Below are 288,358 nucleotides of genomic sequence, written 5' to 3'. Positions count from 1 at the left end.
CCCAGCAGGACACAAACTGCATACCTACAAGTCAGAAAATAGACCCAAAGCTCTTACCTGGCCTCTCTCAGACAAAGAATTTTCTAAGTCTTCAATTTTTGCTTGGCATCGTAATAAGTCTGTTTGCAACTGCTCGCGAGTCTGAGGATGATATAAATGCATTAGAAGAGATAGGACTGCTATTAGGAATCACATGGCCCACCCACCCAGCCAAACAATTGAAAAAGAAAAAAAAAAAAAAACAGATTTAGGCTTTAATTCAATAGCTATTCTTATTTTGAATTACTTATATTTGTAATTAGACCCACTGACTTGTTGCTTGATTGCTAGGGTAATTAAGACCTGGCCACCACAGAGTTGTTAAAATTCCAAGCTAGGCAGCTTCACAGCAAAAAAAGCAAATATTTTAAGGGGATATATCACCCAGACATATAATATATATTATGCATAATATATGTATTATCTATAATAAAAGTCCATTTCAAATTAAAAATGAAACCCACATTCTTTTATTTATTAAAGCATTCATAGCTGTTGTAAACTCATTTAAAAATCTCAGCTGTCAATCAAATATTTTCTGCCCCTCCTCTATGCCTTAGGCAATTACTTTCACTTTCCATTCAGCACATCCTAGATGTCACTGCTCTCCCCACATTCCCCCGTTCTCTTAACCATTTAATTGTGTAGCCAGGGCATGGGGATGAACATCAGGTCCCCCATTCTGCTGCACAAACAAGATTCTGAGATGATACAAGGCTTGTCTTAATAACAGTGTCCACAAAATGGCTCCTGCCTGCCTGTTATAATTATGAATTCCCAGACTGAAGGAGACATGATTTAAATAATTTATACAGTGTAATTAAAGTTAATTTTGCCTGACTAATGTGATAAAAAAGGATTTGGAATAATTTTAAAGGTTCCTCTTTAAAAACAAACAAAAAAGTACATAAAATTGAAGGCCGACTGCAAATAGCATCTCTGTGAAAACAGATATTTTAGAAGGATCAGTTTAATAATAGAACAGACGGGGTACAAGTATAGAGTCACTAGTATCACAGTAGAAAAATGCTGATAAAACAAAAATGATTACTCTTGCTTCTCGTTCTGCGTCCAACGTTCCCCCTACTTGTTCCTGAAGAAGTGCATACGCTCTCTGTAAGGCTTGGTACTCTCGCGTCAATTGGCGGAACCTTAAATCCGATTCTTCCTTAGGCGTGTTCTTCAACGAGAAAAGGATCAAATAAGCGACATTCCCTGCGTTGTATAGTAAAACCAAAAGAACATTTCTCAAGCAGACTTAGGTTTTCGAACCAATGGCTCTTTGATTTGTCATATCTTGTGTTGCAGTAAATATTGTGAAGCACAGTTTAAAAAGCCAACTGGAAACCTAAAATCAAACGGTACTGGCACTATGGTCCTTAAAGGAGAACTTAACCCTAAAAATTAATATGGCCAAATATGTCATTTTATATAATGAACTTTTTGCACCAGCCTAAAGTTTTAGCTTGTCATTAGCAGCAATGATCCAGGACTTCAAACTTGTCACAGGGGGTCACCACCTTGGAAAGTGTCTGTGACACCAGGGTCGGACTGGGAGGCGTGGGGCCCACCGGGGCTACTGCCCCAGGGCCCCCCTCCGGCCGCCGCTACCGCTCCGGAGTGCTTTAGGGGACTAGTGCGCATGCGCGCGGTGCCGTGTTTGTGCGCAGGCGCGCGGCGCTACCTTTATGCGCATGCGCAGTTACTCTATTATACCGCGACCCCAAACAAAGTGGGGTCGTGCCGCCCCACTAAGTAGCGGATCTGGGCCGGCGGGGCCCACAAGAGCCCGGGGCCCACCGGGGTTTTTCCCGGTGTCCCGCCGGCCCAGTCCAACACTGTGTGACACTCACATGCTCAGTGGGCTCTGAGCAGCTGTTGAGAAGCTAAGCTTAGGGCTCCTCACTAATTATCCAGCAGAAAATGAGCTTCCCCTGTAATATAAGCTGATGCTACAGGTTTGCTGATTATTAAATTCTGATGCTAATTGCACTGGTTTCTGTGCTGCCATGTAGTAATTATCTGTATTAATTACTAATCAGCCTTATATTGTGACATTTCTATTCTATGTGTACTGTATATTGTGAGTGGGTCCCTAAGCTCAGTAAGTGACAGCAGCACAGAGCATGTGCAGTGAATCAGCAGAAAAGAAGATGGGGAGACTGGCAGTGGATGTGATTTACTTTGACTTTGCTAAATCATTTGACACAGTGCCACACAGGAGGTTACTGGTTAAATTAAGGAATTTTGGCCTGGAACATAGTATTCATACCTGGATAGAGAACTGGCTAAAAGATAGACTACAAAGAGTGGTGGTAAATGGAACATTTTCTAATTGGACCAGTGTTGTAAGTGGAGTACCGCAAGGCTCTGTACTTTTCTAGGGCATTAGTTATCCATCATAACTCAACAATAATCAAATTTATTGCATTTTAAACACCTTGCAATGATACCAAGAAATATATATCTACAGAACGTAAACTCATGCAGCATAAAAATAAACCTACAGATATCCCAAAGGCAGGGGCTCCAAACTTTTTGCCCTAACTTTTATTTAACTCGGGTCCACAAACTCATATAGAAATAATAACAATATACACGTCCATACGCACACTCACTCAATTACATATGGAGAACCCCTTGACACTGGGACTGTACAGTTCTGGGACCTGTTATCTAGAATGCTCGGGACCTGGGGCTTTGTGGATAATGGATCTTTCTGTAATTTGGTTTTTCATACCTTAAAGGGCATGTAAAGTCTAAAATAGAATAAGGCTAGAAATTCTGTATTTTGTATACTAAATATGAACTTACTGCACCACAAGCCTAATCAAACAAATAATTTATGCTTTCAAAGTTGGCTACAGGGGGTCACCATCTTGTAACTTTGTTAAACATCTTTGCAAGACTAAGACTGTGCACATGCTCAGTGTGGTCTGGGCTGCTTAGGGATCGTCATAAACAAAGCTGCTTGAGTTCTGCATGGCTGGGAAGTAAGGCGGGGACTCCCCCTGCTGTTCATAAGTATGATTGTTTCCCTGCTCAGCAGTTAGGGAATGTCTGACAATTCCTATCCACAGCAGTAAATGAAGGGAGAATTTCACTGCATACAGTCAGGTTTCTTATAAAAACGGTACACATTTTTTAATTAAAGTATATTGGAGATAAGTTTCTTTTTCATTAAAGAAAGTAAAAATGGGATTTTATTTTTTTGCCTTTACATGCCCTTTAAGTCTACTAGAAAATCATGTAAACATTAAATAAACCCAATAGACTGGTTTTGCTTCCAGTAAGGATTAATTATATTGTAGTTTGGATCAACTACAAGGTGCTGTTATTATTACAGAGAAAAAGGAAATCATTTTTAAAGATTTGGATTATTTGATTATAATGGGTCTAAGGGATAACAGGTTTCCGGGTAAAGGATCCCATACCTGTACATGAAAGCCACAAAATAGGAAGGTGGAAGAGAGAGAGTATGTACTGGAAGATCGCACGCAAGACTAAGGAAGAAAAGTCTGAACTACAGCTTACATCCTCTAGGTCTTCTTCAGGTGTTGCTGGTGTCCTGTCCGTTTTATCTGTTGTGTATGAGGTGACTGAAGAGGTTTCAGAATCCACGGATTCCTCGTCAAATCCAAAAAACGTCTCCACAACATGCCTCTAAATGTTAGGGAGAAAAGCAGCACATCAGCATGGAATTGGCTAGTCATTCTGATCACTACGCCTGTGTGACTTGCAAAATATCTGGACCTGACCCATATGAAAAAAAACAAACAAATGTCAGTGTGTTAGTCAACATGTACATTGCTGGAGAAAACCAATTTCATATCCATCAGCTTCATTCTGTAAAGAATTGCCCCCAACCCTGATAAAACAAGGCTCAGCATTCTACTCAGATACAAAATTATTTACATTTTTCTCTCTGGTTGAAGATGAGAAATCCATAGAATATTCTATACAGTGTCGGACTGGCCCACCGGGATACCAGGAAAAGTCCCGGTGAGCCAAGGTGTCAGTGGGCCCTCATGCTGCTAGACATTTGGCATATTTCATGGCTATTCCCAAATTCTATGAGAACAAAAAGGCCAAATAGATGGAATAATAGATTATAGTATGTAAAGTAAAGAGACTAGGAGAATAGAGGTTGAGGGAGGAGAAGAAGAACAATAGTACTAAAAGTGGGCCACTGGTCTAAGATTAATTGGTGGGCCCCTAGTCAAAGGTTTTTGGGTGGGCCCCTGGTGTCCCAGTCCTACACTGATTCTATACTCAATAGAAGACATCTCCAAGGTCTAACCTTCCATACTTGAGGCCTCACAGCAATTGATTTTCCTTGTCCAGTTACTCACAGCAACCAATCAAATATCTGAATTCATTCTTCTAAGAGCATTAGGCCAGTTAAAGCTCTTCACTGGTGCTGCACAGTTACACGGAAAATCACAGAAGAGCTGCATTCTGCCATATCCGAAAATCGGTTTTGCCCAGGCCCAAAACATTCTCAGAATAGCCTCCTCATACTAGTATTCAAATTACAGGTTCGAATCTCCAGAACGCTATTTTCCCAGTCCAGCAATCACTAGGGCTAATCAAGCGGTTTTGGACCCGACCCGTCAAAAATTGGAAAAAGGAGATGAAAGAAGGATGACAAAGTAAGGATAAAAGAAGATGGGAAGCAGAGTGGATCACCAATTATATTTAATGTCTGCATTAACTCATGTCTTGTGAGTATAATATACCACCGGGAGTAGTGCGGTCCGAAAAGTTTAATTCTCACTTTACAACAACTATTTGCAACACTGTGGAACTGTGATTTAAAGCTTGAAAAAGGGCTGGTTATGCCCGAAATGTTGCTTCACTTATTGCACAAATAAATTATATTTTCACTGAACCAGAGTGCTGCTGAAATTTGTTTTGGAATTTGGATCGGACCTGAGCAGACAGAGTCACAGTCGCAAAAAGCGGTGAGATTGATTGTGTAGCACTACTTTCTGTGTAAGCGATGTGATTTAAAGTGTGGGTTCTACTAAGCTATAATTAATTTCCTTTTTGTCTTTTTATTTTAAATTTTTTTCTATTTTTATTTTTTCACTTGATAATCACCATATGTTTATTTGATATTTTTTTCACCAATGAAAAACACTTCTATTTTGATACACATAAATTGAAATGTAAAGAGAGCACTACGGGTGTAACAAACAATTTTTCAAAATTACTACACTATATATATTTTTTTCTGTTTTTAATTTCCCCCTCAATAATCTGTGGCTTTTGAGGTATACAGTAATCCAATCCTGAACAGTGTCCTCATACTAGTATAAGGGATAATTGAGCTTCACTGTTCAAAAGTAAAATTACTGCCCTTCCAGCAAGCACAGAGTAAAGGTCACGCTGATTTTGCTTTAACAGAAAAGCTTATTGATAATGTCTGTGGAGAAGTGAACATGGATGTTCATTTCTAACCTGACCCTCCCTGCTGTAATCTGAGCCCAGAGCTATGAGGAGCAGGGAGAGACTCCCAGGCAGGTAGTTACATCACACCAAGCTAATATTGCAGCTGCTATCCTAAACAAACAGAGAGAGATTCTAGAGCTGTTTACTCAGGTATGGTAAAACTGCAGAATAAATAAAAAGTGTTATAGCTTTCACTATTGTGGCCAATATATTGGCAATAAAATACCTTGGTAGCAGAACCCCGGAAAAGACCAGGTGGGCCCCGGCCAGACCAGACCCCCTCTCTACTGATCTCCTGGCCCTATAAAAAAAAAAAAATTTGCGGGGCTCCACAGCGCCATCCACACATACTTGTGGCTCCTTTCGCACATGCACACACAGCGTAGCTCCTTTTCTGCATGCGCGGCTTCACAGTAGGAGGTCTGAAGGGGGGCCCTGGACAGTAGTCCCGGTGGGCCCAGGTCCCCCCAGTCCGACCCTGTTCAGAATGAATGGCTTAGTGGTGATTTAGTTAATTAGGGCATGTTAAATTAGTGCATTAAGTGGACTATATAGGCTGTGAAATATGTTGGCTCTATATAAATGCATGTTAATAATAATAATAATAATAATAATAATAATAGAAAACACCAACCCACTATGAATTCTTTGAAACATCTGGCAAATTAAAAACTGACATACCTATAAGGTAGACATTATTATTATTATTATTATTATTATTATTATTATCATCATGTATTTATATGGTGCCAACATATTTCGTAGCATTGTAAAGTAAATGTGTTTATATAGTGAATAAAGTACCCCCTCTTGTAAAATATAAGGATATTATTAGTTACCGAGGAGTTTCATGACCATATAAAAACACGAGGCTGAAGGTCATGGAACTCCGAGGTAACTTCTAATATCCTCATATTTTACAACTGGGGGTACTTTATTTATTATAATACACAAATTTTAGTGAGTCATGTGACAGAAATGACATCAGAACTCACCGTTTATAACTGATGACATCACTACTCACCGTTTATAAGGATATAATTTACAGGATATTCATGGCTTTTGTGTATTATACAACTATATCACATATCATATTACATAGAACATATGGAGTTACATACATCACAATCAATATTGGTACAAAAGGTGAGGAAGGCCCTGTGCAGAAAGAGCTTACAATCTAAAGGGAAGGGAGTAATACACAAGGTGTGGGAGTGGGCAAGATCAGAATTAAGTGGGTGAGAAATGTGGTACTGTATGTGGTGTTGCGTTTGGTAGTTAAGCAGAGTGAGGGTAGGCTTCTCTAAATAAGTGCGTCTTAAGAGATTTCTTGAAAGCAGAAAGGTTGGGAGAAAGTTGGACAGACCGTGGGAGAGAGTTCCAGAGGAGGGGTGCAGCCCTTGCAAAGTCTTGAATGCGAGCATGTGAGGAGGTAATGAGAGAAGAGTTGAGTAACAGGTTAGTAGAGGAGCGTAGTAAGCGGTTTGGTGAGAATTTAGAGATGAGTTGAGAGATGTAGTCGGATTATGCACAAGGATACTTCCCAAATGGTCCATCAATACAAGAGACCCCAAAATTGCTAGGTGACCTAACCGTGGCAAACGAATAAAACACTGCTGTACGTCCAGGGGAACTTGTTAATGACTTGCCTCTTCACAGATGGGGGCCCTAGGCCCCCCCCCCCAATTTGATTTTAATCCATCTCTGCAGAAACCACAAGTTCCTTTTACAAATGTGATTCCAGAAATGTACCAAGCTGTTGCCACTGAGTTGATAAACACTTTTGAATGTTGAGGCTGTTGATAAAAGATTTCCTCCAGCTCGTGATTCCGGTGGAAAAACAGCCAAGGACTTTAATTGTGAAGCTTTTCTACTAAGACTGCGCACAATAGCAGCAACCCTGAATCAGACACACAACGTTTTCTAATTGATCCACATATAAACATATCGTTCACTTTTCAGAGGACACACAACACTCACAGGCTCAGTATTATGGGATAAAAGCCAATGCAAACGTGCCCTAAAGTTAGAGCTTATTCATAATCACACAACTAATGAGAGGGTCGTTAGGCCACAAAGGCAGACGCTGATCACAGAAAAGTAAGGGACGGCTGATTAATAAGTACCTGCACAGAATATGTGCTCAGCAATCAGCGCAGGAAGACTCACAGTAATTAATCTTATGTTAAACGCCTGCATTTTTTTTTGCAAGGAAAAGCACTTGTCCATGTTTCCTTTGCACATTGTTCAATACATTTAGGATGCAAAAAAAATGAGTTTACCAGTCTTCGTGAAACCTGCCCTTATCTATGACTGGTTCAAAGTAAGTTTTTCATGGGTTGCCAAGCTTATTAAAGGGATACCATCAAGGGAGTAAAATGGTGCTGCAACTGCAGAATTCTTCACTGAAATCCATTTCTCAAAAGAGCAAACAGATTTTTTTTATTTTTAATTTTGAAATTTGACATGGGACTAGACATATTGTCAGTTTCCCAGCTGCCCCCAGTCATGTGACTTGTGCTCTGATAAACTTCAGTCTCTCTTTACTGCTGTACTGCAAGTTGGAGTGATAGCACCCCCACCCCCCAGCAGCCTAACAACAGATCAATGGGAAGGTAACCAGATAGCAGCTCCCTAACACAAGATAACAGCTGCCTGGTAGATCTAAGAACAACACTCAATAGTAAAATCCAGGCCCCACTGAGACACATTCAGTTACACTGAGTAGGAGAAAGCAGTTCCATCTTTAAATGCTGGCTCTTTCTGAAAGCACATGACCAGGCAAAATGACCTGAGATGCTCCTACCCACCAATACTACAACTAAAATAATACACTTACAACTAAAATAATACGCTGGTTCAGGAATTGGGGTTTCCCGGATAACGGATCTTACCGTAGTTTGGATCTTCAAGCCTACTAGAAAATAATTTAAACATTAAATAACCCCAAAAGGCTGGTTCTGCTTCCAATAAGGATTAATTATATCTTAGTTGGGATCAAGTACAATTACTGTTTTTCTCTACAGAGAAAAAGGAAAATATTTCAAAATTTGGATTATTTGGATAAAATGAAGTCTATGGGAGACAGCCTTTCAGTAATTTGGAGCTTATCATGTACATACAAGGTACCAGAAGAAAATAAGAAATATGCCTATAATTAATTAATAATTGTTTAAATCGGGCTGTATGGGAAATACCTACACTGTATTTGGGAGATTCTGAATAATAAATTGTATACTTTCAATTGTAGCATAAAGCAATGTTAAGACCAAAAAAATAAATAAATAAAAAGGTTATTCAAAACATTTCTTTTGCAGCCAGTATATGCAATATGTTGTATTTCATCGTGCCAGTTTGCATCAAGACCAAAACCATAATAACAAAAGGGGAACATTTATTAATTTATTTATAACTGTAAGGGGCAGATTTATTAAGATTTATTATTTTTTTATGGTCAAAACTGTCAAATTCAACTAGGAAATTATCCAAACTCGAAATTAGAGATTTATCATACTCTAGCCCTGTACGAATTCGCATTTGACTATTCACCACCTAAAACCTGCAGAATTACTGTATAAGTCAATGGGAGATGTCCAGGAGTCAATTTGGAGTTGTTTGTAGCCTTCCTGACATTCAAGTTTTTTTTCCAGGAGTAAAACTAGATTCGTATGAATCAAATTCGAATTTGATTCGAGTTTTCGGGTCGTTTAAATTAGTCTGACTTTTAATTAGATTTTTTTTTTAAATTTTGAATTCATTTGAATTTAAGTGAGTTTAAAAAAATATTCACATGAAATCGAAATTCGAACCTTGATAAATGTGCCCCTAACTATACCAAAACCTGCTTTATATGGAGAAAAAAAATTCTGAAAGAATTCTACCATTGCATACTGAAAGAAGCAACAGGCAATAACCACAGAGAAGGTATATGATACAAATAACCTGACTAGTTACCAGTTAAAGTGATATCACGGCAAAATATAAATATCCTCACCTTCGTGCTTATAAGTCAGCTCCTGGCATCCAGAAAAATACAGACACACTAATGCACAGAGGCAAACGAAGAAAGAGAAGTAGACAATGAGCAGCAAGTCTTCCATTGTCAGAGACGGAGAGAGAGAGCTCTTCAGCCCTACTTGATGTATCCCATGTAATATGAGAGTAATGCTGTTCTGCACAATAACTTGCACTTTCATGAAGCACACGTGCTCCCCAGCTCGGCACAAGGCAGATTTAAATGCTCCGAATTCTCCTTACGTGTACCTGCTAGCTGCCTTGTATTACTGTTCAGGTGGCTTTGCAAGTTCTATGTGCGTCTCATATCCCAAGATGATTTCATGTGAGCTGTGCAGAGATAGCAACGGTATCCCAGCGCTCTCATCCGGCATCAACAAACAGCACAACTAGAAATATGATTAAAAGGACAACTTACGTTGGAATAAACCCCACTTGTGGTTGGAATGCTGCAATATATAGGGGTACTTAAAAACTCTACTAAAATAAATCTTAAAAAAAAAAAAAAGAAGCAAGGCTATCAAATTAAATTTTATTTTATTTAGAAAAAAAACCAGTGTAATACAATTTGCAATGAGACTAATTTTTTTTAACTTGTTTTTATTTAAAGGGCATGTAAAGTCTAAAATAGAATAAGGCTAGAAATGCTGTATTTTGGATACTAAATATAAACATGAACTGCACCTGTGTTTGAAGAGAAAAATGAACGATGAACTAACGCGTTTTGTGCCCCACAAACTCAGAGTCTGAGGATGTGCCCAGTTTGTGGGGAACGAAACGCGTTAGTTCATCGCATACCCACTCTTTGTCTATCTCTGTGTATGTTCAAATAAAGCCGCATATTGATATTAATCCTACCGCCTCCCGTGGATATGTCCGCCTGCGCTGCCAGCGGGTATTACTTCTACATGAACTTACTGCACCACAAGCCTAATCCAAAAAATTATTTATGCTTTTAAAGTTGGCTACTGGGGGTCACCATCTTGTAACTTTGTTATACATCTTTGCAAGACTAAGACTGTGCACATGCTCAGTGTGGTCTGGGCTGCTTAGGGATCGTCATAAACAAAGCTGCTTGAGTTGTGCATGGCTGGGAAGTAAGGCGGGGGCTCCCCCTGCTGTTCATAAGTATGATTGTTTCCCTGCTCAGCAGTTAGGGACCATCTGACAATTCCTATCCACAGCAGTAAATGAAGGGAGAATTTCACTGCATACAGTCATGTTTCTTATAAAAAAACGGTACACATTTTTTTAATTGAAGTATATTGGAGATAGGTTTCTTTTTCATTAAAGAAAGTAAAAATGGTATTTTATTTTTTTTGCCTTTACATGCCCTTTAAAGATCTTTACATAATAGTTATACAATCACGACTAATATATTTCTGTGCCGTTCCGATAATATTATGTATCTAAATTGTTATATCTTAATAATAACAGTAATAACAACTTCAACTTTCAGCTCCGATTCCTATGTAGCTCCACATTTTTTTACAGGGTAAAGTATTTGATAGTACAACAAATGTCCCCCTTTGAATATAATAGATATTTTAAGTGGAGGTTCATATGCTGTAAAGGCTGCTATTACTTGCCCCAACCTTTGCATAAAAACAGAAGAGAGTCAATAAAGTGGTTTACCAGGTTGTACAATGACAATTTACAGAATACACTGGCTGAAAATTCTCTACTGGTTTGAATTTTTTATTTTTACTTTTTAGTGGTTTGAAAACTTTTTAATGTGAAGGGTCCCTATCACCAATGTTTTTTAATGTGTAGGTGATTCTGGCATCGATTTATTTGTTTAAATATGTTGCAAGCCCTGACGACCAATTTGTTTATGTGTAGGGGCCCTGATCACCAGTGGCCCTTATTCAGATTATTTTCAGGTTATTTTTTGATAACATTTCTGTGTGGCCTTTGTACTGTGGGGTGGGGCAGAAAATGTTGTTGTGCGGAGTCCCGTGATTTCTGATGGCAGCCCTGGCCATGTAATAGTACCTTCTAGGAGTGTAATGCAGGCCAGCTAGAAAGAGAAGCACTTAATGACATCTTAGCATAATGGTAGCTCTCCTTTGTGATGAAAATGGACTTTGGCTAGAAGCTTCTTCATGAGGTTTCTACTGGAGGGTGGCTGGACCACTAAAGTCTCATTACCTGCTAGTCTGTCTCCATAGTGGCATCAGCGTGTTCTGAGAAATAATTATTACTGCAACCCACATGCCTCTGTGACAACTGTGCTACATGAGTTGTACCCCAGAGTGGTAAATAGACCTGTGTTTATTGGGGAAGAGCCTTTTGCGTTATTCTGATTGGAGAGCATTGTTGTTGAGCTGCATCTCTCTCGCTGCAAGTTCCCAGGTAAGAGACAAGGCCATAGTGTAAAGGTCCTCATAGACGCAAAGATTTCTCCTGCCGAACTAACGATTTTAGCGCAGTCCGACCAATCCTTCGAAAATTATCGTTGCGGATTCGAACGATCGTACATCTTATGATTTTTCGCCCGACATCTGTCAGAAAATTGATCGGCCAGGTTAAAAAATCTTTATCGGTCCCAGTGCAATCTATCTATGGTTGCAGGGACAAGCAGGCAGCTAACCTATGGTCTTTTTAGTTGATGGACAATTTGTACGATCGTTTCAAGATAATCGTGGTCTCACGATGACAATCGGATCTTTTAAAAATCTTTACATCCACGGCCAACTTAAACATGCTCTGCTGCACAGGAGCTAAATAGTCAAACAATTACTACATCCTTGGAGATCAGAATGCTTTGCGATACCCTATGTCAGGTGAAGGCTTTATTAGAAGGAGCAGAACATTGCTGGAACCCCCGGTCCACATTTCCGGATCTGCCAGTATCCACAAAACATTTCTTAAAAAGTACGTTTACAGTGCATAATTTGCAGTTTATAAGAATTAAAAAAAAAGAGAGAGAACCTGTTGAAAAATGTACACGCTTATCAGTTTTCACAAATACTCTACTTGCTAAAAGGTAAAAAGAAAGCAGAAAAGAGAAAAATAAACAAGAAAGGCACATTTTTTCATCATGTTCTCTTTGATTCCATTTGATTTCTCCCATTGATAACCTAATTCATCTGGGAAATAGAAACGCAGCTGAAGTGCCACATACGCATACACTTCACAGAAGCAAAAATAATACAGCGATGCAAAGATCCTAATAGCGACGAGCAGAGAAATAAGATACAGAACAGAACATGTCATGTATTTACTTTTTTTCTGAAGCCCATGCACACTACAATATTGGGGTGGAAAGCTGAATATGACAGCCGATTGTGGCAAGACAAATCCAGCATTTAATATGAGCATGTTCTAAAGCTATTTAAGGGGAAGTTAGACAATACTTATCTGCATTTTTATACAGCCATGCCCTCCCACAACAATTTGAGGCTGAAAACATTATAACAAAGAAAAGAATTAACTTTATTAGCAGTTTCCCTCCATAAGGCGTGTAACTGCATTTTTGCAAAGGGTACTGCTGCAAAAATAGACATATCAGCTTATTAACCCTTTAAAGGAAATGCAAATCTTCAAAACAAATTAATGTAAAGTTGCTAAGAGCGCTTTTGCAATTTACTTTTTTTTTTCTTCTAATTTTTAAGATATTAACAGTTGTTAAAATATTAATATTAAATGAATTTTAAAAAAAGTGTGCCGCCAGCTGGTTATTTGAAACTGAAGGTGAGCAGAGGAGAGTTGGGAAGTTTCCCTGGTCAGTTCTAAGCAGAGCAACACCTCAAAGCTTATTTTCCTCAGAAAAATTCATTTTCAACCTGCCAAAATAACCAGCAGGTGGTTCCATTGTTTCAAATGCATTATATTAGCAGTACAGGTATGGGACCCCTTATCCGGGACCTGGGGTTTCCCGGATAACGGATCTACGTCTACTAGAAAATAGTGTAAACATTAAATAAACCCAATAGGCTGGTTTTGCTTCCAATAAGTATTAATTATATCTTAGTTGGGATCAAGTACAAGTTACTGTTTTATTATTACAGAGAAAAAGGAAATCATTTTTAAATATTTGGATTATTTGGATAAAATAAAGTCTAATGGGAGATGGCCTTTCCATAATCCAGAGCTTTCTGGATAACAGGTTTCCAGAGAACGGATCCTATACCTGTATAAATACTGCTAATCTAATAGAATTGCTGGTTATATCTTGGAAATAACAAAACAAACATTTACATTCCTAGAGTTTGTGCATTTTTAGTTGCCATCCATCATCCAATTATTATACATATGAAGGCACACTCAGATTTAAATGGCAGGATTTTACTATTAGGTAAAATACACTATAGATTACCAGTAGATTAACACAAAGACGTACCCACCTTGTGCCATGGGAACTTCTAATTAAACCAGAACAAACAAAATTTTTCAATTGGTTGTAAATAAACAATGAGGTTACAGAGAGACTCCCAGACTGACATATTTAGGAATACACATAGGTGGGACAAGTAGAAATGAAAACCCACAGAAGGAGAATACAGAGAGACTTCAAGAAAAACATATCTGTAATACACATAGGTGGGAGGAGTAGAAGGGAAAGCCCACAGACCGGAAGAAATCTCCATTTAGTTGTTGCTATTCAGAAGCCTTGCTCGCAATACATCCATTTGTGTTACAGTGAAGCCTGCCAAAATAAATCTCTATTTGATCTAAATACTGCACACGAGTAGTTCCTGTTCTTCCTTCTCCAGTCCACTCATATCTACCAATAAAGGATGAATGTACTGTATTGGTTGCTAGGCTTGATTAACAGGGAAGACCATCACTTATTTCCTTGTACAGCACAACATATTAGTCTAGGGATGTAAAACTGCTGCCCCGAAGTTGCAGCGTCTCAAAACATCAAAAAGATCTAAAGAGCTAATTTGACAGACCTATTGTGGCTTGTTTGCCTTTGTTCACTGTAACAATTGTACAGAGCAATCAGGGCTGTATTTACATAGCAGGTGCCCCTAGGGCTGTTGTCGTTCGTCGCCTCGTCCCCTCCCTTTTATTCGCTAAAATTTTCATCATTGGGACTGGAGCAATGAGGATTGGCGCACAGGAAATTTAATTTGATCATAGCTCCTAGTGTTTCTGAACCAATGTGGGTATGATTGGGCAGCATGCCACCCCCCTAAAATCCTGCCGCCCTAGGCCCGGGCCAAATCCGGGCCTGAGTGTAATTTACACTACTCCCATTATATAAATAAAAATACTCATCCATCCAAATGTGCACAGCTGGAGCCCTCTAGTGGCTCACTGATTAACTTTCTGTGCTATGGGCAATCCCAAAATAAGCAGCCAAAGGGAAATAAAAACGTGCAAGAGGAGGAGAAAATTTTAGTCTAAACACATATAAATTCCTCTTTACTATCAGATCTGCCCCCATGGCATTAGTTCTGTAAATATGTTAAAGGAATTGTTCAATAAAAAATAAAAATAGACAGGCTGTGCAAAATAAAAATGTGTCTAATCTAGTTAATTTGTAAGAAGGTGATTGGTTTGTGTGCATGAAAATGTGTATTGTATGTTTAAAGTGAATGTGAGTGCTGTAAAAATGTTAAAGTAATGTTTAAGTGATTGAAAGTGTTAAATGTGTTGGAAGACTGTAATGTGTAAAATGTACCACAAGATGGCAGTGTTGTCATGTAAATGGATGATAAAGGTTCCATGCTGGGTAACAGAGGGAAAGCACATGTACAGTAGTGAGAATAGCACATGCACAGTGAGTGTTAGGGTAGTGGTTAATTGAAGAAGCTATTTAAAGGGGAGACACACCCAAAGGTTTGTTAACATGCAATTGGATTTAGATAGAGAGAGGGCACAAGTGTGAAATACTAGGTATTTCAGATAGTCAGGACTATTTAGCATGGGTAGTTAAGACCCCAACGAGGAGGTAGTGGCATATGTGCCAAGGCTAAGCCAGTGAGGGTGCAAGTGGAAGTTATAGGAAAAAGGACATCCTGAAGGAGGGGGAAAAGAAAAGTCCTATCCGGAGTAGGCCAGAGGGGCATAGGTCGTATGCCGGACTGGTAGGACCGGAAGGTGTCACAAGAAAAGTCCTACCCTGAAAGGTCAGTGGTGCACTGGCGTGGTGTCAGCCCGGCTGAAGCAGGGAGGTGGTGAGTAACCCTGGAAAGGGATGTCCTTCGGAAGGTTTCGGGGAAAAACCTTTGTGTGTTTGGAGTGTCGGCTTAGCCAGTAAAGGAGAAGTGTATCATTGCCGTGGATTGTATAACTGTATGCCCTGATGTGTGGAAGAGTCATCTGATGAAAGAAAGTGTGTCCAAATAAACAGTTCAAGTTTGTTTTATCATCAAGAGTGTGGACTTTAATCTTTGGATCAAGTCGGGTTTCCATGGTGACAGTGTTAACCCCTTCCTACCCTTGCATTATTCGGTGTTAACCCTTTAACCCCCTTACATAATTTGGCGCTGCGAGCAGGGTAAGGAAGAGTATGTGCTTTGGGAAACCCCTGTGAAGACCTGGATGTATGTTTTGAGACTGTGTATTGCGCTGTTCCCTTATTTGGCTGGCTACAATTGATGTGACCGGAAGAGCATAGATCAAGTAACGGTACTTGCCAGGCAGGAAGTGGGCAGAGGAGTGAGATCCAGTTCGCGCCATTCAAACAGGAAAGGAGCGACGGCCATCTTTGATGCGCACAAACCACTGGGTGCGGTACAGAGACTCGTGCAGCCGTCAAGTGAGAGAGTGCGAGATATCGTACAATATGGCCGAACAAGAGTTTGTCGACAACGGGCGGCGGTATGTCTGGACAGGCATATTTGCCCAGAAAGCTTCCTGCAGCGGTACCATGCAGTTAGTCCCCATGTGTGGTAGTTGCGGGGAAGAGGCGGAGTGGACCCGGGTGCAAGCGACAGGACACTGCCCCGTGTGTGTGAGAGACTACTTCACCGGGCCAGTGTATATTCGGACCCAGTTGACTGAGGCGGTTCGGGAGATTGACCGGAGGCTTACCCGGTGGGAACTACAGCAGCCAGAGGCAGTGGTTAAAGATCCCCAGATGGAGGCCCCAGTGCAGCCCGTGGAAGCGGACCGGGTGGTTGCAGTCGGAACCACGGAACCGGCTCCGTCCAGTGTCATTGTGGCTGACACCGCAGTTGTGGACCCCGTTAAGACGGAAGTGGTACCCGCAAGCGAATATTCGGTGAGCAGAGGACATCGTGCTGCCGCTACCCGTACCGCTAGAGGTGGGCGGTATGAGATCACTGTCCCGCCGGAAATTCACGACGCCATCCAGAGGGTGGATTCCTGGTTAAAGCCAAAGAGCCAGGAATCCGAAAAGGCACCATGGGTGGAGGATTGGGAGGCCGAGTATCCAGAGGCGCCGCCCACACCCGGGCCCACACCTATACCGGAGGTGAGCCTACCTGAGGGTCCTGTGTCGGGAGAGGAGCCGCAAACCGAGGCGGAGGAAGAGTCGGTATCGTCCAGTAGTCTGGTAGTACCCAGTGAGGACGTACCCAACAAGTTTCAGCGGTCGGCCCATTATATGAAGATACACGATGAGTCAACCTTTTGGGTACTCCCTGGTAAAGCAGCCCAGAAGGAGTTCCGGGCCATCTCCAAGGTACAGCGCAAGATTAACTTGGAGGTAAGCAAGCGCTGGGGATACTATATGCCGTATGCCCCAGAGGCCGTGTATATGGAGGTGGAAGCCAACCTGGATAGTTGGGTGCGTCAGGACATATTATCATCCTTGAAATTGACCGAACACAGTTTGGTGCATCCTGATAGTACAACGAGGAAGTTGGCCAACTCAGCATTTGATGATGCAGTTCCCACGTGGTGGCAAGGCCGCACTGTTTTACGGCACTACGTCAGAAGTATTTCCAAGCGGGCCCCTGAGAGCCATCTCAGTATCGATGTGTCCATGGAAGATGGGAGCAAAGTGGAGAAGCCCCACCCTGGGTATTATACTTCTTTTGCCCATACCAAAATGTGGTTCACCCGTATGATCTGAGGGGTGAACCTGTGAAGACTGTTTGTTTGCACTGTTGTTATGTGCGTTTACTGTTTTGAACAGAACTGTTAAATTCCTGGAGGAGGAGTGCCCAGTCGGGGTAATCCATTCAGACTTTATGTTTGGAACTTGTTCCGCATCCAGTTGGAGGATGCATCATACCCTTTAGGTTGAAGTGGTTACCCAGTCGGGGTCAACCGTGAACTTCTTTACAGTTAATATGTGCCTTTTGGCGGTTTTATGCAAATCATAATTTTAAACGACCTTATGAAGGTAATAAGGTTTCCAAATTGTGTTACTAAAAAAGTTATTTAAGCAAATGCAAACTTTTGTGTCTGTTTTCATTTTCATGTGTGATTGGTTGTGTGCACGAGGACGTGCTTGATTTAAAAAGTGTCGAGTGTAAGAAGGTGATTGGTTTGTGTGCATGAAAATGTGTATTGTATGTTTAAAGTGAATGTGAGTGCTGTAAAAATGTTAAAGTAATGTTTAAGTGATTGAAAGTGTTAAATGTGTTGGAAGACTGTAATGTGTAAAATGTACCACAAGATGGCAGTGTTGTCATGTAAATGGATGATAAAGGTTCCATGCTGGGTAACAGAGGGAAAGCACAGGTACAGTAGTGAGAATAGCACATGCACAGTGAGTGTTAGGGTAGTGGTTAATTGAAGAAGCTATTTAAAGGGGAGACACACCCAAAGGTTTGTTAACATGCAATTGGATTTAGATAGAGAGAGGGCACAAGTGTGAAATACTAGGTATTTCAGATAGTCAGGACTATTTAGCATGGGTAGTTAAGACCCCAACGAGGAGGTAGTGGCATATGTGCCAAGGCTAAGCCAGTGAGGGTGCAAGTGGAAGTTATAGGAAAAAGGACATCCTGAAGGAGGGGGAAAAGAAAAGTCCTATCCGGAGTAGGCCAGAGGGGCATAGGTCGTATGCCGGACTGGTAGGACCGGAAGGTGTCACAAGAAAAGTCCTACCCTGAAAGGTCAGTGGTGCACTGGCGTGGTGTCAGCCCGGCTGAAGCAGGGAGGTGGTGAGTAACCCTGGAAAGGGATGTCCTTCGGAAGGTTTCGGGGAAAAACCTTTGTGTGTTTGGAGTGTCGGCTTAGCCAGTAAAGGAGAAGTGTATCATTGCCGTGGATTGTATAACTGTATGCCCTGATGTGTGGAAGAGTCATCTGATGAAAGAAAGTGTGTCCAAATAAACAGTTCAAGTTTGTTTTATCATCAAGAGTGTGGACTTTAATCTTTGGATCAAGTCGGGTTTCCATGGTGACAGTGTTAACCCCTTCCTACCCTTGCATTATTCGGTGTTAACCCTTTAACCCCCTTACAAATTAGCCAAAATGTAATGTATAAAGGCTGGAGTGACTGGATGTGTAACATAATAACCAGAACACTACTTCCTGCTTTTCAACTTTCTTGGTTTCCACTGATTGGTTACCAGGCAGTAACCCATCAGAGACTTGAGGGGGGGCACATGGGTCATAACTGAGCTGAATGCTGAGGATCAATTGCAAATTCACTGAACAGTTATGTCCCATGTGCCCCCACTTATAGTATCTGACTAACCCAGAGTTAGAGAGCTGAAAAGCAGGAAGCAGTGTTCTGGCTATTATGTTACACATCCAGTCACTCCAGCCTTTATACATTACATTTTTGGCTAACTAACTATATTAGAAACATTTATATTTTGCACAGCCTATCTATTTACCCAGTTTTTATTTTTACACTGAACTGTTCCTTTTAAGTAATGGAAATACTTTGAATTTTCTGAGAACTCCAAAGTGCCTGCGTTAATATTATCAGAGTGTATACTGTCTGTCTTTATACAGGAGCTGAACCTTTCCAACAGAGAATACAAATAAGGCTTTTATTAAGTCTTATCAAGAGAAGACATTCCCTATATACTGCTAGTATGCTGGTACCAGAAGGCGTGTGCACACTAACTGGTAGGGTTTGAGAGCACCAAACTAGCTGCACAAGGGTAACACCAACACTGAAGTAAATACTAACCCTTGGAGGCTTCAGGTTTTTTCTCTTCTGCCTTTTGCAACGCAACGTTCGCTCTTTCTCCTTAAGAGACAAAAGGGGAAGAAATATCAACATCATGTATATATAAAGTAAATAGGTAAACAGAAACACAGGCTCAATAGGAAGCTAGGAATTACTAAAAAAAAAAAACTTGTTACTTCTACACCTTTTACCTTTAGAGGCAGACTGGGCGTGTGTAGAGAGCAATAACTGATACAGTATGTTTCTGCACTCAAATCCGTTTCTCAAAAGAGCAAACAGATATTTTTTTTATATTTAATTTTGAAATCTGACATGGGGCTAGACATATTGTCAGTTTCTCAGCTGCCTCCAGTCATGTGACTTGTCCTATGATAAACGTCAGTCACTCGTTACTGCTGTACTGCAAGTTGGAGTGATTATCACCCCCACCCTTTCCCCCAGCAGCCTAACAACCAGATAGCAGCTCCCTAACACAAGATAACAGCTGCCTGGTAGATCTAAGAACAACACTCAATAGTAAAAACCCATGTCCCACTGAGACACATTCAGTTACATTGAGAAGGAAAAACAGCAGCCTGCCAGAAAGCAGTTCCATCCTAAAGTGCTGGCTCTTTCTGAAAGCACATGACCAGGCAAAATGACCTGAGATTCACCTACACACCAATATTACAACTAAAAAAAATACACTTGTTGGTTGAGGAATGAAATTTTATATTGTCGAGTGAATTATTTGCAGTGTAAACAGTGTAATTTAGAAATAAAAAATACATCATAAAAATCATGACAGAATCCCTTTGATGTAACCGATGAATGGTCGTAAGACCATTTGTCAGTATACAGAATGTTGAATTATTAACAGGAAAATCGCTTCCAGGATCAGTTTGCGGAATGTATGACAGACAATATATGTACATGGGACAGGGGTATCCAGGTTAGAGGGATGGGGTATCTAGTTCAATCTGAAACATTCTATTCTACTAACCCGTGTTTCAGTTATACAATGAGAATGCCTACAATAAAGCAATCCATATGCTTGGAGATGGAATTCCAATGTGGGAGCCAAGTAACCTTCATTCTGCCTTCTTAGCTGTAAAGCACATGCTCCTGTTAGGCCATAACCCTTCAGCTCCCCGTCAATCTGTTTCAGTTAGAATGGAAGCATTTCAGCTCACACAGCTCTTCCCCAGACAAACAGAGACCCACAGGAAGATGAATGTATTACCACTGTAATGTCATCAATAATTTGCTGCTGCTCCATCACTTGTAAGCGAAGGAATTCGATTTCCTGTTCTTGCGCGGTGCTCAAGTCATCCAGCGAAGCATGGCGCTTCAGCAAGATCTGGGTCGATGCCTTCTCTTTCTGCAGGAGAGGAAGAGGACATGGACAGAAAAAGGAGAAGAGGTCAGAGATTGTCCTTTAGGGCCATTCACAAGGGAACTGAGCAAACACTTGCTTAAAAGGGGTGGTTCACCTTTAAGTTAACTTTTAGTATGTTATTGAATAAGCAACTTTTCAATTGGTCTTCATTATTTACTTTTTATAGTTTTTACATTTTAAATTTCTGACTCTTTCCAGCTTTCAAATGGGGGTCACTGACACCCATCTAAAAACAAATACTGTAAGGCTACACATTTATTGTTATTCAAATCAACGCATGGTTGCTAGGGTAATTCGGACCTAAATTGGAGCTGCTGAACAAAACGCCAAATAACTGAAAAACCAGAAATAATAAAAAAAAAATTAAAGCCAATTGCAAATTGTCTCAGAATATCACTCTCTATATTATAACGCAAAGGTGAACAACCCCTCTAATATCCTTATAGCTACCTGAAATAAGGTGTTGTAGGGTTTTTATTTCTAGACAGAATATACCCTATAGGTATCAATCAGAATGTGTAGTTGTAAACATAAATATACTGTAGATATATGTCATGCATATCCGCTGTGCAATAAAAGGAAATGAAGAAGGAGGTGGCTGCACATTCACTCGTGTTCAGAAACTTAAAGGGATACTGTCATGAGAAAAAAAAAATGTTTTCAAAATGCATCAGTTAATAGTGCTGCTCCAGCAAACTTCTGCACTGAAATCCATTTCTCAAAAGAGCAAACAGATTTTTTTATATTCAATTTTGAAATCTGACATGGGGCTAGACATTTTGTCAATTTCCCAGCTGCCCCTGGTCATGTGACTTGTGCCTGCACTTTAGGAGAGAAATGCTTTCTGGCAGGCTGCTGTTTTTCCTTCTCAATGTAACTGAATGTGTCTCAGTGGGACATGAGTTTTTACTATTGAGTGTTGTTATTAGATCTACCAGGCAGCTGTTATCTTGTGTCAGGGAGCTGTTATCTGGTTACCTTCCCATTGCTCTTTTGTTTGGCTGCTGGGGGGGGAAAGAGAGGGGTTTATATCACTCCAACTTGCAGTACAGCAGTAAAGAGTGATTGAAGTTTATCAGAGCACAAGTCACATTTTGTGACTTGGGGCAGCTGGGAAATTTACAATATGTCTAGCCCCATGTTAGATTTCAAAATTGAATATAAAAAAATCTGTTTGCTCTTTTTTCTGCTGGAGCAGCACTATTAACTGATTCAAATTTTTCCCATGACAGTATCCCTTTAATGAAAAGTCAAGTGGTTCTGCTGCTGTGAAGGTGCCCAAGGAATGTTATATGAGATGTGAGCACATAGTGGGGTTGTGATCAGCAGAGACATAAAACGGGAGGAGAAGGGGCTTGATTTTGGTTGGCACAATACTACTGTGTAGGGCACAGTAAGCAACGGAATGGAATTTTTTCATACATTTCTGCCGTTTATAGTTGCTTGTATTTAATATAGTCTAAATCCTGCACAAAATGTATATGCATACATATTAAAGATACATTCTAGAAGTAGGTAGGGCATGAAGTGAATACAAGCTCCAATCTCACCAGCCATGAACAAAACAGCCATCTCAGCATTTTTATCAGACCCACCTCTAAACTACATTACTCTGTACACTTGTATTTATAACTTTATTTGTAAAGCACTGTTGAGGAGCCAAAGCGCTGTACAATGCATAAGTACAATATAGATAAAAGTATACATGGGGAAGATAAATCACACAATGAATATACACAGAGTGCTATATGGTAAGAGACACTGTGGGAAGGAGGTCCCTGCCCTGTAGAGCTTACAGTCTAAGTGGATCAGAGGCTAACATACAGGCACAAAGTGGAGGTGAAAAAGTGCACAAGGTAAGGCACAAGGTTCAGGACTAGGCTAATGTTCTAGTGCTCCAAAGGTAGACTCTTAAAATTTTTAGGAGGAGATTGAGAGAGGATTCCTTATGGAGGAATTCAGGAATGGAATTTCAGAGGTAAGGAGCAGCAAGATAGAAAGGTGGCAGTGGATATGGATGGTGCGAAGAGAAGGTGACTCAGAGGAGAGGAGAAGACGGCCAGGAATGTACAGCGAGACAAGAGAAGAAATGTAGCGAGGAGCAGAGGAGTGAAGAGCTTTTAATGTCAGCAGAAGGATTTTATATGCTATCCTTTGCTTAACAGGCAATGCTAGGGATTTAGTTGGGGTTGAGCAGGTTCCCTCTTACAAGAGAGCAGAAGGATCCAGGTAACAGAGCTTAAGATTGATAAGACCATTATTCGTGAAACAGGTGGTTGCCCATCATCTTAATGACAGGAATTTTGGCATTTCATCCTTAGTGGAAGAAGGCCGCAGCAGGAAACGGATCTGATATAAACATAAGGGACATGCAGTAGATAACATGGGAACACTAAGCAATACAGATGTGGAGGGTGCAAAGCATGGAGGTACAATCGAAACCAGTGTGAAAGAAAATTAACACTACACTAGCGGCATGTGCGACCTTCAAGAGTCATGTACGTGCTCTATGGGTTTATGAAAATCACACACGTGTTATCTGTAAACAAAGGGAGTGCCTACCGAGAGAAGCCGTCATAAAGTGAATGGAATATGTGGGGCAGCAATTGTCTGAATGTTCAGACTGTCTGAGCGAGCACAGGATCATGTAGAACTAGTAGAGTTATTATTTTTAAAAAACAACACAAAATTATTTGTCTGGGAGGCACTGCTTTAAAGGGCATGTAAAGGCAAAAAAATAAAATCCCATTTTTACTTTCTTTAATGAAAAAGAAACCTATCTCCAATATACTTTAATTAAAAAATGTGTACCGTTTTTATAAGAAACCTGACTGTATGCAGTGATTCTCCCTTCATTTACTGCTGTGGATAGGAATTGTCAGATGGTCCCTAACGGCTGAGCAGGGAAACAATCATACTTATGAACAGCAGGGGGAGCCCCCGCCTTACTTCCCAGCCATGCAGAACTCAAGCAGCTTTGTTTGACGATCCCTAAGCAGCCCAGACCACACTGAGCATGTGCACAGTCTTAGTCTTGCAAAGATGTATAACAAAGTTACAAGATGGTGACCCCCTGTAGCCAACTTTGAAAGCATAAATTATTGGTTTGATTAGGCTTGTGGTGCAGTAAGTTCATGTTTATATTTAGTATACAAAATACAGCATTTCTAGCCTTATTCTATTTTAGACTTTACATGCCCTTTAAGGCTTTCATCTACAATAAACATGATCATGTTGTTACTTATTGCCTAAGAAATTAAAGACCCAGGGCATAAAGATGAAACCTTACCATCTCTGCATTCTCCCGGGACAGAGTTTTAATCTTCTCTTCCATCCTCTGTATTGTTTGCAGCGTGTCCTCGTTTTTTTTGTTCATCCTTTTATTCTTCTCAACAAGAGGTTTTAGCTGGCTCTCTGTTTCTCGGATGCGCTTTAGCTGGGGGGGATGGGAAACTTTGATTAAATACAAAATTACACCTATAGAAACAAGAGTTCAGAGCTATACACTGGAACAGAATTATATAAACATATATTTACAGTGTGTGTTATTCCTTTACAGAAAGTGAATAAAGGGGAAAATTATGAAGTGGCAGCATTCTACTTTACATATTAAAAGATTTACTGTATAAACAGAAAAATGTTTAAAGATGTTGCTTTCCTTTGAATGACTGAACTAATATTTAATTGTTTAATCAGTGTTTCTGAGAACTGCTGCAAATCTGTGTTACATGGAGTCCACCAACTTCTGGCCCCTGTTACATTCCCCAATTCTTCTGCATTTCTTGGTTTTGCTTCAGAAACAGCATTTTTGATGTCACCCCATATGTTTTCTATTGTACTGTTGCTTGAATTCAGTGTTTGGGGGTCGTCTGACAAACCGTCTGCAGTCCCAAAAGGAACAATCCTGTTTTCAAAAATCTTGCACCATTTCTCTTTTGGCCAGTCAATGTGTTCTTTGGCAAATTGTAACCTCTTTAGCACACGTCTTTTTTTTCCCCAACAATGGGACTTTGCAGGGGCTTCTTGCTGGCTTCTTGGCTTCACATAGGTGTCTTCAATTTGTAAGAGTATCACAGGTAAAGGTGGCCATACACGGAGAGATCCGCTCGTTTGGCAACATCAATATCAGACTGATCCGATCGTGGGCCCAACGATCGGATCCTAACGAATGGGAACGGGCGGTCAGATCGTGGGTCTGCATCAACGAACAGATGCGACCGCGATCCGACAGGATTTTTTGTCCCATCCGATCAAGATCTGGCCGACTTTCGGCCAGATCTCGATCGGAGAAGCCCGTCGGGGGGCCCATACACGGGCCAATAAGCTGCCGACTCGGTCTGTCGGCAGCTTTTATCGGCCCGGGCATGGCCACCTTAACTTTACACCTTTGTTGATCTTCCTGGAGCTGATCATTGGCAGAGTCTTACTTTTAGCCATTTGAATGCTTGTTTTCCATTTTCTTTCAGGTCTTTCAGGTTTTAGTTGCCATTTTAAAGCATTTGAGCTCATTTTAGCTGAGTAGCCTATAATTTTCTCCACTTCTTCATCTGTTTTCTCCTCTCCAGTCAACTTTTTAATCAAAGTATCTTCTAAAACACTGTCTGGAATGAGCCATTTAACTCAGATTTTCAGAGAGAAATGCAGTAGAACCAGCAGCACAACATTTGCTCCTTCCTTCCTTAAATAAGGGCCTTAATTAACACCTGTTTTGTCACAGAATGAATGAGCTCACTAATTGATCTCTACACTGCTATTATTTGGAACAAGCTATTTTTTGGAACAAGCTATTATTTGGAACAATAATAATAATTCAATGACAGAATCAGCAGCATGTCATGACTGTTGGGTGTGCTGGTTTTTTTATTACTCTGCTACACCTACTAGTAAATTATTTGCCATGTAAAAATATAATTTCTACCAAAAACAGTGATTGATCAGGTTAGTCTGAACACAACTGTACCTTGGAATGTACTTTAAATAATCAAATGTATCAAACATGGCAGTTTACTCTCACATAAAGCAGCAACTATAGAGAAAGAGGATTCCGCACAGACAAGCTCCTTCACTTTAAAAGAAACAAAATGAGGTATAAAATCAAAGCATCACCACATCGGCGAGCAATTCTAGACAATGAGTCACTATTTAATTTCAGGGCCACGCACCAGCTCATTTCTCTCATCAGACAGAAGAGTATTGCGGTCCTCTAGTTTTCTTATGACAGCATGAAGCTCAGCGATTTTTAGTTGAAATCTTCTAAGGTCTCTGTCATCGACATGCGGCTCCTGGTGAGTAGATAAATGTAAGCGACATGTTATAGCCATTACACAGCGAAATAAATTAAATTTTTAAATTGTGGACTACGATCTGTGGAATGGCTTCACAATGGTGCGGTCTAAAGGGCACCAACATAATAGCAGCCATACAGAGCAGCATAGTAAGTGGGGGTATAGTTGGGAAAAATGGTGACAGTAACGCATTATAATGGTGATTTTTTTCCCCAATGTTTTAGTTATTGTGAATTATAACTTGAAGTAGCAGTTAAGCAATGGCTAAAAGGTTAGTGGTTGGTCATATGTGGACTACAATAACACTGATAAGAAGCAATATGGTGGAAGTACAGTTACTGAAAAGACACAGATTTGGTCCATTGCCCTGGGGAATTTGTGGGATTTGCATAATAACCTACATAACAGGACAGGGGTGGGGACCAGTGTAATACTCTGCAGGAGTTCGTATGTGTGTCTACTTGTACATAAGGCAGGGAAGCATCTGCATACTCTATGTGTGAACATGGCTTTAGTACTCTGCAAGAGCAAAGGAGTTCTATGGCTATTTCACAGCTCTCTGCAGAAACTTTTAAAAAATGCTGTTGCACTCTAGGGGCTTATGCAATAAAAAAAGCTTTATTGAATCAACGTTTCAACCCTCAATGGGGTCTTTATCAAGTTTACAAAACACTGGTCAAAGTATAAATATGTTACTTTGACCAGTATTTTGTAATCTTGATAAAGATCCCATTGAGGGTCGAAACGTCTATTCACTAAAGCTTTTTTGTTGCATAAGCCCCCTAGAGTGCAACAGCATAATAATAAACTTTTATAAGTATATATATATATATATATATATATATATATATATATATATATATATATATATATATATATATACACACACACACACACACACACACACACACACAAGTGGGTGAGATTAGTACACAGACTTTGAGAACGCTACACTGAACTAAAAATAAATAAGTGGTAACGTGTGGCTAAAAGGTAACACTGGAAAAAAAGATATTTGCTAGGAAAGGAATGGACTGTTCTTTTAAGTCTATGTGGCTGCCATGTTTAGCGTTCCTTTTGTCTGCAATACCCAAAGCAGTCCATATGGTGGCACTCTTGTTCCCCAAAAATTTGTGGTTTTCAAGTGTCAATTCAAAAAATTTGGCCACAACTTTTCTCTCGCGTACAATTCTTATTCGGAATTATTTTTTAGTAAATTAAGCCAAATCGTGGTTGGGCGTTAGGTCGAATTTTTATTTTCAAAATAATGAGAAAATTGCAAGTTTTAATAAACACTTCCCTTGGTTACGAACATGGCACCCTGACTGGAGCAGCACAAGGAATTGACATCACTGGAAATGTACAACTAAAGATTTAGGGGAGGGAAAGTTCTTTAATCATAACAAACATTTTAAGCCCAGAGTACAATTTACATACATGAATAGAAATGCACTGAAGCAAATGGAGTTAAAGGGGTTGTTAACCTTCAAACACTTTTTCAGTTCAGTTGGTTTCAGATAGATCACCAGAAATAAAGACTTTCTCCAATTACTGCCTATTGTCCATTTGTGACTGTTTTTTTAATATTGAAGTGCAAAGTTTCATTTTTCACCTCCTAAAGCAGATCCGGGGGGACGGGGGGTCCCCGACTCGTTAACTTTTCTAAATTGATACATTTAGTTAATACATTTGTTATCTTTGTCCCTAGTGAGCAGAAACCCTGAGTTTTAATGATGTGCGGGTCGGATAAAATCCCACCTGACCCTAACCCTCCCTCCCTCAGCCCGTCCCTGACTTCCAGGTTCCTTTAATAGACCCGCCCCACCATTGATATCACAAAAGGGGCGGGGCGAGCAGGCGTGCGTCTATAAAAAAGGAAGCCAGCAGTGCCCAAACCCGCCCGACCTGCGGGTAAAGCCCGCACAGCACTACCAAGTTTCATTGAAGGGTAACGCCACAAAAACATAACTTGAGCTTTTTGAAAAGTAAACATAATTTCAAGCAACTTTGCAATATACATCATTTAAAAAATATGCATGATTTTTATTGGTTTCTGACAGTTCCTAAGCCTAGCCCCCTGCTCTCCTGCTGATCTATCTGACTACTTTGCTGAGCTGGCTGACTACTGTTACTTTGTATCAACAGCCATCTGTCTTCAGCCTGCATCCTCCAAACCCCACAATTCCCTGCACATGTGATTTCAATAAGGAACAGAACATCCCAGTGCAATGCATTGTGGGTTATGTAGTTCCTGCATGCTGTCTGTAAGCTGTGGAGAAGTTGTTAAAATTTGTAATATCAGTGTTTAGTCCCTCCTTCCCTGCCAGGATTTCAAATGATGCAGAAAGAGAAGAACTGTTAAACAGCTGGATTTCAGCATAAAAAATCGCATTTGTTCATACTTTTTGAAAAAACGGGTAACTGTGATTGATATATTAGGGGATTCTGTGTTATGTGGGCCTCTTTATCAAATTTTGTTTGGAAGCTGGAGTTCCCCTTAAAGGCAGCTGTTAAAATTTATACAATAGTTGCTAATGTTCCACAGCTACTGCTGAGAAGTGTATAAATTAGGTATCAACTAAATGTATCAACTAAATGATCAACTTAATCAACTTAATGGAGCAAATTGTAACAGTTCCGATGTTCCTGGATCACTGAGCTGCCAGACTGAAACCCCAGAGACAGGAACATTAAACTTTTATTTTGGAGAAAACGGTTAAAAAATAAAAGATGGAAAGCAATTGAAAAAAGTCTTTGTTTATGGTGAACAATCTGAAAACAACTGAACTGAAAAAAATGTTTGGACGGTGAACAACCACCAGAAAGAAAAAAAAAAAAAAAAGAATGATATTGTTACCCCGTATCCCAGGATCTCTGAGATGTCGGCAACACCTGAAGGCATCTCTTTCTTTGGGCTGTTGTGGTAACGTTCAGCCCCTTTAGCCTGGACCAGCTGTTCACCCAGGGCCTCTTTCTGCAAAAGCAGCTTCTGCGTGTGGCCAGCCTGCACCCCCACCTCCTTCTCCAGAGCCAGGATCACTCTTTCTTTAGCTTTTATTTCTTCCATCTGAAAAGGAAATGGCAGCCATGTAAAAAAAAAAAAACAAATGGGCAGAGACTAGACTTCTGCTTGGTCACACTGACCAAACTCTTGACTAAATGCTAAAGAATTATAAAGAAAATAAAAGTCAGAATTGAGACGAAGCAATGCCTAGCTGTGGAGCACATAATATCCATGCAAGTGGACAAATTCTTATACATTTTGTCAAATACACGTTGCTATGTTACTTGGCAGGTCAAATAGAGCAATAAACCAAATGTACCAAACAATCTGCTTGACTGAAAAACGTAGGATTCCATGAATAGGAGTAAAATGCCAAGTTGCTATAGTAACCAGACTGAGAAACAGGAACTTCCGTGGATTTGTGCAGTTCTCTAAATTGCAGGTTGTAAATCAGTGAAGGGCAATAGTTCAGCTTAGGTTTAAAGTATCAGGGTAAATAAGAATGAAAATGCTGGGCTATTGGCTACAAACACAATTTAGAAAGCAGCTCTGTGCTGAGGGGACATGATTCATGGCAGAACAACATAGGACTGGATATCTCCAGCAACATTCACAGTTATGAATGAAGATCATGGTATATAAAAAATAAAGGGCAAACTTTTATTTCTCCTGAATTTCCTTTAGGGTAATGTCACAAGAAAAGCGATCCTCACTGGTGGAGAAAACACTGGCAAGGCCTATTCCAGTAACAGATACTAATGCAGAGTAAAACAAGGCCATATAGTGTTTGACTGTGTGATTAACTGCTTGGCTAGCAATGGGTTAAATGATTCTGCTGTGTTAGTTCAGGTGAAGCAGTCAGACAAGCACAGGAACGTTTGGTACATTTATTATAGGGATGCACCGAATCCACTTTTTTGGATTTGGCCGAACCCCCGAACCCTTTGCAAAAGATTTGGCCGAATACTGAACCGAATCCGGACCCTAATTTGCATATGCAAATTAGGTATAGGAAGGGGGAAACATTTTTTACTTCCTTGAGTCACGTGATTTCCCTCCCCACCGCTTATTTACATATGCCGAATCCCGAACCGAATCCTGGATTCGGTGCATCCCTAATTTATTACAACATGGCAGGCCCTGCTCTACACTTGCTCTCAGCTTAGACAGGAGATGAATCATAAGGCAATGGCAAAACAGTAGCAATGCCCTTAAGCAAAATGTCCACCATGGCTGGTTACTACAGACTGGGTCTGACACCCTGGGCCCACTCTTACATCAATTATATTTAGTGGCAAAATCATATAGTGTTTTATACAGACCCAGGATGGGACCTACTCTTAGCTGAAGTCCACCAGGTGATCTGGAGACCAAGTCCAACCTTGAAGCCACTCCCTCACCAAGGGATGGACTAGTCCACCTGAATAAACCCAGAGGGCCTTCGTCCTGCTGGGACCCTCTTACCTTCCACAGTCAACCTCCTTCCCTGCTAGGTACTGTTCCCACTCGGCAGCATGCTAGCTCCCCCAGCCCAACCCCTTGGATTGAGATTATTTGGGGGGTCCCAGGTAACCTAGTACAACTGTGCCCACACCTGAGAGATTCTTCACATACTATTAACTTACTATTTTACTATTTTGTAAATATAAAATCTGAAATGTTTAAGGGCAGGTAAAAAAGTATTGTTTATATACAATTATACTGCTCAGAGCAGCATTAAAGTGCCATCTGCTTTTAAAGGAGAAGGAAAGGCAAAAAATTAAGCGACCTATATCAAAAAGTTATGTTGCTCTGAGTTCTCGGTCAAAAGAAACACCGCATTTCTTTCCGTCTATTGTGTACACATGGGCTTCTGTATCAGACTTTTTCATCTTAAACCTTCAGGGCTTGGGCTTGAGCATGCTCAGTTTGTTTCCTCTCTCCCCCTCCCTGCTGTAATCTGAGCCCAGAGCTATGAGTGAACAGGGAGGGACTCAGGCAGGAAGTGATGCATGAACCTAATATGGCAGCTGCTATCCTAAACAAACAGAGAGCTTCTAGAGCTGTTTACTCAGGTATGGTAAAACATTCTGCAGAATAAATATAGTGTTATAGCTTGCACTATTGTGGCTAATCCATTGGCAATAAACTGCTTTGGTAGCTTTTCTTTCCCATTGAACTACAACTTCCAACATCCCTCAAAAGCCTATGGCTGTCAGGAGATCCCGAAAGTTGTAGTTAAAAATAGACACTCCCTTCAGTGCGGCACTTCTTCCCTGATCTAGAATATGATATAATAGTTTTTTGGAAATAATAGTATTTTGGAAAATTCAATGAACCCTGCCACAAATATACTTTACTACTAATACTATTCGCTTTTGCATTTACTACAGAAATGGGGACCTGAATGGTGGAAGGAAAAAAAGTGGGGCTGACTTACCAACTAGGCGAGTAGGGTATAAATGTAACTGTAGCCAAAAATTTCTTTTTTTTTGGTTGGGAGATTATGTTTTTGTCACAGTTTAATGATTAAACCTCTGAGGAAAAAATAATTACTAAGCAGATAACTGCACTGATAGAATATAGCATTAAACACAAATATTGTGAAAAAAGTGCTAATGAAAGTAGAAGAGGAAAAAAAAATGCAATTTAGAGAGGATGATTTCTACAGCACTATCAGCCCTGAATAAGCAATTTTATTCAATTTGCTAATGGTTGTTCTGGAACAGCTTACAGTTTGTAAATGCCAGATGTCCAGCCCATACTGAAACCTTGTTTAAAAAAAATAAAAAATAATTGCCATGTAAAACGCTTCTGTAAAACTTACATAAGGTAGAACAGAAATTCAGACACTGTGCTATACCTACCAGTGCATAGATAAGCAGATATCTATAATGCAGGAGGAATATCTGCACTCCAGGGGGCTTATTTATAAACACTTCTTTCTAAATCTATAGTATTCTATAGAATATATAGAGCTACAAATGGCTTTCTTTCACTCAAACAGATCACGGTTACTTTTTCCATGAAATAGAATCCCCACTTTACAGTTTTCAGGCCACCAAAATGGTGTAAAATCAGGGGGAAATAATGCATAAAATATAGATGTGAACCACAAATGTAAAATGAGGGAGAAACTTAAAATTTAGGGGATATAAAATTGAGGTTTCACTGCAAATGAACGGTAAACATCTTAAACACAAGTCTCCTACATACCAGCCTACGAATATCCTTTTCAGATTCCCGCTTTATCCTAGCAATCTTGTCCTGATGAGTCTGGTAAGCGATACGCAGGTCTGTGGCCTTCATCTTGTCCGCTTGAATGACATTGCTCAGGCTCTCCTCGATTTGTTTCTTCTCAGTTTTTAATGCCAGGATTTCCTGTTGTAACTTGGTTCGCTCACTATCGAAGGCCTTCCTTGCTTCTTCTCTGGCCTCGTTTAGTAGAGCGGTCTTCACCTTATCCGCAGCCCCATCCCGTAGCACATTCAAAGTGCACTGTAAACGTTGGATTTCACTATCTTTAATTTTTACTACGCGGGCTGTATCATGTTCATGTTGCCTTATTAGGGACTCCCGGACAGACTGGACTTCCTTCATTTTATCCTCGTGGAGCTTGGCTTTCAGTTCCGAAATGTATGCGGTATGTCGGCGCTGCTCTTGCTCCCTTTCCAGACGGACATCTTGTAATTTCTCTCGAAGCTTTCCAACCTGAGGAGAAAAACATATATACATAATAACTATGCATGACTGTCTATCAATTGGGGAAGCTCAATGGATGGCTTGATATCATATTGGCTTTGCTCATTATCATGCTCTTGCTAATATGAGTGTATTTTTGTAAATGTAGACATGTCTACTAATAGACATAATCTTGGATAGAGACGCTAGCTGACGGAACCTATTTCAAGATGTAGGGATAAAATTAGTGGGAGAGTTTCTGGTATCCCTACCATAGATGCTAGGTCTTAAAGTAGACCCCATGACCATCATCAGGTAAATAAATATTGGGCTGGAAAAGATCTGCTGTATGAACTACCCAATAGGGAGTAAAGCATAAAGCCTTACGTCACATGAATCCCAAGAGAAACATAGCAGCTAGCATGGGGCTGACCCGATATGGGTCATCATAAAGGCAGCCAGGAGTCCGGGGCATAGGTGGACTTTGGTTCTTACAGAAGCCGTAACTTATGGACTAAAAGGTGGCCATACATGTAATAATTACAATCTTTCCAACAGCCATTGGTGTGGGAAAGATTGTTTGTTTTTCTCTACACATGTTAAGAGCTGAATCGTCAGATATGCAGGTCAAAATAATAGAATTCTACTTCTCATGACTCAGCATTAAGATTTTGCCATCCTGATCGACTACTGATATCCAAGGCTTTTGCCAATATCAATCACCTTGCCACCCACTACACACGCACTGATTATTGTGCGATAATATTGGTATATATATATATATATATATATATATATATATATATATATATATATATATATATATATATATATATATATACTCATTCTAGCAGCTGGAGCACTCTCAATCCATTAGGCAATTGCCCGGGTGCAGGTTATAGTCAATCATACATAGAGCAAAGAAAAAAACCGCACACACAGGACTTATGAAGTGCAAAAAAAATAAAAAAAATTTATTGCAACGTTTCGGCTCCTGTACTCGAGCCTTCTTCATATATATATTTATATATCCGCCTTAATTCATTCATCAGATTCTGTAGGCAAGTAATAGCAACACAAAATGACCACACACAGAGGCAAGTGAAACGGGGTGAACTCCTGCACATTTATTGCATCGGTGATGTAACGCTTCACAGGGGTCTGTCCCCAAAACTTTACACCACTGATGTAATAAACGTGCGGAGGTTTGTCCTGCTTCACATGCCGCTGAGTGCTTGATAATTGGAGAGTCAATGGGCGTCAGAATATTTTTGATACACAACAAATTTTACGCGCGCAGCAATTTAAACTTTTTTGTCCAAATGCAAGTCCATGGGCGTCAAAATAATTTTAACCACTACAATTTTCACACGCGCAACTTTTATGTTGCAGCGAATTTCTTCAACAGCAAATTTTTGCAGCAGTTTCGTGAAAAAAAATTGCAGGTGGCAAAATGCGTAAATTTGCCGCAAATCTATGGCTGGCGAATAAAGTCACCCATCACTACCGACAAGTTTTCTGTTCCAACATTAGTAGGATTATCCTTTACATCCTGACTGCTTCACTGGTTCCTATAATCTACATGCACCCATACGCACACTGTCATAGATACTTGAAAACTCTGCCTGGGAAACCACATCATAAACATCCTATTTGTACTGACTAAAGCTGAAAGATAAATAGCATATATTAAACATGTAAGAGCTGCCACTCTACTGTTATTCTTACATTAACAGTCAAATTAGGCGCCTAGAGCGGTCTACACACTCTTCCATTCCCCCAGAGCCTACAATCTAATGCATTATTCATTCTCAACTACAATCCTTTGTCAAACGAAATTCTACTGCTAGATTTGCCTCTGTTCTCTTTTTCAAGCCAAGTCCTTGAATACCTTGTTTTTCTCTTGCTGATATTCTATTTGAATCTGTGTCAGCTTCGCCCGCAGTTCCTCATTAGCAGCCTGGAAGGCCTCCATCTCAACATCACACTTCTCTCCTCTGGATCGGGTTTTCTTCGACATTTTGTTTACTCGCTGGGTACAACCAGTTTTCTCCAGTTTGAGTTTTCTTTGGCATAAGCGTATCAACTGTATTTCAATTCGCAATGTTTCTTTTTGTGGCCCTTTGCCATCCTCTTTTCCTCTTTTCACCTGGAGTGGGGAGAAATAGGTCTTGAACACACCACCAATAAAAAGAAACAATACTCATCAAACAAACAAGAGAACTAGCCCTCATGTATAGTAAGGATATCTACTATTAAGGTCGGCACTGCCATCGAATGTCAAACAAAAAAAGATGTGTAGACTATAAAAAAATCATTGCAGTGATCATAGGTGGTCATTGACTTTTGGGCAATAAAATGAAATTTAGAGAAGCCTTGGATGTTTCAATGCATGGTAGTGGCATTTCTGAAGCAGGCATTCATTTAAAATAAATAATTGCAAAAGCAAGTATGTGCAGGTATGGGATCCGTTATCCGGAAACCCGTTATCCAGAAAGCGAAGAATTATGGAAAGGCCGTTGCCCTTAGACTCCATCCACATAATCCAAATTTTTAAAAATGATTTCCTTTTTCTCTGTCATAATAGACCATTGCCTTGTACTTGATCCCAACTAAGATATAATTAATCTTTATTGGAAGCAACACCAGCCTATTGGGTTTATTTAATATTTACATGACTTTCTAGTAGACGTAAGGTATGAAGATCCAAATTACACAAAGACCCATTATCCGGAAAACCCCAGGTTCCAAGCATTCTGGATAATAGGTTCCATACCTGTACCGAATCAATAGCAAAGTGCAACCCACACATTCTGCAACAGTAATAGATCTTTTTATACAAGTGTAACACAGTGTGCATCTGTGTGATAAAAACCCCTTCAGGAACGAGGCACTGAAACAGAAACTGACCAGTAAAAATACAATTAAACCATTGATTATCCTCGTCATCGCTATCATTACCAACGCCCATTAACCATATTTAGATTTAAGAACAGGTTGGCAAAAGTTCCACGTCAAATACACAAAAGCCAAGAACAATATTTCCTTACAAATGGCAATTAGTAGCTTCCTCAACTGCACTCAGTTCTTTACATCATTGCAAAAAATGCAGAATTTTTGTGAATTGTGTGTATTATAGGAACTATTATAAATGAAATGATAAGGATATTAGATAAGATCACTTCGAATTTCCATGATTTGTATAAAAGCATAAAAGAATGGCCTTTTATGTTCACGGAACTCTTCCATGCCTTCATTATAATTATAAGGCATAATTAAAAAATGCATAAATAACATGTAAAATATATAATTTTAAATGACTGATTTACCAAGGTTCAAATTTTTGCCACAATTTGAAATGTTTTTGTACAAAAACTTACAAATTCAAATTATATTTTCAAAAATGTGAATGTTTGGTATTTATTTAGCACAAAAAACTCAAATGTAAAACTTTGGCATCTGAAAGCATCTGCGAGTTCATGTAGAAGTTAAAGGGAGTTGTCCCTAGGCAAACTTCAAGCCATTTTATTAAATTATTACAGAGAAAAGGGAATTTTTTTTTTACAAATTTGGATAAAATGGAGTCTATGGGACGGCCTTTTCATAATTTTGAACTTTCTGGATAATTTGTTTCAGATAATGGATCATATATCTGTATTCAAGTTTTTTTTTATATATATATAAGCCCATTAGTGTTACCACTTGTACCACATGACACAGTAAAACTTGTGTATTATTACTATTACAATGTATTACATTAGCTCCAACTGTAGGGTGAGGTGGAAATAGTTGCCTTTAGCATCACCGTTGCCCAACCTGTAGCACCTCAGCTTTTGTTAAAGGAGAACGAAAGCCTAACTAAAGAAGTAGCTACAAATGTTTTACACTATATTTTGTGCTTCTGTACCAGCCCAAGGCAACCACAGCCCTTTAGCAGTAAAGATCTGTGTCTCCAAAGATGCCCCAGTAGCTCCCCATCTTCTTTTCTGCTGATTCACTGCACATGCTCTGTGCTGCTGTCACTTACTGAGCTTAGGGACCCACTCACAATATACAGTACACATAGAATAGAAATGTCACAATTTAAGGCTGATTAGTAATTAATACAGATAATTACTACATGGCAGCACAGAAACCAGTGCAATTAGCATCAGAATTTAATAATCAGCAAACCTGTAGCATCAGCTTATATTACAGGGGAAGCTCATTTTCTGCTGGATAATTAGTGACGAGCCCTAAGCTTAGCTTCTCAACAGCCAATCAGAGCCCACTGAGCATGTGAGTGTCACAGACACTTTCCAAGATGGTGACCTCCTGTGACAAGTTTGAAGTCCTGGATCATTGCTGCTATGGACAAGCTGAAACTTAAGGCTGGTGCAATAAGTTCATTATATAAAATATGGCATTTTAGCCACATTCATTTTTAGGGTATATTTCTCCTTTAAAGTACTCGAAAGTCTGTTGGGGTGGAACTGGAAAATGTAGTTTAACAGCTAATGAGCCACAGGTTGCCCCACAATTAGCCGCATGACTAGTAAAGGCAGCTTTGCTCTATGGACTGGTTCTGTCAGAGTGTCAATGTTTGATCATTTCTGCCTCAATAAATCCAAAGCATGACTTGTTTTTCCATCTGTTCCACAAGACATGACGCACGAGCAGACAGGGATCGTTAGCACTGCCTCTCATGCTGAAAAAAGTGAAGTGAAATGTACTTTATACAAAGTGAAGCGCAACAACATGACCTTGTGCAGTCTAAGCACTTGCATTTAATCTGGAAGCAACCACTTGCATTCTCTTTGGGTGCTTTATGAAATAATATAGCAAAATATCTCTCTAACAATAGCAAAGCAGACACATTTTTATATGAGTCACAGATGCCCAGCCTACCAATACAGGTATGGGATCTGTTTTCCAGAAAACCATTATCCAGAATGCTCCAGATTAAGGAAAGACCGTCTCCCACCGTCTCCATTTTATCCAAATTCTTAAAAATTATTTCCTTTTCCTCTGCAATAATAAAACAGTAGCTTGTACTTGATCCCTATTATATAATTAATCCTTATTGGAAGCAAAACCAGCCTATTGGGTTTATTTAATGTTTATATGATTTTCTAGTAGACGGAAAAAGATCCGTTGTCTGGAAAACCCCAGGTCCCGAACATTCTGTTGAACAGGTCCCATACCTGTACTGGGAAAACTGTGCCCCAACTGGTTCAGCAGTGCAGTACAGATTTCTTTGCATTTGACCAGTGAGGGGCATGAAGTGCCAAGTGAAAGCCTTTAAAAGTGCTCCTGCAATGTGGCCTCTATGTTGCAATTAAATGGGTGCATGTTAAAGAAACAGTAACAACAAAAAATGAAAGTGAAAAGTAATGAAAGTAATGAAAATATAATGTACTGTTGCCCTGCACTGGTTGTTGTGCAGCAATGGCAGAAATTTAAAAAAAAAGACTTAATGGCGCAAGTAAGTGGATTACAGATTAAGGGGTACGTTTACTAAAGTGCAGTAAATTTGACTTTAAGTTTCCGCATGTTATGAGAATATTTTTGCGCCAAAATATTCGAAGCGACGAAGTTTACTATACAGCGATACGCTCAGAAGTCATTGCGTTCACTTGCGGTAACTACGTTAACAAACCAGCTTACGTTAGCGGTAATTTTAGCGGGTTGCAAATTTTCTGGCGACAAATTACGTTTTTGCAAATATTTATGCTATAGAATAGTCTTGTTTTATGGCGGTTATTATGGCAATTTTTACTGTGACATTTATGGCCAGAAATGCATCTTCAAAATTCATAAACTTTATTGACTGATGATTATACCATCCAACAACATCACCAGAGTAACACCAATCAAACATGTCTGCATCATATAAACCCTTCTGCCAATAGAATCATATGAACAAGAAATCATACCAGTCAATCTCTTTGCTTCATATAAATGCCCAGTTTAATGTAGCCAATCACAATGAAACCAAAAAAGTGTAGAGGCTGACGAATCCTTGACTGTGATACCCGCTGCCAATAATACGACTCTGAGCTGAAATTGCTGCTGTTGCAACAGATAGAAGCAGACGCTAAAACATCCTGTCAGCAATAGCTACAGATCTCTCTCCAGTCAGCAAAGAATTATGGGTAAAAAAAAAAGTATTAAGGTATATTTCCTGCCCCTTGAGAATTTTCTGGCAAAAAAATACTTTTACTCCACTACATAGTTGGCGGTAAAATTTTCGGTATTTGGCCGAAACCCTTGCCAAGGATTCGGGGGTTCGGCCAAATCCAAAATAGTGGATTCGGTGCATCCCTAATACGTAGCATTATTTTCAGCGAATGTGATAATTGGCAAAAAGTTATTCTTGCGCAAGATAATTCGCAAATTTATATTTACCGCAGGTTAGTAAACTGGTGTAAACATATTCGGCAATAAATTTGTCTGTATTTTGTGCGCATATTTTTACCGCACTTTAGTAAACGGACCCCTAACACCATTATATTCTACAGAATTTATCTGCTATCTGCTGTGTAACCTGAGCCTTTTCTCCTTTCAATGGCTGCCCCTGTTGCTACACAGCAGCTTATTTAGATAAACTATAGTAGTATTTCTGAAGCAAACACAGCAGTTTTACCAGTGCAGGGCAACACTACATGATATTTTTAATAATTTAAAAAACTTTCATTTTTTGATGTTACTGTCCCTTTAAGACAAAGTGGAATGTGGCATTTGCAAAGCAATTAAAGTTTGCCTAAGAACATTCATTGTAGCAAAATTATGAAGAAGGATGGCACTCTTGATAAAACGAAGGTTTATTGCCCCAGGCTGCTGATGATTACACCCGACGCATTTTGGGAATCACTCACCTAATTCATAGCAGGGACATAGAGTGGAGAGGCAACCTATCTGCCTGTGTGGCCTTAATCTTTTTGTAATACAGGTATGGGACTCGTTATCCGGAATCCAGTTATCGAGAAAGCTCTGAATTACGGAAAGGCTGTCTCCCATAGACTCCATTTTATCCAAATAATCCAAATTTTTCAAAATGATATACTTTTTCTCTGTAATAATAAAACAGTAGCTTGTACTTGAGCCCAATTAAGATATAATTAATCCTTATTGGAAGCAAAACAAGCCTATTGGGTTTATTTAATGTTTACATGATTTTCTAGTAAACTTAAGACATGAATTACGGAAAGATCCATTATCCGGAAAACCCCAGGTCCCAAGCATTCTGGATAACAGGTTCCATACCTGTAGTACTTCGCATTTTTAAGATTGGTGGTTTAGAAAGTGAAGCAATAGAAAATGATGCGGATAAAGGGACAAACAGAGAAGCAGTTATTGATAGACAGACTGGAGGAAAACTAGGGGGCAGATTTCTCAAAAGTTGAATTGAAAATTTGAATTCTCTCATTTTTTTATGGTCAAAACTGTCAAATTCTACTAGGGAGTTATTCCAATTCAATTCGAGTTTCTTTTAAAAAAAATTTGAATTCGATTTTTCGAGATTTATCATACTCTGGCCCTTTAAGAACTCAAATTTGACTATTCGCCACCTAAAACCTGGCGAATCGCTGTTCAAGTCAATGGGAGAGGTCCAGGGATCGATTTAAAGCCTTCCTGACATTCGAGTTTTTTCGGAGAAAGAATCAAGTTTTTTAAATTCGATTCGAGTTTTCGGGTCGATTTAATTCACTCGAGTTTTAAAAATTGGATTTTTTTAAAATAAATTTCGATTAGTCGAATTTTGAACTTATGAGAGTTTAGGGAAGTTTTTAATAACTCACATGAATTCGAAATTCGACCTAAATAAATTTGCCTTCCCGTGTAGAAGAATGGTTTTGTCTATGAAAATGCTATCGCAAGACAAAAGTCCAATTTGTCATAAGACTTGTGCACATCCCGGAGCTCAGTGCACCGCACCCTGTAGCTTAGGAACTGCCGACAACCCCCCCAAGCAATAAAAATATTGTTTCTTCCCAGCAGCTCCCAAATGGAAACATGAACAAAGAAGAGCAAAACCTTTGTCATCAGTCTATTAAACTGGTTCCACAGCAATGTAAACAGAAAGCAATCTGCTAAAGGCAATTACTGAATACATTATAAACTGGTAAAGTCCCAAACTTCCTACAATATACAGTGAACATTATATAGTGAATAAAGTACCCCCTATTATAAAATATAAGGATATTATAAGTTACCGAGGAGTTTCATGACCATATAAAGTTTTTATACAGGTCATGGAACTCTGAGGTGACTTGTAATATCCTATTTTATTATTTAACAAGGGGTACTTTATGTTTTAGCGAGTCATGTGACCAAAATGACATCACTACTCCCCATTTATAACCGATGATACCACTAGTCACCGTTGAGAAGGATATAATTTACAGGATATTCATGGCTTTTGTGTATTATATCTGTATATAGTTTCCATTGAAGTGGAAATTCTTCTTAATTTAATTTCGAGTTCTGAAACATTTAGCAATTGCCCTTCTAGCCTGCTCTCTCAAATACAAAAACAGGGTTGTGGAGTCAGTACATAAATGCTTTGACTGGGACTCCTCAGTTTATGGTACCTCTGTGCTTGAATGGCTACACAACAGCTTGTTTATATAAACTATAGTAGTACTTATCTGTTATCTACTGTGTAACCTGTGCTTGAATGGCTGCCCCCATGGCTACACAGCAGCTTGTTTATATAAACTATAGTAGAACTTATCTGTTATCTACTGTGTAACCTGTGCTTGAATGGCTGCCCCCATGGCTACACAGCAGCTTGGGGTGGTTTGCCTTTAAATTAATTTTTAGTATGTTATAGAGTGGCCAATTCTAAGAAACTTTTCAATTGGTCTTTATTATTTATTTGTTATGGTTTTTGAATTATTTGCCTTTTTCTTCTGACTCTTTATAGCTTTCAAATGGGGGTCACTGACCCTATCTAAAAGAAAACAAATGTTCTTAGAAACAGAATTAATGCTGCCATATTCTCCTTCATAGAAGCTTTTAAATCGGATTTGATTATTTTCAGTGCTTGTATGTAAAGTTATTAGGAGTCGTTTTTGAACTAAGACTCCAGATACCCAAAATTGCTTCCGACTCCAACTCCACAGCTCTGTTAAAGTTATCAGTATCTGGGTGTTGAGACCAGCCAAAAACCCAGCATAAAGCAGCCATAAAGCTAGGGATACACCGTGTCAAGGATTCGGTTTAACATTTGGCCTTTTTCATTAGGATTCGGCCAAATCCTCTGGCCTGGCAGAACCGAATCAGAATCTATAAAACCACATGACTTTTCGTCATAAACAAGTAAAAACATTTTTAGCCACGTGCTGGGTTCTCCTTTTATCAGCCCTGATTTGTATATGCAAATTAAGATTTGGTTCTGTAGTTGACCAAATCTTTCACAAAGGAATCATGGGTTCAGCCGAATCCAAAATAGTAAAATCGGTGCAACCCTAGCAGCAGATGCATTTTTAAGGCTAGATTTTTTTTCTCTACCTAAACCCTAAAAATCTGTTTACATTTCAAGCTGTCTCCTTTATAGGGTCACATGCAACCATTGGGCATATTTATCAAAATACACTTTTGTGTAATGCTTTTGTGTAAGAGTTTTTCTCTAATCCAAATAAAACATTTTTTTACATTGAATGTTTGCTTATTTAAAAAAAAAATCAGTTTATAAGAAAATTGTTGATTGAAAAAAATGTAATACCTTGAATTTTTTCCCTTCATTTTCACTGGGTTGAAAACCCTTTCAAATGGCATGTAAAGGCAAAAAAATAAAATCCCATTTTTACTTTCTTTAATGAAAAAGAAACCTATCTCCAATATACTTCAATTAAAAAAGGTGTACCGTTTTTATAAGAAACCTGACTGTATGCAGTGAAATTCTCCCTTCATTTACTGCTGTGGATAGGAATTGTCAGACGGTCCCTAACTGCTGAGCAGGGAAACAATCATACTTATGAACAGCAGGGGGAGCCCCCGCCTTACTTCCCAGCCATGCAGAACTCAAGCAGCTTTGTTTATGACGATCCCTAAGCAGCCCAGACCACACTGAGCATGTGCACAGTCTTAGTCTTGCAAAGATGTTTAACAAAGTTACAAGATGGTGACCCCCTGTAGCCAACTTTGAAAGCATAAATTATTTGTTTGATTAGGCTTGTGGTGCAGTAAGTTCATGTTTATATTTAGTATACAAAATACAGCATTTCTAGCCTTATTCTATTTTAGACTTTACATGCCCTTTAAACTTGCCATAGACAGCCCCCCATTGACTTCTACATGAACCCGGCAGTTTTAAGATGCCTCATCAATTTCGTACATACAGGTTTTTCAAAGCATATTTTGAATTTAGGAGTTTTCATGCAAAAATTTGAATGTTGATAAATCATTATTCTGAGGAATAATTAAGCACATTTGATAACTGCAGATTAAAAATTATATTGACCTATGACCTTTGTAAGTAAACATGGTGGAGACTAAACAACCCTCACAAGTCACCCTAGAGCCAAGCAATTAAATCAGTGCAATATGGCTGTCCAAATTTGTGGTAAACCTGCACACAATCAATTTGAACTACAAGGAAATGGCCCACGCTTGGCCAATATAGACCTACATTTTTATGAGTACCAAATATTAACATTCTGCCACATAAACACCACCCAGCAAGTATGGGCTGACCATTATCTTGTACCATCTGAGTTTACATGAGGGTTAACACAAAATAAGTCAAAGGCTTTCTACTCAGTGAGGCATTTTGACAATACAACATTATTAGATCACACTGAACTGATCTAATTAAGATGCATTTTATAGAACTGCAATCAGTGCCCAGTACATCTGCAAAATAAGAATCTTTGTTTTAAGGAAGGAAACAGAAAGTAGGGATTGAGAGTTTAAGCAGAAGGAGATTAGATTATCTGATTGGTATTTTAGCTAACACTCCACTGTACAGTTAAAAGTATAGTTAATACATTACAGCATTAACCTTGTCACTAATACTATAACCAACCCCCAAATTATCCCTCTAACACAACATGTAATCCCCACCAAACCTGTAACACAACAATTTACAAAGCATTAAATAAAAAAACATTCACACCCTTTACAGGATAAAACATTTGTTAAAGATTTCACCAGCCAATTATGGAGTTTTTTTAGGTAACTTACAAATATATCAATGCAACTGACACACAAAACTGCTTTTCTGCAGTACAAAGTAACCCAATTACACTGGGAGAACTTGAGTTGACTGATATAGGGCCATAGTTGCAGGTAGAAATGTTAAAAAAGCGGCCAATCCCAACATTTACCCTTCAAATTTGAAGACAGTACTTGAGATGGTGCCTTTAATAATTGTGCGTGGATTGCAGGTATAATAGGCTGAGAATGGTGCCTATAGTAGCAGTGGGATAATAGTCTCTGGAAAGGGAGTGTGGCTGTGGGATAGCAGGTATAGTAGGGAGAGATGGTGCCTATAGTAACAGTGGATAATAGTCTCTGGGAAGGGAGTGTGACTGTGGGATAGCAGGTATAGTAGGGAGAGATGGTGCCTATAGTAACAGTGGGATAATAGTCTCTGGGAAGGGAGTGTGACTGTGGGATAGCAGGTATAGTAGGGAGAGATGGTGCCTATAGTAAAAGTGGATAATAGTCTCTGGGAAGGGAGTGTGACTGTGGGATAGCAGGTATAGTAGGGAGAGATGGTGCCTATAGTAACAGTGGATAATAGTCTCTGGGAAGGGAGTATGACTTTGGGATAGCAGGTATAGTAGGTAGAGATGGTGCCTATAGTAACAGTGGGATAATAGTCTCTGGGAAGGGAGTGTGACTGTGGGATAGCAGGTATAGTAGGGAGAGATGGTGCCTATAGTAACAGTGGATAATTGTCTCTGGGAAGGGAGTGTGACTGTGGAATAGCAGGTATAGAAGGGAGAGATGGTGCCTATAGTAACAGTGGGATAATAGTCTCTGGGAAGGGAGTGTGACTGTGGGATAGCAGGTATAGTAGGGAGAGATGGTGCCCATAGTAGCAGTGAGATTATAGTCTCTGGGAAGGGAGTGTGACTGTGGGATAGCAGGTATAGTAGGGAGAGATGGTGCCTATAGTAACAGTGGATAATAGTCTCTGGGAAGGGAGTGTGACTGTGGGATAGCAGGTATAGTAGGGAGAGATGGTGCCTATAGTAACAGTGGGAATAATAGTCTCTGGGAAGGGAGTGTGACTGTGGGATAGCAGGTATAGTAGGGAGAGATGGTGCCTATAGTAACAGTGGATAATTGTCTCTGGGAAGGGAGTGTGACTGTGGAATAGCAGGTATAGAAGGGAGAGATGGTGCCTATAGTAACAGTGGGATAATAGTCTCTGGGAAGGGAGTGTGACTGTGGGATAGCAGGTATAGTAGGGAGAGATGGTGCCCATAGTAGCAGTGAGATTATAGTCTCTGGGAAGGGAGTGTGACTGTGGGATAGCAGGTATAGTAGGGAGAGATGGTGCCTATAGTAACAGTGGATAATAGTCTCTGGGAAGGGAGTGTGACTGTGGGATAGCAGGTATAGTAGGGAGAGATGGTGCCTATAGTAACAGTGGGAATAATAGTCTCTGGGAAGGGAGTGTGACTGTAGGATAGCAGGTATAGTAGGGAGAGATGGTGCCTATAGTAACAGTGGGATAACAGTCTCTGGGAAGGGAGTGTGACTGTGGAATAGCAGGTATAGTAGGGAGAGATGGTGTCTATAGTAACAGTGGGATAATAGTCTCTGGGAAGGGAGTGTGACTGTGGGATAGCAGGTATAGTAGGGAGAGATGGTGTCTATAGTAACAGTGGATAATAGTCTCTGGGAAGGGAGTGTGACTGTGGGATAGCAGGTATAGTAGGGAGAGATGGTGCCTATAGTAACAGTGGATAATAGTCTCTGGGAAGGGAGTGTGACTGTGGGATAGCAGGTATAGTAGGGAGAGATGGTGTCTATAGTAACAGTGGATAATAGTCTCTGGGAAGGGAGTGTGACTGTGGGATAGCAGGTATAGTAGGGAGAGATGGTGCCTATAGTAACAGTGGATAATAGTCTCTGGGAAGGGAGTGTGGCTGTGGGATAGCAGGTATAGTAGGGAGAGACAGTGCTACTTCTATTAATAATAAGATCCTGCAAATCACTTTTGCCCTACACCCTCCCTTAAAGTTATGCCTTACACTAAATCTAGAGAAAGAAGAACATAATCTTACTCGGCTCAGACAGCAATAAAACCTGTGCCACAGAACTCCAGAGAACAGGTAAGTAAGTGCCTGCAGCAGTAAAATGATGATGCCGGCGACAAAGTGTTCAGTTAAGGGGTAGGCAGAGTTAATAAACAAGTGCAGCGCAACAGTTACACCAGGAGCAACATCCATTGGCACCGAACACCGTGCAATAAAGGAAAATGACAACGTACCTTTGGCTCTTTTCTTCTTTCATTTTCTCAGACGATTTGCTTCATTACACTTCCTACATATCCAACCACAGTGCTTCCTCCCCTATCTGACTAAAGGGCATCTCTTGCAATAGTTTAGAATGTTTACACACAATAGCACCACTTATCTCATATCACCATAAAAGCTTTGTTGTAACCTGACCTTAGAGCAACAGAAACCTCTATCTATAGTTAAAAAAAAAAAAAGAAGCCGCTGTACAAAAGTCTATTCCCCAGGGGAACAGTAATACAGAGCTGCTGCTTCACTCTTTTATCCAGGTAATAATGCCCCGCCCTTGTTGGAAATATAAGGATATTAAAAGGCACAGAGCAGCTCCGAGCTCCATGACAATATACAAGTCATACAACTCTTATGGTAACTTCTGGAATTCTCACATTTTAAAGGGCACCTTATATATTATAAAATACACAATGGGGCAAATTCACTAAAGCGCGAAGGCGAGCGCCTAACGCTAGCGCAAATTCGCCAGCATGACGTCATTTCGTTACTATGCCGATTTATTAACGGGTGCTGGCGTAAATTCGCTAGCGAAGTGGACCTACTCTATCGCTACTACGCCAGGTGAAGTTGCACTATAGCGAAGGGACGTAACTACGCTAATTCACTAACTTGCACATTTTACTGAACGTTACTTCTTACTCCAGACTTGCCTTCGCCACCTCAGACCAGGCGAAGTCCTATAGAGTAGATAGGGATTGCTTCAAAAAAAAGTTGAAATTTTTTCTAAGTCCCAAAAAACGCTGGCTTTTCCTTTTGTAAGGGTGATAGGCTGAAAAAGATCGTAAATTTTTATGGGGGTATCCTCCTTCCCCCCTACATTTCCTAACGTATGGCACATTAACTATACAGTGGGCTCATGTGTAGGGCAATATAACAACTCTATTTTATTTAATGAAGCTTTCCCAGCTTGTGTAGTGTAATGTATTTGCTGTTACATATACGTCCTTGTACTTTAACTTGACTCTGTATGCAAATTAGGCATCGCTAGCGTAACTTCACTTTCCTTGACGAATTAACGCTAGCGCAACTTCGCTACTGTTCCCCTCCCTGAGCGCAACTTCGGATTTTAGTGACTTAGCGGAGCCCTGGCGAAGTGCGGTGAAGCAGGTTACTGAATTTGCCCAAATGTATTGAAACAGTGATGTAACACAAGTGACATCAATACCAATTATAACTGATGACATCACTAAAGAGTTAATAATTATTAGGGATGCACCGAATCCAGGATTCGGTTCGGGATTCGGCCTTTTTCAGCAGGATTCGGCCAAATCCAGCAGGATTCTGCCAAATCCTTCTGCAGGCTGAACTGAATCCTAATTTTCATATGAAAATTAGGGGCAGGGAGGGAAATCTTGTGTCTTTTTGTCACAAGACAAGGAAGTAAAAAAATGTTTTCCCTGGAGTAACCCCTGGAGTTGCAAAATATGAGGATATTAGAAGTAACCTTGGAGTTCCATGACCTGTATAAAAACAATCGCCCTTCAGCCTCATGTTTTTATATGGTCATGAAACCAGGTCCGGATTTGTGGAAAGGCCACCTAGGCCCGGGCCTAGGGCGGCAGGAATTTAGGGGGTGGCATGCTGCCCAACCACACCCACATTGGTTCAAAAACACTGGGGATGAGCTGGAGATACAATCATTTTTTAAAATTTTCCGTGCGCCAATCCCCACTGCTCCTGTCCCCCTGGAGGGGACAGGGGCGACGAATGGTAGTGGGCCTAGGGGTGCCCACTATATAAATCCGGCCCTGCATGAAACTCCTCGGTAACTGATAATATCCTTATAATTTACAAGAGGGGGTATTTTATTCACTATATATATAGATATATATATATATATATATATATATATATATATAGCAGTATGAGCTATTGGAAGTCCTGAATAAAAAATTTCCACAAACATACCAAACAAACTCTACAAGTTTGGTCAAATGAGCCAATTAATGGACAATGTTCTGTCATATACTCCCACACTTCTTCCTGTTAAAGAGTAGAAAAGCTGTAGTATTTCTGGTCAGGTGATCTCTAAGACAACACACAGACCATCACAAAATGGTGGTTCAAGGTAAGCGATATAAAAGGGAAATACTTGATATCCATATTCCAGTTTGGCAAGATTCTTTAATAGGCTACTTAATATGATATGAACTATCTTTTGCTTAAAGAAAAAGTACTGCCAAAAATTCAAGTGATTTAAACAAATTAGAATATAATATACAGTTGTGCTGCACTGGTAAAACTGGTGTGTCTGTGTCAGAAACTCTACTATAGTTTATATAAACAAGCTGCTGTGTAGCCATGGGGGCAGCCATTCAAGCACAGGATACACAGTAGATAACAGATAAGTACTACTATAGTTTATATAAACAAGCTGCTGTGTAGCCATGGGGGCAGCCATTCAAGCACAGGATACACAGTAGATAACCGATAAGTACTACTATAGTTTATATAAACAATCTGCTGTGTAGCCATGGGGGCAGCCATTCAAGCACAGGATACACAGTAGATAACAGATAAGTACTACTATAGTTTATATAAACAAGCTGCTGTGTAGCCATGGGGGCAGCCATTCAAGCACAGGATACACAGTAGATAACCGATAAGTACTACTATGGTTTATATAAACAATCTGCTGTGTAGCCATGGGGGCAGCCATTCAAGCACAGGATACACAGTAGATAGCAGATAAGTACTACTATAGTTTATATAAACAAGCTGCTGTGTAGCCATGGGGGCAGCCATTTAAAACTGAAAAAGGAGAAAAGGCACAGGATACACAGCAGATAACAGATAAGCTCAATAGTATACAATGGGATTCTTCAGTACTTATCTATTATCTACTGTGTATCCTGTGCCTTTTCTCCTTTTTCATTTTTAAATGGCTGCCCTCATGGCTACACAGCAGCTTATTTGTATAAACGACAGTAGAGTTTCTGAAGCAAACACACCGGTTTTAATCCGTGCAAGACAACAGTACATTTTATGGTCATTCACTTAAAACACTACATTTTTTGGTGTTACTGTTCCTTTAAAGTAGAAGGAATGTTAGGCACCCCGAAGTGATTGTATTTATTTACCTGAAACCCCAGGCCGGTGCTCCTATCAGCAGAAAACTGCACCATCCCCAGGTTATTCCAGCGAGCACCACGGAGCAACCCTCTTCCAGCCTCTTCTTACTTCTCGCGGCTGCGCATGAGCAGTAGAGTGAAAAGTCGAACCTTAACTAAAAAGTCCGGTTTTTCATTCTACTGTGCATGTGTCTGCCCCGGGAAATTTGAAGAAAGAAGAAGCCAGTGCAGTTTTCTGCTGATAGGAGGTTTCTGGTAAGTAAAAACTTACACTTGGGGGTGCCTAAAATTTGGCACCCCCAAGTGTAAAATTACTTTCCTTCTCCTGTAAGTATTCATTTGGAGGGCAAAGTTCTCCTTTAAGGCAATCACAGCTTGATCACTCATTATTAAACTCTTTTCCTGCCATAAGCCCAAAGCCACAGTATTGAACTGCCTAATTCTGAAAATATTCTAATTTCTTTTAGCTATGCACCAAACATGACAGGGAATTCAGCAGTACTTTTAATTCAATCGTATATAAAACTAAAGCCTTGAACGGCAAATGAACGGCAAATGCCTTCTACATCAACCATGGCAGCAACAATTATCCTTGATCTTTCTTTCATAAGTTGCCTTATGTTGCTCACTTGGTTCTTTTCATTCTGTGAGGCATCAGTTGTACCGGTTTGCACGCACATATCATGTATTATTATCAGACTTTTTTGGAGCAATCTATGAAAAGGTTAGGAAGGACATTTCAGGGTCATGAAGCAAGTCTGGCTTTAAAATGGAGTAAATAATGCAGGTCATGTCCCCGGAGGCATTATACTCCTGGCATGAATATTCCCCTGCAGTGGGCAGTTTGGCCTACGGCAACTGACACTTGCCTGCAGCTCTATTTTTCCCTTATACACAGACCACAGCTGGGCTTATATGTGTGCACTGTCTAAGGACAGGAATCAGATCTGACATACAGGTGGCCTGGTTGCATACTCTCCTGACTGTTAAAGCAAAGATCATTCACAGGATATTAAAAAATAATAGAACGTGTACAACCTTCTTAAAGCGCTGAGGAGTTGGACACATGGGTCTTGGAACCAAGCAAATATAAAAGGGGGGTTGTGGGAGCACTCACATTGCGAAGTAGAAATATATAAAAGTATAAGGGAAGTGCCGCTGACATAAGCAAATGGGTCAGTGCACATTCCCTGGGCCCCTGTCTAAGTAATTCAGTAGATATGCAAATGCATGTTTTAACAAAGACAGGGGTTTTTAGTTACAAAGTTATGATCATAAAGTTGAAAAGCCACCATACCACGTCAAGGTAAACCCCATATGGCGGTCCCTAACTTCTTTACCTATAGTCTTGGAACCAATATTCTTACTCTTGCAATTGTTTTTCATTTTTGATTATTCATTTTTTTGCTTTTTATTCACAAGCTCTCCAATTTGCAATTGGTAGGGTCCAAAATTACCCTAGCAACTATGCATTGATTTGAATGAGAGACTGGAATATGAATGGGAGAGGGAATGGGAGAGGGACTGAATAGAGAGATAGGGAATAATAAGTAGCAATAAATGGGTAGTAACCGAGCATTTGTTTTTTTAGATGGGGTCAGTGACCCCCAATTGAAATCTGGAAAGAGTTAGAAGAAGGCAAATAATTAAAAACTATTAAAAACGAAGGCCAATTGAAAAGTTGCTTTAGCCATTCTATAACATATTAAACGTTAACTTATCGGAAATGTGCCCTCCCTAGAAGAACAAGGGATACAATACCTACTCTATGGCTGAAAGAGTCATCACCCCTATCATATTCTACTTAGACATTGATAATAACATTTTGAGTGACTCATATTTGCTGGCAAAGAGCATGGACAAAGTTAACAGCCATGTTTTGGTTCACAGTGTAATAACCTCACTATTTAGGGGATATTGGGGATGCCTATTTCTAGTGTATGTATATATATATATATATATATATATACATATACACACACACACATATATACACACACATTTATATATATAAAGTTATAATCAATCAAAGCATAAATTTCAGCAAAAGCAGCAGATTGCGGAGCTCTTGCTCAATGTTCAAAGTCCAATGTCCTTGCTCTACATATATTGCTAGGTAAATATTAAAATGGACAGTTACCCAGCAAATATTTTAAAGGACAAATGTGTGGGATCCATTATCCAGAAAGATCCATATCACGGGGAAGGCCATTTCCAGTAGACTCCATTTTAATCAAATAATTTACATTTTAAAAAAGGTATAAGGTAAGTAATCCTTAGTGGAGGCAAAACCAGCCTATTAGAGTTAATATTTAAATGTTAGAATTGTTGGCAACTTGCTGATGACTAGAGTTTGTGTATTACCCAAACACTGAGGGCTGGGGGTTTTCTGATAACTTTGGCATAAAAGGAGCATCCACTCAGGTCAGGAGCTTTACCTGTGAACAGGTGACTTGATTATTGGATAATCATTTGATAATCAGGAACCTGAAGGTAATGCAACAAAGTTTATGGTACTCTCTACTTTATAAAAAATTGGGAGTTGGAAAACTCCCCCCCCCCTTTTTTTGGAGCTACTGCTGAATGGCTGACATTTTCCTATATAAAAAATTTTTTTGATAGAAAGAGGTATACCGGTAATTAATTTATACCAATACCGCGCCACTGCACTATTGACAAAAAAAGGGGGGGCTGCTTCCTTGAATATCACCGTTCACACCAGGTTAAAAAGACACAGGAAATCTGAAATAGAATGCACATAGAGTAGTATTGTCTCAATTAAGATAAGCAATTAAGCCCCTAGAGCCACAGAGTGTTTAAAAATGGTGCCCGGAGAGCTATATTGCAGAAGATCCACCAGTGTGATATTCTTCAAGATTCCCCCTTTCGGGTATATACTCACAAGATTTCTTGGATTTTTGATGCATATAGTAATGTTCGTTCTTCACCTTATAAGTTTTCTCCAGTCATCCACCAAGTAATATAATGAAGATATAAGCAAAATATAGTATAATATTGCTTTAATAAATATTAAAAATCACCATAAAACAAACGATTTTCTACTCACAAGGATCACCAGATCATAAAGCACGTAGTACCCAAAGCAAAATAAAAGTCCAGAGTTCTCTGGGTCCAGGAAGGTTTCTCCTGTTGCGTCTGTGATCGATGAATAAATCAAACTGCTCCAATATCCGTGATCAATGAATAAATCAAACTGCTCCAATATCCAACGCGTTTCGCAGTCTCTCTTGACCGCTTCCTCAGGAATGGTGTGATGATCACACAAGTCCTGAGGAAGCGGTCAAGAGAGACTGCGAAACGCGTTGGATATTGGAGCAGTTTGATTTATTCATTGATCACGGATATTGGAGCAGTTTGATTTATTCATCGATCACAGACGCAACAGGAGAAACCTTCCTGGACCCAGAGAACTCTGGACTTTTATTTTGCTTTGGGTACTACGTGCTTTATGATCTGGTGATCCTTGTGAGTAGAAAATCGTTTGTTTTATGGTGATTTTTAATATTTATTAAAGCAATATTATACTATATTTTGCTTATATCTTCATTATATTACTTGGTGGATGACTGGAGAAAACTTATAAGGTGAAGAACGAACATGACATTTTCCTATACCTGGAACCCAGTCATGAGTTAACCAGGGTCCAGAACAAAGGTTGGTTCTTACCAAAACCATAGCTACCATAAAGTTGTAGCTTCCTTCAACTGTAAGGATAGAACTACACTACATGTTGACATCACATACCTTTAGTTCCGACATGACACGAGGAAGTGAAAGTGTCACGACGAATGCACTGAATCTAAGGTAAGTAATAGGAATGACGGACGTCGTAGCAGTGCACATCCGACACGACATGACTGTCGGATGCGAACGCTGCATGTTGCGTCTTCATCTGACAGTCATATTGGATGCACTCTGCGACAACATACGACATTCCTATTACTTACCTTAGATTGGACATGACGCCTGCGCTTCCTCGTGTCACGTCAGAATGGAAGGTATCAGATGTCAAAACGCCCGTTTAGTTCTACCATCAATGTCTTGTTGGGATCCAGTACAAGGTACTGCTTTCTCATTACAGAGAAAAAGGAAATCATTTTAAAAAACTTTAATTGATTAAAATGGAGTTTATGGGAGATGGCCTCTTCTTAATTCGGAGCTTTCTGGATAATGGGGAATCCCATACCTGTACCTGAAAGAGTTACAGTTCTCTACCGCCAAAATTCCTTGCAACACAACTTGTTGTAAAGGGGCGTCATCGACCCTACTTTGAAGAAGCTTTTTCTCTGCACACAAATTGCTTCCGGGAATGACTTGCTTATATGATAAATAATTCATCCATTCCCAGCCAGGCATAATTAATATAGCAAAATACAAGCGGAGGGATAATCCTAGGATTAATCTATATCAGGGGTCCCCAACCTTTTTCACCCGTGAGCAACATTCAGATGTAAAAAGAGTTGGAGAGCCACACGAGCATGAAAAATGTTTCTTGGGGTGTCAAATAAGGGCTGTAATTGGCTATTGGTAGCCCCTATGTGGACTGCCAGCCTACAGGAGCTTCTGTTTGGCAGTACACCTGTTTTTTCTGCAACTAAAACGTGCCTCCAAGCCACAAATTCAAAAATAAGCACCTGCTCTGAGGCCACTGAGAGCAACATCCAAGGGGTTGGAGAGCAACATGTTGCTCATGAGCTACTGGTTGGGGATCACTGATCTATATAGACTGTTGGTCCAGAGATGAGGATCTGTCCAACCTCATGGAGCTGTAAATGGTACCATTAAAAACACACACGTTCGATTCCATTAGCCAATTAATAGACATGAGATGGAACTCTAACAGAATATCAACCAACTGAAGTCTGCAAAACCATGCCAATACCAATATAACTGCAAGATTTGGGGTCTAGGGTGGAAAATATCGGTCTACTAATTAGAGTTTTATATTTGATAACGCAGTTCACAGTCACTGATTAGCCTTCCAGTACAGAACTATCAAGGCAGTAGTAATATTTTGCTATATCCGAAAGTAATAAGAAGGGCACGTTAATAAATATGTAGATAATAGAGCCAATCAGAATAGAGGGGCCCACTATCAGCCTACCTATATATAGCTACAGTCATTTATAAATCTACAGAACACAGACATTTTGTGTATCATGGCTATATTGGATGAAAGGGGTGGTTCAACTTTAAGTATGTTATAGAATGGATAATTCTAAGCAACTTTTCATTTGGTCTTCATTTTATAAGATGTACTGCCTTCTTGTAAATCCAGCTTTCAAATGGGGGGGGGCACTGACCCTAAGGCTACAAATTTATTGTTCATTTTTATAACACATTAATCTATTCAGGCCCTCTCCTATTATAATTTGGACCCTTGCAATTAGATTGCTGAAACTTCAAACTGGAGAGCTGCTGAATAAAAAGTAACAAAAACGGCAAATAATGAAAACCAACTGCAAATTATTTCAGAATATAATTAACTACATCATACTAAAAAATACTACACTAAACTATTTTAAGGGTGAAAACCCCTTTAAATATATTCTTATTAAATATATCTGAAATAATCTATTTTAATTTGATAAAAATCGTCCCCTTGCTAAAAATACTTAAATATCCAAAAGGATGAACCAGAGTTCATTGTGTTTGTTGAAGTCAGACCCCAGTAATCCGAAGATATTTTAATCGTTAAATGCTTCATAAAAGGATAAAAATTAAGAATAAAGCTAATAAACCTATTTAGCTTGAGAACAGACACAAAAGTCCTCATTGTAAGAGAAGACAATTTGGTTTCCTAATTTGAGCACAAGCCCACTGATCTCATAGCATGGGTTGGACAAGGATTAAAGTGGGCAATCACAGACTACAAAGTGAAAGGGAAGAAGACTGGGGGGCTTTGTTGCTGTCCCCACAAAGGAAATCAAGCAATCACAAGAAAAATGTTAATTTGCAGGATAATAAAAGCTATTTCTCAATTTAAAAAAATAATTCAGCTGGAACAGGAGAGAGTCAAAGTAAAAAAACTTGGCATTATAAGTCTAAAGCTGTATAAAAGCAGTGATATCTCAGAAATAGCGATAAGTGAAATTTTTAGCAGAGTTTCGCCTCAAAAATGACGCCCATAGACTTCAATAGGTGAAAAAAATTGTTGTGCGACAAAAAGAAAATTGACGTGCATAGACTTTAATGCATTTTGGAGAATACTTGCGAAATAGATCAGATTCGCCCATCACTACTCACTAAACTAAAAATAGAACATTAACGTTAACTTTTAGTATGTTACAGAATAGTCAATTCGAAGCAACTTTTCAATTGGTCGTCGTTATTTATTTTCTATAGTTTTTTTTAATTATCTGCATTCTTCTTTTTCTGACTTTTCCCAGCTTTCAAATGGCCCCATCTAAAAAACAAATACTCTGTAAGGCTACAAATGCATTGCTATTTTTTATGTCTGATCTTTCTATTCAGGTCCTTTCCTTTTCATATTTCAGTTTCTAATTCAAATCATTGCATGGTTGCTAAGGATATCGGGGCCCTAGCAACCAGACTGCTGAAACTGCAAACTGGAGAACTGCTGAATAAAAAGCTAAATAATTCAAAAAACAAAATATAAAAATGAATACCAACTGCAAATTGTCTCAGAATATCACTCTCTACACTATACTAAAAGATAATTCAAAGGTGAACAACCCCTTTAACACTGCATTTGTGCAGCAGAAACAAATTAAAAATAAAATTAATTCGACTAGTTTAACTGCAATTACCCACAAAGCCATGCTCTACAGCAAAATCTATGCATATGAACCTATCAGGGAAGCAGATTATGTGGCTAGATGGAGTAACCCCCCGCACAGCAATTTAGACATTTGCCAAGAGGTAGCAACATGGACTGTCTCAATAAATAACAAATATAATATGATTATAATATATAATAACTTTATTCATTAGACAAAATAATTTAGCGAATGACTCCAGCAAAGGGATGTTTATCATATGGGCAACAGTCAAACCAAGGGTTGCCTTGTCCTTAAAGGAAAAATGAAAATTTAATACAGGTATAGGATCCCTTATCCAGAAAACCCGATATCCAGAAAGCTCTGAATTACAGAATGGCTGTCTCCCATAGACTCCATTTTATCCAAATAATCCAAATTTGAGTTTATTTAGCGATTACATGATTTTCTAATAGACCTGGGACCCGTTATCCAGAATGCTTGGGACCTTGGGTTTTCCGGTTAATTTGTCCTGTAATTTCATGCCTTAAGTCTACTAGAAAATCATATAAATATTAAATAAACCCAATAAGCTAATTTTGCTTCCAAGGATTAATTATATCTTAGTTGGGATCAAGTACAAGATACTGTTTTATTATTACAGAGAAAAAAGAAATCATTTTTAAAAATTTGGATTATTTGGATAAAATGGAGTCTATGGGAGACGGCCTTTCTGTAATTCAGAGCTTTCTGGATAACAGGTTTCGGGATAACAGATCCCATACCTGTATGAAGACCCCAATTATGGAAACATCCATTATCCGGAAAGCCCCATGTTCCTAGCACTCTGGATAACAAGTCCCATACTTGTGTTTAGAACATTTCTTATTTAAGTATGATGAAGCTTATATTAAATTTTAATTTCCGTAGGGAAAACATCGCAAGGAAAACATGCCCCCAAATTGCACAACAAAGGCATAAATACGGGGGGGGGGATGTAATAAAAGTTGGTAACGAAAGACTATTCGCAATGTGAAAAGTTATGCCTTTGCGCAAATTTAATATAGCTTTTGCGAACCTGAAAACTGTTTAGTGACCACTTCCGACAGTGGAAGACTGTTTGAGAATTTTATAGTTTGTAATAAAACTTCTTACTGAAAAAGTCGTTATGTTTGCTCCAAAAGATTACGGCACCTTCAAGCACTTCCTAAGAGTGCGCAATTAAAATTCGCAAAGCAATAACAGTTTAAGGAACAATATTACATTGCGAGATTGAATTACATTCCCTCCATAGTGTTTTGCCATGTTGGGCACATATACAACTTCAGCAGGTGTTTTAGAGTCAAAACATTTGTTAACTATACACATACATATGCCCTGGGATACTCTTATAGTTACACCCTGCCTGAGAATTCCTCCCTCTAGTATTGTACAACTACAAATGTAATAGCTACGGGTGTTGGGTGTTGGGAGTTGAGCTTCTGATACACCAGAAATAGCCTATCATGTAAAATATGATCAAAGCCATATTCTGTTGTTTGTTAAGGAATATCTCATACGCATTTTATGTACATTAACCCCCATTCAGTAATGCCACTAACATATCCGAGTGCAGTACAGTGTTACCATTATACATTAGTGCACCTACTTGTGTAATCATTCCTTAGAGCCCAAAACTAGGTAGAGAATCTAAATACAGGGAGTCAGCTTGTCTCTCCTAGCTAATGAGACAGCTTTATGCACCTGAAAGTCATTCCCTTCCCAAACACAGGGGAAATTTAACCTTTTTGGTGCAAGAGAGAGAAGTTCAAAAAATCTAATCATCATCCAGAGGCAGGACAATTCCAAAAGGCTTATGGTATATGTTGGAATTAGTTTGCCACTGCTCTGTACTTCATAAATGAAATGTGTAAAAATTAATAGAGATGCGTCTCATGGGAAAATGGAGTCAGGATCTGACCTCCCTGTAAGGTGAGTGGGATGAATTGGTTCCTGTGCAGCCTGAACACAGGGTTTACATGTAGTTAGTTACAGCAATTAGTGCTTCCGTTTTGTTTGTTTTCAGGTAGACATCTGCAGTGTGACTTTGGGGTTATCACAAGGCCCTGGTTTCCATAAGACTGAGCAAAACCCGAACTGACTGGGTATCACTGTACCATGTGGATTTAATGGTGCTTTCAACGGTATAAGAAGGTAAATGTTAGGGCCCTTAACACAGTTGTTGTTGTTGTTTAATTTGTATGCATTTGAGACACAGGTGTAAATGCAGCTTTAGGGCTGAACTCCACAGAATGATGCCGAATTATTTGTCACGTGGCGACAGGTTAGAGGCTCCGAATATAATGGGAGTGATAAAAAGGTACAAACTACATGTATTTCACACGACTGTCAGATGTGCATGCCGTACGCTGTGTCTTCATCCATGTTGTGTGTAGTTTCTATCACTCCCATTATATTTGGTGAATCCGACCTGTCGCCTGCGTTTTGTTGACACGTGACAAATCAGTCGGTATCGTTCTGTGGAGTTCAACCCTAAAACATGAGCTAACTGATTCTATTTTATTCATCGTTGGATATTAAAGGAAATCTACCCCGTACCAAAAGCCCCTCTAAACTTCCTGGCATTGCCCATCTCCCCTTTCCCTACCTGCATTAGTAAACAAAACCCTTGAAAACAAATTCTGACCCTTAATGGGCACCTGTTTGGTAAAAATGTTATCCCCAACCAAAGGTGCAGGCTAATTGAGCCCACATTCCATATGGGGATAACAATAGTTTTTTTTTTTTAAATAATTTCCCCCCGCCAGCGCTATGCTACCCACACCGGAATGGAGCTCCCAGTGCGAGCAGCCATGACCGATCACTCACATACGAATAATGCGCATGTGACATCATTCGCATAATGAGCAATTCGGGGCAGCTTTTCTTTATGTGCATGCAAGTGACTGGACATGGCTGCTCGCACTGGAAGCTCCATCCCGGTGTGGGTAGTGTATCGCTGGAGGGGGGAAATTTTGAGTCAGTGGAAAGAGTCAGTAGAAGGCGGCAAATAATTCAAGAACTATAAAAAATAAATATTGAAGACCAATCGAAAAGTTGTTTAGAATTAGCCATTATATAACATACTAAAAGTTAACATAAAAGTGAACCACCCCTCAAAAAATTTCGATTTACTAAGTGTAGGAACTACGAAAGACTACAAATATTCACCAGGTATAAGTTTTCGAGGTCCTATACAAGTCAGTGGAAGTTGCACTGATCCTATTGGGCCTTTTAGAGGTTTTCTAATTTTTTTGTTTGGAATTGCAAGGAATTGTCCGAAAACTTGAATTTTTTGAGTTTTAACAGGTATGGGACCTGTCATCCAGAATGCTTGAAGCCTGGGGTTTTCCAGATAACTGATATTTCTGTAATTTGGATCTTCATACTTTAAATCTACCACAAAATTATGTAAACAATAAATAAATCCAATAAGCCGATTTTTCTCCCAATAAGTATTAATTAGTTCGGATCAAGTAGAAGGTGCCAAAGGTGTAGGCTACCAGAATAGTATTTTTTTGTTATTTATTTTTTTTAAATTACACACTACTGTTACCCAAACAGGAGTGTGGGCTCTATTAGCCTGCACCTTTTGATGGCGATAACATTTTTGACCAACAGGTGCCCTTTAATAAATATTTTTTAGAATCGTTAGTAACATAACATTTATTTGGAAAACCCCAAGTATTCCGGATAATAGATCCCAATCCTGTACCAGAAAAACTGCAGGTATTTTCAGTATAATAAAAATATTATTCTTTTGAGAAATAGTGGCACATTTTCAAAAATGTAGACTTAAGACAGTGGAACATGAGGGATTTGACCTTGCCAAAAGAATACTCTGTGCTCCACTGGCCACAGTGAAGAGGACAACACTGCATTATATTTTTATTACTTTAAAACAATACCATTTTTTGATGTTACTGTTCCTTTAAGGTCATTATTTTATTTCCTGGTATCAGTGGCCCAGACCCATAGTTTAAAGGAAAACTATACCCCCAAAATGAATATTTGAGCAACAGATAGTTTATATTAAATTAAGTGGCATGTTAAATAATCTTACCAAACTGGAATATATATTTAAGTAAATATTGCCCTTTTACATATCTTGCCTCGAACCACCATTTTGTGTTGGTCTGTGTGCTGCTGTTGGTCACCTGACCAGAAATACTGCAGCTCTAACTGTAACAGGAAGAAGCGTGGAAGCAAAAAACACAACTCTGTCTGTTAATTGGCTCATGTGACCTAACAAGTATAGTTTGTTTGGTATGTTTGTGTGCACTGTGAACCCTACGATCTCAGGGGATGGAACTTATTTTTTAAAATGGCAGGTAGGTTTTACATGAAGCAGGGTTTTACATATGAGTTGTATATGCAACATCTTTTTATAGAGACCTACATTGTTTGAGGTGTATAGTTTTCCTTTAAGGGCTGTGTGCACCTAAAAGCCTGTACCAACAAGGGAAAAACAGAGGGGCAACAAATTAGAAACTAAAAGCAAAGACCTGATTAGTTGCTATGGGCAGCATCACAGGTGATGTTTGTCTCCAGTATTAATAAGTATGCCCCAGATTGTGCATTAACTGTCAACCAACTAATGTAGGATTTTTCAGATGCGGGTCTGCAGATCGAGGGTCTGCAGGTTGCAGGTCTCATCTAAATTTCTTATGTTATGTTGTATTGTCTATATTTTAATCCTTTTAAAATTTTACAAAATGTGTTTCTGTCCCCGCCCACTTTTGATGATGTCAATTCCGGTTTGCAGCAACATCACTTCCTGTTTGATGGTGGTCAGCACATTGTGGGTCGGGTTGCGGATGAGGCAGTTACGGGTCCGGGTCGGGTAGCGGATCATAGTGGGTAAATATGCGGTTCGGGACGTGGGCTGCGGGTTCGGGTCTTAGAAATTGGTTCCGTGCAGGACTACACCAGGACATCTGGACTGAAAATCAAAATAAACACTGGAATTTCAGGTACACAGAGGCCCAAACAGTGACTCACCAGACCAATTTATAGTGACTGTCTATGGCAACTTTCAGCAGCCCCTATGGCATATGCCAGAACCCACAGAATGACAGTTTGGGCCTGAACTACACCCCGTGGCAACATAAGACTGCAGCCGATTAGTAACCTAGACTGCCGGGTTATCCAGGGAAAAGCTAATCGCATGGCTAGGATATATTCCCCTGTTACGTACCACCCTAAGCACTAAGCCAAGCTGATTTCTCTTTGTGTGGGACATGATTTTTGTGCCACACAAAATGGATGTAGTACTGGCTCATTCACTCCAGCAGCTAATGTCCAGTTATGGTATAGCCATTCAAGTAAATTTAAAGCTTAGCAAGTGACTGCAGCGTGGTTTCCTGCAATTCCAATAAGGAAAGAAAACGCTGCAACTATCCCAACTGCAGCAACGCAGCAGCTCCCTGGTACTCCTACGTCATGTAATGTGGTCCCCACGGAGTAGATGCTATGGTGTAAATTTATCAAAGAGTGAAGTTCCGCCACTAGAGTAAAATTACGCAGCTCACAATTCATTTCTATGGGATTTTGAAAGGCGTATTTATCAATGGGTGAAAGTGAAATTTAACCCTTTGATAAATACGCCTTTAAAAACCCCATAGAAATTAATGGGAAGTGGCGGAATTTCACTCTAGTGGCGGGACTTCACTATTAACTTCACTCTTTGATAAATATACCCCTATGAGTAAGAAAACTGAGTGCTATAACAGGGCAAGATGGTAACAATGCCGTAACGCTTTATCTTATAATTGTTTTATATTTGAACACATCAAGGGCACACAAATATACCATCTTATTGTTAAAAATGCAATGGAATGTGAATGCGCTGACACAGATATCTGTAGGTACAAACAGGTAGAATAAAATGGACCTCATGCACTTAGATAACCTTAAATCTGCACTTCAAATCGATTTCCTTTTTCTCTGTAATAATAAGGGCAGAGACACACGATGCAATTTGGGAAATTAGTCGCCTGGCGACAAATCTCCTCTTCTTCGGGCCGAATAATCTCCCCGAACTGCCTTCTTATGGCTAGAATGTAAATCACCATGGGATGGCACTCTGAGATCTTTGTTTTCTGAAGTTGCCTCATGAGAAAACTTCGGGCGACTTTGGAAAACTAAACGCTCTGAGTGCCATCCCACTGGCAATTCTTATTCTAGCCGGCGGGAAGGCAAGGGAGGCAGTTTGGGGAGATTAGTCGCCCCGAAGAAGATGAGATTTGTCGCTGGGCAACTAATTTTCCCGAATTGCAGTGTGTGTCTCTGCCCTAAAATCAGTAACTTGTACTTAATCCAAACTATAAAATATAATTAATCCTTATTGGAGGCAAAGCAACCCTATTGGGTTTATTTAATGTTTATATGATTATGGAAAGTTATCAGTATATTAGTTATCTGGAAAACGAGGTCCCGAGTATTTTGGATAACAGGTCCCATACCTGTACACAGGGTACACACCAACAACCTTTGAGTGGTAAATATGATTTCTATTTTACTTCAGTTAAACCAACTCCACTTTCTACCCTATTCTCTGGTTGCTAGTCTGGGACCTAAGCAACAAGAGGGCAGACCCATTGTGAGGCTAGAATGTTGCCATGATTATTATAGCATCTACGATAGAATTCTCATACCATCTCCCATTCATCCTACATACTTTCAATTCATGGTTGGTAGGGGGAGGGAGCCTAGCAACCAGTTTACCTTTAAAACTGTATTGTTGTCAAACAACAAAGCCGAACTAGTACAAAAAAATCTAAATAATGTCAATTTTCATTCTAAGGACGTCACTGTGAAATTCCTTTATAGAAGCAAATACACCCCTTGAAAGCAACGAAATTCTGAAAAATGGATTCTGCAAACTCTTCAATACTGTATCTCTTTAAAATATTATGATGTAGTTGTTGCTTTATCGCTAGGCAACAGTTAAAGGTGTATATGATAGAAATAATTTTCCCCAGCAATACTATATTATAGTGTTCAGCTCACCCCACCCTGAGATCTGTACAATACAGTTCTGTGCAACTGTCAGTAACGCTGTGAGACTGTCCAATTTGTGGCATAAGCCCTCCGCCCATATGTCTGCAATATAACCATGCACCTGCTGCAGAACCTCTTGGTAGGCAGATATAGCCATCAGCAATTTCCCAGAATTATAACCCTTTTCAGCCCAGATGTTCTGCAGCAGCTGGAGCTATCGGGCTTTACAGATGTAATATGGGGGCAATGCAATTAAAAGAAACCCGTACAGTAGATCTGTTCATGTCACATATACGGCCATGGGCATGACTATAGAAGTAGCAGACCCTATGGCTGCAGGGGGCCCAGGAGGTAAAGGGGCCCCGTGAAGCCCTAATTCATATCCAATATCAATAAATATTGGTAATACAGTTCAACCTCTAGAGATTTTGGGGTCATGAAAAATAATTTTCTGAGGCCCAGTGATATCTAGTTACTGTATACTGTATATAGAAGCACGGCCATACTGTCATTCCACCTACTAGTAACCTACTGAAGGGTTAAGGGTGGGTCCTTTCTCATACCCAGATTCCACCATGGGCAGAGATAGAAGGGATGGCACAGCATCCCAACCATATACCCATGATGCATAGCTGATCAGTAATCAGTTCAGATCCATACTGCAGGCTGCATTGATTCCTGTGCATTGTAACTAATGAGCAATTGTGCAGCATGTGCTTTTTTTTTTATCCTGCTCCATTTCTCCTTGTAATGGCAAAACCAGCGCCTCAATGATACAGAGATGTTATTATCCCCAGGCACACAAGCACAGGGTGGGTGTCACCCAGTAATACTGATATACACAGGCTAAATACATCTGATATACAGACGTGCTGTCAGGTGAGAGCAGGCAGTAGCATCCCTATACCAGATCCCTATACAGATAATGCAGCCTCCCCCTCTGGCCTGCAGAGCTCTATCTCCACTTACTGGGACTGATGCCGTGAGGTTTGTGCTGGGCTGCAGAGCTGACTCCGGCTGAATCCTCCATGTACCATTCCGTGGGAGGCGCTGCCCCTCAAACCGGTGCTGATGCTGCTGCAGTGCTGTCTGTGGCCAGAGCCTGGGAAGCAGCACAGAATGCACCACGTGCTGTTATACCACCTGCTGGTAGATTTGCAGAACACACCCACCTACTCATTTTACTGTAAATACAATTTATACAGTAAGACCCACATTTTTCAGGGACCAGGAAAAAACAAATGCAAAATCCAGGAAAATGTAAAATCAGTGAAATGTTAAAGCAACTTATTCTTCAAGTAACCAAAGAATATAAGCACAGGAGTCATACATATGTAAGTACAATATTTACTGTGTTTGTAACAAGGGTTAAAAAGGAGAAAGAAACACTAACAATGAATAGGGCTAAAAATGGCATATTTTATATACTGAACTTATTGCACCAGCCTAAAGTTTCAGCTTCTCAATAGCAGCAATGATCCAGGACTTCAAACTTGTCACAGGGGGTCACCATCTTGGAAAGTGTCTGTGACACTCACATGCTCAGTGGGCTCTGATTGGCTGTTGAGAAGCTAAGCTTAGGGCTCGTCACTAATTATCCAGCAGAAAATGAGCTTCCCCTGTAATATAAGCTGATGCTACAGGTTTGCTGATTATTAAATTCTGATGCTAATTGCACTGGTTTCTGTGCTGCCATGTAGTAATTATGTGTATTAATTACTAATCAGCCTTATATTGTGACATTTCTATTCTATGTGTACTGTATATTGTGAGTGGCTCCCTAAGCTCAGTAAGTGACAGCAGCACAGAGCATGTGCAGTGAATCAGCAGAAAAGAAGATGGGGAGCTACTGGGGCATCTTTAGAGACACAGATCGTTACTGCTAAAGGGCTGTTGTTTCCTTGGGCTGGTACAGAACATACAGTATGTGATCATACATTGGACAATGACTTACTAAATTTGAAATTAAGATTTTGTTGGAATAAATGAGACTGTATCTCTGTGTTCAGTTCTGTGTAAAGAGTTACGTATGGAGCTATCGCTTTACTTGTTTAATTGTGCATTTATCACCTTGAGTGGACAGGGCACTGGGGTCATAATTCTCATTATTCCAAGTCATATAAAACATTCCTGCTTTTTACATCTATGCAATATAGAATCAAACTCTTTTCAGGTAATGTCTGGAACAAAAGGTGTGGATACAAGAAAACTGTTGGACTCTCAGATTTTATTACTAAACATGAGGGTGAAAAGGGCAGAGAAATAAGGGGTTACGTGCAGTACTTTGCCTGGTTATGAAAATTGTGCCCAAAATAGCACTACTTTGACTGATTTGGATTTCAATCAAATATTGTTGGTAAAATAATACTGACATACTATTTTACTATGTGCGAATTATTAGCTAGAAAATAAGCTCAGTCCGAGGAATGCATTTTCTTTTCTTATGAAATTCAATTTGTTTCTATTTCTAGTAGGGATGCACCAAATGTTTTAGGATTTCGCCAAATCCTTTGTTAAAGATTCAGCCGAATAACAAACCAAATCAGAACCTGAAATGAGGGGGAAAAAGAATGGTGTGTGTTTTGATTTCCTTGACTGTGTGATGAAAAGACATTTGATATTTCGTATTTGGTTCAGTCAGGCACTTGCTGAAAAAGACAGAATTTTGGCCGAATCCCGAACTGAATCATGGATTTTGTGCACCCCTTATTTCATTATTCTATATTTTACACTTATTTTTACAACCTGTATTATTAACTCTGCAAAAAAATATGTTTTAAAAGCAGCAAAGCAGGGAAAAGCCTGGCAAAAATCTAAATACCAGCCATTAAATTTGGTTGAAAATAGCCTATATATAAATTTCAGTTTTCTAATGTGACCGTTAAATCTATTACAAGGCTCACATTACATTTGTACAGAAAAAGATCTATCTATCTATCTATCTATCATCTATCTATCTATTTATCTATCTATCTATCTATCTATCTATCTATCTATCTATCTATCTATCTATCTATATATCTATCTATCTATCTATCTATTTCTCCATCAATCTATCCAGATATCTCTCTATCTGTCTTTTTAAATCTGTATCTATCTATCATCTACAGTATTTATCTGCTGTATCTATCTATCATCTATTTATTTCTCTATCTATTTCTCTATCAATCTATCCAGATATCTCTCTATCTCTGTCTATTTATCTACATCTATCCATCATTCTAGAGCTCTATCTATCTATCTATCTATCTATCTATCTATCTATCTATCTATCTATCTATCTATCTATCAAAATGTACCTAGAGCTCCCTCTATTGACAACAAACTATTTCTTAGATTGTGATACCAGATCCCAGATCCAAGGGACCCCTTTAGGGCCCACACAAAACTACACTAGGGTCCATGCACAGAGCACTTTCGTTCTAGCAGTCTGTTAAAAGCCCGGGGCAATGCTGTCAGGCACATGGCAGACCTGTACTTTATGTCTGGCATAGGTAGGTGACACATGCATGTCTCCTCTGTGCCTTCGTAGCCTCTGTATCTGAGTGATGAGCAAGCTAGGGGGCCACTCGCCCCTTTTGAAGCAGTTGCAGCAATGTGCCCATTTGCCACTGGCTTCTAAAATAAGGCCTTTTTAATGATTATTTTGCAAGGAGTAGAGAATGAAAGTATAAAGATTAAAGAGATAGTTCACCTTTTAGTATGTTATAAACGTTTTGTATGTTAACATTATTCAGGCGCCCATTAACCTCTCCAGAGTCCAGCGGCAGACACTTTTACACAACTCAAACTGATGGCCCACTGCCCTCTAGGGATATTTGGTAGCACGTCACAGTTCTGTGAGTTTGTTATACTCTCATTAGGTATGAATAAACTGTAGGTTTACATCATGCCACTGTTGAATTCAGGAACAGTTTGGTGTTAGCCACTAGCACAGTTCCATATTAATACTTTCCCACAATTTCTCTTTTTAACATATCTGGACAGTTAGGGTTCTCCAGGCCACTGGGCCCCCACATTCTGCCCACCTTCCTTGCTTCTTCCACCAAGTCAGAGGTGCTGTACCGTTACATATTTTCAGCACGGGTCAACCTTGTATTTATTACACTAGGCTCTACCTCAGCTAGTCCCTCTGGGTCCGTAACTTGGGGTACCGCTGGGAAACTGGTCACTCATTGGAGCCTCAACTGCTTGAATATCTAGCCCAGGAGTGCCCATACTTTACTAATAAGAGGTCTACTCTTAGTGATCTTATTAGCAGAAAACTGCACCGACCTGGGGTTATTGCAGCGGGCACCACGGAGCGATCCTGTTCCGGATTCTTCTTTCTTCAAAGTTTCCGAGGCAGACGCATGCGCAGTTGAACGAAGTTGAACGAAGTAGCCGAGTTTTGAGTTATAGTTCGGCTCTTTGTTCAACTGCGCATTCGCAGTCGTGCGAAGAAAGAAGCAGCCGGAAGAGGATCACTACTAGGTGCTCGCTGGAATAACCAAGGGCCGGTGCAGTTTTCTGCTGATAAGAGCACCGGGTTTCAGGTAAGTCAATACAATCACGTGGGAGTGCCAAGTGCAAGATGAATTTCCTTCTCCTTTAAACAAAGCATGAAACAGGAGGGTGATTTAGACAAGTTGTTTGTTGACAGTGTCTTGAGATCTACTGATCCCCAGCTAAAGGTCTACTGGTAGATCGCGATCTATCTTTTGGGGATCCCTGATTTAGCCTACTGCTCTCACCTCCTGCAGTGAGCTCCAACAAATCTTCCCTCACCTTCTCATTGACCAAAGAAGAAGCAATGGCCTGCGTTCTCCTTTATATCACTTTATGTGTAGCTATGCAACATGCATGTAATTGAGACCTAGCTATGCAGGGTGAGGATTTAATATGTGGACAGTATGAATGGGATGAATCGGCAACCCTATTTGGGAGGCAGTGTCCCAACTGAGGATATGTGTTACTATAGAGTGGAGATACTTTCAGCCACACAGCACATCATACCTGTACACAACACACTGGCACCACAAGCAGGCCTGGATTTGTGGAGAGCCCACCAAGGCCCGGGCCTAGGGCGGCAGGATTTTTGGGGGATCCATGTTGCCCAACAAAGAAGGATCTAGGGGTCTAATTCTGGGCAGTGTCATTCTGTGGCTACTAAAGCAAATAAAGTTCTGTCTTGCATAAAAAAGGGCATTAACTCAAGGGATGAAAACATAATTCTGCCTCTTTATAGGTCCCTGGTGAGGCCTCATCTGGAGTATGGGGGCAGTTTTGGACTCCAGTCCTTAAGAGGGATATAAATGAGCTGGAGAGAGTGCAGAGACTAAGTGCAACTAAATTGGTTAGAGGGAGGGAAGACTTAAATTATGAGGGGAGACTGTCAAGGTTGGGGTTGTTTTCTCTGGAAAAAAGGCGCTTGCGAGGGGACATTATTACACTTTACAAGTACATTAGAGGACATTATAGACAAATAGCAGGGGACCTTTTTACCCATAAAGTGGATCACCGTACCAGAGGCCTCCCCTTCAGACTAGAAGAAAAGAACTTTCATTTGAAGCAACGTAGGGGGTTCTTCACAGTCAGGACAGTGAGGTTGGGGAATGCACTGCCGGGTGATGTTGTGATGCTGATTCAGTTAATGACTATAAGAGGGACTTGGATGATTTCTTGGACAGACATAATATCAAAGGCTATTGTGATACTAAACTCTATAGTTAGTATAGGTATGGGTATATAGAATTTAATTAAAAGTAGGGAGGGGTGTGTGTATGGGGCTGGGTTTTCATTTGGAGGGGCTGAACTTGATGGACTTTGTCTTTTTTCAACCCAATTTAACTATGTAACTATGTAACTATGTAACTATGTAACTACACCCACATTGGTTTAGAAACACTGGGGATGAGCAGGAGATACAATAATTTTTTTAATTTCCCGTGCTCCGGTCCCAATGATGAAAATTTGCAGGAATAAAGGAGAGCTGCATAATTGCATTGATTTGAATAGGAGACTGAGAGATCATGTGGATAGGAGAGGCCTGGATACAACGATGACTTCATATAGCAGCAATAATAATAAACTTGTTTATTCGACTCCCATTTCAAAGGTGAAAAGAAAATGGTAAATATTTCATAGAATTGTCGGTGGCACCCGGGACTTCAGCCCCAATTCCACCAGTGGGTAGTGTTGCGCTTCTCTGTTATTGTAACGCGGCTCTACCACAGGCTTTACATTGAAATCCCACCGCTCAGCAGTGTAGCAGTGATAACGAGCCAGACACACCCACCTACGTGACCACATCTTGTCCGACCGCCTACATCTTAGTCACATGGCTTACGACGTCACGCCCTCTTCAGAACCGGCCAGTTGTAGGCTCTAGTGTAGCTGCCATGTGAGCTGAGGGACCGCCCCCTGTAGGGATCTCACACACTCACTGGCTGCTGACGCTGCTGCACTGAGGAATCATCTGACGAGCAGTGTATGTCCATCTGTCCTTCCCTCCGCTGCTGCTCGTCTGTCCGCTGGCCTGTGATAGGCTGGATCTTTCCTCCAGGGGATCATGGAAGGGACACTGTGATCGCTACGTACTGGTATGTGTATGTGTATGTGTATATATATGTGTGTGTGTATTGTATATGTGTGTGTGTATACAAATACAAGAGTCCTCTGCACTCAACCCATTATCAATATATTTAAGACAGCGACATTTTGTGCTACTGCTACTGAAAGATTCATATATATCATATAATATATATCAATATGTTGATAATGGGTTGAGTGCTGAGGACTCTTGTATTTGTCTATTTTGTGGTCACACCCTCATTGCACCCCCGCCTGATGGTTTTAAAAATTAGTGGTGAGCACAACTTTCCCTTGTGTATATGTGTGTATGTGTGTTTATGTATGTGTGTGTGTATATGTGTTTATGTGTGTGTGTATATGTGTGTATGTGTGTTTGTGTGTATGTGTGTGTGTTATGTATTTTGGCATACTGGGCACAGGGATTGTATATACAGTGTGCCTCTGTACTGAGATTGCTTGGGAACATGCTGCTGTGTTGGGTCCAGAGGATGTACATATGGATGGGTGGTGGGCACATGATGGTCTATTGGATCCAGGGGATGTACAGTAAGGATCTGGGGTTGTTGGTGGGCACCTGCTGGTGTTACTGAATCCAGGGTCTGTATATACAGTGTATCTGTATTGGGAGTGGGTGGGATACAGATACAGTGTCTGGAATGGGTGGGTACAGGCTCTGTGTATAAACAGCACATGGAGTTCATGTTGGAACACTGGATACACTGTATATACAGTATCTGGAGAGTGGGGCTCACCTTATATTGAGTTACAGGGAGACCATATATACAGATAGAGTCAGTGTGGCTACAGGCAGAGCATTATACAAAATGGATTTCTATAGCGATTGGGTGGGTTAGTGCTGCTGGTTTATTGGGCACAATGTCTATATAATGTAAATATTATATCCTTATAAACGGTGACTTCTGATGTCATCAGTTATAAACGGTGACTTCTGATGTCATTTCTGCCACATGACTATTGAAAATGATTAGTGTATTATAAATAAATAAAGTCTCCCTCCATGTGCTGTTAAAATCAGAGGATATTAGAAGATACCTGGATGTTCCATGTGTTAAAAACAGTCTCGACAATTTGACATTCATTTGTTATGAGGTTTGACATTTCATTTAAAGGGGACCCGTCACCCAAAGAAATGATTCAAAATCCTATTTTATCACATTGGTCAAGCAAAATGAACTTTAATTACACTATATAAATTATTTGAATCTTGTTTCCTTCAGTCTGGGATTTCAAAATTATAGCAAGCAGGCAGCAGCCATTTTGTGGACAGTGTTATTAAGACAAGCCTTGTGTCATCTCAGAATCTTGTTTGTGCACCAGAATGGGGGACCCAATGTCCATTTCCATGCCCTGGCTACACAATTAAACGGTAAAGAGAACGGGGGAATGTGTGGAGAGCAGTGACATCTAGGAAGTGCTGAATGGAAAGTGAAAGTAATTGTCTGCCCCGCCTCTATGCCACTGGCATAGAGGAGGGGCAGACAATATTTGATTGACAGCAGAAATTTTTAAATGAGCTTACAACAGCTATGAATGCTTTAATAAAAAATAGAAATTGGATTTCATGTTTAATTTGAAAAGGACTTATTATACAGATTTTTGTGTCTGGGTGACAGGTCCACTTTAAGCAGCAGAATATAAGGGTGCTGCTTAAAGGGCATGTAAAGGCAAAAAAATATAAAATCAGATTTTTACTTTCTTTAATCAAAAAGAAACCTACCTCCAATATACTTTAATTAAAAAAGTGTACAGTTTTTATAAGAAACCTGACTGTATGCAGTGAAATTCTCTCTGACTTGCAGAGTAGTAGAGAGCGGATTGCTGCGTCATGCAGAAGTTGCTGAGCACAGTTACTTACATACCAGAGGAGGGAACATCCTATTTTAATGCACCAGCAGTGTCACTAAATGCCAGGGGCATCTTGAATGGCATCAGTTACTGATTTTTTTTAACATACATGTAATGAAGGAGAACCAGAGCAAGCCACTGTAGAGATTTTTATTAAAAAAAAAAAAAACTTTGACAAAATTAAAATCATGACATATCAGAATGATACTATATTACAATATTTACATTATTTACAAAGAGAAAATAGAAGAATGAGTCAAAGAAAAAAGTTCATTTAATATTTCTCATTCACGCTTTGTTTCTGGATCTCATCAACCTTAATAAAACGTATTTCCCTTTAGATTTATTTTATTGTAAGGGTCTATAGAATCATTCGCTCTCCCCAAAGTTTATATGCATCTCACAGACCAGAGGTAATAATAGGTTCCTGCATTATAAAAACCCAGCACCTTAAGCACACCCTCATATAAACTACACGATACACCCACCACAAAGTGCTCTTGACTCTCCTTCACCCCATACATGGCTCAGATATTTCACATTGCCCCATACATACTCTCTGCAGTGACAGCCAGGCATTATCAAACCGCTTCGCATGGAGTCTCACTGTTTAAATATTTTAATGTCTCCTCCAGTCTCTTACTGGTACAGTCCTTCATAGCCAACGGGACAGAAGAAGGATGTAAGTATAGATCTGGCATAGATCTGTTTCCGTGGGGTCGATGGATGACAACATTCCTACAGGGAGATTGTTCTTTGAGTCAGACCCCCAAAGTTGGGTGGCAATTCCGCGGCGAAACAAGGTGAAACAATTCGCCCATCCCTAATTACGGGCCCTGAATTACAATGGCACGAGACAGCAGCAAAAGGGGAATATTTGTTGATATATAAAACAAGGGCATTATACTGCACTGCTGCAGACAAGGAAAGAGTCGCACATTAAGAAATATTGATTTTTTTTAATAGATGTTGAAGAGATCTATTTTTTTGTTTTTACTTTTCAGATACAATGGATTCAGAGCCATCCACACCCCCTCACCTGCTGGGCAGATCTCAGCTCAATGCTGCCACCCCTGCGGAGGGACAGGAGGACCCTCACACACCAGGACCCAGCTTGTCTGCTCCTGCATCACCCCCAGTATTTTCTCCTGTGACAGGTAATGAAACAAGTTCCTAATGATGCAAAAGTTCTTTGATCACTTCAAAATCGTAAATAGATTTGGGCTCTCTGTAGTTATTTCTCTTTTTTTTTTTTTTGTAGCACATAATTTAGTGCTGATTATACTGGGTTGCCGGGGTAATAAGTCATAGCAACCAGAGCTCCTCAACAGCGGCAGTAGTTAGTAAGTAAGTCGTTGCAAAGGGGCTTTATTCACTGAAGTCTAAAGGTGGCCATAGACGCACAGATAATATCATAGAAAAATAATTTTTGTACGATATTCGGTGCGTGTATAGTGGGAAAAGAGCCGACTGATATTGGCAGAAGACTTGGATATCGGTCGGCTCGTTGATCGGGCTGCATGGAAAATTTTGATCGGGTGCCTTTGAAGGGACCCAAACATCGGCCATTATTAGTGCTGAATCGTCAGATACAGGAATAATTCTATTGTTTCTAACTGTATATCTGACGATTCAGCTCTACACGTGTGTATTGAAACAAACGATCTTTCTTGGAAACATCTTTTCCAAGAAAGATTGTAATTGTTACGTCTACAATTACATAATTGTTAAGAACTAGGGATACACCCAATCTAGTATTCAGTTTTGGATTTCACCATTTTTTTCTGAAACTAGGGAATAGCACTTGCTGTGATTTAGTTTTTTGTCATCCTAGTGTTTTGTTGCATGGTGAGACAAAATAGTCCAAATATTGTTGGGTTGGGTGCCATGTTTTTTAGTCATAATTACCTGCCCGAAACTGTACCTAGAGCTTTCCGGCACTTTTAATTCAAATGATAGAGGGATGATTTGGAGTATTTTTTCCCATATCCATAGAGCTACAAAATACTTGTCCAACAAATGTCAATATGGCATGCCTTTTACTCAATGCTACTTGTTTCTGAGGTTGAGCTTTAACCACTGGCGTAACTGTAGACGGAGCAGACCCCGCAATCACAGGGGGGACCCAGGGAACAGGGGAACCGGGACTGTGGTGTCTTCTATAGCTGATTAAAAAACCCTCCTCTCCAGCCGCTCTCTTACCTGCGGCAAGGAAGGGGAACTCAAGTTGGGTGGAGTTGGGGAGGGATGTGGGCAGGAGGATGGGGATCGGAGTGCGCCAGGCCCCTCTGAAGATTTTGTTGCAAGGGGGGCCCAGCGCACTAAAATTACGCTACTGGCTTTAAAGGGATACTGTCATGGGAAAAAAAATTTTTTTCAAAATGAATCGGTTAATAGTGCTGCTCCAGCAAAATTCTGCACTGAAATCCAATTCTCAAAAGAGCAAACAGATTTTTTTATATTCAATTTTGAAATCTGACATGATATCACCTCCCCCCCCAGCAGCCTAACAACAGAACAATAACCAGATAGCAGCTCCCTAACACAAGATAACAGCTGCCTGGTAGATCTAAAATCAAAATTCAATAGTAAAAACCTGTGTCCCACTGAGACACATTCAGTTACACTGAGAAGGAAAAACAGCAGCCTGCCAGAAAGCATTTCTCTCCTAAAGTGCAGGCACAAGTCACATGACCAGGGGCAGCTGGGAAATTGACAAAATGTCTAGCGGCCCCCATGTCAGATTTCAAAATTCAATATAAAAAAAATCTGTTTGCTCTTTTGAGAAATGGATTTCAGTGCAGAATTCTGTTGGAGCAGCACTATTAACTGATGAGTTTTGAAAAAAACATGTTTTCCGATGACAGGATCCCTTTAACAGTTTAAATATTGTGTTGCACACCTTTAACTCAAGTCTGTTATCCTGCTATTTTGTGGGTGGCCAAACCTCATATCGTGGAGATTAGCCTTAGATGTCAATAATGTCTGGTGCCAAAATCCTGTAATAATGGTTGAGCTCAGTGCATCTGATACAAGCTGAAAGCTCTTATGTTGTCATTACTACATTAGGTCTCTTCCCATTTTACAGACTGAGAGAGATATATGGGGAATGAATGCCAGATTACTCACACCGGGATACATTTATTTTAGTAGGAACAATAATGTTTAGATACACAGTCCTGCTCAGTTACTGACATGGAGCGCCAGTGTAGTGACTCATAGCAAAATATGTCACATATGGAGATTGTACCAGCCGCACCCTAATCTACTCCATACCCGTTTTACATCCAGTATTACAGACTGTCTTGCTGAACTGAAGGGCTTGTAAAGGTGAAAATATTCAACGCATTTTCTTTCTTTTTTTTTTATCATGTTTATTATTTTCCATAAACAAGTCAATAATGGAGCAGACGCACACTTCCGGGTTTGGGTCTTCTTGATGCTGGCGTTTGACGCCGAACATATTGATGCCCAGGCCATGACACTGGGCATCATGACATCATCTTGGAGTGCTGGTTTTCGAACCTTTGGCACCAAATCATCTTGAAAAGGCTCCTCCACCATTTTGACAATGCCCAAGCTGGTTCCCGTTTTACTGTTCCTGCCGAAGCGTGTTTGTGATCTGAATTCCTGGTTTTTGACTCCCGTCTGACTTTTTGACTCCCGATTATTGCCGCCCGCCTTGAACCTCTTGCCTGATTCTCGACAATGTCTCCTCTATATCCTTGTCGGTACCTCGTTCACGGACTTGTTGTTGTTACACACTCTTTCTTGTGTTGAAAGCCCAGGGTCCCAAAATGGCATCGGTGAACACTGTAATCCGCAGGGATACCCTGTGCATTGTGAGTGTACCCGCCGCCAAGCAAGCTTCCCGATAACGAGATTGTTACACAACTTTGGATATAGTTTGATTTTTCTCTCTAAGCTAAGGGGCAAATTCACTAAGATCCGAAGTTGCGACAGCTTCACCGCAATTCGCCAGGTGTAGTTTCGCCGGTGCTGCGCGAATTCACTAAAATCCAAAGTTGCGCTCAGGGAGGCGAACGGTATCGAATTTGCACTAGTGTTAATTCGTCAAGCAAAGCGAAGTTACGCTAGCGATGCCTAATTTGCATATGGCGCCAAGTTAAAGTTGAATGGACGTATATGTAGCAGCAAATACATTACATTACACAAGCCTGGGAAACCTTCATAAAATAAAATAGAGTTGTTATTTTGCCCTATACATGTGCCCACTGTATAGTTTATGTGCCATATGTTAGGAAATGTAGGGGGGAAAAAAATTTACGATCTTTTTCAGCCTATCATCCTTAAAAAAGGTAAAAATGCCAGCGTTTTTTGGGACTTAGAAAAAATGTAAACAATTTTTGAAGCAAGCCCTATCTACTCTATTCGCCTGGTCTGAGGTGGCGAAGGCAACTCTGGCGCAAGATGTAACGTTCAGTAAAATGCCCAAGTTAGTGAATTAGCGTAGTTACATTGACCCTTCGCCATAGCACTACTTCGTCTGGCGTAAGGGTGCGAAGTAGCACTAGAGTAGGTCCACTTCGCTAGCGAATTGGCGAAGTAACGAATTGACATGACGCTGCCGAATTTTCGCTAACGTTAGGCGCTTGGCGATTAAGTGAATTTGCCCCTAAGAGAGAGAAACCTTTCCAATTTCTCCCATAATTGAGTGATTAAAAGGCAGGACCAGAAGTAATGAAACATGTCCAGCAATACATTTCCTATTTCTACTTGATAAAAACAATCCCAGCTGATCACCCATGACCACACTTTCTCACAAACTGTCCGTATTGCTCAGACCACCAGCCGATAGTTACACAGTAGCCTTGTTTGTTGATATGAGATGATGCCAATATGTGATCCGGGCACAGTCAGATATTGGTCAGGCCCCATAGAACATGGAACACACCAGGCCATGGAAGCATCTCTTAATAGGACTGTATGGGCCCATCATGTGAACTGACTGTCAAAGGGCTAAACTGATCAACCTAATTTGGTCCACTAATGCTTTACATGTCTACTGCCAAATCTAGGGATTATGTTATGATGTATAAACCTCTTCCCATAATGCTGGCCAGACATTGCTCTTGCTGAATTTGTTGAAGAAACCTACATTATAAAAAAACATTTGTTCAGTCTGACTCTGTTTCCAGTGTTTATCCCGCGACAAATTAAAAAATGGGATCCATGGTTGAACAGCCAGAACTCATAATTGAGATATCCGTGCTATAACTTAAAGGGATACTGTCATGGGAAAAAAACAATTTTTCAAAATGAATCAGTTAATAGTGCTGCTCCAGCAGAATTCTGCACTGAAATCCATTTCTAAAAAGAGCAAACAGATTTTTTTATATTCAATTTTGAAATCTGACATGGGGCTAGACATATTGTCAATTTCCCAGCTGCCCCAAGTCAGGTGACTTGTGCTCTGATAAACTTCAATCACTCTTTACTGCTGTACTGCAAGTTGGAGTGATATCACCCCCTCCCTTTTACCCCCCCAGCAGCCAAACAAAAGAACAATGGGAAGGTAACCAGATAACAGCTCCCTAACACAAGATAACAGCTGCCTGGTAGATCTAAGAACAACACTCAATAGTAAAAACCCATGTCCCACTGAGACACATTCAGTTACATTGAGAAGGAAAACAGCAGCCTGCCAGAAAGCATTTCTCTCCGAAGTGCAGGCACAAGTCACATGACTGGCGGCAGCTGGGAAACTGCCAATATGTCTAGCCCCATGTCAGATTTCAAAATTGAATAAAAAAAAACTGTTTGCTCTTTTGAGAAATGGATTTCAGTGCAGAATTCTGCTGGAGTAGCACTATTAACTGATGCGTTTTGAAAAAAACGTTTTCCGATGACAATATCCCTTTAACTTTTCCAGGCCCCACAATGCCCACCCCTGTTTGGTTTGTACAACGTGGGTGCAGGCAAAGCAAAGGGTGCAGTTTCTACATGGCCTGTAGTTTGGATCTGATCAGCATCTTCCCCTGATTTAAACTTGGTTTCCTTCCCATGATTCCTTCTGCTTTACCTTTCCTCTGGAAGATATTGTTATCTGAAAAATTCACTGTATTTTTTGGAAATGTAGAGGAATTCTCTAAATATAGAAATTGTCACTCTCTACCTTTTACTAAAACTTGCTTATTTTTAGTGCAACCCACCACAAAGTAATTTTGCCGTAAATTAGGAACAAATCCACATTTTTTGAGGATTTTTTCAAATAATAAATAAGTTGCTGAAAAACATTTTGGCTGAATTACAAATCATATCTATCCCTTAAAATGCATATTTTCATTTGAGGAAAAACAATTATTTGGGAACAGATAGGATATACAAACCATACAAAGAAAATAAAATGAAAACTGTGCCAAGTACTTTTGCAGTTTACACAAATTTTTTTTTTCCTGTTTCAAAACTATTTCGCTTTTCATTAACTGCTTATCTGATACATTCTGTAACAACAGTGCAGTGCTGCCTTCTGGTCAGATCCAGAGAGATGTATGTTCACAAGGAAAGTGTTGTGATGCTGGTTAGTAAAATGAGCAAAATCAAATGTTCACTGGAGCACTGAACAATATATATATATTTACTGATTATTAAAAAGAATTAAATGTAGATTTCTGATGTATATTTATTTACAACACAAACAGATGACATGAATGATGAACTTGACCCTCAAGAAGCTGTCTTTCAGGAACTTCTAGAAAAAGCAAAGACTGGAGATGCAAAGGCACAAAGTGAGGTAAATTGTTTGTCATATTTAGCTTTTCATTCACTGAACTTTTACTCAAACTGCTATATCTGTTATGTCACACTCCCTTCCCAGAGACTATTACCCCACTGTTACTATAGGCACCATCTCTTCCTACTATACCTGCTATCCCACAGTCACACTCCCTTCCCAGAGACTATTATCCACTGTTACTATAGACACCATCTCTCCCTACTATACCTGCTATCCCACAGTCACACTCCCTTCCCAGAGACTATTATCCACTGTTACTATAGGCACCATCTCTCCCTACTAAACCTGCTATCCCACAGTCACAGTCCCTTCCCAGAGACTATTATCCCACTGTTACTATAGGCACCATCTCTCCCTACTATACCTGCTATCCCACAGTCACCCTCCCTTCCCAGAGACTATTATCCACTGTTACTATAGGCCCCATCTCTCCCTACTATACCTGCTATCCCACAGTCACACTCCCTTCCCAGAGACTATTATCCCACTGTTACTATAGGCACCATCCCTCCCTACTATACCTGCTATCCCACAGCCACACTCCCTTCCCAGAGACTATTATCCCACTGTTACTATAGGCACCATCTCTCCCTACTATACCTGCTATCTGACAGTCACACTCCCTTCCCAGAGACTATTATCCCACTGTTACTATAGGCACCATCTCTCCCTACTATACCTGCTATCCCAAAGTCGCACTCCCTTCCTAGAGACTATTATCCACTGTTACTATAGACACCATCTCTCCCTACTATACCTGCTATCCCACAGTCACACTCCCTTCCCAGAGACTATTATCCACTGTTACTATAGGCACCATCTCTCCCTACTATACCTGCTATCCCACAGTCACACTCCCTTCCCAGAGACTATTATCCACTGTTACTATAGGCACCATCTCTCCCTACTATACCTGCTATCCCACAGTCACACTCCCTTCCCAGAGACTATTATCCACTGTTACTATAGTCACCATCTCTCCCTACTATACCTGCTATCCCACAGTCACACTCCCTTCCCAGAGACTATTATCCACTGTTACTATAGGCACCATCTCTCCCTACTATACCTTTTATCCCACAGTCACACTCCCTTCCCAGAGACTATTATCCACTGTTACTATAGGCACCATCTCTCCCTACTATACCTGTTATCCCTTCCCAGAGACTATTACCCCACTGTTACTATAGGCACCATCTCTCCCTACTATACCTGTTATCCCACAGTCACACTCCCTTCCCAGAGACTATTATCCACTGTTACTATAGGCACCATCTCTCCCTACTATACCTGCTATCCCACAGTCACACTCCCTTCCCAGAGACTATTATCCACTGTTACAATAGGCACCATCTCTCCCTACTATACCTGTTATCCCACAGTCACACTCCCTTCCCAGAGACAATTATCCACTGTTACTATAGGCACCATCTCTCCCTACTATACCTGCTATCCCACAGTCACACTCCCTTCCCAGAGACTATTATCCCACTGTTACTATAGGCACCATGTCTCCCTACTATACCTGCTATCCCACAGTCACACTCCCTTCCCAGAGACTATTATCCCACTGTTACTATAGGCACCATCTCTCCCTACTATACCTGCTATCCCACAGTCACACTCCCTTCCCAGAGACTATTATCCAATGTTACTATAGACACATCTCTCCCTACTATACCTGCTATCCCACAGTCACACTCCCTTCCCAGAGACTATTATCCCACTGTTACTATAGACACCATCTCTCCCTACTATACCTGCTATCCCACAGTCACACTCCCTTCCCAGAGACTATTATCCAATGTTACTATAGACACATCTCTACCTACTATACCTGCTATCCGATAGTCACACTCCCTTCCCAGAGACTATTATCCCACTGTTACTATAGACACCATCTCTCCCTACTATACCTGCTATCCCACAGTCACACTCCCTTCCTAGAGACTATTATCCACTGTTACTATAGACACCATCTCTCCCTACTATACCTGCTATCCCACAGTCACACTCCCTTCCCAGAGACTATTATCCACTGTTACTATAGGCACCATCTCTCCCTACTATACCTGCTATCCCACAGTCACACTCCCTTCCCAGAGTCTATTATCCCACTGTTACTATAGGCACCATCTCTCCCTACTATACCTGCTATCCCACAGTCACACTCCCTTCCTAGAGACTATTATCCACTGTTACTATAGACACCATCTCTCCCTACTATACCAGCTATCCCACAGTCACACTCCCTTCCCAGAGACTATTATCCACTGTTACTATAGGCACCATCTCTCCCTACTATACCTGCTATCCCACAGTCACACTCCCTTCCCAGAGACTATTATCCACTGTTACTATAGGCACCATCTCTCCCTACTATACCTGCTATCCCACAGTCACACTCCCTTCCCAGAGTCTATTATCCCACTGTTACTATAGGCACCATCTCTCCCTACTATACCTGCTATCCCACAGTCACACTCCCTCCCCAAATGCTATTTTTGTTATTTTATTTTTTAATGCATATTCTGTTTTCAGAAAATCTGCCCAAATTGCCATTATACTGTATAAACATCCCTCATTTGAGTTAAAATATATCTATTGAGTTAATATAGAGATCAGCTCAGAGCACATTGTTTGCTTGAATATATCCCGATTTCATTTTTCTTAATCAGTAATTTACACAATTCATCTTGCACCATATGAATTGGCAAAGAATCATGATCACGCTGAATCCTAGTGGTATAAATATATTTTATATCAGTTGTTAGAGCAGGTACAGTGTCGACTCAGCAATGTAGGCCTAGCCAAGGTAGAAAAAAAGCAATATTATAAATACGTAATAATAATTCAGTTAAAGAGTCTCTGTACTTCATTCTTGGGTTACTCTCTAATTCTCATCCTGCTGTACAATCCTGCTTCTCTGTGTTTCCAACTAAGCTCATATTTTCAGCTTGCATAAGAATCCATTGTTATCAGGTTACCTGTTTCCTTATCACCCTCTTAGCCGCCCTGTAGTGTTACCTGTATGATTGTTAGGCATACTCAATCTCCATTTGTTCATTTTGAGTTAGTTTCATGAAATGTCAAAATGATAAAAGATAAGTAAGTCAAACCACAAAGACCATCAAGGTGCAGATTTGTGTATGTTCTAAGAGCGCTTACACTGCTCAGTATTTCCTCAGCCTCATCCTCAGCCGACAGTTGCAGTACTGCAGTGCCAGGTTGTATAATGCAGATCAGAAATCCCCTGGTGAGGGTAACTCTGTGGCTTTACACTTCCTGGGGTACAGAGATTGTGTCTGAGCTGAAAGGATAGTCGCTGTGTGTTCTCTGTGTTGCTGTCAGTGCATCTAACGTGTATATCGTATGAAGTGACCGTGGTGAGATACATTAAGAAAATCTATTTGTGCTGAATAAAACACTGCAAAACTGCAAAAAAAATAAAAATCATGGGTTCGTAATCTGTGCAGTTGCTCCATTAAAGGGGAAAGGTGCGAGGTGCTAATCCATAGGGAGGCTCCCCATGTGGGTCTCCAAATCTAAAATATAACCAGGAAAGGATTGCACACTCAATTTACAAAAATTATATAATATATTTATTACATAAGAAAGAAAGAAACATTTACAAAGAATTCAAAAATCAAAGGCGAGCCCAACGCGTTTCGATCATATTGGTCTTCCTCATGGGCACAAATAACAAAAAATACAAAAAAAGCAGGCCTTTTTCTTTTTTTGTCCGTTGTTAAGTCTCCCCTTAGCTTGTGACATGGTAAGAGATATAGATAGGTGCATCAGTCAGTCCATGACAGTTCCAATAATATGTACAACAGCTAAAGATTTTCACCCCAAATCCCCCCCCCCATACAACCTTGAAATTGGGCTTTCGGGGGTATCTAAAATAGAATATAGCCATTTCCACCAATTATCACTCTAACTGGCCTTTTGGCTGTGTCCTGGATCCTCCAGTTTGGAGACCACTGGTCTATTGTAACTAGGAAAAATAGTAAAAGCAAACATTTTAATTAGATTTTTTTGGACTTCTGTAGTGCAACAATGTAAAAAAAGCATATTGGGCACCAAGCAAGTACTTTTTTCTTTCGCTTACCCCTGGCCAGGGCCGTTGTTAACCACTGACTCTTGTCTCTGACACCCTTCCTGGTCTCTGTGACTACTCATGGTTATGGAAGTCCTTGTTGATTTATAATATTCTTATATTTTACAATAGGGGATATTCATACTAGGAATGCATTGAATCCACTATTTTGGTATTCGCCGCACCCTCAAATCCTTCATGGCCGAATACCGAACCGAATCCAAATCCTTATTTGCATATGCAAATTAAGGACGGGAAAGGAAAAAGTGGAAACAATGTTTTTACTTCCTTGTATTATGACGAAAAGTCACGTGATTTCCCTTTCCGTTTGCATATGCCATACCTCCCAACTGTTCCGTTTTAAGAGGGACAGTCCTCTTTTGACAGCTCAACTTGCAGACCCTCGTTTGTACTGGAAAGTCCCGATTTTGCTGCAGATAATATATATATATATATATATATATATATATATATATTATATGCAGCAAGGCCGAAGGCCGAGTGTTTTTATACAGGTCATGGAACTCCGAGGTAACTTCTAATATCCTCATATTTTGCAAGTGGGGGTTCTTTATTTATTATAATACACACATTTCAATGAGTCATGTGACAGAAATGACATCAGAACTCACCGTTTATAACTGATGACATCACTACTCACCGTTTATAAGGATATAATTTACAGGTTATTCATGGCTTTTGTGTATTATATAGTGAATAAAGTACCCCCTCTTGTAAAATATAAGGATATTATAAGTAACCGAGGAGTTTCATGACCATATAAAAACACGAGGCCGAAGGCCGAGTGTTTTTATACAGGTCATGGAACTCCGAGGTTACTTCTAATATCCTCATATTTTACAACTGGGGGTACTTTATTTATTATAATACACAAATTTAAGTGAGTCATGTGACAGAAATGACATCAGAACTCACCGTTTATAACTGATGACATCAGAACTCACCGTTTATAAGGATATAATTTACAGGATATTCATGGCTTTTGTGTATTATATATATATAAAGCTAGCTGGATAGAGTGCACAACCAAAAGTTCATCCATAGCCTGGGTGCTAGTCCGAAAGATATGTAGAAAAGCTGCAGAGATTGACAGCACTCCTAGGCAATAATTCACAGCATGTCAACGTAGCAAGTAAAGTGGAGAGTTTATTTGTGGTCCAATGTCCACACAGGAGCCTTCGTCAGGGAAGGCTCCTGTGTGGAGCCGAAACGTTGGACCACAAATAAACTCTCCAATTTACTTGCTACGTTGACATGCTGTGAATTATTGCCTAGGAGTGCTATATATATATATATATATATATATATATATATATATATATATATATATACTATATATATACTATATATATATATATATATACTTTTGTAACAATTTTATTTATTTGAGATAAGCAAATAAATAATTGTAGCAATATAGGATAACCGGTCTCTTGGGAGAGGTTAGACCCTCGGCTTAAAGGGCATGTCAAGGCAAAAAAATAAAATCCCATTTTACTTTCTTTAATGAAAAAGAACCCTATCTCCAATATACTTTAATTAAAAAATGTGTACCGTTTTTATAAGAAACCTGACTGTATGCAGTGAAATTCTCCCTTCATTTACTGCTGTGGATAGGAATTGTCAGACGGTCCCTAACTGCTGAGCAGGGAAACAATCATACTTATGAACAGCAGGGGGAGCCCCCGCCTTACTTCCCAGCCATGCAGAACTCAAGCAGCTTTGTTAATGATGATCCCTAAGCAGCCCAGACCACACTGAGCATGTGCACAGTCTTAGTCTTGCAAAGATGTATAACAAAGTTACAAGATGGTGACCCCCTGTAGCCAACTTTGAAAGCATAAATTATTTGTTTGATTAGGCTTGTGGTGCAGTAAGTTCATGTTTATATTTAGTATACAAAATACAGCATTTCTAGCCTTATTCTATTTTAGACTTTATGTGCCCTTTAAAGGGCAATTCACCTTCATTAGCAAAACTGTAATAACTGGGAAAAAAAACACAGAAATATGTTCAAACTTTCATAACCTGTCAACTTTTGAACATGGTAATTAGGGGGTGTGGCCACAAAAACGAAAGTGGTCAAAAAATTTGCTGCACTGCGCGCGGTAACTTTTTTGTCCCTCTTTTTATTTCCAAAATGTTGTTATTAGGATTATTAGGATTCGGTTCAGCCAGCCATAAAGATTCGGCTGAATCCTGCTGAAAAAGGCCGAATCCTAGATTCAGTGCATCCCTAATTAACATATATATATACTTTATGTCTAACGTTTTGTAATGAGTAAGAAGCAGTAAATGCAGCAGGGACGAGCTGAGATATAACATTCTGGATATAACATTCTCTTACCCACACGCAACAACATATCTGCCTATTCCATGTGGCAGGTTGGAAAGTCCTACTTGAAACTCGCTGAAGAGCAAGACGAGGAGGTAAACAACTGTGCGGCTGTCGACTGGCTTATTGCATCTGCCAAGCAAGGTCGAAGGGATGCCGTCAAGTTGTTACGGAGATGTCTGGCTGAGCGAAGAGGTTGGTTTGTGCTCCGTTCGTATCGCTGGCAACTTTGTATTTTACACATTGAGCCAAAGAACTGAGCAGTAAAGTGTCAAAGGCTTTTGCCTTTCTGCCCCACCCTCACCCAGACCAGAACAGCAGGGGCCATGGTTTTAAAATTGCAAAAGTGCTCTAAGTATTCTAAGCAATTGTACTTTCCCCTTTAAAAATCTGACCTGCTTATTTATTCTCTTACACAATCACTACATGTGTAAACACCAGCTTTTATACTTCACGGATACAGGGTGTTGTCACTATTTACTGAGCTGTGTGGGAGGAATCCATTTCTGATTTAAAGGTCACTCAGGTGTAACTGTCATATGAAGCTTTGAAATGTATCACTGGGGTTACTTCCTTGTTTTGTGGCAAAAAGTCACGCAATTTCCCTCCCCACCCCTAATTTGCATATGCAAATCCGAATCCTGCTGAAAAGGTCGAATCCCGAACTGAATCCTGAATTCGGTGCATCCCTAAAATAAACACTGTCATATTGTGAGGGTCCTGTGTGAAAATAACATTAAAAGAGAACTAAACCCCAAAAATGAATATGGTTAAAAATGGCATATTGTAGATACTGAATTTATTTCACCAGCTTGTCAATAGCAGCAATGATCCAGGACTTCAAACTTGTCACAGGGGGTCACCATCTTGGAAAGTGTCTGTGACACTCACATGCTCAGTGGGCTCTGATTGGCTGTTGAGAAGCTAAGCTTAGGGCTCGTCACTAATTATCCAGCAGAAAATGAGCTTCCCCTGTAATATAAGCTGATGCTACAGGTTTGCTGATGATTAAATTCTGATGCTAATTGCACTGGTTTCTGTGCTGCCATGTAGTAATTATCTGTATTTATTAGGGATGCACCGAATCCACTATTTTGGATTCGGCTGAACCCCCGAATCCTTCATGAAAGGTGCGTCTGAATACAGAATCGAATCCTAATTTGTATATGCAAATTAGGGGTGGGAATGGGGAAAACATGTTTTACTTCCTTGTTTTGTGACAAAAAGTCATGTGGGTTCCCTCCCCGCCGCTAATTTGAATATGCAAATTAGGATTTGGTTCGGCCGGCAGAAGGATTCTCCCGAATCTAAATCCTGCTGAAAAAGGCTGAATCCTGGATTCGGTGCATCCCTAGTATTAATTACTAATCAGCCTTATATTGTGACATTTCTATTCTATGTGTACTGTATATTGTGAGTGGGTCCCTAAGCTCAGTAAGTGACAGCAGCACAGAGCATGTGCAGTGAATCAGCAGAAATCAAGATGGGGAGCTACTGGGGCATCTTTGGAGACACAAATCTTTACTGCTAAAGGGCTGTGGTTGCCTTGGGCTGGTACAGGAGCACAAAACATAATGTACAACATTTCTAGCCTACGTCTTTAGTTAGGCTTTAGTTCTCCTTCAAGCAGCACATGTATAGTGTGTGTCAATGTGATCCAGAGTCTACTAACAGCTGAGCATTCTTTCCTAAGGAATTACAAATGAAAATGAAAGTGAGGTGAAGAAACTGTCATCCGAGACGGATTTGGAGAGGGCAGTTAGGAAGGCTGCCTTGGTCATGTACTGGAAATTAAACCCAAAGAAGAAGAAACAGGTGTCGGTGTCTGAGCTGCTGGAAAATGTGGGCCAGGTCAATGCTGAAGGTGAGTGCAAGGCAAACCAAGTGGATACCAGCTGCTGTAGGGAGCAGGATTAGCAGCAGTAACATACAGGTCATTAGTTCTATGTCATATCCCAACAGATTCTTCCCTTTTTTTAATGTGTTAAGTATGAAGTAACGTATATAACCATTTCTCTTATCTTTATAAAATGCCTCACTTAAAACATACCAAGAGGGGTTATTTACTAAACTAAACTAAATAAAATCACGAATTTTTCGGAATTTATTAAACCCCGAGGATGGAAAAGTCCAAATCAGAAAATCCGGCATCTCGGACCTGTCGAGGTTGCATATAAATTCCAATGATTTTTTGATGTGCGCTGGGTTTCGTGCAAAAAACATAAGAATTCTGAGTTTTCGGGTGAAAAATCTGAAAAAAACGTGAAAATCTGATTTTTTTTTTACCGCAAAGAAAGTTTTCGGAAAAATTGAATAATAAATAAGTGTAAAAAAACTAGAGGATTTGATCGAAGTTTGTAGCAGAAAATGTTGAGATATAATCGGACTTAGATAAATAACCCCCCAAATGTCACTAAAATAGCTTTTATTTAGACAGCGTATACGTGTAACCTCCTATTATTACAGATTATCAGAACAAACTGATACCACTGCCGTTTTCGTGACTTTATGAGAGATAATGAACCCCCAGATTAAACATGGAATTTGTTTTTCTAGATGGAAAGAACGAGCCTGGCCCCATTCCCAAGGCAGCACAGAAGCAGCGGAGGATCCTGGAACGCTTAGTCAGCAGTGAATGTGAGTAGATGATTGGTTCTTTTCTACTGTGCATGTTCCCTAGTGTGGAAGCTAATGCTTTGTATACAGGATATGGATTGTGTTCTGGATGATGGCGTTACAAATATTGTTTGTGCACAGTCATTTCCCCAGGGTTACACCAGTGCTTTCTTTTATTTGTATTTACTCCAGGGATACCCAGCATGTTAAAGGAACAGTAACACCAAAACATGAACGCACTTTAAAGTAATTAAAATATAATGTAGTGTTGCCCTGCACTGGTAAAACTGGTGTGTTTGATTCTGAAACTATGCTATAGTTTATATAGACAAGCTGCTGTGTAGCCATGGGGGCAGCCATTCAAGCACAGGATACACAGTAGATAACAGATAAGTACTACTATAGTTTATATAAACAAGCTGCTGTGAAGCCATGATGGCAGCCATTCAAGCACAGGATACACAGTAGATAACAGATAAGTACTACTATAGTTTATATAAACAAGCTGCTGTGTAGCCATGGGGGCAGCCATTCAAGCACAGGATACACAGGAGATAACAGATAAGTACTACTATAGTTTATATAAACAAGCTGCTGTGTAGCCATGGGGGCAGCCATTCAAGCACAGGATACACAGTAGATAACAGATAAGTACTACTATAGTTTATATAAACAAACTGCTGTGTAGCCATGGGGGCAGCCATTCACAGCAGCTTATTTATATAAACTATAGTAGTGTTTCTGAAGCAAATACACAATTTTTGCCAGTGCAGGTCAACACTACTACATCTATTCATTCTATAAATACACTAATTATTTGATGTTACTGTTCCGTTAAACTTCATCTACCAGTTTGTGTTTATGCATGCACATGTCTATGACCCATGTCCCATTTATTGTGTCCTTAATTAAACAATTCATTATATTACATTATTCTCCCAACTGTAACACAAAGTGTTTGAATCTTTGCATTATTGCTTCCAGGATGCTAGATTTAAATTACTTTTTTGTTCATTTGGGGATTTGTGGTATACATCTGCAGAATTTGTATAAAAAAACTATATTCAAGTGTTTGTTCCTTAGTGACTCATGACCATCTCTTTATTGAAGTGAAAGTGAACCCATCTGATGTAGATGATATAAACAGTTATGGGACCTGTTATCCAGAATGCTCGGGACCTGGGGCTTCCTGGATAACAGATCTTTCCATAATTCGGATGTTCTTGCCTTACGTCTACTAGAAAATCATGTAAACATTAAATAAACCCAATAGGCTGGTTTTGCTTCCAATAAGGATTAATTATATCTTAGTTGGGATCAAGTACAAAGTACTGTTTTATTATTACACAGAAAAAGGAAATAATTTTTAAGAATTTGGATTATTTGGATAAAACAGCGTCTATGGGAGACAGCCTTTCAGTAATTCGGAGCTTTCTGGATAACAGTTTTCCGCATAACGTATCCCATACCTGTATATCATTGCATAGAACCTAACCTATCTATTTAGTATATACTGGTGACCTGGAATTTCTTGTACAGGTATGGAACCTGTTATCCAGAATGCCTAGGACCTGGGGTTTTCCAGATAATGAATCTTTCCATAATTTGGATCTTCATACCTGAAGTCTACTAGAAAATCATGTAAACATTAAATAAACCCAATAGGCTGGTTTTGTTTCCAATAAGGATTAATTATATCTCAGTTTGGATCAAGTACAAGCTACTGTTTATTATTACACAGAAAAGGGAAATCATTTTTAAAAATTTAGATTAATTTATTATGATGGAGTCTATGGGAGACGGCCTTTCCATAATTCAGAACTTTCTGGATAAGGGATTTCCGGATAAGGGATACCATGCCTGTATAACAGTCTTTTTCTCTTTGGCTTTGGGCAGGGCGCCCCACTCCGGTTTTGTTCCCCGAGTATGTTATACCATCAACGCATAAGCCAAGTTTTTGTTATTTTCCAGCAAAAAGCTTCATTGCGTTAGATGATTTTGTTGAAATCACCAAGAGATATGCAAAGGGGATAGTCCCAAGCAATTTGATTATACACGATGATGAAGATGACGAGTTTGCTGGGAAGAGCCCAGAAGAGCTGCCTCTGCAACAAAAGGTAAATGACTCTACTCTATGACTTGTTTTTTTTTTATTACCATTAATGTGTAGCAATACCATTAAATTAAAAGCGCAGTTGGATTTGGGATACATAAGGATCCCTAGATGGTGCTGTTTGTTTAGTGCAGGACAGTCCTTACACTTCCCTGTAGTCTTTCCTCCAAATTTAGGCATCTGGTTAAAGGGGAACTATCACGAAAATGAAAATTTAATATAATCTTCATCATACTGAAATAACAAAACTTTCTAAATACAACCAATTTAAAAATTCTGTAGCGTTTCTGAAATAAGCAAGTTTATCTTCACTATTCCTCTCTCAGCCTCTGTTTCTCTTCATTCTGTCTTCTTTCAGGAGTTGGGTGTCAGATGAATGAGCCAATATATCTTATAGGAGGGCTCCTTTTGCCTAGAAGATGTATTAGAGCTCACTCTATTAAAATCATCAGACATCATGTCTCTCTACATGCAGGATTTGTGCAAAAGGCAGTTATTTTGTTACATTTTGTTTGTACTGGAATCAGTTATTTGAGTGAACTCGAATTCATCTGTTAGGAAAGGAAGCCCCCCTATAAGATATATTGGATCTAACTGTCAATGATGGTATGGATGCTGGGTTTTCATTTGGAGGGGTTGAACTTGATGGACTTTGGTCTTTTTTCAACCCGATTTAACTCTGTAACTATATGACTATATATACAAGAGGTCCTGAATAGAAAAATGAATAATAAAACAATAACTTTGTAGCTTTACAGAACATTTGTTTTTTGGATGGCATCACTGACCCCAATCAATTAGCCACTAGGGTGAACTACCCCATTAAAGTCTAATGATAAACTGTCAGTTTCACTCTGGGTACCCACTATAACCTAAGTAATAAGTAATATTTAGTTACAACCTAAGCCTGCAGGTTTTCATGTTGATCCTATATCGAGAGACTGTTGAGATGGTGTAGAGAAGTACTGAGATAAATCTGGCTACCTACATAAAAGCATGTCTGTTTGACTTTAACTAGGAATTCCTTCAAGCCATGTGAATAATAAGGTGTTCCAACACTGACTTTTCAAAATGCTGTGTAGTCTAGACTCCATTTCATCATTACCGTGTGTTTCATTGACTTTTTCTCTGCTCGCCAGATCATGAAATACCCCCTTCATGTCATTACGGAACTGAAGGAGTACCTGATTGAAGCCGCCTCCAAGGCTGGAATGCACTGGCTGTCCACTATCATCCCTACTCATCACATCAATGCCTTGATCTTCTTTTTCATTATCAGCAATCTCACCATAGATTTTTTTGCCTTTTTTATCCCTCTGATCATTTTCTACCTGTCCTTTATTTCCATGGTGATTTGCACACTCAAGGTTTTCCAGGACAGCAAAGCCTGGGAGAATTTCCGCACTTTGACTGACTTGTTGCTTCGATTTGAGCCCAATCTGGACGTTGAGCAAGCCGAAGTGAACTTTGGTTGGAATCACATGGAGCCGTATTTGCACTTCTTAATATCTGTTTTCTTTGTCATCTTCTCCTTCCCAATCACAGACAGACACTGGATTCCTTGCTCAGAACTGGCCACCATATCTATATTTTTCACCATCACCAGTTACTTGAGTTTAAGCACTAGTGCGGAGCCTTACACCCGTCGAGCCTTGATAACAGAAGTGGCTGCTGGTGCCCTCTCCCTAATGGATCTTTTGCCAATATCTCTGCCCTACATCAAGACTCTTAGTAGAACGTTTTTTACGGTGCCTATTGGCCACTTTATCGTATTTCACATTAGCGTCCCGTGCCTTCTCTTTCTGTATTTGTTCTATCTGTTCTTCAGAATGGCGCAGCTGAGGAATTTCAAAGGTTTCTACTGTTACCTGGTGCCCTACTTGGTTTGCTTTATGTGGTGCGAATTATCTGTTGTAATTGTACGTGAATCCACTACCATCGGCCTTATCCGGGCATCTGTAGGCTATTTCCTTTTTCTCTTTGCTCTGCCTATACTTATTGTGGGCATCGTGGTCATGTGCATTGTCCATTTCATAAAGTGGTTTATTTCCCTAGAGCTGACAAAGATTGTGGTAACTTTACTTTTATGCACCGTTCCAGTGCTTCTCCGTTGGTGGTCTAAAGCGAACTATTCCTTAGTCAATATGGTTAAATCCCTAACTAAAAGCTCCATTGTGAAGCTTATTCTGGTTTGGATCACCGCCATAGTAATGTTTTGTTGGGTATACGTCTATCGATCTGAAGGCATGAAGGTTTATAATTCTACTTTGACTTGGCACCAGTATGGCTTCCTGTGTGGGCCCAGAGCATGGAAAGAAACCAATATGGCACGGACCCAGATGCTGTGCAGTCATTTGGAAGGGCACAGGGTAACTTGGACAGGCAGGTTCAAATATGTCCGGCTTACAGAAATTGACAACAGTGCAGAGTCTGCGATCAATATGCTTCCTCTTCTTATAGGAAATTGGATGAGGTGTTTGTATGGCGAAGCTTACCCAGCGTGTGATCCACAGAACGTCCCCATAGCAGAAGAGGAGCTTTGCCGCTTAAAATTCCTCTCTAAGAATTCATGCCACATGAAAAGATTTGACCGGTACAAATTTGAGGTTACCGTGGGTATGCCTTATAACGGGGGAAACGGGAGCAAGGTGATGGAAGAGGACGACATAACGAAAGATATTGTGCTGAGGGCAAGCAACGAGTTTAAGCAAGTGCTACTGAACCTGCGGCAGAGCAGCATCATAGAGTTCAGCACCATCCTAGAGGGCCGCCTTGGCAGCAAGTGGCCGGTTTTTGAACTGAAAGCCATAAGCTGCTTAAACTGCATGGCAAATCTTACGCCAGCCTCCAGACATGTGAAAATAGAGCAAGACTGGAGGCGAGATGTCCATACGGCTTTGAAGTTTGCCTTTGATTTCTTTTTCTCCCCGTTCCTCTCAGCCGTTTGAAAAAAAAAAGTCATTATTGGACTGATACGCAAGGAGGGAGTCACTGTGATAAAATAAACCAAAGTATTATTTCTTTACACTATCTCAGTGGTCCCCAACCAGTAGCTCATGAGCAACATGTTGCTCTCAACCCCCTTGGATGTTGCTCCCATAGGCCTCAAAGCAGGAGCTTATTTTTGAATTCCAGGCTTGGAGGCAAGTTTTAGTTGCATAAAAACCAGGTGCACTGCCAAACAGAGCCTCAATGTAGGTTGACAATCCACATAGGGGCTACTTAATGGCCAACCACAGCCCTAATTTGGCACCCCAGGAACATCATTCATGCTTGTGTTGCTCCCCAACTCCTTTTACTTCTGAATGTTGCTCACGTGTTCTAAAGGTTGGGGATCCCTGCACTATCTAGCTCTTACTGTAAGTATACCCTACTGTTTGCACTTTCACTGGGATTCAACTACTCTAGCGTTGGGTAGGTGTTCCTTCAGGAAGGATGAAGTTCATCTTCATTGGACTTCTCTACTTTCAAAAGCTGCCTTGTTATTGGATGCATGTGAGTGTGCTGATTGTAAGAAATCTAAGGGATCTCCATAAGGGGCAATTATCCAATCACATGGTGCCCAAAAGTTAGATTGTGACCTGCCTGTAGATCTTGGACTGGTAACGAGTAGATCGCATCATTGTTGATAAGAAACTCCCATTTCATCACTGAGTTTAATGCTATTAAAGGAAATGTAAACCCTTGAAACAAATTTATGTCAATTTGCTCAGAGCGCTCTACTGAGAACTTTTGCAATGGATAGCTTTGTGTCTAAGTAAGAGCATCCCAGCAGCTACAGTCCAATTGATGAATGGTGTCTGGTTCAGAGAGGTCTAAATCAGATCATTACAGCTGGAAAAGGAAGCTGGGAAAACCGTTAAATGGCAATTAGTGGCCATATTCATATTGTTTTGTGTATATGCTTCTGCTAGGTGGGTTGGTTGGCAGTTGACTTTTAGCTTTGCAAAATGCTCCTGTAATTCTAACTAGGGATGCACCGAATCCAGGATTTGGTTCGGGATTCGGCCTTTTTCAGCAGGATTTGGATTCTGCCAACTCCTTCTGTCCAGCCGAACCGAATCCGAATATGCAAATTGGGGCGGGGAGGGAAATCGCATGACTTTTTGTAACGAAACAAGGAAGTAAAGTTTTCCCCTTCCCAACCCCTACTTTGTGTTCGTTATTCGGGTGAATCTTTTGCAAAGGAGGGGGGTTCGGCATCCCTAATTATAACTCATTTTCTATGCAAATAATATTCATTGAACTGTCACTACACAAGATTGAAATGATCATGATACCTGATGTGTGTTGTTTTGTATACCAAATAGGAACAAATATTGGACGTAGACTTAAATACAATTAAAATGTCTTATCACAAGTCAGTCGTGTTTGTGCTTTTTAAAGTAGAACTAAAGCAAGAGGGCGTGCTGTTAATACCCCTGGCCAGTCCATGTATGGCCAACGTTCCATTTTACTTGAATTCCAGCTGACTTAATGATCTTGTGCAGGAATGTTGGGAATATGAGGACACAGTATGTTCCCCATCTAAGCATAGTGTGGAATGGGAATGAGAGTATCTCTGTTTGGGCAACTGCTGACTAGTTATTATATATAATAATTATATTATTTGTTTTATTCGTTTAGTTTATTTCCTAATCGTTATGGCCTTGCCCATCCTTTTAAAAAAAAAAATGGAGTGGAGCTGGAGGTCTCGGTCTAAATGGAGTCTACGTTTATGGGCACACAGGCTGTTGTCAGGCTGCATATTATTGCAGGCAGAGAGAAGCAGATCTACTCAGTGTCCCTGCTCCATTGATTTGAATCTGAAAGTATGTGTGAGGTCACACACAGAGGAGCTGAAGTCAGTGTTTGGACTGACCTCAGCCTGTGTGTGATCAAAGATCAATGGAGCAGGGGCACTGAGCAGATCTGCTTCTCTCTGCCTGCAATAATATACAGCCTGACAACAGCCTGTGGGCCCATAGCCTGCTAAAGGATTTTCTTATCCCCTGCTAAAGGGCTCCATGGATTTCTTTTATGGCATTATTTATAATGCACAAACCTATGAATATCCAGTAAGATATAATATCAAACTTTATGGTGGGGGCGGTACTGCAATAAAAGGTAAAACGTTTCCTATTGGTCTATTAAGCCATAGTGCCCGATCAGCAAGTAGCATTTACTGGTCAGCTATTTGAAACAAGGTTTGAAGGAGGAAACAGCAGCTAGGAAAAGGGTAAAAAATAGACAGGATTTCTTGTGGCTTGACACCAAGAATTTAATTGTGCCATGAATTATTTCTGGGCTGAAAGAGGCCTCTGAGCATGGCTGCCCTTTTGCATTATCCAAATGCCAAACTTGGTACCATTCAAGGGAAGAAAGAGTTTAATTACCTCCTTTTCTAGGGTTGAGACCTAGATTAGAACATATTCGAGTACATTGTGTAAATAAACACCAGGGGCATCCATTTCACTGGGGCTATTAGCTGAACTCTGTTCTAATTACCAAATTAGGGGCAGAGTTCACCATGAGTTAAAGGAAAACTTTATCCCCAAAATGAAAACATACACAACAGATAGTTTACATCATATTAAAGGGCCTGTAAAGTCTAAAATAGAATAAGGCTAGAAATGCTGTATTTTGTATACTAAATATAAACATGAACTTACTGCACCACAAGCCTAATCAAACAAATAATTTATGCTTTCAAATTTGGCTACAGGGGGTCACCATCTTGTAACTTTGTTATACATCTTTGCAAGACTAAGACTGTGCACATGCTCAGTGTGGTCTGGGCTGCTGAGGAATCGTCATAAACAAAGCTGCTTGAGTTCTGCATGGCTGGGAAGTAAAATCCCATTTTTCTAGCCTTATTCTATTTTAGAATTTACATGCCCTTTAAAGGAGAACTAAACCCTAAAAATGAATGTGGCTAAAAATGTCATATTTTATATACTGAACTTATTGCACGAGGCTAAAGTTTCAGCTTGTCAATAGCAGCAATGATCCAGGACTTCAAACTTGTCACAGGCGGTCACCATCTTGGAAAGTGTCTGTGACACTCACATGCTCAGTGGGCTCTGATTGGCTGTTGAGAAGCTAAGCTTAGGGCTCATCACTAATTATCCAGCAGAAAATGAGCTTCCCCTGTAATATAAGCTGATGCTACAGGTTTGCTGATTATTAAATTCTGATGCTAATTGCACTGGTTTCTGTGCTGTCATGTAGTAATTATCTGTATTAATTACTAATCAGCCTTATATTGTGACATTTCTATTCTATGTGTACTGTATATTGTGAGTGGGTCCCTAAGCTCAGTAAGTGACAGCAGCACAGAGCATGTGCAGTGAATCAGCAGAAAAGAAGATGGGGAGCTACTGGGGCATCTTTGGAGACACAGATCTTTACTGCTAAAGGGCTGTGGTTGCCTCGGGCTGGTACAGAAGCACAAAACATAATGTACAACATTTCTACCTACTTCTTTAGTTAGACTTTAGTCCTCTTTTAAGGCACACTGAGTCTATGTCAAACTCAGGGCAGGGCCACCATTAGGGTAATACAGGGATACTTCTGTGAGGGGCCCCATGGTAGAGGGGATACATGAGATGGGAAGGGGAATTCTTGGCTCACAAAGGGGGTGTGCTTGGCTGTAGGTGGGGATTTAGCATAACAGGGTATGACTGGGGTGTCTCACGGGTGTGACCATGTGCATTTTTTTCCATTGGGACCCTTTATAACTGTTGACAGGGGTTTATTATTGAATCAAAGAGAGTCCGAAAAAGGGCAACTAAGCTGATCAAGGGTATGGATAGTCTCACTTATGAAGAAAAACAAAAGAGTTTAAAAGGCGCACTCCCAATAACATCAAAGTGAGGTGCAATCCTACCAGGACTCCCCAACAGAGTCACCATAGCATAATGAACATTCGAGAAAGATAATGCTGTATTTCTATTTTTGTAACTTTTGAATCAAATAAAAGGATTTGGTTTTTTCTTTGTGAGCGTGAAATCTTCATTTTTCTTGAATGTTCAGCTATGAAGAAAGACTGGCCAAATTAGCATTGTTTGCACTGGAGAAAGAGACACTTAAAGGGCAACTTTTGGCCAAAAATCTTATCCCCAACCAAAGGTGCTGGCTAATAGACCACACTCTGGGCTGGGGGTAACAGTAGTTTTTATTTATTGCCTGCCAGAGCTAGGACACTTTCATCAGGAGGGAACTCCCAGTGCGAGCAGCCATGTTGTGCAAAGCAAGTTGCGGCATTCACTCATTATACTCATGCGTGTGCCGCGACATAAAGAAGGGCTTGGATGGTGTTTAGCAAGTGAGGGAATACAGGGCTATGGGAGATAGCTCATAGTACAAGTTGATCCACGGACAGAGTCAGGAACAATTTTTCTCCCCTCTGAGGCAAATTAGAGAGGCTTCAGAAGGGTTTTTTGCCGTCCTCTGGATCAACTGGCACCTAGGCAGGTTAAATATAGACATAAAAGGTTGAATTTAATTAATGTGTCTTTTTTTCAACCCAACGTACTATGTTACATACAAAACAACCCATACCGATAACGAGGGTCCTGCCAAAATGAGCTAACAATCTAAACATAAGGAAAAGTAGTAGGGGAATTTTGTCTCCTTAAAGGAAAACTATACCCCCCAAACAATGTAGGTCTCTATTAAAAGATACTGAGTAAAATAGCTCATGTGTAAAACCCTGCTTCATGTAAATGAACCATTATCATAATAATATACTTTATTAGTAGTATGTGCCATTGGGTAATCATAAATAGAAAATTGCCATTTTAAAAAATAAGGGCCGTCCCCTGAGATCGTAAGATTCACTGTGCACACATACAAACCACATGTAAGGTCACATGAGCCAATTAACAGACAGAGTTCTGCCTTTTGCTTCCTCACTTCTTCCTGTTACAGTTAGAGCTGCAGTATTTCTGGTCAGGTGATCTCTGAGGCAGCACAGATAGAGTCACGAAATGGTGGTTCAAGGCAAGAGATGTAAAAGGGCAATATTTATGTAAATATATATTCCAGTTTGGTAAGATTCTTTAATATGTCATTCAATTTGATATAAACTATCTGTTGCTTAAGTATTCATTTTGGGGGTATAGTTTTCCTTTAAATCCCCTACAGAAGCAATCTGCTCCAAGGTATTCTAATTCATCTATATGTTGTGGCAATAATGCTGATTCTTATGCCTGGAGCGTTTACAGCAATGCGGTTTTCCAAGGATTTTCGCAGAGAGCTTTCTGATCAGCTCATTTTCACTGTTTGCTCCAAAAAGTGATAGCATCTCTTTTTAAATCATGGCAAGGTTTTCTATTTTATGATAAAGTTATCATTTGCTTTTAGGGAGAACTATAATGAGTTTCTCTTTTCACAAATACTTATTTGCAATAATAGCTCAGCTTACGGTTTTGGCATATGCCAATTGCTCTAACAAACGTGTGGGAAATTCAATTTTCCACTATATAATTTTGTTTGCAGGAAAAAATGTGATGCGTGTCATTCCCTGTCTGCAGATAAGCCGCACTCTAACTGCCTGATTCCCAGGAGCTGACAGCCATTGCCACTGAAGAGTGACTCAAGCTAATGCCTCTGGCCTTTCTGATGACTCTTCAGGGAAACATAGAATTCAAGGGCACTTGTCATCGGCTGTGACACTTCTGTTCCTAAACAGCAGAAGCATGACATACTGGGTCATCCAAAAGGAACCAGGAGGTTTTCTATGCATGTGTCACAAAAGAATCACCCACCAGGAATATTGGACCGCTCTCCTGGATTCATAGAATCATGACATTTGATAATAAGACGAATCATTTGTAATGCAATAAACGTGCTGCCTACAATAACAGGCACTATAGAAACCTCTAAAAAAAGGTGGCATGGCTAAAGTAGAGAATACACAGCATCAACAGAGGTACTCCAATGTTTTAGCCCTTACCTTAAAGTGATACTGACACTAAAAAACTACTTTTTAAAATATAAATGTACATTAAATGTTACCTGTAGGTCATGTTAATCATTTTTTGCTGAGTTTTTTTTTTGTAAGTAATTGTTAGTTGAAGTTTCTAAACCTGACTGTTTTGCCAACCTGACTGTCCCATCTCAGCCTGTTAGTTACAGTTTCTAATGCTAACGGACTCCTGCTGCACAAATATGGCAGCCCCCTCATACAGGAACATGGGGCATCAGACAGGTGCTGTAACAGCATCATGCAAATACTTTATGGCAAAGTTAGAAGTAGCTTTCAAAGACAATATTATGATAGATGTAAAAAAAAGTTTAATTTCTGGTGTCAGTATCTCTTTAAGTGGAGCTCAAAGGGTGTCTCCCTAAACCCTGGCTCATCAAATCGTACCCAGGATCCTAGTCCCACTCAACACTCCTCAGTGGAGCCTATACTGCTTGACTAAATAGCCCTGACGATCTTTCACTACTAGTGACCTATCTTTCTACTCCTAGTGACCTATTAACATGAGTAGCCTATCACTGGCTAGACCTGACCTTGTCTAGGGTCCACTTTACCCTTCCTGCCTGCTCAGGTAAAGGGACTGACAAAATGGACAGCTTATTTATATAACACAATGCCACCTAGTGTCTAAACCTGGGAACTCCAGGAAGAGGGGTCCTAGCTCCTGTATAACTAAAGGGGCCCTTCAGTGGTCAAACTTTAGGGAATTGCAAAATAAAGGACACTGTTTATCAGTCCCCTACACAGATATAAGGGGTCATTTACAAATGCAGCAAATGAGCCCCTTAGTGCTCCATGACTGGGCAGTTGTGTCCGAGCAGTGCTGCATGTTGGGTCCCGGCTGGGACTCACTGAAGGACAATTAACACAAATTTATAGTCCTACAGGAACAATGGACTCACCCACTGCTTGGAACATCCATTTGTATTCTGGGCCAGCAATTTTTTTTAATAATGTGGATAAAATACCACAATAACACATGGACTGTAATCAATCACATTTTGGTGTAATTTTATTGAAAAATTGGTATTAACATATTTATTTATTTTTTTCTCACAAAAAAAAAAAAAAAAGAGTTTGTGAAAATCACTTTCATGAGTTGCCAACCACCTTACGGGTTACTTTATGTCAGAAAGATTTCAAGCCAAAAGAAACTGCTTAAAATATACATTCAAGGAAACCAGTTTTGTTTTTGTTAAAATATACATCTCTCTGTATGAATGGATATAGGAATTTGGAAAAAGTATGTCTGCCAGTGATTTTTTTCAAGCAACATTTTTTAAAAAAAAAATTCAAATACATACATTGTCAATGTAACTTCAGTTTAGACAACGTGTGTCTAGAACAATGTCCCCTTTTACCCATGTGTTAATGGAAGTGCATGGACATTTTGTAGACCAGAGCAGTGCCAGTGTTAGAGTTTGTATTTAAGAGTTTTGTTTTCCTTTAAAAATGTTCAGAGCTCTTATCTAAGCACTTTTGCAATTTATATAAATATGTACATTAGGGATGCACCGAATCCTATATTTTGGATTCGGCCGAACCCCGAATCCTTTGCGAAAGATTTGGCCGAATACCGAACCAAACACTAATTTACATATGCAAATTAGGGGTGGGAAGGGGAAAACATTTTTTACTTCCTTGTTTTGTGACAAAAAGTCACGCAATTTCCCTCCCCGTCCATAATTTGCATATGCAAATTAGGATTCGGATCGGCCAGGCAGAAGGATTCGGCCAAATCCGAATCCTGCTGAAAAAGGCAGAATCCTGGCCGAATCCCGAACCGAATCCTGGATTCGGTGCATCCCTAATGTACATACATATTTTTATTTCTAGTTTTCAAGATATTAGCAGTTTATTAGATGAGTATGATACAGCAGCTCCACCTGCTGGTCATTTAGGCAGACTAGCTACAGTCAGTGGAAAATTCATTTCTTGAGAAAGGAATCATCTTGTGATATTGCTCCACTTACATAATGAATAGTGAGCAGGAAGAAGTCACTTGATGTTTCTGTTAAGTTCTAAGCTCTGTAGACAGTCAGCCTAAATGAACAGCAGATGGAGCCGTTATTTCAAATTCATATTATATGAAAATATTAAAAGTTTAAAAACCACTAATAGCTTAAAATATTATACAAATTGCAAAAGTACTTAAAAAAGTGCAGTTTACAGTTAATTTGCATTCCGTTCCCTAAGAAATACAGGAAGGCTGAAGACACTGATTTGAAGTGAAGCAAGGCTTGATAAAGGGCCCAGTGGGGTCCGAAACGTTGCCCTTGTTTGTACATGGGCTAAATAAACAAGGGATTCACTTGCTTCACTTTAAATCAGTGTGCTGCTGGTTCATTTTTACATTGGATACAGGACCTGTTGGCCAGGAGAAGGTCATCCAGATCAAGCACCTGACACCCATATTGGGTGTACACCAGAAGGGTGATACTTGTGTGCTTGAGTCAGCTGGATTCCACAATCAGAAAGTGATATCAGGTGCACGTACCATTAGTGGTCCATCCTCCACCATTGATCCAAAGAAGAAATTTTCGTACAGCACCAATCAATTCAAAATGCCTTTATTGGTACAGACCAGGCTGTTTGCCATAAAATGTACCAATAAAGGCATTTTGAATTGATTGGTGCTGTACGAAAATTTCTTCTGTACACCAGAAGGGTGAGCACTCCAAACTGGATTATTGACTGTTCCTCCATACATGTTCTAAGTCAGGCCATGGTCACCATGATTTTCTACTTAGGTTAATTGACTTTGGTGCAAACAATCAACATCAAAGCTTGACTGGCCAAAACAATCTTTTTAAGATGCTACACAGACAATCATAGCTAACTGATATAACTGTGTGAAATGCGAGGCTTGCATTTTTCCATTTTACCCAGTATTTTAGCCCATTTAAATGCATAAGCCAGATCCTTTTCAGTACAGCTTTTTATTTATAAGGGAAAACATGAAAAACAGGGCTGAACTGGACCAGTGGGGCACAGGGAGAAGACCAGCCTGCTGCTTGACTGGAGCTGGGGGAATATGACTGGGTGTGAATGGTTTGCAATGAGAGTGAGGTTCCTCTGCACCTGGGATGGTGGGTCCTTGAGGTGGCAACTACTGGTAGGGCCCAGTCACCCCAGTCCAACACTGTAAACAAATAAAGGTTTTTACCAAAGCTCCAGTGCAGAATGTTTTCATCATAATTTTTTCAATAAGCATGCCAATATTCTATATTCCTTGGCTGTAGACATCGGCACCGTGTTGGAAATTGAATGTTCATGTGTAGGAGAACATGCCCCAAACCTTCTCGTGTGTGTCCTGTGCTTGAATGGCTGCCCCCATGGCTACACAGCAGCTTGCTTATATAAACTATAGTAGTACTTATCTGTTATCTACTGTGTGTCATGTGCTTGAATGGCTGCCCCCATGGCTACATAGCAGCTTGTTTATATAAACTATAGTAGTACTTATCTGTTATCTACTGTGTATCCTGTGCTTGAATGGCTGCCCCCATGGCTACATAGCAGCTTGTTTATATAAACTATAGTAGTACTTATCTGTTATCTACTGTGTATCCTGTGCTTGAATGGCTGCCCCCATGGCTACACAGCAGTTTGTTTATATAAACTATAGTAGTACTTATCTGTTATCTACTGTATATCCTGTGCTTGAATGGCTGCCCGGTGGCTACACAGGAGCTTCTTTATATAAACTATAGCAGAGTTCCTGAAGAAAACACAACACTTCTACCAGTTTATTAAGATCAGAACCTTGTATTTTCATTACTTTAATACACTTTCATTTTTGGTGTTACTGTTCCTTTAATGAGAAAAGCATTGTTGTTCTTATCATGGAGTAATGTAGTACCTTAGCAGCAACAAAAAAATATATACAGATGGTTGAACAATGCCAATAAAAACAGGAAAATGCCCATAAATCAGTATGGCCACAGACCAAAATCAGTTTTTGAAAGCCAAACCATTCCTCTGTGGTCACACAAACACTGTTCTCTCCTCTTGCCCAACGGAAAAATATATATTTAAAAAAAAATCGAGCCGCCTCTGAGCAACTTTTTATCTCGTAAAACTGAGTTTCGATCAACAACGCTATAAACCAAATGTCAAACTCCCCATGGACCACATATTCTATAAGTCACCCAGTGGTCGGTCTTCAAATGTTGGGGAATTCATGGGGTTAGGTGGGTGTAGCCATAATTATCCCACAGTTGTATATGAGGCTATGTTTTTTCATACCCTACACTGCGTTCCTGGGGGTAAATACAATAAGATAAATGTAAATAACCTCCTATTGGGACAATTATAAATGCACAGATGGAGTTACAGGAGTTTGACGTCCTTCGCGTAATTGACATAACCAATAATACGTTTTTGTTTGACAGGTTAATAAAGAAATAATGCTATTTCTAAGCATTTAATGCGAGAATATCAAACTTTCCGATGGATAATAGTGCCCACCCCCATTCTGTTATTACACCAGATATATAATATAATATTTACACGTGATAAAATCCATAATGAGTGGCTTATACAGTATAAAAAGACATTCTTCATACCCTTGAAATTAAGCCGGCACATTACAGTGTGGCCATGGCAAGAGTGGGTGCACATGCAGTTGTGCTTCACTAGGGTATTTAACGGCATTAGAAAACACATGGACCACATGCGTGGTCCTGTGTACAATTCAAGAGAGATATATATATATATTGTACGGCTTTATAAAAATTTGTTGCGCTTGAAAGCAGCGGTAGCGGTGTGCCGGTTAAGCCATTAAAAACATGCATATTATTCCGCGTGGGGTTTATATAGTGAATATAAATCTTTCAGACAGGCAATGGCCACTCAGCCACCCACTTAAGCACAGGCATACGTCTGGTTATTCACAGGGTGATTGCAATATATACATGCTGTAAACAATTATCTGACTGAGTCCTTTATAGAGATATACTGTATATCTTTCAACTATTGATAGCATTAAACACTGTGCCACAGTGTCAGGGCAAGAATATGAAAACATTCCTTCAGAATGCCCATGCCCAGTAATAAGTAACAGGAAAGATATAGAAAGGGGGTTACTTATTACTGCTGGAAGAATTGTTTATGAGAAGCCTTCCCATGGATGTTGCCTTCTTCTCAGCACACTGAGAGCATTTTGCACATGTACTGTTGCTCCCATCATTGCAACTTCTCTGTGCTCTACATAGGCCCCATATTGGTTTTGCAAATTCAAATATCATATAGGAAGAAAGAGGTCCATGAAATATGGAGAACCTAATACTTGGCTGCACTGATTTCTTGACAATGGACTTTCCTACAACCTCATTCCTCCCCAACGTCATCCTATAGTAATGGAAGACTGTTAGACCAGAACATTTGACTTAGCAGGACCCAATATTCTACCCAAAAGGGAGTAATCTTCACCTACCCTCTTCTAATCATCATCCCATCCCGTAACTTAATTTCCAAGCTTCAGTTTTGATTGCAGAGACATTTATATACTCAAGGTATCATGAGACACAAATGTTTTTGAGCAACATGAAACTGCACATTGGGGGAAGGATGAAAACCTTCAATGTTTTGGATACAACATGAAGAAGTCCCAAATGAAGGTTCATTATCATTCATCAAGTTGGCTGTTTGTCTGTAAAGAGTTGAGTATTTGTACTGTACCTCAGCTCCAAAAGTCCCTATTTCTCCCTTTGATTGCAAGCTCCGTGATGCCTGGACAATTGTGCATGGAGTAGCGCCATGTCGCAAATACAAATATTATCAGCATTTTTTTTTATTGAGAACTGCTTCAGGTCAGTCCGTATATTTAATACATATATATATATATATATATATATATATATATATTTATATAACATTCACAATGTAAAACGAGAACAAAAGAAAGAGCTAGTGCCTAAACATGCACCCATAGTGTGAATTTCCTGCCTGCCCTTTTTTAAGGCTTTGAAAGAAAAAGAATATATTATGAAACCAAATAAATCTCAGACTCTGTACATGAAGTTGTCATAATATGGCTCATGCATGATCTATCAAGGATGAATATGATTCCAAAAAAAAAAAGAAATATATATATCATTAATATATATTTCCTTTTCTGTCTCTGTATTTGTAATGATATTTAAGCTCACCATAAAATGTATGCAGTGTTGCTAGGTTACTGAGATGGAATATTATTGCAGTAAGAAGCATGGCCACATCCATAGTAATGTGAAAGAGTTTACAGGCATCCAAAGAACGTTTGAAGATAACGGCTGCCTTTCCCTTTCAGCATACAAGTATCGGGCAAACCCATAGATTGCCAAGACCAAGTCAATCTTAATCAATCACATGGCCCAAGGGTTCTAAATAAATCTTCCGCCAAGGAGGCATCAAGAACCACTGTATAGGGAGGTAATGCAAGAAGTTATGGTAGAACATTCAATCCCACCGCCAAGAAGACTTTCCTATCAAGGTCACCAACAAAGAAAAGACCTCTGGAAAGGGTAGCTTGGTATTAAATAAAGATTAATCCTAGTGCATCTCTGAGTTCACTTTATCCTGAAATATATACAGATTGTTTGTCGCTGCAATGGCAATGATGTTCTCAGTGGGGTGCCAGGCCGTGTGCAAGATCTTCTTGGTAAAGTCCAAGCTGTCCACACTAATGTCATCCTTTCGCCTCTTGCCACCTACACACACTCTGCGGGGTTTAAGGATGGCCCGGGGCTTGCTGCTTTCTCTCGAAGCTTCAAGAGTTACATCTCTTTTTGTGTTTCGGTCAAACATACGAAAGAAGTTGTTGTAGGCCCCTGTCATGATGACACTGCAGGCAGAAAGGCATAACGCATGGTTCGATCAATTGCAGGCAAAAACAGTTGCAACACACCGGATTAATGAATGGGAGACAAATGTTTATACGCACTGTACAGAATAAAGAAGTATTTCATTGCGGGAATTCATTTAAATGGCAGTAATTGGCAAAACCTTTTCCAAAGAAAGAGACATGGACACCCTGCAGGTATATACCTTGGTTTTATTCACAGCAGGGTTTCCCAAAAATAAACCAAATCAAGCAACGAAAAACACCAGGACAAAGGGGCCCTCTGGAAGCCTAAATATACTTATTGTCAGTCAGTCCCTCAGACACTTCTAGGGCAACTTAACCCAGGATAATTACAAATATTCAATTTACAGCCTTTTGGTGGTTGTTTTCTGCTCTCCCAGACTGTACAAACATGACCCACAACTTTGGCAAAGCAATTATGGAAAAGGACCTTGGAGTCCTTGTAGATGATAAATTTGTCTGTAGCAAGCAATGCCAGTCAGCAGCATCAAGGGCAAATAAGGTCTTGAGCTGTATTAAAAGGGACATAGAGTCAAGGGAGGAGGGGGTCATTCTTCCACTGTATAGAGCACTGGTAAGGCCCCATCTAGAATATGCCGTACAGTTTTGGTCTCCATCACTCAAACAGGACATTATTGTATTAGAGAGGGTACAGAGAAGGGCAACTAAGCTGGTAAAAGGTATTGAAAATCTTAGCTATTGGGAAAGACTGGCCAAATTCTGGAGAAGAGGCGCTTAAGGGGTGATATGATAACTATGTATAAATATATAAGGGGATCTTATAATAATCTCTCTAATGCAGGGATCCCCAACCTTTTCTACCTGTGAGGACATTCAGATGTAAAAGGAGCTGGGGAGCAACACAAGCATTAAAAACGTTCCTGGAGGTACCAAATAAGTGCTGTGATTGACCATTTAGTAGCCTCCATGAAGACTGGCAGTCTACAGGGGCTTCTATTTGGCAGTACACCTAGTTTTTATGCAACCAAAACTGGCCTCTGAATTCAAAAATAAGTAACTGCTTTAAGGCCTTGGGGAGCAACATCCAAGAGGTCGGAGAGCAACATGTTGCTCACAAGCTACTGGTTGGGGATCACTGCTCTAATGCTTTATTTACCAGTAGGTCTTTCCAGCTGACACAAGGTCAACCATTCTGATTAGAAGAAAAGAGGTTCCTCCAAAATATTGGGAAGGGGTTTGCTACAGTGAGAGCTGTGAAGATGTGGAATTGTCTCCCTGAATCAGTGGTACAGGCTGATACATTAGATAGCTTTAAGAAGGGGTTGGATGGTGTTTAGCAAGTGAGGGAATACAGGGATATGGGAGATAGCTCATAGTACAAGTTGATCCAGGAACTGGTCCGATTTTGGAGTCACAAAGGAATTTTTTCCCCTCTGAGGCAAATTGGAGAGGCTTCAAACGGGGTTTTTTTTTTGCCTTTCTCTGGATCAACTGGCAGTTAGGCAGGTTAGAATAGAGTTAAAAGGCTGAACGTGAAGGACGTGTGTCTTTTTTCAACCTAACTTACTATGTAACTATGTCACTTCCTGGACAGCAAGCTCACATACACAGCTACTTCCTGCTTTTCCATGCGTGATGAATCCCAATAGCTACTGGCTTTTCCACAAGCACAGTAACTGTAATTCTTTACATATGCTTTGTATCATAGAGAGAAACAGAGATATACCTTCCCAGCCACTGTTTTATAGTATATATCTGTGTCTGTAATATAACTACATGTATAAAACATATGCACATTTCTCTTCATTTTCTACAGTGTGAATAAACCAGTTATATAAACATGTATTTAAGGCAGTTCATGGGAATGTATCAGAATAACAACACAAAGCGCTATTTGGGTCAAAGAAACATTCTGTTAAAAGAGAACTGAACCCTAAAATGAATACGGCTAAAAATGCCATAATTGATATACTGAACTTCTTGCACCAGCCTAAAGTTTGAGCTTGTCAATAGCAGCAATGATCCAGGACTTCAAACTTGTCACATGGGGTCACCATCTTGGAAAGTGTCTGTGACACTCACATGCTCAGTGGGCTCTGATTGGCTGTTGAGAAGCTAAGCTTAGGGCTCGTCACTACCGTATATACCCGTGTATAAGCCGAGTTTTTCAGCATCCAAAATGTGCTGAAAAAGTCTACATACTCGGGTCAGCGGTACCGACCGGAGTAGCTGAGATTGCAGTCACTTTTAATCATTCCTATACCAACAGTACACTTGGGGAGAGACTGCAATATCCCACAATGCCCTCTGTTGGTTATATGAAAGAATAACAGTGCACCCTCTGTTGGTTATATGAAAGAATAACAGTGACTGCAATATCACACAGCGCCATCTGTTGGTTGTATGAAAGAATAACAGTGACTGCAATATCACACAGCGCCATCTGTTGGTTGTATGAAAGAATAACAGTGACTGCAATATCACACAGTGCCATCTGTTGGTTGTATGAAAGAATAACAGTGACTGCAATATCACACAGCGCCCTCTGTTGGTTATATGAAAGATTAACAGTGACTGCAATATCACACAGCGCCCTCTGTTGGTTATACGAAAGATTAACAGTGATGGCAATATCACACAGCACCCTCTGCACATGGTAGTGGGACAGTGGGACAATGCACACAGTAATCCGTTTGGCAATTCTCTGTCACCATCAACTTTGCAAAGAAGTCCGGTTGATCGCTGGGGGGGTCGCTTTGGCAGAATGTGCGCTGCTGGGAGACAGGGCTGTAGTTGTGTCTAGGCTTATACTAGAGTCAATAAGTTTTCCCAGTTTTCGTAGGTAAAATTAGGTACCTCGGCTTATACTCGGGTCGGCTTATACTCGAGTATATACGGTAATTATCCAGCAGAAAATGAGCTTCCCCTGTAATATAAGCTGATGCTACAGGTTTGCTGATTATTAAATTCTGATGCTAATTGCACTGGTTTCTGTGCTGCCATGTAGTAATTATCTGTATTAATTACTAATCAGCCTTATATTGTGACATTTCTATTCTATGTGTACTGTATATAGTTAGTGGGTCCCTAAGCTCAGTAAGTGACAGCAGCACAGAGCATGTGCAGTGAATCAGCAGAAAAGAAGATGGGGAGCTACTGGGGCATCTTTGGAGACACAGATCTTTACTGCTAAAGGGCTGTGGTTGCCTTGGGCTGGTACAGAAGCCCAAAATATAATGTACAACATTTCTAGCTACTTCTTTAGTTAAGCGTTAATTCTCTTTTGATGGATTTGGGTCTGTATCAATCTACATGTCTAGGTGCCTGGGAATCTGTAGAAATTCAAGGAAGGATTCAGGCAGCATAAGGATTAGTGGAAGTAGGACTCTGAGAATGTCACCAGGAACAAATGTTAGACATTGTACAGGTAAGATGGAAACCTGATAATGTATTTCCCACCTCAGCCCCGTGTGCTGTCACTTTGTAGTTTACAATACAAAATCAGTTTACAATCACAAGCTTTTTTAACACAGTCCGTGACTTACCTGTCTGAACCATTCCATGCACATTCAAACTTGTCAAAAATACAGTCATTTTCATACAGCGAACACAACTTGTTTCTAAGGTAATCGTGGACCTGTAAGAACAAACCATAACAGAGATACCTTGATTTTCATAATAGGAACACTAGACAATAAACAGTCTATTATTCTTCGGATGAATTACATCCATGTCAGTACCAATCTGAATTACAGTCCCATACAATTCTCTTCCCTTCATGATACTTGTAATTAATGACCTAATTAAAGTATCAGTCTACTGCAGCTTAGAACTTCTTTTTGACAGAGCTCCAGATGGTAATATTAACCTGTTAGGGCAGAGACACATGGTGAGATTCGGGGAGATTAGTCGCCCAGCGACAAAACTCCTCTTCTTCAGGGAGATTTATCCCCGAAATGCCTTCCCACCGGCTAGAAGGAAAATCGCCGGCAGGATGGCACTCAGAGTGATTCGTTTTTCGAAGTTGCCCGCAATTTCCTCGTCAGGCAACTTCAGAAAACGAAGCGCTCCGAGTGCCATCCCACCGGAGATTTTCATTCTAGCCGGCAGCGGAAGGCAGTACGGGGAGATTGGTCGCCCAGAAGAAGAGGAGATTTGTTGCCCCGAATCTGACGTGTGTCTCTGCCCTTAGAGCTGCCAGAACCCAGATGAGCTTCAGATTATTTATTCTCCAAGTTAAAGGAACATGTGGGGGGTTATTTATCAAAATCCGAATTTTTCTGATTTGTTAAAATACAAAAGTCCGCCCAAACTAGAATCGACGATTTAACATTATTTATTATTAAAAAAGCATGATTGAATTGGATAGGGGGGAAAACTCAATAAAATCCGCTCGATTAAGTCGGATTTTCAGGCTAATTCCAGTGCAGAACACAGAAACTTCCAAAGGATATGGACTTCTCCCACTGACTTATATACAACCTTGGTAGGCCTGAGATGGCTGATTTTCGGGTTCAAATTTTTTGCATCCTCGGGGTATAATAAATCTGGAAAGATTCGAGTTTTTTTTTTCCACTAAAAATTTTGATTTTATAGTAAAAAAAACTTGCATTTTTCAAGTGTTTGACATTCAGACTTTAATAAATAACCCCCTAAGTATTTAAGGGGCTATGGCCTTGTTTTTAGGGTTATGCAGCAAAAGCATCAATAAGCAAGAAAAATATATCTATAGATGCCTGGTATGTGCATTGTTATTTCTATTGCATAAACAAATAACAAGTTCAAGTTCAGTGTTATTTACTATTCAGCTCAGTCGTTTTGATTAGTAACCAGCAATTCCCCAAGGCTATGGCTGCAAGTCCTGCATGTGGCTAATGTCAAGATTAGGCCCAGGAAAGCTTCAGGCTCATAAATCAGATAATACAGTATTTAGAAATCTCCAAAGTCTTTGTTGAGGTTTTCACACCACTGAGTGGCCCAACATAAGTTACAGACAAGTAAACAAATAGCCTCCTGCTATATCGTTAGGTGGTATCCAGGGCAGCAAATAAACTGTCACCCTAAATGGCATTCAGGGTTCACCCTCCTTTATATTGCTTTGGGCCCTATAGTTTTAAAACCTTTGGGGCAGCACACTGACCTTTATATGTGCCTGCCCTTGTGCCCTGACTTCCATGGCTAAAACAAATTCACATAAGAAAAGAAACGGCTGGCTCTAATCTCTCTCAGTATCTACTTAAAGATTATCAAAGGCACCAAACTATAGTTGTGCTTAAAACATTCAGTGACGGAAAACAACTACTGGGTGATGGCTCACCAAGTAGGAAGATTGACCAGGGTGTACAAACCCCAGGTCCGACACTTGAAAAATAACCAGACTTTAGTATTATAAAGGTCAGCAGAGCTTGCACTCACCAAATTGGCCAGGTGGCCCAGAACCCGTAGCTTAGGCAATGTGAATCATAGGAAATAATTGTGCACGCACTCCTGCAGCGGTTGAGGTTAAAACTTGAAGCTTTATTCCATCATGTTAAAAGATACACGTCCTAATGCGTTTCATATCAAATGATATGTAATCGTATCATTTCATATGAAACGCGTTAGGACGTGTATCTTTTAACATGATGGAATAAAGCTTCAAGTTTTAACCTAAACCGCTTGGCTGCAGGAGTGCGTGCACAATTATTTCCTCCAAAACAAATTCACATATGAATAAACACAAGTTTTGAACCTGATTTGAATATGTCTATATTACTTGAAGTCTCCTCTTGCCTTGCCATATACTAAGGAAGGGGGGATATAGAGCCAGTTGTATATTTACAGTGATACTGTCGGATGGAGGTGAATTTGTCAGAGAGCAACACTAGCACCGGCTTCCTTGTATAATGACTCAACACTGTAATCTCATTGTGCCAAGTGGGGAAAAGAGATAGTAGTAATCTTCCTTCCTTGCAATCTTCCTCTCTTGCTCAGGCTCATGTCATCTCCTCCACCTACTGCCCCTTTGATTTCCCAAGCCCTGTGTCCAGCCTATCAATTACAGATATGAAGCTAAGGATTGGACTGTATTTCTCCATGCTCCTGAATCTACTTTGTTACAAGATGTGCTATAGAGATGCAGCAAGTCTCCTACACAAGATCTGCCCTTTTTCAGCCCTCTCCTCTATCAACAAGAACCACAAGGAAAGTTCACAAGAAAGTCATAAGGAAAGATTAGTCTCTAGCAGAAATTAAATCGTGCTGCTGAGAAGGTGATATGGGGAGTCATAGGGGCCACATATAAACATGGAAGTGTTCCCTTTAGATGTGGAAGGACATGTAGTTTATATATATATATATATATATATATATATATATATATATATATATATATATATATATATATAGATATATAGATATAGATACATATACACACACACACACACACACAGGAGAAAGATGACTCTAAGGCGATTCTTAAAAACCTCCACACTCTAGTCAGTATCCTATAAATATGTTTCCCAAATTATTTTTGGTATCCTGTACTTTATTAGTATGTTGTATTAGGGCACTCCCTTACCCTAACCTTTTTTTCCTGCTGTAAACAATGCTGCAGGAAAACTTGATTATTCCATATAGATAATGCTCTGACTTCATGTCATGGCTTTCCTGGTGGAATCATCTGATTGGAGCACTGATCAGATCCTTCCAACGTGATGTACCATGAAGTCTCACGCTCTCTGAATTTCATTCTAGGTGCAAATTGCTCTTGTGTTCAAGGAGGATCACCAATACGTCTGTGGAAGCAGAGTTTCCTAAACGGTGCCATTTCCCCCACCCCTACAGTCCCATTGTCATTCTATCCATCAAGATATTTGTCCAGTGGACAGTGGGGGAGGGGAATTTGGTTCTGTAAGAGTTTAATGTTATTTTTATTTTAGTCTAAATTATGTTCATATTCTGTTGTAAAGTTTTCAATAAAAAAAACCCTAAAGTTGCCAAAAGCCACAGTGGGCCCATCCTGAAAGTAAATTAGGGTAAGATGTAGGGAGAGTTCTTGAAGATACACCTAAAAAGTCAAGTGGTGGGGATGAACTGATAGTTTTATTTGTGCAGCCTTTTCATTTAATTGTAACCTTGGAACCAAAATACTGAAAAGCAAAAATAGGCCTGAATTCTTGTTTGAAAACCACTTCTATAATCTCTTTATGATGCTATGATGAAAACTGATTATTATTACAAAATAAAACCATAGGTAAGGTTGAAAAAAATTAGCTTTCAGATGATCCAGTGGAAGCCAACGATTGGGAGCTTCCAATTGGCTGAACATGGGTAGGAAAAGCCAATCTTGGATTTCCCAAGATCCCCCCATGTAAATACCAATTTCTTCCAATAAATACAAAACGACTCCCAAACGCAGTGTGTTCCCAATCCAGCGATCACCAGGCTCTCTTCCACCTCCAAAAATTAAAAGATTCAAAAAAAAATCGCCGTGTACCTCAAAATAATTTGAGGAGGGAAAAAACAGAAAAGTAATATAGTGTAGTATTTTAAAAATATATAAACCACCATATAAGTGTTCAAATACTCATTACGTGACCCATAAATTATTATAGTGAACAGCGAGTTAAATGCAGCAGACAAGTGATCCGTAGTTAGTGGGGTGGGATCTATCCACCTAAAATCCTAGTGTTTCTAGTGGTATATTGGATTCACAAGAAAGCAAGTAAACCAAAGCTTATCACAGCGTGAATTCCATTTCCGAGTTTAGTCTTCCTTTTCCCCTTTCTCCTTTATGGGCAATAAGAAGGCAGCATAAAGGAGAAAGGGGAAAAGGAAGACTAAACTCGGAAACGGAATTCACGCTGTGATAAGCTTTGGTTTACTTGCTTTCTTGTGAATCCAATATACCACTAGAAACACTAGGATTTTAGGTGGATAGATCCCACCCCACTAACTACGGATCACTTGTCTGCTGCATTTAACCCATTGTTCACTATAATAATTTATGGGTCACGTAATGAGTATTTGAACACTTATATGGTGGTTTATATATTTTTTTTAAAATACTACACTATATTACTTTTCTGTTTTTTCCCTCCTCAAATTATTTTGAGGTACACAGCAATTTTTTTTTAACCCATTTCTTCCAAACAGCAACAGTGCTCCTCTAATATCACCTCCTCTAATATCACAGTTACCCACCTGAGAAACAAATGAAGCATTTTACCTGGTACGTTTCAAGGGGCTTGGTTTCCATGTTTAGGTCCCACACTTTGACAGTGAGGTAATCCCGTGTGAGCATGTAACGTCCACTGTGGCTGAACTTGACATCTGAGACCGAGGAGATGATCTCTGAGAAGAATGATCGGTTGCTTGGGTCTTCTGGCTCTTCATAAACTGTAATGGCAAACATGGTGTTATATGTGGCTCCCCAAAAAGTGGGAAATGTCTGTATGTTTTATATTACCATTAAATATGGGCTCACAAGTTTTAAGTCCCACGCTTGTTTTTTAACATCACAAAAACTAGAGAGATCTTGTACACTTACCTTGTTACTCTCTGAGATCATCTACAATTAGACATACTCTCCTAGCTCTGTTTCTAATCCAAAGCAATATGGCTGGGTAGCTAAGGCAATTTTTAGAGAATGCCCACCTCCAGGGAACATGATTTTGACAAACCATATTTTATCCTCATCATATTATTACTGATCTGTTCCTAGAGGGCATCTAGTCTTCAGATACCTCCCAGTGGTGTGATTGGGGCTGTGCTACCGCCTTACTTACATTAATTGGTGCTCTTTAACCATGTTTTGTCACAGGAAAACATGTGTTTTCAAAATGCATCAGTTACTAGTGCTGCTCCAGCAAAATTCTGCACTGAAATCTGTTTTTCAAAAGAGCAAACAGATTTTTTTTTAAAGTTAATTTTGTTAGTTTTCCAGGTGCCCTCAGTCATGTGACTTTGCTCTGATGTACGTCAGTCGCTCATTACTACTGCACTGCAAGTTGGAGTGATATCACCCCCTCCTCCCCCAGCAACCTATCAGCAGAACAATGGGCAAAGTAACAAAATAGCAGCTCCCATACACAAGACAATAGCTCCCTGGTAGATATGAGAACAGCACTCAAACTAAAAGGCCAAGTCCCACTGCAACTCCTGCAGCTACATTGAGTAGGAGAAACAATAGCTTAGCTGAAAGCAGTCCCATTGTGAAGTGCTGGCTCTTTCTGAAAGCACAGGATTAGGCACAATGACCTAAAATGGCTGCATACACATCAATATTACAAGTAAAAAAATACACTTGTTGGTTGAGGAATAACATTTGAGATAGTGAATTATTTGTAATGTAAACAGTGTGATTTCAAATTAAAACTATTAAAACCATAAAAATCAAGACAGAATCCCATTAATTAAATCAGTTCCCTTTAGGGACGCACCGAATCCACTATTTTGGATCTGTCCAAACCCCGAATCCTTTGCAAAGGATTCACCCTAATACCGAACCAAATCCTAATTTATATATGCAAATTAGGGGTGCGAAGTAGTAAACTTTTTTTACTTGTTTTGTGACAAAAAGTCACACAATTTCCCTCCCGCCCTTAATTTGAATATGCAAATTAGGATTCGGATTTGGTTCGGCCGGGCTTGAAGGATTCGGCTAAATCCGAATCCTGCTGAAAAAGGCAGAATCCTGGATTCGGTGCATCTCTAGTTCCCTTGGACTATGCATTTAAAGGACATATTGTCCATAGACAGGCCCCAGGGCTGGCAGTTAGTTTTGAGGTAGAATGGATTTTTCGTTATCGGGTTGGGATCATGATTGATTTAAGATAAAGAGGCAATGCAAGATAATCTGTAATAGTGCCAGCTATCTGCCTAACCAGGGTCATTATTCTGAAATGTCTTTCTCTTGGTTATATCATCATGTTGGCATGCCTGGAGGAGACACACCATAATCAAGTCTTTGTTCTCATTTGTCACCTCTATTCTCCTTTCTAGACAAGATAACCCCAGTATCATCCATCACAGTGAAGTTAATTTGCGCTGTGCCAGTGCTGTTTATAATTTACCGTAGGTGAAATTCTTTGCACCTGGAAATGACTTTCTTTTGCCTACAACGTTAATTTAAATATGGACTGTATTCTCCCAGCCTCTGCTAAAAATACAACCGCGGCTTTACTTGCTGTCAAACATTCAACGAAGTGTCAAAATCACATTTTTTAAAATCCTCCTTAATTTGTAACATTCTGGCAGCTTCCATGCCCGCAGCTCGCCGTTTGACTGAAGCGCACCAGGTAATTACCGTGTCCCCAGCTCTCACACTTTCTCGCCTAATCTCTTTCAGTCTGCGTGTCATTGATGGGAGGAATTCTAGGCTAATTATAGCTTGGAATAGATGTAAAAATAGACAGGAAATGGGCAATGAACGAGTGCGTATATTCTGTGCCACCGCTTTGTGAGATTTTAGCTAAAGATAAAGATCTCAGCTGGCAATTCATTTCTTTTCCTTCCAACGGGGGACAGTTAGCACATTCTCATTTACTTTGAGCCAATTGTTAAAACTGGATGGAGAAGCCTAAGGGGGGGGGATTTAAAGTCACGTTTCCGTTTTTGAACTAAGTCTCAATAGCAGGACCAAAATCAGGAATCATGCTACTAATTTATCAGGGTTCTCTCCTAGGAGGCCCTTATTATTAGCCAATTGGTCACCTGGATTCCTGAGTGGAGGACCCTGCCAACGAATAAAGAAGAAAAAGGGGTCACTCATGCACAATCACCACGGGGGGGGGAGCAAGCAGTGACACAGGCCAGCAAAAAAGAATTGGAAATATAAACCCTTGAAATGAATGTGAAATTGATTAATTTCATGATTTTTATTTCTAGTTTTCGAGGTATTTGCAGTTTTTAACAATATATATTGCATTTAAAACAACAGCGCCACCTACTGACCGTTCCAGTGCTATATCTGCATCATTCAGTGTATGTGCTTGATGCAAAGATCACATCAGCCTGCAGTGGAGATACAAATTTTATAGATTTTACGACTCTCATCCTCAAGGCCGGATTTCTATTTCCTGCAATTTATCTGCCGCACTGGAACTTCGCACGTGGGGAGATTTGAACTACTGTCAAAATCTCCCACGCAGTTATCAGCAGGGAGTAGATGTGGCTGAGCTGCATGCCGCCCCTAAAATTGTGCTGTCCTAGGCCCAGGCCTTTCTGATAGACTCCTGCAGCGGGTCGGGTACCTGCAGGTTACCCGTAGGGTTGACAACTTTTCTGTAAAAAAAAAAAACTGGCATTCCTATAGTCTTGCCATTTTTTCCTATTGATTACATGCAAGGCCGGTAAAATACTGGCCAGGTGGCAACACTAGTTACCCTAAAAAAAAACGGGCACCTTGCAGAATGAGGGGAGGATTTTCAGGTGCGGGTATAGATGCGGGTCAGGTTGCAGGTCTCATCTAAATTTCTTATCTTATGTTATATTGTCAATATTTTACTCCTTTTAAAGTTTTACAAAACTTGTTTCTGTCCCCAACACTTTTGATGATGTCACTTCCGGTTTGCAGCAACATCACTTCCTGTTTGATGGTGGTCGGCAGGTTGCGGGTCGCGGATAAGGCAGTTGCGGGTCAGGATCAAAGTGGGTAAATATGCGGGATGCGGTTCAGGTCGCGGGCTGCGGGTTTGGGTCTTAGAAATTGCTTCCACGCAGGACTCTACTTTGTGGCTCTGCCACAAATTGGGGCCTGCTCATTCATTCCTCTCACTTATACTATTCCTGCCTTCTTACCCAGCCTGCCTCTCTGTATTAAAGGCATACCACCCAACATTTTAGAAATAAAAAGAGGGACAAAAAAGTTCTCATGATACGCATAGTGAAATTATTTTTGACCACTCCTATTTTTGTGACCACACCCACTAATTACCATGTTCATTTTATAAAATTTGGCAGGTTATGAAACTTTGAACATATTTCTGTGTTTTTTTCCAATTGTTACAGTTTTGATAATGAAGGTGAATTGCCCTTTAAGCTGTGAATCTAACATTTCCCAAGAGACCTGTTATCTTATATTGTTACAATTACTTATTTACTTATCTGAAAGTGTTACAAAAGTATCCTATCTTCTGCTGTGGCTGTTCTGGGCTCTCTGCCAAAAGCTAATTAAGTTAGAAACTTTGTTTCTTTTTCTGAATGTTCAGTGCAGAGAAAAACGGGACTTTCCAGTATAACGAGGGACTGCGGGTTGAGCTGTCAAAAGAGAGACTGTCCCTCTAAAAACGGGACAGTTGGGAGGTATGTTAAAGGTACAATGTAACTTAAACCTGCAGAAAATACAGGCAAATTAGCTTTCTGAGAAGAGGAAAGTCTTTTGATGTTGCTCTGCTTAGAACTGATCAAAGAAATGTCAAATGTCTCTTCTTCACACAGAACTTTGTTTTTTGAGTAGAGCAACATCACAACTGCAGGCGGAACTGATGTTTCAAATTCATTATCTAAGCAGTATTTAAAAACTGCTAACATCTTGAAAACTAGAGAGAAAAATAATAACTGTAAATTGCAAAGTGCTTAGAAGAGGACTCAGAGCCATTTTACATTAATTTGTTTTGAGGCTTTACATTTCTTGTTATTTAGAAATATACTGACTAAATCCCTTTAACACATAGTCATGCAGCGTATTATTTGTCGAAACAGAACTGCGGTGAATGACACAAGGTGCGGAGGTAACCGTGGAGCTGCCGCGTGGTCTGGAGGTGCTGAAAGGGTCCGGAGCTGGTTCTCTTATGTCTTATTAGGTACAGCAGAGCTCAATTCAGCACCAAGCACAACTATACGGAGGTGCAAGTGGTATTACACGCAACTGGCAGCGGGGAACGTGTAAGGGGGGTACACTGCATAACTGGTGTGAATGTTACTGTACTTGAATGTGTGAGAGTGATGTGAAGTCAATTTGTTAATGTTATAAATTTGTGGTTAAAACAAAGTAATTGGAATAATTGTAATGTTTTAGAATGGCCACTAAGTGGCAACAGTGTTAAAGAAATGTACTTTTAGTTGTAATATTCACCCCAGCCACTAGAGTGCAAAGGATATTTAAGGAGAGGACACACCCTGGGCGGGTTCTTTTTCTCCTGGACATCAGCCGGACAGGATCAGGTAGAGTGAGGGTCTCTTAGTAAGAAGTATTAGGTACTTCAGTTAGTTATTAGGGTAAAGCTAGCATGGGTAGCCCAGACCCCAACGAGGTAGTGGCCTAGAGGCCTGGCTAAGCCAAAGACAGGGAAGAAGTGACAGTTTAGGGCCAGATAAACCATCCTGAAGAAGGGACAAGGAAATTCCTATCTGGATTAGGGCAGTGGGGTATAGAGCGTACGCCAGGCTGCTAGGATCGGAAAATGGCACACTGGAAAATTCCTATCCGGAGTAGGGCAGGGGCGTAAAGCGTATGCCTGGCTGCTAGGACCGGAAGGTGGTGCAAGGTCCTGGAAAGGGGTTGTATTTTCACTAATGGAATGCCCTCTATGGCTGTGGATGAGTCTGCTAATAAATCACATTTTCTTATACTAATTGGTGTTGGATTCCTGCACTTTTAGTGTAAGCTCTTGGGACTACGTTTTACAGACGCGTGGGCATTTGTGGACATTTATATATAAAACAAAGACAAATCTGCCGGGATATGTGACTTGCAAGATACAGACAGACCAAAATCTGCTTTTCCTTTTACTCTTCTTAATGGCACCCAATATAGAACGTCCCGTGCACTACAAATGCTTATGTCAGATAACTGCTGGAGGTACCAGATTTAAAAAAACTGATTTTGTACAAATATACCCAGCTATTAAACCCCCTCTCTTTCTCTCTCTGGATAAGGGCCAGGGAAATAATCAGAGATGTATCTCAAGTAACAATCGGATGCCAAACAACAGCACTACTGGCAAGGTACAGCGAGCATCAGGCATTGGGAAAGGTCACTATCATTAAGCAATTGAAATGTCTGACTATAATGTGTGGGGCATGGAGAGAACACTGCATTTACTGAAAGGCTTGGCAAATAAAGGGCATGGTGCATTTTGTATAGCTTATACGCCTTTAGACCCCCATACACGGGCCAATAAAAGCTGGAGACAGACGAGTCGGCAGCTTATCGGCCCATGTGTGGGGCCCTCCGATGGACTTCCCTGATTGATATGTGCCCGAAAGTCACTGAGATGTTGATCAGGCAAAAAATCTGGTTGGATTGTGGCCTCATCTGTTCATTGATACAGTCCCGTGATCCGACCGCTCGTATTGCCTTTATTCTGATCTGATTGTTGGGCCCTAGATCCGCTCGTTTGGTGACATTGCATAACGAGCGCATCTCCCTGTGTATGGCCACCATTAGGGGGTTATTTATGAAAGTCTGAACTTATCTCAATATTTTCTGCTACAAACTCAGATCAAATCCACTCGGGTTTTTTACCCTTTTTTATTACATTTCCCGAAAATTTGCTTTGCTGGAAAAAAAACTGATTTTCATGATTTTTTCCGATTTTGCATCCATTTTTCACCCGAAAACTCAGAAAAATTCGGGGTATTGCACGAAACCCATCGCACATCAAAAAATCATTTGGACTTCTCCCATTGACTTATATGCAACCTCCACAGGTCTGAGATGCCGGATTTTGTGATTCTGACTTTTCCATCCTCGGGGTTTAATAAATTCCGAAAAATGAGTGATTTTTTAAAAGACTGATTTTATAAAAAAAAATCAAAAATTATTCGTGATTTTTGCATTTGGAGTTTAGTAATTAATAATAGTGTTGAATTAAGGCAGCCTCATACCTATGAAAAATATTCTCTGCACACAGTAATCTACTGCATATCCTCATGCAATAACCAAATAATAATAAAGGCATGGCACTTGCTATCCAAAATGCTCGGGACCTGGGGTTTTTTTCAGATAAAGGGTCTTTCCATAATTTCGATCTCCATATTATACTACAGGTATAGGACCTGTTATCCAGAATGCTTGGGACCTGGGGCTTTCCGGATAACGTATCTTTCCATAATTTGGATCTTCATGCATTAAAGTGGACCTGTCACCCAGACATAAAAAGCAGTATAATAAAAGTCCTTTTCAAATTAAACATTCTAAAAATTCTATCTTTTATTAAAGCATGCACAGCTGTTGTAAGCTCATTTAAAAATCTCAGCTGTCAATCACATAGTGTCTGCCCCTCCTCTATGCCTTACGCATAGAGGCGGGGCAAGCAATTACTTTCACTTTCCATTCAGCACTTCCTAGATGTCACTGCTCTCCCCCCACATTTCCCTGTTCTCTTCACCATTTAATTGTGTACCCAGTGCATGGGGATGGACATCAGGTCCCCCATTCTGGTGCACAAACAAGATTCTGAGATGATGCAAGGCTTGTCTTAATAAGTGTCCACAATATGGCTCCTGCCTGCTTGTTATAATTATGAGTTCCCAGACGGAAGGAAACACGATTCAAATAATTTATATAGTGTCATTAAAGTTCATTTGGCTTGACTAAAATAGGATTTTGAATAGTTTTTTTTGGTTGGCGGGTCCCCTTTAAGTCTACTAGAAAATCATGTAAACATTAAATAAACCCAATAGGCTGGTTTTGCTTCCAATAAGGATTAATTATATCTTAGTTGGGATCAAGTACAAGCTACTGTTTTATTATTACAAATTATTAAAAATTTTGGAATATTTGGATAAAATGGAGTCTATGGGAGACGAGCTTTCCGTAATTCGGAGTTTCTGGATAACGGGTTTCTGGATAACGGATCATATTATATATATATATATAATGCAAACGGCCATGATTTCAGTTGGTCTGCATGAACCCCCCTTGTTGTCCTTACGTTTGCAGTGCCTGTCACACAGCGCCGAGGCTCTCATGTCGCACAGTCGCAATGATCCCTTGCTGCTGCTGTACACAAACAGGTTGCAGTGATGAGGGTGAAACTCGGCCGCCGTAATGACTTCTGTCAGGTCCTCCATATTTGCAGGCTTGATATCGACAATGTCTGAATTGGGCTTTTATTAGGGAAAATAACTTTTCTTTTTGAAGCAAAGCAAAGAACCCGACACACAGACTGATGTTTTGCATTTCTTTTTCCTGTAAATCATATCATGATGGGAAAACCCATTTTCTCCTACAGTAAATGGCATCCATTAGGCCTATTATCCAAATTGCTAGCTTTGTAGTCATTAGTTATGTTTGATGGTAATGGATCCATCCAATGGATAGTCAGTGCCTATTCTGGGCTGCCCTGTGCTTTGTTATTTTCCCACAGCAAACATTGTGATGTTACTGACAGTCAGTACAAACTGGCGGCCTCTTTATGTATCTGGAACAATATCATCCTCCTAACACTACTATTTGGGGGTACAGCCCGTACAACTTTAAAGGAGAACTAAACCCTAAAAATGAATATGGCTAAAAAAATGCTGTACTTTATATAATGAACTTATTGAACCAGCCTAAAGTTTCAGCTTGTCAATAGCAGCAATGATCCAGGACTTCAAACTTGTCACAGGGGGTCACCATCTTGGAAAGTGTCTGTGACACTCACATGCTCAGTGGGCTCTGATTGGCTGTTGAGAAGCTAAGCTTAGGGCTCGTCACTAATTATCCAGCAGAAAATGAGCTTCCCTGGCTGTAATATAAGCTGATGCTACAGGTTTGCTGATTATTAAATTCTGATGCTAATTGCACTGGTTTCTGTGCTGCCATGTAGTAATTATCTGTATTAATTACTAATCAGCCTTATATTGTGACATTCCTATTCTATGGGGCAGATTTATCAAGGGTCGAATTTCGAAGTTAAAAAACTTCAAAATTCGACCATGGAATAGGCCAAATTCTTTTCTTTTCTTTTTGAATTTTTAGGCCATGTTTGGTCGAAGTAAAATCGTTTGATCGATCGTAGTAAGCGTTCGAATTGATCGATTCAAACGATTTAATCGATCTATCGAACGATTTTCAAAAAAAAACTTCGACTTTTTAAAACTTAGCAAAATTTTGGCTCTAGGTTCTAGAAGGTCCCCATAGGCTAACATAGCAATTCCCTCCTTAAGACTACAATTAGGTGTCTATTTCCCTTGCTCCCATCCACAGGGAAATACAGTAGTTTCAAATCCAAAGGAAAGATACTATAAGGCGCAGAGCATCTACTGCAAATGTGCCTTTATTCACCACAACATTTTTCGAGCTATATAAGCTCTTTCTCAAGTGACTATAAATAAAAAAACAGAACTGTTATTTTCCTTGAATACTTTTTTGGGTTAAAAGTCCTTAAAGGGCATGTAAAGGCAAAAAAAACTTTTTTTTTTGTGAAAAAGAAACCTATCTCCAATATACTTTAATTAAAAAATGTGTACCGTTTTTATAAGAAACCTGAGTGTATGCAGTGAAATTCTCCCTTCATTTACTGCTGTGGATAGGAATTGTCAGATGGTCCCTAACTGCTGAGCAGGGAAACAATCATACTTATGAACAGCAGGGGGAGCCCCCGCCTTACTTCCCAGCCATGCAAAACTTAAACAGCTTTTTTGTTTCCTTGTAAAGCAGTCGGCGACTGTGTAGAGATTTGTATTGAATTTTATTTTTGTCTTTACATCCCCTTTACTGTTTCCAACTCCAGCTGCAGGAACAAAGATCATGGAGCCAGATTTAAACAGATAAAATGGGATTCTATTTGGAGGATTATTTTGCTGCAGCCACTGGTTCCGCAGAGTTGGAGAAAGTTTGTATAAAACAATACAAAAACTATAAAATCCACATTAGATTACATGACAACACAGGACCCAGTGCAGTCTGCATATTCTGATTCAGTCTTGCTGTATTGGCTCCGGGCAAACATTATTTGATTGTTTTGTTAATTAATGACAATCCCTAAGCAGCCCAGACCCCACTGAGCATGTGCACAGTCTTGGTCTTGCAAAAATGTTTAACAAAGTTACAAGATGGTGACCCTCTGTGGCCAACTTTGAAAGCATAAATTATTTGTTTGATTAGACTTTTGGCACATTAAGGGGCACATTCACTTAGTTCGAGTGAAGGAATAGAATAAAAAAAACTTTGAATTTCATTATTCGAAGTCGAAAGATTTACATGCGCCAGTCGAATATCGAGGGTTAATTAACCCTTGATATTTGACCATATGTAAATCTGCCCCTAAGTTCATGTTTATGTTTAGTATACAAAATACAGCATTTCTAGCTTTAGTCTATTTTAGACTTTACTTCCCATTTAAAACAGAATTAAATTCATTAAAGTGTCAGCCCTGCAGTCCACATATCTTATCATTTAGGAGGCAGTAGTTGTGACATTTAATGATCAGTATTAATTACAAAACATGGCGGAGGTTGCTGCATAACCCTGTTCCAATACAATTCCAGGCAAATAATTACACTCTATTCACTCTCATTATCTGAAGCTCAGAGGGGACGGAACTTGCAAGTCATTAAATTAAATCACGCAGGATTAAAATGCTTCAGCGCCTTTCTAGTTCAACGTAGAAGAACAGAGATAACGAGCCCATTGTAATTACTATCCTGCACCTTAGAAATCTGCAGTCTGCCGCTGGGATTCTCTGTGAGACCTCATAACGACAAAAACCGCAACGGTTCTATAGCCATCATAAAGGAATGCAAATAAAGGGATATAAAAAAAAAAACCTCTTTCTGTATAAATACTTTTGTCATTTTTTAATTTTTTATCTTTTTTTATTTTATTCAAATATAATAGAGGGTTAAGGAAACACAGCAGTGATTTTGCACTCTTGCTACATTGTAATTAAGGCTAAAAAAATATATATGTAAATCAAGTTCCACCTATTTACCCAAGTAAATCTTCCCAAGCTGAAAGGTTATCCTGATGAGAGGGAAAGAACCTCCATGTAACTCCAATTGGATATCCAATTCATCTCCAAAGGGAACAAGCAAGCCAGTCTCAATATTGTAAGAGTAAGGGTCTGGCGGGGAGATTAGTCGCCACCCAGCGACAAATCTCCTTTTCTTCGGGGCGACAATCTTCCCGAACTGCCTTCCCCATGCCCTCCGCCGGCTAAAATGAAAATCGCCTGGGGGAATGCACACGCGGTTTTCGTTATCTCCCCCAAACTGCTCGTGTGGCCAGACCCTTATAGTATCAGCAAGCATATCAGAATCTATACCTTTTTTACTATAAGACAATATCTTATGAGTCATTGTTGTCACTCACTGGTATAGATTGCTACCATTAAGCCTTTTATCCAATCAATTATCGAAGTATTCCTAGGTACCCAGCGCCGTTCTTGTTCACATTGCCGTCTGAGGCAGCTCCAGTAATGCCCCCCCCCAGCCGATTACATTTCCGGGGGGGAGGCAGCAACGCTAGTGCGGATTGCGCTCTCTCGCCCTAGTAAAGCCGAATTTCCGGTTTAAAAAACGGAAATTCAGCTCTTAAAGGGACCAAGAGCATCTATTTGATGCCCCTGGAAACCTAGCTGGCGCTGCCGCCTGAGACTAGCCCCTCAGCTCGCCTCATTGGCAGATCGCCCCTGAAGGTGCGATTCTATTCTATTATTGCTTTTATTTACGATCATCAAGCTTTGAAAGGACAACAGGTATAGCCCGTATAGCCATTAGCTGCTCATTGAACATTCCAACTTGGAAAGCGCTCACAACCAAAATGGACTTGAAACATCATCATTCCTCTAAAACACCTCTATTGTTAAATGTTACTGTTCCTTTAATAGCAATAAAGACTAATTTAAAGGAGAAGGAAAGGCTAAAATGAAGTAAGCTTTATCAGAAATACACCAGTAAACCCTCATAGTAATGTTGTTCTGAGTCCTCTGTATAAACAAACACAACATTTCTTTCCTTCCAATGTGTACACATGCGCTTCTGTATCAGACTTCTTGTTTTCAGCATACACTTCCTTGCCCCGGGCGTGAGCATGCTCAGTATTGCTCCTCCCTCCTCCCCTTACTGCTGTAATCTGAGCCCAGAGCTATGAGTGAGCAGGGAGAGACTCAGGCAGGAAGTGATGCCACATCAAGCTAATATGGCAGTTTCTATCCTAAACAAACTAGAGCTGTTTACTCAGGTATGGAAAAGCATTCTAAATGATAAATATAATGCTATAGCTTGTACTATTGTGGCTAATCTATTGGTAATAAAATGCTTTGTTACTTTTCCTTCTCCTTTTATGGATCGCTGCAGTAAAGGATACTGAAGCTCCGATCTGTGATGGCCAAGTGCCAAAGGTTAATCCTGAGATCATCGGCTGACATGTAGGTTTCACAGTCGCTGTTGACAGAAATGGAGTTGACGTGGTATGTGTGTCCATTAGAAAATATTCTTCTCGGGCTAACTTCTACCATTAAGTCCATAGGTTTTAAGACAGGCACCTGGGAAAGAAAGCACACCCAATGCAGTCTCCATATTAGTTTGGCCTGATATCTTCTCCATAGTGCACACCTACTGTCAAAAGTTACAGGGTGGTTCACCTTTCAATAAACTTTTAGTATGTGACAGAATGATATTAACCACTGAAAAAAGAGGGGTACAGGGTACAAAATATGTTTATCACTCACCAGGTGCACCAGCCCCAGACGCTCAGCTAAGGGAGCGGATAAACCAGCAAAGTACAAGAAGAGGGGGTTCGGGCACTGAAAAGAACTCAAGGGCCGGCAAAAATAAAGTAAAAAATTTTATATTTATTGTAGATTCATTAAAGGAGAAGGAAACCCCCTGGGCCCCTGAAACCCCCGTGGACAGGACCTGCGCAAAGGGGTGAGAAACAAGTTAGGGGCATTTGCCCAGGGGGACAGGTAGGCCAGGGGGGAGGAGGGAGGGGGGGGCAACACAGGTGAGGGGGGAAGGATTTTGCGCCCAGGGGGTTTCCTCCTCCTTTAAAGAGGGAACAGTATCTCCATTGGCCCTATGTGTTTCGTGCCCACCAGGGAATGCCAAATGGAGATACTGTTCTTTTTTTTTAAGAGAAGAAGATGGCGCCTGTGAGCTCTGCTTCGCTCACTCTGCATGTGCAGTCACTATTTCAAAAGGGGACAGAATTCTGGGGTAAGACTGAGCAGAGGGGAGGCAGGGAGGGGGGCCAATGGGGACTTAAAATCGCGGGGGGTTTGGTTCTCCTTTAAGTGACAGAATGAAATTCATTGTACATTCCATTCTGGAAGCAAAGTCGTTATGTACTGGCTCAGTCTGTGTGGATTTAGGATTATACATATTCTCCTGCCTCTGCTCCAACTAGTTTTGACCTACAATTCCCAGTACGTACGATTCCTGTTGGGGTGCTGGGAGTTTTAGTACAAAATCTGTCCCAGAAGGCCCCTCTTACCTGTAATGATGTTACTGTACAAAGATCTTTCAACCTCCCTTCTTCATCTTTCAGATTATACCCCTCGGGTCTCTTATCCCGCTCATTAATCTTCCATAGTTTAATTGTTTTATCTGCAGAGGAACCGAGAGGCATGATCATTATTATGCTAATTTATCATAAAAAAAAGCATGTGTATACAATGTAAATATATATCTAGCCAGAAGATATAGGCATTTATATAACTGACATAGATTTTGCTGCTATTTTAATGCAGAATCCCAAAAACATATATGTTTTCTATAAGACCTACTTAATCTCCCCGAACTGCCTTTACCGGCTAAAATGTAAATTGCCTGGGGGCAGGCACACGGAAGTCGCTTCATTTTCCGAAGTCACTCAAAGTTTCCTCGTGAGGCAATTACGGGCGACTTGTTCCGTGTGCCTGCCCCCAGGCAATTTACATTTTAGCCGGTAAAGGCAGTTCGTGGGAGATTAGTCACCGCAAAGAAAAGGAGATTTGTCCCCGGGCGACTAATCTCCCCGAATCTGCCCTTGTGGCCAGACCCTAAACGGAGCCGAAGTTGAAGTCCAGAAACCTTAAATGGAGACGAAGTTGAAGTCCTGAAGCCGTAAAAAGACACAAAAACCACTACTGAACACCAATGTGTTTTTTTATTTTATTAAACTGGCCACCAATGTATTATTGTAAAAAAAATTAAAAAAAACACATTGGTGTTCAGTAGGACTGGACTCGTGGCTTCGGGTCTTTAGCTTTGGCTTAAGGTTTCTGGACATCAACCTCGGCTCCGTTTAAGGTTTCTGGACTTCATCTTCGGCTCCATTCAAGGCTTCTGGACTTTGGCTCTTCGGGACTTCTGCAGTTCAGCACAACTTCGACGCTGTCAAGGGGCCCGTCTATTTCAAAAAGTGGAGCACAGCAGGACCCCCTTTAGGCCCGGTATAATAGTACCCCCTGTGCCCCCCTGATGGCGGCCCTGTCTCTGGGACCGCAATATGTGCCACATCCCAAAACAGTTAACCTAAATTCACATACGATTATCTTGTCTAACCCTATTTTATGTGCCTTGTCCTACTAATATAACTGCAACAAAGTTCATGCCCCTTTATCAACATGCATGATAAAGGGGCGTGACCCCCGAAACGTTGTACTCCGCATTAAACATGCAAGGCAATCTTGCTTGCAATTAGTCCTGTGTTCCTTTGGATCTCTTTTTATGGAGCTACTAATAAAGCTGGCCACACATGTAGTAACCAGGTTGTGCAATTCTAGCCTGGGTGAATGAACATCAGAGTGCTTTGGAGTATGTGGCACCTGGACAATGTTTTTTAAATTGTAGCCAAAATGTAAAAACTGCCTGCTTAATGAATCCAACTAGATGTTTAGTGTATGTGGAATAGCATACACTGGTCACTTGTATGTGGCTGGTGAAATGTTTTTAATGTTCCTAGAACATAAACAAGTATTACATAATTTTCCCATTTCTGTTTTTTTTTTTAATATTTTTAAACCAGACGCCAGCACTTCTCGTATAGCGTTGTTGAACATTCGCACAGGCTGTGTAGCAAGACTCCCAAGAACTATACGTGTTAATTGTCATTTGCTTTACAGAAACGATATTTGTCTGTTTACAAGTGTAGCTGAGCAGATGATCTGTTCTCTTACCATTTGTCGACAGAAGGGAGTGGGCTGCATTCTGCTGGGGGAGCCATTTAATCCTGTTAATTTTTTCCTCTATCTCCAGGCTCTTCAAATAATCAAATTCAGGCTCATGGCTCTGGAAAGTGCTGTAAACATTGTATTCACCCTGACTGTAAGGTTCATTCTTAGTCTGCAGAAAATATTAAGAATAATAATAGAAATAAAAAAAACATTAGCTATAGCTCAAAGCTGCTGGAGGGCAGTCAATTAGACGGCTCTATCTCCATTTCTCGTCTCTGCTTTTGCAATAAAAGGCACCTGTTTGCAAAAAACATTTTCCCCAACCACAGGTGTGGGCTGATAGAACCCTCTCTGGTTGGGTTTTTTAAATTGCCCCCCACCAGTGCACAGGAGGGAGCTCTTGCTCATTATCATACCTCCCAAACGTCCTGTTTTGAGCGGGACAGTCCCACTTTTGACAGCTCAACCCTCAGTCCCGGATATGTACTGATATGTCCCGAGTTTCTCTTTGATCTGCTGCACTGAACAGTCAGAAAAAGATACAAAGTTTCTAACTTGATTGGCTCTTGGCAGAGAGCCCAGAGTAGATACTTTACATAATTTTGTAACGCTTTTAGATACCACGGAAATGTGTTCAAACTTTCATAACCTGCCAAATTTTGTAAAATGGACATGGTAATTATGGGGTGTGGCCACAAAAATGGGCATGGGCAAAAAATTGCTGCACTACGCACAACAAATCTTTTTGTCTCTCTTTCTGTTTCCAACATGTTGGGAGGTATGCATAGTGCAGATTCACATGACGTCAGAGGCGCATTATGCGCATGTGCTATGCACAACATGGCACACTCCCAGCTCTCTCCAAGTGCAAGTGCCTCAAGGCTTGTTCCACGGTGGAACAGGAGCTATTTCAGTGTGGGGAGTCACGACAGTAAGTGCCCAATGCTCAGGAGGAAGTTCAGGAGAGACAGGAGGAAGTGCAGGAGGGACAGGAGGAAGTGCAGGAGGAAGTTAGTAGTGGGGAGAGAAAACAGGAAACACCTAGGGAAGAGAACAGCACAGAGAGAAGAGAGGAAGGTGGCAGAGAGATGAAGGGTGTCAGGGTGGAAGCAACCAGAGCAGTAGTAGAAAGAGTGTCAAAGAGTCAAAGAAGAGGATGAGGAATCCCCAGGAATAAATGGGGTTCAGGGGGAAAGATCAGGAGAAGATGGATCATCAGCAGCTAAAGTATAACCCCTGCACTCAAAGTAAATGAACTGAGGAATAGAAAGATTATCCTGTTTTCTTTGCAATGTTTATTTTGTATTGATTTGTAACTTTAGTATAGTATTTCATCAATAAAGTAAATTCCCTCTTAGTGAAAGTGTCCTAGCGATGGCAGGGGGCAATTTTTTTTTTTTTAAAAAAAAAAACTATGGTTACCCCCAACCAAAATTTGGGCTCAATTAGCAGACACCTTTGCTTCTAGATAACATTTTTGGCCAACGGGTGCCCTTTAACCTTTTAATTTGTTTCCAAAGTCGTGTTGTGCCGGTCATTCTGTTCTGCTATTACCATGGCCCATCTAGTGAGACCAACAGGCACAAACTGGGTTTGATTATACCGAGAGGGTCAGACCAACTGACTCAAGCCATGACTGATCATGCACTACAAGTTAAACCACCTGACTATAACCATCATCATATTCTAATTCAGATGTACATGTGGTCCATATTGGCCCCTGGATTTTCCATAAATTTTCTGCTGCAAAAAAATAAGGCTAATTATAGAAATCAATTTAGGCAAATCAGAAAGTAAAATGATTAAAGGGGACCCGTCACCCAAAACAATTATTCAAAATCCCACAATTATTCAAAATTGGCACAATAAGGAGTGAAGTAGAGGAGGAACAGTATTTATAGGAGACTCACCTCAGGTTCCCTTTGGAATATAACAACACGGCCGCCTTTGTCCCCGGTTGCCAGCAGATCTCCAGTGTGGTTAAATTCAACTGTAGAAATTATATCAGCTGGATTAAAGAAAGAAAAAACAGGAATGTACAGTAAATAGAAGAGAAAGGGTTGGTGGTCAGTACCGATTTCAAAGTGATATATGTCCAATTCCTTAATGGTTGCTCTGTGCTGCAACTGCTTAGTGGAATCCAAATAAGAAGCAAAAGGAACTGCGGGAGTGATTACTGCAAATAAACTTTTATTCCGAGTGGTGGCCACACAACAATACCCGTTATCAATCATACACTTGATAAAGGGTATTGTACCTATAACATGTTGTGTTGCCACTAGGGCCACCACGGGGGGTACAAGTGTACCGGGCCCGGCAGTGCTGAACTTTTGAAAGAGCCGGGCCCCCCTTAACAGCGCCGAAGCCGTGTCGCCTCCTTCCGAAGTCTCAAATGCAAAAGCGCCGAAAAGCCGAAGTCCAAAAGCGGCAAAAAGACCCAAAGCCACGAAAATAGCCCGAAGCCGAAGTCACGAAGCGCTGAAAAGACCCAAAGTCACGAAAACAGATGAAATTGAAGTCCTGAAGCGGCAAAAAGGCCCAAAGTCACGAAAGGAGGTCCTGAAGCCACGAGTTCAATTCTACTGAACACTAATTTTTTTTTTTTTTTTTTTAATCCCCTGGCCACCAATGTATTATTTTAATACTCTATAGGCCCCTGCCACCAATGTTTTTTTTAAAAAAAATATTCTTTGGGGCACCAATTTTTTTTTAACTTGTAAGAGGGGCCCTGGTGCCAATGTTTTTTTAAAAAAATATTCTTTGGGAGCCCAATTTTTTTTTAACTTGTAAGGGGGGCCCTGGCGCCAATGTTTTTTTTTTTAACTTATAGGGGGGCCCTGGTCACCAATAGCTTTTTATAACTTGTGCTTGTGTGAGGGGGTTACTTTTTTTAACGCTGATGTCTGTGTGGTCTTTTAACTGTGATGTAGTGGGCGGGATCTGGGGTGGGGCTTGGGGGGGCGGGGTAGGCTGGCCCCGAAAATGTCGGGAGCCCCGTAATTTCTAATGGCGGCCCTGGTTGCCACAACTGGGAATAAAAGTGTATCACTGCTGGAGCTCCTTTTCCTTCTTCAATTTTGGATTCCAAAAAAACAGGAATGTGTCAGTAACAAAACAATGAAGCGAGCAGACATTAAACATTTACTAACTGAAGCGAGAATCAGGGGTTTGGGTAGATGTGGAAAGGTTCTTGCTTTACTTTAGGGCAGTTGAGCCCCAGGTCCAAAAAAGATCTTTGGATATTCCAGTTAGTCAGGGGTTTTCTAATCACACCTGAATGTCGGGTCATCCTACTACATAATAAAAATATGAGTGTTTTCCTGAAAACAATTCATATGGGACAGTGAATAGGAGCAGCAACTGGTAAAACACAGCGACTGTCAAAAACCCCTATTGCCTTTAGCCTAACAGCATTAATCGGTAATATTTATTAGGACCAGCAATCATGCCATAAATTGAAGAACGTACAATGAAATATTTTCAGGATTATTTTTTTTGTTTCAATCATCACACATCTATTAGTAGATTAAGATCAGTTATGTCAAAATGTTGCTTGTGGTAGAGTCCTGCGCAGGTCCATTTTTTGTAACCTGATCCGTACCCCCAACCTGCAACCCAGACCTGCAACCTGCATTCTTACCCGCTTGGACTCGCTACCCGACCCCCGAGTACCTTATCCGCAACCCGGACCCGCTAACCATCAAGAATCAGGAAGTGCTGTCATTTGCAAACCGGAATTGACATCATTGGAAGTAGGTGTGATCAGAAAAAAGGAGTAAAAACTGAGAAGACCCGTGGCCCGACCCGCAAACCCACAGAACCACCAACCCGCGTCTATACCCGCACCTTCTACCCGCAACCCGCAGGTTTTTCCGGGTAACCTGTGGGTACCCAACCCGCTGGAGGACTCTAGTCTTGTGGGGGGTATATAAGGGAACATCCATGTTATTTTTGCCCTGGGCACAAACTTGTGCTTTAAAGTGGCCCTGGTTGTCTTTCCCTGTCCTAAACATGGGTGGATTTATTGCAGACAAGAGTATAACATATAAGAACCTAGTATTAGATTTTTTGCAAATTAATCTTGTACATAATTATAGTAATATTAGTACTGCAATACAATACTGTATGAGTGAACTTTGGCAGCCTTTTGGTGAAAATGTACTGCCATGAGAATGCTGGGTAACTGGAATTGTCTCAGACCTAAAGGCACTATGAGTACAATAAGTATAGCATTTTGTTACGTGTGTTACTACAACTGGATATCTAGGTTCTAGGTTGCAATAAAATGCATCCATGTGACATCGGGGGTGGAACTGATGATGTCGTAGGCAGGGCGGGTGACATCAGGGGTGTGGCTGATGACATAGCGATCAGCAATTGGCTGATCGCCATGTCATTGATTAATTCATTAATTTGGAAATCTGGACAGGAAGTTTGGAAAACCGGACAGGTGGCAACCCTATACCATTGTATTCTATTACAGAGCTTATCTGATATCTGCTAAGTAACCTGTTTCTTTTCTCCTTTTTCAGCCTAAATGGCTGCCCCCATGGTTATACAGCAGCCTATTCATATAAATTATAGTAGACTTTCTAAAAACAAACATATACCGTATATACTCGTGTATAAGCCGACCCGTGTATAAGCCGAGGTACCTAATTTACCTAAGAAAACTGGAAAAATGTATTGACTCGTGTATAAGCCTAGGGGCCCCATGTCAGATTTCAAAATGTGAATGTGTAAATGTGTAATCATGTTTTATGGCATAGAAATCTATCTAAAACTATTTAAAAGAGCCTCCCCATAATTCCATCAGCAGGAACATGACACTGCAAAAATATGCTTACCCTGAGAAGGATCAGTGTGGGCCAGGTTATAAATAGGACACAGTTCTCTAGCACAGACGCATAGTGATGCCACTGCTGATCCGACGGGGTGAAAACATCAAAATCCCTCATAAAATGGCTGGAGAAATGTTCCCCTTTACACCCAGCACCCTGCGAGCCCTGCAGAGACAGAGGGAGCAACTGGAGAGCGAAGATCGAAGGAGAGCGTTGAGCATCGAACTCTTGTCCCGCAGAGCTTTGACTTCCAGCCCAGCAGTGCGACCCCCTGTGACCCGGCCCCAGCAGGACTGTCTGTGACTGACTGTCACAATCGCCGCCCGGAGCAGGTCCAGGAGCTCCGGGCGGCGTGTCCTTCCCTGCCGGCGTTCGCTCCCAAAATGGTGGCGCCCATGGCCGCCACGTGGGTAGCGGCGCCGGCCGCTACAGGCGGTCGAATCTTGGATCCGCATAAACGCACAGATGCGGCTGTGATCAGACTGTGCCCACGCTGACATCTGCCCGACTTTCAGCCAGATATCGATCAGGGAAGCCCGTCTGAGGGCCCCACACACAGGCCAATAAGCTGCCGACTCGATCTGTTGACAGCTTTTATCGACCCATGTATGGCCAACTTAATACTGAACGGAATTTTTTTTGTACTATAATATATCTTTGTGTATAGCCACCTTTAGTCTGTGATAAGCAGCACAGTATTTACTATACAGGCTGTACCTAGGGAACTGTCCTAGGGGTGTCTATATCGTGAATAAAAATGTACAGAAGGAGCGGAAGGAGCGTATCTACGGTATGACCCGCGTATAAGCCGAGGTTGAGTTTTTCAGCACATTTTGGGTGCTGAAAAACTCGGCTTATACGCGAGTATATACGGTAACTTTTACCAGTGCAGGGCAACAGTACATTATATATTAATTAATTTAAAATGCTTTTATTTTTTGGTGTTACTGTTCTTTTAAAGGCATACATAATTGAGAATAGTTTTGCACTTGCACCTTTGTTCAGAAATAAGCCATGCTATGTCCAAAATGCCATACAGAAGCCCAGTAAGGGCTCTTACTGACGAGCGGTTGAAGCTGCGCTCCCCTGCGTTACGTTATTCTGCGTTCAGCCGAAGGGGAGCGCAGGAATAGACGCATTTATCTTTTTTTAATGGCGCGTGTAGGCGCCGAACGCAGGATATATGCAGCATGTTGCATCTCAACCTGCGTTCGGCGCCTACACGCGCCTGTGTGAGTACAGCCCATTGAGAAAAGCTTAATGCGTCTATTCCAACTGCTCGTCAGTAGGAGCCCTAAGAGTAGGCTTTTTAGACACCATTTCAGGTTTGAGAAAAATATTTGCTTTGTGCCAAATGTGTCACAGCCATGATTCCTCCGGCTGACAACCTTTCCTTTGCCAGCATTAACAACCATATGACGGCGCTTTACACGCTACACAGGCATGTAACATCCATTTTTGGCAAAATTGAATTTAATAGCTTGACGTTCTTCCTTAACAACGAACATGATCTACAGCAGCTGGTAACATAATGGAGGAAGAAGGGAACAGTTAAGCACACCAAGGCAAAAAGGAACTGGTTCCTACTAATTAGAGACAATGCGCAGTTTGATGGTTCTTTATAGATTTCAATTATCATTCTCTGCAGGGAGGAACTTCCAAACATCTGCAGTGCTGTTCTCTATTGGGATGTCTTTTACGACTCGCAATGTTAATTGCAAAAAAATCAGATAGAAGAAGGCTATAGCTTCATATTAAAAAATATTTACATATATTTCTGGGTTTGTCTTGATTTCTAAAGATGTGGCTTTTTCTTTGTAAGGAAAGATTATTTGCCATTGTACAAAACATATTGGCAGTCATCAAACCTCTATAATGATGTCACAGAATTTTAGCTTTGTTCTTTATTTGTATTAGAACTAGGGTGGCCACCTGCAGAAGCGTGACTATGGAGGAAGCACATCCCATTGCCGTGGAGGGTGGGTTGGACCTGGAAAAATATTTTTGCCCCAAAGATACCACTGGCCACCTGGCTAGGCAATAGAAATAATTATTGATGCCAATGTTACTCATGGGGAAGCAGGTAGAAAGATAATAAATATGGGAACACAGTTACAGATACAACAATTTTTACATATATTTGTAACTTTATTACCAGGACTGTATTTAGGTCTGGTACTGGCCAAAGCATCAGACCTCAGCGTACACTACTTTCCTGTAAGAAGGCATTGATCACTAAAGAATAAGAAAGAACCCCTGGGGTGGGCTGGGGAAATTTATTTTTGTACATTTTTATTCACGATATAGACACCCCTAGGACAGTTCCCTAGGTACAGCCTGTATAGTAAATACTGTGCTGCTTATCACAGACTAAAGGTGGCTATACACACAGATATATTATAGTACAAAAAAAATTGCGTTCAGTATTAAGTTGGCCATACATGGGTCGATAAAAGCTGTCAACAGATCGAGTCGGCAGCTTATTGGCCTGTGTGTGTGGCCCTCAGACGGGCTTCCCTGATCGATATCTGGCTGAAAGTCGGGCAGATGTCAGCGTGGGCACAGCCTGATCACAGCCGCATCTGTGCGTTTATGCGGATCCACGATTCGACCGCCTGTAATGGCTGCATTATGATCCAATCGTTGGGCCCTAGGGCCCACGATTGGATCAGCCTGATATCATCCACCTCAATGTAAGCATATTGGGGAGAGATCCGCTTGTTTGGCGATTCTCTACGTGTATGGCCACCTTTAAGTGCATGTATGGCAGAAGATGAGCCAGTCGATATTGGCTTGGATATCGGTCAGTTCATCAGAACATTCTGACCAATGGTCACAGGAAAGACTAATTGTAAAGTTTATGATCACCTACCGGGGGGACATTACCAAATATCAGATGATGCGGCTTGAACTTGAACAAAGTGTAAATAGTGCTAGGAAAATAACCAAGTCCTGCAGGAGTTCACTTGGACTTTTAAAAAGTATAATATTTTTCATCTTCTAAACGAATATAATATGAAACAAGCTTTCACCTAATAGATCATGACCAGTGCTAGGCACTACTGTTGCATACTCATATCTCCTCCTCACTATTTTTACTGGACCGTCCTTAAAGGGATCCTGTCATCGGAAAACATGTTTTTTTCAAAACGCTTCAGTTAATAGTGCTACTCCAGCAGAATCCCACACTGAAATTAATTTCTCAAAAGAGCAAACAGATTTTTTTATATTCAATTTGTCAATTTCCCAGCTGCCCCTGGTCATGTGACTTGTGCCTGCACTTTAGGAGAGAAATGCTTTCTGGCAGGCTGCTGTTTTTCATCATCATCATCATCATCATTTATTTATATAGCGCTGTCAAGATACGCAGTGCTTTTTTTCCCCTTCTTAATGTAACTGAATGTTTCCCAGTGGGACCTGGATTTTACTATTGAGTGTTGTTCTTAGATCTACCAGGCAGCTGTTATCTTGTGTTAGGGAGCGGCTATCTGGTTACCTTCCCATTGTTCTTTTGTTTGGCTGCTGGGGAGGGGAAGGGAGGGGGTGATATCACTCCAACTTGCAGTACGGCAGTAAAGAGTGATTAAAGTTTATCAGAGCACAAGTCACATGACTTGGGGCAGCTGGGAAATTGACAATATGTCTAGCCCCATGTCAGATTTCAAAACTGAATATAAAAAAATCTGTTTGCTCTTTTGAGAAATGGATTTCAATGCAGAATTCTGCTGGAGCAGCACTATTAACTGATGTGTTTTGAAGAAAAAAATGTTTTCCCATGACAGTAGGAGGTGTGTTTCTGAAGCAAACACACCAGTTTTACCAGTGCAGCACAACAGTACATTATTGTTCTGGATTATTCTGGATTGATATCACCCGTCTCCCTTCCCCCCTCCCCCAGCAGCCAAACAACAGAACAATGGGAAGGTAACCAGATAGCAGCTCCCTAACACAAGATAACAGCTGCATGGTAGATCTAAGAACAGCACGCAATAGTAAAATCCAGGTCCCACTGAGACACATTCAGTTACATTGAGTAGGAGAAACAACAGCCTGCCAAAAAAAGCAGTTCAATCCTAAAGTGCTGGTTCTTTCTGAAAGCACATGACCAGGCAAAATGACCTGAGACTAACTAAAAAACACTTGCTGGTTCAGGAATTACATTTTATATTGTATAGTGAATTATTTGCAATGTAAACAGTGTAATTTAGAAATAAAAACGACATCATAAAAAGCATTACCGAATCCCTTTAAAGGACAAGGAAAGGCAAAAAAATTAAATCCCATTTTTACTTTCTTTAATGAAAAAGAAACCTTTCTCCAATATACTTTTATTAAAAAATGTGTACCGTTTTTATAAGAAACCTGACTGTATGCAGTGAAATTCTCCCTTCATTTACTGCTGTGGATAGGAATTGTCAGATGGTCCCTAACTGCTGAGCAGGGAAACAATCATACTTATGAACAGCAGGGGGAGCCCCCGCCTTACTTCCCAGCCATGCAGAACTCAAGCAGCTTTGTTTATGATGATCCCTAAGCAGCCCAGACCACACTGAGCATGTGCACAGTCTTAGTCTTGCAAAGATGTATAACAAAGTTACAAGATGGTGACCCCCTGTAGCCAACTTTGAAAGCATAAATTATTTGTTTGATTAGGCTTGTGGTGCAGTCAGTTCATGCTTATGTTTAGTATACAAAATACAGCATTTCTAGCCTTATTCTATTTTAGACTTTCCTTGTCCTTTAATGTTTTTGTGTAAATGTTCCTTTAAATCTGTTACCCACCCCAGTTATAATGCAGATGCAGAGTCCATTCATTTTCTTGACGTAAAAATATAGTCAGAGCAGGTTGTAAGCTAGGATATACCTTATATCGAAAATTCACAGACAAAAATGTGTTATTGTATTATCAAAGCTATTATCCGTGGTCTACTTAGAAACCTGTAGGGTACTGGTGATACTACTTGGCATGGCTGTCTATAGCAACAATGTTTGCAATGATATAACATTAGACATGTCTTCTCACATGAGGCAAGATGAGAACTGGTTTTATAGCAAGCACAACTCATATGGTAGCGACCTGCCTTTTCCCCACCCCAGTCAAGCTCAGGAGAGAAGCATGAGAGGAGAAAATGTAAAGAAGTTGCCCTGTTGCCCACTAAAACTCACCCCTATGCACATAATGATTGGTGGTTTATGGCTCCAACCTAATCTGTCCTCTGTTGTTTTTAACTCTGTCTGTGAAGAAGGTAGAGAACATGGTAGCAAATTACTCCAATAGTGAACTCAACTGGTTCTCAGAAACCTCCCTTCCGAGTAAATCACATTGATTATCTGCTGACGAGTGCACTAATTACAAACCACAAGAAAAGGCACTGAAACATCAACTGCTATGGGAAAAGGACTTTCCTCGATCCTTGAGCCTGTTTTGAAATTCTATAATAATATAATTTAATGTTCGGATATTCCACTGTGTAACATGGACATGGTCTCTTGCTATGGTTGGGAAACGGCCACAATGTAATGCCGATTTTTTTATTTATTACAATAAAATTTATATTATTGACTTTACAATTACTCACAGTTGTGAGCTTTGCAGAAATCGCCATCTCCAATCAACGTCCAGAATATATACCGGTATGTGAATTTGTCATGATAAACTTCATCTCTGTTAGTTACACCATCTGTCAGATATTTCAGCATAACTCCGTCAGTCATCTAAGAACTGTTACTGTATAATTTACATCAGTGGCATAATTAGATGTTACTGGGTCCCACAGCAAAATAATTTGAGGGGCCCCTAAACTCTCCAGAAGTTGTCCTGTTTTACCAATATTTATTAAAACTACTCATTAATTTGGGCCCCTATACCTCCTCGGCCCCCTGCAGCCACAGGGTCTGCTTCCTCTGAAGTTACACCCCTGATGTACATGTATGTGAAGGGGGAGTGAATATACTGCATATTGGGTAAACTAATAAAGCTAATAAAAAGGGGCTTTGTTTTGAAATAATATACATTGGTCCTCCAACAGGTTTCCACAGCCTGGGCCCCATGTTCTCCTCTCTGGGCCCCACCCCAGGTGATATCATCAGGAAGTGCCAGAGGCAAGGGAACAATCCAGTTACATGCAGGGCATCCTACACAGCAATGCTGGGGTGAGCATGGCTGGGGAATCATTGAGGACACTAGCTCAGGTGCTGCTAGAGGATTTAAAAGGTCCCCAGTTATCATTTTGAAATTTGCCTGACCAGGGAGGCAGTTAGGAGGCCCTGGTGAGCTCAGCCAGGATGACAGAGCTGGAACTCTAACCCCATTTAGGATATAAATGGCCCCCCCCCGTCAAATTATGTCCCAACCAAACATACACCACTCTGCCTGAACCTGATTATATATATATATATATATATATATATATATATATATATATATATATATATATATATATATATATATATATATATATATATATATAGCCAAAAGCCTTTCCAGTAAACATGGGAGAGTTGAAAGCTCTGCTGTGAAGGGTCTGACAGCAATCAACCATGTAGTAATATGCCCAGGTGGCTAAAGGTGTGTCAGGACTTACCCTGGTGGTCTAGTGGGCAGTGGGGTCCACCGCCGCTCCTTCGGCGTGGACGCCCGCTGCGCAGCTCTTGCAGCTCTGGCTCACTTCCTGGTGCCGGTTTCCCCTAAGGCGCGCGCGCCGCGCACACTCGGTTCTTAAAGGCGCAGTGACGCTGGCGTGTGACGTCAGCGCGCAATGGCGCCAAATTCAAATGTATTTAAGGGGAATTTAGGTTTTAGCAAGTTGCCCGTTGTTAGGTTCAATTTGCCTTGTTCCTGGGTGTTGTATTTACCTTTTCTGACTGATCTATTGTGTTTGACCTTTTGCCTGCCTGAATTCTACTCTAAACTCTCCAATCCGGATCCTGCCTGTCTGTGACTACTCTGAACTCTCCAACCCTGATCCTTTGCCTGGCCATCGACTATTCTTCGCTCTCGATCCTAAGTCTGATCTGACTATTCTACTGCTTGGGCTGGCCCGGCCTGCCTGTTCCTGTGGCTTCCTATCTTCCAGCATTCTTGTAGAACAGTCGTGCCCCATTGCCTGCCAGAACTTATGCCTTGCACCTCTCGTTAAGTCCAGGTGGCATCTGAGTATGCCGAGGGCTCCTCCCGAGGCCAAAGGCGGTCACTTAACTGGTGAAGTCGAGCCGAGACCAAGGTGCTTGGCATCTGTTCTGGTGTAGGGTGCCGACCGTGACAAGGTGGCCATAGACGCACAGATAATATCATACAAAACAAATTTTCGTACGATATTCGGTGCGTGTATGGTGGGAAACAAGCCGACCAATATCGGTCGGCACCCAAGCATCGGCCATTGTTGTGCTGAAGCGCAGATACAGGTATGATTCTATTGTTTCTACTTGTATATCTGACGATTCAGCTCTACACATGTATATTGAAATGAAAGATCTTTCTTGGAAAGATCTTTTCCAAGAAAGATCGTAATTGTTACATCTATGGTCACCTTTAGTTCCCTAGTGAGATGGCTCCTGAGAGTTGGCCAGAGCATGAGCAAGCACAGAAAGGAGTACAAGCATCTTCCTATACATATAGTAGTGCAGTGTACCAACTTTGTGAGACTATCTGCTTTTTGTCCTCAAGAGGAGGTCCTTTGCTGACCTGGGTTAATAAAACCTCTTGGGAAGGATCCTTGTTAGAGTCCTGGATGTTTCTTTTTCCTGAATACATTTATTAAGATTAGGTTATAACTGAGTTTTAGGGGCAAATTCACGAAATCTCGAAGCGGCTAACGCTAGCGCAAATTCGCCAGTGTGATGTAATTTCGTTACTTTGCCGATTTACTAACGGGTGCTGGCGTAAATTCGTTAGCGAAGTGGACCTACTCTAGCGCTACTTCACACCCTTACGACAAGTTGCTCTATGACGAAGGGACGTAACTACGCTAATTCACTAACTAGTGCATTTTACTGAACGTTACCTCTTTGCGCCAGACTTGCCTTCGCCACCTCAGGCGAAGTGCAATAGAGTAGATAGGGCTTGCTTCAAAAAAAGTTGAAATTTTTTCTAAGTCCCAAAAAAAACGCTGGCGTCCTTTACTTTTTTAAGAGTGATAGGCTAAAAAAGATCGTACATTTTTTGGGGGATACCCTCCTCCCCCCCTACATTTCCTAACATATGGCACCAAAACTATACGCTGGGCACATGTATAGGGCAAAATAACAACTCTATTTATTTTATGAAGCTTTCCCAGACTTGTGTAGTGCAATGTATTTGCTGCTACATATACGTCCTTGTACTTTAACTTGGCACCGTATGCAAATTAGGCATCGCTAGCGTAACTTCGCTTTGCTTGATGAATTAACGCTAGCGCAACTTCGGATTTTAGTGAATTAGCGGCGCCCTGGCGAAACTTCAACTGGCGAAGTCAACGCTGGCACAACTTTGGAGATAAGTAAATTTGCCCCTTAGTATTGTTATTTTCTACACAAATCTCTCCGAAAATGGCAAGTGCCATGTGTAAACAGTAATGTATCCTGGCTTAGAAGATAGCACTAGTAAAGGGGGCTTTGTTTTCTGTACTGCTCCTTTCTATTCTCTGATCAAGCAGTATCTGCACTTCTAGCCATGGAAGAGTAACCTTGGTGAATGTGTCTCATGAGGCTGCCTAATGACAACTTTACAACTTCTTATGGTGTCCCATGTTGGTACAAGCTTCCCTCACATATAAGAGGGTTGCACAGGGCCTGACTGGAAGATCCCGAGGATAAATATATGAAGTAGGTCCACTCTGACACATTAGAACAGGATTCCAGAACTGTGCCACAGTCTCCAATCTCTTTATGATCTCACACTGTGACAACCGATTCAAGTAACCAATTTAAAATTAATTAAAATTCAAGGAAGAAAATAACCCAAAGCGAGGGAACAGAGATGTTCGATCTCCATCTTGATAACACAGGGTTCTGTGAACAGCTTGTATTGGGACAAGGTAGGAATTTAAAACAATGAATAATTATGCAAATGTTTCCTACGTGGTTATTTTAAAGTCGAGTTGCCTGCCGGTCTTTTCTGGTCTCCAAACATTATTCAATTATTAGCAGGAACTACCGGGGGGAGCAGGGGGTGCGAGCGGGCCAGGGCCCGCACCCCCTCAGGGCCCCCGGCAGCAACACACGCCACTGAAATCAACCCGGCAGCACGCCGTACGGAGGGGGGCGGGGCCCGGCTGTGCATCACGCACCAGGGCCCGCCCCCCTCTAGGAACGCTGCTGATTATTAGACCAAGGACAAGCTTGTGTGCAAAGTATTCCATTAGGCAGAGGTAACCAAATTTTTAAAATGATTATTATACAAAAGTATTATATATGTACATTAAGCTGTTGGACACATAAGTTCAATGCCATTACCTTGCTCAATAAGATAATCTTCAAACCAATTTTGGTCCTGCAAAAGCCACACTTTGCCTAAAAGTTGCTTTTTGCCGTACCGAGCCCTAAGTTTACAGATTCTTTTTCTTTTCGATTGTAAGCTCCAATGAGCAGGGCCACTTTACCTCTTGTATCAATCAGTATTTATATATAATTTTTCACCAAAGATTCCCACGCAAACCTCTTTTCCAAAGGTCCTCTTGAAATGGCATGTACTACATTAAGGAGCGGATTTATTATTTTATTAAAATTCTCTACTTTTTTTATGGTCAAAACTCAAATTCGACTAGGGAATTATCCAAACTCTTTTAAAAAAAATTCGAATTTGATTTTCAAGATTTATCATACTATGGCCCTTTAAGAATTTTTCTTTTTGGAGAAGTCAAAGTTTTTTTTTTTGGCGGAATAGGTCAGTTTTCAATCGAACAGGTCCATATTCGGCCCAATTCGAATCGTACGAATCAAAGTAATAGAGCATTCGATCGAATTCGAATCAAAGTTTTTCCCAAAAAATCACCAATTGACTCAAAATAGGTTCTAGGAGGTCCCCCATAGGCTAAAACAGCAATTTGGCAGGTTTTAGATGGTGAATGGTCGACGTTGAATTTTTAAAGAGACAATACATTTTTGATTTTTTTTCAAATTCGATTTGAATTTGGACTTTTCCCTAGTCAAAGTACACAAAAAATAGCTAAAATTTTTTGAATTCGAAAATTCACCTCGACCTTTGATAAATCTGCCCCTTAATAAATGTGCCTCCCCAAGTGGTGAGGGTCTCCCATAATCCTGGGCCCCTCCCTTCCATTCTGGCAAGATTCAGAAGATGTCCAATGAGGGGAATGTAGGGAATGATCTACCATCCAGGCCTGACTTTATTAACCTGATTACTTTTACATCTCTTAAAAGCCAGGTTCTTTATTTTAATGACAGTTCCCATGAAAAAGCCTAATTAAACCATTCATCACTAACGCGGGCTGCTTCACAATGGAATAGGGTTGTGCAATTATGAAGTATCGTGCAGATACAGTCTGTTGTTGCTGAATGCTTAGTAACTTATAGCTACAGCCTGGCACACATATTTAATTCCCTATCCGTACCCTGGCAAATGAATCAGGAGTCACATCATGTGCCTTCCACCTACACCCAGTACTTACATCAGCACCACACATTTAATGATCTCAGAGTAACTGGCAGAAGTCCAGTAGTTGGGGTTGCTAGCCTATCACAACCCTGAAGCAACACAAGCAAAGACAGGCTTCAGTTTCCTATCAGGTCTGCCTAGCTGCTGATTGGTTCCTGTCCTACAGTGCAGTGTGCCGAGTGCTGCCACCTCCCCTGCACAGCCTGGGATAGGAGGCAACATGAAGTTGAACACATGGGTGGGACTAGTAGCGTTTTTGCAGAAATTTTCAATAAATCAACCGAAACACTAAAAAGCATATTCCTTTTATATTTAAATGAGTATAATGCATTGGCACATTCATGGCACAGTTAAAAAAAATTGTGACTGATCCACAATTTGTTTTAACCATAAGTGGGTAAATGTCATAAAAAATCACTGTGAGAAATGTTGAATCCTTTTTTCCTATCCTGTGGTGCTCACTGGTATAACCCCGGGCCGGTGCAGTTTTCTGCTGATAGGAGTTTCAGGTTTCAGGTAAGTAACATTTGGCAACCCCGAGTGCTGCCTTCCCTTCTCCTTTAAGGAAATTTTGTTGCATTTTAAGAAGCAACTCCCTAACAGCACACAATAGCGCACAACTCGGTGGTTCCTGGTTACGTACATAAAGTAGATGTCTGGATGTCTTTTAATTCCCTTAAATAATGATTACTGTAATTATCATACCATAACAGCTGTGAGTTATATTATATTAAGCTAGTGAGCAACAAAACACACTAAAAATCCATTTTTATAAAAGCTCAATGGGGGTAACCTATAGTTCAGCAGCTGTTGCTGTATTACAGCTTCTAAGAACAGTGGGCAAGCCTTCCACAGTACATCAAAGATGCCAAATTTAACTCATTGGCCCCAAGCTGCTGGCAATCTCAACCTTGATTTTGGGCATTTTCGCATGGTACAGGCATGGGTGTCCACAGAAGGGGGCAAGAGGGGGCAGCTGCCCCCCCTGAAAAAAATTCAGATGCCTGCAGTTGTGCAGCCTGTAACCCCATCCGTCACTGCTGCTCCAGACTGTGAGAATGAGGGTGCAGCGACAGCAGCACTCACAGGGTGCAGAGGAGAAAAGGGCCAAAGCACAAACTACCTGTGGGGGGCGGGCCGCGGGGACAACAGGTCGGTGTATCCTAGTGGGAGCTGGGAGGCAAGGCAGAGCGCCAGAGCCACTGCTGCCGGGTCCTCTAGAGTTCGCAGAGATACGGCACCTGCTGCGGTTTATTATTTCATAGTGGGTTCGGGTTGGATCTGTTGCTCGCTGAGCCGCCACCCCCTCCGGCCTGACTCTTCCCATGGCCGATTCCTGCAATGCCGCCCCCCTCGCTTACATGCCGGGAGGGGAGGCAGGAACACTAGTGCGGAGGCCGCAATTGTGAGGTGCACAATCAAAGGTTATAATATGAACAGATTAAGGATCAGCACTCTCTGTGATTTGTGAAATTATTCTCTTTTATTGATACCGGATCTCATCCAACGTTTCTCATCCCCAGCTGGGACTGAAATGTTGGATGAGATACTAATACTACAAATATATTATGCTGCACTCGGCTCTATTGGACAAGCTTGGTTTCCATGCAAATATACTTTTATGCATGATTTACGGTAATCTTTCTTTTCCTGGCAGGTACATTTGCTAGATAAGGAAAAACTGCATATTGCATTGGTTTTGTACAATCTCTGTTCTATATTTCCTCATCAAATATATATATTTTTGGAAAGAATGCTGTCTCTAACCTCATGTATGCTGTGATTGAGATTGTTAGGAGCATAGTGGCTCCAAGGGCAATATTTGTCTTTTATTAATGAGGTTTTGTGGATACAGTAGACTATTGAGAATTTGAATTTGATTTCTTCTCCTCGTCTACAAACCAAACATTCCCACTGCATGAGGAAAACATATGTATTCCAAATATTTACGCAAATGCCCACTGCAATTGCACAGCTGTCCCCTGGGTTCTGGTTGTATTCACAAAGCCTGACAATCAACCAATAAGGGTGACATCTGAGTGTCTGAGTGTCAATTGATTCAATGAATTAATCTTGAAGGCAGAACGGGCATCCCTCTTCATAAAATGCAGCTCCTAACCTCAGTATATCCATGAGATAAGCTGGCCATAGATGTTGAGATTTTTAAAAGATCAGATCCTGATCGTGAGACCACCATCTTCTCAGAACGATCGTACGAATTTACCATCAACTAAAAAGACCAATTTGCCAGGAAAACAAAGGGGAGCTGCCTGCTTGGCTCTTCAAACATAGATAGATTGCACTGGGACCGACAAAGATTTTTGACCTGGCCGATCAATTTCCCGACAGACGTCGGCCGAAAAATCTTAAGATGTACAATCGTTCGAATCCCACTAACCGCACGATAATTTCGAAGGATTGGTCGGACTTCCCTAAATTCGGTCGTTTGGCAAGAAGAATCGTCGCGTCTATGGGGAGCTTTAGTCTTCACTTATAGATGGGACATGACCTTCCTATGCACAATGTTTTTCATGTTGTTCTTCTTCCCTTCATACCATATTTGTGGTGAATGTTTATATTTTATTAGCATTTCTCATACTCCAAATGCTTTTTAGAGGTATTTTTAATATAAAGCCATCCATTCATGGTGTATCCTAATGTTCCTAAGCCAACAAGATTCCATAGCCAGAGTAGACCACAAATATGCAGAGAATACAAATTTAAAAGAAAAGTTAATGTAAGCTTCATTTGTTGGATGATGTTGGGGAAGACCAGTTCATCTGTTGTACTTGATATACTTGTATCATTAATGTATGCCTTTGTAGATACATTGCACACAGTCTTAAAATGAAACATTAAGTAATAGTTCTTGATCATTTTCATAATATATATATATTTTTCAACAAACTCAGTCATAGCATTGTGAAAATACATAAATAAATTGCATTGGTTAAACCAAAAAAATCAGCAGAATGAATTAAAAGAATATGAAGGCACCTACCATTGCTTGTTGTTATGATGTCAAGGCAGCCTAATGGAACATGCGCAAGGAAACAAAAAAAAAAGAGTAGGAACTTAAAAGTCTTTAAATTCAGGTTAACCAAATTATACAGCAAAGTGAAGCGCACACCAAGGAGACCAACGCGTTCCACGGAGAGCAAGTTATTGTGCTAAGGTGGATGAGAATGGACAAGCAAGCAAATTAAGACAGATGCAAACAAACAAACACAAATGCAAGCACAAAGGGAAAACAACACAACAGTGGAGAACACTATATAGGGGGGTATGTAATAAAAGACACTAAGTTTGCCCAGGAGCAGTAACCCATAGCCACCAATCAGTAGGTAGAATTTACTGGTCACCATCTTATTGGTTACTATGGATTACTGCTCCTGGGCAAACTTAGTGCCTTTTATTACATATGGGGAAAGAGCTTCCTTTGAATTAAAGTTCACTTGCCTTTCTATTTCTTCTCTCACTCTATGTAATACAGAAATAGTAGTATGTCCTGCACTTTTCAGAGCTGTAGAATGAAATAGTACTCAGTTTGACAGAGTTGCATAATGTTCCTCTGCTAAATTTCCCAGTGCAATAAAACTCTGCTGTAGCCAATAACCCACTACTAACCTCAAGGCCTGGATTTGTGGCGAGGCCACCAAGGCCCCGGGCCAAGGGTGGTAAGATTTTAGGGGGCGGCATGCTGCCCAACCACACCCACATAAGTTCAGAAACACTGGGTATGCGCAGGAGATAAATTTGTTTCCAATCCCCATTACTCTGGTCCCGATGATGAAAATTTGCGTGAATAAGAGGAAGGGGATGGGAACATCAGCAGGTCTAGGGGTGCCCACAGACGTCTGTGAATTGACCCCTGTTCTAACACATCGATGGATGGGCACAACCAGAATGGAACATTAAGGGGCACATTTACTAAGGGTCAAAGTGAATTTTTGAATTAAAAAATTTTGAATTTTGAAGTATTTTTTTGAGTACTTCGACCATCGAATAGGTCAAATTCGACTTCGACTCGAATTGAAAATACTTCGAATATTCGACCATTCGAAATTCGAAGTACTGTCTCCTTAAAAAAACTTCTACTTCGACACTTCGCCACCTTAAACCTGCCGAATTGCTATGTTAGCCTATAGGGACCTCCTAGAACCTATAGCCAAAATTTGGCTAAGTTTTAAAAAGTCGAAGTATTTTTTTTTAAAAATTCGATTCGAATGATTTCAACGAACGGACGAACGATTTTACTTTGACCGAAAACGGGCAAAAAAATTCAAAAAGAAAAGTTCAACTATCGAATTTGGCCTATTCGATGGTCAAATTTCTAAGTTTTTTAACTTTGAAATTCGACCCTTGATAAATCTGCCCCAACTGTAACCTAGTTCTTTGACATCTCTGACGCTGCATTAAAAAAAAGAAAAAAAAATTCCTTGTAATTATTTAAAGACTCACTTCCACTTAGTTGCTTTCGGATTGTGTAGACGAGGTACGATTACTAAACAGTGTCTGCTTTAAGTAGAGTAGCAGTAAAACCCCCACACTCCAACTTTTTCCCAAAATAAATAATTAAATAATTAATTATGTTATGTTAAGTGCATCAATTATTAAAAAATGCCAATTCATTCACACAAGATGCTATAATATCCAAATCAATTAATTTCTAATAAAACCATTTCTGTGCCATCACATCAATTAATTAATTATTGAATTAAAGTTAACCAATCCTTTCCAAAAACAATTGATACATATTAATTAATTTAAGTGCATGTACTTAATAAATATTACCATTGTTATCCAGGATTTGGTTTTCGGCTGAATCCTTCTGCCCGGCCAAACCGAATCCTAATTTATATATGCAAATTAGGGGCGGGGAGGGATATTGCGTGACTTTTTGTCACAAAACAAGGAGTAAAAAATGTTTTACCCTTCCCATCCCTAATTTGCAAATTAGGATTTGGATTCGGTCGAATCTTTCGCAAAGGATTCGGGGGTTCGGCCGAACCCAAAATAGTGGATTCGATGCATCCCTAAATATTACAAATTATAGTAAGTGAGTTTATTAACGAATGATTTCAATTCATGAAATTAAGATAGGAAAGTGGTGGAGCTGTCCCAAGAATTTCTATCTTGGCACTAGGACACCACACGAGGGAGAAGACAGGACGCCAGGACTGTGGTCTCGTAATTTAACTTTCGATCCCTTTGGAGAGAGACTAACTTCCCTAAAAAAAAACAAATCCCCAGTGCCTTTGAGTCAAAAGACATTCGGAGAGAATTAATGCAGCACAAGAACTATTAGCTCAGATCTTTGTGCAGCTTCGCCAAATCTATAGCTCAGTTTACTGAATTTTTTTTTTTAAAATGGTTTAAAAACAAGAAGCTGCACATGAAGCAGACTTTATTAAAGCATCTGGCACATGCAGGGAAATCCTATTCTATTCTACTTTATTTCAAGGTGTGTCTGTGCCAGATGCCTCAACAGAGGCTCCACCTGTTTAAATATACTGTAATATCTTTATCAAACGAGTGCAGGCCATTTTGTTTTGCATTGCCTGAATTTTTTTTCTGCTGTAAGGTAATGATACAATAAACCTTGGTACTATATTTTATTCTGTGAATTATTTTACTCTCCTACATTGTTTGTATCATGTACTGTTCAGAACATGGCTCCATTCATAATACGGAGAGGCACATTTATCAAGGGTCGAATTTCAAATTCATTTTTTTTTAAAACTCCCATAAATTCAAAATTCGATCAATCCAAATTTATTAATATTCAAACGATCCAGAAACTCGAATGTCAAGAAGGCTGCAAACATCTCCAAATTGATCCCTGGACCTCTCCCATTTCAGCCGGTTTTAGGTGGTGAATAGTCGAATTTGAATTCTTAAAGAGACATTTTTTTGAAAGTTCCTTATTGATATCTCCTTTACAGTGATTTGACTAATGTAGGAGTAACGTAGAGGACCAGGGCCGCCATCAGGGGGGAAGAGGGGGGGACAAGTGTCCCGGGCCTGGGGCTGAAGGGGGGCCCAGCAGTGCTGCACTTTTCGAAGAGCCGGGCCCCCTTGACCGCTCCGCAGCCGTACCTCTGCTTGCGAAGTCCCAAAGAGGCAGAATGCGGAAGTGCCGAACATACGAAGTCCTAAGCGGCGGAAAGACCCGAAGTCGCGAAAAGGAGCCGACACTGAAGTCCTGAAGCAGCGAAAAGACCCAAAGTCACGAAAACAGCTGTAATTGAAGTCCTGAAGCCACGAGTTCAATGCTACTGACACCAATGTGGGGTTTTTTTTTTATCCCCTGGCCACCAATGTTTTATTTTAATAATCTATAGGCCCCTGCCACCAATTTTTTCAAAAAAATATTTTATGGGGCCCCAATTTTTTTTAACTTGTAAGGGGGGCCCTGGCGCAAAGTTTTTTTTAAAAAAAATTTTGGAGCCCCAATTTTTTCATAACTTGTAAGGAGGGGCCCTGGCGCAAAAGTTTTTTCTTAAAAATCATTTTTGGGGCCCCAATTTTTTTTAACTTGTAAGGGGGGCCCTGGCGCAAAGGTTTTTTTAAAAAATTATTTTTGGGGCCCCAATTTGTTTAACTTGTAAGGGGGGCCCTGGCGCCAATGTTTTTTTAAAAAATTATTTTTGGGGCCCCAATTTTTTTTTAACTTGTAAGGGGCCCTGGCGCAAAGGTTTTTTAAAAACATAATTTTTGGGGCCCAAATTTTTTTTTAACTTGTACCAATGCTTTTTTTTTTTTAAAAAAAACCCCTTTTATTGGGGGCCCTGGCGCCAATGTTTTTTTACCTTATAAGGGGACCCTGACCATCAATATGTGTGGGGGGGTTACTTTTTTAGCGCTGATGTCTGTGTGTGGAGTGGGCGGGATCAGGGGTGGGGCTTGGCCCCAAGGGTGGGTGGGGCTTGGGCCCAAGGGCGGGCGGGGCTTGGGCCCAAGGGTGGGCGGGGCCCAGGGGGCCCCGAAAATTTTATTGTATGGGGCCCCGTGATTTCTACTGGCAGCCCTGTAGAGGACAGACCATTGAACACATGTCTAAAGGAGGCAAAAAGATCAAATCCTACACACAGGTTCTCCAGTATAAAGAATTTACACAATCACTTCTACTTGTAACTTTTACTGTGTGTCTTTCATTAAACATGAACATATATATTATACAGTGACAATAAATCCATTTTACAGTCGTACAGTTGGCTTCTTTGATTTAATATTTCCCTGACTGAGCCCTATATTTACTACAGCGTTAGGATGCCGCTACATAGATTGTTCATCATTCTGCTTTTTCCCTGGAATTCACGGGAAAATTCATGAGCTTTTCATGGTCTCTTTGCTAGATGGAGGCAGTAAAGCCAAACAGTCACGGGCATGGTAAAGCCTCTATCTCTAGTTGCTATGAATACAGAAGAGGTGGCATAAAACTTTCCAGTCCAAAAGGCTGAATCAACAAATATTAAAAAAGCCCAAACTGTCACACCAGGCAGTTTCTAAGTCTGTCTGACATGGAAAATTGCTTTATTCTCGTGCATTTCATCATAAAAAAATACTTCTTTACTCTATTGGGAATCTTACAGGGCTCTTCATTTCCGTGACCCCTTGATAGGCATGGGTAGAAAATGAAGGACCCTTCTGGGCTGTTTAAATACCCCACCAACAACACACTTGGAATATTTGATGCCCCCATCTGCTTCACAGAGTAGGACTCCTGCCCTTTGTTTTGGGCTTTCATCATAAAACAGCAACATACATCTTAAAAATGTCTATTCAGTGCAAAAACAAATATTTAGGGCCTACAATAATCCTAATAAAAATTCAATCCTAATACAAATCCAATATAATGTGTGGCCAATGTGCTATATCAGTTATATGCTAAAACAGGTATAGGATCCATTATCCGGAAACCCAATATCCAGAAAGTTCCAAATTATGGCTGTCTCCCAAAGGGGCAAATTTACTAAAGGGCGAAGTGACAAACGTGGACGAAAATTCGCCAGCGTGACGTCATTTCGGTACTTCACTGATTTACTGTGAAAAAGGGAGGGGCTGTGAGTGAGCTTTCTGTACAGAAATAAGGACGCAGGGGATATGCTCATTGAAAGCAAAGCCACCACAAGACAGTGAATAAATATTTGTGTTCTACCTGGATTGAGTCAACATAGTAGGGCAAATTTACTACTTAAATTCGCCAGCGTAATGTCATTTCGGTACTTTGATGATTTATTAACGGTTGCCGGCGTAACTTCGCTAGCGAAGGAGATAGACTCGAGTGGTAATTTGCTCCCTAACACCTGGTGAATTTGCGCTCTGGCGAATGGACGTAACTGCGCAAATTCACTAAGATGCAGATTTTACTGAACGTTACCTCCTGCGCCAGACTTGCCTTCGCCACCTCAGACCAGGGGATGTACAATAGAGTAGATAGGAGTTCCTAAAGAAATAGTTGAAAATTTTTCTAAGTCCCAAAAAACGCTGGCGTCTTTTTTCATGTGTAGGGCATTATAACAACTTTTTTTTATTTTAAGGTTTCCCGGGCTTGTGTAGTGTAATGTATTTGCTGCAACATATACGTCCATTCAACTTTAACTTCCCGCCGTATGCAAATTAGGCAACGCTAGCGCGACTTCGCTTCACTTGGTGCAGTAACGCTAGCACAACTTCTCCAGGGTTCGGTGCCCTGGACGCAACTTCGGATTTTAGTGAATTAGCGTCGTCCTGGCGAATCTACACCTGGCAAAGTGTTGCAATGTGAGTGAAGCCATCGCTGGCAGATTTTAGGGCCTCATAATAAATAGTACAACTTTTTTAATATGATTTCCTTTTTCTCTGTAATAATAAAACAGTAGCTTGTACTTGATCCCAACTAAGATATAATTAATCCTTATTGGAAGCAGAACCAGCCTATTCGGGTTATTTAATTTTTACTTGATTTTCTTGGTGGGGTTGCTCACCTTTTTAAACTTTTAGTATGATGTAGAGAGTGGTATTCTGAGACAATCTACAATTCTACAAATCTTTAAAAATTATTCCCTTTTTCTGTAATAATAAAACAGTATCTTGTACTTGATCCCAACTAAGATATACTTAATCCTTATTGGAAGCAAAACCAGCCTTTTGGGTTTATTAAATGTTTACATGATTTTCTAGTTGACTTAAGGTATGAAGATCCAAATTATGGAAAGATCCATTATCCAGAAAACCCCAGGTTCCGAGCATTCTGGATAACAGGTCTCATACCTGTACTATATAGTTATATCAATTTTACAGTGAGTCTCTGCACCATATAGTTTACAATCTACATTTTGGAGCCCGAGGACCAGATGGATTAAGTAATACTGAGAAAAGGGCAGGTTTCTGCAGGAATATGTCCTTATCACTTTAAAATTTGTACTGGAATTAAACTGCTGTGATCAAACTATCACCTTTCCATCCCCCATTATATATAAGTGTTGGCTGGAGTGGTTTAAGTTGCCCCTATTGGACACTTGAGCAGTAGAAACACATTCTCTGTTGAACCAATGAACCGAATCCTACCTTTTTGTAACCTAGTTATAAGTTAAAGTGGACCCTTACCGAATGCTGAAATATAAAGGAGGACTGAACCAAATTTGTCTCCAAACCACTAATATAAAGAGATTATAACCCCGGGTGCCCAAATGGTAGATTGGGATCTACCAGTAGACCTTTAGTTGGTGATCAGTAGATCTCAAGACACTGTCAACAAACTAACTTGACTAAATCACCCTCCTGTTTTATTCTTTTCATTCAGATATTAATTATGTTACTGTAATATTTTCAGAATGCTAACAGTGATTTTATGGATGTAGATCATAAAGGGACAACAACACAAAAAATAGACCCCGCATTACTCAAGTATGGGCACTCCTGTTATAACCAAAAAGGAGAGTGGAGGCAGTGCTAAGGAGGGTTGTGACAGCCTAGGCAAGGCAAGAACTGGAAGCCTTCAATTTCAAGATTACACTGGCACTCGCGGCTGGTTCAAGCAGGGGATCTCCCTTGAAATTGATTGCTTGGGAGGGTGCCGACCCCTCCAACACCATGCACCAGGCTTCTACTTTCGAAGGCCAGGGTGTGAGAGCGGGCCATATTATCCAAGAACTGGAAGCCTTCACAGAATCCAGCGATTGGGGTGACAATAATATATTCACACATTTCCATGAAACGAGTATAATGAGGAAAAGAATAATAACACTCTAGTAGCATTTTACTTTACATTGTTGGACTTTACTTTATAATGCCACTAGTACAGAGGCTACTGCAACTGTAACAATCACAATGGTATCAGTTTACTCAATAAACCTTCTGTTCTCATTTTGGTAAATATAATATAATACATTTCCTGCAATCTCATTTCTCCAAGGACATCTGTGCCGTTGCTAAAAGACATCCAGTAAACCCACATTCAAGGCTGAAGTCCTAGAACATAAATAGATGATTTATTCAGAATATGCCACGTTTGTGGAAAAGGTTATGGCTATCAAGACCTTTTGTAAAGATAATATTTGATAATTAACCTGAGCTATACTTAGCACATTAATCACAAGCTATTGCAATTAGAGATGCACCGAATCCCCTATTTGGGATTGGGCCAAATCCCCGAATCCTTGATGAAAGATTTGGCCGAACACCGAACCAAATCCTAATTTGCATATGCAAATTAGGGGCAGGAAAGGAAAAAGTGGAAAAAATTATTCTTTTGTGAGGAAAAGTCACGCGATTTCCCTACCGTCCCTAATTTGCATATGCATGTTAGGATTCGGGTTCAATTCGGCCAGGCAGAAGGATTCGGCCGAATCCGAATCCTGCTGAATCCCGAACCAAATCCTGGATTCGGTGGATCTATAATTGCAATACATGTTTTGTTAAAAGCAATCCAATCATATGATATGATGGGGCTCATTCACTGAAATCGTGGACCCGCATAAATACTGCCGTTATTTTGGGTGTGTGGAATTGTGCTCATGCCATTGACTGTATAAAAAGTCCAACCCGAAGTTTAATCTATAAATTATAACTGAATGCTAATCCAAAAATTATTTTTGAATTCCTGGCTTGGAGGCAAGTTTTGGTTTCATAAAAAACAGGTGTACTGCCATACAGAACCTACTGTAGGCTGCCAATTCTCATAGGGGCTACCAATAGCCAAGTTTGCTTCATCTGGTTATAAGGAATTAATGGTTCTGCTGACCCCATATGAAAGATGTATCTGTCTGTAATTACTACTGTCTCATCCTGGGACCAAGATGTGAATGTTGTGGGCTAATTTATCAAAAATCTAAATTTTTGTACTTTGTACCTTTGTACTTTGAATAAACCCACATTTAAAAAAAACCTAAATGTTCGTTATTTTTTTATTAAAAAAATCCGAATATAAAAACCGTGAACTCAAAAAATACTTTTCAATATAGTTTACAAGCTCAAAAAAAAACCCTCAAAAATCTCAAATTAAAAAGAAAATTGTCCAGGACAATTCTCATTGACTTCTACCTGAACACTCAAGCTTTAAGATGCCGAAGCTTAATAAATACCAAACATTTACATTTTTGAAAATATAATTTGAATTTGTGAGTTTTTGTGCACAGAAAAATTTGAATTGTGGCAAAAACTCCAATTCAAACGTTGATAAATCACCTGCTTGGTATTCAGTACTAGCCAATAAAACAGCATAATATCCATATTCCTAAAGTACTAGGGAATTGCTTCTATTCCCATTCCCTCGGTCTCACAGCTGCATCTCTTCATGACATGAATTTGAATAGAGCAATCACCGACAACAGCAAATTTATGACTATAAGAACAATAAAGAAGATTATTTCTCCATATCACCTTCACCACGGTGCTGCGGTTACATGGGCAAGAGTGGTCCAACAGAGGGTAAGTGGTCTTGTTATATCAAACTGTACACACACACGTCATTGAATGCTGAGAGTTTAACCATAACTGGTTGTACCATTACCGAACTAATCCAGCACCATCTAAGGAAGTGATCCCCAACCAATTGCTCATGAGCAACAAGTTGCTTCCCAACCCCTTGTTGCTCTCAGTGGCCTTAAAGGGATACTGTCATGGGAAAGAAAAAAAATTCAAAATGAATCAGTTAATAGTGCTGCTCCAGCAGAATTCTGCACTGAAATCCATTTCTCAAAAGAGCAAACAGATTTATATAAATTCAATTTTGAAATCTGACATGGGGCTAGACATATTGTCAATTTCCCAGCTGCCCCAAGTCATGTGACTTGTGCTCTGATAAACTCTTTACTGCTGTACCGCAAGTTGGAGTGATATCACCCCCTCCCCCCCCCCAGCAGCCTAACAACAGAACAATGGGAAGGTAACCAGATAACAGCTCCCTAACACAAGATAGCAGCTGCCTGGTAGATCTAAGAACAACACTCAATAGTAAAAACCCATGTCCCACTGAGACACATTCAGTTACATTGAGAAGGAAAAACAGCAGCCTGCCAAAAAGCATTTCTCTCCTAAAGTGCAGGCACAAGTCACATGACCAGGGGCAGCTGGGAAATTGACAAAATGTCTAGCCCCATGTCAGATTTCAAAATTGAATATAAAAAAAATCTGTTTGTTCTTTTGATAAATGGATTTCAGTGCAGAATTCTGCTGGAGCAGCACTATTAAATGATTCATTTTAAAAAAAAAAAAAATTCCCATGACAGTATCCCTTTAAAGGGGTGGTTCATCTTTAAGTTGACTTTTAGTATGTTATAGAATGGCTAATTCTCAGTTTCCTGCGTTTTTTGCTTCGAAGTTTGCCCGACCCTATTTTTTCTGCCTTTTTTTTCTTCATAAATAAGGTCCATTTGGGCAATAGGTGATGCTCAGATTTCTAACTTAGAAATACTGAGATAAATTCAGACCTTGATAAATAACCCCCTAAATGAACAGTTTCTGTACAACTGAGACCAGTTTAATATCAGATATTAAAGAACCCCCCCCCCCCCCATGTAGTGTAGAACAATGTTTCCGGGATTAAAGTGCATGGAATGAATAAATAATCTTCTCGGATTCACTGTACTTTGAGATGAAATCGATTGGAAGAGAAAAGGAAAATCTTGCAAGTTTACACGGTGCATTAGGCAACAATGCTGTACGTGGCATCACTGCAGGTTCTATTCAAGGAGACGAGTAAAAGCTGTATTTGCAGGAGAAGCTGTGTGCCAAGACTGAGCTCTGCCGAGTGATTCTGCTGGGGAACGTATTCTTGTCTTACAGTATGTGCTGTAGTTTGATTTCCATAACAGATTCAATGAATGTTCTCTTTCCAGACGTTCTTCTTCATCCTACTTTGCCATGCCACTCAACCAGTGGCATACTGTACCTCCCAGCATTTTGGAAATAGAAAGCGGTACAAAAAAAGGGGGCGAAATTTTTTTGACCACGTCCATTTTTGTTCATTTTACAAAATGTGGCAGGTTCTGAAAGTATGAACACATTTCTGTGGTTTTTATGTTATTACAGTTTTGCTAATGAAGGTGAATTGCCCTTTAAGCTGCAAGTCACAGTTTCCCCAAGAGACCTGCTTATCTTAAATTATTACAACAGTTTCTTTGGTTATCTTAAATTGTTACAAATGTATCTAAGTGCACCTGCAACGTATTCTGGGCTCTCTGCCGAAAGCCCATTAAGTATGAAACATTGTATATTTTTCTGGCTGTTCAGTGCAGGAGATCAATCCGGGACTGCGGGTTGAGCTGTCAAAATCAGGACTGTCCTGGGAAAACCAGGACAGTTGGGAGGTATGCCTGTGGTCCCCACACGCCCCAGTCGGACACTGCACTCTGCTAGTACCTACACTAGCGTCAACTACATTTCAGAATAGAGTTCAAAGGAATGACACCGACACGGAAAGCAATTTACAACTCTGCTTATATCCAGGTACTCACTAAACCCTCAACACCTCGCTCATTACCTCTTCACCCACTCACATTCATCCTGCTGATTCCTGATCTTGCCCATATGTATGTCTCTTACCCCTTCCCTTTTTTACCCCTTGTATCAGTTATCCATTGTATTTATGTATATAAATATCAGTGTATACACCAATTTATTGTACAGTGCTGTAGAATATGCTGGTGCTTTACAAATACATATTTATAATAATAATAGGAGGCTTTGCAAAGGTGACTGTGTGCCATGACCGAGCTCTGTTTAGTGCTTCTGCTGGTAATCTGGTGTGATCATTTTCTATAAGAAATACACTGTATGTTCTATTTGGAGACATTCTTCCTCTCTAGTAATTATCTCTATGGTCAGTGGATGATAGCAGCCTTTCTCCCAGACCTTCCACAGAAAAGGAATGGGTTGAAATAATATAACATATAAAGTATAAAACAACCATAAAAAATGTGTGTGCTGACCCAGTGACAAAACAAACATTTAAAAAAAATTAAAACCGCATTGTGGTAAATGCACAGCGTTAGGGGACATGAACTGCTTATGCTTCTGAGCTCCACCATGGTCAACTAAAGCAAACAACTGCTCTAGGAGAGAGCTATCTGAGCTCTGATTAAAGCTGGCCATAGATGCAAAGATCCAATCGTTCGAATCCTTGAACAATAGGACTTCCCCATCTCCCGACCTGCCACTAACCATTCAGATCAAATAAAGTAATAAAAGAACAGATCAGCCGATGTTCTGCCCCTGACAACAATCATACGAAAGTTATGTCCGACCAAAGCTGGTGACAGTCTCCCTCTGAAAATCGTATGATCGGCAATACACGCAGAGATATTATCGTCAGCTGACAGAAATCTTTTAACCTGTCCGATCGGCCAAACGACCGATCTCCGTGGGAAGAAAAATGTCGGGACTCTCCACACATACGATCGGATCTTTGCGTCTATGGCCAGCTTATGGGATCTTCATGAATGTTGGGATAAAATAGCCAATAAAGCAACAGAGCAATAGCGTATATGAAAGAGTTGAGCTTTTATCAGGTACAAAGCTATGGATCTTAGAGATCTTATATGGAATCTTATATGGAACCTGTTATCCAGAAACCCGTTATCCTCTAAATCAGGAGTGCCCATACTTTACTAATGTGAGGTCTATTTTTAGTGATGATGTCCCATTAAGATCTACATCCATAAAAGCATTGTTAGCATTCTATTCCATGAAAAATATATTCCTTATTTAATATAATATTGATTTATGAAGGAATTTATATTAATATATTTATCAAACAACTATTTCTTATGTAACTTTAACATAAATATCTTAAATAAAACATGAAATAGGAGGGTGATTTAGACAAGATGTTTATTGACAGTGTCTTGAGATCGACTGATCACCAGCTAAAAGTCTACTGGTAGATCCTTTAACTAGATAAGGGATCACAGCAAATAATTTCTCAGGCCCCCAAAATGTCTAAAGGTTGACTTGTTTAACCAATGTTTTTTGATAATTTATATGACTAAGGGCCTCATGGGGCCCCTATACCTTCTGGGGCCCCCTGCAGCCGCAGAGTCTGCTTCCTCAGTATTTACGCCCCTGGCCATCTCCCATAGGCTCAATTTTAAAGAAATAATTCAAAATATAAAATATGATTTCCTCTTTGTAATAATAAAACGGTAGCTTGTATTCGATCCCAACTAAGTTATAATTAATCCCCATTGAAGACAAAATAATCCTATTGGGTTTATTTAACGTTTAAATGTTATTTTTCAGCAGATATGGTATGGAGAGAGAACTTACAGAAAGACCCCTTACCCGGAAAACCCCAGGTCCCAAGCTTTCTGGATAACAGGTCCCATACCTGTATTAGACAAAAAGTGTCTCATTTTATAAGATTATGTGAAGCTGAGTATAATACATATGGTAAGAGTAGTGCTGCTCATATGAGTGACTCTCATGAAGTAGGTAGCAGCTGATCTAAACCCTGAGCAAGGATGTTTTTGTAATTATAAACCTTATTGAAAAACAACAAAGTACTAGGCTTTTATTGTTCTCTCCCATTACTAAAGCTTCAAAAATTGTCTGGCAAAGTCAGAGGGAAGTACCCATCCAAGTAATGTAAATGTAATCTAAATCCCATTATTTTTATGGCATTTCCACTCCAACAAGATTATCGATGGGTTGTTAAATATTGATGACTTATCCTCTCACTTGGCCAAACACAAGTTCTTTTGAATTCCCAAAGGAAATAATGGGATTTTGCCAGGTCTGAGCTGGAAAAGTAAAGTCAGTGTATTGAAGTCAAAGTGGAGGCAAAGTGATACATAAGTGATAAAAAAAAAGAAAGAAGTTGTGTCTATGTGGTATCGGAAAAAAATAATTATCGTTTTATAAAATGCCACGTTCGGTGTTTTAATTCATTCAGAGCTTTATAAGAAGGACCCTAGAATTCTACTGCAACTCACTGTCCTTGCTGAACATAGCAATCCATTGTACCCTTTATACAGAGGTCTGCACCGGTCTAAGTCTGGATGTATACCCTAACAGAGAGAGTTAAGCTACACTAGTGATGTGCAGATCTGTTTTTTCCCGGCCCCATCTGACTTCTGGGTTCCTTTTCTAGACCCGTGCCGCCAATGACTTTACAAAAGGGGCAGGGCGAGCAGGCGCGGCTATACAGCCGGAAGCCAGAAGTCGTCATTTGAAGGTGGTGACCCGCGAAAAGGAGTGTGAGGTCGGCCCGAACCCGCCCACCCCGCGGGTATCGGGCTGACCCGCACATCACTAAGCTACACCTATTACTAGGATTACTAGAATGATCAAAATGAATGCAGATGGATAAGCTACTGGTAAATGCACTGTTGCAATTTTTGGATCTTACATTAGTTAATGAGCCCCAATGGGTCAGCTAGTCCCTGCAGTTGCTCTTTTACAAAACCTCAATATAAAGAACTGTTATTGACCATAATCTGTTCTACCTCATTTTGCACTTGGCACTGCTATGCACCCTCCTAATTACACGAGGCATGACCCAGAGGACAAAGGAAGGCTAGGGGGGAGATTTATCAAGAGTCGAATAATACATTTGAATTATCAAGTGTCAAAATTCACACATTTGAATTTTAATCCCCCTATTCGAATGTGAGATTTATCACACCTCGACCATGCAAACAGATCTAATTCAAATATTTGCCCCCTTAAGATGGCCATAGACGCAAAGATCCAATCGTACGAATCGTGGATTCGTACGATTTTCGGACCATGTGTGGAGAGTCCCGTCATTTTTCGTCCGTCGGAGATCGGTCGTTTGGTCGATCGGACAGGTTAGAAAATTTCTGTCGCCTGCCGATAATATCTCTGCGTGTATTGCCGATCGTACGATTTTCAGTGGGAGACTGTCACTAGTGTTGTCAGACATAAGTATCGTACGATTGCTGTCAGGGGCAGAACATTGGGTGATCTGTTCTTATTTGATAGGAATGGTAAAGACTTTGATCTGAATGGTTAGTGGAGGGTCGGGAGATGGGAAAGTCCGATCGTACGTTGATTCGTACGATCGGATCTTTGCGTCTATGGCCAGCTTAAAAGCTGCCGATCCATATACAAGTCAATGGCATTGGCCATTTGGAGATGTTAATTGCCTGCCTGACATTCAAGTTTTTTTTTCGGGAGAAACACTCAATTTGTACTAATCAAATACGAATCAAACACAATTCGGATTTTAGGGTCGGAACCATTTGATCGAATATTAGCCATGCACATTATTTCTTAAATAACCTTCCAGTCTAACTGTGAGTATATTCGAATTAAAAAAAATTCACATGAATTCGAAATTCGACCTTTGATAAATGAGCTTTCGGATGTCATCTGCACTCTGGCCTAGTGGGGACCCCATACGGCAATAAGGATCCACTGTACATTGCTGACATTATTCAAAACAGTGAGAAGACATTACAATGCATTACATACTTTGAGTAAAATGGAAACAACAGCACATATATAACAATCGGCATTTTTTTGCGAATTATTGAACGTAAATGAGATAAAGACAAAGGCCAGACGTTGATGAGTGGTAATGTAAGGTGGAGAGATCAAATAGTTTCCTTCCCTGCAGGTGAATGGAATGCAGTTAAGGTAATCCCTTTTGTGTTCTTGGATACGGTGAAAAATGTGCAAACCATTGCTAGTTGTGCCACCTTCTCCTTAGACTTGGTTTACTTGGTAATTATCCAAAATTCCAAAGAAAAGTCAAATTTCTGGACAAAAATAATCACTTGTGTAATTGCCTAAACGGATGTGCCCCCTGGAGAGTTATAATGATCTATTAGCTCTGCATTGAGCTGCAGTATTCTAAATCATGTATTAGGTAAGATCAATGACCTCTACATGGGCAGAGACAGCTGCCGGATCATCATATTGCTAAGGAGGGGTAGGTACACCTAGCTGGATAGAAGCAGTGTTATCATCTGCTGTTTTAGCATGCACTAGAATTAATGACAGCTAGCATTTTACATTTCATTGAATAATTTTCTACCCACTTACCCAAATGTTGTTTTACCTTTCTTAAAACCCAATTTTAATGCTCCCCCAACCAGCAATATTACTACATTTTAGGCTGTAGTCTCTTTATGAATAATGCCACCCCCAGTACATTGTGACAGAGGGACTGGGATTGGAGCTTTGGAAAATTAACACTAAGGGCATCCCTACATGGACCAACATTCCTCATATACAAAGCATGAACTGAACAGGTCTGATATGGCCATCAACATAGATGGTCAGTTTGCATTTATCCATTTGTTTGGGTTGATGCCTCTAAACGGGACTGAGATGAAGCTCCAGATCTTCTTACTTAGGCACCTGACAATGCCCCATCCTGCCTGCTGAGAAGTGGAACTGGAAGACGACATTTATGTCTAAACTTGCCCCCCGTATTTAACATATATTCCAACACAATAGTGCCTGATTAAATCTGAGCATCTATGGCAAGGTTAATAATAAATTTAAGGGGAGATGTGAAGAGCAGCTCATTCCTCTACCTGCTAATGGCTCACCCATATGTGGAAAAGGGGCATCAACAGATAGCAGCTTGACTTAACTGAATGCAGAACTGTCTGTTAAAATGCCTCAAATTCTCTATTTACATAGTAAAATGCTTGGGCAGTATGGTTGGTCATTTCTGCCATTTAACAAAAGGAACAGTCATGTCTGAGGGCTGGTGAATGTTCAGCAGTTTTAAGCATATATGCTGGATAACCCAGATGATACACATTTACTGCAGGATTAACAGCAGAAGCCATGATAAAATGAGGGAGGTTTAATAGTTAGAATGAAAACAACAATAAACAGGAGTGCAAACTGAAAAAACCAAATACAGGACTGGGTAGAGACAGAGCGAAATCAGTAGCAGGCTGAGAAGGTCAGGGCTGGCGGAAGACTAGCAATGTCCGAATGGTAGGCAAGGTCAGTGGCAGGCAGCAGACAAGAAGGGTCGAGTAACAGGCCGAAGGTCAAAACAGGAAATCCACAGAAGACGGGTATCGGGAACCAAGTGGGAACAGGATCAAGGGAAACAGGCAACAGGCACAGAACCAGGCAGGGAACACAGGAACCAGGAATCAAGGGTCAGGAATCACAGAAGTCCGAGGCTGGATAGGTCTCAGGCACTCAGATGATCAAGCAAAGATCACTAGTCAGGGACAGGTTTAAAAAGGGTACATAATTGGAAATGGGAAACACATGAGGGTAACGAGATGGGAGGTGACCAGGGAGGAGACAGAAAATACAATATAGGTAGGAGGACTGTCCCAAAGCAGCCATGAGAGCCTCCAGTGACTCAACTGGAAGGTGCATTGACCTAGGAAAACGCTCCAGTCCCCGAGAGTCCTGAAAGGAACCTGTTTTTAGCTGTAATGTGTTCAGTAGTTCTTCTTTTATCAGTCAGTACAGAGAGATGAAACACATACACACAAACAATACGAAGAAGTTGGCTACCCCCAATCTGAGGTGGGAAGTGTGACTCACCACAGTTCATATTTCAGCCTTGTGAAGCACAAAGGGAGCCTGGGGAGATGGTCTCTCATGGAAGTCCACAATGTAGGAAGCACATGCCCTCCCTCGGGAAACTTTCCACAGTCTGGGCAGCTGTCTTTCCTCCCCTAGATTATAAGATGGAAACTTTCTTACCATCTTCCTCTAAATTAGAAGGCACTTCATGCAATTGGGATGGGGTTGTATTTGTACAACTGTAGCTACATCATTGAAAGTTAACTTATTGCCAACCATGCAAACTTGGCCAGTGAGGCTTACCATGATTGTATAGGCAAATCCATGATTTGTTGGGTTTGTATAGGCAATGATTGGTCAACATGTCATTTTCTACCTGCTGCTGAACTGATATCACAAGTGGCAAAGTAAAAAAGTTGGAAGATGTGGTTCAGGAGCAGATGGAGTGCTTCATGGTCAGTAATGTGAATACGAAAAGTGAATATGCCCAAGTTGAGATGGGGAGAGATCAATCATCAAATTGTTTTACAGCTGGTTTGCCCCTTGAATCATCCGAAATGTCCTGATTCTTATCAATCCTAATCAATTGACTTTTCATAAGAATGCTCATCTCTTCCGACAGGATCAGATGCAATGTGAAAATAAATTTCATGCTCATTTATTAAGGAAACTCTATCCAATGTGAATGTACGGCCTAAGTGCACAGTGTAAACATGACTCTGATCACTACTTATAATTACATGTTTCAGATGCAGCTGCAATGGAAATCATTAGTATAGTGCAATAGTCACCCAGCGGCAGTCCCATTCAGCCTATAATTCTATCACACAGCCTGTGGGATATATGATATCTGCTTAAATAAACCTGCCCCGCAAAGAGGCTTCCAGAGATCACCCTCTTATAATGTTTTAATATGATTTCATTGATTTTTACATGAACATATATGTGTCTGTGCCATTTTATTCTACACAAATTGACACAATGCATCCAGAAATTGTATGTTAATAAGGTGAATGGTTTTGTTTGATTTGATTCTGATAACCAGTCTCAACAGAAAGCCTCTCTAGAGAGAGAGTTGAGACACTCCCCAATGATCACTGTCTAGTCAACTGCTCATCTTTTCATTGTGGGAACACTTCCGAACCTATGACCATAGACCAGAGCTCACAACTGGCCAGACTGAGTGCCAGGCATTGATAGGTTGTGCAGCCAACTGCATTTAAGCCTACCTGGGGTATCAGCTGGTACTTCAGCTTGGAAATGTGGGTATTTGCAGGGTGTTTGATCAATCAGTAGGAACATTGGTCAGATATGTGTAATATGGCAAAACATGAAGATAATACTGGGCTTTGTTTTATATGTACCCTATTCTTCTGTATAATAACGACACAAGTGTAAGTCATCTGGAGACCAGGAGAGGGTCTCTGTGCTGTAGCACACCCCTAATAATTTATTTTACACCTCTATATGCCCTGAGCAGTATATTAAATAATATACTGTCATGGGAAAACATGTTTTTTTCAAAACGCATTAGTTAATAGTGCTGCTCCAGCAGAATTCTGCACTGAACTACATTTTTCAAAAGAGCAAACAGATTTTGTTATATTCAATTTTGAAATCTAACATGGGGCTAGACATAGTCATTTTCCCAGCTGCCCCCAGTCATGTGACTTGTGCTCTGATAAACTTCAGTCACTTTTTAATGCTGTACTGCAAGTTGGAGTGATATCCCCCCTCCCTTTCCCCCCGCCCCCAGCAGCCTAACAACAGAACGATGGGAAGGTAACCAGATAACAGCTCCCTAACACAAGATAATAGCTCCCTGAAAGATCTAAGAACAGCACTCAATATTAAAAGCCAAGTCCCACTGAGACTGATTCAGTTACATTAAGTAGGAGAAATAACAGCCTGCAAGAAAGTAGTTCCATCCTAAAGTGCAGGCACAAGTCACATGACTGGGGCAGCTGGGAAACTGACTATATGTCTAGCCCCATGTCAGATTTCAAAATGGTATATAAAAAAAAAACCTGTTTGCTCTTTTGATAAATGTATTTTAGTGCAGAATTCTGCTGGAGCAGCACTATTAACTGATGCAGTTTGGAAAAAACATTTTTTCCCCATGACAGTATCCCTTTAAGATGTAGTGTAAAGTCCAAAAAGATGCCTTCTGTTTCCACTTCCTGGACCCATTAGTGGCAATGTGATGAAAAATAAATAAATAAATAAAATCAGTGCAGTTGAGTTACAGGTTATATCTTTCTAAGCCAACTAAACTCTGTAACCTGTATCAATGCAATACAGGTATGGGATCTGTTATCCGGAAACCAATTATTCAGAAAATTCTGTATGGAAAGGTTGTCTCCCATAGACTCCATTTTATCCAAATAATCAAAATTTTTAAATTTTGTGATTTTAAAAAGTTTAATTTGTCTTGGTGGGGTTTTTTTTCAATGAATACTAACAAATTTTTTGATGTTACCGATCCTTTAATTTTACCTGTTTCCAGTTTCCATACATTTTACTTATTTTGCTCTATTCAATTTGTACACTTTTCAGTAAACCATTTTTCCCAACACAAAAAATCAAAACAACAAATTCTCCTTTTACTTGCCCTTTAACCCACATACACAACAATAATGGAAGTTAACAGAAAAAGGTGTAGAAAGTCTTTAGGCAATCAAAAAAAAAAAGCACTTGCCAGCACTTCAAACAGCAAGTGTAGCACTTTCTTAATAGCGATGCTCATTAATTATAAAAAAGGTTTTAAGGCTTCGTTTTAGTTCTCCTTTAGTTACTCATTGCTCATTTCACTAAGGCAGATGGAAGAAAGCTGTAGTCAAGGGGTGAAGAAATCAACGGCTGCAGTATAAGATTGCAATACATGAGGTTAATCATAATGTACGGTTAAATAAAAAGCAGCAGGATGATTTTTGGGGGCAATTATTTGAAAAGAATTTGTACTTTTTATTTTTTTTTCTAAACTTCATTTATTGAATTATTAATGGCCGCGCTCTGCTGAGCTTCACAAGATAACATTTCACTGGGAAAGTGTTAGGATCGTTTCAAATATTCAATGATATCAATTTCAATTGAACTGGGTCATTATTTCTTTAGGGAATATCGCTGTACATAAAGCGTCTTATCCAATAATGGCACATTGAAAAGCTATTTATACCCTCTTCAAACCCGAGTAACACAGGAATTAGTCCTATTCCCACACAGAACCCAGGGCTCTACAAAGCAGCAGTAACACAATATCCAAAATGCTCTTTATTCCGCAATCATCTGAACTAATCTGCTAATCCTAGGATGAAGTTATTCAATGTTATTGAGATCACAGAATTTGCAATGGAACTTTAGATGCCAGTGAGGCTCAAAAATGAAACCTCTGCAGATGAACGCAAAATAAACTCTTTCAGGTAAAGGCAAAAAAGACAATTATCTAATGTAGAAAAAAATATAATGTATTATACAGTTTGGCAAACAGACAATGACGGTGTGGGAGTTACTCTAGTGGGCCAGCGGGGACGCCCACCGTACTCTCGGCGGGGACGCCCACCACGCCGGTCTTTCTCCCCTCAGGCGCCAGTTCCTTAGGGCGCGCGCGTCTCTGTGTGATTTAAAGGCGCAGTCGCGAAATTCAAGCAGTATTTGTATTTGTGTTAATCCTTGCCCGTTATAGGATCTTGTTCCTGGTGCTTCCGTGCTGTTTAGCTGTTTGATTCTGATTATCTGTTGTGACCCCTGCCTGTTTTTGACTATCCCGACTTCTGGAATCCTGACCCTGCCTGGTAATCGACTCTCCTGTATCCATAACCCCTCTGATTGATCTCCTGGTTTGACCCTTGCCTGCCCGACTCAGTTTGTACTCTGCCTGCCCCGACCCGGCCTGATCTGACTATTCTTTCTGTCTACACCTTGTATCGCAACCTTCTGCCCATAAGACATTGCATTACCGTTGTGCCCCTGTGCTTGTTCAGAACCCCTCGCTTGGCACCTCTCTTAATAAGACCTGGCGGCATCCGATTAGCCAAGGGCTCCTCCCGAGGTGAAAGGCGGCTGTTAAAGGCGGAAGCAAGAGCTGAGAACAGGGTGCTTAGCATTGGTTCTGGATTTAGGGTGCCAACCGTGACACATGGTCCTTACTGTTTATTTATATGTGTTGAACAAAGAAAGCTTATGATTGAGGTTTCCACACAAGCATTTTCAAGAATAGTGGCTGATGACCCTGTGATCTACAAATCAAAAGCATTTAACTGTTATGAAATGGTGTCTAAATATACTTCACAGTCCCTGTGAATTCAAGGAGAATTAGCTTTAGTAAATAGAATCTATTATGCTCACCTTACTTCAGGAAATATCATGCTCACCTTCAGATAATATAATGCTCACCTTCTTTTAGGGATGCACCGAATCCTCAGAATCATTAGTGAAAGATTTGGCAGAATACCGAACTGAATCCAAATTCTAATTTGCATATGCAAATTAGGGGCGGGAAGGGGAAAACATTTTTTACTTTCTTGTTTTTTGACAAAAAGTCACGCAATTTCCCTCCCGCCCCTAATGTGCAAATGCATTCAAATTTACATTCAGATTGTAGGATTATTATTCGAATGTGTGAATTTTGACACCAAAAAAATTCAAATTCGAATTTACTATTTAACCTTTAATAAATCTGCCCCTACGTGTAATATTATCTTAAATTGACCATAATACTCCTTATGCAAATTAGGATTCGGTTCGGCCGGGTATAAGTATTCGGCCAAATCCGAATCCTGACGAATCTCGAATATATATCTTGCCGAACTTCTCTCAAAAAACATCTTGCTCACTTTACTTTACAAAATATCAACCTCACCATATCATCTCTTTCACATTATATGCTTCTTACAGTCTAATATACTGCTTAACCTCCCATAAAAACAGACCATTCTCACCTTCGGGTAATGTCGGCTCACCTTTAAATATCATGGTCAATTTAAGATAATATTACACTTAGGGGCAGATTTATTAAAGGTTGAATAGTAATTTCAAATTTGAAATTTTTTTTGGTGTCAAAATTCACACATTTGACTATTAATCCTCCGATCTGAATGTAAATTCGAATGGGAGATTTATCACACCACGATACTGATGTGCGGGAAGGCCTGGAGGTTAATAGCAATAACGTTTCTTCCTCGCTGTATTCCCTCGCTGACACTGTGATCTGGCTGCAGGGCATAGCCCAATTAATCAATATTTTAAAGGACAAAGAAAGGCAAAAAAATAAAATCCCATTTTTACTTTCTTTAATGAAAAAGAAACCTATTTCCAACATACTTTAATTAAAAAATGTGTACTGTTTTTATAAGAAACCTGACCTTATGCAGTGAAATTCTACCTTCATTTACTGCTGTGGATAGGAATTGTCAGACGGTCCCTAACTGCTGAGCAGGGAAACAATCATACTTATGAACAGCATGGGGAGCCCCCGCCTTACTTCCCAGCCATGCAGAACTCAAGCAGCTTTGTTTATGACAATCCCTTAGCAGCCCAGACCACACTGAGCATGTGCACAGTCTTAGTCTTGCAAAGATGTTTAACAAAGTTACAAAATGGTGACCCCCTGTGGCCAACTTTGACAGCATAAATCATTTGTTTGATTAGGCTTTGTGGTGCAGTAAGTTCATGCTTATGTTTAGTATACAAAATACAGCATTTCTAGCCTTATTCTATTTTAGACTTTCCTTGTCCTTTAAGCCTTTCGCCTCTAATACCCTGGGCTTAATCCTTGTGCTATTGCCTTGGCCTAGCCTCCAGAGTATCCTATCTGAGTATCCATCCAATATCCACTCTGAGTATCCTGTAAATGATTCCTGCTCTGCCATTGCTCCTCCATTCTCTGACACCCTGGTTGTGACCCTTGGCCTGTTATCTGAATTTCTGCTTGTCTGCTGTCTTCCCTGACCCTCTGCCTGTTTTATGGACTCTGCTTGCTGCCTGCTTTGACCTTGTGCCTGAATTTGGATTTGTTTGTTCGGCATGGAACACTGGTTAGAATGCACACGTTCACGTCTTAGGATTGCTTCAAATGTATTTTTTGTCTATGTTTGTAAGGGATTCCTCCGGGTGCCCCAGTTTTCATCCACACTCTAAAAAGATACAGGACCGTTGATAAAACTGACCATTGTGTGAAAATAAGACTGGGACCTTAGACTGTAAGCATTGGCTAATTTTAATGATGTGCTACAGAAGCTCTGTGAAGCATTTCAGAATGAAGGTTAATAAAAATAATGACTGCAAGTCCTATAGCACATCCCTGCATTATATACTGGTTTAAAAACAGCATAACCCTAATTTAGAATACATGCTGAATTAGACTAGCTCATCTCTAAAGCCTTTAAATGTAGTAGATTCTCCACTCCTAAGGAATCCCACGCATCCCTCTAATTCCATGTGTATTCCCAAACTCTGCCCATGTGATGATGTTGTGTTTAAAGGCAATTTCCATTTTGTGAGTGATAGTATTGAATAACAATTTGCCATTTTTTACAACTATACAAATTACAACTGTAATTATCTGATTGTTGACCCTATCAACTAATTTCTATTCAAGAGAATGGATAGGTAAATATAAAACCCCGTTAGGGTGGTGGCACATGTAGGGTTCGGGGGAGATAAGTCGCCCAGTGACAAATCTCCCCTTCTCGAAATGCTTTCCAACCAGCTAGAATGTGAATCACCGGCGGGAACTTCGGGCGACTTCGGAAAACCGAATCGATCCGAGTGCCATCCCGCAGGCGACATGGGATATAACTGTTCAGTGAGTTTGCAATTGATCCTCAGCATTCAGCTCAGATTCAAAAGCAACAGTTACGGCCCATGTGGCCCCCCTCAAGTCACTGATTGGTTACTGCCTGGTAACCAATCAGTGGAAGCCAAGAGAACTGAAAAGCAGGAAGTCGTGTTCTGGCTATTATGCCCACTTCACTCCAGTCACTCCAGCCTTTACATTACATTTTTGTAGGGATGCACCAAATCCACTATTTTGGATTCGGCCAAATATCGAACACTCATTTGCATATGCAAATCAGGGGTGGGAAGGGGAAAACATTTTTTACTTCCCTGTTTTGTTACAAAGTCATGCGAGTTTCCTTCCCGCCCCTAATTTGCATATGCAAATTAGGATTCGGTTCAGCCGAATCCTGCTGAAAAAGGCCAAATCCTGGCCGAATTCTGAATTGAATCCTGGATTCGGTGCATCCCTACATTTTTGGCTAACAAACTATATTAGAAATTTTTTTATCTATTTACAGTTTTTATTTTTTACTCTGAACAATTCCTTTAAAGCATCACTATAATATGTCAATTTCTCCATATATATATATATATATATATATATATATATATATATATATATATATATATATATATATATATATATATATACACACATATATTCTTCTTTCCCAAAATATTTTGTTACTTGATTCCTGCCACTCTTGCTCCCTTTTTAGGGACAAATCCCTTCTTCTCTTTAATCCCCCCATTATAGTAGTCAGATTGTTGGCCGGTATGCATTCAGTTATGCGGCAAAAACAAACCAAATCTTTAATGCTGACCAGATTGGCAAGATGCACAGATATGGGGAAGGTGTGGGGGTTCAGCCCCTTTCATAAATGTCCCCCATTACTATATTGTCTAGGCAATGACCCTCTATCAGGTTTATTGTATTAGAAAATATTTTTGTATCAACAAGCGGCTGGATATAGTCACTGGTACAGAATATTTCTGGTGCTTAAATTATTAAGAAATATTGACAATTTACATCCATAGTGATATTAAAATAATTAACAGATTTAATAGAAAAATGCCAGGATAAGTGCTGGAATGGGCCTGGCTTTGTTTGTATTTAACAGCCTTATTGTGTACATATTTTCTCAAAATCACACTTTTCATATTTTATAATGCTTTTCAATACTAGCTTTGGCAGAGCTCTAGTTTCCCAGCCTTTGCTGGGGAGTAAATCATTGCTTTTGTACAATACTTCCATTTCTCGCTGTGGGACCACATGCAAAGATGATAATGGAAATACAAGCCTTCTCCAGTATAGGTCTGCTAGTGCTAGACGTACCAGCGGGCACAAGCAGTTCACAAAAAACATTATCACTAGAGTGACAGTCCAAGGAACCAGATACACAAACCTTTCTTAAAGGAAAACTATACACCCAAAATGAACACTTAAACAACAGTTTATATCATATTAAGTGGCATATTAAAGAATCTTACCAAACTGGAATATATATTTAAGTAAATATTTCCCTTTTACATCTCTTGCCTTGAACCACTATTTCTTGATGGTCTGTGTGCTGCCTCAGAGATCACCTGACCAGAAATACTGCAGCTCTGTAACAGGAAGAAGTGTTGAAGCAAAAGACAGAACTCGGTCTGTTAATTGGCTCATGAGACCTAACATGTATGGTTTGTTGGTATGTTTGTGTGCATAGTGAATCGTACAATCCCAGGGGACGGCCCTTATGTAACTGAATCAGTCTCAGTGGGACTTACTATTAAGCGCTGTTCTTAGATCTTCCAGGGAGCAGTTATCTTCTGTTAGGGAGCTGCTATCTCATCACCTTACCATTGTTCTGTTGTTAGGCTACTGGGCGGGGGGGAAGAGGGGTGATATCACTCCAACTTGCAGTACAGCATTAAAGAGTGACTGAAGTTTATCAGAGCACAATTCACATGACTGGGGGTAGCTGGGAAAGTCAGAAATTCACTGCAGCCTAAGAACTATTATAGTAACATCAGCTGCCCCTTTTTTACTCATTCGCAGCCTATGCCGCCTATCATTCAAAATTTGGGGAATATACCAATGTACGGAACTGATCTTGTGTGATATTACACATGGGTGAGGTGGAAATGCAGTAAAGTATATAAATATAAAGCATGTGAAACTCCTAAGGCAAAGGCGGTTATAATAAAAAACTTACACTTTGTGAAGCCACAATGATGATGATAGTGATAGTGACTTGTGTACAGTCACCAAGCAAGTGGCAAAGTAATAGAAAGTGACAGACACCGAGAGACAGAAAGATGTGACTCACAACAATATGCTAAAGGCAAAGTGACACACGTACACACATAGGACTGGGGATTAAGATACGCTGCCCCTCACATTCACTTTGTTTCATTACACTATTCGCAATCACAGGCAGTTGTGATAGAAATGAGCAGATAAGCATTAGGAGACACTTCCTGCATCCGAAACGTAACTATTTTGTGGTTCTGTCTGGGCACTGCCAAGACAAAACTGTAGAGGTGAAAATGATATTCATTTTCCAAAGCAAAAAAGGATGAGGGGTAGATTATGGGAAATGGGATAAATAGAACGGGTGCCAGGAAGAAAAGAGGACAAATTGGGAAAAGAGAAGAAAGGGGTAAAAAGAAGGGGGAATACAAGGGAGAACACAAGAGATGGAGGGGTGTGAAAAGTTGTATAGGAAGGGAGAGACCAGATGAGAAAGGGAGAAGAAAGGGAGAAATAATGAAGAGAAGAGAGAAAAAGAGGTACAGATACAGTATATTAGAAGCCACATTGGAGTTCCATACACCATATAACTTGATTTGATATCTATATGACCACAATACTCTTCTCTTTATACTCCTAATAACCACATATTTACTAGTGGTGATAATTCCTTATATACTGTATTAGGGCAAACAGAGTAACAATTATGGGTAGAATAGAATTACAACAAATTCAGCCCTTGAAAAGAACAGTATATACAGAATGCACCCTCAACTCTGCCTGATAATGGATCCCTGAACATCTAGATATAATTGTATAGTCTTCAGCTTTCCCTTGACTCTCTTATCTAATGTATGCCAGCTAAAATGTGAAGACTGAGAAATACTATGTTAAGTCTGTTTCTGCTCTGAAACTCTGTTTATCCCTTGCTGAATAGGATCTAGACTTGGTAAATAGAAAAAATAGATAGATAGATAGATGAGATAGAGAGAGAGAGAGAGAGAGAGACAGAGAGAGAGACAGAGAGAGAGAGAGACAGAGAGAGAGAGAGAGAGACAGAGAGAAAGATGATAGATAGATAGATAGATAGATAGATAGATAGATAGATAGATAGATAGATAGACAGACAAATAGATGAGAGAGAGAGAGAGAGAGAGAGAGAGAGAGAGAGAGAGAGAGAGAGAGAGAGAGAGAGAGAGAGAGAGAGAGAGAGAGATGAGAAACCTGAGATACTGCAGAACCTTCTCATGATGAACATATCTATAAAGAGCGCTAAGCCTTTGGTCATCCAAATAATGATCCATCAGCCCAGGCAGGGCAGCAGTCTCTTGTAGGGAACACACATGCGCATGTCACTCCATCTATTTCAGCATTAACTATATATCTGTCTCCTCTAATTGCCCATATATATTCATGCTTCATGCCAACTGTGATTGTATAACTGGCCATACCAGGAACCTTATAAATTGCAGCTGTAGCGATTTATTTGTGGGCCTGATCTACACACAAGGCAAATTTGCTGATCTGACTATTGTCGATTCCCGTTAGAGCACAGGCTCTTGCATCACCAATGAAACATTTATTGCCCTGAGATGCACCAGGAGGAAGGGTTTCATGACCGAGCGCTTTCTCTGTTATTCTGTTCCACCATTATCAGCTGCTCAATCCTCTCCTCCAGCTCAGGACATGGGGGGAACCACAAATAACGAGCATCTTCCAATGAAACTGACACTTTAATGCCTGGCCTTGCACTGATATGCCTGAATAGACTCTGCTGAGCCACCACTAACCTTTTATTTCTATATATTATAGATATACAACTCCCAGCAACCTCTGTCTGGCCACTGGGAGCCCTGGGACTACGACTGTAGGCTACAAATACCATGTTTACTGTCTTATACAGGTATGGGATCCCTTATTCGGAAACGCACTATCCTGAAAGCCATGGAAACGCAGTATCCCATGGACTCCATTTTATCCAAATAATCCAGATTTTTAAAAAAGGATCTTAAAAAGCTTGTACTTGTTCCCAACTAAGATATAATTAATCCTTATAGAAAGCAAAACCAGCCTATTGGGTTTATTAAATGTTTTTATGATTTTCAAGTAGACTTAGGATTCAAAATTACAGAAACATCCATTATCTGGAAAACTCCTGGATAACAGGTCCTATACCTGTACACGTAAAATTAAAATATACTTGATTTTAATTGAATCTAAAAAATAAACACATTTGGCCAAATGAAACAAAACCACTTGAATAATAAGAGGGGTTTGGCCACTGGAAGTCCTGGGACTTCGACTGTAGGCTACAAATACCATGTTTAATGTTTGCTATTCGTTATCTGGAAACCCGCTATCCAGAAAGCTCCAAATTACAGAAACGCTGCCTCCCATAGACTCCATTTTATCCAAATTTTTTAAAATGATTCCCTTTTTCTCTGTAATAATAAAACATTACCTTGTACTTGATCCCAACTAAGATATAATTCATCCTTATTGGAAGCAAAACCAGCCTATTGGGTTTATTTAATGTTTACATGATTTTCTAATAGATGTTAGATCCAAACTACAGAAAGATCCGTTATCAGGAAAGACTCAGGTTTCTGGATAACAGGTCCTATACCTGTACATGTAAAATTAAAATATACTTGATTTTAATTGAATGTAAACAATAAACACAATTGGCCAAATGAAACAAAACCACTTGAATAACGAGGGGTTTGATTCTTGAAGTGCTCAATGTGCTGCTTAATTATCGCCTAAATACGTGGGTCCTTTACATTTCCTCACTTGGCCACACTGCAGTAAATCACAGGCAGTTTCAGGGCAGTCGCTGTTCGTACTTGCCCTAAGGCAGTGCTGCTGGACTCTACCATCTGCAGACATGGGGGGCACCAGGACAAGACACAGTGTGGCTGAATACAAGTGACAGAGAGGGGGACACAACAGGATTCACGACAGTGACGTGGGGGAGGTGATATTTAGTATTTTGTACCTTCAGTCACATAGTTGTGATCCCGGAGAAAGCTGTGGTTAATTTTGCGCGTGTCCTCGTCCTCGCCCATTGACAGCAGGGTCTCTCAGCATGCCTGTCCGCAGCGGACTGATGAAATGAGCAGAGGTCGTTACAAGAGCAACATCCATAGTTCCTAGCGCGGGCACAGAGCACAGACAGCTCCGGAGCGCAACATCCTCATCCTGCACCTGGGGACCTGCCGCCGGGATACTCCAATATCTCACGGTGGCGGGGGGGGGTTGTCCTCCTCCTTTTTCCCTTGCGTGGGATTCTCGCTTGGATACCGGATCGCCCACTGCGGTAAAGAAGCAGCTGTGAGACTGGGAGAGCCGTGTGCGACTTGCCTGCTTGCTGCTGTCATAGACTTGTGCTGCATCAGCGCTCGCCCCTCCCAGGCACATTGATCTGGCCCAAGCGCTCCACTCACTGGCTGCACCATCGGCTGCACCATCGGCTGCTACAGGGGAGCCAACAGGAAAATGACACTGCGGGGAAAAGGGGGTTAAGGGATGTGTAAGCAGGGAAGCCCCTACAACGAAATCTTCTGCCCCCCCCCTACATGTTAATTAAAAACATTGGTGTCCAGGGCCCCCCCCATAAGTTAAATGGGGTTGTTCACTTTTGAGATAACTTTTAGTATGATGCAGAGAGGGATATTCTGAGACAATTTGCAATTGGGTTTCATTTTTTATTATTGAAGGTTTTTGAGTTGTTTAGCTTTTTATTCTGCAGCTCTCCAGTTTGCATCTTAAGGTAACTAGGGTTCAAATTCCCCTAGCAACCGTGCATTGATTTGAGTAAGAGACTGGAATATGAATAGGAGAGGCCTGAATAGAAGGTAATAAAAAGTAACAATAACCGTAAATTTGTAGCCTTACAGAGCATTTGTTTTTTAGAAGGGGAGTCAGCGACACCCATTTGAAAGCTGCAAAGAGTCAGAAGAAAAAGGCAAATAACTATAAAAAATAAATAATTGAAAAGTTGCTTAGAATTGTCCGTTCTATAACATAATAAAAATGACATTAAAGGTGAACCTCCCCTTTTAAAAAAAAATGGTGTTCAGGGCCCCCCCATAAGTTAAAAAGAAATATTGGTGTCCAGGGCCCCCATAAAAGTTAAATAAAAAACATTGGTGGTCAGGGGTTTAAACAGAAAAAAAAGAACATTGGTGTTAAGTGGAACTTACCTTTAAAAGTCTTTTTCATTCTCCTCTTAATCGGCTCTGTTCGGCTCCTTCTCCTTTTCTTCAGCTCCATTCGGCAGCTTTGGATCCTTTTAGAAACTTTTGGGTCCTTTTGGCGGCTTTCGGAGCTTTCATGTCCTTTACGGCAGCTTCAGGAACTTTCAGAAACTTTTGGGTCCTTTTCGGCAGCTTCAGGTAGTTTCAGAAACTTTTGGGTAATTTTGGCTGCTTTTGGGACCTTTTCGGAAGCTTCGGGTACTTCCAGAAACTTTTGGGTAATTTGGCGGCTTTAGAAGCTTTCAGGTCCTTTTCCGCAGCTTTGGATCCTTTCAGAAACTTTTGGGTCCTTTTGGTGGCTTTTGGAAGCTTTTGCGTCCTTTTCCGCAGCTTCGGGAACTTTCAGAAACTTTTGGTCCTTTTGGCGGCTTTTGGGTCTTTTTCGGCAGCTTTGGGTAGTTTCAGAAACTTTTGGGTCCTTTTGGCGGCATTTGGAAGCTTTCAGGTCCTTTTCAGCAGCTTCGGGTACTTTCAGAAACTTGTGTCCTTTTGGCGGTATTCGGAAGCTTTCGGGTCCTTTTCTGCAGCTTCAGATCCTTTCAGAAACTTTTGTGTCCTTTTGGCGGCTTTGAAAGCTTTCGTGTCCTTTTTGGGAGCTTTGGGTCATTTCTGATCCATTCTTCACGTCTTTAGGGGGGCCTGCAAAATCCAGCAAGTGTAGCACCTCAGGGCCCCTTTAAACTTAAAGTACCACTGGGCCTAGTAAAGCTGTACCCACTGTGCCCCCCTGATGGTGGGTCTGTCCCCCCTCAATGGGACCATTTCCCTGCCCTGCTCTATAGAAAACAATTACAATGGAATCCACCCCACGTTTATTGGGATCTTCACTCTTGTTGCATTTCCAGGGACCCCCATTTTCTCTAACTGGGCAATGAAGGTTAAGATCATGGACTGAGAAAACGTCATTGGAATTATAGTGTAGCACTTATATATTTCCCAGACCTACACAATTGTACACACACAATACTGGCTTATACAGGTGCTGCAACGGGCCTTGCTCATTAGAGCTTGCAATCTAAAAGGAGGCAGAAGGCACAAGGTAAGGATATCCAGTTTTTAGGGTGCAATATATTCTCAGCATAGCAAGAGCCATGAATATTCTGTAAATGATATCCTTATAAACGGAGCTCAGTGATGTTATCGGTTATAATCGGAGCTCAGTGATGTCATTTCTGTCACATGACTCACTGAAATCTTTGTATTATATAGTGAATAAAGTACCCCCTCTTGTAAAATATGAGGATATTATAAGTTACCGAGGAGTTTCAGGACCATATAAAAACACGAGGCCGAAGGTAACTTCTAATATCCTCATATTTTTCAACTGGGGGTACTTTATTTATTATAATACACAAGTTTCAGTGAGTCATGTGACAGAAATGACATCAGAACTCACCGTTTATAACTGATGACATCAGAACTCACCGTTTATAAGGATATAATTTACAAGATATTCATGGCTTTTGTGTATTATAATAAATTACGTACCCCTGTTGCAAAGTATGAGGATATTAGAATTCAACTCAGAGTTCCATGACCTGTATAAAAACACTTGGCCTTGGCTTTTATATCGTTATGGAGCTCCTCTGTAACTTATGATATCCTTATATTTTAAAAGAGGGGGTACTTTATTCACTATACATCTGCTCCAGAACAGCCTGAAAAACATATTGTCTGGTGAGCATAGCAAACAGAGCCCCATTGTTTGGTTACAGTTGATTTGAATGAGAGACTGGAATATGAATAGGAGAGGCCTAAATATAAAGATGAGTAATAAAAAGTAGCAATACATTTGTAGCTTTGCAGAGCTTTTAGATGGGGTCAGCGACCCCCATTTGAAAGTTAGAAAGAGTCAGAAGAAAAAGGCAATAATTAAAAAAAACTTAACAGATAAATAATGAAGACCAATTGAAATGTTGCTTGGAATTGGCCCTTATGTAACAAACTAAAAAATAACTTAAAGATGAACCACCCCTTTATGAACTGAAAACATCACTTGTTTAGGTTCACTCTTCAGGTAACAAGATTGTATTAAATTGTCACTTTAAAGGGATCCTGTCATTGGAAAAAACGCATCAGTTAATAGTGCTACTCCAGCAGAATTCTGAACTGAAATCCATTTCTCAAAAGAGCAAACAGATTTTTTTTATATTCAATTTTGAAATCTGACATGGGGCTAGACATTTTGTCAATTTCCCAGCTGCCCCCAGTCATGTGACTTGTGCCTGCTGTTTTTCCTTCTCAATGTAACTGAATGTGTCTCAGTGAGACATGGGATTTTACTATTGAGTGTTGTTCTTAGATCTACCAGGCAGCTGTTATCTTGTGTTAGGGAGCTGCTATCTGGTTACCTTCCCATTGTTCTTTTGTTTGGCTGCTGGGGGGGAAAAGGGAGGGGGCGAAATCACTCCAACTTGCAGTACAGCAGTAAAGAGTGACTGAAGTTTATCAGAGCACAAGTCACATGACTTGGGGCAGCTGGGAAATTGATAATATGTCTAGCCCCAGGCCCGGACTGGCAATGTCCCTGTTCGGGCAAATGCCCGAAGGGCCGCTCCAATTACTGCTGAAATGGGCCGCTTCTGTTGTTTAATGCAACAGACTACAGCACGCACGGCAATTAATGCCTCTCCTTTGCTTCTCCCTTCACAAGCACTCAAACACATACCGAGCAGCCTTGTGTTCCTCCCACCTCCTATGATTGGCCATCAGTCAGGGAAAGGGGAAGATCACGCCCCTCTCATTGGCCAGCTGACTGGTTGGGGAGTTTCCGCCCTGTTTCTGTGAAACGAGAAGCTGGGGGGAGGAGGTGGAGAGACAGAGAGTAATGAATGACACGGCAGGCTCCTTCCTGGTCAGTATCAAGCAGCTGGGAAGGTAGGCAGATGATATCCAATTAGTTGCTGAAAGTACCAGCAGAAATCTTCACTGCTGTTTGCTGCTTATTGTGAACTTTTTCAATTGATTGATTTGTCTATGAATAAATCCGTTGATAATGTAAAAAAATCAATTTTACAGTGTTTTTTCTTTACACTAGTAATATTGCCTAGTATATATATATATGTATGTATAAATAAACATGTAACCTGCTCTTGCTGTTGAGGGGCTGTGCAAAGGCAGCAGTACAAAGGGCAGCACTAATACATTCCACATGCTTCACAGTGGTTTCATTTTATGACAGAATCAAGCAAAAAAAGAACCTCTGAAATATATTTTTAATGTAGTTGCTACCAAACAGCAGGATTAGTTTAGTAACCCTTTACCTCATCAAGAAGGTTTATTGTGCAGGATAAAGACCATGAGAAAAAATATCTCTGAGTTGGTCCCCCCTCACTCTAAACCTTGCCTTCTGGTTGGTGCCTGCCGGTACTGCATATGACCAGCACACTCTGGCTTTCACTATGTTAATTAAAGCGTTATATTACATTTGTCCTATAATTCAAATTTTCAGCACAAATATGTGCATCATCTGTTATTCTGCACTGCTGCACAATACTGCATATATAAGTAGTGCCTGCATATTTGTGCTTATCTCCTAATTTATTTTAAAGTGAAATCCATAAAAACTCACACTCACGGCCAGACTTACAATCTGTCTGATCGGGGCAAATACCCAAAGGGCTACTCCATTTACTACTGAAATGGCTGCTTCTGTTTTGTGTAGTTAAACTGTAGTCGGTCTCACCAGGGCCCATCAGAGCTACGACAGACTACAGCACGCAGCTTCCAATACAGGAATGGGATCTGTTATCCAGAATGCTCGGAACCTGGGGTTTTCCGGATAACCCATCATTACATAATTTGGATTTTCATACCTTAAGTCTACTAAAAATCATATGCTATCTGTGTGTATAGCTTTTGGGCCTGCGGGATAGTTTATAGATGCTTTTTGAGTTAACTTTTACTATGGTGTAGAGAGTGATATTTGCAATTGGTTTTTATTTTTTTGTTATGTGTAGTTTTTGAGTTATTTAGCTTTTTATTCAGCAACTCTCCAGTTAGCAATTTCAGTTCTGCCTATCCCCTGTCAGTGGTGTAATTATAAGGGGTTGGGGGGTACTTAGGGCCCACAATTGGATCAACCCAAAATCGCCCACCTCAAGCCGTTGATTTATTTATATACAGTAGGCAACTGTGCTGATGAATTATAGCATCTATGGCAGTATATCACAGTTATTTTGAGAATCATTTTTATCTGCATACACAAAAGGGTGAATAGACCTACGAGGTGCACACCAATATGCAAGTTTTAACCCAATATATAAGTGTGGCTGAGTACAAGAGCATTGTGTGTTTACATGTGGGCTGCTTTGATTTTTTTTGCCCGGGCTGCTTTTTACTCCCAGTCCGGCCCTGTCTAGCCCCATGTCAGATTTCAAAATTGAATATAAAAAAATCTGTTTGCTCTTTTGAGAAATAGATTTCAGTGCAGAATTAACTGATGCATTTCAAAAAAAAAAAAAAAAAAATTCCCATGACAGTATCCCTTTAAATTTGTTTGTAATCTTGCCACTAGATGGCATAAATGTATACATCTCATTGGCAATGGTAACTTGATAAAAAGGCCATTTGGCGCCCAAAATGTGGTGGTTCACCATCAAGCTGAATTTGAATATATTATAGACAAGTCTATTCCTTGCAATTGAATTGTTTTTCTCTCTTTACAGCTTTCAAATGGGGGTCACTGACCTCAGCAGTCCAAAACCCAAAGCTCTGTGAGGCTACTATTTTATTACAGAAGAAATGGAAAGAATAATTTGTTTTATGACCAATGTAGCATGGGAAGGCGTTTAAAGGGTTGTTCATCTTAACTAAATTAAATTAACTATTAGTATGAAGTAGAGATTGATATTCTGAGTGTATTTGCAATTTCATTTTTTTAATTTATTTGTGATTTTGAGTTATTAAGCTTTTTATTCAGCAGCTCTCCAGTTGCTAATTTTAGCAATCCGGTTGCTAGGGTCTGAATTACTCTAGCAACCATGCATTGGTTTAAATAAGGTACTGGAAAATAAATAAGAGAGACCTGAATAGAAATATGCATAAAAAGTAAAAATAACAATACATTTTTAGCCTTACAGAGCATTTGGATTGTAGACGGGGTCAATAACCACCATTTGAAAGCTAGAAAGAGTCAGAAGAAGAAGGCAAATAATTCAAAGCTATAAAAATAATAAATAATGAAGAGCAAAAGTTACTTAGAATTGGCCATTCTATAACAGACTAAAAATTAACTTAAAGGTGAACCACCCCTTTTAAGGGTTTATTTCTCCTTTAAAGGAGAAGGAGAAAACAGTCACCATTAAAAAAAAAAAAATGCCCATTGACTTTAATACATTAGAACAAAAAAAGTCACCATAAGAAAAAAAACGATTGTTCACTTTAATGCATTCGGACAAAAAAAGTCGTCATAAGAAAAAAACGCTTGCTGACTGTAATGCATTCGGATAAAAAAAAGTTGCTATAACAAAAAAAATGCTTGTTGACTTTAATGCATTAGGACAAAAAAAGTCGTCATAAGAAAAAAAACGCCCATTGACTTTGGAGAGTAAAATTTGTCACACGTAAAAACGCCCTTTAACAACTACGTTTCATGAAAATTTGCTGTTTCGCGAATATTTTCTGTTTCACAAATTTCACAGAAAGTTACAGATTCGCTCATCACTTCTTGTCACATCATCTTCCTCATCTCTGCAGCACATCACATACATTATCCTAACCTGACTAATAGACCACCAGCATCTTCTGTTTTATGCGGAATCCACTCAGTTATATCTCCCAAGTGAAACTGTCAATAACCTTTCTTCTTGCAGCTGCTGAAGTATTTCAGGGATGGACAGTTTTAGTGCTCTGGCTTCCCAGCACCGTCTCGCATATTTTTATAGCAAGATCAGAGCACGGAATTGTGATAAGCGCCGTATACATTAGCATTCCATGGCAATACATTTATACATACACAAATGCATACACTTACACATCATCTTGGCTTTAGATAAGGGGACATTTATGTGAATATACTACAGGTATGGGACCTGTTATTATTAACATGTATTTATTGTATGGGACCTGTTATTATTATTAACATGTATTTATATAGCGCCAACATATTTTACAGCAAATGCTCGCGACCTGGGGTTTTCCGGATAACGGATCTTTCTGTAACTTGGATCTTTAAATAGTGCATACAGTGCATCCCTAATCTAAGCTAATGCGTGTATTTTGCAATTTTTGCAACAGATTTTTTTTTATTTACAAAATTATGATCATAAAATTGATAAGCCACTATACCACGTCAAGGTAAACCCCATATGGTGGTCCTAACTATTTACCCCCTTTCTCATTCTGTATATGGTTGGGGTTTAGTTGCTTGGACACTTTAGTGTGTCTCAAGCTTAAATTCCAAGTGGTCAAAATTAGCTTGAATTGGCTCAAAATTTTAATTTGCTCAGCTAATCCCAATCAACAAGTAGAAGGGAATTCTGTATGTTTAACACTTCACGAATGTGAACTCTCGTAACAAACTAATGTAAAGTTGCTCCCCAGAACACTTTTGCAATTTACATGATTTTTTTCTAGTTTTCAAGATATTAGCAGCTTTTAAACTGCTGATATTACAAATCTGAAATCACAGCATCAATTTGGCCAACTGCTCTGCTAATTAAGTTAGAGTTGAGAAGGGTCAGCTGATGTTTCTCTGGTCACTTCTAGGTAGAACAACATCACAAGACTTTCTTTTTCTCAAGAATAAATACTTTAATAACAACTATACCCTGACGGTTGTAATAAAGAACTAGAGGATTTGCAATTCATTAAATTGTGAAGTTCATAAGTAACACTGGAACATGACTAGGGAGGGACTTTAGAAAAAAAAAGAATAAAAAATTAACAATACAACTGCAGCCTTACCGAGAATCACTTTTTATTGTTTGCTTTACATGGGCACCAAAATTACATTTGAAATTCTATTTAAAAACTGTAGTAAATGTAAAGGGCTTCATCTGATGAAAAATGCTTAAAATAGGAAAATCTATAACATACTAAAACTTAACATAAAGATAAAATTCCCCTTTAATGCAGATTTACACGTTGTCTTTAAGGGGCAGATTTATCAAGGGTATCAAAGTATTTTAATTTGATGGAGGAATTTCGAAGAATTTTACACTTCGAAATTCGACCAAATTAAAATACTTTGAATTCGAATATCGAAGTCAAAGTATTTTTCACCGAATTTGGCCATCGAACGATCAAAGTAAAATCGTTCGACCGATTTTAGCGTACGATCGAACGATTTTACTTCGATGTGTAAAGACTTAGAAAATGGTTGTAGAAGGTCCCCATAGGCTAACATAGCACTTCGGCAGGTTTCATTTGGCGAAGTATTGAAGTCAAAGTTTTTTTAAAGAGACAGTACTTTGATTATCGAATGTTGGAATATTCAAACTATTTTTACTTCAAATAGAATTCGAAGTCGTAGTATCCTATTCGAAGGTCGAGGTATCCAAAAAATTACTTTGAATTTCTAATTTTTTTACTTTGAAAATTCCCTCGAATTCACTTCGACCCTTGATAAATCTGCCCCTAAATGTATGCCAGAAAGTAAAATGCTTTGATCATTATGTCTGAGGAAAAGTTTTGGATGGATAAAGCCCTCAGAAGGAATACAAGCCCATGAATGACCTTTCTACTGCCTCCACTGTTATAAATATTATTAAGAAGAAGCATTGATAGGGCCAACAGATTCAGCAGTGCTATACAAGAGAAGGTTGTACACATGAAACATACAGTTTAAATACAAATATTGACCCTTCCAGAAGTGGCCCTGACCATTAGAGCTTACAATCTAGTAGATCGTACTCTCTTGATAAACTTTGCTGAAGCAGACAGGTAATACACATAAAGCTGCCCCGTGTGCCAGTGCACTAAAGTATTGAATTATATTACTGACTGCCCTGATTATTTTGGGGTAATGTAGCATTAATACTGTTCTGTTCTCAGGCCTTTGTTTTTATATTCCACCTTACTTATCCTAGACCCTCACCCAAGTTTAGAGAAAACATTTTTGTTCTTTCTATTACTATACAATCCACAATTCTCTGTTTACTTATTTGATATCAGCCAATCTTTGCCCTGAGCAATGGCATTCTCATAATCAATCCTAAAACATAAGACAAAAAAAAAAAAAAGTAATGGTGAGAAAGGCTAGATTGCTGGCCGAAAAACATTAGTCTCCCAGTAGTGAACTTTAATATATTATTTTATTCTTTAAGATCTGAGTGTGCGAACTTCTGATTTGATTAATACTGCTGTGGCTCTGCACCAAGGCAAGTAAGTTCATATATATAAATTATTTGTTGGATGGACTGTTTTCTTGAAGCCGCCGTAGCAAAAGGATATCATTTAAGTGAAATAGACTTTCACAAAGCTCCCCATGGAGTTGAGAGCGCAGACAATTCTTTTCTGACTTACATCCAAATTGCAGGCCCAGCATGAAATCACAGCACAGAGAAGATATCCAGATTTAATCATGTTACTGTACATGATTCCAACACAGCACTTTGCAATTCAGGCAGCCTGGCATCTAAAGGGATATTGCAGCACACAAGGATTAACTCTGTTAACCCAAAGGGATATTGTAGCACAGACACAAACCCTGTTACACAAAGGGATTATGTAGTGCACAATGATTAATTCACAACCCCAAAGGATATTGTAGCACCCACACTCAAATGCTCCTATCCAATGGGATATTGTAGCCCCCAATACAAACTCTCCCATCCAATGGGATATTGAAGCCCCAGATTCACTCTCTCCCATCCAATAGGATATTGTAGCACCCAGATTCACTCTCTCCCATCCAATGGGATATTGTAGCACTCAAATACAAACTCTCCCATCCAATGGGATATTGTAGCACCCAGATACAAACTTTGCCACCCAAAGGGATATTGTAGCAACCTGACACAAACTCCTCCACCCCAAAGAGATATTGTAGCAACCTGACACAAATTCTGCCACCCCAAGCGATAGCACACAGAGATAATCTATGCCCCCCGAAGGAATATATTAGTACCAAAGTGCTGTTGAGATAAATGGAAACTGAGGTTCCTGATTCATGCTTTTCAGGCCAAAGGGGAGGGGAGAGATGCAGTTTTCATTCTTGTCAGTGACAGGGCTCTTGACTAGATGAACAATGTAGCAGAAGCCAACTGATGCACAGACCTGGAGCAGAACTGATCTCTGCTACATTGCTTGAACAGTCAGAACAAAAAGGAATACAGGTATGGGATCCGTTATCTGGAAATATTCATATTCAGACCTGGATTTCGGCCGGGTGCCCCTATGGTCCTAGTACCTGACTCTCTTACAAGTGAGCCCCCCATGAGAACACACGTGTGCAGGAACACTGGAGATTACATGTAAAGGTGTACACATTCCCAGTGCTCCTTAGATTGCAGCATGCCGACCCTAAAATCTTGCACCCTAACCCCGGGCCTTTGTGGCCTTGCTAGTAATCCAGGCCTGATCATATTTTTATTTTTCCAATGTTTGTAATTAAGAAACAATACCTTGTGCTTGATCCGAACTAAACTATAATTAATCCAAGGCAGAGGCAAAACAATTCTATTGGGTATATTTCATGTTTAAATTATTTTTTAGTAGACATAAGGTATGGAGATTCAAATCACAGAAAGCCCCAGGTCCCAAGCGTTCTGTATAACAAAGCTTATATCTGTTCTGCTTTTAAGTTGCAATTACTTTAGGCAAAACACAATTTATTTGGTGGGCATCCCCCTTAAATTGCAATACCTATGATGTTTTTATAAGTGTGTATTTATAAAAACAAAATGTTAACTGTGAAAATGATGTCCCGAATTGATGCTGGCTTGGCTATCAACCTGTGTACAGATATACCATCTATTTTAATATAAATTGTTCAGAAAAACATTCAATCATAAAATACATCTTCACGCTAGAGTTAGGGTCTCAAGTAGGCTGGCACTATGTGAATCTCAATTTCCCAGATGCGTCACATGTCGGAGAGCTGCTGTAATCATTCTGCCATTTCCATGCGCAACCCCCATGTTACAGAACTCCGACTTGAAATCTCTCCCCCCACATCATGTCATTGGCATGGAGACTGCTCACATATTTGCTTAATTGTGACAGAGGTGCCAGGGATGATTAGTACGAGGCTTCCATTCTCATTACAAAAACATAAGGGTGTGGAATACTGTCTTACAGCAGCCTGCTGGGCTTACTCAACACTTCTACTCTGAATTGTACAGCAGAATAATCATAATAATACCACCTGATAATAATATTATCTGTCTTCAACCTCTGCACTGTCTTTCCTAACATTGTTTATTAATCTTATACTGAATTGAAAAAATTGCTTTAAGAGCCCAGTTGGTTATACCTTAAAAATAGGGAAGAAGAGGGAAACTGGTGAAAATGAGATTGTCTCATCTGCCTCTGCAGTGGCGTAATTAGATGTTATTGGGCCCCACAGCAAATTCATTTTAGGGCCCCCTTATCCAGAGATTTTCTATATTAACAATATATATTGAATTGGAACATTAAGTTGGGCCTTATGGTGCCCCTATATCTCCTGGGCCCCCCTGCAGGCGCAGGGTCTACTTCCTCTATAGTTAAGCCCCTGTGCCTCTGATATAAATCGACCTGTGGCACCTTTTCTCTTTCTTAACCTACTCCATTTTTGGTTTCAACTGGTACACAGTCTTTAACCCCAGCCCAATCAGACTACAAATCAATTAATTTTATTCGGTTAGGGCTCTTACACATGGGCGGTTTTTCCTGCGCTTCCCTGCCTTGCACTTTCTTCCGTTCAGCCGTAGGGGAGCGCAGGAATAGACACACTCGATTATTGTGAAGGGGGCTGTACTCACACAGGCGCATGTAAGCGCCAAACACAGGTGGGACGCAGCATGTTGCATTTCACCTGCGTTCAGCGCATACATGTGTCTGTGTGGCTGTTTACTAAGGTGCAATACACTGATAATGACCTGAGACAGAAAATACACTGTAAAAAATGCAAGAGCATGTTCACTAAAGTGCTCATATGTCTGTCATCGTAAATATTCTGGCGCACATATATATTAATATCTATTATCACATTCATGCTACGTAAGTTGTAGCATGAAAAAATTGTCACCACCCAGTGAAACAAAGACAGACATTATATAGTAAAAGACGATTTTTAAACATAAACAGTGAAAATTATTGATAGTAATGGGGAGGAATGAGTGTATTAATAGTGAATTCATTAATAATAATTAATATCATGTGAAAACAATTCCTGATATTACTTAATTGGCCATAAGTGTATTTAACAATAAATTTCTTAATTGATAATAAATACTATTTTATATAAACTCACTCACTATATATATATATATATATATATATATATCTATATATATCTATAGATATATAGATATATATATATATATATATATATATATATACCGTATATACTCGAGTATAAGCCGAGTTTTTCAGCATCCAAAATGTGCTGAAAAAGTCTACCAGTGGGCAGTAGCTGAGATTGCAGTCACTTTTAATCATTCCTATACCAACAGTTCGCTTGGGGAGAGACTGCAATATCACACAGTGCCCTCTGTTGGTTATATGAAAGAATAACACTGACTGCAATATCACACAGCACCCTCTGTTGGTTATATGAAAGAATAACACTGACTGCAATATCACACAGCACCCTCTGTTGGTTATATGAAAGAATAACAGTGCGCCCTCTGTTGGTTATATGAAAGAGTTAACCTAAACGAGTGCCAAAAAAACTCGCAACTCCCAGAAACTAACCATTAGACTTGCGTAATTAACGCCACAAACTTGTCTCATAGTACTTTAATAAACACGAGAGCGAAAGATTATATACATTTTTTATAATAGGAAGCCAAGGTCCTGTTTCAAGGCTAAATCCTACTAAAACACGTATCTATCATCTAGCTGGCCACACACAACATGAATTGTCTGTATGGCAATGGCTGTGGCATAGCAGGTATAGTAGGAAGAGATGGTGTCTATAGTAACAGTGGATAATAGTCTCTGGGAAGGGAGTGTGACTGTGGGATAGCAGGTATAGTAGGGAGAGATGGTGCCTATAGTAACAGTGGATAATAGTCTCTGGGAAGGGAGTGTGACTGTGGGATAGCAGGTATAGTATGGAGAGATGGTGCCTATAGTAACAGTGGATAATAGTCTCTGGGAAGGGAGTGTGACTGTGGGATAGCAGGTATAGTAGGGAGAGATGGTGCCTATAGTAACAGTGGATAATAGTCTCTGGGAAGGGAGTGTGACTGTGGGATAGCAGGTATAGTAGGGAGAGATGGTGTCTATAGTAACAGTGGATAATAGTCTCTGGGAAGGGAGTGTGACTGTGGGATAGCAGGTATAGTAGGGAGAGATGGTGTCTATAGTAACAGTGGATAATAGTCTCTGGGAAGGGAGTGTGACTGTGGGATAGCAGGTATAGTAGGGAGAGATGGTGTCTATAGTAACAGTGGATAATAGTCTCTGGGAAGGGAGTGTGACTGTGGGATAGCAGGTATAGTAGGGAGAGATGGTGTCTATAGTAACAGTGGATAATAGTCTCTGGGAAGGGAGTGTGACTGTGGGATAGCAGGTATAGTAGGGAGAGATGGTGCCTATAGTAACAGTGGATAATAGTCTCTGGGAAGGGAGTGTGACTGTGGGATTGCAGGTATAGTAGGGAGAGATGGTGCCTATAGTAACATTGGATAATAGTCTCTGGGAAGGGACTGTGACTGTGGGATAGCAGGTATAGTAGGGAGAGATCGTGCCTATAGTAACAGTGGGAATAATAGCTTCACGGAAGGGACTGTGGCTGAGAATGAATGTGACAATAAAAATCAATCTTTAGAAAGATTTGCTAATCCTTACAGACACAGAATATTTGAAAGTTTAGTTCAGAAAGAGGCAGAAATAACACTTAATGAAAAGGCACCTTCCTGTGTATTGATTTACTATTTTTTTCCCAGACCAGTGCTCCTGTTTGAAAGAAATATCTAATACTATTTTTAGAACTACTTTAGAACTGATTTTAGATGTTCTCTTTTTTCCATTACCAAATGCAACCATGTTATAAAGCAGTGACGACTCTTCAGAAGTTGCTGAACTTGTAAAACACCCCTTTTCCCGCTTAGATTTTTGTAGCCCTAGAGGCTCTGTTCAGTTGTAACACACAAGACCTATACTTGCACATATAGACCAGTAGTCATCAAATTTCATATTGAAGTCATGTTCTTAAACTGGTATTTACAGAGAAAACATAGAGATCTTCTGAGTGTTGTCGAATGAATGCATTACTAGCATACACGGCAGTGGTGTAACTAGATATTACTGGGCCCTACAGCAAATTATTTTTCAAGCCTCCAAAATGTCTAGAGCAGTGATCCCCAACCAGTAGCTCGTGAGCAACATGTTACTCACCAACCCCTTGGATGTTACTCTCAGTGGCCTCAAAGCAGCTGCTTATTTTTGAATTCCAGGCTTGGAGGCAAGTTTTAATTGCATAAAAACTAAGTATAGTGCCAAGTAGAGCCTCTTGCAGGCTACCAGTCCATATAGGGGCTACCAAATAGCCAATCACAGACTTTATTTGGCACCCCAAGGGACTTTTTTATGCTTGTGTTGCTCCCCGACTCTTTTTACATTTGAATTTGGTTCGCGGGTAAAAAAAGGTCGGGGACCCCTGGTCTAGAGGTTGACCTGTTTTACCAATATTTATTAAAATTATTTATGAATTAGGGCAGTGATCCCCAACCAGTAGCTCGTGAGTAACATGTTGCTCTCCAACCCCTTGGATGTGTCCTCAAAGCAGGTGCTTATTTTTGAATTACAGGCTTGGAATCAAGTTTTAATTGCATAAAAGTAATAAGTGTACTAAGTATAGTGCCAAGTAGAGCCTCTTGTAGGCTGCCAGTCCACATACGAGCCAATCACAGCACTTATTTGGCACCCCAAGGGACTTTTTCCTGCTTGTGTTGCTCCACAACTCTTTTTACATTTAAATGTGGCTCACGGGTAAAAAAAAGGTTGGGGATCCCTGTATTAGGGCATTTTAGAGCCCCTATATCCCATGGCCCCCCCTAAAGCTGCAGAGTCTGCTTCCTCTGTGGTTACTCCCTGATACACGAATTTTGGTCCTAAATATAATGGTAATAATAGAGCCCCTAAACAGAAAACAGCCACAAAACTAACATCCATAGAGAAACATTATAAAATCATTCTTCTATGAAAACAAATCTACACAAAATGCACTTTGTCTTCTCTTTGCCCTTTGTGAAGCCTTGTCCTATGACTCGATTTTGTTTTTCTCAGTACTGTAAGTTTTTTTCTATTGTAAACCCAGAAAGCCTGTACTTATAGTTTCCATTCAGTGGTATGTTCTAAGTGTCAGAGCAGACTTCCTATAACGGTGCTGTATTTCACCCCCCGCAAAACTCATCTACCACAATGATGCCTTATATTCTTCTCTCTCTGCCAGCAAATTTACTGTATGATCTTTATTCTGTTGTCTTCATTGCATCTGTTTTGTGTGAAAATGTATGTTTTTCATCATATTACTGTTGGTTTTTGGCAGCTGGATCAGAGAAACTTAATTGACTATGTAAGAAGTTCCCTTGAGTGAGCTCAAGTTAACTTTTAGTATATTATAGAATGGACAATTCCAAGCAAATTTTCAATTGGTCTTCTTTATTTAGTTTATGTCATTTTTAAGTTATTTGCCTTCAGCTTTCAAATGGGGATCACTGACCCCATCTAAGATAAACAAATGCTTTGTAAGGCTACAAATGTATTGTTATTGCTACTTTTTATTACTCATCTTTCAGTTCGGTCCCTCTCCTATGCATGGTTGCTAGGGTAATTTGAACCCTAGCAACCAGATTGCTGAAATTGCAAACTGGAGATGCTGAATAAAAAGCTAAATAACTCAAAAAATGACAAATATTAAAAAATTAAAACCAACTGCAAATTGTCTCAGAATATCAGTCTCTACGTCATACTAAAAGTTAACTCAACTAAACAACCCCTGCAAATGAAATTTACTTTAATTAACAACGGTTAATTAAACTTTAATTAACAACGGTTAATTAAAGCTTTAAAGGGATACTGTCATGGGAAAAAGCATTTTTTTCAAAATGAATCAGTTAATTCAGTCCAGCAGAATTCTGCACTGAAATCCATTTCTCAAAAGAGCAAACAGATTTTTTATATTCAATTTTGAAATCTGACATGGGGCTAGACATAATGTCAATTTCCCAGCTGCCCAAGTCATGTGACTTGTGCTGTGATAAACTTCAATCACTCTTTACTGCTGTGCTGCAAGTTGGAGTGATATCACCCCCTCCCTCCCCCCCCCCCCCAGCAGCCAAACAACAGAACAATGGGAAGGTAACCAGATAACAGCTCCCTAAGGGCTAGTCCACACGGGGAGATAGCGACGCGTTTGCGGTCAATGCGCTTTTCAACAGTCGCCTGAAAATGCCTCGCCAGGCTTTTTCAGGCGACTGTTGAAAAGCGCATCGCCTCGTGTGGTTAGCACAGGCGTTTTTACATAGGCGCCCATACAAAACTGTTGCCTGCGCCGGTCGCGGCGACTGTCGCGGCGCTTTGTCGCCGCGACCGCAAACGCGTCGCTATCTCCCCGTGTGGAATAGCCCTAACACAAAATAACAGCTGCCTGGTAGATCTAAGAACAACACTCAATAGTAAAAACCCATGTCCCACTGAGACACATTCAGTTACATTGAGTAGGAAAAACAGCAGCCTGCCAGAAAGCATTTCTCATGTAAAGTGCAGGCACAAGTCACATGACCAGGGGCAGCTGGGAAATTGACAATATGTCTAGCCCCATGTCAGATTTCAAAATTGATTTGCTCTTTTGAGAAATGGATTTCAGTGTAGAATTCTGCTGGAGCAGCACTATTAACTGATGTGTTTGGAAAAAACATGTTTTCCGATGACAGGATCCCTTTAAACAATTTCATACTATATGTATGGGACCTGTTGTCCACAGGACCTGGGGTTTTCTGGATAAGGGATCTTTCTATAATTTGAATCTCCATACCTAAAGGGTGCTAGAAAAAAAAACATTAAAACATTAATTAAACCCAATAGGAGTGTTCTGCCTGCAATACGGATTGATTATAACTTAGTTGGAATCAAGTATAATGTACTGTTTTATTATTACAGAGAAAAAGGAAATCCGTTTTAAAAAAATGAATTAATTCATTAAAATGGACTCGGTGGGCCTTCCTGCAATTCAGATGTTTCTGATGCTCCCAGTGGCCTCAAAGCAGGTGCTTATATTTGAATTCCAGGCTTGGGTGCAGGGCCAGAACTAGGGGTAGGCAGAGTAGGCGTTCCCCTTTTAAGGGGAATTTTTTGGTTTCCTTGACCTTTAATAGTTTTTGAATTTAATAAACTGCCTGTTCTTGCCCGTGATTCATACTGTGGGCAGAAGCACTTCCCACCTCCCTCTTGGCAGCTGCTGGCACAAGTACATATTTGTGGGCAATATCTTGGCTGCTGCTTGCTCAGGTAAACAGATGATATGGGGCAATATGATGGATTTTTGGCTCCTGCTGGCACTTGTACATATTTGGGGGCAATTTTGTGGATAGTTTGGCTGCTGCTGGCACAGGTACAGATCGGGGGCAATATGAGGGATTGGCTGCTGCTGGCTCAGGCACATGGGGCAATATGGTGGCTGCTGGCAAAGGTACAGAGATGTTTGGGGCAATATGATGGATTTTTGGCTCCTGCTGGCAGAGGTACAGATTAGGGGCAATATGATGGATTTTTTGGCTGCTGCTGGCACATGTACAGATTGGGGACTTGGGAGCAATCTGAGGGGTTTACTGCCATTGGCACAGGTACAAATGGGAGCAATATGATAGGTGTTGGCACAGGTATACAGTGGCGGAACTACCGGGGGAGCAGGGGGTGCGAGCGGGCCAGGGCCCACACCCCCTCAGGGCCCCCCGGCAGTCCGTTCACCGCTGAAAATGCGGCCGTACGGAGGGGGACGGGGCCCGGCTGCGCGTCACGCACCAGGGCTCGTTCCCCTCTGCGATCGCTACTGCAGGTACATGAGGCAACACAATGGCTGTTGGCACAGGGGGCAATATGAATGGTAAGGTGGGAAATGGTAATGCAGGACCGGGTGGAGAGCACTGATTAAAGCCCTTGCCGAGGGTGCCAAAATGCCTTGGCCAGGCCCTGCTTGGAGGCAAATTTTGGTTTCATAAAAAAACAGGTGCACTGCCAAACAGAGCCTTAATGTAGGTTGAAAATCCACATACGGACTACCAAATAGCCAATCACAGCCCTTATTTGGTACCCCAAGTACATTGTCATGCTAGTGTTGCTCACCAGCTCCTTTTACTTCTGAATATTGCTCAAGGGTTCAAAAGGTTGGGGATCCCTGTAGTAGAGCATCGGTGCAGTTATTATAACGGCACATCCGAGGTTACTGAAAGCAGCAGGGCAGCTGAAAAACTACAGCTTCCAAGTGGTCGCTTCTTAGTCAACGCGCTTTTAAAAACCACACTAGGAAGGTTTAAATGCTCACTAGTTTGTAGCTACTGGGGATGTTTCTTACAGGAAATATCTTTTTTATCTTCAGACCAAAGAGATTACACGCTCAGGACAAAAGACTTTGTGATCTCACCCAAGGAAATAAGAACACTATTTGTCTACTTTCAATAAATTGCCAAAATATAGCATCTCAGCGGGCCTGTTCTTTACACAAGAAAAGGAAACCATCGAGTGTGAAAGCTGGACTGGAGTCACCGGGCAGCAGAGATGTGCGCCTTCAATAAAACCACACGCTGCAGGTGTGACACATATTCACTGCTTACTTGTGTGCATAGAAGGCCACAATAACTTTCATAATGATTGGCATTAAATCATGCAGTAAATGGAAAGACTGTACTGTTCACATTTAAAGAACTTTTAGCATAATGTATAGAGTGATATTCTGAGACAATTTGCAATTGGTTTTCATTTTTATTATTTGTGGTTTTTGAGTTATTTAGCTTTTTATTCACTAGCTCTCCAGTTTGCAATTTCAGCCATCTGGTTGCTAGGGTCCACATTACTCTAGCAACTATGCATTGATTTGAAAAAGAGACTGGAAAGTGAACAGGAGAGGCCTGAATAGAAATATGATTAATAAAAAGTATCAATAACAGTACATGTGTCGCCTTACAGAGCATTTGTTTTTTAGATGGGGTCAGTGACCCATATTTGAAAGCTGAAATGAGTCAGAAGAAGAAGGCAAATAATTCAAAAACTATAAAAAATAAACAATGAAGACAAATGGAAAAGTTTCTTAGTATTGGCAATTATGTAACATACTAAAAGTTAACTTAAAAGTGAACGTTTTCTTAAAGGAGAAGGAAAGCTACCGAAAGAGTTTATTGACAATAGATGAGCCACAATAGTGCAAGCTATAAGACTATATTTATTCTGCAGAATGCTTTACCATACCTGAGTAAACAGCTCTAGAAGCTCTCTCTGTTTGTTTAGGATAGCAGCTGCCATATTAGCTGTTGTGACATCACTTCCTGCCTGAGTCGCTCCCTGCTCACTCATAGCTCTGGGATCAAATAACAGCAGGGAGGGGAGGAGGGAGGGGGACAAGGGAGAGAGGAGCAAACTGAGCATGCTCAAGCCCAAGCCCTGGAGGTTTAAGATGAAAACAGGAAGTCTGATACAGAAGCCCATATGTACACAATAGAAGGAAAGAAATGTGGTGTTTCTTTTTACAGAGGACTTTAAAGTGATTTTATAATAATGCATTGGATCTGACTGTGCTACAGATCATTTTTTTTTCTAGAAACATGCTACTGGAGTTGCTAGAGACTTGAAATATATTATATATATATTGAATTGTCATTGTATTGACATTTTGGACTTGTCACATACAAACTTTTCTGTTTAACTGAGCCCTTGGTTGGTGTTCTGTTTGTTATAATGCTCCATGTCGCCTCCTCAATCTTTCCTATAGGTAACTTTATTATCATGACGATGTGTTCAAGGGGCATGGGCTGATATGTTATATTGGTTGGGTTCCCCATTACAAAATAAGCCAAAGTATGTGAAAGATACAACTGCTTTTATGGTTGTCCTCTTCTGCCTTCAATCCTAGAAGCTGGGGCCCTGTGACAATTTGCCCTTGGCACTGTGTAGCAGAGGCTGATTTGTAGACTATATAATTCATTGTACTTTATCCTTACCACTCCCTTCAGCCCATTGTATTCAGTATTGACCTTATGCTCTTGGTCAGACCCTGTTACCTTGGCTTGTCTGTGACCTTGATCATATGTATTTATAAATCTACAACACCACCAGCTGCATAACTATATGTTATTTTCAGTTTCTTGCTGCAAAAAAATTGTCAGGTTGACCTATTGTTCATTAATTAGTGCTTTAGGGCCCCTTGCAACTGCAGAGTCTGCTTCCTCTAGTTATGCCCCTGTACATACTGAGGGCAACTATTAAATGTCAAAAAATAAAAGTGTTTTAAAGTAATGAAAATATCATGTACTGTTGCCCTGCACTGGTAAAACTGCTGTGTTTGCTTCAGAAACACTACAATTGTTTATATAAATAAGCTGCTGTGTAGCAATGGGGGCAGCCAATCAAAGGAGAAAAGGCTCAGGTTACACAGCAGATAGCAGATAAGCTCTGTCTGACTAATGGTGTTATCTTTTATCCATTAGTTTTCCTGTGCCATATAGCCGTTTTTCAATTTCCGCCGTTGCTCCACAGCAGCTTGTTTATATGAACTATAGTAGTGTTTCTGAAGCAAACACATCAGTTTTACCAGTGCAGGGCAAAACTACATGATATTTTCATTACTTTAAAACACTTCCAGTTTTGGTGTTACTGTTCCTTTAAGATATATACAGTAACTATATTACAAAGGTTAAAACCCCTAGTGAAAAAAATTGAGATGGAAACTTGAGTGTTTCCTTGGGATAGGAATAATGGGAGAGCTTCGGGCAGCCTCACTGGCATTGAAGATCATCTGTTTGCTCCTTCAGTAGTTCATGTATGGGACCTGTTATCCAGAGTTTCAGAAGTGCACAGCCTCATTGCTTTATGGTCAGTGCTTTGGCTGCCCTGCTACTCTACATTACACAATGTTGGGGAGTGATCTCTGCCACTATAGCACTGGAAAGCTTTCCTACAGGATTGCAGAAGACCAAATAGCATTCTATATTTAAATCTGACTTACCGTATATACTCGTGTATAAGCCGACCTAATTTTACCTATGAAAACTGGGAAAATGTATTGACTCGTGTATAAGCCTAGGGGCCCCATGTCAGATTTCAAAATGTGAATGTGTAAATGTGTAATCATGTTTTATGGCATAGAAATCTATCTAAAACGATTTAAAAGAGTCAGAACTATTAGCTGGACAATTGCCACTTGTTTTCCCTGTGACCTCCCACCTGTCATGGCTGCTCAGAAGATCAATGAGGCGCTGCACCTAGCAAAAGCAGAAAAAAGGTACCGTACCGTAAGTTTCCTTGCACTTTTATTGCATATACTCTCTATTGTTGTAAGAGCTGCCGGATCTGCAACCAGGGACCTTGCATTTTCTGGTCACTGCTGCCTGGTTGAGCCACAGGGGGTTCAGGCTTGCAGTCAGTGTTAATGACTTCTTTTTTCTCTGACCCTGTCTCTGCTTCCCAACCTGCAGGCAATCCCTCACCGGCCGCAGATACGAGGCTCCTTCCGCGGCCCCAACACACCTCCCTCAATTTAACCTTATTTATCATTAAAAAAAAAACTCAGATTTTTTCACCTTTTTCGGATTGTCGTATGAAAAATCTAAATTTTTCAGATCTGAAGGCTGAAAAGTCAGAGTTTTTCAGATTTGTGACCCAAAAAGTCAGAGTTTTTTCGAGTTTTTATGATTCAAACTTTAATAAATAATCCTCTAATAGTCCTTATATTTTATGATCACGTGTTATCCTAGTCATTACCTTATTATTTTTCTTAGTTTGTTTTCTTTTTTTCTTCTCCCAAACTGTAAAAAATAGCCAGTATAATGATAATTCGTTTCCAGCTGATAATATATATAGTATGTGTGTATATATATGATTTTACTGAGTTGATATTTTCAAGCTTTTTTTTTTAAGTGCACATTTGGCATTCAAATTTAAATCTGCCTCTTAATGTGTAGAAAAACTGACCAGTAAATGTTTTTTAGGCTCATTAATCCTGTTCCTGTAAAGTATCTAGCAGCAGAAATGTGATCAGCCTTCAAAAGAAAAACATGTAAACTATTAATATGCATTTTGTGTAATATGATTTTAATAATTCATTGTGTCTGAATTCGCATACAAATAATGTAGGTTTGTGGTTTTCTCTGGCGTTTAACAGTAATGTTACCAAGTCAAAATAAGGATATAACATACAAGTGAAAAAAAATAAGTAAATTCAACTTGAAATGTCTGAGCTGGTTCTGTTTTGGAACTTCAGCTGCAAAGAACTCAAACAATTCAATAGGTAAGCGGACACTTGTCCTTAGTTTGTGCCAGCATGCTTTTATGAGCAACAGATCTTGCCAGACTTTTTAATTGACCTTTAAGAGAAGGTGAGCAGGAATCTCGATTCTGGGATGGCAGTGGATGTGATCTACTTAGACTTTGCTAAAGCATTTGATACAGTGCCACACAAAAGGTTACTGGTTAAATTAAGGAATGTTGGCCTGGAACATAGTATTTGTACCTGGATAGAGAACTGGCTAAAAGATAGACTACAAAGAGTGGTGGTAAATGGGACATTTTCTAATTGGACCAGTGTTGTTAGTGGAGTACCGCAGGGCTCTGTACTAGGTCCTTTGCTTTTCACCTTGTTTATTAATGACCTGGAGGTGGGCGTTGAAAGTACTGTTTCTATTTTTGCAGATGATACTAAATTGCAGGATGCTGCCACTTTGCAGAGTGATTTGACTAAAGGTGGCCATACACGGGCCGATAAAATCTGCCGACAGACTGAGTCGGCAGCTTATTGGCCTGTGTATGGGGCCCTCCAACGGGCTTCCCCGATCGATATCTGGTCGAAAGTCGGCCAGATGTCGATCGGATTTGACCAAAAATCCCGTCGGATCGTGGCCACATCTGTTGGTTGATGCGGTCCCGCGATCCGACCGCCTGTTACCCATCGTTAGGATCTGATCGTTGGGCCCTAGGGGTCACCTTGAGTTGGAAAACTGGGCAGCAAACTGGAAAGTGAGGTTCAGTGCTGATAAGTGCAAAGTTGTGCAGTTTGGTAGAAATAATATAAATGCAAGTTATACACTAAATGGCAGTGTGTTGGCAGTTTCCTTAAAGGAGAAGGAAACCCCCTGGGCGCAAAACCCTTCCCCCCTCCCCTGTGTGGCCCCCCCTCCCTCCTCCCCCCTGGCCTACCTGTCCCCCCTGGGCAAATGCCCCTAACTTGTTACTCACCCCTCTGTGCAGGTACCATCTTCTCCCACGCGATCTTCTTCCTGCTTTGCAGGAACGGATCTACTGCGCATGCGCCGAATGTCACGAAGTCTTTGTGACATTCGGCACATGCGCAGTAGATCCGTACCTGTAAATGTTCCTACTGCGCATGCGCCAGAAGACCCTAAGCCTTCCTCCAGCTGAGGATCCTCCAAGGACCTGGACAGCAGGAATCCCATGTAATGCATTATCTACTGGGAAATTCAATGAACTGGGAAGGCCCTAGGTACCAAGGAACTGTCTATCTTCTAAGTAGAGCTACATAACATTTTTAATAAGCAAATAGAAAAAAATCGAATATATGAATATATTATATATGTGTGCGTGTGTGTGAGTTTTTGTGTGTGTGTGTGAGCCACTTTTCATAGACATTTTTTAGTAGAATAGAAAGTCAATGGAAAAGGTTACAAAAAAGTAATATCCCAGTCATATGTATAAAGCAAATACATACACCGAATACTTTGCTGTTTATTCAAGGGATGGTGTGCTGTATGTCAAACATACCTTATAAATGGTTTACCTTCAGATGTAGTACATGTTGGGCAAGGAGTAATTCATGATAATGTGTTAGGTAGGGCATTAACTTACAGCGTAGTAAGTATTGTGTTATGAGATATCACAACAAAGAGGAAACAGTTATTTTTGAAGCAAGCCACATCCTCAGTCCCATTGCCTTTCACACAGTCTGTGTCTGCACAGCTCAAAGCCAATGTTCTCCCATGATGATAGCACTTCTTTATCTTTTCTCCCTGTTCCACCTGTCTTTACGATGTAAGTATGCCTGTTACCTTTCTTCATTTAACTGTATGTTCTCAAAGATCCAGACGCACTTTAGTGAAGATGAGGAAGATTATCTGTTGCGGTGGTGCTGGCGAGATGTTATGCGTTGTTTTGTCAAGAGTTATGGATGGATGAGTTTTAGCATTGACATTGCTGCTTCAGTCAGTTGCCATTTGAGTTGTGTTGTGTTGTTAATATATGTTATGCATGTATCATTTTTGTATTTTGAGGACCTTGTTGCTGTTGTGTCTGAATGAGCAAAAGGAAAAGATTATCGGAGATGACCCTGAATACGGAAACTTAACAAAATGCATTTCTGGGAATTTCCAGACCTAATGTAAAATACAATTCAAATCTTCTGGTCTCACTTGGGAATTTAGATTTAGTTTGCATGTTCTGCTCCTGAGACTGCATACATAGGAAATACAAAGGAAATGTTATTTGGGATCTTGTTTGGTCCAGGTTCTACAAGGCATGTGATGTTGTGCTGGGAGCTATGGGTTCATTCTACAAGGAATTTGTATGTGGCTTCAGGGTTTGTGTAGCATTCCTCTGGGTGCTTTCATTTCTACCCTCCTACCAAATCACACTGGAAGGTTAATTGGGTCTATTCTATATGTGCATGGTGGGATATTTGTGTTAGCTCCTCTGGTGCATGAACTGATGTGGTTACATAAACAGTGTCTGTAAAGTGCTGAATTCTATGTTGGCACAAGAAATGACCTAGAGAACTTTGTCAACCCTTTAATTCCAGAACATATCCTTGCCTGGTCAGTATTACGTTTATATCATTGCCTTCAAGTGGCTAATTGGTGTGTAAAGCCAGAGCGAGACCTTCTGAAACCAGTTTACCTGGTCAACAGCTAGCTGCTATCCATCTAACTCCAAAAAGGATGTATGTTCTTGACTTTTGGTTTTTCTTTAAATACATTTGTTCTTTCTGTTCATAAGTGATTATAATCGCACACATAAATGGACATGGGCTGGCACAGATATCACCAACTTGGCACGGTGCTGGAGCAGGGTGAAAGCAAACTATGCAAAGTGGTGATGGTAGCATCTATCTCTGGTGTAGACATTGACTTTACCATGGCTCAGTGGTCCACCATGTCCATGTTCCTAATGAAAAGTATCCCCCTGTACACCCCTTGCTCCAAGCACCTGTCAGGTGCTGGGGATAAAAATGGAGTAGGTTTCTAGCACCGCCAATACCACCCAAAAAGACCTGTGTGATTGAGACCTATCAAAACATGCCTTTGTAAGAAGAAATTTCTGTGTGAACTTTAATTTCTGTTTCCCCTCATGCCTTAACCAATGTTTATATCACAACATAACAGTAAAGGCTACAGATACAGGGGCAACTGGTGACCCCACAAGTAAAGCAAGAGTCCAGACTGATGTACAATTTCAGTTCTTTATGTAAAACAATAACTTGTTATTTCCTTGCAATGTTTCTATGAGAAATTATGTCTATCTGATGTGGCACTTCTATTTTTAGAAATAAAGTTGGTAATTAGTTCCTTATAATAATGTTTAATGCTCAGTAAAGTAGAGATATTTTATTAAACCTGATAAGTTTTGTGCTTACATAGGAATATATAAACACATTCTTGTCCCCTTGTTTTTTTGCTATAGCAAGAAAGAGAGGCTGTAACTACAATATTCATACAGAAAATAGAGGTATTCTGCATTTATTTGCATCATTTGTGTGGTCACAGCTACATTGCATCCCACAATTTCCTTCTTTTTCCTGTAGTTTATACAGGATCAGTGGCCAGCTCCATGTAGTAGCTCCCACCAGAAAGCAATTGATTAACTGTATTAAAGAGAGAGATATATATATATATATATATATATATATATATATAGTGCAGCAGATAGGAGCGCACACCTTAAGCCAATGTTCATAACCTGGGTGCTAGTCCAAATAGAAATACAAAAGACAGCAAAAAATAGCAGCACTCCAAGGAATTTTATAGCTAGACGAGATTGGTCAAAGCAAGCAGGTTTATTATTCCAACGTTTCAGTTGGAATAATAAACCTGCTTGCTTTGACCAATCTCGTCTGGCTATAAAATTCCTTGGAGTGCTGCTATTTTTTTGCTGTCTTATATATATATATATATATATATATATATATATATATATATATATATATATATATATATATATATATATATATATATATATATATATATATATATATAGTCAAACACAAGAGTCCTCTGCACTCAACCCATTATCAATATATTTAAGACAGCGACATTTTGTGCATACTGCTACTGAAAAACGCCTTACCCTTTAAACAACACAGGGATTGTTTGTCCATATATTGCAATATATTTAAGCTGGCCAACTACGTCATCTAAGTCATCCCATATCTGGCCAGTCCTACGCTTAATTTTCATCTGATTCATTAAGAATTCAATTGCTTAATTATACATTTTACAAAGGGACTAAGTTTTACCTGCAACTTACTAGCTGCTTTCAAAGTAAAACTCCCAAACTTGGCTGCCCTTTTATTAGACACCAGTGGGATCACCTGACTATAGCTGGGAAGGGTGGGAGCTACAACATGGAGCTGGTCACTGCTCCTGTATAACTATAACAAACAAGGGAAAGTTGTGCTCACCACTATTTTTTAAAATCATTAGGCGGGGGTGCAATGAGGCTGTGACCACAAAATACATATAGACAAATACAAGATTCCTCTGCACTCAACCCATTATCAATATATTTAATATATAATATATAATTTTATATTGTTTGTTATAGAGCATGGCTAAGTTTTTTCATTTTGCTATATCTAATCCCGACCCTCGAGTATGAATAAATCGGCCCCTAAACATCACTTTCTATCGAAATTAGGAACAATTTTGGGCGATTACAAACAACCCTTGTTTATCATTTATCAGTTCCTGGTGAATTAATTACCCAAGACATCTAAAGCAGTCATTTATTTTGTATCCTAGAAGTATAAAAATATTTAAAATAGGTAAAATATTGTGTACTGGCTTTGGTGTATAAATCAGGGGGGGGTTCAACTAAAATGTACTAAAAAAGTAATTCTGCGTGTGCTTTCTGTTTGTTGAAAGAACTTGTACAATACATAATTTAATTACTAAGAAACCCACAGATAAATGTGTATATGGGAGAGAAAACATATATTTAGGTAATTGAGGCTGATGGATTTTACTATTAAAATTGCTATTTGTAATCTAAATATGTAATTTGCTTTATTAGAATGTTATTTCTCTAACTTCCTTAGGTTCCCTGCATTCCGAATTTAAGGGGAACAGTTTTTTAGCAAGGAATTCTTTACAGCTTTCTTACATTCATTACACTGTTTCAATAAGTTATGTGTAACTGATATATTGAAAGCAATGTCTTTCTGGCTGTTCACCTTAATGGGCAGGCTGGGGTTGCCACGTTTTGGCCTGTTTAACTCTGGGAAGGGGCAGAGCCGTGATGTAATGGGGACAGGGCAGTGATACTAGTGTCATAGCGATAGTTATAGTCATATATATATAGTCATATATAGTCATGTGTATATATATATATATATATATATATATATATATATATTATAGTCATAATCGACGATTGGCCGATCACTGCGTCAATCATAGGAAATCCTGCCCGTTGTTCTTAATTTGGAAACCGGGCAGGCAGTTTTGACCTGGACAGCCCTTCAAAAAAAGGGCTGTCTGGGTCAAAACTGGACAGGTGGCAACCCTAGGGCAGGCACTTAAAAATGACTACGTAGTGGGCCAAATAAATTAATGTAATATTTTATTTAGCCAACATGACCTTAAAAACTAGACTTTTAAGGACACACAGACTCAATAAATAGACCTTTTACTTTAGTGGGCCCCTTTAGTGGGCCCCTTACGTTTTTACGTGTCTGCTGATTTTTGATGGAATCTACTTTCTCTGGCTGTAGGTTTGGGGCTTGGCAACCAAACACAACCTTTCTACTGGTGAGTTTATATTCTTCTTACATCAATGGGAATTTTGTCTTTCCTCCATATGTTTCTTTACATTCCCTGCACTCTTTGGGTTTGATTCCTGGAACAATGGAGGAGAAACCTGGAGTAGTGGTGACTTCATAGTACAAGACGAAACAGCACCACCTTCTTTTTAGAAATTAAAACGCCTTTATTGGAACCCTTTAGGGCATTACAGCACAATTCACGTTAAAACAATTTTTTTTGGTTAAGTATATTGAAAGGCAGATTAGACCTGCAGCTTGCCAAAGTAAGATGATGCTGATTTCTGGGGGTTGCATGCTATCCACAGACCACAATAGAAAGGATCTGGGGAGACACTCAGGGGGTTATTTACTAAACTCAGAATGAAAAAAATCACCAAAAATGTGTGATTTTTTTAAATAAAATTGAACTTTTAAAAAAATCACCAATTTTTCAGAATTTATTAAACCCCGAGGATGTAAAAGTCCAAATCAGAAAATCCGTCATCTCAGACCTGTCTAGGTTGTATATAAGTCAATGGGAGATGTGTGCTTGGTTTCGAGCGTTACCCGGAAGTTTCTGAGTTTTTGGGAAAAAATCAGAGTTTTTGGGTCAAATATCTGAAAAAATCTTGAAAATCTGATGAAAAATCAGAGAAAATCCTGAAAATTCGATTTTTTTCCCGCAAAGCAAATTTTCAGGAAAATGTAATTAAGCGTAAAAAAAACCCAGCGGATTTGATCGGAGTTTGTAGCAGAAAATATTGAGATAAATTCGGACTTTGATAAATAACCCCCTCAGTGTGAATGTCTTTTTTCTATTATTAGTGGTAAGAATGGGGGCATGATGGGTACAGGGAAATTGTGAGTAGGGGTTGTATGGGGGAGCCACGGGAAGTGGGTGGGTGGCTGGCCTAGGGACACACCAAAATGAAATCCCCCTGCATAGATGTGCTATGCTATAAAGCTCTGCAGGAAACAATATGCAAATAATAATGGTAAATTATGCACAAAAAAAACAGTTTTTAGGAGGAAATTCCCTTTAGGCAAATATCAAGCAGGCAACTGTATTATAAATAAGAATGAATAAATCATTCTAAAAGTATGAACAAATAAAAAATAATGGCTAATTAAAAACTTGCTTACAATTACCCATTCTATAATTTAATGTTAATGTAAAGGTGAACCACCACTTTAAACTTTATCCTATCACAAATTCTTCTGTTTAACCAGCTTTAGCAACAGCTGCATTTCTTGTATCAGTTTTACCATCTCTGTTGAGGACAAATATTTTTTTTCTTTGAAACACACTTTACATTGTGTGGTTTTTTTTCATTTCCATTACTAAGGCAGCCAGCCTTCATTCCTTCTTTCTATATTTGGTGCATAAGTGTATTTAGACTCGTTTGGCTGCAGAAGGAATTTCGCTTAAGTGCAGTTGAAATGTACAAACAGAAACAGGTACAACATCTATTATCCAGAATGCTAGGGATCTGAGGTTTTCTGGAAAGGGGATCTTGCCATTTGGATCACCATAGCTTATTAATGGTAACTAATTAATTATATCTTAGTTTGGATCAAGTACAAGCTACTGTTTTATTAATATAGAGAAAACGGAAATCATTTTTAAAAATTTGGATTATTTGGATAAAATGGAGTCTACGGGAGATGGCCCTTCCGTAATTTGGAGCTTTCTGGATAATGGGTTTCCGGATAACGGATCCCATACGCTCGGAGCACTGCAGTTGCTGTTTTCATTGCACGGATAAAAAGTAATTGGCTTTGCTGCCAATATTGTGCGTGTGCCCATGACCTACTTTTTTGCTCTTTTGCAGCACAAGAATCAGATATGTGAATGTCTTTCCTTTTTTGAGTTAGCAGAAGGTTGGCTTATAGCCAATGCTAGGTACACAAACGCTCTTTATAGTCTCCTTCCTACTGTCTCTATTACCACATGGCACTTAAGCTTTATGTCCTTTGTAAGATATGTGTGTCAAAAGAGCACAATATCATGTATATTTCACCAGCATTAGGCTGGTGAAATAAGAAACTCCAGGGAAATGTGTATTACTGCAGCTAGTATTAGTAAAGCTGTTTACGTGGTGAACCATCTTAGTAAAAGCTGGATTATGGGTCCCTGGAGTGGATGGAAGAGAGCAGGGCGGGCTTCCATCCCTTGCTCCATGTAAGGGTTTTGCAGCTGCCAAGCTAAAGGCAGTTACAGGTAATTAACTACAGGTTTGTGATATTTAAAAGGAGGTGTTGAGCAATACCTCAGGGCTGATGCTTCTCAATAGAGACCTCCTGGAGTAGAGGAGGGTGAGGGGCTACATGTGAGCACCAGGGAACAAGAGTGATTCCCCTGAGCTGGAGAGAGGACCAGAGAAACCACTCCCAGGAGACAAGAGTGTCTCAAGGGTGCCCAGAGAGGATTCTGGGACTTGTGGTCCGCTGAAAGCCAGTGAGGGCTAAACTCAAATGTGAGTAAAGAGAACACCATTGAGGGTGTGAAGTGGGACTGTTTATGTTATGTGATTTCCCCCATGTCAAGCCAGTGGGCTGAAGAATTGTGTTTATTTGAAAATCAAAGCCAGCAAAGCGGCACTTTAAGGTGGTCAGTCTCCGTTTCTGTGCTGAAATCGGTGCCGGGGCCTTGAGTTTCACTACCGGAAGTTCACACCTTATATAAACTCTGTGTACTTTGTGGTTATTTATTGTATTTATTATGTTGCCTGTGTACATCTGTCCTTTTTATATATTATACAGTCCTGTGGGTCCTTACAGCACTTTACAAACACATACACTGTGCTATGGCTTTTTGCCTGAAAAAAAGTTTTAGTGTAGCTACTGAAATACATGACATCCATTCACAGCTTTGATCTTCCTTTGATTTTTATTTTGATAACGTCTGCTGCTATCAGTTTTTATCCTCTAGGCACTGGCCTTGCCTAATGCAGAATCTATAATACTGTTCTTGTATAGGCACTGGCCTTGCAGAATCTATAGAGATCCAAAAATACTGTAGCACACCAGTCCAGTTTTGTAATGCAAAAAGTGATTTAATTGGCTCAAAGTTTGGCAACGTTTTGGGCCACACTGGGCCCTTTATCAAGGCTAAACCTACACACTGTAGGTTATTTACTAAACTCCTAACGCAAAAAAACTGAAAATCTGTGTTCTTTTAGTATAAAATCCAAATTTTTTGTGAAAAAAAAATCACAAATTTTTTGGAATATTATTAATCCCTAAGTATGAAAAAGTCAGAATCTGAAAATCCGACATCTCAGGCCTTTTGAGGTTGCATATAAGTCAATGGAAGATGTCCCAATAATTTTTTGATGTGCACTGGGTGCAATAATGCAAATTCTTCCGGGTTTTCGGGCAAAGGAGAATGTATTATAGAAGTAAAGACTGAGACAAAAGTAACAGGGTAATATAACATACAGTAATTCATTTACATAGGTAGAGGACAGTGGGGTGAAGGGAATGGAGTATTCTTGTATCAGTAATAAAATCGGTCAACTTAGCTATAACTTCTTTATTCTGGGTTTGACAGGGGTCTGACTACCATAAGTGTGTCATTTATGTTATCAAATATACAGAAAAGCACCCCATACTTCCCAATTTCTAACAAAAACTGATAATTTTCTCAAAATAAGTGCAATCAACTCCAGAAATGTTTACTATAACTAGAAAAATTATTTTTATAAAACAGTGATATTTTTACCATAATTAATTAGAATGTATAGATTAATTCCAAGATGATACTGAATTCATTAACTATTGTCCATACAACTTCCCCTTAGACTGTGTATAATGATTTTTCCTTCATAACATTTCTCTGTGATATATCCGTGAAAATTAGACCTCACTGAGCTGTTAAATGGTAAATAAATGAAGAAAAAGGAGATTCCACAATTTCATAAAGTGCAGCGCAATAAATGTATTAAAGTAAAGTGACTGTGTGCAAATTAATTAGTATTGATCATTTGAATTAATTAAACACTGACCTCAAAATTCATCAGTTGAAACAAGAAAAAGGAAATTCATAGAAGTTGGAGTTGTCCCATCAGAACTATGTCAAATTTTTTTTACCTGTGGGACACCAAAAAGACTGGAATTCAGAGTTTTAGGGACTGTGTTCTTGGTATTTACCTTCCCCAACTAATTCTTGTAGAACTAACGTCCCTAAAAAAACACAAATCCAAGGACGCTTAGGAAAGGAGAAGGAGTTTATATAAATAGAATCTTGAGCGTAACTGATCAATCCACCCACAGTTAAACCCGCTAATGTATTTACCACTAAAACCAATTTTAGCCGTTAAAATAAATGTTAGTGCCACGTTTCGCTACTGCTTTCTCTTTCTTTTCCATTATGTTAATTGGCATTTTTTAATAAACAAAACGAATCAATGCAGGAAATTATTAACTCATCAAGACATTTGTAGATTTTCGTAATAAAAGGAATATTGCATAACAATTCACTGTGAACAAAACACCAAATATTGACCTTAACAATATTCATCAAGTAAAATCAAATACGCTACCGCTTTCTCAAGGCAATTTGCTGATGCTGCAAAAAGTCAGAATCCGAAAATCCATCTCAGACCTGCCGAGGTTGTATATTAGTCGATAGGAGAGGTCCCTATTCTATTTGGAAGTTTCTGTGGTCGGCACTGGAATTATCCCAAAAATCCAAATATTTGGGGCTTTTTGGACAAAAATCCAAAAAATCATACTATTCATGAAAAATCGCAGAAAAAAAATGTACAAATCGTGTTTTCATTAGATTTTAGTGTTTCCCCCCTGATGAAATCGTGCTTTTTTAAAAAAATAATAAGGTAAAATTGTGGATTCTAGCTTTGGTTGGACTTTTTTATTTAAAAAAATCTTTAACATTTTGATAAATTACCCCTTAAATATAGGAACATACTAATGTACAGGTATGGGGCCTGTTATCCAGAATGCTCGTGACCTGGGGTTTTCCAGATAACGGATCTTTATGTAACTTGGATTCTTATACCTTGTCTACTAGAAAATCATGTAAACATTAAATAAACTCAATAGGCAGGTTTTGCTTCCAATAAGGATTAATTATATCTTAGTTGGGATCAAGTACAAGTTATTGTTTTACTATTACAGAGAAAAAGGAAATCATTTTTTAAAATTTTGATTATTTTATTATAACAGAGTCTATGGGAGATGGCCTTTCTGTCATTCTGGATAACGGGTTTTCAGAGAACGGATCCCATACCTGTACTAGACTATGATAATGTTCTTGTGCCTTTTTCATGCATTTTTGAACTTAAGTGATCATTTAAGAAGTGATTTCCAAAAACGTATGCTTTAGCATGATGTTTTTCTCCAGGTCAGGAATAGAGCACACATTTTGTAGTCTTACTAAAATAAGCTAAGTAACTAACTTAAATGTGGTGAAAATTACTTTTTTTCTGCAAGAACAAGGCTTTTATAAATTGTTTAAAAACAGAAATTAGACCAGAAATTCTTTATATTGTCTCTTGTGTCAAAATATGTGAAATGAGCAGTTCATTTTTTCCCCATCCTTATGATGGAATGAGCAGAACTTTCAGCCAATAGTCTGATCATCAACTGGGCACCATTGGTGGACTGCTTCCATAGCATATGCAGACATCAGAAAATTACTATTGCATTATAAATGTTTCTAATATAAATATTTTTATTTATTAATACAATGTTTTTGCAGGTGCCGCACTGAGCATCATTCAGACTCCTAAGAATTTATCGGTTACAAAGGGAGACAATGTCTGTATAACTTGCTCCTGGGAAGCTGAGGATCAGGATGAGAGGATCAGAGTCTGGTGGAAAGTATATTATGAATCAGCGAGTGCAGCTCATAATGGGACAGTTTTAGCATCGGTTTTGTGGATAAACAATAAAACGGAGGTCAGAATAAGATCTCGGGATCAGAGTGACTATCAGTTAACCAAGGATAAAGCCCAGCTCTGGCTTTTCTCCGTCAATGAGAGCGACGCAGGAAATTATATTTGTGAGGTCATCATTGATAAACCAGAACATCGATCTGGAAAAGGAAAAGGCACAACATTATATGTCATTGACTCCTCGTCCTCTCCTGGTAAGAAAGTCATCTCAATGATTCCCTACCAAAGAACTAGACAAGAGTTGCATATAAGGAAGCACACATCTAGTTCCTTCTGTTCATAAAAGAAAACTAGCCTAGAAATGAAAATTTATGAAACATTATGTATTTGCCACAATGCTTCTATTAGCCCAGGAATATTATATATATATATATATATATATATACGTAGTTTGGTTTAGTTTCTGTATAATAGGAGGCCATATATGGAGAAATAGTGAAAATAAAAAACGAATCTGTTCTGTTTAGCCAAGGGTTAGGGCAGAGACACACGTGGAGATTCGGGGAGATTTAGTCACCCGGCGACAAATCGCCTCTTCTTCGAGCAACTAATCTCCCAGAACTGCCTTCCCGCCGGCTAGAATCGAAATCACCGCAGCATGGCGCTCGGATTGCTTCGTTTTTCGAAGTCATCCGAAGTTTCCTCGTGAGGCAACTTCGGGCGACTTGGGAAAACAAAGCGCTCCAAGTGCCATCCCATCAGCAATTTAGGTTCTAGCCGGCGGGAAGGCAGTCTGGAGAGATTCGTCGCCCAGAGAAGAGGCGATTTGTCTCTGGCTGAATAAATCTCCCCAAATCTCCACGTGTGTCTCTGCCCTTAATGTTTGCTAGTTCTGTTTAGAAAAGATTTTATATTTATCTTGGTCTTTCTATAACAGAAAATGAGGCAAAAAGTTCACCTTTGAGGAAAAGGTGTAGCATTCGCTAATTTAGCAAATATTTCCTGTTTAATGTGCTGTAAACAAAGACATAATTGCACATTTTGGATTATTCAGGAAGTGTAGCTCCCAAATATGTTTTTAGGGGGTTTACTTTCTGTTGGGGTTTCAGGACACTTGAAAGGCAAGAAGTTGTATCTTTGCTACGCCCTAAACGTCAGCCATGAAAATATATATATATATATGCACAACTTTTATTTTGTGGTCTGAATGTGCCACATACGCATAGTGGGTTCAAACTTTTCAGATGACTGATGACTTTCATATATCTATGTCCGTGAGAGATAAGATGCTGTATACTTAGAGATAATCTACACAGGCAATTTAGTAGGATGGTGTCCGATTGATAGATCTTATCCTCCAAAGTTGGACGGAGTTGCGTGGGTCAAAATATAATGGGATTGATGCAAAGTAAACTACATGGAAGATTTGCAATTTGTTGTTTTATCCTTAAAGGGCATGTAAAGTCTAAAATACAATAAGGCTAGAAATGCAGTATTTTGTATACTAAATATAAACATGAACTTATTGCACCACAAGCCTAATCAAACAAATAATTTATGCTTTCAAAGTTGGCTACAGGGGGTCACCATCTTGTAACTTTGTTATACATCTTTGCAAGACTAAGGGGCCTATTCACTAAGGGTCGAATATCGAGGGTTAATTAACCCTAGATATTCGACTAGGAATTAAAATCCTTCGACTTCGAATATCGAAGTTGAAGGATTTAGCGCAGATAGTTTGATCGAACGATCGAAGGATAACTCCTTCGATCGAACGATTAAATCCGTCGAATCGAACGATTCGATGGATTTAAATCCAACGATCGAAGGAATATCCTTCGATCAAAAAAAGTTAGCCAAGCCTATGGGGACCTTCCCCATAGGCTAACATTGACTTCGGTAGCTTTTAGATGGCGAACTAGGTGGTCGAAGTTTTTTTTAAAGAGACAGTACTTCGACTATCGAATGGTCGAATAGTCGAAAGATTTTTACTTTGAATCCTTCGATTCGAAGTCGTAGTCAAAGTAGCCCATTTGATGGTCGAAGTAGCCCAAAAAAAACTTCGAAATTCAAAGTTTTTTAACTTCGAATCCTTCACTTGAAGTTAGTGAATCGGCCCCCAAGACTGTGCACCTGCTCAGTGTAGTCTGGGCTGCTTAGGGATCATCATTAACAAAGCTGCTTGAGTTCTGCATGGCTGGGAAGTAAGGCGGGGGCTCCCCCTGCTGTTCATAAGTATGATTGTTTCCCTGCTCAGCAGTTAGGGACCGTCTGACAATTCCTATCCACAGCAGTAAATGAAGGGAGAATTTCACTGCATACAGTCAAGTTTCTTATAAAAACAGTACACATTTTTTAATTAAAGTATATTGGAGAAAGGTTTCTTTTTTATTAAAGAAAGTAAAAATGGGATTTTATTTTTTGCCTTTACATGCCCTTTTAACATGTTGGAGATATTATGCATTTGAAGATAAATATAGTAATTGTTAGTAGTTAGGCACCTTCCCGGGTTACTTTATTTTTATGGATATTTGGATTATTCTTCAACTGCCCACTAAATTTGTGTGAAGCTATGCTTAGTTACTAAATAAGTTGCGATTTGCCGCAGCCAGAGCAGTAATGTGGATCAACAGATACTCTGTGGGATTTGATGGGTAAGCACCCTTGATTGGCAGAGCACTTGACACTTGGACACATTTTCAAAGGTCAAATTTCGAATTAATGTGAGTTTTTAAAAACTCGTATATTTTTGACCGATCTAAATTATTTAAAAAATCAAAATTTTAAAATTCGGATGTATTAAATCGACCTGAAAACTCAAATCAAGTTCAAAATGAATTTGATTTGAATTAAAAAATCTAGATTCAAATTTTTTTTTTCTCCGGAAAAAACTCAAATGTCAGGAAGGCTGCAAACAACTCAAAATTGATCCATTGACTCAAACAGCAATTTGACAGGTTTAAGGTGGTGAATAGTCAAATTTGAATTATTAAATGGTCAGAGTATAATAAATCTCGAATTCGAACAACTGCCTAGTTGAATTTGACAGTTTTTTGACTATAAAAAAATTTGAAAATTCGAATTTTCAACTCGACCCTTGATGAATCTGTCCTTAAGCAACTGGGGCAGATTTATCAAATTAGAACCCACTTTATATTCATTCCTATGGGATTTTTAGAATCGTATTTATCAATTGAGTTAACCATTTGATAAATATGCTTTTACAAATACCATATGCCAAATACCAATGAATAGAACTTTCTAGTAGACTATACACCCTGTCTGTCATGAGCCCAGGCCCGGATTTGTGGAAAGGCCACCAAGGCCTAGGGCGGCAGGATTTTAGGGGCAGCATGATGCCCAACCCCACCCACATTGGTTCAGAAACACTGAGGATTCGCAGGAGATACAATAGTTTTCTAAATATTCTGTGCACCAATCCCCATTGCTTCAGTCCTGATGAGAATTTGAGGGAATAAAAGGGAGGGGTTGGGGGTAAGAAAGGCAGCGGGCCTAGGGGTACCCATTATGTAAATCTGTCCCTCAATGAGCCTTGGGGTCAGTTGCAAAAACTGCTCAGATTTTTTTTTATCCCTTTTATGTTTCAGTGATTCATATCTGGTGGAACTACAGTCTCTACATCTGGATTCCATTTGCTATTCTTATTTCAGTGATTATTGTCACAATCCCAGTTATCTGGATTTGTAAAAGAAAAAGAGAACCAACAGGTAATTAATTATTTTTTTTTTTTTTTAAATTATGCCCCCCAACCTTGGTAAATTAGGCATGGGAGTCTGTAGCCGTCATAATACAACTCCTGGCAGCCTCCTGTGAGTCGGATAGTAACCTATCTGATTCATGTTATCACTAACCTTGTTTGGTGACTGTACCTTGTGGACACACAGGTTTTCACCGACGCCCTTTTGGGGGCTTTCTGCTGCGGAATCCAACAAGGAAGTGCGTAGACAAACCGTAAGCGAGGTACAGGTAGGGTTGAAGAGAAGACGTATTTGAAGTCAGGCAAAAGGTTCATGGCAGGTGGCAGAATCATGTTTAAGAGTCAAACACCAGGAATTCAATATCACAAACGCACGCTTTGGCAGGATCAGTAAAATGGAACCAGCTTGGGCATTAACAAAATGGTGGACTGGCCTTTTAAGCTGTCTTTGGCGCCAAAAACTAAAATCTGACGCACACTGATGACGTCATGATGCTCAGAGTTGGACGCCAGCGTCACTGGAAGAGGAACCCTGAAGTGCGCACATGCGCACCGCCATTCAGGGAGAGACACTCCGGGAGGTAAGAGGCTGGAACAATCTCCCAGTGCGTCTTACAGAATGTCTATAAGAGCTTTATAAATATGTCAAAAATCACAAATTGCGAAAATTCATGTGCACACTCTACGCCACAACTTCGCAAAACAGTTTTGCAATTTGCGAATTTAAGTTACTGTCAACGCTATTTTTGGCACAACAACCTCGCACAGTGGGTACAAAAACCGGGGAAGACGCACAGAGCAGCAGGAAAAAACATGGGCAAGACAACCATTTATAAGTTTTATAAATGACCCCCAACATTGCTTAGTTACCTTGTTGCAGCATCTCAAGCAAACAAGATATAATATATGGGCACCCCTTATGTAAAATATTGCTGAGTAAAAGCTTCAGCTCTGAAATGAAACTGAGTTTAGGGTACCGTACCTTAAGCTGACTGCTGAACAGGTCTGGACTGAGAATTAAAATAGGCCCTGGCATTTCAGGTACACAGAGGTGTAAGTGGAAACAGTTCTGCCTCCAGTGCTTAAAGGAAAACTACATTAAAGCACTGCGTATCTTGACAGCGCTATATAAATAAATGATGATGATCCCCAAAAAATTTAGGTCTCTATAAAATATAATTGCATAGCACGGTTCAAATGCAAAACCCTGCTTTAAGTATATAAACCATTCTCATAATAATATACTGTTTTACTACAGGTATGGGATTCATTATACGAAAACCTGTTATCCAAAAAGCTCAGAATTACGGCATGGCCGTCTCCCATAGACTCAATTTTATTCAAATAATCAATTTTATTAAAAATGATTTCCTTTTTCTCTGTAATAATAAAACAGTAGCTTGTACTTGATCCCAACAAAGATATAATTAATCCTTATTGGAAGCAAAACCAGCCTATTTAATGTTTACATGATTTTCTAGTAGACTTAAGATATGAAGACCCAAATTACAGAAAGATCCATTATCCGGAATAACCCAGGTCCCGAGCATTCTGGATAATCGGTTATATACCTGTAGTATGTGCCATTTGGTAATCCTAAATAGAAAATTGACATTTTAAGGAATAAGGGCAGCCCCCTGGGATTCTACAAAGCACTGTGCAAACAAACAAACCATACGAGGTCAATTATTCAAAGTCTGAATTTATATTAATATTTTCTGAAAACAAATCCAACCAAATCCGCACAGGTTTTTTTCTCCCTATTTATAAATACACTTTCCCGAAAATTTTCTTTGCAGGGAAAAAACTGAAAATACTGTGAAAAAAATGAAGCGTACAAATTTTTCAGATTTTCCGCCCAAAAAAACACTTTCTGATATTTGCCCTGAAAAACACAAAATCTTCGGATTATATTGTGAGATTTCGATTCTATGTGAACTGTATATTGTGAGTGGGTCCCTAAACTCAGTAAGTGACAGCAGCACAGAGCATGTGCAGTGAATCGGCAGAAAAGAAGATGGGGAGCTACTGGGGCATCTTTGGAGACACTGTGTCTCCAAAGGGCTGTGGTTGCCTTGGGCTGGTACAGAAACAGTTAAGCTTTAGTTCTCCTTTAAAGGGATCCTGTCATCGGAAAACATGTTTTTTTCAAAACGCATCAGTTAATAGTGCTGCTCCAGCAGAATTCTGCACTGAAATCCATTTCTCAAAAGAGCAAACAGATTTTTTTTTTATATTCAATTTTGAAATCTGACATGGGGCTAGACATTTTGTCAATTTCCCAGCTGCCCCTGGTCATGTGACGTGTGCCTGCACTTTCGGAGAGAAATGCTTTCTGGCAGGCTACTGTTTTTCCTTCTCAATGTAACTGAATGTGTCTCAGTGGGACATGGGTTTTTACTATTAAAGCTGTTCTTAGATCTACCAGGCAGCTGTAATCTTGTGTTATCTGGTTACCTTCCCATTGTTCTTTTGTTAGGCTGCTGGGGGGAAAAGGGAGGGGGTGATATCAATCCAAATTGCAGTACAGCATTAAAGAGTGGTTGAAGTTTATCAGAGCACACATGACTTGGAGCAGCTGGGAAATTGACAATATGTCTAGCCCCATGTCACATTTCAAAATTGAATATAAAAAAATCTGTTTGCTCGTATGAGAAATGGATTTCAGAGCAGAGTGAAGTATTCCGTTCCTTTTGGAGTATATTTTTCCTTTAAGCAAAGAAACGTTGAAAACTTGTAGGACCCAAAGCTCCGGTGATTGAGCCAAAATTCACAAAAGTCATAAAGCAATGGCTTAAGCCAGACCATTGTTGGTTGTTTCACATGTCGGTGAGGAATCCTCAGCAGCTGCTACATTCTACGTGAGGACAGATGTGTCAAATCTTGGGAACACAATGTTACAGAACCCAGGCTGCATTAAAGGGCTGGAGTGAAAACAAGTAGACCAGAAGCTTCAGTTTGGACATGGGCCGATGCTCTTTGCGTGCTGGGACACTTGCATGTTGTTCTAACAAATAATCATGTGCTTTTGGGGGCTCTGAGTGTTCACCCAGCTGTGTGGCTTCATACAGAGGAAGTGGGGGGCTGACTCTCACCACTAGATATACCAAGTGTAACATTTATATGTTGTGGTCTTGCTCACATTACTTTATGTATTCATGTTTCTTGCACTGCTACTGAAATCGGAAATACACCAAAAAATTTGTTTTTTTTACTTTGCTACAGTTGAACCTGCCTGCAATATAGCACTCTGCATCTGTAGCTCAAGTTTGCTGTACAGGTATTGGATACATTATCCAGAAACCCATTATGCAGAAAACTCCAAATTATGGAAAGACTGTCTCCCGTAGACTCCATTTTATGCAAATACAGGTATGGGACCTATAATCCAGAATGCTCGGGACCTGGGGCTTTCTGGATAACTGGTCTTTCCATAATTTAGATCTTCATACCTTAAGTCAACTAGAAAATCATGTAAATATTAAATAAACCCAATAGGCTGGTTTTGCCTCCAATAAGGATTAATTATATCTTAGTTTGGATCAAGTACAAGCTACTGTTTTATTATTACAGAGAAAAAGGAAATCATTTTTAAAAATTTGTATTATTTGATTACAATGGAGTCTATGGGAGACGGCCTTTCCGTAATTCTGAACTTTCTGGATAACGGGTTTCCGGATAACGGATCCTATACCTGTAATCCAAATTTTAAAAAACAATTTGGCGCCGTTTCGCGAATTTTTTCCTGTTTCGAATTTTTCGGCAAAGCGAAACGGCGCAAATTCGCCCATCACTATTCAACAACATCTGGAGGATATCATGTAGTTCAACCAGGATGTGCAGTCTATTTATAATGCTTATCTTCTAAACTAGGGTACTCGGCATTCTGTTTAATGTTGTTTATGAATGTGTTTTAGCTTTGTACAGTGATCACACCTATGGCAACTTCGCACAAAATGAAAAAGATTCACACAGAAAAATCTCCCCAAAAGCCAAGAAGCACCATCCCAGCAGAAGTAAAGGTAAGTTCTTTTTGTCTATTTCATCTCTCACTGTTAAGCTCCCCATAGACGCGACGATTCTTCTTGCCGAACGACCGATTTTAGGGAAGTCCAACCAATCCTGCCAAATTATCGTGCGGTTAGTGGGATTCAAATGATCGTACATCTTATGATTTTTCGGCCGACATCTGTCAGGAAATTGATCGGCCAGGTCAAAAAAATCTTTGTCGGTCCCAGTGCAATCTATCTATGTTTGCAGGGCCAAGCAGGCAGCTCCCCTTTGTTTTCCTGCCAAATTGGTTTTTTAGTTGTTGGTCATTTTGTACGATCGTTCCGAGAAAATCGTGGTCTCACCATGATGATCGGATCTTTTAAAAATCTTAACATCTATGGCCAGCTTTAGACTATAAAGAGTATCTGAGACTAAAACAGTATGTCTATAGGGATCATTTACCTTGAGCCCAGAGGCAAGTTCAACACAAACTATTTGCACCCTGAGCATCACTTGTTAAATGACGCACAATATGTGTTTATTCATATATATTTCTACCAGACTGGAATAAGAAGTTTTCTAAATATAATCAGTTAAATATTCTGTATTGTTTCTGAAATAATGATGTTTATCTTCACTGTCCCTCTCTCAGCATCTGTTTCTCTTCATTCTGTCTTCATGCAGCAGTTGGGTGTCAGATATTCACTGACAGTTAGATCCAATATATCTTATAGGGGGGCTCCTTTTGCCTAGAAGATGTATTAGAGCTCACTCTATTAAAATCACCAGACATCGTGTCTCTCTACATGCAGGATTTGTGCAAAAGGCAGTTATTTTGTTAGATTTTGTTTATACTGGAATCTAATACATTTGCTAGGAAAGGAGCCTCCCTATAAGAAATATTTGATCTAATTGTCAATGAATATCTGACACACAACTCCTGTATAAAGACAGAATGAAGAGAAACAGATGCTGAGAGAGGAATAGTGAAGATAAACTTATTTCAGAAACGATGCAGAACTTTCAATTGATTGTATTTAGAACGTTTCTTATTTCAATATAATGAAGCTTATATTAAATTTAGATAGTTTCCCTTTAATTCCTAAATACATATTGATGTGAGCTACAAATGCATGCAATTGTTTTTTCACTTCGCCTATTTTAAATTCCAGATGTTTCCAGTGTTGAAAAGGGGACAAGGAAACAACACGAGATTGTTTGAATTTTCACAAGATTGAAAACATAACTTTGCCTTCAAGTGTAAAACAAATTACCGGAAAAGGAGGATCTTCTCAAGAGCAATTATGGCCAGAGAAGCCCACAACCACTGCAGTTCCCTCCATCAGATGGAAAATACTCACAACAAACAGAGGACAATGCTAAATGGTTGATAAATGGTTTTCAGTCAATCTGGGGTTCCCTGTCTGTCCTGGAATGATGGAGGTTCTCAAAGCTGCCTCCTCTTGTATCGACTCCATACTATGCCACTAATGCCTGACAAGCAATGAAAAAACTACACATTGGCATAGTAAAGAGTTCACTGTACACTTCAGCTGTTGAATTGAGCTGAGTATAGGAAAAATTTGTGTTTCTATGAACAGGGTCTCCAAGGGATTCACAAAAGCCTCACTCTACTAAAAGGGCTTGTAAAGGCAAAAAAAATCCCATTTTTACTTTCTTTAATGAAAAAGAAACCTATCTCCAATATACTTTCATTAAAAAAATGTGTATCGTATTTATAAGAAACCTGACTGTATGCAGTGAAATTCTCCCTTCATTTACTGCTGTGGATAGGAATTGTCAGACGGTCCCTAACTGCTGAGCAGGGAAACAATCATACTTATGAACAGCAGGGGGAGCCCCCGCCTTACTTCCCAGCCATGCAGAACTCAAGCAGCTTTGTTTATGACGATCCCTAAGCAGCCCAGACCACACTGAGCATGTGCACAGTCTTAGTCTTGCAAAGATGTATAACAAAGTTACAAGATGGTGACCCCCTGTAGCCAACTTTGAAAGCATAAATTATTTGTTTGATTAGACTTGTGGTGCAGTAAGTTCATGTTTATATTTAGTATACAAAATACAGCATTTCTAGCCTTATTCTATTTTAGACTTTACATGCCCTTTAAAATCTCTATAGACATCTTTGTGTTATATTTATTATTTTAATATACTGTATCTTGCCCTCAGATATATGGTATGTCAAATATTCCGCCACCCCATATAACATATTTATGGCACATTTTGGTTGTACCTGCTACAAGAGCTTCATAACACAATGACAACAAGGGGTGATGTAAAAAGTGTTAGAAAGGTGTATGCTAGGATATTCTAGGGATAAAATATTGTGAAATGAAGTAGGTGAAAAAATGACAAAGCCATATTTACATTTATCCATACAAAGAGTAGCTGCTAAAGGAAGTATTAAAATCAAATTTCCCCAACACTTGACAAAATTCTGGTTTTAAAACCATAACAGTGACTTTTACCCCTGTTTTTTAACTTGAGACATGACTGTCATCTGATTTTATAATCTGCAGCTGAATTATTGGGGTTAGAATAGTCTTAGAAGAGCCTGGAGCTCACAGAACTATGTTATGAGTTGGTAATTTTAGGGAGACTTTCTATTTGCCCTCATAGATGGTGTAAGTATTCTTGGAACTGTAGCTGATGCAACAATGTTTTATATATCTGTAAACTTGTTATAAACTAAGACAATCCCTGAACAAAGGTTAGGCCTTTAAAATAACAATAACCAAAGAAGTCAGAAAGCGACTGCTCTAAGGCGGTATTTGTACCTTTCGGGTATTTAAATATGAAACTAAAAGAAGAATAACAAAGGTACAGAAAGAAAAGATAAGAAATAAAAATAACAAGAAATATCTAGTATCGCTATCAGTGTGCATTTTGTTGTCTCATATACAGGTGTGGGATCTATTATTCAAAATGTTTGGTTTTCTGTAAAGCAGTTTTTTTTTTTCTGTAATTTGGATCACTATACCTTAAATAAATGTGGCTATTATTTATTACAAATGACTCCATGGTCCGTAATATCGACTTATATCAGCCCAAAGTTGCACCTGCCGATTGTTTTACTGATCATTGACATCAGTACAAAGAAGATTTCTCTAATCTGTAAAGTTGTACAGTAGTGTAAACGTTCAAATTATAAATGATTTTTTTTGTAAGATATGAGAATGACTTCTTTATTCTTTTCAATGGATCTGTTGTGTATTTTGATAAAATGTTGTGCCGGTGGCAATCTGACACCAGGCCCTCTAACCTGTCCCTAACGCTGAGTCAGTCTTTGCATTGGCTTCACCACCCAGACTGGCTGTGGGGTTGGGATATTTTTTAGGATTGGGGTTTGGATAGACGTCCCTAACACTAATCTAACACTGTCCCTATTGTTGGTCAGTACAGGATGACACAGTCACACACCCAGACAACCAGCAGTCACCCCACAGCAGCAAATTGACCTCCCCACTCATGACATTGGATACAGGAGCACTCCAGCAAAATAACTAATAGCATCTGATTCATATTTATACCCCCCTGAAATGCCAAGATTTTCACTTGTGGATACTTTTTATAACATTGCCAATTTAAGTGCATTTTAAGTCCTATGTAACGGCTGGGGAGGTGGTGCAGTATCAATGCTGGCTCCAGGCTTAACTTCCTTGAATTTTACATTCATTACAGAATATACTAGCAACTGCAGTGCCCATTGGGTTTTCATGACTTTTGGGGTTTGACAGTAAAAGCAGAAAACAGATAAATTCATCACTTACAAAGCACCGTAGAATGTTGCATTTCTTCTTATTTCTTCTTTGTACTTTCAATAGAGTGATACCCTTGTATTTAAGAGTGGGGCTGCACCCCCCCATAGACAGTCACAGTGTCAACAGTCCTAGATTTGTGGAGAGGCCACAAAGGCCCGGGCCTAGAGCGGCAGGATTTTAGGGGGCGGCATGCAGCCCAGCCACACCCACAGCGGTTCAGAAACACTGATATGACCGTTTTTTAAATTTCCTGTGAACCAATCCCCATTGCTCTTGCCCTGATGATGAAAATGTAAGTGAATATAAGGGGGAGAACAGGGGGCGATGAACGACAGCGGGCCTAGGGGTGCCTGTTATGTAAATCCGGCCCTGAGTGTCAACATTTTCGGGGCAAAGTCATCGATGAAAACCAAGCTGTTTTCTAGACAAAGCCTGAATACAATAACTAGGTGACAAGTTTGTAGAAAATCAAGAATATGCTGCACTATACATAACTCAATAATAAGTAAAAAGCAGTCAATTATGAGCTGGAACTAATAACAACCAATGCATAATTTATGAGAGAGAGAATTTACATAGATGTCTGCCCAGCCGATATTATATATTCACCCTGTGCTCATAATGTAAAGGTAAACTCTCTTCATTTGTTCTATTCTTGTACTGAATGGTCAATTCAAGACTTTCTGAACCTGTGAGGTTAGATCCCAGAGCTTGATACTTGATCCCAGATCCCAGTGACCGATCCTTCACCATAGTTGGGTCATTCTCCACCTGACACACCTCTGCCCTGTTCAGATTCAGTAATGGCTGTGATTTCTCTATCTATTCCACTTACATGTGTTGGGTTGAGTAAGGACCTACCTGCTTCTCTTCCTGCTCCATCAATAAACTGGCCATATCTGTCAATATCTGTCAATCCTGGCTGAGTAGCATTTGTGAGTTGGCCAACAAGAGTTGCCATCTGCTCTTTAGTTAGTCCAGTAGTTTTGATTCCCCGATTCTTACACAGACCTTTGAGAATGGGAAGACGAAGCTCAGCCAAATAATGCTCCATTGTATGTCATTCTGGCAACGGTCTCAGCATATAAATTATCCCACCGCTGCCACCACTTTCTATCACAGAAGGAGCCGTGAATAAATGCTCTCCAGCAACCACAATTACAGGAACAAATAATTTCTTTATTTATATCTTAGTCTATTCCTAACTCAAAACTCCAACTGGCAAGTCCTATGACGTTAACACAGAGAGACTTTCACCCAGTAAAAAAATCAAGGTATTTGATGTGGCACTAACTGTTACCAATTAGAAAGTCAGTTATCTAAAATCATCTAGTCCTAGACGTTAGCATAATTAAGTCTGTGCAATACCAGCTGTGGCCGCGAATACCCGAATAGACACTGCTCTGTTCCGGAAAGCTTTTATACACAATAAAATACAATATTCTTATATTCCCTCCAATAAAAAGGTAGTGAGCTGTAGTAAAGGCAGTAGAAGTAGTAAATCTAAGACCCAGTTGCAGACCAGGCAAGGAAGGACAAGGACAGGTTCTTTAGTTCTGAGTTTCTCAGGTTTGATGTTATTGAATGCTGAGCTGTAATCTAGAAAGAACACTTTTTTGGGTTTCTTTAGGTGCTGTCAGACATTGGGCAGTACTATGGCAAATGCTTCTTCTGTTGATAAGCCCTCTGACTTTGCTCTGGTCAGTTTAAAGCAGCGTGACATCAAAAGACTTTGCTCCACTTACCAATGGGATTTTCTGCCAACTGTAGGTAGTTAGCCAAACTGATCAGCAGGTGGCTCTATTGTGTTAAATACAAGATATTAGCAGTGTAAAAACTAGAAAATGAAATATATATTCTGGTCATTATGAGCTATAATTTATTGAACGCTGATGGTGACCCCTTGTGGTTATTTAAGGGAATTGAACCCTGATTGTAATCATGTAAATGCAAAATCATAAATGATGGCATTTTGGCTCTTTTTTTACATGCGATGACCTCAAATCACTTGTGTATTATCCTAGAGAAAGGTCACCAGAAGACCTCAACGGGGTGGTTCACCTTTACGTTAACTTATAGTGTGTTGTGGAATGGCCAATTCTAAGCAACTTTTCAATTGGTCTTCATTATTTATTTATTTTTATAGTTTTTTTTAATTATTTGACTTCTTCTTCTAACTCTTTACTCCTTTCAAATGGGGGTCACTGACCCTATATAAAAACAAATGCTCTGTAAGGCTAAAAATGTATTGTTATTGCTTCTTTCTATTACTTATCTTTCTATTTCGGCTAGGGATGCACCGAATCCACTATTTTGGATTCGGCCTAACCCCCGAATCCTTCTCGAAAGATTCGGTTGAATACTGAACCGAATCCGAACCCTAATTTGCATATGCTAATTAGGGGTGGGAAGGGGAAAACATTTATAACTTCCTTGTTTTGTGACAAAAAGTCATGCAATTTCCTTCTCCACCCCTAGTTTGCATATGCAAATTAGGATTCGGTTCGGCTGGACAGAATGATTCGGCCGAATCCGAAAAAGGCCGAATCCTGGCCGAATCCTGAACCGAAAACCTGGATTCGGTGCATCCCTAATTTAGGCCTCTCCTATTCATATTCCAGTCTCTTGTTTACATCAGTTCTGGGTTGCTAGGGGGATTTGGACCCTAGCAACCACATTGCTGAAATTGCAAACTGGAGAGCTGCTGAATGAAAAGCTGAGTAACTCAAAAACCATAAATAATAAAACATTACAACCGATTGCAAATTGTCTCGGAATATCATTCTCTACATCATACTAAAAATTTATTAAAAGGTGAACAACTATGGCCCACTCTCCAAACTATTTCTCTTCTACTTACTCAACCTCTTTATTCTCCAAGTCTCTTTTCTATAATTTATTATTTTATCTATTTATTTTTTTTATCTATTTAGCATTTTTGTTCCCATACAGAAATAGAGAATGACTATGAAATAGGCCCAAATGGTTAGAAGCAAGAGGGTCCACTGACACCTGGGCCCACTGGGAGTTTTCCTGGTATCCCGGTGGGCCGTTCCAACACTGACTTCAGATAAACAATTTGGACACTTCAATAGTGTATGAAGGTTTGAAAAACATGTATACATCCTTATTTTCCTATTAAGAACAGAGCTAAATTAGTCATTGCAAAAGGTTTTCTTGTACCTGTAACCTTGCTGTGAGCTGAAATGGGGTCTCATTTGACCTAAAAAGAACCCAGCCTTGAACCCAAACAGTCTTTAAACCACAGAATTAGGGGTTTTTTTTTATCAAGGTCCGAATTTATCTCAATATCGGCTGCTACAAACTCCGATCTAAACCGCTCAGGTTTTTAATGCTTATTTATTATTAAATTTTCCTGAAAATTACCTTTGCGAGAAAAGCTCAGATCTTCATGATTTTTTTGTGAATTTTCCCCGAAAACTCCGAATTTTTCAGAGTTTTCACCCGAAAGCTCCGAAAACATCTTGAAATTGCCCGAAACCCTGAAACAACCAAAAATCAATGGGACTGTTCCCATTGTCTTTTATGCAACTTTGACAGGTTTGAGATGCCGTGTTTTTATATTCGGGCTTTTTAGCCCTCGGGTTTAAATAAATTCCTGAAAAATTCGTGATTTTTTTAAAACCTAAATGTTCTGGATTTCGGGGAATTTCGGGTATTCGGAGCTTAGTAAATAATCCCCTAAAAGTCCAGATGCCAGTAAGCCTGAGGACTGGGTTGCAGACATAGGATCAGGGGTGGATTAATGCCTAGGCTAGCCTGGGCTATAGCCTAGGGGCCCATAGTGGTTAGGGGCCCATGGGTTTTTTTTGGCAATTTATTTTCTTTAAAAAAAAAAATGTCACCAACTGGCGTCCACTGACCTGACCAGAATTAAAAACTTCAGCCAGGCCAGCAAAGCAAACACAGGCTGAATCAGTATATACCGCTGGTAGTGGTTGTGCTCCACTGGGATCAGCATTGGGGTCCCACTCCCAGGTAGTAGCTGCGTACTTACCTGCTAATCTGCTATTTTTGAATAATTTGTTTGCTATTTTTGATAATTTGGAAATTAATTGCAGATCATCGAAGCAATTGTGCAATTAATTTCCAAATTATTGTGATCTGCGCCACGGTTTTTATTACGCTAGCATAATGTGCCATTGCCTAAGCTTGAAAACGATAGCGTATTTACGCGGCGGTCAGCTCTTTGAAAAAAACGTGGCACGGACCGCACAAAAAAATCTTGCTACCCTAGAAGGGGGCCCTGTGGAAAGTGTAGTCTAGGGGCCTCACATTTTCTTAATCCGCCACTGCATAGGGTGTCCGTCTCCATTCAGTAAGGACACTACGGAAAAAGAAGAACATTTTTAGGACAGGAGTACTGTAAGTTCTATGGGAAGTAAAACACAAGAATGAAGGTACAACAATGGATTTGTACATATGTCATTGGCAGAGGTGATTTCCTGTTATTGTTGCAGAAATACAACTTGCTCTAATGGCCTTGCGAGGACTCTAGACCATATGCAAACGTTTAGCTTGTGTGAGAAGCTCTCGGCAGATTCTGATGTAATGATAAGTCGGTTTGCACAATATGAGCCTGTGTAAAGCAATCAGTAGCAAAGGTGTTAACCACATTCATATTGATGCCATGCAAGACCTTCCCTGCCCTATTTTAGAGATTTTCCATTGTGTACAACCACAGTTCCTCCGCATTAATCCTTTAGGTGCTGTACATTGTAATATTTATAACACTGACTCTAACGTCACACACTCTCTGTGTTTATGGGTTCCCCTTTCTGAGACAATTTGTAATTTGGTTTAAATTTTTGTAATTATTTGTGGTTTTTGAGTTATTATTTAGCTTTTTATTCAGCAGGGGTCCAATTACAACCCTGTACTGGCTTGAATAAGAACTGGCATACAAATAGGAGAGGCCTGAATAAAAAGATATGTGTAAAAAAAAAGGATCAATAACAAAAATAATAAAACTGAAGTTTTTTTTAAAAAAAAAAAAATAACAAAAATATATAAATAATATAAATCTGAACCGCCCCTTTAATATAATCGCAAATGAAAAATGAGGTTGAGTTTCACTTTCTGTTTTCTGGTTCTGCCTTTTGTAACTGTGCAGCAAGAATCAGTTCTCCAGGGATGTGAACCAGATGTTTTCTGATATTCTGTTTCAGGAGTCGGAACCAGGAGTGCAGGGAATAAAAACAGCAACAGTCTGTATTTTTTTTTTCATACCAGATTTCTAGCCTCCATGTTTCAGTCATGACTAATAGAGCAGGGTAACATATTGTTAGGGTCCAAATTACCCTGACAGCCATGCAGTGACTTGAATAAGAGACTGGGATATGAATAGGAGAGGAAAGTAGCGAATAGAAAGAAATAGAAAAGTAGCAAAAATTATAATAAGTTTGTAGCATTACAAAGTAGTGAAAATTTGTTGGTGAAAATTCTTTTGACGCCGGTGACGGTTCCGACATTTTTCACAGTTTCGATAATTTTCGCCAGTTTCGCGAATTTTGCGCAAAATTCATGGCGAAACGTGACAAATTCGCCCAGCACTATTACACAGCATTTGTTTTTAGATGGGTTCAATGACCCCCATTTGAAAGAGTCTGAAGAAGAAGGCAAGTAATTCCATATCCATAAAACATAAATAACAAAGGGCAATTGAAAAGTTGCTTCAAATTAGCCATTCTATAACATACTAATAGTTTATGTAATCTATTAATCTATGCAGCAATGTGTGTTTACTGAAATCACATGGCCCAATCAGAATAAAGGTCACTGGCACTGAAAAGTTTATATTGTCATCTCTTAATCATTCGCTTTGTATTGCACTGGGACAAGAATTATTCATGGGTAGCAGAATTCATAGCCCAGGATTGGCTGTTGCTGGACATGTGACCAATGATTTGCCTTTGATCAATAATTTACCTTTAAATAATCTGCTTTTATTATTGATAATGTAATATATTCAGTTACTATAGATCTCTATATTTATAGGGGGTTATTTTTTAAAGTCTGTTTTTATTTCTGTTTTTATTTTCTTTAGTGACAGATGATGTTAAAAGTCAGAATAAAAAAGTACTCCAACTTAGACCTGCTGAGATCACGTAGAAGCCAATGGCAGACGTCCCATTCACAAAAAGATATCCTGTGGTGGGTTCTGTACAAAAACCCGGAGATTTTGTGCTTTTGAGGCAATAAAGCGAAAACGTTTTCAGGGGTCAAATCTCAAAAAGTCGCAGTTTTCAGTGACAAATCTGAAAAAATGGTAAGATTCAGATTTTTTAACGATTTTACAGAGCCTTCTCCAACACAAGAAATTTTTGTGAAAATTTAATGATAAATCGAGGGGGGAAGTCAGTGTGGATTTGGTCGGAGTGGTTTTCAGAAAATAGTGAGAAAATTTTGATAAATAACCCCCAAAAAGTAGATTTGGGGGTTTGTTTTGCCCTAAAAGTTGAATATCTAGACTTGCTTGCAGTCTACTGTATCTACAATTAAGTACAGATACGCCCAAAATAAGGCTTGACCATTGGAAATCTGTTCTTTCAATAAGGGGTTGATAACCTTTTGTTTTTTATGGGATCCGGAGTTGCTACCTACCTTTCTTCTCCATTATTATGCCCCAGAAATACTCATCTAGTTCTATCTGTTGCACCTCCAAAGGTGCTTTAATTCTAGTGAATCATATTATTAGTATGTGCACTGGATCACAGTTGGGAATATATTGCTTTCATGTCCCTTTGCAAAGCTTAGGGGACAATTTTCAGAGGTACATCTACCTAGGAACCAAAAACACGGCCTCCAACACTAAAAGGAAAATGATTGACACATGACAGGGACTGCAGTCGGATTCTTTTAGAGAGCACAGTGTATATTGATGTTAGGGCAAAGACTGCTCATAAAATCAGCTCTAATCTATGGTTTTCAGATAATTGGAGCTATGGTAGTGAAACCTGAAATACTGAAAATAAAAGCGTTTTTTTATTTTAAAAAAGCCGGACCAAACTAGAATCCACAATTTGACCTTATTTGTTATTAAGAAAAGCACTATTTAATCGAATCAGAGCAAAAATCTGAATCGCACAATTTTCTCTGATTTTATTTCCGAATTGCTTGATTTTTTCCGGGCTTTTTCCCGAAAAGTCAAAATTTGTTTGGATTTTTGTCCGAAAAGCCAGAAAGAGTAGGATTTTCCGGCTAATCCAGCATAGACAACGGAAACTTTTAAAGGACATGTAAAGGAAAAAAAATAAAATCCCATTTTTACTGAAAAAGCTATTTCCAATATACTTCAATTAAAAAATGTGTACCGTTTTTATAAGAAACCTGACTGTATGCAGTGAAATTCTCCCTTCATTTACTGCTGTGGATAGGAATTGTCAGACGGTCCCTAACTGCTGAGCAGGGAAACAATCATACTTATGAACAGCAGGGGGAGCCCCGCCTTACTTCCCAGCCATGCAGAACTCAAGCAACTTTGTTTATGATGATCCCTAAGAAGCCCAGACCACACTGAGCATGTGCACAGTCTTAGTCTTGCAAAGATGTATAACAAAGTTACAAGATGGTGACCCCCTGTAGCCAACTTTGAAAGAATAAATTATTTGTTTGATTAGGCTTGTGGTGCAGTAAGTTCATGTTTATATTTAGTATACAAAATACAGCATTTCTAGCCTTATTCTATTTTAGACTTTACATGCCCTTTAAATAGGATAGGGACCTCTCCCATTGACTTATATACAACATCGGCAGGTCTGAGATGACAGATTTTCAGATTTGAAAATTTTGCAGCATTGGGCTTTAATAAATCCCCAAAAAATTGAGTTTTTTCCCATTAAAAATTCAGATTTTATAGTAAAAATTGTTTTTCACATTTTTGGCATTCGGACTTTTAAAAAATAACCTCCTTAGGCTTCAGTGGCAAAGACCCAGAGCAAGACCTAATTTGGGAGGGGTTATTTATATAGATATAGAAGTTGATTGCTTTTTATTTGTTCATCAGCAATAACTAAAGAAAGTTTGGGCAAAACTGATCAAATTTTTTACGGCTGCCATCTTGCTCTGTGTTACTTGCCAACCGGGTCCCACATTTTTCCAAGCTACGGTCTTCATAATCACATAAAATTGTACACAATAACATTTTCACTGTGACTTGTTATTTATACTTCCCATGCATCAAACCATAGCGCAAATAATGATGATTCACTTAAGGCTGCCACCAGAGTTTTGTGTTTGATGACGAGGAGGAGGAGGAAGAAGAGGAAGTGCTTAGAATGAGGAGTGATGGTGTCGCTGCACTGCCGTCTGTTTCCTGCATTCTCAGCTCAGCTCTAACACAGATATGATCACCTAGAGATCCTGCGAGTATGGCCAGAAGCTCCGACCTCTATATCCTCTTGTTCCCTCTCTACTGGCAAGGTAAGGGGCACCAAAGATCTGTACCAGATATAGATAGATATGTATAGTAGATATAGTAGTGTGTATATATATATATATATCAACTACAAGAGGTCCTCTGCACTCAACCCATTATCAATATATTTAAGACAGAGACATTTTGTGCATACTGCTACTGAAAAATGCCTTACCCTTTAAACAACACAGGGATTGTTTGTCCATATATTGCAATATATTTAAGCTGGCCAACTACGTCAAAGTCATCCCATATCTGGCCAGTCCTACGCTTAATTTTCATCTGATTCATTAAGAATTCAATTGCTTCATTATACATTTTACAAAGGGACTAAGTTTTACCTGCAACTTACTTGCTGCTTTCAAAGTAAAACTCCCAAACTTGGCTGCCCTTTTATTAGACACCAGTGGGATCACCTGACTATAGCTGGGAAGGGTGATCCCACTGGTGTCTAATAAAAGGGCAGCCAAGTTTGGGAGTTTTACTTTGAAAGCAGCTAGTAAGTTGCAGGTAAAACTTAGTCCCTTTGTAAAATGTATAATTAAGCAATTATATATATATAATCCGTGAAGAGCCGGCACAACTCGTAATCCGCTGTGTTATTTGCCTGGGTGCTATCAGCAAATAAGCATCATGAATATCCAGAACCAAAGCGAGCACTCTCAGGTCTTATTAGTTCAATAAAAGTGTTTTTATTTAACAAGCCGAAACGTCAGCTTCAGTTTGTTAAATAAAAACACTTTTATTGGACTAATAAGACCTGAGAGTGCTCGCATTGGTTACCAGCACATAAAAGGGAAAAAAAACACTTTCCAGTAAACTATAATTTTATATATATATATATATATATATATATATATATATATATATATATATATATATATATATATATATATATATAAAATTATAGTTTACTGGGAAAGTGTTTTTTTTTCTTTTATGTGCTGGTAAATGTGTCTTGTTTTGCAACCAATTTTTGTTTTCCCTTTGTTTTAAGCTTTCTGGTTATTTATCCAAATGAGGCACCCAGTTTTTATTAATGTCAGACTGCTCATGTTTTCACTGTCACCCAGGGACCAGAACAGCCAAAAGCTTCCAGGGATACAGTTACCTTATTGGGTAGAATTATTAACATTTGCATTTTTTTTTCTCCCAATGAAATTTAACTCAAAATAATATTCAAAATAATATTGTGAAAAAGCGCATTGAAAAAGCATTGCCGCCTAGCAAGTTGTCCAGCTTTCAGTCACCAAAACATTTTAATACAGTTTTGTCAATCTTTTTTAAATTCATAAAGTTTGTTTGTGAAAAAGCCGTGCTCCTGAGAAAAGAATTGTTAATTGTTTTCCCACAGGAAAAGATTGTGCAAATCATAATGCAGATGAAATACATTTTCCTTGGGGGAGAAAAAGCTGAGAATTGTTTCGCCAAATATTACTGAATCTGCCCCTGTATCTATTTCTCTTGCCCAAGTCATTTCTAGTAAGTCAGAGATCCCACTAGTAACAGAAAGCTGCCACAATGGAAATTACATTTCTTTAAATGGCTGTGACTTAACTCTGGGCTACTGCCCCAATAGCCAAATCTTTTAGGGCCTTAAACCTCAGGATGAGTCTCACACACATTTAATCAGCCAAAAATGTTTAGTTCTTGAACTTTGCAGCAATTCTCTTCCAGTGTATAGTAACATTAAAATCAGAAGCATTAAAAAATGAGTGCAACCCAGCAGCTGTCATATTCCCCTTGTGTACATTAGTGTCTAACTTTCCTTCAGTATTAACTGCAGCTTTTTCAGATGATTCTGTATATTCCAGATGATTCGGTCAACCGAAACCAAAAATTATGAATCAAGTGCGTCAGCTAAAAGGGGTTTAGAAATAAAAAAAAAAAACTTAAAGCAAATATCTGGTGGATCAAACTACTGTATATTTGAACCTTTTGAGTGAATAACATTGTAATTTAGTTCATGATGGGGATTATCCAAGTCTTGAGCATTTAGGCAATCTACAAAACAAAAAAATATATGTAACTGATATCACACCATTGGTATTAAGTGAGGTTGTGTTGCTTCTTCGTGGATAGAATGTGGTCACTGAGAAAAACGGCAAAAAAATAAAAAGGTACATTTTTTAAAGGAGAAGGAAAGGTTAAAACTAAGTAAGGTCCACCTAAATATACCAGTAAACCCTCAAAGTAATGCTGCTTTGAGTCCTCTGTCAAAAGTAACGAAGTATTTCTTTGCTTCTATTGTGTACTCATGGGCTTCTGTATCAGACTTCCTGTTTTCAGCTTAAACCTCCAGGCCTTGGGCTTGAGCATGCTCAGTTTGCTCCTCTCCCCCCCTCTCTGTTGTAATCTGAGCTCAGCTATGAGTGAGCAGGGAGAGACTAAGGCCGGAAGTGATGTCACACCAAGCTAATATGGCAGCTGCTATCCTAAACAAACAGAGAGCTGTTTACTCAGGTATGATAAAACATTCTTCAGAATAAATATAGTGTTATAGCTTGCACTATTGTGGTTAATCCATTAGCAATAAACTGCCTCCGTAGCTTTCCTTCTTTAAGGGTATCATTTCCCTTAAACATGACAGTTCTCATGCCAGTGTTTCTCTAATCTGAAAACTTTCCTTTCCACACACCTGCTGCCGGCACGGATGGCAAAGGGCCATTTCCTACTTTTGTTATAAGTGCAATCTCTGCATAGTGATCTGAAGCTTTAACAAGCAAGACCCAGATGGGTATGACTAGTTACACGGCTTCAATGTACCCAGTGAACCTACTCAGTTAAAGTGACCACTTGCAAGTAGTAACATAAAGAAGTGCAGCAGTGGTTGTTGCACCCTTGGAGATCCAACCTTTAGTCATTTCCCACTTTAGCTCAAAATAAGGTTACAGAGTTACAGATATAAGAAAATATATTGGTGTAAAAATAATTCAACAGTTCCAAGAATATCTTGGGCAGCAAATCAACCTTCAAGAAATTTCACATCAACTGAATCTGGACTGGGTTTTCAAGTGCTACTAGGAGAATAAATAGACTTTGTCCCAAATGCTACTGTAACGGGCCTCTAGGCTGAGCTCCATTGTACCAGCCACACAATTTGGGAATACCTGAACTACAAGGACATGTAGTAAACCCATCATTAAAAGGCAACACTACCTGGGACTAAATGATAGTGTTATTACCTGAGCATGATATAACAGGGGTCATCTTGACCTTTAACTTGAACAGAGTTATAAATGGTAATGGTGGTGCAGAAGCAACATAGACACCTGGCACGGCATCAGTTCAAACAGTAGAGAACAGAAGCCACACTCCCTTCATCAGACTAAGGGAGGCTTATCCACCTGAAACATTATATTTTGTCCTTCACGCTCTGTGACCAAATAAATGGACAATTCAACATTTGTTTTTGCTGCTCCCATTATGTTTTTCTTACCTAACATAGTAACATAGCAGATGAGGTTGAAAAAAGACACATGTCCATAACGTTTCACTAAAACCTGCCTTGCTTTGTCAAATTCTTCCCTTAAATAAACGATTTAAAAATGAACCTCAAACATGGCTTAATATCAGGAGCGTTTGCAACTACTCACTTCCTAAAAGGGATACCAACCTTTTCTTGAAACTCTAAAATGTCTAATTCATGGAGAGAGTTCCGCAATGTCACAGCTGTTACAGAAAAACACCTCCAACATCAGAAGGAATTTACCCTTAAATGATGTTGTTCAAACAGTTTGTAAGACATAATTTATAACTGTTCCCTTGGGCCATATTTGAGGCTATTTCCCCTTTAATAAGTCAACCCTGCAGATATTGCAGGACTCCAATGCTCATCCAAATGAGATCTTAAAGGAGAAGGAAAGCTACGGAGGCATTTTATTGCCAATAGATTAGCTGCAATAGTGCAAGATAGAATGCTATATTTATTCTGTAGAATGTTTTACCATAACTGAGTAAAAAGCTCTAGAAACTCTCTGTTTGTTTAGAATAGGAGCTGCACTATTAATGTGGTGTGACATCACTTCCTGCCTGAGTCTCTCCCAGATTACAGTAGAGAAGGGAGGGGTGGGGGGAGAGGAGCAAACTGAGCATGCTCTTGCCCAGGGCAATGAGGTTTAAGATGAAGGCAGGAAGTCTGATACAGAAGCCCATGAGTACACAATAGAAGGAAAGAAATGCAGTGTTTCTTTTGACAGGGGACTCAGAGCAACATTACTTTGGGAGTTTACTTATATATTTAGATGGACCTTTCTGATAAGGCTTACTTAGTTTTAACCTTTCCTTCTCCTTTAAACGGGAGCTATCGCAAAAAAGAAAATTTGATATAAGCTTTATCATACTGAAACTTTGTACAATCAATTAAACATTTTGCATTGTTTCTGAAATAATCAAATTTATGTTCACTATTCCTCTCTCAGCATCTGTTTCTCTTCATTCTGTCTTCATGCAGCAGTTGGGTGTCAGATTCAGTCATTGACAGTTAGATCCAATATATCTTATAGGGGGGCTTCCTTTCCTAGCAAATGAATAAGAGCTCACTCATAAAATCTAACAAAATAACTGCCTTTTGCACAGATCCTGCATGTAGAGAGACATGATGTCTGGTGATTTTAGTGAGCTCTAATACATCTTCTAGGCAAAAGGAGTCTCACCCTGGTGGTCTAGTGGGCGAAATTTAAAGGTATTTAAAGGGGCTTTGAGTTAAAACTCATTGCCCGTTGTTAGGTCTAACTTGTGTTAGTATCTGGGTGTGCTTATTATCTGTTTAATTCTGGTTTTGATCCTGCCTGCCTGTCTGACTATCCTAAAATTCTATAATCCTGATCCTTGCCTGCCTGACCATTCTGAACTCCGCTGATCCTGACCTAAGCCTGTCTGACAATTCTGATCTCTCCTGGTTTTTGACCCTTGCCTGCCCGACTACTCTTTTGAACTCCACCTGTACCGACCCCGGGCCGATTGAACTCTGCCTGCACTGACCCCGGCCTGCCTGACTACGTTTGTCTACTCCTTGAACTGTACCTTCCGTGCAAAACCTTGCCAACAACCATCCCTCTTCGCTCGTCCAGAACCCTTAGCTTGGCTGCTCTCTTATTAAGACCTGGCGGCATCCAATTAGCTGAGGGCTCCTCCTGAGGTGAAAGGCGGCTGTTAAAGGCAGAAACAAGAGCAGAGACCAGAGAGCCTAGCACCGGTTCTGGATTTAGGGTGCTGATCGTCACACTCAGTATAAAATATATTGGATCTAACTGTCAATGAATATCTGATACCCAACTCTTGCATAAAGAGAGGGTGAAGGGAAACAGACACTTAGTCTAAGACAAAGTGTCCTTGGTAGACACGAAATGCATCTGACCTTGGTTCTTAATTATGGAAAATAAAATGTAAGCCTTTTTAACCCTTTTACAATCTGACTCCAGCTTTACTACTTTGTGGGTCCAGGCTTGTGCCAGCCTCTTTTGAAGTTTTCTGGATATATATATATATATATATATATATATATATATATATATATATATATATATATATATATATATATATATATATATATATATACTCTAGTCTCCAATAAAGTATCACATTTGTTAAGCTTCAGAAGAGTCCCGTGAGTGTCGCTATTACTGCAGATATAACATTACATGTTAAAAGAACATAGAGCACTCATGGGACTTCAGTTATGTGCAAAGCTTTAATGGTGCAAGTTTGCACATAAATTAAGTCCCATGAGTGCTCTGTGTTCTTTATGCTGATACTACTTTTTGCAACACCTGGGCTTTTTTGCCTTTTAGGGGTGAGTGCAGGCCCGGACTGGCAATCTGTGGTTCTGGCAAATGCCAGAGGGGCTGCTATAAGATGCCATAGAAGGTCAGTATTTAGTGGCCTGGTGTGGGCTGATTGGGCCTCTGTGTATCTAAAATGCCAGGGCCTATTTTAATTCTCAATCCAGACCTGGTGAGTGCACTGCTCTTTATATATACTGAGATTTTCCATACCTTTTACCAGATTATTTGCCCTTCTTTGGACATACTGTACTCTTGTATGGCATGACTAATTACCCTACCCACCTCTCTAATAATTACATTCCCAAATACTACACATGCAGCAGATGTGCTGTTGATGTGCAAGCTGTGGACCTGGGTCCATTCCCTTACTCCCCGGCTTCCCTTTTTAACAAGTTTTCTGAATGATAACTTTACCTGATATTTTGTACATACATACATATTTTAAATAACTGAATATTTCCCCAATAGTTTTTACAGATGCCGCACTGAGCATCATTCAGACTCCTAAGAATTTATCGGTTACAAAGGGAGACAATGTCTGTATAACTTGCTCCTGGGAAGCTGAGGATCAGGATGAGAGGATCAGAGTCTGGTGGAAAGTATATTATGAATCAGCGAGTGCAGCTCATAATGGGACAGTTTTAGCATCGGTTATGTGGATAAACAATAAAACGGAGGTCAGAATAAGATCTCGGGATCAGAGTGACTATCAGTTAACCAAGGATAAAGCCCAGCTCTGGCTTTTCTCTGTCGATGAGAGCGATGCAGGAAATTATATTTGTGAGGTCATCATTGATAAACCAGAACATCGATCTGGAAAAGGAAAAGGCACAACATTATATGTCATTGACTCCTCGTCCTCTCCTGGTAAGAAAGTCATCTCATAAAATATTCACTGGCAAAGAACCACACAGATACAAATACTTGCATGCAATATGTTGATATATTTATACTGGTCTTGGTGATAAGTCAAAATTTAATAAATATTACATATTTTTGCATCCAGATTAGAAAATAAGGACAACTAGATTATTTACGCAGATATTTTTTTGTACTCTGCATTATGGTAGAGCCAAACATCTCTTTGATCATGAGTCCCTCTCAGGGTCAGACTGGGGGGCCCGGGGCCCACCAGGGCTGCTGTCTCTGGCCCCAGCCACAAAGCCCCCTACAACCATACTCCATATCCTTCCATGGTCATGGTTTTGGACCAAGATACAGAATAGGCCCTGGCATGTAAACACACAGGGGCAAAATGAGCCCCCAATAGAAGACCAATAAATAGTGATTGTCTATGGCATCTTACAGCATCCCCTCTGGCATTTGCCAGAATGTACAGATTGCCAGTCTGGGCCAATGTTGGTTGCCAGTGGTTGTGGAGCCTTAGACTGTGCTCTTTGTGGCCAAAAAATATTTATTTCTGACTCCAAACCCACCCATATTCCAGTAACTGCCACACCATTATAACAGGGTCTTTGAGGGAAGTGCATAGGTCATCTTGAGTGTAATTGTACCATTAATGTTGTGATACCTCAATAAGTCTGTGACTGCACAGTGAGTGTGGGAGCTGCTAAGCAAGTGTTGCATGTGAAGATGCTGGGGAGGAAAGCTCTGAACTGGCATGTATGGAGCAGACTGACTCTCAGAGCACCCCGGGAGGCAGCATCTCTACAGCCGATGGGGGAAGTGCAAAGAAGGAAAGGCAGGTTTTAGTTATAGGGGATTCAATTATTAGAAAGGTGGATAGGGTATCAATGACCCTTCATGCCGAACAGTCTGCTGCTTGCATGGTGCTAGGGTTCGGCATGTGGTGGAACGAGTAGACAGAATATTAGGTACAAATAACAAAGTTAGAGGAGGTGGTGAAGTCCTCAAGAATGATACAGTCCCCTCAAGTGGGCGGGGGGAAAAAAAGGAGAGTGTAAAGAAAAATAGAAAGGGGTGAGCTGAGGGGAGGCTATTAAGACTACAGACATTACATAGATACTGCTATTTCAACAGCTAGACATGTCCAGTTTCTGGAACACTGCTCACACTCGCCCATGGTCCCCAGATGGCATCAAACTTGTTAGGGCATCCGCAGGCTGGGTCAGATTTGCCCGTCACTAGTCTCCAGTGATGAATCTCCTCTCCACTCGTGAGGCAACTTCGGGCAAAGTTTGACATTGTTTTTTAATTTTAACTTTTAGTAACCTTGCTGTGGGGTACCAGGTTTTCTGCTGGACTACAAGCAGGATCAAGGACCACCAGCTAGTCCTCATTCATCTGGGTCTCTCCAACTTCACTGAAGTGTCTCTATATTGCCTGGGTTGTCTCTTCACTAAGGCCTCCCTTGCCACAGGCTAACCCGTATGATTAACCCATTATCTTTTATATTACTAGGGGGATACCACATCCAGCTACAACTTTAGGACTTCTAGTGGTTTGGACAGAAATTAGTAAAAACCAATATAAATAAGCAAGAGGGGGGTTTGCCCAGGGCAGCAATTTTTATTGTATTCCAGTATATGTTCCATTTTGTATATTAAGCCTTGACTAAGCAGGAACTGCAAGCCATTATTATCCTTTCATAGTAAAGTGCTACCAAATTATCCAGAACTTTATCAGCACATCCCTCTGCCAGTGAAATAAACTCGGCAATTGCCCTGATGGAACCCAAATACTTACTGGAGAATTCAACGTTTTTTTTATCTGCGTCCCAAAGTTTTGAAAACAAATACTAGTTAACTAAATATAAAACTATATAACTGAATATTAAATCAGAATGCATGATCATTTTTGTGAGTTTTGTTTGTGTCTAATTATTATTTTTGTTTACCTTGAGCAGGGTTAGCTTATTTGGCCATGTTTATCATCATTCCTGCTGTGATATTGTTGGGATATTTCCTGTACAAAAGAAGAAAGCAAGAAAGTAAGAATTTTATTCTCAGTGTCATCAGGTTACTTGTTACTGTGTTTGGTATGGCTCAGCGCAGCCAATCAGGATACTATAGAGGGTACATATGGCCTATGGCATTACTGACTGGGATTAATATAGACAAGTCATTTCTTAAGAAATTATGTAAATCAGAAACGCACAGCTGCATTGCACCACAGATACAAGGCTCCTGTTATCACACGATGTCGGGAGTTGTGGTTCAGCAACAGCTGTAGGTCCTCTGGATAGAGATCCCTCAGAAAAATACCATTTGCTAATCATATTTTCTTGGTCCTGTTGTCATGATGGTACATCAGATAAAATCTGCCTTGATTTCTGGTGGCCTGAAATGTAATTCTGGAGGCCCAGGAGGAACCAAATACTTTTGTTATATGTAGCTCCAAAGGACCAGTCTGTTTTTAATGCTGGCTGTTGTTAAAGTGGTCCAAGTATTGGGATGCATGTAACAATACGGGGAGCAGAGACAGCAGCTGCAGGGGGTCCAAGTAGGAGATCGGCCATAGTAAAGTCTGTCCTGTACCTTCACAGCAAAAGGCGTCTTTCTGGTAGACATAAGCAAAATATTAATAAATAATATTCATCTAAATTATCTATAAATAACAATAATCTAAATTTTGAAAAATGATTCCTTTTTCTCTGTGATAATTAATAATATAATAATAATCTTTGTGCATGATTGAAACTTAGATATAAATGGAAGCAAATCCAGCCTATTGGGTTTATTTCATGTTTACATGATTTTCGAGTAGACTTAAAATATGAAGACCCAAATGATAGAAAGATCCGTTATCTGGAAAACCCCAGGTCCTGAGCATTCTGGATAACAGGTCCCAAACTGAACTAACACCTGTAGTTTTTGCACTCACACAGGGGTCTCTTCATTTCTTGTATCCTTGTACAGGTTTTAGGGGATTCAGAAAGGGCAAGGTGACCCATTAAATAAAAATTCTTGATCACTGGCCTATAGTGCAGAGAGCTTGGTGGACAATACATTTACTAAACCAAGCAATGATTTCTGTGAAAGGCTTACCTTGAAAGTGGCTGGATCCAAGTTGTATACAAATTACATTTTGTGGTTCCTGCAAATATTATCAGTCTAATTCTTTACTTTGTACCAATGGGGATGTCAATTTAAGATGGCCACATACCAGCCAGCCAGTCCAGATTGAGTTATCACCTTGGCAAGTGTATGGGGCCTTAGAATTATAACCTGGTTGATATCTGGCCAGACATGTTTGAAGAGTAGAAAGACTGAGCTTTCCAGACTGGTTAGAAGTCCCTATTGTCATCCAATCTTTGTCCCAGGGGTCAATAACAGCCCTATTTATCCCACCACCTGCATGACTAAATCAGGCCAAACAAATGTACTTTACTGTGTAGAGTGGTTTTAATTTCTTACTTTCTCACTCTGTGGCCTTTGCAAAGCTCTTCTTGGTGCGAACGGGAAGTTACACTGTTGCACCGTAGGGGTTTCACACTCTCAAATGGAAATAGTATTGCGGATAAACGTGTCAAAAGTCACACCTCTATCTACCATGTGTATCCCACACCAAACAGTTTTCTTTGCATATCACAAATACGCTGCACGCACTTCTACTTTTGGCTTTTGGCTAACACCCCCCACCCAAGAAAACATTGCTGTGAGACTAGAACATTAGAAATATGGACTATCCTATTGTTTGGCCCCTGAGGAACTACTGGATTACACAGAGGTCTTTTGGAAACCTGATGATAAAGAGCTGCATCAAAGTGATTATGTAGTCTTCATCTAAACTAATTCAATGGTAGGGTGGCATTTTAGGGTTGATAGTTTTAGAATGTTTTGTTCCCTCCTTAAAGGCCAACAACACAGGGTACACAGAGAATATGGCAGAAGGGCCCAAATCTCCAATGTTCTTATATTATAAGAGCACAGGACAAAACAATGTGAGTCTTTCTCAAGATCAAAAACTACAGTCTAAATACAAAAAGACTCTTTATATTATATTGCTTATTTTGTAATATAGATCAATTATATATTCTACTGTAAGGGGCAGATTTATCAAGGGTCGAAGTGAATTCGAGGGAATTTCGAAGTAAAAAAATTTGAAATTTGAAGTAATTTTTTGGATACTTCAACCATCGAATAGGATACGACTTCGAATTCGATTCAAAGTAAAATAGTTTGAATATTCGATCATCGAAGTACTGTCTCTTTGAAAAAACTTCGACTTCAATAGTTCGCCAAATTAAACCTGCCGAATTGCTATGTTAGCCTATGGGGACCTTCTACAAACTTTTTCCAAGTGTTTACACATCGAATAAAAATCCTTTGATCGATCACTAAAATCCTTAAATGACTTCGAATCATTTAAGGATTTTTATTCGATCGCAGGATTGCCAAATTTGCTGAAAAAACGTTGAATTCGATATTCACATTTGAAGTATTTAAATTCGATGGTAGGATTTCGAAGTATTTTCAACTTTCAACCCTTGATACAGTAAATCTACCCCTAAGTATCTCACAATTTATCTCTATGTTTGCCTTCAAAGAAATACATCTTTTAAATCAAAGAGCACCAGAAGCTGTGGAACTGAATGAAATGAATGAAAATGTGAATGACGGGGAGGACAGTTCTTCATCAAATTCTGTGACATGGGTAATTGCAGCCCTCTCATTGTGATAATCTAAAATACCCAACCTACAGGTTTCTATCTTTTGATAAACTATAGCACCCGTCTTCATGTAGAAATGATGGTTCAGCAACAGATTGAGGGCCCCTGGCTTGACATACCTGAATTGGGGGAACATTCCTTCTCAGTCTTTAAAGGAGAACTAAACCCTAAAAATAGATATGACTAAAAATGGCATGTTTTATATACTGAACTTATCGCACCAGCCTAAAGTTTCAGCTTGTCAATAGCAGCAATGATCCAGGACTTCAAACTTGTCACAGGGGGTCACCATCTTGGAAAGTGTCTGTGACACTCACATGCTCAGTGGGCTCTGATTGGCTGTTGAGAATCTAAGCTTAGGGCTCGTCACTAATTATCCAGCAGACAATGAGCTTCCCCTGTAATATAAGCTGATGCTACAGGTTTGCTGATTATTAAATTCTGATGCTTATTGCACTGGTTTCTGTGCTGCCATGTAGTAATTATCTGTATTAATTACTAATCAGCCTTATATTGTGACATTTCTATTCTATGTGTACTGTATATTGTGAGTGGGTCCCTAAGCTCAGTAAGTGACAGCAGCACAGAGCATGTGCAGTGAATCAGCAGAAAAGAAGATGGGGAGCTACTGGGGTATCTTTGGAGACACAGATCTTTACTGCTAAAGGGCTGTGGTTGCCTTGGGCTGGTACAGAAGTCCAAAACATAACGAACAACATTTCTAGCCTATTTCTTTAGTTTAACTTTCCTTGTCCTTTAAGAGCTACTTTGGGCAGGTCCAACTAGAGACCTCAACTAGATATAGTCCTCAAACGGATAAAATCATTTCTCAGCCTGCATTTGGGCTATATGTCTTTTATGAAATCATAATTTTAAGATATTATGTGTTGTAATTTTAATGGAAAATGTGTGCGGGGAGGGGTCAAGGTTATAGTAAAAGGAAAGAGTTAAGACACAGTTTTCCTACACCAGTAGTGAGTAGTTTATACAAGTAGTGAGTCATTTTTACAATTGGCGAGTCGTTTATACACTGTGTACCTGATATCTAATGAACTTTTGCATGGGTTGGTTTATTTTACGTAAAATAAAAGTAGGTGAATAGCAATTAGGCAGATTTATTGTTTTATTTTGCTACTGTGGTAAGTTCAGCTGACACTGCTCACAACATTCAGTAGTATAAATGACAGATTGAAAGACAAATAGAAGAGGGTTAGAACAAAATGTTTAATTAATAAAAGATAATTTTAACAACGACAAGCAAGACTCTCAACTATCATATCAATTTAAATTTTTAAAAATGATTTCTTCTCTGTAATAATAAAACAGTAGCTTGTATTTGATCCAAACTAGGATATAATGAATCCATATTTTGAGCAAACCAAGCCTATTGGGTTTATTTCATTTTTACATGATTTTATAGTAGACTTAGGAGAATATTTATCAAGGGGCAGATTTATCAAAGGTCGAGTTGACATTTCGATGTGAAAAACGTAGAATTTCTAGCTATTTTTTGTGTACTTCGACTAGGGAATAGTCATACTTCGATTCGAATTTGAAAAAACGCTGAAATTCGAAGGTCTAATTTTTTTTTGAAGTACTGTTTCTTTAAAACTTAGACTTCGACCATTCGCCACCTAAAAGCTGCCAAAGTGCTGTGTTAGCCTATGGGGGACCTCCTACAACCTGTATGGAGATAATTGGGGGAGTTTGGGAGATCGAAGGTCGAAGTTAAAAAAACTTCAAATCGAAGTACGATTTGAAGTACGATCGTACGATTCAAAGTAGGGCAAATTCGGCCCACTTCGACCCCAAAAAAACTTCGACCTCCATTCGATTGGTCTTTTGAATTTGAAGTTCGAAGTTTTTTTAACTTCGACCTTCGACCTTTGATAAATGTGCCCCAATGGTCAAATTACGAGTTTATGGCAGTTTCTAAAAACTCCCATCACCTCCCAAAAACTGACTGATCAAAAAAAAAAATCTAATTTTTTAAATTCAGGTGAATAGGATTGACCTGCAAACTCGAATTGAATTCTAATCGAATTTGATTCAAGTTTTTTCATCAAAATTTTTTTTTTAAAAAAAAATATTTATTTTTTAAAAAATAAAAAAATTTTTTTTTTTCAAAAGTCCACCAAACTACTTCAAATTGATTGATTTTTCTTTAATGAAAAATAAACCTATCTCCTATATACTTTAATTAAAAAATGTGTACCGTTTTTATAAGAAACCTGACTGTATGCAGTGAAATTCTCCCTTCAGTTACTGCTGTGGATAGGAATTGTCAGACGGTCCCTAACTGCTGAGCAGGGAAACAATCATACTTATCAACAGCAGGGGGAGCCCCCGCCTTACTTCCCAGCCATGCAGAACTCAAGCAGCTTTGTTTATGATGATCCCTAAGCAGCCCAGACCACACTGAGCATGTGCACAGTCTTAGTCTTGCAAAGATGTATAACAAAATTACAAGATGGTGACCCCCTGTAGCCAACTTTGAAAGCATAAATTATTTGTTTGATTAGGCTTGTGGTGCAGTAAGTTCATGTTTATATTTAGTATAGAAAATACAGCATTTCTAGCCTTATTCTATTTTAGACTGTACATGCCCTTTAAGGTATGAAGACCCAAAATTACGATAAGATCCTTTATCCGGAAAACCCCAGGTCCCGAGCATTCTGAATAACAGGTCCCATACCTGTATGCATTAAAATAATGGAATAGCATTCTTAGAAATACTTCTGCAACTGATACATATCCAAATAAAATGCCAATTATTTACAGCTATAATCTTTTGTATTAACAGGCCATTTCAACACTTTATGAATCTTGTGACTATTTTGCAATGAAAATTCCTGAGACTCCAGAAGAGCCTGTTTACAGCCTGGCTACGTAATTATTCGGCAAGAGACTTTCCCACTGTAAATTCTTGGAATTTAACTTTTGATGCAAGATAATTATTCCTGAGCATGAAGATGGTAGTCAGATCAGTGTTAGTGGAGTCATGAAGCAAAATTGTAGCCCATTTTAATGGTTTTAGCAGTTTCTTTAAAAAACAAGATGGCGCAAATTACTCAAATTCCCATAAGGAATAAGAATATTATGTTAATAGAATATCTGCAGAAGATGATACACCCTCCTCTGTCGTTTATCTTGAAACGCCTTCATTCCACCCGCCGGGCAATTTATCTTGGTGACTTCTGAGGCCTTTAATGAACTTCAAAAGTCTGAATTGCACGGACGGTATCTGACATACTGGAAAGAATGGACTGAATCTCTTCTGGACCTTTTAACTAATGGAATGAGACATCTGAAAATGGGCATGTGGACGAATGAGGAAAATCACATAATTATGTGAAAGGACACAGTGTGCTGAGGAATTGTGTATTTTTGCTTTTAAAGGGAGGTTTCAGAGTACTATTGGATTTACTCTGCTATTGTATATATATATATATATATATATATATATATATATATATATATATATATATATATATATATATATATATATATATATATAATATATATATATATATATCTCTACAGACCAATTTTAAGCTTAAACATGCAGTCTTATTTCCATTGGCACATGATGTCATACTGTTGCACAAGAATTTTTTATGCAGAACATTTTTTCCAATGCAGATATTTTTTCCATTAGCAATTTTTTAGAATAATATCAGGATTCTCACTGGAGTATACTTTACAGATATGTGCTTAAAATAGTCATTAGCAATACATACAGAAACACCATTAGAACGCCATTAGTATCCAGTTGGCTCTGTACTAGTGTAATGTTTGGGGCATAAGCCAGTGGAGGGAACTAACAGGGGTGTAGGGGGTGCGACTGCACCAGGGTCTGCACATGTTAGGGCCCGCCGGCAGTTAATGTGATAGCTTCCTTTTACACAGACCAAAGATCTTCTTTTCTACCAAAGTCCTATAAGATGATGAATGCTAATAATTTTATAGGGTTTTCCCACAGCTGTAGTCTAAATATCTAAAGATATTTATTTTTTTCTGACATTCTTTTTAAGCAATAAAGTTTTTTCATTAAAAAAATTATTTTATGTTGTATAGCAAATCATTATTGCCCGGTATACAGTTTTGATATCAAGAGATTTTCTTCCACATTTGCAAAAAAGGAACATACTGATTGACTATCATACAGCTATTGTGGGCAAGGCTTGGTTTCTCTTGGTTACCCAATCTCACATTAGATATGTCTTTCACCTTCTGTCTGCTAGGAGAAAAGCACTTATCACCGCTTTATGCTGCTTCCTGCCTCGGTCACCACTATAGATGTGTGAATGTGCAGAACACTAAGCACAATATATATGTGTGTGTGTGTGTATCTTAAAGAAAAATAACCTAAAATCAAAAGTACTTTCAGTGCATCATTTCCTAATCCTATCAAAAGCTCTCTCTCTCTCTCTCTCTCTCTCTCTCTCTCTCTCCTGGCCTGGGTGCAGAAACGACAAAATTTCCACAATACCTCCAAAAGAATCCGCACAGAACTTCAGTCTGACATTTCGTCCCTATCCAAGGCCTTTCTCAAAGTGATAGGGCTGAAATGTCAGACTGAAGTTCTGTAAATAAACACCAATTTTATTCATCTATAAGTCCTGAGAGTGCAGATTCTTTTGGAGGTATATATATATATATATATAACTTCCAGACGAGTATCCGCACTCCAAGGTCAATCTTAATAGGAGCAGGGGTGCACGGTAAATCTTGTATACACCAATAGTTTCCAGACCAGCACTCCCTTTTATGTAAAACAAATAATCTTTTATTGTTGCATTATTATCCAACGTTTCGGTACCTGTTGGGACCTTTTTCAAGGATCATCCTTGAAAAAGGTCCCAACAGGCAGCGAAACGTTGGATAATGATGCATTATAAAATGCAGGAACTCGGATGAAGCAGCGCACACTCCTCTCCTCACAGTTTAATAGTTTAAGCCCGGTGCACAGTGTAGAGGGCACGGCAACCCTCAGGAATACGTACTTAACCAAACAAATACACTGGCACACGTGGCAATTCAGGTGCCGGGTTACCCCGTGCTCTTTATTGTGCGGACGTGCAACGTTTCGGGGTGACAACCCCTTTATCAACCCCTTTATGCTTGATAAAGGGGTTGTCACCCCGAAACGTTGCACGTCCGCACAATAAAGAGCACGGGGTAACCCGGCACCTGAATTGCCACGTGTGCCAGTGTATTTGTTTGGTTAAGTACGCATTATAAAATGCCCCATATGTTGATCCACCATGAAATTTTCTTGTACCAATCATTACCTTATGTAGGGGACCAGAGAAATCATTCCCCTGTTATACTGTCTGTGACATCATCCAGCCCAGTTACAGGTTGGAGAGCCATCTGATTGGCTGGGCACCCCAGTGCATCCTTCGGAGAAAGGGTGTGCTTGACTTTGGAGCCAAATGTGCCAAGCTGCTAGAGACTCAGAAGTCTGCTGCAGAGCTGCCTGTAATCTCCAGTGTTACTGCCTCTGAGAGCACCCCAGTGAGTGAGCCACCCAAGGGAGGATACTGGCAAGGATACAAGGGTGGGGCCTTAACTTGAAGACAGGTGTTGTGCATTTACCTGCTATGTGGGAGCGGCTGCTAAGTTCCAAAGGGAGAGGAACTTTTGGGAAAGGTAGCGCTACCTGGGGTATAAGAACTCTGGGGAAGGGACATTCTATTTGAACTGAATTGGGTGGTTATTAACCCCTTCCAGAAGATTGGGACTTTGATAATAAAAAGGACTGTGTTGGAGAAACCAAATAAGGGTTACACTTATTTCATGTACTGTATTTTGTTGTACAATAAATGTATTGGTTCAATATAATAAAACATAACCCTTCCCCCACAAGAAGCTGAATCAACATTTTGAAAAGGGGGCACACTACCATCATGATGTAAGGTGTTCAGTAGGTCCAGAAATTTAAAACAATCGGGATTCATAGTGCTTTTGTTACTTATATGTTAATTTACCCAGCAGGTCATGCACTAAATCCTCCTTTAAAGGAGAACTAACCCCCCTGCAGCTGGTGGTCCCCGTTCACCCCCTCCACTGGCCTCCCTCCCTGCTTACTCCCCCCATGGTATTGTACTGGAATCCTGCCGCTCTAGGCCCAGGCCTTGGTGGCCTTTCCACAAATCCGGGCCTGGACTTGCACAGCGGAGGTCAGTGACACCATGTTTGATAGCTTCAGAATCTTCCTGATCCTCTTCTTTCTTTTCAAGCAAATATGGAGCTTTCTGACTCCAACTGTGTATGTGCCAAAAGCTGAAATGTTGGCACCAGGGCCGCCATCAGGGGGGCACAGGGGGTACTCCTGTACCGGGCCCGGGCCTGTAGGGGGGCCCGGCTGTGCTGCACTTTTTGAAATAGCCGGGCCCCCTTGACCGACCGAAGCCGCTGCCTCTTCTGTCCCTTACTGATTGACGTAAATTCTGTCCAATCAGCGCTGAATTCTCTCTCCCAAACTGCGCAATGACTGAACGGCTTTCAGGCTACGTGAAGGGGTTTTACCTTGGATTGGCATGGCCATGGACCAATTAGGAAACAGTGTGCGGCTCGGCGCAGAGCGAGGAGGTGTGTGGCATGGCGGCTGCTTGTAGTCTTGGGGTGCACAGTGGGGATTGAGATAAACCGGAAAGATCTGGGAGATAGGGAGAAACCCTGCAATCAACTGGGGAATGGAATAGCAAGTTGCCCGATGCAGGGCCCTGACCATCAATAGTTTTTATAACTTGTGTGTGTTACCTTTTTTAGCGCTGATGTCTGTGTGGTGTTTTAACTGTGGTATGGAGTGGGCAGGATCTGGGGTGTGGCTTGGGGTGGGCCAGGCCCAGGGGGCCCCAAAAATTTTGTTGTACGGGGCCCCGTGATTTCTAATGGCGGCCCTGGTTGGCACTCAGCACTCACTTAAGAAAGATGCCTAGGCTGTGCAGGTCCAGGCCAGGATTTGTGCAGGTGCAGGTCCAAGCCAGGATTTGTGGAAAGACCTAGGGCAGCAGGATTTTTTAAAATTTTCAAATGCCTCAATCACCATTTCTCCATTCCTGATGATGAAAATTTGAACAAATAAAGGGGAGGGGACAGGGGCGATGAACGGTAGTAAATATGGACCTGTGCAGGTCGGTGTGAGTTAGCACCCAAAAATACCTGCAGGGTAGGTCTTCATGTTTGACTTTTAATAAAATGGAATTTCTGTCTACAATAGAAAAAAAAAGTCATCAATATGATTCCCTGCTAAATTTGACACCCATGAGAAGAAGGTTAAAAAATACTAGTGTATGGTGGCAGAAGTGCTGCCTGTTGCTCCAGTTCTAGTAACCCATAGCAACTAACAAACAATTAGCATTATGCTTTTGCTGTATAAATGCAAACATCTAATTGGTTGTTAAGGACTAAATCTCAACAACAGTTTTGCTTTGTGTATGCAGGCAGACAATGAGATCAGAGTATTAAATACATATTTTATCTTATTGAGGATTATTTTTCTTTTAATAGAATGATGTCTTTTGTTAAAGCCAAAGGAATGGAAACAAATTTGACTTGAGGTTCTCAGTAAGTAGTGAATAATGTTGCTAATGTTAACTTACATATCCACAATTCTCACTTGTAAAAACCACACAGAGTTATGGCGTGTGTGATTTCTCACACTTTGTTTTTCAGCTCCACGACACTTAGTAGACCAACTTTGGGCTGAAACGTATCAGAAGAGGCACTGCCAGACATTTTTCATTCAAGTGAACTTAAAGGGCATGTAAAGGCAAAAAAATAAAATCCCATTTTTACTTTCTTCAATGAAAAAGAAACCAAAAATTTCCAATATACTTCAATTAAAAAATGTGTACCGTTTTTATAAGAAACCTGACTGTATGCAGTGAAATTCTTCCTTCATTTACTGCTGTGGATAGGAATTGTCAGATGGTCCCTAACTTCTGAGCAGGGAAACAATCATACTTATGAACAGCAGGGGGAGCCCTCGCCTTACTTCCCAGCCATGCAGAACTCAAGCAGCTTTGTTTATGATGATCCCTAAGCAGCCCAGACCACACTGAGCATGTGCACAGTCTTAGTCTTGCAAAGATGTATAACAAAGTTACAAGATGGTGACCCCCTGTAGCCAACTTTGAAAGCATAAATTATTTGTTTGATTAGGCTTGTGGTCCAGTAAGTTCATGTTTATATTTAGTATACAAAATACAGCATTTCTAGCCTTATTCTATTTTAGACTTTACATGCCCTTTAAAAAGCCAGAGACAGTACTGGTAACAAAATAATACTGTTTCCTTCAGCTGGGTTACACATTAAGGGGGTTATTTATCAAAATCTGAAAATATCTCATTATTTTCTGAAATCAACTCTGACCAAATCTGCACGGGTTATTTCACCTTATTTATCAATACATTTTCCTGTGCAGGAAAAAAAAAACTCAAAAAAATCGTGAAAAATTTGAATCCTAGGAATTTTTTGGATTTTCTGCCAAGAAAACCAAGAAATCTTTGGATTATTGCATGAAACCCATTGCAGAACAGGATATCTTCGGGACTTCTCCCATTGACTGATAATATACAACTTCGGCAGATTCAGACTTTTTCCATTCTCTGGGTATAATAAATCCCGAAAAATACGAGTTTTATTTTTCATTAAAAATTCAGATTTCATCATCAAAAAACTAGAATTTTTTGAGTTTTTGACATTTGGACTTTAATAAATAACCCCCTAACATTTGCAATTAAATATGATTTAGCTACGTTGTGGTATAATTCAGCTCTTGGCCAATGAACCCTAAATCACCATTTGTCATCTAGTGTGAGGTTGGAGTTAAAGTTAAAGAGGCCGGCAGGCTGGGATCCCAATCCGAAGAAAGAAAATCACTTCAATCAAGATGGAGTAGCTATAACCAACGCCCCTGATATGCCTTGGTATCCAGGAGTGAATTTAACTAGGCCTAGTATCAGTTATCCCTCAAAGCCTTTATGTATTTGTAAAGAGCTAAAGCAACATGACCAAAATGCTACTCATCCTCTAACCTACAGCAACTACTGTAAATACAGATTATACCAGTTCAATTCAACCAAGTGATTTTTATGGCTGGGGAATGGAAACCTGTGTTTGTGCATAGCCTTGATAGTATAAATGCTAAAAAGTTTAACAATTTCTAGGCTTCCATTCTGAATTGTCTGTGTCTTACCACCATTGTGTAAATTTCTTGGGTTTCTCTTTTCTCAGTGCTGTGGTTTTGACCTACAGTTCCTCTTACAGCGACCCTTTTTCTACTAATTTAAATCAAGAAAAGTGGTTTCCTGTTTATGACTTTGGCTAAATGGGCAGTTGCATTTACGCAAGACAGGTAAGGGATCCATTATCCAGAAACCCATTATCAAAAAAGATCTGAATTATGATAAGACTCCAGACTTTAGGTATGAAGATCCAAACAACGCTTTATCCGGCAAACCCCAGCATTCTGAATATGTAAATTGCTATGGTTATGATGAAAGGATGCTTTGAAATGATCAATATATTATTCCACAACTGTATAGAGTAGATGAATCTGCGCTCAGCCAATTCCAGGCAGTAAATGAATGCTTCTATCCTCTAGGAGTAGATGTACCGACCATCTGTTGCATATGTGATTATTTGTGAAAGAGGAGAGCACTACAGACGCAGATTAACTGCTAGTGGTTGATGTTTATTTTAAAGCTGCTGTACACGACATGTTTCGGGCTATTAATTGCCCTTTCTCAAGTCCACAACTATTGGCAAGTCTGGGTAGATTATTTAGAAAGATCAGGGCCGACTGGCACTCAAAACGGATCCACAGGACCAGAGAAGTTCAATTAAAAAATAATTTTATTTATACAAAGTTAAAAATGTATATTTGCATCTCCATCCACCCTACACGTTTCGCACCCATCCAGGGCACTAATCCCAGGCTCAAATCATGGGAATAACCCATGATGAAGTGCCCTGGATGGGTGCGAAACGCGTTGGGTGGATAACTTAGTATAAATAAACTTTTTGTTTTAATTGAACTTCTCTGGTCCTGTGGATCCATTTTTGAATGCCGGTCAGCCCTGCTCTTTCTACATATCCTTTACCGTACCTCTCCCTAAAGCTGGGGGTCTGGGGCTGGTGCACCCGGACCACTTTCACTATTCGTGAGTCATTTACATTTTATTCTGGAGCACCTTGTTCTTTCCTAACTACTGGGTAGATTATTGCCAATGTGGCAAATCAATACTGAAAAGGAACAGTGTTTAAAAATGGCTATATTTAAAATAGGGGGCTGCAGTCAATCTGCAGGGGAAACAAACTTTGAGCCAAGACCCAAGTGCAAGAGTATGAAGGTGTGCAAATGCCTACTTGCCTACCCCCACCCATCACACATTTAGCACTGCTGAATACAGAAAGCAATGTATTCATGGAGGTAATACATTTTGGAATGCAGTTCCTAATGTGAAGGACAGGGCACTCACCAGCAGCATGGGGCATTGAACTGATACCGTTTTTTTACATGTACAATCATGTTAAAAAACATGAATCACAGGATGATGGATCGAAATAGCCCCTGACCTGGAATACCTGTACAGACGGTTACATGGTTAGTTATTAACATGTATTTATATAGCGCCAACATATTGCGTAGCACTGTAGTTACATAGTTATAGTTAAATCGGGTTGAAAAAAGTCCATCAAGTTCAACCCCTCCAAATGAAAACCCCCATACACACACCCCTCCCTACTTTCACATAAATTCTATATACCCATATCTATACTAACTATAGAGTTTAGTATCACAATATCATTTGATATTATGTCTGTCCAAGAAATCATCCAAGTCCCTCTTATAGTCATTAACTGAATCAGCATCACAACATCACCCGGCAGTGCATTCCACAACCTCACTGTCCTGACTGTGAAGAACCCCCTACGTTGCTTCAAATGAAAGTTCTTTTCTTCTAGTCTAAAGGGGAGGCCTCTGGTACGGTGATCCACTTTATGGGTAAAAAGGTCCCCTGCTATTTGTCTATAATGTCCTCTAATGTACTTGTAAAGTGTAATCATGTCCCCTCGCAAGCGCCTTTTTTCCAGAGAAAACAACCCCAACCTTGACAGTCTCCCCTCATAATTTAACTCTTCCCTCCCTCTAACCAGTTTAGTTGCTCTTAGTCTCTGCACTCTCTCCAGCTCATTTATATCCCTCTTAAAGGACCAGTAACATCAAAAAATGAAATTTTTTAAAGTTATAAAAATAAAATGCAGTGTTGCCCTGTACTGGTAAAACTGCTGTGTTTGCTTCAGAAACACAACTTTTGTTTAAATAAATAAGCTGCTGTGTAGCAATTGGGGCAGCCATTCAAAGGAGAAAAGGCTCATGTTACACAGCAGATAAGCTCTGTAGAACATAATGTTATCTGTTATCCTTTATTTATCCGGTGCCATATAGACTTTTTTTAATATCCGCCATTGCTACTCAGCAGCTTGTTTATATGAACTATAGTAGTGTTTCTGAAGCCAATCAGATCAGATTTTCCAGAGCAGGGCAACAGTACATGATATTTTCATTACTTTAAAACACTTTAATTTTTTGATGTTACTGTTCCTTGAAGGACTGGAGCCCAAAACTGCCCCCATACTCCAGATGAGGCCTCACCAGGGACCTATAAAGAGGCAGAATTATGTTTTCATCCCTTGAGTTAATGCCTTTTTTTTATACAAGACCGAACTTTATTTGCTTTAGTAGCCACAGAATGACACTGCCCAGAATTAGACAACTTGTTATCTACAAAAACCCCAAGATCCTTCTCAGTTAAGGAAACTCCCAACACACTGTTTAACTTGAATTTATATTATTTTTGCCAAAGTGCATAACCTGCATTTATCAACATTGAACCTCATTTTCCAGTTTGCTGCCCAGTTTTCCAGTTTAGACAAATCACTGTGCAAAGTGGCTGCATCCTGCATGGAACCTATAGTTCTGCACAATTTAGTATCATCTGCACAAATAGAAACAGTACTTTCAATGACCACCTCCAGGTCATTAATAAACAAGTTGAAAAGCAAAGGACCAAGTACAGAGCCCTGCGGTACTCCACTAACAACACTGGTCCAACACTGGTGGGGCAGTATTGTAGAAATTGGTGACACTGTCCGTTCAATTCTAGGAATATCAGAGGAAGAGTATATCAGTGTGCTGATGGTGTCCTTGGACAGAATTTTTAAACCTGTGTGATCGATATCTGGTTGATTTTTGGCCAGATATCAGTTGAGCAGGCCCGTCGGTGGGTCCCATAGACAGGCCAGTAAGTTGTTAACTTGGTCTGGAGCCCCCAATCCATCTTGTTACAGCCAAACATTCCCCTGTTCAACCCCAAACTCTGCCTATTTTCCGTCAAGTATATTTGTCACATATGCGATGCTTACATGCGATATTGGCATCTTAACGGTGCACAAATGTCTCTACTTCAAACGTGCCTGCAGTTGCGGTTTTACCTATTTGTTTCTTTTATTGTGTCTGGGAAAAATAAGAACTTACCTCATCACTGCTACTGTCTATCATATTAGTTTGTTTAACTATCTCACTTTTTGTGAAATGGAAAACGTGTAAAGGTCTTAACTGGCCACATCCTGACAACAGGGGTCTCTGAAAAAACAGCTGCTGCCAAGAGAACAAGAACAGCAATTGCTGTACAAATACATATTAGGCAGTGTCATATGTTTCTATATATGTAATATCAGTTTTTAATAAATCACTTCATTTTATTGTCTCAAGCAGGCAGCAAACAGTTCATGGCTATGACCCTCCAGGTATGCCTTACTTTGTGCAAGTCCTGAACTGTCCGAGAATGTTTCCTATTTAGTTATCAGCAACATGGATCTGCCTAATTCTACCAGTAGCTCTAGGCTTGCTTAGTGTGAGGACTTACCCTGGTGGTCTAGGGGGCCGGCGGGGACGCCCGCTGCGCCATCGGCAGGGACGCTGCCACGCTGTTCCTCTCTGTCTTTAGTGCCGTCTTCTTAGGGCGCGCACGGCGTGCATTTCCCATATTTATAGGCGCATTGACGCTGGTGTTATGATGTCAGAGCGCAATGGCGCGAAATTCAAACCCTTGCCTGTCTGACTCCGCTAGAATTCTGCCGCACTGACCTGGCCTGTTTGACTACGATTTTGTCTAATCCTTGAACTGTGACTTTCCGCCCAAACTTTGCTTTACAATCGTGCCCCATTGCTCGTCCAGAACCCTCGCTTGGCTCCTCTCTTAATAAGACCTGGCGACATCCGATTAGCCGAGGGCTCCTCCCGAGGTGAAAGGCGGCTAACAAGAGCCGAGAACATGGAGCTTGGCATTGGTTCCGGATTTTGGGTGCCGATTCGTGACAGTATAACGGCCCAAGATGGAAGCCGAAGGACACACTACCGCTGCTCCTCCCACCACTGAAGCGCTCCTCTCCACTCTCCTGCAGTGCTTGGAGGATCAGGAACGGAAGCAAGACTACCTGGTTCAAGGTCTGCACAACCTATCCCGCAGATTGGATGCTTCTCAGCAGATGCCGAGTCCAGTAGTCCAATCTTCCGTTGCCGCCCAAGAGGGTCCCTCTGCTGTCATAGGTAACAGAAGTAAACCTCACAAACCTAAAATTTCTTTCCCTGAAAAATTTAGTGGGGATAGGACAAAATTCTATGTCTTCCAGGAGGCATGTCAATTATATCTAAGTTCCTTTTCCCACTCTTTTGCTACTGGGTAAGAAAAAGTGAGGTTTGTTATGACCTTATTACAAGGTGACCCGCAAATATGGGCACTAAGGTTACCCCCTTCTATTCCTGCCAGTTTCTCCCTTGAAACATTCTTTAATTGTATGGCAATGCTTTACGATGACCGCCAATACCGCAATTCGTAGGTTACGCCAGGGGAAAAGAGCAGTAGAGGAGTATTGCACAGAGTTCCGCCTGTGGTCTGTAGAGACATGGCCCTTCGTAGCCAATTTCGGTTAGGGCTTTCTGAAGCTGTCATGGATAGCCTAGTTAATTACCCTCTATCTGTTACTCTGGATCAGGGCCGGATTTACATAGTAGGCGCCCCTAGGCCCACTACCGTTCGTCGCCCCTGTCCCCTCAAGGGGGTAAGGAGCAATGGAGAATGGCACACAGGAAATTTAAAAAATGATTGTATCTCCAGCACATCCCCAGTGTTTTTGAACCAATGTGGGTGTGGTTGGGCAGCATGCTGCCCTCCTAAAATCCTGCCACCCTAGGCCCGGGCCTAGGTGGCCTTTCCACAAATCCGGGCCTGCTCTGGATGATCTAATATGTCTAGCCATCCAGGTTGATAAGACAAATGGAGAGAAGGGCTAAAAAAGGGAACTTCTTTTCTTACTGGGTATACTAGTGCTAAGCCTTCTAATCCCTCTGTGCCTCTGCCTCAGGAGGAACCCATGCAGTTGGGCATCACTCATTTGTCTCCTGAGGAAAAGGTCTCAGGGTCTGTGGATATACTGTGGGGAAAAGGGTAATTTTCTTAATCAATGTCCTAAGAGGCCGGGAAACTTCAAATCCTAAATGAAGAAGGGGAGCTCCATTTGGGTTGAGAAGTTTTCTCTCCCCAATTTTCCTCTAGGATCATGGTACCTGTTATGTTATCCTGGCCCATGGGTTCGGTCAAAATCTCTGCTTTTGTGGATTTTGGGGCGGCGGGGAATTTTCTGGATGCTGCCTTCGCAGTAAGGTATAATATTCCCTTAGTACCCCTTATTCCTCCTATGAGAATTTTGGCCATTGACAAGAGCCCCTTGGGGTCAGGTTTGGTAACCAAGAAATCTGTGGCATTAACTATGTGTACTAACAACATGCATTTGGAGGAGTTATCCTTCCATGTTATCGAGGGTTCTTCTTCTTCTCCTTTAATTCTAGGGTTGCCATGGTTACAGGTACACAATCCCCACATAGATTGGGTATCTGGGGAGATAATTCAGTGGGGTTTTAAGTGTAAAAGCTCCTGTCCTTATCAGATGGTGGCAGTTACTTCCTTGGAGGGTTTACCCGCGGCCTATGCTGACTTCTCAGATGTATTTTCTAAAAAAGCCGCTGAGACTTTACCCCCACATAGGCATTATTACTGCCCGATTGACCTCATTGCTGGATCTATACCCCCTAAAGGGAGAACATACCCTCTTTCTTTGCCCGAGGCCCAGGCAATGAAAGATTATACCAAGGAGAACCTTGAGAGAGGTTTCATTAGACCCACTAATTCTCCTGCAGGTGCTGGGTTCTTTTTTGTGGGCAAGAAGAATGGAGGTCTTCGCCCATGTATTGATTATCAGGGCCTTAATAAAGTAACAATCAAAAACCGCTATCCTCTTCCACATTTCCGAGTTATTTGATTAGGTTAAAAATGCTACCATCTATACTAAACTTGATCTTAGAGGTGCATATAACCTCATCCGTATAAGGGAGGGGGATGGAAAATGGCCTTTAACACCAGGGATGGCCACTACGAATATTTAGTCATGCCATTCGGTCTTTGCAATGCCCCCACAGTGTTCCAGGAATTTGTCAATCATATCTTCCGGGACTTGCTTGGGTTATTCGTAGTGGTATATCTTGACGATATTCTAATTTTCTCTTCTAACCTGGACGACCATCAAAAACATGTCTGGGAGGTTTTACTCAGGTTAAGAAGGAACAATTTATTTGCTAAACTTGAGAAATGCACCTTTGAGGTTTCTTCTGTCCAATTTTTGGGGTTTAATATTTCTGGAAAGGGACTATAAATGGATCCCTGGAAGGTTAAGGCCGAATTGGACTGGGCTCAGCCTCTTTCTTTACGTGCAACCCAAAGGTTCTTAGGTTTTGCTAATTATTATCGTCAATTTATTAAAAACTTTTCCTTGGTGGGGTCTCCAATTACAGATCTGACCAAAAAGGGTGCTGATCCTAGTATGTGGCCTCCCAGGGCTATTCAAGCCTTGAATTCCTTATAAAAGAATTTGTATCTGCCCCCATTCTTCGTCGCCCTGATACAACTTTACCCTTTCTTGTAGAGGTTGATGCCTCAGAAGTTGGGGCAGGGGCAGTCCTTTCTCAAAGGCACCCAATAACCAACAAGGTGCATCCATGTGCAGTTTTCTCTAAAAAATTCTCTCCCGCTGAAGCCAATTATGACATTGGTAATAGAGAGTTGTTAGCTATTAAATGGGCCTTTGAGGAATGGCGACACTTGTTGGAGGGGGCTAAACATACCATAATGGTCTATACTGACCACTTTACATTGAGTCTGCTAAAAGGCTGAACCCTAGGTAGGCTAAATGGGCTTTATTTTTTACCTGGTTTAATTTTTTCCTTACATTCAGGCCTGGTTCCAAGAATACTAAGGCAAATGCACTCTCTAGGAGTTTTGAGTCAAACATGTCTGAACTATTGAGTGTGTTCCCATCATTCCCGGAGAGATTGATTGTGGCGGTTTTGGGTTCAGATCTTGCCACACTTTTATCTCCAGCACAAACTTCTGCCCCTGTAGATACTTCTCCTGGGAGGTTATTTGTGCCTGAAAATTTAAGGGAACAGGTTCTTGGCATGGCTCACAACTCTAAGATGGCTGGACATCCAGGTATATCTAAGACTTTTCCTTTATTGTCTCGTAATGTGTGGTGGCCTTCCCTTAAACAGGATGTCAAAAAATGTGTTAATTCTTGTCCAATCTGTCAAAGGTCAAAATCCTCCAGGACCTGTCACAGGGATTGCTAAGGCCATTGCCTATTCCTGATAGACCCTGGTCCCATCTATCTATGGATTTTATTGTTGATCTTCCTCCATCTCAAGGGAAGACAGTAATTTGGGTAGTGGTGGATAGATTCAGCAAGATGAGTCATTTTATTCCCCTCCCACACCTCCCATCTGCTAAAACTGTGGCTGAATTATTTATTTCTAATATCTTCAATTTACATGGGTTCCCAGTCAACATTATCTCTGACAGAGGAGTAAAATTTGTTTCTAAATTCTGGCGAGCATTTTGCTCTTTGGTTGGGATTGATTTGTCATTTTCTACCGCATATCACCCCCAAACCAATGGTCAGACTGAGAGGGTTAATCAGTCCCTTAAACAATTCTTAAGATGTTATGTTTCTGATTACCAGTCTTCATGGGCTGAGCTGTTACCCTGGGCAGAATTTGCTTAAAATAATACATCTCATGCTTCCACTGGCCAATCCCCATTTTTTATTGTTAATGTTTTACATCCGAAGGCTTTTTCTTTTTCTCGTTCCTTATCCTCTTTATATGTCAGTATATAAAGTATATAATGACTAATAACACCACTTCTTTCAGTTATTCATAAGATGTGCATCTTTCCTTTGAGAAAAAAAGTGTGTGAAGTACAGTTTCCTTCAGTTCTGCTTCATTTTTCAAAGGCAAGTAACAACCAAAACTGAATATTACTGAAGGGGGAACTCCATCCAGAGCAGGCCCGGACTGGCAATCTGTGGGTTCTGGTAAATGCCAGAGGGGCTGCTGTAAGATGCCATTATTTAGTGGGCTGGTGGGGGCTGTTTGGGTCTCTGTGTACCTGAAATGCCAGGGCCTGTTTTGAATCCCAGTCCAGATCTGATCTAGAGACATTTTATTGCATTATGACAGAAAACCATTTTTGTAGATACATGATATATAATTGATTTAAAGTGGTCTATAAATGTAATTGCTATGAAAACAGTATGTGGTAGATTTATCAAAGAGTGAAGTTAGAGATCGCCACAGTCCTCTAGAGCGAAATTCCACCACTTTTCATACATTTCTATGGCAATTTGAAAGGCGTATTTATTAAAGGATGAACTGTCACATTCACTCATTGATAAATACTCTTTTAAAAATCCCATAGAAATGAACGGAGAGTGGAGGAAATTCACTCTAGTGGACTGTTGCGATCTCTAACTTCACTCTTTGATAAATAAACCACTTTATGGCTAATAGTGATGTGCGCCTTCCCTCGGCCCACGCCCGTCCGCATCCGACTTCCGGGTTGCTTTTATAGACCCGCCGATGATGTCACAAAAGGAGGGGGCAAGTAGACGCACGGCTATAGAGTCCGAAGTTGGAAGCCGGCATTTGAAGGTGGTGGGCGGGGGGGAGCAGGAGAAGAACTCAACCCGCACCCGCCAGCCACCCATGAAGAGGAGTGCGAGTTCGGCACGAACCCGCTGGTCCCGCAGGTATTGGGCTGGCCCGCACATCACTAATGTGTAACTATTAACATACTGTGCACTACTGGCTTGGACTCCTGAAACCATGCTGCAGAAACCAACTAATTAGTGGGCCTTGAGGAGAACAGGGCACCCTGCACAGGGGTGACAGACTAATAACATAAACATGTACAGACAACAGAGAAGCATTATACCAAATAGAAATGTTATACCACCTTCACACCTTCGTTAAAACACCCTTTAGTGCAATTACAAACAGCACCCTTGTTACTTATTGCAGTTACTGACCTTTTTGTACTTTTTCCATTTTTTATTTTTTTGGATTCTCTTTGACTGTATAAAGAAAACAGAATAATGCTGCCTGGGTGTGTCAGTTACCACTCAGTAGATCTCTGACGATTCAAGTCAATAATTTGTTCTCTCTCCTCGATAAATAATGACAGTACACAGATAAAAAAGTTAAAACAAAGGTATATTTAATTCCAGTTACCCTACTAGTCTGAATAGCACCCATTGTGTAATGTTTGCTTACTGATTAAAAATTTGTATCAGGGCTCTTGCATATAAATAACAGCGAGGACAGAGAGCGCCCATACTGCTTACAATTCTGATACTGAAAGAGCTGCAGAGCCCATTGCCACCATGGATGAATTAGAGACGGCCATTGCAATGATCATTGATGTCTTTAACAGATATGTAAGTAAAGAGGGTAACTAACTGACGCTAACCAAGGGGGAAATGAAGAAACTTGTTGAGAAAGAGCTTCCTGGGATTCTCACGTAAGGGGTTTGTTTATGGTCTACTTAAACATAATGTCAATATTAAATAAACCCAGTAGGATTGTTTCCTCCAATAAGGTTGAATTGTATCTTTGTTGGAATCAAGTGCAAGCTACTGTTTTTATACTGTTATATTGGTTTATTGTTATTGCAGAGAAACAGAACACCCTACAGGTGACCTGCTAGCAGAATAGTGAACAATGTGGCTTGTACTGTATTGTTTTCAGTTTGTTTGCAAGACAAAAATGCATGTGGCCATACACAGTGACAGGCCAATCTTGGATATCAACTTTGCCCTTCCACAATTCGGTTACTGGCCCCTGCGTGCTCTTAATCTGGTCTGTCCTACCAAACTGTCACGGCCGGCACCCAATACCAGAACAGGTGCCAAGTACCCTGGTCTCGGCTCGGCTTCACCAGTAGTGTGACCACCGTTGGGCTTCGGGAGGAGCCCTCAGCTTACTTGGGTGCCACCTGGACTTAACGAGGGGTACAAGGCGAGATGTTCTGGCTAGCAGAGAGGCACGGCAGGTAGATAGTCTTTTAGGCTGAAGGTCACGGTACAAATGGAGCAGGCAAGAGAATCGTCAGACAGGCAGGGTCGAGGCAGACAGATATCAAGAATCGTCAGGCAGGCAAGGGTCAAACCGGGTAATCAAACAGATGGGGTCAGACAGAAAGAGTAGTCGAGATGCAGGCAAAGGTCAGGATTCGGATATCAGAATAGTCAGGAACAGGCAGGGATCAAAACCGGAATAGCAGATACAAATTTCACAGGAACAGACAGCACAAGGCTTCAGGAACCACCAGAATCAAGATTCTATCACGGGCACTGGCTGGGGGTCAGAATGGGCTTTATATACATTCGAAATTGGCGCCAAAACGAGCCAAAAATCACGCCAGCGCGCCTGTACCTTTAAGAGGCGTGCAGGCGCGCCCTAGAAGAATCAAGATGGCGCCAGACCAGGAGCGCGGCGGCGTGGCGGCCGTCCACGCCGCCGCACACCAGGTAATTTTATTACACAAACACTTGCTAGAAACCAGCTGTGAGGACTCACCCTGGTGGTCTAGTGGCCGGTGGAGATGCCCGACGCATGCATCTGATTCCCTTCGCTGACGGTCCTCCTATGGTGCGCACTTCCGTGTTTTACGCACAGGCATGATGACGTCATCGGGCAATGGCGCGAACTTCAAATGTATTTTTTTTTTTTAACAATTCTTTATTTTCTCGTTTTTGGTACAGAAGAAGAAAATTTAGGGAAAGGGGATGGGGTACAAAAGAAGAAAGGGTGGGGGGGAAGGAGAGGTATGGTTCCAATTCACATTATGTACATTAAATACATTTATGACATAAAACAGCCAATTCATTCTTAAACAAAAGAAAAAAAAAAACCGAATCTATGAAGACAAGACAAAACAGAAAAACCTGGAAAAAAAAAAAAAAAAAAAAGGAAATCACATAAGTATTATTTTATCGTCTTCATGAATTCTACCCATGGATGCCATATTGTCCAATATTTATCACTTTGATTATGACTAAGAAAAGTAATTTCCTCCATTTGTCTCAATTCTTCTACCTTATATAGCCATTCTTTACTCGTTGGAGCTTCCATTGACTTCCACTTTATTGGGATTAAAGCTTTAGCAGATTGTAATAAATGAAGGGTAAGTGGATCTTTTAACATTGTTCTACTATCATGTTTCAAGTTCAACAAAATTGTCTGAGGCATATCTATTTGTATATTTTGTTGTGTAACCTCATTAATTATCTGAAGGACCTCTTTCCAATATGCCTGAATACCTGGACATGTTATCCACAGATGCGTGTGGTTTCCCTCTGATAGATTACATCTCCAGCATATATCAGTATCATTAGGATAGAGTTTTTACATCTTCCTTGGCGTATAATGCCAACGTGTTAGTAATTTATATGCCGCTTCTCTGATTCTGGCGGCTTTTGATGTCAGGTATATGGATTTAAGAATGTCTTTCCACATAATATCATTTATCTCTATGTTCAATTCTTCTGACCAATCCTGATGTTGAGATTCTGGGCCTACTGACAGGGTGTCTACTAAAAGTTTATATAGTTTGGAAAGGGGTTTAGTGAAAACCTTTGGAGAAGAGAGTAAGGTTTCCCACTCTGTTTTGGTTCTTTGCCAATCAGTAGATACTTTTGACTTGAGATACGCATACAGTTGATTGTATCCCCATAAGTCTCTGGGGTGTTGGTTCCATCTTTTTTGTATCTCCGCTAAAGAAATTATATTTCCATTATTAATAAAGTCTTTTAATGTAGTCTCCCTACTACCTATCTTTCCCCATCTAGTAAATGACCCTTTTTCCAAACTTGGAGGAAAATCAGGATTGAACATTAAAGGCTGTAAAATGCAAGGATTATGTGTTAGTTCTAATCTAATCTTATTTTTATGCCACACACCTAGCGTGGCCCCCACTAAAGGGTGATGCAATGCTACTTTAGGGGTATATTCCTTCTCTATCCATAGATTATTAATTAAGGGGAAGCCTGTCGTAAGATGTTCCAACCTAATCCAGTCTTTTTGTGGGTTAACTGAGGACCAATCTAATATCCTAACTAGGTGTGTTGCAACATAGTATAGATATGAATCGGGTAATCCCAGGCCCCCCTTTTCTTTTGATGCTATTAATATGGTGTGTTTTAACCTCGGTTTCTTCTTCCCCCATATAAATCTAGAAACCATGGATTTAATAGATTTAAAAAAAGAAATTGGAATCACTATTGGTAGTGACTGGATGAAATATAAAAGTTTAGGCATAAAAACCATCTTGATAGCTTGGATTTTGCCGAACCATGACAGTCTAAGTTTGTCCCAACCATCTATCAATTTTTGAAGAGATGTCAGCAGTGGAGGATAATTATCTTGGTACGATTTACCTAGGTCTGCATTTATTTTAATGCCCAGATATTTAATGTTTGACTCAGTCCATTTAAAGGGGAAACTAGATTTCAGGTATTGTGTTCTAGTATATGGTATGTTAATATTCAGAATCTCTGATTTATTATAATTGACCTTAAAGTTAGAAAGTTCCCCAAAATTTTTCATAATACCCATGACCTTTGGAAGTGATGTAATTGGCTTCGTGAGATATAGTAATAGGTCATCAGCAAATGAAATGCACTTGTACTCCTTACCCTCTATAGTGATACCAGATATGTCAGGATCTTTTCTAATATGGGAGAGCAGTATTTCCATAACCAAGATAAACAAAATGGGAGACAAAGGACATCCTTGTCTCGTCCCATTGCAAATTTGTACTGTAGGGGACAATGTCCCATTAATTCTAATTCTAGCTGTGGGCCTCTCGTACAGAGCCATTATTCTATTTATCATTGCTGGGCCTAATCCGAAACTATGTAAGGTTTGTTCAAGAAAGGTCCAGGACACCCTATCGAATGCCTTTTCAGCATCCGTAGTAAGAATAATTGAAGGTACCTTGTTCCCTTGGGCATATTCCATCAGAGATATAATTTTAAATATATTATCTTTTCCTTCCCGTTTAGGTATGAACCCCGTCTGATCAGTGTGAATAAGGTCTGGTAAGTATCTCTTTATCCTATTACTAAGTATTTTAGCATATATTTTCAAGTCTATATTAATCAGAGAAATCGGTCTATAACTTTGGCATAATTTTGGATCCTTGTCCGGTTTAGGGATTAAAGTGATATACGCCTCCTGTGCTTGGGGGTGGAAATTATTACTATCACCAATACTATTGTAATAGCACAGGAGAACTTCAAATGTATTTAAAGGGGCTTTTGAATGGAACTCGTTGCCCGTTGTTAAGTCTAACTTCTTTAGTTCCTGGGTGTTTTTCTACATGAATACTTTATGTTTCCTGGTATTGACCCTTGCCTGCTTACTTGACTACTCTGCAATCCTGACCCTAGCCTGCCTGACTTTTCCAAACTCTCCAATCCTGATCCTTTCCTGCCTGCCTGATTATTCTGAACTCTCCAATCCTGATTCTAGCCTATCTGACCTTGCTTGAACTCTGCCTGTACTGACCAGGCCTGTCTGACCACGCTATTCCATTTGGATCCTCCTGAGTTGTTGTGGCCTTCCATCCTAAATCCTTGGTAAACAATTGTCCCCCTTTGCTCATCCAGAACTCTTGCTAGGCTCCTCTCTTATTAAGACCTAGCAGCATCCGATTAGCGGAGGGCTCCTCCAGAAGTGGAAAGCGGCTGCTACAGGCAGCGGAGCCGAGACCAGGGAGCCTAGCACTTGTTCTGGATTTAGGGTGCCGAACGTGACACCAGCTTTATGTTTTTAAATAATGCAGTCAAATCAATTCTGGTATAACTGCCAGAACACTTCCCTGGAAGTGTTAATAGCTCAAACTGCTGGGAATTTCATCTCTCCCCTTAGAATCCGAATATTTAAGTTATTATATGTTTACAGTTCTAGGTATATAGAAGGATGGAATTTAAAAGCCTGAATGTCTGGGTGGAAAGGTTTTTTGTCATCCCAGATGTCCCCCTATACTAACTCTAGTAGTATTGTGCACTACAGAAATCTTACAAAACGTTGTGTTCTGCACATGTGCTCACCCATGACCAATGGTAGATGCCTGAAAGACTGAAAAAAATATGGCGGCGCTTAGTAAACATTACACTGGGCAGTTGCATTTTTAGAAGAGGAGAAACACCAACCCAGGGTAGCAAGTAAGCAACTAGAATTGCAAGGTGGGGTGTCTAACAACTTGGCAACCACCAGTGATTTTAATTTACCTTTCCTTTAAGAATACAATAAAAAAAATGCAAAGCATAAAAAATATCCTTAACTATCAGCATGGATTTAGGCTAACTCATTCACAGACTACTTGGAAGGGCTACCTACCTACCTCCTGATAGAAAACCACGCAGGCTTATAAAGCATATAAACAGAGCACATGGAAACCGCTGACCTTTAAAACTTTCCTAATGAGAAGCAGCATTCACTGCCATTAAAGGGCATGTAAAGTCTAAAATCGAATAAGGCTAGAAATGCTGTATTTTGTATACTAAATATAAACATGAACTTACTGCACCACAAGCCTAATCAAACAAATAATTTATGCTTTCAAAGTTGGCTACAGAGGATCACCATCTTGTAACTTTGTTAAACATCTTTGCAAGACTAAGACTGTGCACATGCTCAGTGTGGTCTGGGCTGCTTAGGGATCATCATAAACAAAGCTGCTTAAGTTCTGCCTGGGAAGTAAGGCGGGGGCTCCCCCTGCTGTTCATAAGTATGATTGTTTCCCTGCTCAGCAGTTAGGGACCATCTGACAATTCCTATCAACAGCAGTAAATGAAGGGAGAATTTCACTGCATACAGTCAGGTTTCTTATAAAAACAGTACACATTTTAAAGTATATTGGAGATAGGTTTCTTTTTCATTAAAGAAAGTAAAAATTGGGATTTTATTTTTTTGCCTTTACATGCCCTTTAAGTTATATATTGCTCAATTCTCCATTTCCCGTGGGGTAAGCGCAGTCTGTTCTGGCTAAAGGATAACACAATTCAGTCAATATCATGATGCAATTCAGGATTTTAAGAATGTTTAAATTGGAGGGGGGATTTTATCATCAGTTTCAGATTGTCCTAAAAATTCTGCTGCCTGCACCATGTTAAAAGTTCACCTTAAGGTAAACTGCTCCATTTTTAGGTTGTATCCGTTATTTAATTGTATAGTAACAAAACATACATTTTAAGGGGGATTGTTAAAAATAAAAAGTTGGGCACGCATTGCAGAACACTGGCCGAATTTACCAGACAGGCTCCCCAAGGTAGTGTTGTCACCTGTCCAGATTTCACCTGGACAGCCAGATTTTTGAAAGGGCTGCTCGAGTGAGAAGTGTCTGTCCAGATTTCCAAATTAGGAAATCCGGACAGGACATTGAAGTGAATGACATGGCAATTAACCTATTGCTGATTGCCATGTCATCAGTTCCGCCCTCACGTCATCTGTCCCGCCCCCAATGTCACCCACCCCACCACTGATGTCACCCGGTTCGCCCCTAATGTCACCACCCCGCCTCCGATATAATACAGCTTGCCCCCCAACGTCAACTGCTCGCCCCCTGCCCGTTTTAGCCAAAGAAAAAAGGTGGCAACCCTACCCTAAGTCTAAGTGACAGTCCATCAGCCCCTACACTTCCACTAGGCTTGCGTATGTACACTCTTCCAATTTCGGGACAGCCCGATTCATGTAATATTGGTTAAAAAAGGTAAAAGTGTCTACCCAACCTGCCGCAACTTCATTTGTCCCGTCCTAGACCCGGACCTTTCTGGTCTTTCCACAAATCCAGCCTGAATATTTTATTTACAGATCTTCAGTGACTTTAAAGTTGGGGTACTTCAATATTGTTTCAGTCATAACTGTAGTCAGGACCAGCAGTGCAGAGAAGCAAAGGTTAGACACATACAGCTTTCAGTTGCATTTCCATGAACAAAGAACTTTAAAACCATTGAAAATGTGTAATTGGTTGATATATTGTAAAGCTGCTTAGGATGCAAAATTTTATATTTGGGTTTGGAATCCCTGTAAGGTATAAAGCAAAAACAGAATAAAAGAATAAGGGGCAGTTCATAGTGAAATTAACTTTTAGTATATAGGCAGCTGTATTAAAAGGCAACTGTCTCTTGACCTTTATAAGTTATTCTTTGTGGTTTGTCTTCCAGTGCCCTAGTTTGAAACGTTATATGGTTGCTAGGTTACCACTTATTCACAACCAGGAAGTAGTTTGCATAGGAAACAACCAAATACACCCATGACTGCCTTACAGGCTTTACATTTGGTGCTCTTTTTGTACAAACAATTCTGAAAATAAGATTATTAAACAAGCAAACAGTAATCCCGTGTGAAGGCTGTTGTCCTGTGCCTCTACTGCCCTGACAATTATTCAAATATTTCAAATCTCTTTCACGGCCCCTGTTATATTGCATTGGCAGCCTTCACCTGGATGTTGGGCAAAGACCCCAAAAATATGCATATGGCCCCTAATCAACATTCTCTTTCATTTGTAGAATGCAAAGGAAAAGGACACTAGTGAAGGACTCATGAAAGATCTAGATGAAAATGAAGACTCCGAAGTGGACTTTAAAGAATTCTTTATCTTTTTGGGTTCTATGACCAGCCTTGGACACATACAATAATTCCAAACAGAAGAATATCTGCATCGCTTCAGAAATAAAGCTTTATAAATTTTTATATTGAGCAAAACATCTGTACATTCTTGTGTTTCTTCTGTAAAGGGTCTGCTAATATTTTCCAGTAGTGATCACTATTCAGGTATGGGATACGTTATCTGGAAATCTGTTAACCGGAAAGCTCTGAATTATGGGAAGGCCATCTCCCATAGGCTCTCTTTTAAGCAAATAATTCAAATTTTTAAAGTTATTTCCATTTTTCTCTGTAATAATAAAACAGTGCCTTGTACCTGATCACAGAAGGTATTTACTTGCCTCATGTCATATACACAGCACCGCCTTAATACCAAAAATGAAAGTTTAACTCTCACATGAGGCATTATGGGCAGAGACATGCAAATCACTCCTTTATGTCCCTTTGACCAAATGTGCATCCAGGACAATGGTTTAAATGTAAAATGTATATGGCACAGGACAAGTAAATACCTTCTGTTTTGAGAAGGCTTTACGCTGCATGTTTTGCACGTGAAGGGCTTTTTGGCTCCTTTTAGCCCATCTCACCCTTACCAGGCTAGGTTCGCTGCTTTGTACCTGATCCAAACTAAGCTATAATTAATCCTCTTTAGAGTAAACAATCCTATTGGTTTTATGTAATGTTTAAATATTTTTTAGTAGACTTAAAATATGGAGATCCAAATTACAGAAAGACCCCTCATCCGGAAAACCCAAGGTAATTTTGGATAACAGGTCCCATACCTGTACCTTGTTTTGCAATGAGAGTAGACTATCAAGGGACCATAGCTTATTTTGTGTTCCAATCTTTCATACTACATGAAGTTGCAATTACACTTGTGTTAGAACACACAACTATAAATCCAGGAGTCTATATATTGCATAAATGTATTACACAACAAAAAGTGAGAATGAAAGTGACCCAGATCCCATATACTTTTTCCCCCCATTTACTTAACAGCAAGCAAAAATGTAACCAGCCGACAACATTACATTAGTGGAAAAAGGTCACAGATGGAACATTTTTTCTAAACATATCGCAGTGGGTCACTGTGAACTTGACCTACAAAAATAAATGCTCTAGTCTAGTGCATCAGGTTAGCTAGATAATTTCATTCACAATTACCCCTACCAATCTCTCCTTGGAGGGCTTTAAACTACCTTTGATATTCCTACCTTTAAAGGAGAAGGAAAGCTACTGTTATGTTTTGGGTAGCCGAGGATGAGTAGAGTATAACAGTGCTTTATTAGCAGAGACTCATGCAGCCATTACACAACAGTAACTTTCACTGTTAAGCTGACAGGAAGTATGCACAGTATAAGTCTGAGCACAGTGACATCTACAGGCCATTTGTATAAACACCACATATTCCCCTATAGTAGGAAAGCATTTGGGCAAATGTAATAAACAACAACAATGCATCTTAAAGCAATAATATACATTATTCACATCACATAGTCCTGGGTCCATGCAGGTAGTTTTCTGATTCTCTCATTATGCCTTATAGGTTCACTTTCTTCAGGCCTATTGCAGTTGACATCAGGAGTAGGAAAATGTCTTTCATCAAATGGAGCTTCTCCAAAGTCATATCTAAACAGGAGCAAGACGACTTGCATTCCATATGCATCCAGTTCATATGTGTATGGTCCTCACTGGCGTCTCACTTCAAGTGGTGTAGTAAATTTAGATTGTCCTTGTTTCAGTATTCCTGGTTTCTTAATTCTGACTAAAGATCCAGGCTGAAATGTACTTCTCTTGCACCACGTTTTCTGTCAGTATAAGCCTTGCATTTGGCTTTTTGGCGTTTCACAATGTCAGCAATAGATGATTTTGTAGGCACAGTATTTTGTGGAAGTTTGATGTCTGCAACATGTAACTTAGTGCGCATCTGTCTGCCATGTAATAATTCAGCTGGAGATGATTGGTTTGTTGCATAGCACATTGCTCTTTAGTTATTTAGGAACTCTGTTGTAATTACTTTCCAAGATTTCCCAGTAACATTTGCTGTCTGTAGTGCTTCTTTCAGACTTCTGTTGAATCGTTTAATTTCTCCATTTGCTTGTGGGTAATACACTGAAGATTTCCTATGCACAATATTCTTCTCTCTCAGAAAGGATTCAAACTCAGATGAGACAAACTGTGGTCCGTTGTCTGATATTAATTCCTTTGGATTACCTTCTCTGCTGAAGACTGTAGACAGAAATGTTATTACTGTAGCTGTTGTTATATGAGAAACAAATGCAATTTCTGTCCATTTACTGTAATAGTCCATCAAGGTTATAGCAAATCTGCAGTCTATAGGGGCATCTGTAAAAGGACCGACAATATCAATAGCAAGTTTTTCCCATGCTGAATCAGGAAATGGTACTGGTTTTACATCTGGTCTCAACTTAACTTTGTGTACAAAGTTCTTTGCACAGCCCAGTGAAGTGTTGCTGTTGTGGTGAGATTTTAGACACTGGCTGTGTGGCAGGCACTGGTGCTGTAGTAATGAGACCATAAATTAATTAAGAGATCCATTCCATGTATATCAGTTCCCTTATTCACAATGTAAAAGTCCCATTTTGCAGTATTTGATTCAAATTGTACAGTCACTGGCAAGCAACCAAGCACAGGGATTGGATCCTTTAAGTAACTGATGAGTTTCAGGAAAGGTGCAACAAGCGGATCTTTTGCAAAGTATTTCAAGAAAATATCTTTTGGTAGTATAGAAACAGCTGAACCTGTATCAAGCATCAGGTTAATGGAGTGTCCCTTGTCAGCAGAAGCAGTAGTGACACTAAGGGGCAGATTTATCAAGGGTTAAATTTCGAGGGTTAAAAAACCCTCTAATTCGAACCTCGAAGTAAAATCCTTCGAATTCGAATACGAAGGATTTTAGTGCAAAAGATTTGATCGAACGATTGAATAAAGATAGTTTGATCGAACGATGAAATAGTTAGATCGAATGATGAAATCGTTTGGTTCGAACGATTTCATTGTTCGATCGATCATAAAAAGTGCCCAAAACCTATCTACCATATCCCCATAGGCTAACATTCAATTCGGTAGCTTTTATTTAGCGAAGTATTGAGTCGAAGGATTTTTTAAAGAAGACAGTACTTCGATTATCGAATGGTCGAACGGTTTTTACTTCAAATCGTTCGAATCATTCGATTTGATCGAATTTGACCAATTCGATGGTCGAAGTACCCAATAAATTTTTTCGAAATTCGAATATTTTTGGATTCGAATTATTCACTCGAGCTTAGTAAATCTGCCCTTTCCAGTGCATATAAACTTTTCTGGAATAAATGTACCAGCTTTATCCACACTTAATACTGTGACATTTGTAGTAGTGACTTCATGAACATCTTTAGCAGAACTACGGCAGATCTTAGCAAAATGTCCTACTTTTGTGCATTTGAGGCACCGTTTAGCTTTTGCAGGACATGTAACATTATTTGCAGTGTGTTGTGTTGAACCAGAGTGAAAGCAGTATTTTTTATTTGTATTTGCTGCACGGTTTTGCAGTGTAGGTGAATCCCTTTCCTTAGCACTGTATTTTTCCTGTGACTGTGCATTATTAGGCCACAGTGCTGAATTCACAGTCTGTACATTCCCAGCAGTTCCCTGACTGAGTTTTAGCCTCTGCCACTGCTGTTTCAATTTGGCTAGCAACTGTAATCGCCTTTGCAAGGGTTAAATCCTGCTCTAGGAGCAGTCTCTCTCTAATGCGAGGTGAGTTTGATTTTTCCACTATTTGGTCTCTTAGCATTTCATCTGTTAGATTCCCAAACTCACAGGTAACAACCAGCTCTCTCAAAGCTGCTACAAATTGTTCTGTGGATTCGCCATTACGTTGTCCACGTTGGCGGAATTTATATCTTTCAGCAACCACATTTACTCTTGGCACGAAACAGTTCTTTATATAGTAAGAGCAGTTTCATAAGTATCATCAGGTAATTGTAATTTATAGAATATACGCTGTCCCTCTGCTCCCAGGCAGTGAATAAGTAAAGCACACTTTCTAGCAGCAGAAATCTCCCCTTGGTCAGCAGCAATAATGTCATTTTCAAACATACGGATCCAAGCAGTAAAAGGTATAGTAGGCTCACCAGGGTTTGGAAGAAAAGGTGCAGGCTGCTGCAGAGGTAGAAGATCCATCTCGTCGTCAATCTGTTATGTTTTGGGTAGCCGAGGATGAGTAGAGTATAACAAACAGTGCTTTATTAACAGGCTCATGCAGCCATTATACAACAGTAACTTTCACTTTTAAGCTGTCAGGAAGTATACACAATGTAAGTCTGAGCACAGTGACATCTACAGGCCACTTGTATTAACACCACAGCTACCAAGGCAGTTTATTGCCAATAGATTAGCCACAAAAGTGCAAGTCAGAATGCCATTTTTATTCTTTAGAATGCTTTTACATACCTGAGTAAACATTTCTAGACACTGTCTCTGTTTGTTCAGGATAGCAGCTGCCCTAATGGCTTGCTGTGACATCACTGACCCACCATGTTGCCCAGAGCAAACCTTCCCAATGATGACCACTGCTTGATTAACAGTATGTAGTTCATTAACAAAACAGCTATTTCTAGAAAACCTTATTATGAACCTTTGCATTAAATTATGTCACGTTTTTCAATTGCCCTCTTTACCTGCCACCAATATACTGTGAGAGTTCACCATAAATAGAGAAGATTCCTATGTAACTCGTACTGCCTGGATATCAAGACTGTGGGTGTAGGCAACAAGACCAAATGCAAAAATTACTCAAAAAATTAAATTTGTTAGCCTTCCTTGTGCTCTAGATCTGAGCCATCCAATATGATATTCAATGAGTCAAGCACTTACTGGAACAGAAAGGACTGAGCCCACTTTGAACCTTTCCGAAGCAACCCACGGTTTATAAAAAAAAGCATTTCTTTAATTATCAGGCCAGGTTCATTGACTGAATATGGGGGCACTTTAAATAAAGTGTTTGTTTTTAGAATCTGAGATTTCTCGCGCATTGTAATGGAACTAATTTGGCAAAAGCTGAATATGGTATGCAATGTATATGAGTGCTATAGAGTTTAAGCATTTCCTACTCCTTTTGGGACACAATTTTTCTTTCTGAGACATTGTTCGTGAGTCACACACATGACATTTGAACACATGGTGCTGTCATAGTTTCAGGCAGCTTTTTATATCATTTATTAAACCTTTTCTAGTTTCTGATTATTTATATGTGACCATTCATGATATATTTTAAACTTAAATGTGCAGGATTGTCTGCGAAATAAAAATGGAAACCTTTTAATACATAAAGGTGTGCTCTCCGGCTAATTTTTGATTTACTTTGAATCTTTTGCAATCTGACACGGGGACTGCGGCTCGTTGAGAAGCACTAAACACACGGAAAACTACTATAAGGACTATTTGATATTTGAATCTGAGGTTGGATGATGGAATGCTCACTTAATCATCAGTCATTCTGAAACCTATGAACTCATTCAAGTTCCAAAAATTGCCATAACTTCACTGTGTGATGGTAGATAAGCAATTAATATAATAGTAGTCAGTGTTTGTGCCACAATGTTGTAGGACTGGGCTGTCAAACTGACAGACACCTCTTGTGTGGCCCCCCACATGAAAGTCTGCCTGCTGTGTTTGTTACCATCTCACTACAGAGATTAACTGGTTCCTACATAGTTTAAACCTCAAATTCAGACTAATCCCTTGTATTGTTCACTCCTGTGATCCCCCTGTATTGTTCACACCTGTGACACCTCTAATGTCCACACCCCTAAAGCCCTGTACTGTTCATACCTGAGACCCAGACTGAAACTGCCCACATTGTTCTCCTGTTCACACTCATATAAACTGCTAATGGGGCACCAGCACTGTGTCACTGTATGTAGTACATCTTAGAGTGGTTCTGATAGGTTTCTGTCTTCCATATGCTCCCTGTGTGTGCCATACTCTGCCTGCCATATGCTCCCTGTGTGTGATGTACTCTGTAGTGGTCCAGGTGCACAGCCCAAGACTCTCAGCTTGGGGGCAAGATAAACTGATGGCAATATTGTTGTTTGGCTGATTTTAGGTACTCTGAAAGAAACAACAGGGCCTTTAAAAATATGGTTTAAAAATCTCCATTTTTGTTTACATTAAAGGGGAAACTATCGTGAAAATGTAATATAAGCTTCAGCATATTGAAATAAGACGTTTTCTAAATATTATCAATTAAAAATGTCATGCAGCAGTTGAGTGTCAGATATTCATTGACAGTTAGATCCAAAATATCTTATAGGGGGGTTCCTTTTGCCTAGAAGATGTATTAGAGCTCACTCTATTAAAATCGCCAGACATCGTGTCTCTCTACATGCAGGATTTGTGCAAAAGGCAGTTATTTTGTTACATTTTGTTTGTACTGGAATCAGTTATTTGAGTGAGCTCTTATACATCTGCTAGGAAAGGAAGCCCCCCCCCCCTATAAGATATATTGGATCTAACTTTCAATGAATATCTGACACCCAACTGCTGCATGAAGACAGAATGAAGAGAAACAGATGCTGAGAGAGGAATAGCAAAGTTAAACTTTTAGATTACTGGTTGCTGGTCTGGGCAGTGGGCAGAAAGCAGTTATTAAAGAGAGTTCTGGAGAATGTAGTTTGTCCTCAGTGTTGACTCACCTCTAGTGGCAGAAGAGCTGTGACAGCACCAATATAGTTGGTTGCACTTCTCTTGCTGACACCTCCTGTGATGACTGATTTCTTCTGCCAGTGTCAGATTCACTTTAAGCTCAATGTCAACCTGAAAAAATACTTACTGAAAGAAAAACATAATTCTGAGCAACTTTGCAATATACATTCATTACAGTTTTTCTATGGTTTTCAAGTTATGTGTATATTGCTATTGAGAGCAGTGTCTGTCTGTCCATTTCTATTCTCTGCCCGGATGGCTCAGACAGTTGATACAATGTAAGACAAGGCAGTTGATTAACAGACCTGTCTTTGCAGTTGAGGAACATTGTTTAAAAATGAACAGCTTTTGTAAAAGCACTGAAATTTGTAATAAATGTATATTGTAAAGTATGTTTACTGTTATTAGGCAAATTTTTAATTTAGGGTTGACTTGCCCTTTAATCTGCCATAAAGGCATGATACATTTGTAGCAGTAGCTAACATTTTTCCACAGTACAAACACATTATTGGCTGCTTTGTTTGATAAACATAAGCATTGAGAATGAATTAAAAGGTGCAATCAAGCCTGTAACTGATAAATAATAGCAGTCATTGCACTCCACTTGCATGTCAACTAAAGAACTAAACCCTAAAAATTAATTTGGCTACAAATGCCCTATTTTACACAATGAACTTATTGCACGAGGCTAAAGTTTCAGCTTGTCAATAGCAGCAATGATCCAGGACTTCAAACTTGTCACAGGGGGTCACCATCTTGGAAAGTGTCTGTGACACTCACATGCTCAGTGGGCTCTGATTGGCTGTTGAGAAGCTAAGCTTAGGGCTCGTCACTAATTAACCAGCAGAAAATGAGCTTCCCCTGTAATATAAGCTGATGCTACAGGTTTGCTGATTATTAAATTCTGATGCTAATTGCACTGGTTTCTGTGCTGCCATGTAGTAATTATCTGTATTAATTACTAATCAGCCTTATATTGTGACATTTCTATTCTATGTGTACTGTATATTGTGAGTGGCTCCCTAAGCTCAGTAAGTGACAGCAGCACAGAGCATGTGCAGTGAATCAGCAGAAAAGAAGATGGGGAGCTACTGGGACATCTTTGGCGCCACAGATCTTTACTGCTTTGGTTGCCTTGGGCTGGTACAGAAACACAAAAAAGCTACTTTAGTTAGGCTTTAGTTTTTTAAATGGGGTCTGACTTTTACCCTCTGTCACAGTGCAGCCTCTATACTGTAATACCTTTATTCTGAATTCTTCAAATGAACCTTTACTTGTACAGTGGGAGATCTGTGGTTCTCCAAATTGGAATATACTTCCCTTTGGAGGTGTGTGTGTGTGTGTACAGTAAGTGACCCCTGGATACATTTGAATTTCATTATTTTTTAAATAATTTTTCTAATTATTTTTCTAATTATTTCCAACTTTCAAATGGGGGTCACTGACCCCATCTAAAACAAATGCTCTGTAAGATACAAATTTGTCAGTACTGCTACTTTTAATTACTCATCTTTCTATTCAGTTCCTCTCCTATTCATTTTCTAGTCTCTTATTCAAATCAGTACATGGTTTCTAGGGTAATTTGAACCCTAGCAACCAGATTGCTGAAATTGCAAACTGGAGAACTGCTGAATAAAAAGTTAAATAACTCAAAATCCACAAATAATAAAAAATGAAAACCAATTGTAAATTGTCTCACAATATTACTCTCTACATCATACTCAAAGTAAACTCAAAGGTAAACAAGTAAAAAGTAGGGGAAGCTGAGCAGATTTTAGTCTGAGGGTGATACAAATTGACACTAGGTGGCGACAGAGCGTTTTCTAACAGAGGATTCCTGTTCACAAGAATTTAAGGAATGAATGAAATGTATAAATGTGATTAATGCAGTCAATGGGTGTGACTGCCTCAGATTTGTGGGTGCAGGAGCCAGTCTTCTGTCTAGCAAAAACAGAGCATGGCCGGTGAGATTGGTGCAACCATGAATGGCATCTGGGCAGTACCCGCACCTATTCAGATTTTGGGTGCTGAGAAATAGTGTCAGACTGGGACACCAGGGGCCCACCATAAACCCTTAGACCAGGGGCCCACCTAAAAACCTTTAGTCCAAGGGCCCACTTCTTCTTTCTTCCTCTCCTCACTCAACCTCTATTCGCCTATTCTCTTTTCTTACATACTATAACCTATTATTCCATCTATTTAGCTTCTTTATTCTCATAGAAATAGTACATGGCCTTGAAATAAGCCGATTGTTTAGGAGCAGGAGGGCCACTGACACCTGGACCCACTGGGAGTTTTCCTGGTATCCCTATGGGCCAGTCTGACACTGCTGAGAAATGTACTGTACTGGGCTTCAATGTACTGCAATATATGGACAAAAATACCTTGTTTTGTTCTAAAAAGGTGGAGAAAGTTTTCAGAACTTTATGCATAGGAATGACTTAAAGGAGAGATTGTAAGACAAAAAATTACATTTCGATTATAAATAATCTTCAAATATACATTATTTATTGATTTTCATGGGTTTATTATCTGAATCTGTTGGTTCTTACTATTGAAACTTGCTAGCTTGACAGCTGATTAAAGGAAATGTATGCCTTCAAAACAAATCATTTGAGCACTTTTGCAATTTGAAACAACATTGCCAACTGCTGCTCATTTTGGCCGAGTGTAGCTGACTACAATCGGCTGAAAATTAATTTTGTGATAAAAGCAACATCTTGAGCTGTTGCTGTGCTCAGAAAATGAAGTCAGAGGAGAGAAGAGTAGTCCGACATATGTATGGTCAGTTCTACAGCAACATCATAAGACTTTTCCTCGCTTTCTGAGCAGTAGGTGGTGCCGTTGTTTTAGATCAATTAAATTAGTAGTATACAACTGCTGATATCTTTAAAAACTAGAAAAAATTAATGATAATTTCAAAAGTGCTCAGTAGAGCATGAATCAGGGGAGTAACTATAGAGGAAGCAGACCCTGCGGCTGCAGGGGGCCCAGGAGGTATAGGGGCCCCACGAGGCCCTAATTCATATATAATTTCAATAAATATTGGAGAAACAAGTCAACCTCTAAACATTTTGGGGGCCTGAAAAATAATTTGCTGTGGGGCCCAGTAATATCTAGTTACGCCACTGGCATGAATATTTACATGAATAGCTTTGAGGGGTGCAGTTTGCAGAGCTAGTGGCAGAGCCGGGCCATGCTGGCCAGGCACCCTAGACAACCTGGCCGGTCCCGGCGTCCAGCTGGACTTACACAAGCCGATCGGCTCGCACATGTGCAAATTGCCCCACGGACGCATGCGCGGATCGACACGCGTGTGCACAGAAGCCAAAATAGACCGACTGCGCGTCCCGCGCCAGGGCCCGCCCCCCTCTAGTTACGTTGCTGGTCCGTGTGTAAGAGCCCTAAGCATGCTTACACTATTCATGGACATCTTTAGGGCAGAATCAACTGACTGGGTAAATAGCCATTTCTCCTGTAGCTCATTTTTTTCTTTTATACAGTAAGATCTGGTTTTAGGGTAAAACTGAGAGCACATTAGCCCTGGGCCTTTAACATCAGAGGGGCCCCTGTGGCATTCACAGATAAACCTGGAAAAGGCATATTATATTGTGTAAAACTATTATATATTTAGAGAATGTAAATCACAAACACCCAGTCTATGGCAGACTGGATATTCCTGAGTTATGTATTATCCCGCTCACACCTTTTACATGGAGGCCGAGGGATTTCGTTATAGTCAATTTACCCCCCTCTCACTCTAAATACAGGGTTCTCTGGTGGCAATACTCACTATAATCACTACCTTTATTAGTGAAGAGTTTAAAGGGGTGGTTGACCTTAAATTAACTAGAAGGGTCGATTCTAAGCAACTTTTCAATTGGTCGTCATTATTTTATAGGTTTTTAATTTTGCTTTTTCTCTTATGACTCTTTCCAGCTTTCATTTAGTGGTCACTGACCCGATCTGAAAAGCAAATGCTCTGTAAGGTTACAAAAAGATTGCCATTGTTGCTTTTTATTATCGTTTTAATCAGATCCTGTCCTATTCAAATTACCCTAGAAACCATTCCATTGAATGGCCGCTAGGGTAATGTTGACCCTAGCAACCAGAAAGCTAAAATTGCAGACTGGAGTGTTGCAGCTAAACCACACATAATAAAAAAAAATGAAAACCAATTGCAAATTGTCTCAGAATATCGCTCTCTACGTCATACTAAAAGTTAACTCAAAGGTGAAAGGTAGCAAAATGGACCTGCAAGGTCAGAAAGAACCCTGAAAAAATCCAGTTGTAGTCCCTTTATGACCACCCTTAATCATTATCCTAAAATCCTAAGAGAAACACAAAAGGAAGTCTGTGATGTCCTCGAGTCAAACGGGCTATAAATACATCTTGAAGCTCTATTTATCACAACAATTTTCCTTTACTTTGCATAGGAAATGCCCTGTTATTTTAATATCTACAGCATCTGGCGGAACCCAGAACAAAACCATGTATTTTTAACAAACTGCCAATACCAGTTGCATTGGGTGGAGGAAATGTGCTCACTAAGTTCTAGTAATTATAGGCTTGACTCACATACATATACTCGTTTAAAGATGGAGAAGGATTTATAGTGGCACTTTGCATATGAATTGTGTGTGCCTGTACATGTAACTCTCTTTTGACCACACTACTTATAGGTATAGTTTACCTATTCATTTTTAGTGTTATGTATTCTATGATAGTTAGGGTCACATTTACTAAGTGTCGAATATCGAGGGTTAATTAACCCTCGATATTGGACCTTCGTAGTAAAATCCCCTCGACTTCGAATACCGAAGTCGAAGTATTTACCACATATAGTTCGATCGAACGATCGAAGGAAAAATCGTTCGATCGAACGATTAAATCCATCGAATTGAACAATAAGAGAGCTAAGAAAGCTTATGGAGAAGGTCCCCATAGGCTAACATTGGTGCTCGGTAGGTTTTAGTTGGCGAAGTAGGTAGTCAAAGTTTTTTTTAAAGAGACAGTACTTCGACTATTGACTAGTCGAACGATTTTTAGTTTGAATCGTTCGATTCAAAGTCGTAGTCGAAGGTCGAAGTAGCCTATTTGATAGTCGAAGTAGCCAAAAAAAACCTTCGAAATTCAAAGTTTTTTTCATTCGAATCCTTCACTCGAGCTTAGTAAATGTGCCCCTTAGCCTTCATTGTATTGTTACTCTCAGGTTTGGTGTCCCAGGGCAATATATGGCTTAAAGGAACAGTAACATAAAAAATTAAAGTTTTAAAGTAATAAAAATATAATGTAGTGTTGCCCTGCACTGGTAAAACTGGTGTGTTTGCTTCAGAAACACTACTATTGTTTATATAAATAAGCTGCTGTATAGCCATGTGGGCAGCCATTCATAGGAGAAAAGGCTCAGGTTACCATAACCATATAGCCTTTTGTAAATTTCCGCCATTGTTACACAGCAGCTTGTTTATATGAATTATAGTAGTTTTGCTGAAGCAAATAGATCAGTTTTACCAATGCAGGGCAACATTACATGATTTTTTCATTACTATAAATCACTTTTAGTTGTTGGCGTTACTATTCCTTGAAATTACACTAGCAACTAGTTTGGATGGAAGCTCAATAGAAGAATAGAAAAACTGAACCCTCATAGTTAGTCTACAGGTGCCATTAGCCAAAGATCGTTCAGTGAACAAATCTACCACCACTGTCCTAAAAGGCTGAAAGGAAAGGGGCAAGCTATGCAATGTGGGGCTCCCATATTGAAAGAAGAGATGATAAACATGTAATTCTGCATGGGGCCTCCAACTACTCTTCTCAAGCATAGGGCTGCATAGGACAGCTCTGCTCTCACTGCTCCTAATGTACAGAAATGGCAAGTTCCCTGGACACACATATACTCCAGATTGAGAGGGGCACTTTTTCGGCTTCTCTTTTAAACTGGATGGCAGCCAAAGCACCCACATGGACCATGACCCTTAAAGGAAAACTATACCCCCCAAACAATGTAGGTCTCTATAAAAAGATATTGCATAAAACAGCTCATATGTAAAACCCTGCTTCATGTAAATTAACCATTTTCATAATAATATACTTTTCTAGTAGTGTGTGCCATTGGTTAATCATAAATAGAAAATTGCCATTTTAAAAAATAAGGGCCGTCCCCTGGGATCGTTCGATTCACTGTACTCACAAACATACCAATAAAAACTAGGTTAGGTCACTTGAGCCAATTAACAGACAGAGTTGTGTCTTTTGCTTCCACACTTCTTCCTGTTACATTTACTAAGGGGCTGCAGTATTTCTGGTCAGGTGATCTCTGAGGCAGCACACAGACCATCACAAAATGGTGGCTCAAGGCAAAAGATGTAAAAGGCCAAGATTTACTTAAATATATATAAACCAGTTCGGTAAGATTCTTTAATATGCCACTTAATATGATGTAAACTATCTATTGCTTAAAGGGCATGCAAAGTCTAAAATAGAATAAGGCTAGAAATGCTGTATTTTGTATACTAAATATAAACATGAACTTACTGCACCACAAGCCTAATCAAACAAATAATTAATGCTTCCAAAGTTGGCTACAGGGGGTCACCATCTTGTAACTTTGTTATACATCTTTGCAAGACTAAAACTGTGCACATGCTCAGTGCGGTCTGGACTTCTTAGGGATCGTCATAAACAAAGCTGCTTGAGTTCTGCATGGCTGGGAAGTAAGGCGGGGGCTCCCCCTGCTGTTCATAAGTATGATTGTTTCCCTGCTCAGCAGTTAGGGACCGTCTGACAATTCCTATCCACAGCAGTAAATGAAGGGAGAATTTCACTGCATACAGTCAGGTTTCTTATAAAAACGGTACACATTTTTTAATTGAAGTATTATTTTTTGCCTTTACATGCCCTTTAAGTATTTATTTTGGGGGTATAGTTTTCCTTTAAGCAGCATGTTTTAATCAGTAGAGTAGAGGTTTGCAAGCTGTGAACTGTAGAAAGAGCTAAAGTTTGCAGGTAAAGATAATGCAATATAAACACTTAATTTGTTAGTAAACGAATATCTAATATGAGTCTGAAAATGTGCCTTTGCGTTGTGTATAAATGTCAGACTTGTATTGCTAATTGGAACTAGGAATACATACCCATTTCTGTATTTGGCACATTTTGTCTGACCCAGTTTTACCCAGTTTTAGGGCTCTTACAGACGAGCGTTTTTACCTGCGCTCCCCTGCGTTCCGTTTTCTGCGTTCAGCCGCAGGGGAGCGCAGGAATAGACGCATTACATTTTTTCCAAAGGGGCTGTACTCACACAGGCGCGTGTAGGCGACGAACGCAGGAAAAATGCAGCATGTTGCATCTCAACCTGCGTTCGGCGCCTACACGCGCCTGTGTGAGTACAGCCCCATTGGAAAAAATGTAATGCGTCTATTCCTGCGCTCCCCTGCGGCTGAACGCAGAAAAACGGAACGCAGGGGAGCGCAGGTAAAAACGCTTGTCAGTAAGAGCCCTTAAGATGATGCACAGATGATGTGCTGCGCTGGTAAGAAAATGATTCCTATAGAGGGGTAACAGGTAAGAACAAAACCAAGATTTTTTTTTTACATGTATTTATTAGGGATGTGTGAATTTTTTCGGGCAGGCATGGATTCGCTGCGAATTTCCGCATTTCGCTGCATGTGAATGTGTTCGCGAATTCACCGTGCATAAAATTGTCAAAATTGCCTTGCGTGCCAAAATTATTCAGACACCCATTGACTTTAATGCATTTGGACAAAAGAATCACGTGTATAAAAATTGTCGCTCATGTCTACATTGTCACGTGTCAAAATTATTTTGATGCCCATTGACTTCAATGCATTTTGCAAATTTTTCACAGTTTCGCCTATTTTTTTGCGAGTTTCGCAAATTTTTCATCAATGTGAAATGGGACAGATTAGCCCATCACTAGTATTTATAAAGTGCAAAAAATATTGTGCAAAGCTTTACATAGGTGCTTACATTGAGCAAGTTGATTTACATTGCCAAGAACTGATGCAAGGGGGCAGATTTACTTACCTTTGAAGTTGCACCAGCGTTGGCTTCGGCGCACTTTGCCGCACTTCGACAGGCGAAGTTTCGCCAGGGCCCCGCTAATTCACTAAAATCCATAGTTGCGCTCAGGGAGGCGAAAGGTAACGAAGTTGTTAAGTACAATGGACATATATGTAGCAGCAAATACATTACACTACACAAGGCTGGGAAACCTTCATAAAATAAAATAAAATAGAGTTGTTATTTTGCCCTATACATGTGCCCACTGTATAGTTTAGGTGCCATATGTTAGCATATGAAGCAAACACATCAGTTTTACCAGTGCAGGGCAACACTGCATTATATTTTTATTACTTTAAAACTTTAATTTTTTGATGTTACTGTTCCTTTAAGCCCTATATGGCATTGGGACACCAAACATGAGTTACAAATCTAGCACAGTTATGCCTATGGACACAGGGGATACTGTCCAACCCAGGCGGTAAAATAATTAACTTTAAGTATAACTAGAGAAGAGAAATCAAGTTAAAGGGTAGTTCACCTTTAAATTAGTATGATGTTAAGAGATAACTTGCAACTGGTCTTAATTTTTAATAAGTGTTTTTTGAATTATGTAGCTTTTCATTCAGCAGCTCTCTAGTTTGCAAATAAGCAATCTGGTTGCTAGGGTCCAAATTACTCTAGCAACTATGCACTGATTTGAATGAGACTGGAATATGAATAGGAAAGGGACTCAATTGAAAGATAAGTTGCCTCACAAAGCAATAGTTTTTGTTGGCTGCTGGGGCCACTGTGATCACTATTTGCAAGCTGGAATGAGGCAAAAAAACAAAGCAATTAGTTGAAAAGGCATAAGAAAACCTATAGTGAAGACAAACAAAGGAAATATAAAATTAATTAGATTGGCTTATGATTTACAATGGAAAATGTTGCAATGAGATGATGGTTTACATATCTTGCTGTCTCTTTACATGGTGTCTGTGATGCTCCATAGAAACACAGGTTTGGGTTTATATAATGTTTAAATGATTTTAACAGACGTAAGGTCTGGATAACAGGTCCCATATTTGTATAGGTGTGTAGATCAAATGAATGGGTAAGATCAGAATAAAACACATATATTGCCTGTTGGGCAGATCCAGCTGTTATGTTGCATGTGGCCAGGTTACATTACAGTACCAGGAGCAGTTCTCACACAAATGCTCTTTATACAGGTATGGGACCTGTTATCCAGAATGCTCAGAACCTGGGGTTTTCCAGTTAATGAATCTTTCCCTAATTTGGATCTTCATACCTTAAGTCTCCTAGAAAATCATGTAACCATCAAATAAACCCAATAAGCTGGGTTTGCCTCCAACAATTATATCTTAGTTTTGATCAAGCACAAGTTATTATTTTATTATTACAGAGAAAAAGATTTGGATTATTTAAATATAATGGAGTCTATGGGAGACGGCCTTTTCTTAATTCTGAGCCTTCTGGATAACAGTTTTCCGGATAATGGATCCCATACCTGTACTGTAGAGTTCATAAAAACTAATAATGAAAGAGATTTCCTTATGCATTTATTGCACTATAGACTGGAGCGAGTGAAACCATGTTCTTGCATAATAGAGTCAGTAATGGGAAAGTGGCCTTAGCAAATATAGGAACTGGCGCAACTTCCGTATCTATATTTAACGGCACTGAAACATTCACTCAGTTTACTGGAATTCCTTTTGTCACATCCACTTTGAAGCTCAATATAAAGGCTCCCTATCTGTACTGTTGATTCGACTGTTGCTCTGTTTTCATTGGATTTTCTCTTTTGTCTCCACGGCGTCTGCAAATCTTTATAACCTTCTATATATGTGTACATGTCAATAAAGTCTTTTGTAAGGCATCAACAAGCAAAATATTTCCAGAAAATCACGGAAAAGAATATTATAATCGTGCTATACTTTGATATAAATGGAGTCCCTCTGAGAAGGATACTTTTAGGATTCACCTTAGCTGTGAGTAGTTGCACAGACGTATAAAAGCCAAAGAATATATGCTATTTAATTGATTTCAGAGACAAAGACCAGGTCACTGGTTGTCAAAATGTTTCAATGCAAACCCCACTTCAATTTCCAACATTTGGCCAGGGTCCCCTAGGGTCATGAAATGATTATAGATATGGATTTCAGTGCAGAATTCTGCTGGAGCAGTACTTATAACTGATGCTTTTTGGAAAAAACATGTTTTCCCATGGCAGTATGCCTTTAAGTATCACAATTGCTAAGACAAGGAATGATATGCCCAGGCAGGGAAAGCAAAACCACAAATTGAGCCCAAAAAGAGATACAGGTACGTCTGCATACTATGAATACTCTGAATACTATACACTGATGGAAAGGAGAACTGCATTGGTACAAGTTTTTTTGTATGTTCTTTTGGGTCCCTTCTGTTGCAACTACGACGCCAGCAGAAATCCACTAAATGTCAATAGATACACTGGATGTTCAGAGAAGCATAGTGGTGGCACAATACCAAAATACTAATATGAGTATATGATATGTGTTTGAAAGCATTTGCTCTTTGTGTGTTTGTAAAACATGTGGCATATAACGGAATATGATATTTATTTATTTATTGATGCGCATGTATGTTAAGGAGGTTATAACATTTGACCAAAGGTAGAAGTGGAATTTTCCAGGAAATCCTGAGATTTGTTTATACATCATTATAAATGTGTATGCAGGTGTGTGTCAAAAAAAACAACAACTGGGTATTCTCCAGTAACACGGACACATGTATATTATACAAAAGTGAAAACTACCCTCTTTTATTTAGGCATCTGTATAAAAGTTAAATAGCAAACAGCGAAATAACGAGAGTGCGTATAGTTTCCCTTTGAAAAGGAACCTGTTTACAGTCCAAACTGACAAGATAATAAGGCAACAATGGACTTGCCTCGTGCCAACAAAAGAGGGAGTAGAGTACAATGAAGGCACCACTCCCTTTATTCTCTAAAAATGGTGCACCGGTCCAAAAATGTACCTTGCTCCACCCAGGACAATCCAGTTTTAAAAGCAAATGTGGGGGAGCACAGAGGAAAATGCCAGGCCTTATAAATCTCTAGCTGGTTATCCTAGTGCTTCCTCTCTAACATTATACTGCAGAATTATGCTCATTTAAAGCAAATAACAGCAACCTTGTATCAGTATCAACCTTCTTTCAGTATTTTCACTCCAGGCAACCAAGTAAAAATATAAGAAGCCCACATCTGTTTGGCAACTTGTTTGTAGGACTTAGTAGGACCCAGTATTTGACCCGGTGATTTGCATGTAATATTATAACATGGACACTTCTACTAAGCTTCTTAGAAGACAAAGCAGGAAGCAAAAAGATCATTTATTATTTAAAATATTTGTGCTAGTAATCCATTTTCTTCAGCCACAAGGCAGCGTATTTCCCAGATTTCCAGTGTAATAATGGGTGAGCGCAAAGTGAAGTATGCAGAGATATTTGCTGATACTTTTTTTAATAGCAGGAGCCGCAAGGCTTTTTAGTTGGCTCTAATGGACTATATTTTTACCCCCAATGCATCAATTTTCCTACAATTCCAGTGTAAAGCAGCATATGTTGATACTGGTGTGATTCAACAATGTGGGTGCACATTAGCCTCCACTTTAGTAGGGTTGACAACTTTTCTTCAGGCCTGTACCGGCTCAAGAAGGGACGGGGCTGTTACATTGCAGGGAAGAGCTGTGATGTTGCGGAGGCAGGAATAGAGGAATCAGTTGAAAATGCAGTAAGTAAGCAGGATTGGGGGAGAAAAGTGTGGCCGGTGAAATAGTGGCTGGTTGGCAAGCCTCCACTTTGATAAATCCGATGCATTTGTAGGGATGTGTAAAATAGCCACCCCTAGTTAAGCAGGCAGGCAAATCCTTAGTGTTCTAGACACCTAAATGGGTCCTAATGGGGACTTGTGTCAATGCTCTGCTTTATGCTATGCCCCTGAGATTTTCAATTATGACCAGTAGATGGCACTGTGCTAAAGTATAAAAGCCTTAGTAGCCATGCTCTCAGGGTCCATCTTGTGCTTGCTCTAGCCTGAGCAGGCAGGCAGAGCTCGAGTGGAACCTAGACAGGCCAGGTCTAGTATGGATAGGCTACTCACCTTAAGAGGTCACTCGAGGAGTGACAGATAGACAGGTTATTTAGCTGAGCAGCTCAAGGCTCCAACGAGGAGAGTCAGAGGGATTAAAATCCCAGGTACTAATTGCCCAGAAGTAGGGACTAAGTGTACAGACTTAGGGATGTAGTAATTCACCTGGGTTCCGCTTAGGGAAAAGGCTGAAAGCTGGGCGTACCTTCATTGCTGCTGTGTATGTTCTCTTCCCTGTGGGGATTAACACTAACCAAAGGTGCTTGTGAGTAAATGCCTATCCACTGTTAATCCACTGTTTGCTCTTATGTACACTCTACTGAGGATTGTAATTGTTCAATTAATATGTTTGTTGGTTAAGTTATAAGAACCATTGGCGCCCAAATTATTGCACCCTGCATAAAGTTACAGTTACACTACACTCTGCCTCCATATGCTTTGCGAGGGCTTACTCCCTAAGATTGAAGGTCTCATCCGGAGCACAGTATTGGGAGTGGAGCTCATAGTTAGAGAACGGTGCACTCAATACATGTTTTGTTAGCAATTTCCTCTATTCATCGTGTGTCTGAATACTGACATTTCAGGCACACTGATACACATGCACAAAGTGTATACGTAGGTGTTCCTTTCACCTCTGCTGTAAGATGCCACAGACAGTCACTATTTAGTGGGCTGGTGGTGGATGTTTGGGCCTCTGTGTACTTGAAGTGCCAGGGCCTATTTTAAATCCCAGTCCAGGCCTGCTCATATGAAGGAACAATAGGTAAAATAGGAAGCAAATGTAAATGAAGGATGTAAAGAAAGAAGAGAAAGACAAGAAGAAAAAGAAGAAAGAAAAGCTTGTGAAGGAATAAATAATGTAAGACAACAATACTAGAGAAAAATAGGTAAAAAAGGGAGACAAAGGAAAGGAGTAAGAGAAGAGAAATGAGAAGACATATGACAAAGAGAAGAGAAACTAGATAGCAGATGCAGAAAAGAATAAAGAACAAAGGGAGGCAGTAAAGTAAGACTCTGTATTCTAACTGTGCAAATGTATCAGCTGAAGGCTCAGGGGGTCCTATGAGTATTGCATTTTCCACTCAGTCCAAACCCAACACAAATCCAAAGAGATACTGATAGCCAAGAAAAAGAGTAACCTGTGATGCAATTTTACAGAAGCCCCTAGAAAAACATTTCTAAAGTGGGCCATGCTAGTAATATTAATTAGCCATCTTATGTGGGAAACCAGAGAAGATTGGGACCACTGGGATGAAAACGAGCAACACCTCAAAAGTAACCTACATTCCCACACTGAGCTGTAGGACACTTATTTTAAAATAATTAACGTGACTATTTTAGTCACCACGAAGCTAAGGTCAAAGGCAACCGCACATCCAGAAACAAAACCAATAAATACCTCAAGGCAAAGTCATTAGAAATTGTTGAAAGGTTTGAGTATTGATTGTGCATGACCTGTAATAGAAATAGCTGGAAATCCAATCAGACTAATGTGAACCCCTAGTCGTTAAAAAGGCGATTCCTGAAAAGCTTCAATTCAAATTCAACGCTTCAACTCAGCAGGAGGTTCTATGGAGAGATACTCGGTGCTCCGATTAGCTGCATGGAGCAGGCACTTTGTTCACCCCAAAAAGAAAGAACTCCATATTAAACAGACATGGTTTCTTTTTAGCAGAATCCAATGTATTTGGAAAGAATGTGTCTTAGTTTGAAATTGAACCCACGAAAGTGAAAACCATCTGCATATTTCTTATAAGCAACCATGGAACATGTGTCAGTTGGTGATTAACCAAGCCAGGGGATATTAAAGACATATACTACTGATCAACAAATGGAGTTTGCCCTGTGCTTATA

The 288,358-nt window shown here is 39.9% G+C and overlaps 5 protein-coding genes across 11 annotated transcripts in view; 3 read left to right on the top strand and 2 right to left on the bottom strand.

The window, feature by feature from the left end:
* The window catches only part of jakmip1.S (janus kinase and microtubule interacting protein 1 S homeolog), a 94,834-nt gene extending 30,582 nt beyond the window's left edge, over positions 1–64,252 (bottom strand). The window contains exons 1-11 of one of the 2 annotated variants that reach the window (XM_041579400.1): positions 64,146–64,252; positions 34,744–35,001; positions 32,388–32,882; positions 29,046–29,255; positions 26,066–26,185; positions 24,193–24,339; positions 20,748–20,885; positions 19,526–19,585; positions 3,574–3,702; positions 1,091–1,219; positions 58–141 (exon numbers count right to left, since the gene is read on the bottom strand). In XM_041579400.1, the coding sequence (XP_041435334.1) occupies positions 58–141; positions 1,091–1,219; positions 3,574–3,702; positions 19,526–19,585; positions 20,748–20,885; positions 24,193–24,339; positions 26,066–26,185; positions 29,046–29,255; positions 32,388–32,882; positions 34,744–34,872 (1,641 nt within the window). In that variant the 5' untranslated portion in view covers positions 34,873–35,001; positions 64,146–64,252. Of the gene's footprint in view, positions 1–57; positions 142–1,090; positions 1,220–3,573; positions 3,703–19,525; positions 19,586–20,747; positions 20,886–24,192; positions 24,340–26,065; positions 26,186–29,045; positions 29,256–32,387; positions 32,883–34,743; positions 35,002–57,783; positions 57,892–64,145 lie in introns of those variants that run through there. The other variant, XM_041579401.1, reaches the window with a different exon arrangement.
* A 5,285-nt stretch (positions 64,253–69,537) lies between these two features.
* Positions 69,538–92,714, top strand: wfs1.S (Wolfram syndrome 1 (wolframin) S homeolog). Of its 2 annotated transcripts, none has more exons than XM_041579399.1 (8): positions 69,538–69,757; positions 72,620–72,772; positions 78,278–78,369; positions 84,878–85,022; positions 86,521–86,691; positions 87,384–87,464; positions 89,340–89,560; positions 90,696–92,714. In XM_041579399.1, exons 2-8 carry the CDS (start codon positions 72,625–72,627, stop codon positions 92,502–92,504), a joined length of 2,667 nt encoding a protein of 888 aa, XP_041435333.1. In that variant the 5' UTR covers positions 69,538–69,757; positions 72,620–72,624; the 3' UTR covers positions 92,505–92,714. The 2 variants fall into 2 exon arrangements, with proteins under 2 accessions (XP_041435333.1, XP_018098528.1); XM_018243039.2 differs by having other exon boundaries at positions 69,540–69,757; positions 89,415–89,560.
* Positions 92,715–102,167: 9,453 nt separating this feature from the next.
* On the bottom strand, positions 102,168–176,128 carry LOC108706535 (serine/threonine-protein phosphatase 2A 55 kDa regulatory subunit B gamma isoform). Of its 4 annotated transcripts, XM_041579397.1 has the most exons (11): positions 175,747–175,834; positions 163,754–163,887; positions 146,781–146,810; positions 130,255–130,352; positions 128,348–128,513; positions 126,682–126,794; positions 125,554–125,731; positions 121,193–121,357; positions 113,542–113,711; positions 108,878–108,969; positions 102,168–105,350 (listed from the first exon to the last, which is right to left on the bottom strand). In XM_041579397.1, exons 2-11 carry the CDS (start codon positions 163,761–163,763, stop codon positions 105,059–105,061), a joined length of 1,314 nt encoding a protein of 437 aa, XP_041435331.1. In that variant the 5' UTR covers positions 163,764–163,887; positions 175,747–175,834; the 3' UTR covers positions 102,168–105,058. The 4 variants fall into 4 exon arrangements, with proteins under 4 accessions (XP_041435331.1, XP_018098526.1, XP_018098527.1 ...); XM_018243037.2 differs by lacking the exon at positions 163,754–163,887 and having other exon boundaries at positions 175,747–176,127; XM_018243038.2 differs by lacking the exons at positions 146,781–146,810; positions 163,754–163,887 and having other exon boundaries at positions 175,747–176,128.
* A 3,433-nt stretch (positions 176,129–179,561) lies between these two features.
* LOC108704166 lies at positions 179,562–219,656 on the top strand. Of its 2 annotated transcripts, none has more exons than XM_041579396.1 (5): positions 179,562–179,884; positions 210,058–210,447; positions 213,802–213,921; positions 217,829–217,933; positions 219,077–219,656. In XM_041579396.1, exons 1-5 carry the CDS (start codon positions 179,839–179,841, stop codon positions 219,124–219,126), a joined length of 711 nt encoding a protein of 236 aa, XP_041435330.1. In that variant the 5' UTR covers positions 179,562–179,838; the 3' UTR covers positions 219,127–219,656. The 2 variants fall into 2 exon arrangements, with proteins under 2 accessions (XP_041435330.1, XP_041435329.1); XM_041579395.1 differs by lacking the exon at positions 179,562–179,884 and adding an exon at positions 200,278–200,353.
* A 10,347-nt stretch (positions 219,657–230,003) lies between these two features.
* Positions 230,004–244,939, top strand: LOC121399269. The gene is made up of 5 exons (XM_041579394.1): positions 230,004–230,128; positions 236,378–236,776; positions 238,737–238,820; positions 241,380–241,486; positions 244,306–244,939. The coding sequence occupies exons 1-5, from the start codon at positions 230,077–230,079 to the stop codon at positions 244,393–244,395; spliced, it is 732 nt and encodes a 243-aa protein (XP_041435328.1). The 5' UTR covers positions 230,004–230,076; the 3' UTR covers positions 244,396–244,939.
* Positions 244,940–288,358: the final 43,419 nt, after the last annotated feature.

This window comes from Xenopus laevis, chromosome 1S (assembly GCF_017654675.1).
Source record: "Xenopus laevis strain J_2021 chromosome 1S, Xenopus_laevis_v10.1, whole genome shotgun sequence".
Taxonomy (NCBI): Eukaryota; Metazoa; Chordata; class Amphibia; order Anura; family Pipidae; genus Xenopus; species Xenopus laevis.
Note: the sequence above shows the minus strand (reverse complement) of the source record. Positions and strands in the feature narration are given on the sequence as shown.

What these genes read in the sequence shown, in the direction of transcription:
- wfs1.S (XM_041579399.1), top strand. Translation starts at nt 72,625, where the DNA reads ATGGATTCAGAGCCATCCACACCCCCTCACCTGCTGGGCAGATCTCAG. An exon ending in ATGCAAAGGCACAAAGTGAG is followed by an intron (nt 78,370 to 84,877) that starts GTAAATTGTTTG and finishes TCCATGTGGCAG; the next exon opens with GTTGGAAAGTCCTACTTGAA. An exon ending in ATGTCTGGCTGAGCGAAGAG is followed by an intron (nt 85,023 to 86,520) that starts GTTGGTTTGTGC and finishes TTCTTTCCTAAG; the next exon opens with GAATTACAAATGAAAATGAA.
- LOC108706535 (XM_018243037.2), bottom strand. Translation starts at nt 175,816, where the DNA reads ATGGGCGAGGACGAGGACACGCGCAAAATTAACCACAGCTTTCTCCGG. An exon ending in CATCATAACAACAAGCAATG is followed by an intron (nt 130,353 to 146,780) that starts GTAGGTGCCTTC and finishes TCTTTAATCCAG; the next exon opens with CTGATATAATTTCTACAGTT. An exon ending in GTGTGACAGGCACTGCAAAC is followed by an intron (nt 113,712 to 121,192) that starts GTAAGGACAACA and finishes TTGCCATTACAG; the next exon opens with TTTATGAAGAGCCAGAAGAC.
- LOC108704166 (XM_041579395.1), top strand. Translation starts at nt 200,302, where the DNA reads ATGATGATAGCACTTCTTTATCTTTTCTCCCTGTTCCACCTGTCTTTA. An exon ending in GTTCCACCTGTCTTTACGAT is followed by an intron (nt 200,354 to 210,057) that starts GTAAGTATGCCT and finishes ATGTTTTTGCAG; the next exon opens with GTGCCGCACTGAGCATCATT. An exon ending in TGACTCCTCGTCCTCTCCTG is followed by an intron (nt 210,448 to 213,801) that starts GTAAGAAAGTCA and finishes TTTATGTTTCAG; the next exon opens with TGATTCATATCTGGTGGAAC.
- LOC121399269 (XM_041579394.1), top strand. Translation starts at nt 230,077, where the DNA reads ATGGCCAGAAGCTCCGACCTCTATATCCTCTTGTTCCCTCTCTACTGG. An exon ending in GTTCCCTCTCTACTGGCAAG is followed by an intron (nt 230,129 to 236,377) that starts GTAAGGGGCACC and finishes TTTCCCCAATAG; the next exon opens with TTTTTACAGATGCCGCACTG. An exon ending in TGACTCCTCGTCCTCTCCTG is followed by an intron (nt 236,777 to 238,736) that starts GTAAGAAAGTCA and finishes TACCTTGAGCAG; the next exon opens with GGTTAGCTTATTTGGCCATG.